Here is a 246,614-nt window from a genome sequence, read left to right as displayed (position 1 = left end):
ACTTTCAATGGATTGGACAGTAGTGCAGGTCAGAGGGGATTGCAGTTTACAAATAAGCAACGTGATGGAGGACACAAGGTCATACGCCGCCTTGAATTATCACATCTCAGCCGTCGAGGATGATAATGGTTATAATGCTCTGTGTGTGGGGAAAATGGTGACCCCGTGACTCCCTCGTGAGACGTCACTACAAACAGCAAAACACAGTAAAGCTGGATGACACCACTAAAGCCGACTGAAAAATTATACACTGCAAAATTGTCCAGAGGAGGGCTGAAGGCGAGCACTTCTCAACACGAGCAATTCGATTAACCATACCTCGGAGCGACTGCAACGGCTCGAGATAACCGTTACACTGCTGGGTTAATAAAGTTTCCTACTCTGGCTCAGATGTCACACAGAGCTGTTTCTCAGCACCATGCGGCCGCATACAAAGTGAGCTGTTGAGCTTTGAGTTACATTTTGTGGATGAAAATCCAAACAGGTTTACTGGAAACAGATGTTGAGGAGCTTTTTTAATAATAAAGACCCTGTTCCATCATTTGTTTTCAAACAATATTTGGTTAAAATAAAACACCACAGAAACAAACTGGTATCAGTGCATCCCTGATTTTAATGTAAATGTTGGGATCGAGATGGTGTCAAAAATGTCACATTCATCACATTTCTTTTTCATTTTAACTGCACAAAAACATGCAAATCGAAAATTTCACAACTCTAATTTCTGCCAAAAAAATCCATCTTGTACAGTGCTTTTTAAAAAATTATTAAATGTTGTCGCTAGGAAAGAGTGTATCAGGTTTTGTGCGTTAATATCACACCAATGTTATTTTTATAATTTTCCATGGGACATTTTTGTAGGCCACATTTTTGAGGAGCAAGTGTGCCAGTTTTTTTTTTTTTTTTTATAGCTTTGCCAACTGAAACTAATAATTTAAAGATCAGAGGTTCCATAATAAACAATTTGTACGTGTCCCAGTGATAGCTCCAATATTATCATTTGCGGTTTCCCCAGCGGACCCTCGCGCCTTTTTTTTTTTTTTCTCTCGAGTGTGCCGCTTCCAATTAGGCCCAGATTGTTTCCCAGAAGCGTCCCTCCGCCTTTCTCCTCCTGGCGCAGGCACGGCGGCGGGAGAACCGAAGGTACCCCGTAACGGGAGTCCTTGCAGTGCCTACTTTGCGTGGAAAACTGAGGTTCATAAAATGTCAACGGTGTGGCACAGGCAGTGAGTACGTTACCAAACAAACCCATATTACAATTGTGGCCTGGCTGTTACACTTTTCACACGTCGCGCGGAGAGCTGGGGCAAAAACCCGTAAGTAAGCGAAAACGTTTTTTTTTTTTTAAATTGTGGTTTGTTTTCATTTTCAACATTTTTTAACAAAGAGTTTGAACAATTAATGCCTAATCAATACAAAAGGAGAACAAACATGAAACTTGTTAGTTGCATATATCCCGTGATGCATTGCGTCATCGAGTTTGTTGTCTTCCACCGCCCGTCCATTTTGTGTGTAAAGCGGTTACAAAATACAGATAAATACAATTATTACGAATGTTTCATATTTGCTAAGTATAAATGCTATGGTATATGTTATGCACTACACATTCATGGCATTTAATAAATAAATAAATAAAAAATATATATCGTTTTTGCTAGCTATCCCGTCATGCATTGCGTTGTAGTTCTTTTGAATATTATTTTTGCATCCTTCAATAGGGGTATGGCTAAAATACAACTGCCACATATTTATTGAAAATGCACTTTAGAAGTGAGCAGTATTGTTTTTTTTTTTACAGCCATACAATAAATCACTGGTGCAACATTATACACTGGAGAGGGACAGTGAATGATTCCTGAGGGCAGCGTTTCTCAGAAAGAGGATTAGAAGGCAGCCACAACAAGACATGCCCTCCTTTTTCTTCCTATGGATTGTTGCGTGGCGTTAGATGAGCATGGCTATTGTGCACGTGATGCAGCATTGTCTCTTCAGACTTCCAATGAAATCTCACTTCTAAAAGGGAAGTAGATCACAACCTGTTCAGGCACGCTGGTTGACTTGCAAATATTTCTTTTTTCTAAACTATTTTTACTCATAAGTAATGTGAAGTGGATATTTCCAAGCAACTGCTGATTAAATATAACTACTCTAACTTCTGTCACGTTGCTTTGGGAAAATGACTTTTTTTCCTCGTAAATTTAACGGTTATTTTCATGCAATGCTTTTTTCTTTGCTAGTGATACCACAACATTGATGCATTTTGTTTTTTTAATAAAGAAAAATTATATTAAATTTGCACGTTTTTTTTAAAATTACATTCGGACCTGGCTCCACTAATCTAAACACGGCATTCTGATCCATCTCAGGGGGTGGCCATTTTACCACCTGCTGTCAACTGAAAATGACAGTTCCCGCGCCTCAAGTCACAACCAATCACGGCTCAGCTTGTGAACATCACATGACCAAACTCCGACAACAGGTAAGGCATATAATCTACAATGTTATATTCTCTTTTTTTTTATATGACTAAATTTGAGGGAGTGACAAATTAACAGGCTGTGCAAGCAAGAATCTCCTTTTTTATTCCTAAAACAAATTCTTAATATGCGTTGCATTACACAATTGTTTACTGTTTTTACATGCATGTGTAGTATTTCAAAAATGGTTCGACCAGTTCCCGTTTTACGGTAAGTTCCATACACTGGTAATGGTACCCATTTAGAGTTCCCAAATGTTGCCTCTGGGAGGAGGAAAAGAAGCTTTCCTGGAACTTGTGCATGTAATTGTTTTGTTTTATTTGCGTCTTATCAGCAGACCAGAATAGGAATAGGCCGCATTTTATGACTTGTAAGTGTGAATACGTGCAGACAATAAAAGGCTTCTGTCAATGATTTGACACGTTAGCAGAAGTTGATGTAATGTGACCGCCCGGATTGCCAGCATTCATTATTACACTTACTGGAAGGGATGGACTTTGTTTTTGGGGGGTGGCGGGTGAGAAGGAAAATGTGGCATTTTGTGCGCATTCATTCACTTGTGCATTTGTGTGTGTGTGGCTTTCATTCTGGGAATTCTGGTTGTGTGTGTGTTTGTGGTGTGCCAGCATTATCTCCTGTGGGAATTTTAACAAGTGACCTCACCAAAGCTTGTGGTGCACATTCATAACGTCCACATTTGACGGCAAAGCTTTCTGAAATGGCGCAAGGTGTTTTGTTGACCCGCTGTTCGGAACTCACTGTACCGGTCCTTCTAGGATTCCTAGCTGGGAAGTGGGAGGGAGCAAAACAATAACATGAATTTGAAAAAAATAAAAGCAGGCAGTGCTTTTGGAGTGCCTCCAGAAGAATTTCCTGTTGTTGGGGAGCGCCCATTTTGAAGGGAACAAAAGGAAATGGCTTGAATGCTGTTTGAGTGATAGTGTATCATTTTGGTTTTCATCTTCTGTAATTTTTTTTTCTTCTCCTCCTCCAATCACACCATACTGTGAAAAACAACCTGGTGTGCGGCAGTGCCGTCAAGTGCCATGAGTAATTTACTGAAGTACTATCAAGCAGTCACCAAGCAGGTGTCGGCAGGCGGACTAACTTTTCAGGTCAGTGCGCAGAGGCTGACAATGACCCCATAAAGTAAATTCCGAGAAGTGACTTTCGCCGTCTCTCTGTCAGGTGGTTGCCATAGCGACTCCCGGTATGGAAAGATGTGGTGCAAAATATGGCGAACTTTTTATTTCTATCTGTTTGTCGAAGATAAATTGATATCTGCTAGTGCTGTTCACAAATTGAGGAGTGAGTTGGCCATTAAAAAAAAAACAACGCTGAATTATTAATGCCTAGGATCCAGTCAAAGTGCAGACAAAGCAAAAAAGATGGCACTGCATTCTTAGATTTGCAATTGTGGCAGAGTCAAAAAATACGACTGGTTCATGAAGCAGATTTGAAGCTTCATCATCCCATCACTAAAAAAAAGACAGGGATAAATCATAAGTCATGAGTCTGACCTCTTAAACATCACGATTAACCTTAAAGGGTCCCTGTAAGGGGGTCAAGTGGACTCGTGCATGAGCTTGTGTGCCTAAATGTAGAAATGCGCTGTCATGTATGAAGTCATACTCCCTAATTAAAATAGGGGAAGTGTGTCATGCTGTGTGATGTATTTTTCTTGGACACTTTGGCGCCAGGCGTGACTTGTTACAATGTTGCAATGATGTCAAAATACGCGTATTGTTGAATACATTTGCGGCTTACGTCTTTTATAACCTTTTTCTTCCCCTCTTGCCATTTAAGGATACGTTTTTGATATCCTAGGATGTCGATCGTGTCCTCGCCCCACCTGCATCGCAAACAAAGGCTCCATTGAAGCGTGCGAAAATGGCTCGCGCTCCCCTCGTATGATCTCATTGTACGTGTGACCACATTTACGCGCTGAGTCACGAAAATCGCTTCCTGATGGCATCAAAGCAGAAGGCATGTGGCGTCCTGAAACATCTGCCAGGTAAAGGAGGAAAGCTCCTTCAAAAGAAAGTCTTTGAAACGCGGCAGTGCGCGGCGCTCGGCTTTGGCTACTTCTCAAATGTTGTAGTCGTCGTACATTTATACAGCAATTAGTATCTGCTGTGCAATCTGGCTATCGTGGAAGCATCTAGCCATGCTTCCATCCATCCTTGCAGGTGTGTCTGTGCGTCATGTGAACCTTTACACACACTCGTACACGCGCGCGCACACACACACTTTCTATTTGGAAACTTCTTACCGGCATGGTACAGGATCAGATTACCGCCCGCTTTTTGCATAGCCTCATCATGCGGATAACAATTTGGACCGCTTGTTTTGCATATGAATAATGCGCGTGTCTCTATACGTGCGTGTGTGTTCGTGTTTAAAAACCACAACCTTCTCAGCTATCAGCGCGGTTGAGTCTGAGCTGCTGTTCCAGCGCAGACACATTCATTAGCCTTCTTCCCAATGACATCAGCCTGCTATTTCCAGACCCGCTGGTGGGAATCAAAGTCCATTCTGAACATCCCCATTATGTCACCGCCGCCTCCGTCTCCCGCCACCCGATACTGATAAACGGACGGCGGCGGCGGTGCCAGGCAGCCCGGGTCGGATCAATCCTAATACCGCCGTGAATAACAACGGCCCGTTTTCAGCATGAGCTATTTGCCAGATAGGCATTTTTTACTCGGGGTGTGTGTATCTATGACCTCATGACCTTATCAGGGTTACAAACTCGCGCTATTTGTTTACGATGATGATATGAGAAAAGAAAACTTATAAATAGTATTCTGACTGCTGTATGTCTGACTAAATAAGTACTTGGATTTACAAGAAAATGTTCGCATTGTTGCAGGAATAAGAGCTGTAAGCCCAAAAATATTTCTCAATCCACACCTTTAATAGCACCTATTGTAAGCGAATATGTATGTATAAGTTTGTGTGTCAGGGGTATGCGTTGGTCCAATAAAAGACGATTTTGATACGCATTTCGATATATGATAGGTGCGATCCGATTTTAGGAGCGTTTATTTGAAAGTGAAACGATTCGGTTTGATTCAGCGGGATTCGAGAAAGAATGAGACGCTTTTTGTTTTACAATATATGCTTGTTGTTGTTGACACTTGTTATTTTAAAATAGAAATGAACGTGTCAGTAGTTTCCCTCCAAGATACTGTTTCGTTCTCCAGTAAAACACGATTCGATATATTTTAAACTGAAGCGATTCGATACAGTCACATCTTTTGAATCGAAAACGTTTTTCGATGGAGTTATTTTTTTCTGGGTACACCCTAATCGTATCTCTAGCTAGCTAGAATTGTGACAATGCTTCCTAAACAGTTCCTTGGAATCCTTTATCCTTATCCCCGTCACGCATAAGTGCTCGAGTTTCACGCGGAAACGTTGGTCCACGCATGTTAGGAAAGCTTGGATATGTCATCCATGAGGAAAACGGGAACAATCCAGAATGTTGTGAAGCAAGCACGCTTGAAGTTGCGCAAGTTTCTCCCACTCTCTGTATTTTGCAGCATGAAACAAGACAACAAAACGGCCCGGGTGTTGCAAGCGAGCGTTGTGTTGCTTCAAATGACTTTCATCCGCAATGTGACTACATGACAAGGCGTGTGTGTGTGTGTGTGTGTGTGTGTGTGTGTGTGTGTGTGTGTGTGTGTGTGTGTGTGTGTGTGTGTGTGTGTGTGTGTGTGTGTGTGTGTGTGTGTGTGTGTGTGTGTGTGTGTGTGTGTGTGTGTGTGTGTGTGTGTGTGTGTGTGTGTGTGTGTGTGTGTGTGTGTGTGTGTGTGTGTGTGTGTGTGTGTGTGTGTGTGTGTGTGTGTGTGTGTGTGTGTGTGTGTGTGTGTGTGTGTGTGTGTGTGTGTGTGTGTGTGTGTGTGTGTGTGTGTGTGTGTGTGTGTGTGTGTGTGTGTGTGTGTGTGTGTGTGTGTGTGTGTGTGTGTGTGTGTGTGTGTGTGTGTGTGTGTGTGTGTGTGTGTGTGTGTGTGTGTGTGTGTGTGTGTGTGTGTGTGTGTGTGTGTGTGTGTGTGTGTGTGTGTGTGTGTGTGTGTGTGTGTGTGTGTGTGTGTGTGTGTGTGTGTGTGTGTGTGTGTGTGTGTGTGTGTGTGTGTGTGTGTGTGTGTGTGTGTGTGTGTGTGTGTGTGTGTGTGTGTGTGTGTGTGTGTGTGTGTGTGTGTGTGTGTGTGTGTGTGTGTGTGTGTGTGTGTGTGTGTGTGTGTGTGTGTGTGTGTGTGTGTGTGTGTGTGTGTGTGTGTGTGTGTGTGTGTGTGTGTGTGTGTGTGTGTGTGTGTGTGTTGTGTGTTTGTGTGTTTGTGTGTTTGTGTGTTTGTGTGTTTGTGTGTGTGTGTTTGTGTGTTTGTGTCAAAGGTGATTAATCATGGCAATCTATTCTTAACGACACCACGTTTCTTTCCCGTAACATTTCAGGACAGCTAACAAGTGATGAGGAAGTTTCAAATTCCTTTAATTACCTTTTTGTTTTGCACATACACATTGTCATCATTTTTTTTCTTCAATTACTGTAAACAAACAAACAAACAAATCAACCTGTGACGCGTCATGTGCTTCGCGTGTCAGCAATGAGAACACTGGCTGTAATTACAACTTTGAGCAGTTGTTTTAGCAAAGCGTCAGATGCCAGGAAGAACCACAGTTAAGCGCTTCTGCAACATGCGCTTTCGCAAAAAAAACACTCTTTGACGTACGTCTCCTTTGTTTATATGCAAGAAGGACTCTTTGACTTCCGCCTGTAAAATATATTAAATACACAAATGTTTGTGAAAATAAAAATATACGCTGAATAATTCCACCGGAGGTTTTTAAATCATTTTAAATATTAAAAAAGATCTTGGCTCAAGTTTCATGACAGTTATACCTGATCGCAGATAATAGTAATTACCTTAATAACTGATGTAAAAGATGAGTGGAATGCGTGGGGAAAAAAAAGTTCCTTCATCCGGTTCTACCGCTACGGACGTAATTCGTTTGTACCAACAGGAGACTTGCTATTGTGTGGAGTGCTGTAATATCGGGTTTTGTGACATGCATCAATGGTAGCACTTATTATCTGCATGCTGCATTGTGCTTTTTCCCAGAAGAGGCTTGTGACAGTAACAATATGCACCGCCGCCCTAAATAGCCCTCTTGTAAGAAGCACGCGCCCGTGTGAAGCTCTGCATGTGTTCTCCAGGCCTCGCCCGTCCTTTCTTGTCTTCCGTGATCCGTTTTTTTTTTTCAGTTTTAACTTTTGCAGTCAGCTAATTAACTTCACAAAACATATTCCGTTCGCATAACAACACATTGCTTTGATTTTGTTAACTTGTTAATGCTAAAGCTAACATGTTTTTTTTTTTAAATCCTGAGAATTAAAAATGTAAAACATGCTAACTATTTAAGAGATTTTGTCTATGTGGCCATCTTATTAGCTAGTTAGCTTGATTGTGCTAAAGTTAGCTGAGGTCATTAGGTTAGCGCATTCAAATATCGGAGGTCTTGCAAAATAATGACAACTAGTTTAGTTTTATCTGCCATGCATTATTATTGCTGTATAGCAATTTACAATGACTCTTTGTGTCATGTATTACTTTTCACTGCGCAAGTGAGAAAAAAGTACGTATTCTAATTCCCTGAAGGCGACAAGACAAACAAAATGTTCCGGAGAATTCCTGGAATTCTGTGACACGCACGTACGCACACACTCCGAGGAGTCAACACACAGCGCGTGCTGTTGGTGTGAGGATTGCACTCTTGAGAAGGAAAAAAAAGAAAGAAAATAAAGCAAGAACATGTCTCGCAGCTTGACACTTCCCATCATTGACAGTGAGAGGCTCAGTGAGCAGGAAGTTATTATCAGTGATCACATAGCGGCCAAGCCTGTTGGCTAAGCGGCACCGCACGAAAGAGGAAGCCTGCAGGTAGACACAGGAAGTGACTGCACATCTCCAGCTCATGACGGGAAGGCAGCAGGAAGGATGATGAGTGCGTTTCAATGCCAGGAAGCTGCCACCTGGCTGCGTGGCACGTATGTAGCTTGCTAGCATTACTAAATTACCGAGTCCAAATTCATTGGCCAAAATTTACAGTACATATTTTAAAAATAGAATCACCCTTTTCCTATTTTTTTTCTCATTGTATCCAGCCTAATTTATTGCTTTAATTCTTTTTTAAAATCAAATGATCCAAGGTTTTTTTAAACATTTTATTTCCTTTTATTTTCATATTTTTATTAAAAACGCATTAAACGATGCCTTTCATTATTACAGTTTTGTTCAAATATCAGCAAGTAGTAAACTAAATAAGCCACCCCTCAAAATATCTCATTTATTAATTTTATTTACTTAGTATGCTTTTTTTAATTAGGAAAGAAAAATAATTTAGCCCACTCCAAACATTACTCCCCCCTAATTCTGCCAACAACCAGGCAATGAAAACTTCCCTGGCAGAGGTAACAATCCCTTCCTTAGCAAGGCCCTGACATTCTGCCTGCACGACAAATATTTAGTATGAAAACATTTATTTTTTTTCGCTCGTCATTCCAGGGGGAAGAATTCCTGCAAACTTCCCGTGTGTGCCCAACGGCCTTTTTACGGGAATGGTGAGCGAGGCTACATTTCTGAGTCAGTGTGGGAAAAAGCAGCTGTTTTTTTTTTTTTTTTTTTTTTGAAGCGGTTTAAACCCACGAGTTGTCAGGGACTATACCTCACTACATAATTAAACTGACTGACTTTGCATAATAATGAGCCAGTGGACTTAAGCGCTGGAGTTTTGATTGGGTAGAATCTTTCATTTCTTTCTCATGTGGTGAAGCAGCATGTGGCTCAAGTGTTCCAAGTCGCCGCATACAAACCCACTTTTGTGTTCACAAGGCGATTCAACTTTTCGTAGAAGTGAGACAGCAAGTCAGAGGAGTCTGTGTTTTCCCAATGTGTATTACAGTAAAATTCATAGTACTGTATTTCCACAACAGTTCTCTTTTTAGCTGCTTCTTGTCTTTGAAGGGGGAACGTTGTACTTAGACTTCCCTTTCTAGGAAGTGTGTAAATTACAGTGCGTGAGACGAAAGTCAGCAGGTCATAATAGCAACCGTGCCGCTTGACATGGCGACCAATCAGAATGTTCTTCTCAGAGCCCCCCCACATATGGAGTCTTAGCTATCTCAGGGGTTGGGGGAGGGAAAGTGAAAGGGTTGGTGGTGGTGGTGGGGGGGGGGCTTTGAACGTGGACGTTAAGTACATGTCTCACCGCGATGACACGAGATTTTCTGGAAACAAGTTCCGACGCTATCTGCCCATCCCCCTGTCCCCTCTGAATCAGACAACACCTGATTCCTCTGTGGGTCCAGCTGGCTACCCGCAAGGCCCCCACTCTGTCCCCCCCCCGATGCGCCTCTGCTCACATCTGATATCATGGCTCATTTTTGCATGAGGGGCAAATGAGATCAGAGCCAGCAATTCTTGCTGTAGGTGAAGAATAGATATTTTCATTATATTTATACCAGACTGATAATTGATTTTCTTGCTAATGCTGTCAGTAATCGTGATGACTAAATCATTGAGCTGGTTCAGGAAAGCCACGGCGCGGCACTGGAAGATTACCTGAGCCTTCTGCCGCGACTCGTGTCTGTGGCGATTGTGGCTGAGTCAGCAAGGCAAAGTCTAACTTGTGTTCAGCCTCACCTTCTCAGTCACAAACACGATTGCCAAAGATGCACATTGTCTTTACGTAAAGCTTCTGGAATCACCACTGCTCACTCCAGACATTCCAATAACATCCTCCTTATGACCCATGCACCGGTGAGAAGTAATCATGTATTTTCAGGTGTCTGTACATTTCAATTTCTAATTATTTATTTTTAGTACAGGAATACTAAAAGATGAGTACTTCTAAATTTACTTCAACTCCTATGTCCTGTACAGTAGAACGCTTTCTCACGCATCTTGTGTGATATGAATTCTAGCGCCCCCTTTGGCCAAGTTGGTTCCTGCAAGTTTTTTTTTTTTTTTTGTGGAAACCTCTTACCGAGAATTTCTGCGAAACTGATTACACAACCAAGCCTTTCGGCACCGTCAAAGTCCTTACCTCATAGCGAGACAATAAAGAGGAAGTTGTACTATGTAAATACGCAATTGCGTACAGCATAACCTGTTTTTTTCTGTTTGTTGTGGCGATAAAGTAATCAAATGACGGATGAATAATAAAAGTGAATTCACCGACATGGGGAGGGTGAGTGAAAGAGAGAGAGAGAGAAATAGAGTTTCCTGTCAACTTGCCAGCGCCTTACTGGAAGGAGGGGGGGAGGGGGTGGGGCCTGCTAGCCCAGCAGACGCACATTGAACAGCAAGAGGATCTGTATAAAGGCAGCCCTGTGCTTCCAAGCAGGGCGCAGACGCCTTTCACAACTGCTCCAGCGCGCTCAACTTTGGCAAACTCCCACAACTCCATTTTTGGGCTAGGAATTTCAATTTCAAACCAAATAAGAAGGCACCTCATCACCGAGGAACATTTGGACCATTTGGATTTAAATTTTGAAAGGACTTTGGAACAAGAGGTGAGCATCTATCTTTTTTTTTTTTTTTTATCTCCCAAACTTTTAAATCATCCATGTGGATATTATTGCTAGTATGTTTATCTCAGTTAGTTACAAAATTAAGAGACTGCCCCAAAAAAAGTAATTAAAAAAAACTTTTTAGGGAAAAAAAACCAATGCTACAAATAACCAATATTTGCAGTTTAAAGCTCAAAATAATTTTTTATTATCAGTCTCTTAATTTTTTCCAGAGCTCTAGTTGTGTCTGTGAGCGACTAAGGACTTCCCGTGCAAATTTCACAATAACTTTACTGGAACTGACCGTGGTGCCTGAGGCAGAGGGTTGCACAAACAAAAAGGACTTACCGGATTTGCACGCCATCCTAAATGGGAATGTATGATTCAAAGACGTTAAAACAAACGAGCACTATTCTCCAGTCGCACTCACAAGTTACACTGCCAGGAAAAACCTAGTCAAGCTGTCGAAAAGCTCATTGTTGGACTCCAAGGTGACTTTTTTTTTTTTTAAGTACCTTTAACTGCAATCAAAAGTTGCAGTACTCGAGCGTAACTTCAAATTAGGCAAACGGTACTCTCATCATCTCATTTTTACCCTCCAAAAGTCACATTTATACTTTTTATAAGGATCCAAAAATGAAATTGCCTCAATGAAGTGGACCCTATGACAAAGAAAACAGGAGACCCTCATCTTAATTATTTGACTCTAAAGTAAAAAGTTCATTTAGTTTAAAATCCAGTGATGTACTTACTGGACTGTGATTGGCCGATTATATTATTAGCTAAGATTCTTGTCTAGTCTGATCCTGACACCTAAATTTTTCTGTCGTGTATGACGCAAAGCAATATTGTTTCAAGCAGTGTTTCCCAACCTCTCTTGCGCCAAGGCTCAGATTTTCCATGGCAAAATGTCACAAATAGTGGAAAGACGGGTTAATGACGTATCTTGTGCCGTTTTGTTTTGGTGGTTCCTGAATTAAATATAGAAATTGTACAATACATTGGTTAAGATAAGTTCAGTTGTATTTAACTTTAGAGTTTTATATACAGCATCCAGACTTGGTGTGCTAACCTTGCTCCTCTTCCCGCTTCCTCAGGTGTCACCTCCTCAGAACGCTTTTGTCCCAGTGTGGTCTTCTGCGGTGCCGCCCCACCTCCAGCACCATCTCACCACATAGTGGCCACAGCGCCATGGTAACTCTCAGCAAGGCCTACTCCGCCATGAGCAGCAGCCACTTGGACTCTCCCGGCATGCGGCTGCCTCAGCGCTACAAGACGTTCACGTCCAAGGCTCAGTACCAGATGGTGCTGGCCACCCTGCGCAAGCTGCAGGAGAGCGGCTTCTACTGGGGCGCCATCACGGGCAAGAACGCCAACAGCCTGCTGTGCGCCGAGAAGGCCGGCACCTTCCTGGTACGCGACAGCTCCGACAACCGCCACCTCTTCACGCTCAGCGTCAAAACGACGGCGGGCACCAAGAACCTGCGGGTCCAGTGCGACGCCGCCTCCTTCTACCTGCAGACGGACCCCAAGAACATCCCCGCCGTGCCCCACTTTGACTGCATCCTCAAGCTGGTGCATTACTACATGCCCCAGAGCAGAGGGAACGGACGCAACGTGGACTATATTTACTCCGGCGGCGAGAAGGTGCCGCTGGAGTTGGTCACACCGCTGGCGTGTTGCCCGTCCACCTTGCAGCACTTATGCAGGAAGACGGTGAACGGACATTTGGACATTTCCTCCGCAAGGGACCAGCTGCCACATCCTCTGAGGCAATACATGCAGGATTATGACTCTCCCATTTAGAAGCTCATTCCAAGTCTGAGGGGACCCACAAGGGAGGGAAGGACAGCCAGCCAGCCAGGAGTGAAGTTCCCGGCGAAGATGACGCACAGTTTCCCTCCGCTAATGATGCTGCTAACAATGTTCTGTGAGGCCTCGATGAACGCGTTGGCGTCCGTCCATCCGTCCAACGGCAGTCCCCGGGATGGCCGTCCCAGAGCGTATTCTAGGAGTTTGTTCGACAAGAGCGGTCGCACCTTTACAAGGGCTGAACTTTGGACTGAATCCTCCGTGACGGGAGATTCACATGGTCATATTTTGTATTTTTTGAAACTTTTGGCACTGACAGGAACGCCACTCGCTCGCCAATGAATGTATTTAAACGAGACGAAACAAGGTTGTCTTAATCCACTGTCTTTTTTTTTTTTTTTTACAACTCCATGTTTACATTGAAGACAAAATCTTTTATAAAGATGTACTTAAGATGCTTGAAGGTTGTCTGGTCGACACAACGATTTGCACTTATTTATATGTGGACAGACATTTCAGTAATTTATAATAAAGAATGTTATTTTTTTACTGAGCTGCATCTCGGTGTGTGCTTTGTTTCCCACCCTGTTGAATGGTGACTCTTGCATGGAGGTTTTAAATGTCACATGTAGAGGCAATCAGTCCTAATTATCTTACAATTAGTAGAGATCATGCAAATGAGAAACTGCACCTCTTGGCTTAAAATAGCTACATTACAAAAGAGAAAAAAAAAAAAAGTGTTCGCCCCTTTAAAAAGTGATCTATTAGTATGAGCACAATGCAAATTCAATACATTTCATACAAATTCAAAATATGTTTATATTAGTTCTTAATAAATATAAATTATGTATAATGTTTTTATAGTAATAGGTATACATAATATAGTATACATAAATATTATACAATGACATCTTCAAATTAGTTTATTATAGAAAGAAAACATGTAGAGTGTGAAAATGATGGGCCCAAAACAGACCCTTGTGGAACACCACAGGAACAGACAAACTGGCTAATGGGGACAAACAAGCAACAAAAAAAGTATACTCTGGACTCTCTCTTCTGAGCCCTTTACTTCATGTAATATCTTCTCTTATGTCTGTCACTTCACCCCAAATCATTTTACACTCTTCACGCACCATAAATATCTGTTCAATTGATTAATTAAATGTCAATACCATAACGTTTAAACCAGTTTAGATTCCTAATATGGTGACAGATGCTAAAGGTGACATGAAATTAAATTATAGGCCATATTCTGTAATGTATAATAAAAAGCTTAATTAAATGTCAGAATGAATTAAGTTATCAGACTTTGCACTCGCTGCTTGTTGATCTTATCCGACCTTCCTTTTTTTCATCTTGTGCTTCACTCACTGAAGTCCATGTAGTAAACAACCATCAAAACCAGATGACATCCAGAAGCATTAAGGCGCTCTATATTTACAGCAAGCTGCTAAAATGACGGATGTGCAGGAATCCACAGTAACCTCCCGCGCTGTTAACGGGAAAAACCGCTCGGGCTTGGACCTGCTTCCCCAGCACTTTTGCTCACAAGCAGTCTGGGCTCTGATTTGTGAACTGTCAGGAAACAATTAGAACTTCCTCTGTACCTCTGCAGCCTATTGATACGAGACTAAATGAAGACGTGGGTGTAATTCACTGCATGCAAATGCATGCCTATCTTGTTTTTCTTTTGTAATTGCAGCATTTTGAATGACGTCGTCACGTTGTGTGCAAGGCCCGCCGGGCTGGCCTTTCCAAGGTATGCGAACAAGTAGTTGAAGCCCGGGAGAGCTTCTGCCGAGCGCTATAAAAAGCACCGTGTTGCTCTGAGGAAATTCTCTGGTAGGGACGTCACGTGACCGCCGGCGGATACTAAATATCCGTCACCATGGATACATAGATACAGTACACGCGTTCTTTCTGACTGTTGTGTAATTTCACTTTGTGGAAACGTGACAGATTTACAAAGAATTTCGGTTTCTTCAGAATTATGAATGCAATCTGTCTCACTTAACTGTGTTATTTTTGTGTTGCAATTGTTTGAGTGTGTACGGGGAAAAATTGGGAATGGGCTCAAAGTGACAGGAAATCAAAGTGGAAGACTTCCTGTGTATTTCCTGACATGGGTTAAGGGGACTTTTTTTTTTTTGTGCGACTTTTCATGAGAGAAGTTCCTTCCAAGTATAATGCTGCGAAATAAACCAACCTTTGGGGGCTGAATTTTCAGAACATTTACGACTGGACTATGGAGCCATTATCCTAAAAAATGTAAATGGACACTTAGATGAAATGCTTGACTCCCTGTCTTTGCGGTCACGGGTTTTTGACTTTTTTGTGCATCCACTTAAGCTATAAGTACCTACTCAATTGTTTGTTGCTAATGTGCCTTCAGGGGCTGCATTTTTTAAAACATTTACAGCTGTGCATTAGAGCCAGTTTTTTTATGGAAATTGCTGCTCTCAACCAAAATAGTTGACTCCCTGTGTCTTTTCAGGCTCGTATTCTTGAGACTTTTTTTGTGCATTTACTCATGATAAAAGTGCCAACCAAATTTCATGTTGCTGAGTCAAACTGACTTAAGAGGCTGAACTTTCCCCCAAAATTTGTGGTCTGAATTAAGCCAGTTTTGGAGGGAATGCTTCAAACCAAAACTTCAAATTTGCTTTGTATTTTAGGCCGTGTGTTCATGAGACTTTTTTTTTTTTTGTGTACCCACCAAATTTCATAATGCTTAGTCAAACTAGTTCCAGAGGCTGGATTTTCAAAATAATTTGGAATGTGCTTTGGACTTTTCTTCACGTAGCCTTTGGTGAATAGGTTCTTGAGACTTTTTCTGCGTCTTTTCATAATAGATGGGCCTACCAAATTTGATGTTTCTAAGTGAAACAGGGTTTGGCGGCTGGATCAAGTTCATATTCCATGTGACTTGAAGTTGACCTATTGGTCTGTACTAAACTTCACAGAAGAGGGAGGGACTGTATCGCATGTCAACACAAGATCATTTTCACCTAACGTGCTCCCTGTGACCTCAGCATGTCGAGGCGGCGTTTTTATATGTGCGAGTGAGACGGGCACAAGCAGCCAAAAGTGGCTTCCCGCTCGTCTTTCCACCGGCTCGGCCTGTTTACAATTCCACAACTGCCGGTTGCCATGGAGCGCGGTCGTCAATGAGCTCCAGATGCCAGATAGCCCGGAGCGGGCCAGAATCTATGAGTCATCACGGACCAGTAAGTCCCGCCCACCCCTTCAGTCCAAAGTGTCTTCTCCGGGCACACTCCTCCTGTTCCTTCATATTTTGTGATTTACTGTCAGCCCCCCTCCCCCGTGGATCCCCTGCCATGTAAACTTTTATCTGCTTCATCCAAGCATGCAAGATGATGCTTCATCTTTGCGTCACTTTGGATACATTCCAGCTGAGAGAAAAAAAATGCGCCTGAAGGTTGTTCTGTTAAAAATAAAAACAACACCACCGCAGTAATTTGTTTCTGAGTCCAAATTGCGACGAGCACATGGCAGCTCACCAGGAGAAGCTCGAATAGCGTTCGTTCGACATCATCGCTCAGTGTTCCGTCTTGGCACAAACAGATTGACTCCCGAAGCAGTCGCCAAATCCAAGTTCTTTGTTCCCAAAAAGTTTCTTTCGAGCAACATTTTGTTTTGACTGAGTGGAGTGCCATCCCACAGCAGTGTGCGGTGCGATAAGGTTTTGGTGATCCCTTAATTGTCAACTTGCAGAAACATAGTTGGCCAAGTGTTTCCCTTGGAATACCCCAGAAAAAGTTTCAAAACAACATCAAAAAAGTATTTCCCAGGCAACATTGTGCTTTTTGTTGCCAGTGGGCGGATAGAAACCAGATTGGATTTGGGTAATGACACAATGTGGTTGGATACCCCCTCGCAGTCATGGCTTTACGTCACATTGTGCATGACACTGAACACTTTCACATTAACTGTCGTCAAGTAAATGTAGTCCTTGCACATTGCTAGCTCGACGTAGCGGAATCCCATCCCACAACATGGTTTGCGTGTGACCAGACGGTTAACCTGTTTTAATTCCAGTAGTTTGTGCTACCATTTACCGTTCAAGGGAGTCTCCGATTTCCCTCCAGACGCTATACAACTATTGTCACGCAAAGCAAACAATGCAAAACAAAAAAATGTCAGCAGAGCAGAAATCCCTAGCAAACTCGCAACGCTGTGTCGGGAAACACCCCGTGAGTCACTGTGACAGACGAAAGCTTGGAGGCTCTCCCGGAGTGAAGTGACGCCCTTCTGGTTAGCGAACGCTCGAGTTGCGCAAACACTCACCCTCGTTAGCTGCGCCATGGCAACCAGAAACATAGCAGCAAAAAAAAAAATAGACACTTGTTTATAATCATGGCTGAAAAATACACCAGTTAAAGTCTTCCTTGTTTACATTGTTTTATATTTAAGAACAAATCCTGAGCAGGATCTATTGGGAAATCTGTTCTTGTTATATAACAAGCAAGTCTATTTCAAGTACGCTTCTTTGAACAATTGCCAACAAAAAACGTTAAACAGGTACATGAATGTTTTTCTGTCGAGATTCTCTTTACAAAAGCGATAACGTTTGTGGCCGCTTCGTCTGAATTGAGCTGTAATGTAAGATAGCAGCGCAAGTGATTGTTATCATTCCAGGAAATACAAAGTGACTCATTTGTGGTCAATGACCTTCATATGGAAGTGAATCTTAAAATACAGTTCTACCAGAATACAGTTCGAGGACATTGAATTAAAAAAGTATTCTCAGTCTCTTGGATGATTTTAGTCTGTAAAAATAAAAAAATTAGAATTTTTGTTGTTACATTGCCATATTATTTTGTCTACTTTTATGCTAACATTGAAAAAAGACTCGGGCAAATATGCTAGTATGCTAGCAATATTTGAAGAAAAGCTTGTGGAAAACGAACAACTTGAACAAAGAAACGGTACGAAACTGTGATCAAATATTGTCATAAAACGCAGGGTCATAAAACACGCTCAGTTGTTCGGAAAAGCAAAGCCTCCCTTCTGCCTAATTGATGAATCAGCGTCACATTTTTTCCTGCGAAGCGCGCTGCCACTTCCACGGACTCTGAAGAGTGGGAGCGAGAAATGGGCCTGATGTGCTTGGTGCCGTCTTGTCATTCCAGGTCAGACTGTGACTCGTGGATGTAACGCTGCTTAAGATGCGATAAGGATGGCAGACTTCACGCTCATCCCTGTTGTATAATCAATCAGCACTCAAGAACTCGCAAGTGTTTAGCTGCCATTTTGTTAGCCTGGATAACATTTGGGTAGAAATAGTCAGTAGTTATGGTAGTAGTGGGGTGAAGGTGATTTACGGAAGCCCATTTTCAGCATGTTGAGTCATAAAGTACACATGATGACTGGAATGTGAGCCATTCATGCGTTTAATAACGTGCTAGCTGCTAGCATGACACACATCCTGCCCTTGTGCATTTTATCGGGAAATGGTCACGTTTCATAAGTCCCCCCCAAAGTGTCGACAGTGTTGTGAAATGGCATCAGAAAATGAAAGATTGCGTTAATGTGAACTTTTTGTTTGGTTTCCTACGAAAGCAAATTTTCTGATGTAGTTCAATACATCAGAAGTCATTAACATCTGATACTACACCACATTTGCGATAAGGCCTCAAAAGACTGATAAGCACTGGTTGTATTTTATATAACAAATACGGTTTTATTATTCCTATCGTCTGGATCACTGGGCGGGGCCATGTGTACTCTAATATTCTAATATTCAAAGAACTGAATGAGAAGTTTGAGAAATGTGAGTCACTTGCTGCGGCACGTCAGGAAACCACTCACTTGTTACACACCTGCCTCATATTCTTCCTCTCATTGTCATTGACTCGAATACAGGAAAACTGGAGTTCGAATGATAACGTTTTCAAGGTCTGGGAAAGGAGAAGATGGTGATGATCGTGCTTTCTCCGTCATTCGTCCAATCACGTGTTTTTGAGCAATGGGATTTGTCTGCCTGTGCACTTCGACGTCGTGCTGCTTTAAAAGCAACTCAAATAACATGCTGGGAGGAGCACAAACAACAATCAATATCCACCAATGTGATTGAGTCATTCATTCATCAGTACGCTGTGTGCGTGCGCGTGTGTGTGTGTCATTTGTGTGTTTCAGCAAGCTTTGATTTCATCCAAATGCATTCATCAAATGAAACCTTGGAGCAATGCAGATCGGATAGAATTGCCTTAAGGGATTGCGTCAATCCGAGTGCCATTCATGAAATACAGCAGTGCAATGTATACGTACGCACAGCTACATTGGCAGAAAGTATTAGAATTTTAGAATTTTTTTATTACTGCGTATCATCCAACCCGAGGGGGGGGGGCATAGAAAAAAAGCAGTCATTACAAACTTGAAAATGTTATTATGTACTTAACACACGGCGCAATCACACCTTGTCATGTCAGAGCCTTATTTTTATTTTTATTTCATTAATTTATATTTTATTTTAATTATAATTATTTTCTGTTATGCCCTTCGGGAAAATATTTCACCCTCCCAACTCACCTCAGTGACTATACTAAATAGTATCACTTGTCCATGAAATTGACATATCTGCATATTTTTTATTTATTTTTTTATTCAGAAGCCTTAATTTTGAAATGTCAACCTCGTGAGCAGTTCTTCCCACTAATGCAGATAACCTTGCTCGGAAGTGCCATCCAATGTCCAATTCGTCCAGCAATTTGGCTCAAGGACGTTCTTTTGCCCTGTCATTCATTCGCATAAATAACTTTTAGCCAAACTATGCAGACAGCGCACCTTCACAAAAAAAAAAAAAAAATAGTATGTCCAGCTTACCAAATGACTCACGTGGGAAGGAATACGTTTTTCCATGACGTGCGCTCATGGGCTCATGGGCAGTTAGTTGAGCGTAAACACTTGCAGCTGCAGGGTCTTACATTTCCAATCTCAGGAATTCAAACTGTGCTGAGCAGACACCTAATTATCATAGTGCAATTATCTGTTTGGATGCATTTGTATGAATACAAGCAACCTGCAACACTTGAGGACGGTTTGTTCATAGAACCACCAAAACGGAATTTGCATCGTTTCCACATAGTAGTCCAGCCAATGTTTTTTTTTTTTTATAACCATCAAAAAGTTATTTATAGTGAAATTTCAAAAATGGTCACTGTCTGTCCCTAATAGGTCTCAAAATTACAATTTGTCATTAATTTTACAAATGTATTGGCAAATTCTTTTGTTGCCAATCACTTTTTTTAAAATCAATTTCTGAACAATCGCTTTGACTTCTGATGTCCAAAGTAGTCATCCATTAACTTATTGTGTATTCAAGTAACCCCGTCCCTGACAAAGAATAAATGGACACACCCTGTCTTAAAAAAGCACTTTCCAGCAAACGTCTGCGCTTATCACTGCCTTATCTCATGGTATGTTCAATTTGCTCTGTCATGTGGGACCGTTCAGGTGTGCGCCCATTTTTACGGTTGCTGCGGCTTCACACAAGTTGCCGACGAAAAGTTTTATAAGACCTGCCCAATGAGGAAATGAGGAAATTATCCATCCATCCGTTCGGATAGACCGACGGACAGACTGATAGAGACACTCAAAAGCACTTTCGCTATTGCAGAAAACACAAATGAAAGTCTTTGCCCACAAAAACTGCTCTCCAGTGGTTCCTCTGATTATTTAGCTTGTTCTCAAAAAGCACCATCAAAGCAAGCCCTTAGATTTGTTTTTTTGTCCAGAGCGCGATTGAATTACGGATATCGGATAGAGCAATCTTTTCTTTTCCCGTGCGCGGTTGAATAATTGTCCGCAAACAACCGAGAAGTTGAGCTCAATGAACGGGGACGGACGCCATTTGTCCTGGCGAGAAACCCAAGCTCCTCCGGTGTGAGGTCATCGTCAGCGAGCGCTAGTGGGATCGCGTGTCGGCAGGGGCCACATTTTTAATCTACACGCGCGTACACCGACACGGCTTTTTTACCAATAACCTTTACTCCAGTTTCTTTACTCAGAAGACAAAAAAAAATGTTTATGACAGGGATTTTCGTTATCATCTGCTTTATCATGGTGTGGGTTTTCCTTTATTTGGTTTCGCAGAATTTCACAGGAACTGTGGCCACCTGCCAGGGCCTCTAATGTGGAATTACAAGCGTTATACATTGGTTTCCTCTTTCTTAATAACGAGACAGTATAACTGGCGGTTGAGCAAAAGGTCCTCTGACAGTCACATGATTGAAGTTAACCATGTGAGCTCATGTGTGATGTGGTGAGCGTCGCTGAGCTCATTTTAGCCTGTGAGTCACTCGGTGAGTGATAGTGACTTAGTCACATTAAGAACGACCACCTCAGCTAGTTACCTCGTCACCGCATTGCCCGGAATTCGACAATTGTCTAAGACTGCGCAGCTACTTTGACGATGATGCTTCAATACAAACGTTAAAAAGTTGAATCGTTCGGAATGGCACTGCTGTTTTTAACCACAGTGCCATCTGCTGGATCTGGCGGGGCAATGCTAGGCCTGCCCCTTTTGTGACGGCCAAAAAGCTGACGGCTCATGTTGTAGCACGTTCAGGAAATTGTGGGGGGGATGTGTTTTCAGGCTTGTAACGATGACCTCATGTTGGCTCTTCCCGTCTTGGCTTTAATTGAGCTTCTCAGGCTTGCCAGTACTAGCATGTCATGCGGGTTTGTGGTGTTGGTGGGTGGGGGAGGGGTGGGGGTATTGTGGATTAATACTGCCCATAGTCAACATACTTCTCTCCAATGTTTGTTGTGACAGCAGGAGTCAGACTCATGGCGCTGCTCGTCATGGGGGAGATTAAAGTAATGTGCACGGAAATATGGCACCATTGTTTGTTGGCTATTCTGGTCTGAGCCGCAAAAGTAAATAATATAATAAATATTTTGTATGTGCTGCAGCCTGCTATACAATTGTCTGATGGTGGCTAGTCATAATTATTTTTGAGGTTCTACTTGGTGCAAAAAGTAAAACAATGCAGTGCTGTTAGATTTTCAAATTGCTTTACTGCAACATTCCCACACTGGAACTGAAGCGGCGTATCTGAACATTACCATTGACCTACATTCCGCAAACACTACCTGCCACATGGACTGACCCCTTTCCAATCAATCGCAGGACATCAGTGTACGTGAATGCAAGACAAAGAAAACAGAAGCCACTGTTCAATCAAGAATAGATGCTCACTGTCAGCTGACATGCTGGATTCCAGGATGAGGTCAAAAGTCTTGGACGGGTCATGTCCATTCTTTGGCTGCCTGTTGACACCTTATAAATAAATCCAAGCAGGCGCAGCGTGATGAGAAGATGATGGGACGCTGACACCTAGTGGATTATGGGACGCCAGTCCAGAGCCAGATAATGATTGTCCTAGCGTAGCCAACAGGATGACTAATTACCGAAGCCTGCAGGCTTTGGTAATGACTTTGCCTGTGCAATCTCCCTTCCGTCAAAAAGAAACCAGATGATTAATCTTTACCGCCGCGTTTAACTGTTAATTTCGTTTGTTTATGGGCCACGCGCGTTCCTCCGGTCCCGAGTAAAACTTGATCAGCTGTGGCGGTTAAAATACGGTTGTCGTTCCCAGAGTGACTCCGCTTCAATTTTCACGAGAAATATTGTCACGGAAGCCGCTGTGCTCTTTTACGTGGAGAGTTTTAGGTGCCATTTGAATTCATGATGGTGTGCTCAGTTGTCTCCAGACAACTCTTTCAGCAGCATCCACGGTCAAAGCGGCAAATGCGCAATTTGTTTTTAGATTTACCGTGACTTACCTCTTAGTACGACGTTCATATGTTGTTGCCTAACAACCGATCCTAACCACTTCATGTCATTGAGTTTGAAGTGTCATTATGCTGAGTACAGCCTCGCACCCAGGAGCAGACAATGCTTGAGGTGTGAAAATTGCTGAATTAAAACTTGAATAAAATACCAACTCAAGTTCATGTTAACAAAAGGGATAATTGGGGTTTACGCAATCTTCCCTTGCCAAATTTTGAACTCGTACACATCTCGATTTGGTCTCTCTGTTTACCTTGATGTTTTCACTCTTGAAGCAGTAAGCACGAGTCAGAAAGAAAAATAAAGACCAGTTATTCCACTCAAGTTAAAAAAAAATATGCGAAAACAATGTTAAGCTTGGCGTTCATCAGATCGCACTTGCGAACCTGAAATGAATGCAGATGAAGTCGCTAACAAGCTCAACTCTTCAAGCGAAAGGTGCAAATGCCACCGTTGTGCATTGAGCTCCGTCACCTCCATACTGAACCGACCTCCCAGCATGGGAGCTGTCTGTAATCAAATAACGGACCATGATGTGTGATTGCTACTAATGACCAGATCTGGACGTTGCTTCCCTGCACTATTTGCTCGCATCATGGCTTGGTAATTGGGCTTAGCTTGTGACTTTAAGCTGCAAAGTGGAGATAAAGTAGAGCCGTGCTTCAAGGAGAGCGCAAGTTCATTGTTTTCCGAGAAATAGACGCCCGGGAGGCGGGTGAAGGAGCTCGCCAGTGGAGACAAAGATGGAGGAGGGTCGCGCAGTGTTCTTTTTACTTCCTCCATCATTGTGCAGCTGCACATTGTGCCACTTTTATCAAGGTGGGCACAGGAAGTCCATTCAGAGAGAATTGCGTGCCCCCACACAACCTATAAATGGAATAATGAGCACAGTGCTTGTGTAATTTTATATTAATCATATCCAGCCTTCAGCCTCTGTCATTATAGCTGATGAGTAGCACTGATTTAAGTCACTGGTCCTTCCTCATTGAAGAGCATATTTCATCACTATCAACCATCTAGCAATAAATTGTCACGATCATTAATTGGAAATTGCTGTTGATGTTCCACAGGGGTCAATGCTTGGCCCATCATCATTGGCTCAGACAATATTTTCTGAAGATAACAGCTATTCGCTCACAAATTCCTATTTTGTGCTTTGTGTAACGCTATCAAAGTTTTTGAAATTAAATCTGTAAATTATTTTTACACTTGAACACTAACATGGCATTCATTATCGTTCAGCGTTAGTTTGTATATTGAAAAAAATAAAAGCTCATTAAATAGTATCCCACAAGTGTCTGTGCTCAGACCATTAATGAAAATAAAAACAAGAAAAATATTTTCATTTGATGTAATATTTATCATCGACTGCACACACATCAATGCCCTCTTCACATGTAATTTTTTAATACATTACACTTTGACATTAAACACCAAGAAAAATGAGTTACATATACACAACATTGTTTTCTTCTTCCACCATAAAACTCCAAATTGATATCTTGATTATACATTTATGGCTAAGTAGCCTTCCCTGATGTCGCTTAGTGATGCAACTTGACAGAATATTAAAAACAAATTCGCACCACCCAAAAAAATTAACCAATGCAAAAAATAAGTTAAAGCTACAACATTATACATACGCTGAAACAAAAGTTACTGTACGCCAGAAAGCCACCAAGAAACGTGATGTTTGCAGTGACCTCTTTGAGAACTGAGGCATTTTTGGGGGGGCAAAACAGCATTCAACTCTGAATGAGGAATCAGTCGTGGGATTCCACAGGGATCTGTCCTCAGACCACCATTATTGCCTATCATTTGTATGTTACAGCAATAACTGTACCCAATATTCCAGTTTAAATCCTTAGTTTATTGTTCGACTTGGCTCATGCTTGCTTACTAAGATTGACGCGGTTATTTCCCATGATGCACTAGCCTCCCCCCCCCCCCTCCACCTGTTTACATTGAGAAACCAATAATACATTATATAAAATCATAACATGTCTTGTCTGCTGTGACATTGAAGCCCAACATTGCTTCGGTAGATCTCAATCGATTACAGTTGTTGTTTGTTCATAATTACAAATTGTGAAATGATCAATACAACAAAACTGAAACGAATGCACAATCCCATTTTTCTACAATAAGAAATAAAAATCCACATACAATGACAAAATTGAACCTAATAGACAGTATTCACATAGAACAAGGTAGGCTTTTGTCGCAATTTATTTTTTTCCCCAGGAACTGACCTTTCACTAAGACCCATTCCCTCTTGGTAACTGTTGCTAGCATCAAGCTTAAAGAACTGACACATGCATTCCCCAGAGGAGCATTATCAAACTTTTTGGAGGAAATTACATTTTAGGGTAAAGCAGCAGACAAAAGGATGCGCAGTGGTTTTTTTATCAGGAGCTTGCGTTTGTCTGGCTTACATACTTTGGCATTCTGGAAACTGCATTAAAAATAATGGTTAAAATAGGCTAGTGGTTGAGTTGTGTGCTCAACAGTGATTGGCCCAGTCTGCATTTTTAGGGGAGTGTGACCATACCCTGCAGACATTTGACATTCACAAAGTGACGGCGACGCCACAATCATAGCGTCCTTTCATTCGGGTGATTTTGGCGGCCAGCAGGAGGAGAAGGCCGGCGGCCAGCTCCAAGGTGAAGGAGACCCACGCCATGGCGAAAGACCAGCCGAACGACACCCTCACATAAGCTAGCTCCTCCTGAGCCACAATTCGCCGGAACTCCTCCATGGCCTTGTTGGAGTATTCGATGTAGAGGCTTACGCCAGTCAGGGTAAAAAGACCTGGACAGATGAAAACAACAGATGGGATTCAACTACCGTATTTTCCGCACTATAAGGCGCACCGGATTATAGGGCGCACCTTCAATGAATGGCCCATTTTAAAACTTTGTCCATATATAAGATATATACATTTGGCCCGCGGGCCGGACTTTGGACACGCCTGCTGTAGTGGCTCAATATTGGTCCATATATAAGGCGCACCTGATTATAAGGCGCACTGTTGGCTTTTGAGAAAATTGGAGGTTTTTAGGTGCGGAAAATGCGGTAAGTATTTAAATATATATTTTTCTAGTTATTTTTGATGTTGTGTGTTTTCACCTAAAACATTGGTTCCCCACCAAAAAAACAACAACAGATAAAAATGCTACTGTAGAGCAACTAGCCGTATAAAAAAAATCCAAAACAAATCAAGCCATCTGTCCTCAATGACTGGCTAATGAAAAACAAAAACTGGCACGCTCATTATTTGAGCGATTAGCGTTTCCATTAAGCCCGTCATTTATCAGCATCATATTGTTTTTGACCGCTCAATTGTCTTGTATGACAATCAAGGTCGGCTGAAAGCAGAGTCGGGACCGTTCAATTCGCCACAAGTTGGTGGACTTGCATGAAAATCATTTTTTTGACACAAAGCATGTGTTTCTTGATGAAATCATAAAGCAAAGCCATAATCATGACCTATCTGAATGAGTTAGAAAACGAAATTTGATTCCGGGCTCATTTCAATGCTGCGGCTTCCACTGATGAATCTTTTCATTTTTTACATTTCCCTTCCGAAATACCTTAACGCAACGTCCTCATCTCGAAGTGGCTACTGAATTCTCACCGAATGATGGCTGCCTTGATTTGCAAAACAAAAAAGGGCTTGGTTATAAATGCGGCATTAAGAACAAGCAGTGCGAGGTGTCACAATAGCGCTTTTAAACAGCTTTGGACCCCCAAAAAAGGTTTCGCAACAGCAAACACAACGGAAATAAGCTTTTGAGTGTCTTTGCCGAAAGAATATAAGTCATAGCCATGACGAGGTCTTAAAAGGCTTGCAGTGTTTTTCTTTCACACCATTAGAATTGTGCATGAAATGAACTTGGCCCAGAAGATTGAAACATGAAGAGCCGTTTTTTGTCTGAGACATATTTGCAGTGATGTGCAGTCGTTGCCGCTCTCCTTGGCAAACAGTCATTTCTCTTGACTTACTTTATGGACAGTGCCTATAAAATAGTGCATTGGCGCTGCATGAAGCCTTGCCACAAAAAGATTGCTGAGGGAAACTCATTAGTATTAGATGAGCGTTTAGCAGCATGGCAGTTCTCGTTACGGTGTTTTGTTGTCCGAAAACCTACAAATCCGATTTTGCTTTTCTTCTAGTCGAGGAAATAGAGGCCCCCGGTGAGGACAATTCGTTCGTAAAAGACATCTACAGAGCTTTCTTGAAATACGAGCAGGGCCGGGCAATCAATCTATTATTTATTTATTTAATTATTTATTAATTTATTTACAATTTTATTTGATTAACTCAAGTTTGTCAGGATGATTTAAAAAAAAGAATAAATATATGTAGGTGTGTATAATGTCAACCAAAATTATATATTCAAAGTCAACTACGATAATTCAATTCCGTGAAATCAGTTGCTGGGTTTAGCGTTTGCAAAGCGTAAATGCGGACGGTTGTAAAAGTGAATTAGTGACTAATGCCTCGGTCAACTGGAATAATTGCCACCTGTTCACTTTCACAATGGAATGTACAGACTGCGTATTGACAAAGGCTGGAATGAGACTCTGACAGCTGCCTCGAGGAGGAAAATAAAAAGTCGTGGAGAGCTGAAAATGGATTCTCAAGGTTCATCTTGAGTGGAAACAAAGCATTGAGCCCACACGCGTTACAGAAGAAAAGAAAACCAATGGCATTTGGACCTACTGCAGATGAGAAAGTAGAATGCGGTTACGGTCAACAGCTTCGGGCTGTAGGCCAAGGAACTGACGAGCCCGCAAATCCAACCAAACACCAGCAACACTAATCCGAATGGCAATATGATGACCACCGCCTTGTGCAGAGCTGAAAGAAACACACACACACACACACGAAAATCTCATTAATCACAAGACTATGGGATTCCTATTTGTACTTGTCATCCAATCGACACCCCACGGCTGTTTTTTTGTTGTTGCTCTAATAATAGACAATTGGTGAGAAAATGAAAGGGATTTTAATCGTCCGATTTCCCATTCCGGCATATAATTACCCGAGATGAAAATGTGTTACAAAGAGGCCTGTTTTGAATTGCATTTGTTGCATTTAGTTTTTTTTTCAGTATGTTTGTGCTGGTTTCCACAAATGAGTTGTGCCCATTATCGACTGCAAAGGGTGAGGATCCGAAAAAAGAAAACTAATTTTCACTCTCCTGTCATTACAGTTGGCTCGCACTGATGTGTTGACAGTGACCAGCCACAACCAGCAGGTGGCGTTGAGTGTCACAGAATGGTAAGTCAAGATGGATGGACCAGTGACAATTTTTTTTTAAACGCATAAAATATACAAACGCTCACCGAGAAGGTGCCTCTCCACTTCAGACAGGGCCGACATGTTTGCCGTAAAGGAAGAGATGACGGAACTCTTGTCTGATCCTGAAAATGTCAAGAGAAAATGTTCAACGGGAGATTAGCCTCATCGAGGCAAACCTGCTATTTGAAAGCCACGCACAGAGAATGATGTTACTTTAATGGCTGTAATTTTGAAGAACTCGTATAGGAAAGGATAAAAACCTCATTTTGCTACATGAATGACTCATACATTCAGACACCCGTTTTGCCGTGTTAGAGAACATAAGTGCCGTGTGAAAAGCCTTTATGGCAATGGTGCATTTAAATGTTTTTGTGGTCTTGTCAATTTTTGTTAATTGTGAACTTTTAATAGCTTGCTGACAAATTGTTGGGTTTCTGGAGTGTCAACCCACACACTGAGTGTGACACAACCATTGTTGTTTTTTTTGCGCTTCATACTCCGGGCTCTCCATCAACACTTGCCTTGTTGCAACTCCCTAGATCTGTTGTCATGGTAATGAGAGCTATACTCGGTAGCTGCCACACAGTCGTTGGTGTAAAGTATGTTGATCCAACTCAAATTATTAAATTATGAAGAAAAAAAAAAATGCACAGGTTAAAGCCTCGGCTGGGGGGGTCAAGTGGCTTTCTCCCACATCAGCAAAAGCTGAACTCCTTATTTCTCCTGATGCTGTATGATCAGTACGTGAATGGCTGTGCATTACCATGACAATGCGTTTGATTCTTCAAGTTGCTTGGAGTACACGGAAGGATGAGCAGTGACGTTCAAATTGAAGCCCATTTTAAATTAAGCCTGCATTCAAACGTCGTCATGACAATTGACGCCGAACTGTGACACATGTTGGAATTTTTGCAGCCCAATTCATTTTGCAGCTGCGTTGGCAATTTCTATACAAGGAGGACCTGATGAGATGAGGTGTTTCAAGTGTTACTTTAGTCTGAAAAACAGTATTTGAAAAGCCACTTTTGCACACTGAAGACCCCGATTGTACCAAGATAAGACAGGGGGCTGGGGGGTAGGCGTTTTGCAATGAGCTTTTTATAGATGGATGCCGTTGCTGACTTCAACCCTATTCATCTAAGTCTGTCCAGCTTTACCTCCCAGGGCCTCCATTTGTCACCCACCCATCCGTGTGCTGATCACAATTCAACTACCGTTCAGCTACCTTTGTTCCAATCAAAACCAAATCAAGGACGTGCGTCTAATCAATTCCAGTGCAACAACGGATATAAAAATAAAATTTAAAAAAATCTGAAAAACTTGTAACAATGTGCTTTTCAGTGCAGCAATCATTAAGTGCACGTACCTTCATTAATTCTCCACAGTCCAGAGTAGGAACTCAGGTCCTCGGAGTCGGTGTAGTTAGGTTTATTCACATCGATGATGTACCAATAATCAGTTCCGATTGACACGGCGAGGCAGCAAAAACTGAGCAAACCCGAAAAGCCAGCAGAGAGAACTACCAAGCCGTACCTCATCGTGAAGGTGAGTTATTCAAATACCCAGTGCATTTTTCCGCTAGAAAAATTAATAAAACGGATCTCACAACGATCGTCCAAGACGCGCAAAAGCTTCGCTTCTTAATTCACTCTGAGTTTGTCTCTACCGCTCCCAGTGCAACTGGGAACATTCGATAGAAAAATAACACTTTGTGCTCACTTTTTCTGCTAAAATAACAGCCGGAGATGCTTCTGTTTTGAGGGAGGTCACTGACAGGTGATTCCCACTCAACAGGGCGAACAAGCGACTGGGTAGCGACGTCAAGTGCGACGAAAGCAAATCATTGCTTCCGGATTTAGATTTCAAAATAAAGGTAAACGCTATGGTTTGACTTATGCACTGCGTATTTATGTAACTCGTTTCCGGTCTCCGTGCAGGATATCGCAATAGCTCTAATTAAATCGTTGTTGAAAACGGAGTGACATTCTTCAAAGAAACCAAGTCTAGTCACTGTTTTCGATGTGAAAATGTCGACTTTATCGTCCAATTCAGAAGAGAAGAAGAATTCAACACAGCATCCATCCGTAAAACAAGTAACAATTATCTAACTAACACTTTGGCGGGAGAAAATGGTAGCCCTCTGCTGAAGGTAGGTATTGACTTTGGTCCCCCATGGAAAAAATAGTAAGAGGTCGATTGTTGGGAGAGGGAAGAGATGCCACTAGCTTCTCAGGTAAATAATCAACGCAGTGGGGTAGTTGAACAAATAAATTGGGGTGTAACTTAAAGGCACTTTTAAAAGCGGTATTTCATAACAAAAACAATGGCTTATTGATGTGAGGAGGATGTTGTAGAAGCTCTTGTTTTCCCTTCCAAAAGGAAGATGGCCTCCTAATGAGCAGCGCTTTTGGAGACAACTAGAGCCTGATAATGTGCGTGCTTTGAACACCTAATTCCCTTCCACTTACACAAATAAGCGTGTCCACTCCTTGGTGAGGGAAGAGAAGAGACATTTCCAAACAACTGGGTCTCCACTTCAGGATATTTCAACCCCGTTCTCGTGTAATGAATTTCTGTGATGATCTCTTGTGGGGGAAAATGAACATCTCTGCTATGGATCTTACAAAGCTGCTCTCTCGAAAGAGTGGTGTTTAAGAAAAAAAAGGCAAGACAGACTTTTTTTTCAGTGGTAGAAAATGTTAAGATGGAGAACAAACAAAACCACACACAAAGGAGCACACTGAGTCTTGATTGCTGTCTTCTTGTCAGGCAGGATGTTGACGTTTGGAAGATTGTGGCAGTCACTCAAACGTGGAATCGTAAACATGAGAAATGCTGCATTGTGGAGGAAAAAACGGCAACGCTGCAATTGAGCGCTCTGCGGTAAGCACGGACAATGGAATGACGTGAGGTTCTCTCTGGATTTAACTTGATTACTTGACATATAATTGGTCTTCGCAAATAAACCATCTTCATCTTATCAGGTTGGGTCTGGAGGACACCAACATCATCATCAGCAGCCTCTTGTTTAATTTGCAAGTCATGCATGATTTATCCTCCATTTTTGGAGTCAGCCCTTGACTGAGCTGTCTATTCTTCTGGAAAATCACACGCTTGGTTTTACCATCTTAGCAAGATAACAAAAGAAATGTTTGTGGCAATATATTTTTTAAAGTAGAGTTAACCTGATTTGAAGATAACCTACTCATTTTCTGGTGACCACAATGACCACTCTCTAATGAAAAATATTTGTGACTAATAATATATTTGTGTTCTGTTTAGGATGTCAAGGTTGGAGCTTTACTATACAAAGTTGCCTGGCATAGCTCTTTGTGGGCTTGATTGAACAGGAGAGCAAACTTTTCAATATGATCCTCAAAGGCTCTCAGTCAAAATGGCTGGCTGTGCAACTTCAGGTAAGACCTTTTTCCATTATGTATTTTTTGCATTATGCATTTGATCAAACATGGAATCAAGTGACGTATAAGAAAGTAGTAATAGATATTTTACTTTTACGGGGTTGATTAAAATTGTTCATATGTTTTTTGTAATTTTGTCAAAGAAAATTACATTTACAAATCACAAATGGCTCTTCAGTCAATATACTTTAAATATGTATTTGTCAATAAGTGTGAAAATGTTATTTTACCTGTGGGGTCAAATTGTACAGGTAAGTGGCAATTTAGTACTTGTTTGACAACTGTGCTATGTTTTTGTGGTGCAATTAAAAAACACTGTTTGTAGACACTCAAAACACAATACAGAGAGAATAATTGAGTAGCTAAAATGTAACGAGAACGGCAGAGATCAAAACTCCAAACCTCTCAACTCTTATTTAATTTTTTTTATTTCTGCTCAATTTCAGAGCTTGGGCTTTGAGGTTCAGCTGCCTTTCATTTTTCATAAAGGTGCATATGTGGTGTGGAGGCGAGTCATTCGGCGTCTCCACAATACGCGGTTGCATTTGACGTCATGACAACGCCGGAATGGGCAGCGAATATCGGACAAATGACGTTTTGGACGGCAATGATCTTATTCGACTTCGAGTTTAACTCTCCAACGCGAACACCGAGTCACATGAAAATAGTCCCGACTTTCTGTTCATTTTCTACGCTTTGCTGCATTGGCCATGCCAATCAGGAATTACAGACTTTGCGCCGTCTGTGCCGGCACTCCAGCCCGGTTAATGAACTCGATCCTTTCGACCAGCTGTCTCGGGGGTGGTGTCAATGGCCTTAACGGTGTGTGGCTCCAGATTGGAAAAGGGAATTGGCGCACTTCACCCCAACGCCGATCGTGCACTGCCATTTTCTGCACCTTCTATAAACATGAGCAGGTGTGGGCTTTTATCCCCATTTTCAATGATTTTCTGGACAGTTTGAATATGTGTCATGGATTTCGGGGTAAACCGGGATATGGAGGATTTCATTTTGATTCGCTATTGTTTCAACAGGTGGTAATATATTTCTGCTGGAATTAAAGTTGACTTGTGCTACTTAAGAATATAGTGTGGAAGCTATTTTCCATTCGTGCTTGTGCAGTTCACGCAGTGTTGAAAGCCTTGCTTCCCATAACCCCCTGTCCACCCACAACTACCTGTCAAGAAGTCTCTATATGACCCTGCTGGTAAAACGATTCTTATTTCTGTGCGGGTAATTTGAAGAATTAACTGCTGTGATGATAGTGAGCGTTTTATTTTTAGAGTTGTTGGTTCACGATACCGTGAAAATCGAAGACCTCTAAGCTGGTGATATCTAGAAACCCAGATCCAAATCTCTGAAGCCCGTGTTAGTCAACATCGAATAATTATTACGTAGCTTAGTGATATTATTGCAAATTTATTTTTGAATTGTCTTACCGTTTCCTCACATCTACTTGTGATATTGTTCACTCGTCACATAGAAATGTTGACTGCGTACTGCAAAGTTTTTACGAGTTGGACGCGATAAAGAAAGTTTTCCGCCCAAATAATTAACCTCCGTGGAATATGTTATATTGACTAGATCGCGGTGACCTTCGAGGGCTCTATTGTGCGATACAGTTTGAATGCGGGACAATATTACGGGGCGCTGCAGTTATTTCAAGGACGTTTAAATTCCTCACGTGTGTCCACTTGGACACGTCGACCATGTGCTCTGCCAACGTTTCACGGCCGAGTTTGTCGAAAAGATATCAGTGCTGCCGTGAATGTTTACCTTGAGTCAACCATTCTTTTCATATTTGCCGGTTGGAGAACTTCGCTTAGCATGAGGCGTTCTCTCTGAAGCGCAACTTTGTTGTCCTTGTTTCGTATGTATGCTGTTAGGATAGTGGTTTGCACTTGAGGTCGAGGTGAGGTGGAGTTGTGTGCTGGCGCCAGTTGTCGGGGCTGTGGGCCAGCGAGCGTGCTAGGATTCTAAAAGATGCTGGCATCAAGCTGCGGCGTTTGTCTCAGCCCTCGGAACCTGACTGTGTGTGTAAATTGAATCAATGACAAGAGGCACACGCTGCCCTCTAGTGGAGGCAATGAAAACGTTGCATGTACACAGTTGAGGCTTGTGCCATAGCAGAATTTCCTGACAAAGCAAATCTCATGTTGGTTCATTAGACACATTTAGATTTTATTTCTGCAGTGTTTTCAGAAAATCTTTGATGGACAGTGTGCAAGTGGAGAGCAAGGCCAATGCGTATTGGCCGTGATTGAATCTTAGCAAGTGTCACTTTTTAACAACAGTGCCAACTGCAGGCGCAAGATGAAACCGTGTTAACTTAATGGCTCGTGTCACGCTGCCATCATACCGCCGTCTACTTACTTAAATATATTTTGCAATTTTTGAGCTTACTACCAAGCCTTGCTCTGCTTTTGTTTGTGATGAAATGAATTGTTTTGGGGATCATTAATCTGGATGACCAGTTTTAGGATTCTGCTAGCGGTGCTTAACTGACACGGTGGGCGTTAGCAAACACTGCATCGATCGATTTGTGGTCTTGCAAATTCTTGCTGCAATCTCTATTAGCATTCACTGAGGTAGCCGTAGCCTAGCCAATGAGCTCATGTACTGTTGAGTGCAATGCAGAAACTTTTCCCACTTGACACTGATGGGCGCATTTCATTATCTTCCCCATTTACAACACACTTGTTCCACCAGGCATGTTTTTTTCAAAGTTTGCTTTACTGTACATTGCTTAGCATGAGAGAACTATACAGTTCATTTGTGCGAGTCCACTTTGTGTCATACTGTGTTTTATGGAAGCTGTAAATGGTCCATTAAAATGAATGAAAACTCCGTCTTTAAAGACAATGGGGCATTACCGATTGCTCGGTGTGACGTTTAGCCTCGCCTATGGAGCATAAGAATTAAAAGCATCGGACAAAACAAAGGGCTTGATGCAGATGTTAGCTAAACTAAGTGTGCCTGTTTCAATATTTCAACAGATCTGGATTTTTTTTTCCTAACAGAGTTTTAGTGGTGGTTGTTGAGAAAAATAATTTTGAATGGATGGTATTTCAGGAATATATTTTTCGATTTACCAAGACGGATCGTTGCATATTGTGGTTCAACAATCGGCTTTGCAAAATAACACTTGAAAGGCAGCGCTCGTAATGATAATGTTTTGGTTGCGGGTGTCTGCTTGGACGTGATGTACCTTTGCTGACCTACATATTTTAACTGGTTGTGTTTTTTTCATCATGTTGGCAATGATGTGGTCATTTGAAAAAAAAACTAAGCAAAACCACACGTCTCCCTAAATGTCTTGATTGGAAAATGCAATTGGGCGTCTTCTGGCTGCTGGTATAAAAAGATGGCATGAAAATGTTAGCCAGCCAATCCACTTTGTGTGAGCTGACAGCAGCAGCTTCTTCATCTCATTATGGTCTTGCACTGTGTTAGGACACTGACTTGATGAGGTTTTAGTACTCCCAAAGAGACGATGCATCAACTGAAGTGCGATCGCCCATCAGCGTGCCTCCTTGGTCTCCCCGAAGGTACTTCCCGTTGGAACCTTTGATAGCCACTCGCCCGTGTTCCAGGAACTCCAAGAAAAAATCTTCAGCCTTATCTCCGTCCGAGCACACGAGGCCACAACTGGAGACGTACCAGAACTTTCCAGTCACACCTGCCGAAACACGGGTTAAATAAGCGCGGTTGTGGATGTATTGATCGGGAAAAGTTCTGAAAACTGACATTGCACGTTGTAGGCTCCGTCGTTGAATATCAGTGAGAAAATGTCGTAGACCGATCGATTGGCGTTGAGAGTGTTGGAGTTCTTGTGGTGACACACAAAGCCGTTCTGTCCGCGAAGGATCAGCATGGGTCGGTTGATGAGCTTCATCAGAAACAATTCATCCTCTCCTTTAAAAACAAGACATAGTGTACTGTTACAGCAATCAAGTTTAAGCCCCGCCCCCCGCCTCCCAGAGCACTTACCTACTGCATCGCTCACTGCTGAGAGCTGCCCGTTTTTCTTTGTGCACACGTATTTGCCGTTACTGGCCTTGAGAGCCACTCGCTGGCCTCGCCACTCGATATCGAACATTGTATTGATCTCTCTGGGAGGGGTACATACAGCTCAAGATCAACTATTTTCTATAGCTCTATAAACATCTTTTACCAGCCACTTACACTTCGGATGCGGTGGACTGGATCTCTCCGTGAGTCACAAGAGTCCAGTAGGATCCCCCGTTTGTCCTGAATGTGGCCTTTTTGCCCCTCTTGTCAATTTCCATCTGGAAAGTCTCCATGTCTGTTTCTGCGTCCTGATTGGCTGAAATGCTCACACCTGGAAGCAAGAAGAGAAGATGGCTCCTTGAGTTTCTACTTCACACCGGTATTTTTGTTGCTTGTTCGTCAAGGACGTCATTTCATCGCATCTCACTCATTCAACAGGGTATGACTGTTAACCTTTGCGTCATTGATTTATTTGATTTTTTTGCAAGTCTTGGGGGAAGTCTTGTGGCCTGCAGATGGCGTTAAGACAAGCATGCCACGTACTTTGAGGCTTTTTTTCCATCTTTTAATTGGGAACCTTGTCCAATGGGTCATTTGATACGTGATTTTAAAAAAAAAAAAAGTTTTTTTTAATGATAGTTACTGCAAATAAGGTCTTTGCATACAATTTCCTGTCAGTCAGCCGGTGCCCTGGGGGGCGCCTCGCTTGCAGCCAATCCAATGTTTTCTGCTTAAGCCCTCACGAATTAGCTCCGTCTGGTTGCTTGTGTCAGGTGGTGGCGAATACACTCACAGACGCGTATAACTCAACAGTGTCTGCTGCGGGTCAAATTAGATGCCACGGAAATATCCTTCCAACCTCTTTCTTAAGCCTGTTACAACCCTAATCCTCCACAATCACCCCCCCCCCCCTCCCTTCCTGCTCATTCGCTTGCTGTAATTCCCTGAGTGGTGAAATGCAAATCTTCACCGCGGGGCCCACTAAGCAGCTTTCAGAAAACGTGAAACTGCTACCAGGACCAACAGTAGAGTTTCAAATGTTGGTCTGATAAAATAAATGGAGGGTTGTAGAAACATGAAGCTAAATCTACTCCAGTTAAGATGCTCTTCACTGATGGTGTCAGATGTTGTAATTGAATCGAGGGAGCGCAGCCTGCGTATTACTTGCATGAGTAATTTTTACAGGAGAAGCGAACGGATCACATCTCGCAGGCTGACGTGAGCGTCATTTCACAAGGCTCAGCTGTAATTATTTGTCATAGCCACACCGGCGTGTTTGAGAACCAAGATGGAGAACGGAGAACTTCCCCTCAGTGGGGAGGGACGGACAGTAAAGACTGAGCGGCGTCAAGGTTTAGCTTATTGACCCGTAGAGGACGATTTCGTCACGGCATAATTTCCTCCAGGCTGAGATGACAAAGACCATTACTATAATTACCTCCACCGTTTGGCTGACGACCATCCGGGGGCACGCACACAAGATAAACTCGGCTTTCTGCTATTCGTTATGGCTTCTTAATGTGACCGTCTTTTCTTTTTTTTTTTGAGGACTGTAATTCAGGGTCATATTAGGCCTGGCGACCGGTCCAGAATTCGCCACAGAGAAAAATAGTGTTTGTGTTGATTTTGTGGTCCAATTTAAAGGGGAAGTCGAGTCATTTTTTCTTTTTTCTTTCAATAATATGTCCAATGTGCCCTTTGAGTCTAAACATGGCATTTTGCCTTGTTCTGCCACTTGCTGTCGACTGAAAATGACATCACGGTGACTTAAGGGCTCAGCTTGAGAAGGGCGAGTGAAAAGCCAGAAAACTCATGAGCCCTGACTATTTTTTACTATCAACGTAATCAAATTCTCATTGTTCTAAATGAAAACCGAGCGTGATTGTGGATATGGCGAGACCGCCAACCTTAATTACATTGCGTTAACCGCGAGCTGTAAAGAAAAGTGTCAAGTAGTAAGAAGGAAGAAATCAAAAATTACAACTAAGTGGTCTGTGAAATCAATTGTAAGAAAATAGCCCGAATGTCCGGCACTAATGTTTTCATGACCATTTGCATTCATAAATCCACCTTTTAGTCTGGCTTTCGTTCACATGATTTATGTTTTAATTAATTTTTATGTACTGCGTGCAAGCAGTTACAGTCATGTAAATAGAATCCTCGTGCTTACTCGAGCAACCTTGGAACATTTACAGAGAAACACGATGCAAGCTTAATGCTAATGTATGCAAATTGTTTTGTGAGGCTTAACTTTGTCCTGTGGGAGATTTTGGACAAATGTATTAGAAAGTTCTACAATTGTAAAGCAACACAGTTAACTAATGAACATCTATTTTGTTTATTTATCGGTGAATGCTGCTTTGTTTCTCGTTGGTATGGTTGTTGTGGATTTTTTTTTTTTTGCAGCTTGCATCTCCAATCTCCAATACAAGGACTTGCTAAAAGCCACAGTGGGCTTTTTGTTTTGGGATTGTGCCTAAAGTTGTAGCCCTTGGAACTCGGATTACAACAGGATCAGATTTTTTTTTTTTTAATAATGGGATCATTGTGTCAGAAATACCAAAGTTTAACTGTTATAATTTAGTGTCGTTGTATTTTTGGTTAAGATGGGGATTATTTCATTATTGATTCTTGAGATTTATTTTGTAATATCAAAATAGTATTCAAGCAAATTTGATGGGATAATAAAATCGTTCAGTCGGCCAGTATATCCACCTTTGAAACGTCCACTGTGAAATAGAAATATAATTTTGTCAGAATCTCGCGGATTTTCTGGGTTTGTGCTACACTTGTTCTACACTGACATTTGAAAACAGGCTGACATTTCAAAACCCAGTTAAGTATGAAAAATAATCTACTCAGTCACCCACAAAACATGAATTTAAGACTGTGTTATTTTTTCTTCTGGTTTACGTGTAGTGTGAGGCTTTGCGAGTAATGGACCGCTTAATTGCCGCTTCCTGCGAGTTTCCTTTTCAGTTGTCGTGTCGTGTTCTCCGCCGCCTGGCGGCAACGATGCGCGCTTTGCCGAGTTACCTTGCTTGACGGAGACAAATCTGTTATTGGCGGCTTGAAAGACGACTTGCGGGTGGCTTTCTTCAAGGTCAAAGAGCTCATCCTTGCCCGGCTTGGAGCATCGGCCGGATCGCAGCGTTCCTGTGGGACCCACCGGGGTCAGATATTTGCCGTCGCAGTCCTTGAAGGCCAGCTTGCCTGATTTCAGCTCCAGCGTGAAACTGGTCGCGTTGGTGTTCTCCTTGACGAGTTTGCCATCATTACTCAGGAAACGCCCGTCGCAGGTTTTCAGGCTGTACTTGCCGTCCTGGTAGACCAAGGTGACCAAGGAGTCCACCCCCCAGGGGATGTTGCTGTCCACCGAGATCTCGCCGTCGGAGGCTGACAGGTGAGCGTAGCGTTTCCGCGCCACGCTCAGCAAACTGGCCTGCGGGTGCAAGGCCAAATGGACCGCCCACAACTCCTGCTCGCCAATCACCTGGGCAAAGCAGGACAGGTAGTCGGCAGAGCCTCCGAAGTAGCGGAGGTAGGACTCAGACTGTAGCGCCCAACGGCCATCAGACCGGGGCACGATCAGAAAGCGGCACTCGGTGTCGGGACTTTCAGCCCCGCACGTAATCTTGCCGTCCTTGTCGGACGCCAGGTAACGTCCCAAGTGACTGCGGAGGAAAACCACCTGGCCGTCCTGCTCGTCCTGCTCCAAGGTCCAGATCTGCTTCTTCTTCATACTGGTGCCAGAAGCGTTCACCTTGAAGCCAAAGGCCTCTGCTGTTAGGTAGCGGTTTTCGTAGTTGATGAGCCCAAACTGGAGCTTCAAGGCTTTGTTGATTCCGTTGGTGGGCATGTTCGCCACACGATTGGATTCCAAGGACGACAGTAAAACAGAAAGAAACCAAGCAAGACGCTCCAAATGAAAAACTCCAAACTGCTTCTCGTCTACCTTTAAGTCATAGATAGCTACTTATCTCCCTCGATGGAATCTTGAGTGCTCCTTCCGTCGCTCGTCACTTTCTCTCTCTCGCCGGAGCACTTGTGCAGACACTTGCTCTCGGTTCCTTAATGACTTGGGATTAAAATCAGCGGGACAAAGCACCTCAATCCAACAAGCTGCTGACGTCACAAATGCTTTCACCAACTGCAAATCTCTCCTCTCCACTCCTCCTCCAACTCAGGACAACACACCCGCTGTACCTTCAAGCACAGCACCTTTCATTTACTCTTTCTTTCCTTTATCTATCAACCTTCTTTATGGTATCGCTCACTTTGCCGCTCCCACAATGCCATAACCTGTCGGATTAACCTTGCTTAGATCTGCCGGTGATCCGCAACCTAATTGGAAAATGCCCAACGAGGAGAGCTGCATTGTGTTGGCTCTCGTCTCACCTTTTTATTCAGCCGCTCCACTATCAACGAGCCATTCGGGCCTCAAGGCTTGAATGAAAAAGTCTTAAACCCCAAGGTGGTAACACAAAGGCGTCTTTATCAGCCACATGCTGTTTCAGCATACGTGAGTGCCAAGTCTTCCGTTTGCGAGCTTAGCTACCAAGAATTTAAATAGCCCATATTTGAATGCACGCACTTCGCTTATTTGCCTCTGCTGCGTTTTTTACTTTTGATTGAACTTGATTTTTACAAATCCTGCATTCACAGCATCACCATAATGTGATGAGTTCATATCCACCCATCAGCCATATTGAATATTATTTCCAGGTCATATGCGCTTCCAGTTTGTCTTTATTACACTTTTGTAAACAGGATTCCACCTGTGCTCACTGGATGGCAGCATTGCAATTCTTATAAGTGAGATTATTTTTCCATGCAACACGCTCCCAAAACACTTAAAATATCATTTCTTGGCACTGAAAGTGTTTTGCTAGGTCTTGAAAAAAATATTTTGGGTTTAGGGACTGCAATCATTCTGCTAAAACAAAATTAGTGTTTGTTTGACCGACTCAAAATTATGCTCAACCGGCAAAGATGGTCAAGCCAGTCGATAAAAATTGTGGAGGGAGTAGTAAAAAGTCATAGTGACAAATTTGCTTGCAACAGTGAATCAAAAGAACTAGTTCCCCCTCAAGCCTATTATTATACATCTTTCAACCTTGCCGTTGTGATCCGATTAACGATGCGCTGCAGATGGCAGTGTCGACCAACAAATGCGAAGCGGCGATTTCACGCATGTCTGCTCGTTTGGGCTGAACTGCTGACAAATGAAAAACATTTCCTAAGATGAATGTTTTTCATTTTCTCATCCGTCTTCGGGGAATTCCTCGCCTGGTTGAACACAAAACAAAAAGCTGATTTCATTTGTTTGTGTTTAAGGACACGGGAATAACCCCGGGTCCGTTTGTCTATGGAGAGGACAAGATTTAAAAAAAAATAAAATAAAAATAATAATTTGAGACAAGCTGCGGTTGGTGTCACGTTACCTACTACTGACGATGATGCTAATATTCCGCTAATGAGGCCATCCTTTTTTGCCCCGCCCCCTCCCTTTGCACATCGAGCTTGCCTGGCACTCCAGGAGCCTTCCAAGCAATAACATTACATCATTTTTACGGTGGCGTCTTAGTGCTCGCTGGCTATTAGATGCCAGATTGCCAATTGTGTCTTTTAAGTTGCGCTGTGATTGAATGGCGACCACTCCGGGGTGCACCCTGCATGCTGCCCAAAGTCAGGTGGGACCACGGACGGATTCCTTTGAGTTATTTAGTCTCTTGTGTTTTTATCTTTCCATTCTACTAGAGGCAAAAGCTGACATTTTGCAAACTCTCTGTTCACTGTCATACTCAATGATTGAATGTGAGGTATGCCGGGCAAGGGGAGGAGGCATTGGTCACTTGCAAACACACACAGACGTACATTTACACACCGCTCGCTCACACTAAGCCGAGGTCTCCCCTGAGGGCACGGCCACGGATTAATGTGCCCCGTATGATTATTTCATTTGTAACTGTCCTGGGCCTTTCTCTGATAAGACCATTTTTCAACTTGTCATCCATTAGCACCTTTGCACGGCATCCATTAGCCCGCTCCGTTTAAAGGGCCAGCGACCGCCTTATTACGATTCGATTGCGAGCAAGAGTCAAAGTTGTCAAGTGACACAATGAACTCGATATAATCGCAAAAAGACTGAGGAACAAATGCTTGGAATAATTACAAAAGCGCCGATGCATGTAATGGCGTGACATTGTACGCGTTTGAAAACTGCGTTTGCCATCTAAGACGGGCTCATTTGCAGACTGAAGGCAATTAAAAATAATAGCTGGTTCGAAATTATTGCATGGAAGGAAATAAAACTGTTTTCAAATGTGCTTTCGCTTTCAAACTGACACCAGGACGTGACCCGCCCCCCTTTGGTTTTCTTAGGGAAAAAAAAAAAGTCTTGTGGCTCTTTGGGATCCTCCGGCTACCTCTTGTAAAACCAGCCAAGGAAAACGGGCCATGAGACGTGCAGTAAAAGTAGCGTAAAATATAAAATGGCTACATTGGCTGGGAATCTCCTTCCTCAGCAGCTTGCCGCTCACTGACCTCATCTACTGGATGAACCTCTCTCGGACCGTTAACGTCTCGGCCCCAATCCCAAGCCCGGACGTCTGCTCTCTCACCGCCGCTCCACCCGCCCGCCATAATTGAGACTTTACCAATGAGCCGAGTGTGGTCGGCCATATAAATGAGCCTTGCTAAATGTCAAGCCTTTTAATTCTCGCTTGTAATTGCACATTTGTTTTGTTGGCTGTCATTTGTTTTCAGAACCGGCCAAACCCGTTAAACCCCACTCGCCCCCTCCCCTTTCTTTGCCAGTCAAGACGCAGCATTGGTCATCCAGACTGAGAGGGAGAAAAAAAAAATGATGGTACACCATAATTACAAATTCTCTTTCACACAGTGGACACTTGGAACGTAACCACAGTCAGTTCCAAAGTTCCAAACCAAAACTGTAACACATTTTAGTTTGGAGTCACGATAAAGCATGAAGCGACGCCTTTTCATTCCGCATTCAAATCCGTTAGTCATACTCTAATAGTGGATTTCGCCGCGCGGTTTTGACCTTCACGCTTCATTCAGCCTCAATTCAGTGCAAATGTTTTCTTTTGTTGTCAGTCATCTGCTCCAAACAATACATTCATAATCCAAGGCTGTCAACACTTCTCTGCCGGTGCCCAAGTACGTGTTTTGAAGGCCGGTTCTGGCAGCCAATTGAGATACCACTGATAAAATTCTCATTCACATTGTATTCACATTTTCGTGTAATAACACACGCAGCCCAGCAAGAAACAACGTGGTCTGTTAAATTCCCGAACACGGTAAATGGGACATCCTCGGCCTTTATGGCAATTCCCTCTCCGTACTCCAAAGTCCAGGCTGATGTACGTTGTAATTTATGTACGGCGTGCCTCCACATGTTGGTTGGGCTACTTAATGGTTGCACATAAAGCTCTGCCAAACATACTTGGCACGTTATTTGCCCGTCCTCACGTTTTACCGCATTCCCACACGGACAGATTGTAACGGTGAGTGATTTATATACTCTCAAGTGAATGAATACAGTGGCTTGGCATTACAGAACACCGGTGATACCCCCCCCCCTCCTGAAAACTTCAGCTGGTCAGTGGTTCCGTCAGACAGGTCATGTTTGTTTAGCGTAACTTGGACATTGAACTTGAACCCTAACTCTTAAAATATTGATTAAACAATCCAGACCGTGGTAGCTTCAGGTAACCACACAAGGAACGGAATACAGAACGTCGTGGGAGCTTCTCCCATTTAGTCGCAAACACATTCAAACCGTCTCCCACCAGCGATGCCATTTGTCCCGTCACTCCCCTCAAACTGACTACTGACGCTTGTCTGAACAAATCGAACACATTTGTTTCATTGGGGAACTTTTCATAGAGCAGCTGGGGACATGTCTTCGTCCCTCGGTTGTCCCCCCACCAACTCGAAATGTGGGTTGTGCGTGTTTACAACAGGAAGTGCCTGGCGCCGTCTCACTTGGCATCGGTGGGTAGACACTTGGCTGCTGCTCCAAGCCCAACATCGTTCACTGTCCCTGTATCTGCTTCGCTGTAATTCGGGATCTTCTGGGAGACATCCTTACTGTAATAATGGACACTTTTTTATTGAAGATTCCATCTGTTTTTGATTCTATCCTGGCAGACCAAGAGCCGTTGGACAATTGAGCTGTAATTCCTGAATTTGTTAATGGGCCCCAGGCTCCAAGTTTATATTGGGGCGAACAGCCGGTTGGCAACGATTGTCAATTGTTGCATGATGAATGCTTCTAAAGTGCCATGTAAAGACAGTTTGATCCATTTTCCAACCAAAGGTATCAAAAAACAGATTTTCTGATGGCTTTTTAATCCTGTGATGTGAAATATTTTAAGAATGAGACAGATGATTGTATACGGTGTAATAAACTTGTTCAGAGTTTACGAAATCAAGAGGAGAGTGACCATCGTCAGTGGAAAGCTCAAATGAACTTAGGAAAATGTGCTCTTGAGCCCACGCAATGGATTCTGCATGATCCAAATAGCGCTAGCTTCTGGACAAGCGCTCCAATGGTGTTCTGTCGAAGTGCTAAGCCCGCCCGAGCAGTTTGTACCGGATCAGCTTTTATTTCCTCGAGCACCTGTCAGCAAGAAACACAAGCGTGCATGGATTTGGATTTGAGTGTGTTTACATGCCGGTGCATGGCCGTTACAAGCGTGTCAAACGCTTTGACCGTCAGTGTTGTTCCAAGTCAACCGAAAGAGGCGGAGCGCTCTTATTAAGGAGTTTTTCGATTGTGTAATTGGATTCCAAAAGCGGCGGCGGGGGCTTGTATGCGCTCATTTTCACGAGCGTACATGCAACTTTCCCAAGGGGGCTACCTGATCCTATTACATTATCCGAAGCACATCAAAGGGTTAAGAGCTGTCTGCTTCTATAGTCATTAAGCCCTCTCTTAGCCACGGTAAATCAACGCCGAGCTGGCAGCAGCTGCTCTGATCACCTATTAAAACTCCCATAATGTGCCGTGCGTACCGAGTGGGCCCTGTAAGCCGACACCGAACGCTGGACCGCAGATGAAGGCTCGCTTGAGTTGTCTGATCTGGTTCCGATGGTCAAGATAGCAGAGGAAGTTCAGAGATGATGGAAAAGCCTTGAATGTGGAAGCTATACCGTAGTTCTAAGACACCGATAATAATAAGATGGTATCTGTTTCAAATCTTTAAGCCGAAATTCACTACTTTCTAAGCTAGCCTGACTTGGTGAAGGAATGTTAGCAGCTGAGGATGTTGTAATGAGTCACCAGTTTGACTCCAAAATGCTGTGCCAGATAATTTGATGACAACCTGTAGCCACTATTATGCTGCACACGTCATACCCGGGTAATTCATAGGCCAGTTTGACCAGATCAAGGTCATATTACCAGGCAGAGCTCATTTGGATCAATTCCGACCTGGGTGGTTAGTTCTGTTACCGTGTAAATGAGCTTAGTCACGTTGAGTATCTTAAAGCTAATGGCAGAAAGCCACGGTGCCATTTACCATTTAGTTCCCCGCCCTCCACATCATTTCAGTTTACAGCAGCAGGCAGGTAGGCCTAACCACAGGCCTGCTTTTTGTCCTCATCCGGTCAAGAACATTGTGGGGAAATCAATCGCCGGGCAGGCTAGTCCGTCAACAGTCGGCTCCCATCAAAGTGTGCACTCAGGAAGTCCGGTCTCCATGGAGACACAAACAATATACGAGACTACCCTCAGGTGAATTCACCGTTTGCCTCTGCCGACTGAATTGCTCCATTTAGCTTTCATTTTCTTTCTTTTTCTCTTTTCTTGCCTTTGACCCCTACTGTTCAGCCGCGGGCTCTGAGCCCACCTTGTCTTTCTCCGTGATTCATTCACTCAGTGTCTCCCCCACTGACGGGTTGACGTCGCTGAAATTCAAGAGAGGATATAAGACGAAATTGGTTTTCTGTACATAACTGTTATCACAGAAGAGCATTTGGTATTGGCCTCTGGCAAGGTTGCAGAGGTGTGTCGGATGATCTCAGTGTTGCCCATGCTTGCTGTGTCCTCACGTGTATAATCTCTTGAGCTCCTCCTCGTTGTTGAAAACAAAGGTACATTTATAGCTGTGTCCTGCATCCTCGAGTACGTACACTTGATGCTTGATGAGTTTCTTTGGAATCTAGCCCCACTGGATTTGTTTGAAGCAATAGCGCAGCGTCTCCAAAATGTCTGATCAAAGCCCGGCTTAGCGGCCCAGGGGCTTCAACTCATGTTAATAAGTTGTCCAAGTGCCAGTCACGAGGCTTACGAACACCTTCTATCCCGAGAGATTGTGTATTTTTAAAAGTAGTGAGGAACACAGATGTGTTTTTTTTTGGCAACTAACGGAGTCTGGATTTTATAATCTGCTCAAACTGTTACTTTTTAACATGCAGATGTGTCTCTCAGCCGCCACGTCAACTTTTATTGTATCAGGTCACCACTTAGCTAAAAAGATCGAGATTGAGCTGAAAAATGCCGCGTTAACGAGCTGATTTCATGTCGGATTTTAGATTGCAGCCGAGTTGTGCCTCAAGAAATTCTCTTCACCTGTTTCTGGTTTCATATCCAGTATACGTAACAACATGCAGCCCCTCCAAAGCATCGGCAATTGCATATTAATTTATGCACCGTGTCTCTTGTCCTTGCAGCCAAGTAGTTTGCCTTGCAGCAGTCCACAGGCTGCCTGGGGCTGTTTGGTGGCCTTTTGGACAGGTTTCCTGTCGCCTGACTCAGCACCAGCTGTGCATGCCAACAGGAAAAACAACCCCCCCCTCAAAAAAATAAAAAACTCCCAAGAGTTTCATGGTGTTGACCAAAATAGCCCAAGGGATACTGTACATAAAAGTGCCTAAATCATATCGGATAATCGGTATCTTGATCTGTATTTCCCGATATCAGAATGAGAACATGTCAGTGTGCAATGTCACCACAAAAACTGGCAATACAAACTGAAACTAAATTTAAGGAAAATCGTGCCGTCATGGAGTACGGTCATACTAATCCTTGCAGCTGGTAATGTGTGCCTCTTAAGTCAACAAATATCCAGAAAAATATTGGGATATAATTTTGAGGCTATATCGCCACAAAAAAACCCCAACCTAATCAAAAGCAGACCTTGGTCAATTTTCATCGTGGTTTGACAAGCTCCTCTGACGGTTTCCCTGGCTGACTTTATCCCGAACGCTCTTGGCATTGCCGGAGACTATAAGCTTTATGACTTTTGCGTCCGTGCCAGCCAAGGCAGGCAATCATCGCGGTGGCAGCGGTAATGGCTGTCGACGAGAGCTCGTGTGGCAGAGCATTGTGGTTGAAGCGCCCGCTCCCGTTATAATGGAACAGCTGTTTGGAGCGCCGTGCAGCAGAGCAAGTCAGTGCAGAGTCAATAGCAGAGAAGAGCAACGTAAACAGAGATGGGATGGCCAGAGCTGCTGAAAGGGGGTAAACACCCGAGACCAGGTTTGGGGTTGTCAACACGAGAATGCACAAAACACCACGACATGGGGAAATAGGTGATTCGGTAATTTGCGGCGTGAATTACATTTCCAGATTGAAGTGGTTCTTTTCAAATTACAACTGCGTACGAGAACCAAACTGAGATCCGCCTCACCGCTTTTTGCGTGTCCCCTCTTAGAAAGAGCAAAGTCGTTACTCATGAGATTTCCAGTTGTCCGCCACCTGACCCCTTTTATGACAGGTTGTAACTTTACTTGCCATTACTGTACTGGCTTATTGGACTGCTGAGATAACAACTGTGGCTGTTGGCAAGCTATCGTTTTTATAACGGCAAGATCCAATTGTACCTTTTGGTTGCAATCCACTCTTTGATAGTGTCATAACGTCTCAGCAAAAACATGAAGATTCTGTATCCTGTAAAATTTTCAACTTCAGGAACGTCCAACTTTTTCCAGCTGGACTTTACAAATATCATCTATCACGGTATAACTAAAGTAGGGTTCGCAATATGATGAGGTTCCGTTCTATTGCTTTATAATTGATATGCTTAACAATGAATGAGCGGGGCTTTAGTGCCCTTTAAGAAAGGGCACTCGGTATTTGATTGATATGTTTTTTCCTGCCAGGAGAGCCAGCATCTTGTTAAAACCCAGGACCTTACCTCAGCTACGTTTACCAGCCCCCCCTCACCTTTATCCACGCATCCAAACCGACTAATGCACACCAGGCTGTCTGTCCCCTGCTCAACCTCAACCCCCTTCACAGTCAGAGGCCAGACAGGGTCAAGCAGAGGGCGAGACATTTATGAGGTGCAGATATTTTGGCAAGAAAGTATTCCTCCTGTTGACACTGAGCAACGTCGTCTGGATGCTGAGCAAGCTAATCCGGAGAGGAGGCAGTAAAAAAAAAAAAAAAAAAATACATGGTATATCACAATAGGTAACAGTCAAGCGACCTTGGCTTTCCCACGAATATTCGTTGAGCGGTTGCGTCCCTTCCAACCCACATTTTCCAAATTAGAAGGCAGACCTTTCCTATCTTGACTGTGTATCTCAAAGCATGGCGAGGTAATGAGGCAAGTCCTTCTCCAAACAAAGAATGTTAACCTCATCATACTCGGACCCCCTTGTCCTAATCTCCCCCCTCCTGCCCGCACGCTGCTGAGACAGCAAAGGGCCGTGACTCGGACATGGGGGGGGCGGCCATCGTCAACACAAAAGGTTGTGGTAGCAAACAGCCTTGTTTGTGTTCACTGGGCTGTTGTTGGAGATGACTGATGTCGCCATTAACCCCTGGTGAGGGCGTTGGTGGGGGGATGGGTGGTGGCGATGCTGCTCCAAAAACACCCGTGGACCCGCAGACAAAGTCATTGACCCATATTGTTTCTCCTTCGGGCCCTGTCAGCGGTTCATTCACTATTAACAGAGATAAGCGTTGGCAAAGCTGACAGGGATGGATGCGGACATTTTAAATTTCTACCGAATCATTTGTGATCATTTCCTTTACATTTTATATCGAGTCTAATTTTTTTAAAATCTGGTTTTTCTATGGCTCCGCCTTCTTTTTGTAGCTTGGCACGAGTGTGCTCCCGCTTAAATGTGCATCGACTGTATCTCTGAATCAGGCGCCATCATATTTACAGAGCTTGGCAGTTAAAGCCAGAAGGCTTTATCTGATGCTGTGACAGATCTGTCTATTTACCATGGAACTCCACGCTCGCCCAAACTCGGCTCAGCCCGAGACACTTACACAGAAAGACTTAGCACAACAAATAAAATTTGGCAGGCGAAGGTCTGATAAGTGTTCTCCAAATGTAACCTCAAATTCTTCCGCGTCGCGATGCGTTGACGAGAGCGCAGCCAAAAATCACAGACGTAATTCGTAGATGTTTGTGGACGAGAACAATCCAGTGTTTTTATTTCTTTTCACTGTTTGGCCTCTAGAAGACCACTTTTATTTAAGAAATGCAAAATGCGACATCACACCCATTTTTGAAAAACTGTCACATTCTCATAAAGCGCTCTTGGACAAACAGCAACGTTGACGTGAAAATAAATAGTGTTGGCGAACAAAATAAACTTTTGTCAATACAAGAGTCAGGATTGCATATAAAACAAGACTAATGTGGACAAAAGGGACTTGGCACAAATTAAATAAACTGAAATGAACTTAGTCCATTGCTTTGTGAATCTGATTGTCCTTCACAGTTACTATCGAGTATGTGCGCGTACTGTACAAAATCGACATGATATTCAAATGGAAATAACATTTTTGAATGCTCAATCTCATATTTTGTCAGTACCTGGACGTTCATTCTCACGCTCCCTGGTGGGCTTTTAAAACTGCGAGAAGCCACAAGCAGAGCCAAAACACACAGCGGAGGAATATTTCTGATCAGTAATTTCCGATTCAAATTCGATACAGGTGCTTTGCGATACGATAAATTCAAATCAAGATATTAAAGCCACTTTGGTATGTTTTTTAGCATGTAGCACATTGTTAGAAGAGCCAGTCTTGTTCTAAATTCATTTGTATGGACATGATTAGTGATGACTCAAATGACATTCATATCTTAAATTATTATCTATGATTGCAGTCCGCTGGGGTCTGCCTTAAAAATCAGTTGAGAAGGACATAAATAAAAAACGATAGGTTAAAAAAAACAAAATAACATTTACAAAAAAGCCACTTGACCTTTTTTTAAAACAGGACGACTCAGAATCTCTCAGAGAGCGAGTCTTGCCCGGTTATCCACCATATCCTTCTCTCTTTGTGCTCTGTCTGTTTCCGTCTCAGCAGGGCATAAGCAGTGCAACGCTAACATCTTCAAAAATGAGTTCCCAAAGCAAAAGAAAGAAAGCAAAAAATAACAACAACAACAATCTATACACATATAAAAATAAATCAATTGCAAACATGGAAAGATACATCTCATATGTACAATATAATCCCGTATAAAATAGCTTTTATGTACATATCGACAACAGACAACGATACAATATTCCATCTGTACAATCTGTACACCTGAACACTGAAGACAGGCGAGAGGTACTGAAGTGTATGGCTTGATTTGGATCCATTTCAAAATATTTACAGACATCGACTTTACACGTCGTCAACTTCCCTGGAATGACGAGGCTTTGGGAGAGTCCCGAGTCTCGCTCGCTTTCACTTCTTGGTTCAGGTAAGGCTACCTTCATCGAATTGGTCCTATAGAGACCGCGACGGCCTTGCCCAGCTTCGTTTCGGTGACACGTGATAGAAGCCAGGTTTATGAAACCGTTAGACCGATAAAACGCCAGTTTTATTGATGGCTGTGATGCAAAGGAAGACCCAGAGTTCAGCCGTTTTACTTAAATGGTCCAAGTTTTTGAAGTCTTCCACGTAGGTTAGACATCAGTAGTCTCCAGTGTGTAGTCTCAGACAGCCCGAAACCAAGCAACACATCACTTTACAAGGCTAGAGTGGGGCTTCTTTGTAAAGTATTGGACTTTGATATTTCCGGCAGAGGAATTCTTCAGTAGTTTCCTCATAGAGGTTCAGCACAAGATCGAAACCCCTTCAGCAGTGACCAGCTGACCAGTGGTGGGGTCATAAGTCCCGGCCAGGTAATACAAATCTGGCACGGTACTGTTCGGCTTCTGATTGCGTGTCAGACTCTCATATTCCTCTTGACTCACGACCTGGCACTTATGAGAGATTGTCTGGACATCATTTTCATCCTCATGACATGACTGGTACAGGGCATGCTGGTTGGGAGAGGTTTGAGGTTAGTCAGAGCAAAACTAACATATTCCGGCAGAACAAACGTCTGCTTACCTTGCCGTCTCGCTGCCTTTTTCCTTGTTTGGTCTCTTCAGGGTGGTAGAACCACTTAACTTTGACCACCATGCTAGATGTCCAAGACTCCCAGAAGTTTTCAATTTTACCAATGTATGGTAGGTTGGGGCGCCCAGCTGAGAGGAACACGGCACAGTCTCCCACTTTCACTGCTTCCTTTCCTCTCACGATGCCCTTGTAGAAAAGCTTCTTGGCCTTACCTTTTAGGCCCCGCCTCTGTGGAAATCCAGACACGTCAGCAATCTTTCTTGATAAGCGCTGAAACCGATAATATCCTCACCTGTGTCGGGCTGCCAGACCATCTCCACATCTGGCGTCTCGCAAGGAATGTGGACATCTTGGGCCTCGGTATACATGAAATGGCATCTGGTAGCATTCTTGGTTTCTTGACAAATTCTCTCGATGACTTAGAGATGGAACTGTCGCAGTCTTTCCTCTTAAGAGATTTACTGTTGGAGACGTGTTCATCAAGCGGTCCTTTGGTATTGGAAACAGCCAACGCTTTGGCCACAAACGAATGTTGCCGTGAGGACGTGGAGGCTTCACTGGGTTGGAGGAGTCCTCGGTGAGAAGACAGGCAGTTCTGTAGCATTAGTGTCGAACTTTCCTCATCCTCTGAGCTGTAGGACGAGTCGTTGTCAGAGGAACATAAGCTGGAGCTTGATATTGAGCCTGATGAAGAGGAGCTGGATGAACCAGAAGATGAGGATGAAACTGCAAGATGAGAGAGGAAATGTCCAGCTGTCCTTAGACCCCCTGAAGCTAATCTAAGTGCAGCCCTTTTCCTCTCTTGCTCTTCCTCCTCATCATCATCCATATCAGAGTAGGAGCTATGACACTCTCGGTGCGAACTGAAGCCCAAGTCTCCATATTCTCCTAGAAGCAATGAAGGCTTTCTTTGGGGCGTGGTTCCTTTCAGGAGAAGTTCTACCCTCGAGTTGTCACCCTTTTTGTTGTCTTTAACAAGAAGGACCGGATGTGAGTAACCCTCCGTCTTGGGCATTCCACTCAGACTGGAAGAGCCGCCTCGCAGCAACAGAGCCTTGCTGTTCTTGGTCTTTGGGGAAGTTACTCCTTCGTGATCTAATTTGACCAGAAACTCCTGACTAGACTTCTTCACCCTGGGTGCAACCAATTCGTCTTGTCTGCGTTTCTGTCCGTAAATTCCACTTTTTGGACCGACAGATGAATCTGGACGTGATCCTGTGGACTTGGTACAGAAAGAGGAGTAGCCATTTGCAATGCTACTAAAGGAGTCCACCTCAAAGGAGCTACTGCTGAAAAGCCCTTTGGATTGGGTGGAGGCAAGCGGTTGGATGGGAGTCAAGGCAAATGAGTCATCCTCCCTCAATCTCAAGGCCTTTCTCGGTGTCCCATTGAGCTGAAATAGATTGTGGGACGTCCTCTTCCTGGTGCTCGTCAATGAAGGCCATGCCACAAAGAGGGAAGAATTTTTATTGGCATTTTCAGCCAGCTGTTGCTTTTGTTTTTTCCCAGATCCCTTTGGTCTCCCTAGGATGAAAAAAATTGCGGTGTCATTACCCAAGCTTTCTTGAAAATTAGGACAAATATAGTGTTTTATTTGCAGGATGGAAAAAAAATCTTACCTGGTCTTCTTTTTGGGAGAGTTAGCGGTTGGTTGCTTTTGACCATACTGACAGTGTTGAATCTGTCATTGGCTGTATGATTGAAACTGGAGCTTTTCTTGACCTGACTCAAGCTGGGTCCATACGCAGCCGGAGATGTCTCCTCACCTTAGGAATTATACATTGATTTCAATTATTAGCATTTATTTACAGATAAACATCTTCAAAAGGCGGACACTCACAGTGTATTTGATATCCCGGTGGTAGGAGGCGGATGTTTGGTACAGAAATCTTCCCTCGGTCCCCGTCGTCAAACTCTACCATGACTCCTGGCCTCGCCTCATCGGTTGAAATCCCTGCGAGAAATAAAAGTAAAATTTGTCAGAGTGAATATTTGGGATGTACAAGATACTAGAAATTGAGGTTGACGTCTCACCTCTGCGAACATAACCTGGGTACAAGCAGCGTGAACGTTCACTCCAGTAAGCGCACACCCTGGTTCCTTCACCTAGCATAGCTTCTGACTCGGGGCGGACGTCAAGGACCTGATACCCGGATGAAAATGTCATTATGGTTTGTTTCAAGCTGTCCAAAATACCAGACACACATGTTGAAGCAGTTTGAGCAAACTGAAACCAAGTTCATGAGCATCCAGTGTGCCGCAATTGTAAGCGGTTGCTTACTGCGTGTCATGCCAATGTGCCAGTCAGGGCTGAAAGCAACGGAAGCCTGGATGTAGTTAAAGCCTGACTTGCTGAGTAATACCAAAGAAGGCCTGAATAGAGAGCTTGTGATTGCCGGTTGCCAGATCCTCCTTCCAACAATACAGGCAGCCCTAACATCCGCCTCTCACTGGGGGCTCTTTCAGGTTGCTTTCATTTACTGTTGCCATGACGAGAGACCCTTTTGAAAGATGAGGCGTGGATGTGTGTGCAAGCGTGTGCAAGAAGGCGCTCGGGGAAAATTGTTGATGATCTCTCTTAACGTCCAACAAAGGATCTTGCTAGTTATCTCAGGCCACTGTGAGTAAAGCGGGTCCAATATATGGAACTATTGTTCCTAACCCCGCATCAACTGAAGTATTTACTACAGGCTCAAGTCATGACTGTCGGAGATAAACTTACAGCTTCCCGAAGCAGTTGCTCCAATGAATAGATCTTTGCCCGGTTTCCCCTTTCCCCGTCAATTGTGACACTAAATCTGGAAACAAAAATGCGTGTTTATTAGGCTTGATATCCTTGAAATTAATACAAAAATAATAATAAATAATAATGGTAATACATGACCAATACTTTAATTGCAGTCACTCACAAATGTCAGTTTTCTTAAAAATAAATAAATACAATTTCCCCAGGATAGTCAAAAAACAGACTGTGTCATTGCTTACATATCTGGGAAATCCATAGTGTGGATCCTGGCAGCATAAAGAAGCTCATCTCCCTTTGAGACCAGAATCTTCAGTCCATCCGTTAAGAGTTCTTTGGTCAAGACACAATTTGGAACTGCAACTGAAAAACGCAAAACATCCCAATAAATATTTTAAAATTGCCACATGATGTGGTTTGTAATTTAGTTTACCTTCGTGGTTCTTTTTACCCGAATCACTGTTGTCCTCGTCGTCGTCCTCTTCCGAGAAGCTGCTGCTATTCATCTGAAAGCCCTCATCGGCCGCAAAACTTTCCAACAGTCGACTGACTGCTCGGCCTTTTGTCTGTGGATCATCGAGGTCAAACTAGACAAATGTCGGAATTTATTTTGCATTTAAATAAGGTGACTGCTTCTGGTACCTGATGCTCTTTGGCTCTTCTGCCTCTGCTTCCGTCCTCAGTCTTTGACACCGGGGCCCAGCTATTTCTCCGCTAATGGACAAGATGATGGGGGGTAATTAAGATTGTGAAGTAAATTACGAAAATCTTTATGCACAAATGTAATTCGTATACAATATTATCTTGGACATCTATGAAAATTACTTCTTGCTAACCTTAATTGTTCCTCTCAAGATGGTACTTTTCCGCGTGGCCCTCTTTAACCTCTCGCTCGTTGTTGGAAACGTCGGCAGCCCCATGCTACGTCGGAAACGGTTGCCCCGGTTGCTGTGGCTTCCCCACCGAGGCTCCTTGGGCCTGGGTGCTCGCGGTCCGCCAACCCCCCTTGCGTTGTGGTCCTCAAAGCGGGTTTTGACCGCACTGGCCGGGCTCAGTCTACCGGGGTTCTTCTTTCGTACTTTGACCTCACCTTCCGCGCCAGAAAGAGTATGGGAGCCTGTGCGGTTCAATTACAGAAACAGACACCGTTAACAAGCCACGAAGAGAAAGGCAAAACAGATGCTTCTCGTGAAGATTCCTTATAAATCAAGCAGCCGTCAGTCTTACCATAAAGCTCCTGTCTCTGTTTTTTGTTCCTGGCTTTCTGATTGGCCTCCAGTTTTACAATGGACGAAGGACTTGGACCGGTCACAGAGGAACAAGAAGTCACATCTCTTGGCGGTTGTACTCTTAGGTCTTGACCTTCATCACTATCATTACTGCCTTCCTCCTCTTCCTCTCCTGATGGGAACCGAGAATACAGAGCATGCATTTTTGGAGTTAGAGAGTCTTATCAAATGCCTTGGTGAACTGTGATTATCTTGAATGTCTCCATTATTTCAAAAACACTTCATTAGCAGTCAAGTAAACATTGAACTGTTCATTGAAATGATGTATGAAGTGCTTTGCCTTGATGATATTTCCTGGTGTGAAGCCACATGCAACAGAGCCGGAAAACAACAGTGAGTGTGTGTGTGTGTGTGTGTGTGTGTGTGTGTGTCTGTGTGTGTGTTTGTCACATTGCTCTCCTTGAGCCAACCAGTCTCTCCGTCTCCAGGGCTGTCAAAGCCTCTCAGAGGCAAGTGTCCGCAGCTGCACATGTAGCGCAGAATCAGCCAACAAGGCTAGTGTCAAAATGTCCATGCGCACCTTGTCTTCCACACAAGGTGTTCCTCACCTTTTCACCCACATCTGGTTGCCTTCAGAGTGATTTGCGGATTTTAAGACTCACTAGAGTGTGGCACTGAACATCATGCATCGGCATTCCTCTGATCTCGAGGTTTACGGCGGTTCCTTTTGAGTTCAACCGCTCTTAAACCAGAATGGTTGGCTGTTATGTGCTTGTCACTTTGGATCAAGAGGTGGGAGGTAGTTGTGTGTGTTTTGCATTATCTAATATCAGTTAATAAAATACATCTGTGAAGTGCGTATCAATAAGAAGTTTGGTTTTGAATGACTGCCAAATATTCTCATCTTACCTTGTTCCGAGGAGTCACTTTCAGGATTCGAACTGTCTCCCAGTGACTCCCGTCTTTGTCCACGGTGAACCCTCACTCTGGTCTTGCTATGATGAGCAGAACCATGTGTCTCTTTTTTAGATCCGCGGTGCCCTTCCCCAGCCCAGCTCTCCTGAGGACAACTGTCCACACTTGCTGCTGAGAGAGTTGGACAATCCTTCTGAGATCTAGCTTTGCTCGACCTTACAATTAGCTTTGACGGGTGAAATAATCGCAAAGCATGTACCTGTGTCGCTGTGTCCCCCAGACTCTCGTCTGTTGCCCTGGCTCCGGTGTCCATGCTTTGAGTTCCACGGTGAAACCTCCTTGTCCCTGTAGCGCATCCCTGAGAGACTCTTCTTCGCCTGGCTCTTCTGTTTGAGCTGTGCCACATCGGCAGCCAACTTTGAGCCCAGAACACTTTGAGGACCACCTTTTTTGCAACCTTGCGCTTTTATCTGCTACAGCAGAAGAGGGACAGTGAGACCTAGTTAAAGCTACAGCAAAAAAAAATATGACTATAAAAGCTGAAACAGAATATTAAGTGCCCAGGTGTAAAACGCATTAACATGAAGTGCTCGGGTTCCGACTCATGTCGTTTGGATTTAATTAGAAACAGAGCTCAACAAAGTCGTATTTTAAATGCAACCGTGGCCTCTTTAATTCGGAGTTGCGTGGCGGATTAAAGATTAGCGGACAATGAGATCCTGACCTGTGTGCTTCCAAGTTGTTCAAAGGCTCGACAAGACAGCCTCTTCTTCCTTCTCTGGCTGTCTCCTCCCCCTCCGAGCTCCTCAGGCGTCAGGGAATGCCCCGTCACCATCGGCCTGTCAGTCAAAACAAGGGAGATGAATTCATTAGACAAGAATCGCAGTGGTTTGAGGGGAGCGAGGACATCACAAGGAAAAAGAGTTAAATCATCTAATAACTTCGCTATGTCTGAAACAGAGCAACATAAAAGTAGAAGGACAGCCTGGGATCTGTACAGGACTGTGAGGAACAATTGGCCATCTCACAAGAAAGCTGCGTTTGAAGGGAGATCGGCACACGGCATGTGACCTAGCATTGAAAAGTTTTGGCAAGTGCTTGGAAGGATATTTATATTTAGCGCTATTGTTTTCAGTGGAAAAAAATTATAGATCTCCAATTGCATTGTCATTTTGGATCCTTTCACCAGCGCTAAAGAAGCAACACAAGTCAACCACTTCAAAAATATATTGCAAAACTATTTATAGTGTATGCGCAGTGTGCAATTGGGCAACCGCTAAAATCTAGTGAATGGTTTGAGAATTTCGCACATCTTTAATTTCATGTTGTCAGTGATCAGATTGGAGCAATGTCAAATGTCCACAGAGACTCGTTTCAATAATCCATCCCTGCAAGCGGTTAGAATGACATTTTCTTCATATTTTTTTCCTCAGTAAATATATGACTGAGTAAGCAGCCCCATTATCTCATCGTCGGAATTCAGCCTTGAACAATCCTTAAGAGAATACAATGACTGGGGTTGTTGTGTGGTGGGGTCTGCCAACAGACTATCTGGAGAATGACGGTAAAGTGCGACTTGTCTGCAAGAATGATTCTGCCGTCCGCCGCTAAACATGGCAAAGACTTTTGGGTTCACTTTCCCAATTGATTAGCTGATGTTAAAAGCTTTGCTACTATAGCACAAAGAACACCAGTGATGTAGCTTCGGCCTCTGTCCTGATTGACCCGTTGCCCTGGGTCGTGACACCCAAATATGACAACTAGCTATGACTTGTACACGGTGAGTGACTAGCCCGTGCTACAGCTTGCAAAACACCCGCCAACCCCTACGGCATGTTCGGTGGCGGGCCACCCTTCCCCCAATGCACCTTGCTGCAGGGCCTTGGCCCCGTTACCCTTTCACTTGGGCGTCACTGTCACCCGGCATCAGCGTCCCCCTCCCCTGGCGTCAGCGATGGCCTGGTGAGGGGGCAGGGGCGATACGGTTGAAAGAAGAGCGGAGGTGACATTGTAGAAGGGCAGCTCGGGGCACTGTCGTTGCCCGGAAACCACGAGAAAGAAGCGTGACACAACTAACCCAAGCCTGACGGTATTTGATTTCCCAATTCTTCTGCCTTAGCGGGAACAACACTATTTGGAATGACCACCACGTAATAGTTATATTTAGTCAAAATCCCTTTCCTCATCGTAAATATTGTTTTTATATATAGATGTTTATGTGAGCAGAGGTCACTATTTGAAGAATTACTAACCTATATTTATTTTAGTAATATATTTCATTTCATTTTTTACTGTACTCAAATGGCCTTGCCTCGTGGCCATTTGCATGCGTGGTATTCAATCTGTAGAACTGAACACGGCCATCGTGTTATCCTTCGTGACCCACGTTGACCCATTGAGCCCATATGACAGTGAGGTGTCACATTCCTTGCACAGGGCGAGATTACCAGAGAATTCACAGTACTCTAATTACATCGTCTGCCTGTTAGCCCCGCCCCCAACCAAGCATTACATGCGCTCCAATAATACCAAGTTGAAACCTAATGGGTAGATTTTGTAGGTATGTCCTAACATAAATATTCTGCAAATAGCCATGAGCACAGCTGACACAGTTATGTCGTTAAAGAATTAACACCGACGTTGAGGATTAAATGGACTTTCTTGAATGGTTCGATTGACTTCTCCCTTTTGTTTAACGCCAGTGAAAGGCAGTAGGAGAGATGGCGGGACTAAAACTTGACGCACTTGACTTTTCTTTGGCCCTCAGATGACACTGAGCTCGTTGTGAGGATGGGCTTCTTCTTCCTGGGTCGTCCCGGTCCTCTTCGTGCTGGGCTACGTGGCGTTTCCTCTTTTCTGTTTGAGCACACGTCAAAATGATGTTGTTGTGAGTAGGAAAAATGGGTATAAATAGTCGGAAAGGCGTATCCCGCTTACTGATGATCGTGTTTCCTCTGGAGTTTGGCCAGCTCCCTCTGCTTCTCTTTATAGTGACGTTGAAGCTCGGCCAACTTGACACGCATCTCAAGCTCGGGACCGTCTATCGTTTCCATGCTGCCTTTGGTTTGGCACACCTGGAAAGTATCCATTGTCTCTTTAACATTAACCCAAATAAGAGCTTTGAGGGTGTTGACACCAAAATGATACTCTTACTGGTTCATTGCGTGGCGTCCAGCTACATTTTCTTCGCAAGTTGAAGGTCTTGCGAACTGGGAACTGTCGACCCGAACACGAAGCGTTGCCTGCCTGTGGACTCGTCTCCAGTAATCGGGCTGTCGCTAGAGTTGCCAGGCTGTGGAGGTCAAACATCAACAACTCCTCCTCTGTGGAAAAAGACATGGTTGATGGTCGTGATGAAAATTTAAAGCCTAATGAATTGTCTTGTTGTCCCACACATTTTGATAGACTTGCTGTGACTTTGAAACATTGCACCGCTTCCCTAAGCTGTCAACAGTGCTTCATCACAAGCGCCTCACTGACTCCGAAATCAGTGGATGAAACCTTTTTTTTTTTAATCGAGGTCCCTTTTGGGAGCTGTTAAATGCATTAGGACGCTGTGGTAAACACAAAACATCCTTTGCTTGAATGATATAAAAACACGTGGCGCTTTGGAAAACAAGGAAGCTTTTAAAGGCACTTTGAAACAATGGGTTCTAATTAGCAAGGCAATGCTCCAGGGTGCTGAAAACATTGACTGCATTTGTGATTACGCACAGGCTAGGGGGTAGTGTTGTGTACGGGGAGGTGGTGGAACAATCATTGGGTTTCTTTTACTGTACAACGATGGATATCTGGTCAGTGTTAACACATTTACTGAGATAGATGCCTTGTGGGGACCCTTTACATTTTGTGACATCTGAAGTGATGGGAAGTGACCGCCTAGTGAATGAAACCTACGCAAGTGCGCGTGTGGCTCAAATAACATTGTTCCCCGAGGAAGAGAATATATGGGAAAGAGAGAGGTGAACACCCTCTCTTACAGGATTCGACCCTGTCCTGCTACTTTCGTCTCTCTCCCTCCAGAGGCCTTTGCATCGTGAGAGCAGCCTTTTAGGAAATAAAACTGCCTTTAGCGCACCAAAGAAAGAAACGGCAAGCAAGCATGCAGAGGACTTCCCTAGGGAGATTTCACCAGAGGCTCTAGAGATGGAGAAGAAGAGCGAAGAACCTAGAAGTGAGCACAGAGCAACGAAGGCTAGCCCTGAGGGGGAAGTGGGAGGTGGTCTCTGTGGGAAAATGTAGTCGAGTGATTGGTTACCAGAAAAATGGTTTCCTTACCTCTGCTTTCCCCACTGCGGTGCCTCTTCTGTTGTAGCTCCAGGTCGGCCACCTCACTGAGCAGCTCCATTCCCTGGCAGGGGTTGCTCTGTGACGGGACCGCCGGTGTAGAGTTGAAAGGAAGCAAGGGGAACGGGGGGACGTCTGTACAGAAAGCAGCAGCGATGAGCAGCTCAAGGCTCCAGTAGCACGGCACAAGAGGTTTGTGGGATTCAGCAGACGTCGCCTGGCTTGGGCTGGAGACGGACGCCGCTGCAGGGGAAAGACATGCCATCTCCAATGGGGCCTTGTCAGCCGCCAGCATGTTCCCTTGCTGCTTCTGCTTGCAGTCCTTGACTTCTTCCACGCATTGCTCCAGCGGGGCTGCCGGGGTCGTAGCGTCAAGCTCTACGATGGTGCCCGGGCCGGGTGTGTGCTCTTCTGACATAGCAGGCTCCACCTGGCTCTCCTCACCCATTGGCTCATCGTCCTCCAAGGTGATGACAGTCTCTGGCCTTTCTGCTTGATCCGTGCACAGGGGCACCACTGGACAGGAAGCAGCCTCGCACAGCGGGCTGTCAGCAGGGGGGCAGACGAGCACCTCTTCCTCGGAAGCCCCCTGCGTCTCCGCCTCGTTCTCCCTTGATACATACTTGGCTACTGTAACCGCTGCGGCCTCCACCTCCTCTCTTTGGTCCAGGACTCGCTCAAGGATGCCCCCCTCATCTCCCTGGTCCACTTCCTTAGGTTCAAGTGGCTCAGAGAGAGGCCTGACCACCGCTTGGCAGTCAAGCCCCTCCCCAAGGCTAGAAAGAGTCTGCGGGGCATGCTCGGAAGGCTCAGATTGGATCGCTTCCAGGTCGGCTGGTTCTGCAAGCTGAATGTTCTGCGGAGAAGGGCCGTTCCTGTAGCCAATCGTGACAGCAGAGTATGTGTATCCAGGAGGCAAGTCTTTAGGGGGAGAAAGAAATTTCAATTATTTCAGTAACCGCGCCAAGAGGGTTATGATCTCATCGGTTTGTTTGTTCGTGAACAGGTTTACAACCAAATTTGCAAATTCCACAAAACTTTTAGGAGCAGTCATGCAAGAACCAAGCAAAAACCTGGAATTTTTTTACCCCTTTGAGTGATTTTAAAAAAGGAAAACTGCAGATTCAAATTAGGATTGTTTGGCCTTGACAAAGTTTTGCACTCTGCTGAATGACACTTTTTGTAACTGATAAAAGAAAAAATATATAAAGCTTCTATCTAAATATATAATTTACCACAGCTATAATGTGCTGAAAAAAATCCTCACAAGTACTTAAAAAATGCTTGAATTCGACCTTGTAGAGATGATGCCTGTCTCACATCAAATCCTGCATGCACTAACGACTTCAGTTGTAAATCCTTTTGACACATTCTCCTTACCAGGCTCCAAAGATTCTGGATAATTTTGTGGGGGCTGGCCCTCCCCTCGCTTAACCTGGGGATCGGCCTCCTTGGGCATCTGGGATGGGGCCGGACTCATGGTAGGTGAGTGGGGGGCCGTAACAGCTGGGCTGGGAGCCCGGCACGGTGTTGAGGGAGTGCTTTTGGAATGCGGGTGCATTGAAGGGGACTGGCAGCAAGGGGACAAGAGAGCAGTGCAGGCTCCAGCAGGGGAGGTGTTCCTTTGGGGAGGGTTATAGGAGTAGGGCTTGGATGGTTTTGATGTCCTTGGTTTTGGGAGAAGTTCCTCCAGGTCAACAGAGGGTTCAACGCCCCTTTTCTGCATCTATTGGGGTTAAGACAAGGCATTAGGAAAAGCTTAAACTGATTATTTGCTCAGAGTTGCTCAAATTTGTTTCTGGTCACCTGAGGATTATGAAGGGCTTGGTGTTGCATGTCCATGCCGTGCACAGCTTTGTGTTGTTGCTGCTGCTGCTGTGGTTGATGAGGCTGCGCGTGCGCTTGCTGCGACTGGTGGCTTTGGTGCTGATGCTGAAGCTGTTGATGCTGCTGGAGAGCATAAAGCTCCTGTTGCCGTAGAAACTGGGATCGAGAGTATACTGTGGGATGCTGCATGTGGGAGGCTGGGCCCCGGGCGCCGTACACTGGGGGCCAAAGTCCTTGCTGTTCCATCACATCTATTGAGAACAGGAGAGTGAGACAAATGGGGGTTCTTAAAACTAAAAAGACATTTTAGTTTCAATATCTGATAGCCTAACGTATTGTATTTACTCTTAGTCATCTTTACCAGATTAATTTTTTTAATAATTTACCTTAAGACAAACTGGACTTTTAAGTGAAGATGGACTAAAAGTCATGATGTGTGATGTTGCTGAGTCGGCGAGAGATGAAAAGGGCCTTATTAGGACATACCGAGGTGGTGGGATGCCGGATGAGTAGAGCCATCCGTGGGTAGGACCACCAACTGAGCAGAGGGATCCTGAGGCAGAGGCAGGACCGGTTGCAGAGGGCCTGGCATGGCTGCGGAGAAACCAGGGGGAAGATTCTGGTGCAGGGCGGTATGACCTATACCTGCTTTAAATAGAGAATGGGGACTCTGTATCGAATCGATCCGTAATACCTAAAATGAACTCTATAATAATCTGGCGATTTTACCATAAGAGTGTCCTGTCATCCAAAGGGATGGGCTTCCAGTTCTTGGCATCCAATGGTGGTGAGCAGAATGTGCAGCAGGGTCTGCTAATTGGCCAGATTGGAGGGAAGTCCCGCCTGGGACCATGAGATGAGACGTGAGGTCCCCGTGGCAGCTGTTGGAGGGATGAATCCTGGAAAACTCCACCCTTTCCTTATTATCTCTGTGTCGGGATATCAGGGAAAGGTAAACATTGGGGATCGCAAATGATCGAACAATGCAAATTTAATCTCAAGTAAATGCCTTGAAGTGGTTTACCTGAGATATGCGTCTCGATCCCTGTCCAAACACGTCAGACCTATCTGTTCCCCGCTCATCATTTTTCTCTCCTGCTCCGTAGTCGGATCTGAGGGATACATGGTGTGGGCTGGTCCTATGAGACAAACATTAGCTTACAATTAACTAGCTCTGTTCAGCCTTGTGTGTCAAGGAGAGGACAAATTCTCTGGTGGCTCAGCTTTTTTAAAAACACCAACTTAACCCACAAGAGACTTGGTACGCTAATATTTCCGCGCAAGACTATTCCAGCCAATAAGCAGCAGGGGGAGTTGTGCGCAGTGACTGTGGCTTTTTCAAAGACTGATTTGACTGCACTTTAGATGTAAATTAGATGTAATATTTTCTTTCCGGCTGTTCCACTTGATTTTCCTTCATTTGGAACGACTGCCTTTGCTTGTATGCGGTCCTTATGTAAATTATGTCAGTATGAACGCTTGTCGTTTGAAATGTTTCTAATTGCTGCTTTAGCAAGCTTCTATATGGGCTATTAGGAAGATGAATGTCTGAATCAAGTTGTTAGTCCATAACCACAATGGGAGAAAATCATTTACAAACCCCATAAGATCATAAAAACGATTCCAACTAAAAGGGTACTAACGGCTAAAAGGCCCGACGCAAATATATTTTGATCTGGTTCTACCGATGAAGGAGTTGACATTTGACTTCACCTTTCACGGTGGGCGGCACTCTGCCATGTCTGCTGCGGGAATGGCCGTCTGACAAATGACACGACGGTTCCCTTTGTCTTGCCACGGCGACCGCGATACCAACCGGCGGTTGCCGCACCTCGCCTTCCCCGTGGCCCACTTCACCGATGTCCCGATGTCGTCCACTGTAATCGGGACGTTCGTTGTCGCTGACTGGGCCCTTCCTTGATGGAAGAGTCTGTTTGTTAATCTGAAGGGCGCAGCTCCCCCCCGCAGGGCCCGATTTCAGGCTCCCGAGACCACCGAAGGGGGTTTTCTGAGAAAGGAGCTGTGGCTGCTGCTGGTTGCTATACTTGAGTAAGCTTTTCATGGCACTGCTCTCTCCCCGGGTTGAGCCTTGGCTGTCAGGTTGTTGCTGTGGCTGCTGCTGTTGCTGACTGACTGAAGGTGCAGTCGTTGGCTGAGGAGGCGGATTTATTCTCTGCTGCTGTTGCTGCGAATGTTGCATAGTACTGCTTCCTAACTCCATGTAGGACTTTCTCTGGTCCTCCTCATTGTGTGCCATGTGGTGAGGAGGTCTCATGGCCCATTGCGGCACAGGGGGCTGCTGCTGGTGGTGCTGCCGCCCACCGTTGCCACTGTAACCATAAGCTGACATGTCAATTTTTCTTTTCATCTCCTGCACCGTCCCCTGGTTGAGGTCACCCGAAGACGGAGCATCAGGACCAGGTCGCCCGTGCTGCTGGTGGCGAATCCTGGCCACTTTTTGGCCATCTCTCTGTAAGGAGCAGCTACCGGCGGAAGCGCTATGCTGACTCATATTTTTGTTTCCAAGTGCGGAAGAATTTGCTGGGGGTCCTGAATGGGAACAGTCTCTATAAGGTGAAGTGTTGACAGAATGCGGGACAGTGTGTCCAGTTTTGGGTCCCTGGGGCAATGAGGATCGGAACATGTCCATGTCAACAGCGCTGTTTACACACTCAACACTGCGTGAGCGGACAACCTGGTGCTGCTTCTGGGGTTGTGGAGGTTGTTGTTGTGGTTGTTGTTGGATAGGTGGAGGAAGCTGAGAGGCTTGGAGATGGTGGTGATGCGACTGCATCCAGTCTGGAGCCTTCTCTGTTTTTCTGTACGTGTGCTGTTGCTGCTGCTGTTGTTGTTGTTGTTGTTGTTGTTGCTGTTGCTGCTGCTGCTGCTGCTGCTGCTGCTGCTGCTGCTGCTGCTGTTGCTGCTGCTGTTTTCTATGCCAACTACCGTGGTGTCCACCACCTGCATTCTTTACCATGTTTTTGTCCTTGGTAGTCCCCCCTCCACTGCCTACAATCTGGCAGTCAGGGTTCCCGAGTTGGAATGGCCCGCCATGTTTCTCCCCTGCGTCTGCCACAGATGGCACAAATGTAGGCCCTGTGACTTTAGGTTCCCGCCCCCCATTTGCTTGCCCCCTGTCGTGTGAGGCGGGGTTACTTAGTGGGGCAGGAGCGGGTGGACAGAAGAATTCTGGGTGGTGGTGAGCATGGTGGGAAGGGTGTGGATGGTGCGGGTGGCTCGGGTGAAGCTGAAGACAGTGGAAGCCTCCTGGGTGTGCATGCGTATGGGGGTGAGTGTGCGGGTGTGGGTGGGTGTGCGCCCCTCCAGTGGAGCCCAACTGTAAGGGTGGGGCTACGGAGTAAGACAAAGTGTGGTGAAGCGGCGCCTGCCCCCTTTCTAGGCAGTCTGAGGGCTGTTCGCTAATTCGCATCTCCCCACTTATCCCTTCTTTGGTGCAGCGGCTGTTTCCGCTGGAGCTCATATGTCTGCCGTGACCGTTCCCTCCACCTGCAATAGTTCCCAAGGGTGTGCCCTCCCCTCCACAACTAGACATGGAGGTCTTGGGCCCAGCCACATTTGCGCTCTCTCCATTTTGCATCTTGCCATTGTGCAAACAAGCGCTCAATGACTTGCCCATAATTTGTGGGTCCTTGCTGTATTCCATTGGGAGTGACGCCTTGTGCCTCTCCAGGGCCCGGCTGTTAACTTCCTCCAGGGGCATTGGATGGTGGGGATAGTGTGGGTGCTGCTGATGGGAGTGGGAATGGTGGTGATGGTGGTGTGCGGGCAGGGCAGATTGCTGGCTGTGGTGCTGCGGTTGCTGCTGCTGCTGCTGTTGCTGCTGCTGCTGCTGCTGCTGCTGCTGTTGTTGCTGCTGCTGCTGCTGCTGCTGCTGTTGATGTTGCTGTTGCTGTCTTTCCTTTGCCTCCTGTTTGCTATTCGACCTCTCCTTGTCTTTGACTGGTCCAACTCCCCTCTCCACCGCTCCCTCTTTGAGACCCTTGAGCAGACTCGCTCCACCACCTGGATCTCTTTCTCTGCTGCAAGGCCCCTGGGAGAGTCCCGAGCCCGCCCTGGACATCGGTGGCAGACTGTGATTAGTCGAGATGAGAGGAGGCTGTGACGGGAGACTTCGAATGTAGAAGTTCTCTGAGACAAAGAGAGCAAAGACAAATCAAATGAAAAAGAGATTTTCTAGAATTACATTATTCATCTCACCAATCATGTCCCTGGGCATTCTTTTATAAATACCCATAACGGATTAGGCCATACAATGTTTTATGGATTCAATTTACTTATTTCTTCTGTCTGATTACATTCTAATCATCCGCGCCTCACCTTTTTGGGTGTCATAGAAACGGTGTTGACCATAGAGAACTCCGCCATTGGCATGGTGATCCAAGTGGCTCATAGGAAGAAAAGTGTGGGCCAGACTCCCTGAGAATCGAGGATACCCCGCAGCGGCTGAAATAGATAGCACAGAATGGGGCACAGATAGCAGATAAGACGGGCCAGTAAGCACCACGATGCACTTATCCACACAAACTCTCCATAATCCTCCAGGTCCCATGCAGCTGCTGGTGTTCATACGCAAATAAGTAGTGGCTCGGCCTGTCATGTTTGCCTTTCCCGCTTGAATTTAGAATGCAGACAATACACGATAAGCTCGGGCTTGGGGATGATTGCGATGTCTCTTCAACATATGGCTATTTGTCTTTCATTCTCCAAGAAACGTCCGTGACACCTTTGTCCATCTGATTGTAAAGACTTCACGTTCTGTTTATTGCCATATTTTGACCTAGTGACCTCTTGGATTCACTGTGATCCTCTTATTGCTGTGCCCTTCAGGAGACTTAAATCCACTAAAGTTGAGTCAAAGGCAACTGGAATTTAAAATGGTTCCCTTTTTAAATCCGAAAGGGTTCTTCAGTTCGGAATTTCCACTGGACCAATGCTGCTGATTGAAAACAACCACTCAACAGATACTTTGGAACAAAAAAAAGTCTCTTGGGACCCCCCCCCCCCCCCCCCCCCCCATCTTGAACAATCAAGGAGAAATCCAGATTCAGGAATTATCAGAAACTTGATGAAATTTCCTGAGATGTTGACCTGCTATAGTTTGCGCCAAATCTTTCGGTGTAATAATAAAGACTTTGTTGCAAACATTGATTGACAGGTGAGACTGTCACATTGTTACGACCATCCTCATCTTGAAACATAGCGCACAGGTGAATGGAGGATGGGAGGAAGAAGGGGGGTGGGGAGTGAACAGGGAGGGAAACATGGGTTGTACAAGCTAAATGAAAGCCAGATGTATTTGTGTTGGCAAGTGTGCGGCCCGATCCTGGAAAGCGCAGATGCAGTTCACTTGGCTTTGTGTGTGTGTGTATGTGTGTGTGGCGGCGGCGGCGGCGTGCTTTTCTTTTTTCTTTTTTTTTTTTCCTTCCCTCTCAGCAGTGTTAGATGTCTCACTTTTAGCTCTCGGGAACAATGGCGACGGTGCTTGTGGTGGCTCTGGAAAGGGAGGAGTGTTGTGGTGGGCTAAATGACCTCGGCTCCGAGCGGCGGCCTCTGTGCCCAACCCGTCTTAATTAATGAAATGCGCCAAGAGGGCAAACAATAACACAGGAGGGGGATGCTTTCCACCGAGGGCACCGGGGTGATAATTACCCTCACTTTCCTTCACCTTTTGTTTTTTTTTTTAACCCCACCACTCTTTCTCCTCATCCCCATTTGTCTCGTTCTCAATCTTTGCCGTCATGATTAATAAGCACACAAATTTATGCCAATTTATCCATGGAGAAAGAAAGGGGGAATCCTTTTGTTGAAAAAAAAAAGAGAAATACAGAGCGAGCTGCTTGGCGAGTCTTTATCCGGGCTTTTTTTTTCGTTCTTTTTTTTGGGGGGAGAGTGAGTGTGACGATTGATGGCGTAATCCTTTTTCACAGTGTGGTCTGGCTGTGCCCGATAATGCCAGCCCGCTCCATTTCAGCATGCCCTCCCCGTGTGGGGAGGGGGGGTTCTGCCGGGCACAGCGTCGCCCATTCAGCCATTAATCTGGTCTGGACAAGGGAAGATGCTGCCGCTCTTGCTGCAGGCCACGCAAGAAGGGTGTTAGCGCTGTCTGCTGACTGCACAGCGGCTTCGCTTTCTTTCTCTCTCTCCACAATAAACAAGTCAGCAGCCACAGAGGGGATTTCGCTAAGCGTGCCCTCGTTTTTAGCGGGCAGCGCGGGAAGCAGAACTAACAGAACCCGGGAGGGGCTCGAAAAGGTATTTCTCACAGCTTGGTGGTTTGAGAGGAACTGAATGACGAAGACAAAAAAAAAAGGGCATAGTGAATCAAGACACCGAAAGGGAGGAGAGAAAATGAAAACTGTTTGGCGGGGGGGAGGGGCTACGTGGCGGTGCATCTCTCCAGGTCTGACTAATTGAAAGGAAAGGATGCAAACCAGCTCGGGAGAATTAAAGAGGCAGGAGAGGAACAGAGGCGACTTGGGGGGTTAGCTTGACATTTTAAATCCCTCAAAAGGGGAAAACGAGCTGCTGCTCACATACGGGAAAGATGGACAACTGAAGATAGGAATGGAAAGGCAAAGTAATCCAAAATGGATTAGACAGGTGTGTGGAGGCATCTGTGACGAGAACGGCGTTCGGATTATTGTTTGGATCCAATCCAGCTGGCCTGAAGCCTGCGAGGCCCCCCAAAATTTTGCCAGATTTTTTTCCTGTTTCTCCTCTACACCTTTTACGTTTGTACTTGAAGAGCAAAGAACAAAAACATAAAAGTGCAAAACCGCTTCCACGCTTGGATTAGGCTGGAAAACGCGCTGAATAAATCATGACATCAGCCCTTAAGTGTTTTCCGTACCGAAGGGAAGAAAAAGAAAGTGGTTGCAAACAAAAAGAATAGCAGATCTGAATGTGAAGCTAATTCATGCAGTAAATTTCAATGATTTACTTTGCTTGCTGCTTCTTAATAACTATTTCCGTATTCGTCATCGAAGCGCCTTTATATGATTAATATAGCAACCGCTTTTATAATGAGCTAATTATTGGTGCCTGTGGTTGGCTGACAACCAGCCCACAGAGTAATCTTCCCTTCGCCCAAACTCTGTTGGGATTCCTTCCAGTTCACACGCGACCCTAATGAGGACAAGCGTGATAGAAAATGGATATTTAACTCCTTCAGTACCATTGACGGCTATAGACGTCATATATTCATTTCAACCAAGCTGGCGGTGAATGAATTAAAAATGTGTAAGATATGTTCCCAGGTGCTTTGTGCTATAAGCAAAAAGTGTGTGCTCCATGTTCAAAGCGACCAAGGCCCAAACTGGGCCACATTCGCCATTTCTTTATTTATGCACTTCACGACCACAACAAAGCAGTTGATGTCACAGTCCACAAGCATATTTTATCGGCTGCGAAACCCCGCAAGCCAACTAATGATTGGCGCGGCGTACTGTTTGAGAAACTGCGACCAAAAAAGATAAAGTTTATGTCATGTGTTCCATCTTGAATCACAACTTGGCCCAAATTCAACAGAGACTCGACGCCTGATTCTTTTTTTTTTCTTCTATCGGCCCAAGCAACCCTCGTGAAGACATGTTCATAATTTTGTCATCTTTTATGCATCCTGGGTACGATCCACTTTTAGAAGTCGCAAATATTCCATATTGTATAACTTTGATTTTGTTATGGCGCAGCAGGGGCGGCACCCTAGCGCCATTCTGACGGTACTGTTTTTAATAAGCACTCAATAAATCCACTCAAAAATATTGATGCACATCTGCACTTAATGAAACCCTGTAACATCCCGACATTTTTGATTCACTTTATTTCTAAACCCCCCCAAAAAAACGATCCTTAAAGCGACGCCTACCACATCAGTGCCTTCCACGCTTGATAGTTCGGGTTTCTTCCGATACCCGTCGAGAGAAGTTGCGATTGTGCGGTAATTGTCCCGCTGGTTTTGATGACTTGCTTTTTATGCAAAACACGCCAAAAAGACAATATGCAATTATCTTGAGGAGAAAACAGCTGAATGCGGCTGATGAAAAGTCTGGATTCAATCATACACTTAGCACGTTAGATGCTATTAAACCGCAATACAGATAATAGCCTCCATTGCCTACCGAGTAATAATCCCGCTCGTATCGTAATCACCTCCATTACGTTTATTCAGCTTGGCGTTATCATCACCGCTCTTATTAATATTAGTCCACTTTTTCACAAGAATCAAATTTCTTGGACAATCAAAAGCATTCAAGTTTTGAGTGAAAATAAGTTGCCTGGTACGGGTGCTCTGTCAGACGGGCTGGTTTCTGAGAAGTGCTTCGGATCTGGGTTGCAGGAGACGTAAATAAAGTCAAAGCTATTATAAGGATTTGGAGCCTGGCTCACTTTTAGTACACCGCTATTAAATCAAACATATACGTCGCTTATGTGACGACGCCTCCCCCGTCGGAGTAATTAAAAATAATTAAAAGCTAGATGAGTGAAATACGACCAACTCACAGTGCGAGTTGCTCCATGATCACGTAATGAAGAACAGATTGGCGACTATGTAGTAGTCGCAGAAAGGCATCACAGAGGGGTAACACAACATAAACATCGAAAGGGGTACGAACAGAACGTACACCACAAAGTCTGCCGTTTTTAGTCTTAATGTAAAGCCTCCTGGGTTTAACCAGGAAACCTTGATCTGATGTTTGTGCACACAGTTCATTATTTTTAACTTTTACTAGACTTTTACAAGGTTGATACACTTGTGTAAGAATGCAAAAACCACTTCTAGTTATTTCCAGCCAACCGACCACATCCGTTTTTTTGTGGGGCTTGTCCTCAGATGGGTCGCTGGAAGGGCACCAGTGGATAGTTTAGAGGAGGGGCGGCCACTTTTTTGGGTCCAATGACGAGCTAGGCCAGGTCATTTGTACGTTAAAATGGGCAAGCTAAAGCAGTAACACATTATTTTAGTCATTGTTTCCCATCAGGTAAAACAACAAAATTTGAACAAATGAATCGCCATTAGCGGCCCCACAAAATTTTAGCATCGTTCTACTGAAAGCATGTGTTTTCATTTTCTTCACTTTGCACGTGCGACATGTGCGCGACCCGGTTTTGTCTTTTTGATGCCGAGCTTTGGGAGGGACACCAGGCGAAGTTTTTTTTTTTACTGGCCCAAATTTACGAGTGCTGTTCCAGAGGCGTTCCGCCTGACGCGCTGCGAGGACCGCAAGATTCCCTGGCTGAACTTTTGACTCTCGTGTCCACGGCCAGAAACGGTGGCACAAGCGTTCCGTCCCAAACATACTGGGCCCGGAGCCTATTTTGCTGCCGAAATAAAAAGGCGGCAGACGGCCCGATTACAAGACATACTTGGTCAAAAAAAGCCAGCGTATCCTAAAAATAAAGAACAATGGCGCCCTGTGGGATTGTGGTTAGTTTGGGGAGTGTGCTTCTGAGATACCTTCATGCGAATGGGAGAACCAGATTTGCGATGCGCTGGAATGGGGTCCGCCCCGGAAGGAGGGCGAGGAAGGCGAGGAGGGCGGCCGGGAATGGTGAGACGGGTGGGAAGGGGGCGAGCCCAGACTGCTGGCCAGAAAGGTCCCCATGAAGGAGGCGGAGGAATTTCCCATCAATCCACCGCCTGTGTGAAGGAGACAAAACAGAGTCTTTTGATTTGTGTGAACAGAGCAAGAAACATCTGATGTGTCTGTCAAAGCTTTTTGTGGGAGAGGAAACAAATTTGACCATATATGGACGTGTCACAGGAAAACATTTGTAGAAAAGGATAGCGTTGCTTTGAAATTAGTGCCCCCAAAAATGTAGCGTAACACAAGAGTCCCATCTCACAGCTGAGCACACACTTTTCCAGGCTCGCTCCCTCATGCTCTCGCACACTTTCGCCTCTGTTCCCCAATGTGCCCCCCCCCCCACCCACACTCTCATTCCCTCCATTATCTCTCACCGTTCCGTTCCACTTCTCTCATCTTTCGATTTCATTGCACGAATCTGAAAATCCCACCTTTTTTTTCCCCTCGTTAGTTAAATTAAGACTTTTTTTCTTGGTCTCATCTCAGTAAGCAGTAATACACTCGTGGAGGTTTGTATTAAAGCTTCCCATCACTTCAAGCTCAAGTTATTGTCATCCTGACGTCGACTATTCTTTAATGAAGCAATTCTCGAAATAGAAGCTAAGTTCCTCCCAAATGCACCAAATACTTATATTCCCATAATATGGACTAAATCGGAATTGAATGCAAATTCCAAAAAGCACCAAAACAAAAACTTGAAGGCCCTTATCAAAATTGTGCTATGTTGCACTTTCTCCTCTGTGGCTTCTGCTTTACAATGACATCACCTCTCGCTCCACTGGTGAGAAATGACCGTCTCCCGGTTCCTTACGTTTCTGCCGCTTAGCATCGCATTAGGCCTTGTTTTCCACCGTAATGATCGCCGCAAAGAAATCCGTCGCCGGCTGCTGGAAGTGTGTGTTTAACAAGACTGCGATGAGTAATTGACCATCTGTAACAATGCTGAACACGGACGCTACTGTGGGGCTGATTGTCGATTATGCATTGGCGGGGAAAACACACTCATTAAGCACTGCTTAAATTGCATTGCCATTATTTGCCCGCGACACTCCGCTCGAGTCGCACAACCGTGAAGTGTTACGCTTATGTATAAAGACAGCGCTCATGCACACGATTGTATCCTGCATTGTGTTGCAAATGCACTGTGTACATCATACTGGAACCTGAGTCGGCGGCTTTCCGTGAATCCACAAATTTCATTGCACACAAATCTCAATCTCAAATAAAATCTCAATTAGATTGCATTGAAAAGGAATCATTGTTTGTACCCCTGGAGCAATTTAAGTATCTCCCGGAAATGAAAGGAATGGCTTTTTAATTCATGTATTTACGGAACGGTCTTGGTTTGGTTTCCTGGCAAGGACAGCAGAAGTTTCACGTTCAAATCCCCGTCCACTACTGTGCTTGAAGAGATTTTATTTTACATAGGACTTTACCTCGTCCAGTGTGAAATACTTCTCTAGAGACTTTGGCTTGTTTTAAACAGAACCCGAGCTAGACAATTGTCTTGAACATGCTGCAGAAAAGGGGGCCACCGCCGTATCGTTGTCTTGCGGTACAGGGATCCCGCCGGGCTGTTGAAGTGACGGGGGAGGCATTGTGTGGCAGCCCACTGACACGCTACAATGTCGTAGGCTTTCTGCTTCGTACCCCCCCCCCCCCCCCCACCTTATCGCCTCCATCTCTGGTGCCACCTCAAATCACCCGAGTGCCTGCGGTAAAGCCCCGTCACGGCTCCAAAGACGACAGGGGCGGGCAAGGGGGGGGTTGAGGACAGAGGGGGGATGGATGATTGCCAGCATGCTTGCCAGGCACACATCGTATCAGTCAGACACCCACAACCGCCGCTGCCATCTACCGTACACACACTCCTGCCCTGTTTTCGGCTTATTTCCCCTCCAGTTAGCCAAGCCAAGCCTCCTCGGTGCCTCGGGCTCACATAAATCAGCTAATCCTCTTGCATTATTAACAGCATGGCCCCGGAGAGAAAAAAGGGGTTAGAGAGACATCGGGAGTGACAGCGAGGCTCTTTTTTTGTGAGCGGTGACGGAGAAAGGTGTCTCTGCGACGATGACAAGAGAGAAAACATAGAAAAGGAGTGTCTGGATGTCAAGCCAGGAGAGCGGTACTTGATGAAAAACCTTCCGGATGACAAAGACCTGATCAGACCGAGCAATAACCTGCATCATGGGACCATGTCCTCACATTGAAATTATAGAAGGTCCATGTTCAGGTTTTCTTGGAGTCGTCTAACGTCTGCTTCATTTTGTGACATCATGAAGCAGAATGAATCGGAGGTGTTGTCGCGAGTGCCCGTTGTCAAAGTGCTCTGGTGTGTTGAGGCGACTCCAAAGGAGCGAAGATCAGAGGTTATTGGAGGTCATCAGAACATCAACGTGAACTTTCCACATCGGTTTGCTTATGAAGGACCGTGTCGATGTTCTGTCTATTTTGAGCTGCAGTTCTTAAAGTGGTGCCATCAGAACACAGATTTGGTTCTCATCCCTCACAGCAATGGAGATTAATCCCATTAGCAAATTCAGAGAGAAGGAAGCGTTTCATCGAACGTGCAACATAAACCTCTGGAGGTGGAGGTGTTGACTGAACAATGAAGCTCAATTTGTTCCCAACTGCAGCGTCACACATATTCATAAGTAGATGGACTGGAGGCCCCCATGGACAGCTCCGAGTGAGCAGCAGGCAGGGAGGATAAAGGCCCCGTTGTCATGGGAACAAAAGCGAACCAAAGCTCCAGGCAAGGAGACCGACTGAGTGCTCGCCATTAAAGCAGAAGAGGGGCGATGCGTTCGGTCAGTGTGATGCCCACCAGAGATCCCGTTGGAGCTCGTAGCTTGCATGGTTTTTCTCTCCCCCACCGAATTTAATCCAGTTTCAATCGGAGGGCTTCAGGGACAAAGGTAATCATCCCCCCCTTTTGGGTCACTAATCAGCTTTGATGAGTATTTTTGTCTATTAAGCTAACCGTGAGGTAAGATTAGACTGATTCTTTTTTGCCGTCTTGAGGAATTATACAATAATAGGATGCCGAAGTTTGTGTAGGCAAACTGCTGAAAAAGACAACAAGCAACCACCCACAAAGGTCGTGGGTACTCTTGCGCCTCTAAATGCGAGGATAAAAATGAGATGTTTACATACTAAGCCGAACTTTTGTCTCTTCAGCAAAATGGCAGGCCACCTGGAGATGTTCTAAATCTGTGTTACCGTCATTAAGAATAGGACTCATCGATTCCCAGACCTATCAAATGTCTTTTTTGAAGAGTCATCCAAAAATGAAGACTGGAAAATGTTGACTTACCAAGTAAAAACATCACGAAGGCTTTTTCAGACAGTTTCTCCTCAGACTGTGTTGCTCATCTGATTTTCTGTCAGCGCAGTCCTCGTTGCGTGCCCAAAACTTTCCACTTATACCTCATGTTCCTTAATCATCGCAACATCTTGAAACCGGACGGTCGGTGGCCTCGGAGAAACTGCGCACACCACCGAGCAGGGCCGCTGACTAACCCAGCATCGACTTCCTCACAATAAAACGCACAGGGAATTTGAAATGGCTACTCAAGTGGGGGGTGGGGGTGGATTTCCTTCAAACAGTCATCTTGAAAACATTAACTCAATTGGTAGCCAGATTGTTGCGCACAAATTGTCACAGACGTCTTTGTTCTGGTATCTCCAGCCCCCTTCTCTACAGCTTGGTTCTGTACGCCCTGGTCCAGTATAAAAATGTATCTGTACGTGGATTTTCTTTTGGCTAGTCCACTATGTTGAAAACACAATCCAGATCTCAAAAATTAAAACTGAACTGTACCGTTTGGTGAACGGGTCGAAATCCTTCAACCCTACTTCACCCCCGACGTATTTTGGATTGGATGGTGGCAGCATGACCAAACACGAGGGCCTGAACGTAAGATGAGACGAGCCCACGTCTTCTGTTGGAGGCTCGTCTGTACTCAAGTGAGCGAGCAGGCGCTCCAGTCCTGGAACCGGGCCCAGTACGGGGGCGGGGGAACGTGCCAGCAGCGCACGCCTCCGACACTCTACATGCCTGTGGACTGAGTTTAGTGGATGTGGTCAGCGTGGGTGGAGAAGGAACAGGAGAAGCATTTGGAAGAATTGATGGTGGAGGAAAGTGAGGGAGATTTTTCTGTACAACGGGGGGGAACATCCCGATGATGGGTCAGGGCCGTAACTGAGCCGATAGTGGTGTCGGGGATTTTTAGGGACTTGTCTTCATTGGTCTGGTGATTAATGGCGAGCAAAAGGCATGCAGAGATCGTTTTCCCTCGACCTGGAGCATCATATATATACAATTGAAAAATGTCACAGAAGGTTGTGAAGAACCGCCGAATATCAAAAAGCCAAGGACAAGATATGTCCTTGCAAAGGTAGCAAAAGGAAAACAGATTGGAAGTTAAATGTTCTAGTTCCAAGCCACAAAAAGGTTTTAGAAGCTGGATGATCTCCATCCTTCCATTTGCTGAACTTGATCTCGGATTTTGTTATTCACGCCTCAGTTTTCTATGGTTACTTCAACACTCTTGTGTCTCTTTGCTTTTCCGTAGCTCTGGCTGTTATTTTCGGCTGGTGCTGTCGCCCGTTCGCAGCCAAGTCAATTTTCCATGTGGTGCTCAATTTCTGAGAATCACAGCAAAAATCAGCATCAGCGACGCCACCGACCACCAGGCCGTCATTTTAGAAAGACAGAATCTTTGATGGCTAGAGGGGAAACAGCTTTTCCATATCATTTATCATGTCCAAGGTCACACGTGAGCTGGATCTAATCCCGACTGGCCGGTAGATCCGGGTCAGGTCGTCAGTTGATCGCAGGGTACATATAACAACCATTGACACCTTGGGCCAATTCAGTTTTCTAGTGCAAGGTGAGATTCAATCCCAGAACCTCTAATTGCAGGGAAGACCGTGGACCATATGTGCTAGACTCCGTTATTTCAATCACAAGCCTGTTTTCTACGGGATGGATGTCGAGGGCTGCTTTTGTCCGTGAGAAAATGCCGTAATGTGTCGAGTCACTGGCCTCAATTGAGGCCAACACGTCGACATTCCATGCTGGGACAGGGGAGGGAGTGGGAGGACAGATTTGAAACAGCAACAGGATGAGACCAGGACAAGGCCCATTACCTCCTTTTTTTACACCAACCGCCCACACTTGTACACTCAAACTTCCCACACCCACTGCACAGATTTGGTTTAATAGCCCAGGCAAGAAAAGCAAAGTCTCCGCCGAGAGTCGTGTAACGCTGGCTTCATGTTTATGATGTCACCGGAAGTCGATATTAAACCCAGACCAGGGTGCTATACTTTTGCTCCGAGCTTATTACAGAGTGTTTACTCTCCAAGCACCTTAGTTCCATTGTACTATATTGACTCACCCCCGCCCCTGCACCAGCTATTAAAGCCAATCTAAAGTGTCTGTCTCTTGCTTAAGATAATATACAAGGGGTCTGGCTGGCTGACTTTGTATGCAGAGCAGTTCCACACCTCCTGGTGGAAAGCCATTTTCTACCTGTCCAAACGTTTGTGGAGCCGGCTTGTTAACTGACCTATTGTAACACGAGAAGCTTTCAGAGCCCTTTCCTACTTTCCGGATCGTTATTCCCGAGGCATAAAATCGCCATTATCATAGTAGAGCTCATCCATCTCACGCATGCATGCTAAACATCCGCTTTTAAAATTTCTCTCTTCCTCTTTCCACACACATACACACAGCAACACACCCAAACATAAAGACGCCCACAGCTGCGCCAGGCCATCTTTCTAACAATCCAATCTGTTTTCTTTCCCATGATGTTTCCCATTGGCACAGGCAAGAGAAAATCAGATTTACTCCCCCACAGGGCCAATGCAGTTGCACTGATATGGAAAATGATTTCAGAGCTGCTTTAGCCCATAAACATTATTTTGGTCCCCCCCCCCTCCCCCCTGTTAATGACACATTTCTTCCCAGCATTGTAGTCGGGATGAGTGTTTAGAGAGGAAGTGGGGAGGAATCCTCCAGGGCCACCCAAACATCGGGGGAGTCCCTCACCCTTCAGACTGTTCACTGACATCCAAGACTTTGCTCTCTCTCTCTCTGTTTTTCATCCACACATACACAGTTAATCAAGCACGGAGGAACTTAAATTGTCACGGCCTTCAGATATAAGCCCCGCCCTCCCAAAAAGCTATCCCAGAGCCGATCCAAAACGGGATTTCTCTCCTCGCTCTCTCTGGAGCTGTCAGCCTGCTTCCTAACATTTGGCTTCCGGGCTCAAACCAGCCCGGCTACAATTGTGTCATACAGACCACAAATCTTTTTATTGGTGTAATGCGGCAAGCGCAGCGACTCCCCCTCTTGAACGCGGCGATGAAACGCACGCTCGTCAAGAGGGGGGCGAAGTTACAAACACTCTGCCCGAGGCAGATTGTCAACAAGAGAGACCAAAATTGTAGCCTGGAGTCCAAAATGCATTGTTGTCAAGAGACTCCAGCGGGCTAATGGCGGGGGCACTAAACCTTGCATTTGGCACCCATTAAAACACATCTGCACGACCGAACAGGAAGCGGCCATTTTGAATCCCGGAATGATCTTGTCGTGATTTTGTCTTACACCGGAACTATCGTTAGAAAAACTCTGGATGTCCATATATTGATTGGCTTTATCCATTTACACAGCCAGGTGATGTGCAGACAAAGGCCGATTAAAACACACGCTCAGCACTTTTTCCTTCCCCTGTTAAGTTTGGAACTGAATTGGTTAATTGGGACGTGGTTTGACTGAGCGGGTTTCGCCATCCCTGGGGGTGATCATACGGCTCCACTTTTCCACCTTGACACAGTCCTTCTGTAGCAACGAGAAGTAATGACGTCGTACAGGAGGCAGTAAAAAGAAATTTTTCAAGATGGCTCCCTCGTGCCGCACATATGCTCATGCCACATGAAAAGCGGCTCTTTCCCGACGGCGTCCTGGGTGGTCTGGCCTCCCGCTCTAGTAGATGGATCTACTTTATGCAAAATCAGAGCGGGGCTGGACCTCGTCTCGTGTGTTCTGCTGATCTCGGAAGTCCACTTGAGTGAGATCAACGCACGATCAACGATACAACCAGGACCGTATTAATTCACAGGCTTCTGAATTCATCGGCAGCTTTTTGGACCGTCTTGCCTCTTTTTGCTTTCATCATCTCTTTCCTCCCCCTTTTTATCTTCCCTCCTACTGTTCAACTCATGTTCCTTCACTTCCTCATCGCCTTGATGTCTTCCCTCAGCTGCCATCAAGTATGTGCTTCAAAGTGGCCTTCATTTCTCATATGTTGGGTTCTTAAGCACTTCCTCGCTGTCCGCTGTGGGCCGTTCTTTTTGTCCATCGGTTTTCCCTGCGATGGTGGCGGACATCTTTTTTTACTCTTCATACCACCGGCCGTAAATCAGCTTCAAGAAATTGCTGGAATGTCCTGTCCTTCTTTTAGGTCAAGAGCCGGGACATTTGGGACTCATTTGAAGTCCACGCTTTGCTCCCGTCCTCTCGGTTCTGTCCCCGTTTGCCCTTAAAAACGATCTGCACGAGAGAAAACACAACCCTGGCTTCTCTCCATCTGATCCTTCCCGTCGAGGCGCAGAGACAGAACAAAGAAGATAAGAGAGCCGAAAGACGCCGAGCAGCCTGCTCAAGGTCTCGCCGATGACCTCGGTCTAATTTGAGTTCACACGGAGAACAAAAGAGAAATATTTAACTCTTCTGGCTACTTGATCAGCTTGAGACGTCAGCTATGTCCTGCACGTCCCTCTTCCAGACAGTAGCGAGGAGGAGGAGGCCCGTCTGGTAACCTTCGTTTGCGGCTGCTCATTTTGCAACATGTGCATCAAAAGATGGAACCAGAGGGAGGAAGCACATTTCCAGCGAGCGCTGGCAGCTTTCAGCAGGTTATCACAATGCAAACAAAGCAGTCAGAGGCCACGATGGTGGAGGCAGAGGAGGGGATGAAGAGCAACACAAGCGATGAATAAAGAGGAGTTACTACCGGGACCTCGACTGACATGCTTATATTCCGGTGTCAAAACATTTGACACAGGTACTTGACCGTGGCTTTGAAATACAAAGCAGTGCCGCTTCCCTCGTCTCTCCATCCCGATCACCAAGACCCTCAAGACTCCACGAGGAGCTTGAAAATCCCGTGCATGGCCTGGTATTTCCTTTAAAGCCACGATGATGTCACCAGCAGCTACGTAATGCCATCCGGCGCATTCCCTTATGTGGATGTTGGTTTTTCTTTCTGTATTTGTTCTGGCGGCGTTTTCTATTGTGGGGTCGGTCGGGCTTTTTGCACTCGCCAGATAAGAGGGCAGTTATGTCAACAGCGTGTGCTGCGAAATAGGCCGCCTGCTCATGTTGACATTCTACAACTCCGCTTATTTACCCTGACCACAACCGGCAATGAAGCCGCTAGTGCTCTAATGAACAGATGACTCTTGGTGAGGCGCCCCCTTCTGGCGCCGACCGGTACTATATTTCCACTTGACGGGTGAACTCGGAACATTTGGACGAATTTTGGTTGTTTGGTCTGTGGGGGCTCGGACTCAATTTTTTTGCGATGAATGTTTTTCCGTGACGAAAGCCGATGGTGCTTGGGAAGTATTACTCTCGTGAGACCCGTGAATATTTTTTATGGAGCAGGGAAGCATGTCTGTTGAATTTTGGTGATTTTGCATAGGATTGCTGTGCAAAGTTTTGGAACTTTAGGTGTAAATGCAGGATCAGTGTGTTGGGGGGTAATAATGGGAAAAAAAATTAGAACCTGCAATAGCATGAGTGTGCATACCGAGCTGAGCGTGACTCCGAAGGAACTGGTGGAGCGGCATAATTAGGCCATGAAGGGAAGCGGGTTAATTGACTTCTTTGAGAAAAAGCCTGATTTCTATCAGCCAGTCCCATAATTATCTGAGCCCACTGAGCTTTCATTAAGCCCCCCCCTTTCCTGATTTATCTCTCAGCCCCCCCCCCCCTTTAAAGGAGGTAACACCCGGCCGCCCATGCCGTGCCCTCGGCATGGCCCGGGAAGACCGAGGCAGATTTACGGCCAGCACCTGAGCGAGTAAGGTGCTCGGAGGCACATAAACACACCGGGAGTGCACAATTGCACACACTAGGCTCCAGACTGCTGCTGACCTCGCCAGGACCTCTGCGTGCTAATGTATTGACGAGCAGCTATTAGCCGCAGCGCGATGTACGCTGGAAGTATTACAGCACCAGGCCATGCTCATGAAAAGAAGACAGAAGAGAAAAGATGGTTTGTAGTTTTTGCAGTGGGGCTGTGGAATTTTTGAAGATTGAAGCTTTTTTTTTTAGTTCCAACAATTATGTTCTCATCAAAGTTGTGTGAATGTTCTAAATGTCTCCTAAACGGTTTGTGTTTCGATAGAAATAAATTGCCTTCTTCCTGGCTGCTCCTTTCTCAGGAAAAATATTTGAGCGACCCTTGCAAGTGCAAGCAGAAGGGGAGGGGGGATGATGAGGGGAAAAAAGAGATGAGAAGTGACAAATGAGCGATTTCCTACACAAACCCATAAATCAGTAGACTGAAGCAGGGGCAGTATGAGGTCTCCCTCGAAAGGCTTAATCTTCGCTCTCAAGCAGACGCACAACTTTTGTGCGCGCACACACGCACAATCGTTGTCCAGATGGCGTACCGGTATAGCTTTGCTCTTTGTGAACGTGCCGTTTGGCTTGGCAGACTCTCTTAAACGTGAGTCTTCAAAGCGGCATGTGTGCTCAATTATGTCCCGTGTCTTCGGTCGCATACGAAAAGGGCGGCAGGGGGACTGTTGGCAAACTCGACGAAATTATCCGTCCACGCTGGGACGAGGCAATCTGGGTTAAGAGAGTGCAACAATCTAGTCAACTTTGTTTACGCCGTTGTGAGCTTTAATTGCAAGACAGGAAGGCGGAGACTATGGTCTGCTCGAGGGGGGCGGAGCTAGGAAGGCCCAGTCGGTCCTTGGAAACTCGAGCCCCTCACAGGACAATCTGAGGCGGATTGATGAGAGTCCAAAAGGACTTAGGATCTGCTTTCATTGTGAGTGTTCGCCATCTGCTCGCTTGGAAAGAGAAGCCGCAACGCCGACGAAAACTCTTTTGAATGTCAGATGAGACGTAAAAACGTGTGCGGTACGGTGGACGGCGCGGCCGTATCGATCCTCAAAGCAGCTCCACTTTCTGAAAGGAGATCTGTTAAATGGGAACCGGGAGCAGGAATGGTGTGAATACAACGCCGGTCTCCGCTACGTTTCTAAAATAACAGCGAGGCTCCACTTTCTACAGTAATATTTTCATACCCCGCTTCTCCCAAATGAACATCCTCCTCCAGCCTGCTGTCGGCGATATTGATCCACTCACTTTCCATCTCTCGACTGTCGGCGAATTTTTTTTTACCCTTTTCAACCGGGGAGGTAAAAGTCTTTTCTCACTGCTAAATAATCTCGTCCGTTTAAGTAAATAATCTACAGCAAGACCTCCCTTGTGAGGAAACCTCGTAAAGGTCTCATCTAATCCCCCCGGGTAACCCCTTAAACACTCTCGGCTATCTAAGACCCATGACTCACCCTGGAAGCAATCAGCAGGAAAAAACCCACGTGATTTTTTTTTTTTTTGACCTCTTAACCTTCCCCAAACCTCGACCCGCTCGTGGCCTTCTGATAGATTTCCGATGCCCTCCAAACAGCTCCGGCGTTGGGGTGGAGAACAACGTTGCATAATGCGACGCAGGCATTTACTAGCGATATTGCAATCGAGGAACGAGGCGCGGGAGAAGCTCGGCAAACCACGCTCGAATGGAAGTTTAATCACAGATCCACATGGCAGCCACCCACACGTGCGCCCCCAATTATGCGGTAGAACCAAAAGGCATCCAGCGAGCGTTGAGAGCCAGCCAAGCGAGCGCTCTGTCAGAGCATTAGCCAGCATGTAACCATTGCCCAACCTCACGGCAATTACAAGTGCTTCTAATTCTTCGCTGGAATAATTGCCTTCTCCCGCCACTAATAGTTTACTTTTCTTCGACGGCTGACAGAGCCGAGACCGGGTTCCCGAGCGTAGACATACACGCTCGCGCGGCCGCAGCTGGAGCTCATCTGTCAGCGTGCGGGATCAAGATGGATACTGGGAACCGGCTCGGGCCGTGTCCCACTTCTGCCACATCAATCCCGTGACTCTTGACTCTAGCACCGTGTTGCGGATGTGTGTGCGCAGATGTGTGCGCTCCCAGCACCTCTCTAGTGCCTTCAGAAAATAATCATGGTGGAATAATTGCTTAAATGTTTGACAATTTTTTTTTAAAATGGCAAACGCTTGACATAATCATTAAACTTTGACGCCATGTTCCGCTCGCATTAGATGCTTTGAGGAATTGGAAGAATACCATCCATCAAAACAGAAACTATGGATTTTTCCCATTTTAACATCTTTACTTTATAACATACTGGCAGATGAAATTTAGCAGACAAAATCTCCAGTTTGTTTTTGAAGGAACCAGATGAAGGGCTCAAACGTTGCCCTGGTATGTCTCTTCAAACCCAAATTTCTGAAAACCTTTAAAATGGCAAATTATCCAACTTGAGAAGAACAATGTTGGCAAATTGAGGCAATTTCTAAAAAAAACTAAAAATCTCTTTGAGGCTCTCTGTACACGAGGTAGGCCAATTCTGGGAACACTAAAGACTGACCAATCAGAGGGAGCCTTCCTAGACTGTACTTGCCTGTCACTTCCTCCCACGATTAATCAACCGCTCTCCTCGACATGCTCACAATGGAGCGATCATTATAGCCGTCGTGTTACACCTTGCCTTGACAGTGCGCCTTTATCTCCACGCAAGCTAATTAATTTCCTTGCCATCGAGCTGAATGTTGCAGAGCAGCCACAGTTGGCTTGTGCTGAACGCAGCCGTTCGTTCCCATTGTGTGGATGTGTGTGTGTGTTATGTATTTAGGTGGGGGATGGGAACACCTGTCTCAGATTGCATCCAGCTCCCGCCATGTTTTGACTTGATTTAGTTTTTTTGGTTATGCTTAATCATGATGGGGCTTGCGAAAGCAGCTCCATAAATAATGTGATGTCATCGCATAGCAACAAGTGTCACGCGCCATAAATTCAACTAGATGCTTCAAATCCACTTTTGGAACCCGTCCAATTCATCTTGTTGGTATCTGTGCGGAAGGAAGGAGCTCCGAAAACTTGACATAATATTTTGGGTGGCGGCGAGCGTAATTATTTGTTTTGTGAGGATTCTTGCCAAGTGCCCCTTCTCCCCCCCCCCTCCCCTCAGGTAATAAGAGCTACTCGGCTGCATATCAGCCACCAAGCTTGAGGATTAACTCCCGCTCTGCCCCCGTCTCTTTAACGCGAGATACATTTTTACACAAGTTAATCCCTAGCTTGGACTCTCTCTCTCCTTTTGTTTTGACTTGGCTTGATGGACGGCGAGAGCGCCGGGCAGAGGTGGCCAAATGACTCTTCTCTGGCGGCGATGGCCCCGATGAGCGTATTACCCTGACTAATGGGGGGAAATATATATCGCCCGGCTTCTCGTAAATTTGCACGTTGGTGTTACGCGAGGACAAGAGGGCTTACGATCCAGGGTGAGCACCCTCCACCTCCCTCCCACTCCCGCCTACTCTTGTAACTGTACTATGAGCTTGCTGCGCTGAGGCTATGAGATAACCACTTTCCATTGTGAGAAAAGCCTGTCGGAGCTTTTTTTTCCCCCTCTCTCTCTCTCTCTCTCTCTCTCTCGCTCTCTGGTAGGAAAAATATAAAAAGCTTCAGCCGCGATTGCAGAAATAGTTCTGTCACTATAATTAGATGTAAACAGTCAAAGCAGACGCTCGCGCTCGCTCCATCTCGCCGGCCCCGTGGCCTCTTGGGAAACGAGATGTGTTAGCGCGTGTGACAACCACGTGTGTGCGTCACTTTGCCATGCACCGGCGAGTGTATGACAGCATGCGACAATGCCCGTCGAGTCTGGCTGACTGTCTGACTGTCGGTCTGTCCTTGAGAAAATACACCATCTCACTCAGCAACCCCCTACACGGCCACCAGAAGGGAGGTCAGCGGCCGCGCTCGGCGAGCTGGGAGAGCTAATGCCTGCAGCACCGGCGGACAAATGCACATCTGTTGCCGAGCCCTCCGTCGTTTGCCTCCACATCCTCAGGACATGCTCCAGTGTCCGAGGGAAAAGGCAGTGTAGCTTAGCGGCCCCATGGGACAAAAAAGAAAACCTGAGAGCGATCTGAGAGAGGACAAGCAATGAGTTGTTCAAGGACAGATGTGGACGGATCACCAAAGAACATGCGGAAATGAAAGAATTCAGCTTAAAATGCTAAATTTTTATTCTAATCAAAGTTAGCAGAGAACCAAGCCAGAGAAGGAAAAAGAACGAAGACGACCGAGCAACAAGTCCCCTTTGGATTGAGGACAAGACAGCTGGTTAGAGGGTCTCCTGAGACTTATTAAAACGGAATTCCTGATGCTAATCTTTGTTTTCTCACCAATGGCGTGACGCATCCTTAAGAAGCATCTCGCCATGTATATTTAATGGCAAATGGCAGCATATGTTTAGCGGCGCAACCTCTGCCGGCCCTCAAATTTGATTCTTGGTATTTTGGACTTTGGAAGTACTTGCTGGTCGCAGCAAAAAAAATGCACTGAACTGGAGACGCTTTATCAAGCTCATTATCTTGAGTGACACACGCAACGACAGCCCTCCGTTCCGTCATTTGTGAACGAAAGCGACGTCCTTGCGCACGCTGCAAAGATAACGCCGGCCTTTTATTTTTACAAAGTTGCCTTTCGAGAAAAGATAACTACCTTACACCCGCTATAAGGAAATTCTGCTATTGTGGACACGAGCAGCACACGATATAGAAATGTGAATAAAATGATCTTGTGTGAGTCAACCCTGAAATCTTTTACCCTCATCCAGATCCACCCCCGCCCAATTCAATTCAGGCCCTCCACTCTTTGAGTTTTGCGGTTCAGTCGTTTTTTTGCTTAATCCAGCAAACAAACAAACAAACACACGGCCACCAAAACCTCCCAAGAAGAAAGCAAACACACGAACAACTGCTGAGCTGAATCCCATGTATGCAAAATAAATTCAGATCCCCACCCCCACCCCCTGCCCCGCTTGGTTGGTGGCCTCTAGACATGCTGCATTAAGGGCTGAAGTCCTGATGGGAGAACTCTTCCCGCAGATCCTGCAGGGACCGACTGAGACGTTGGAGGGTTAACAATGCACCTGTCTGGGCCTCCAAATCAACCACAGGGTGCCTGGCTCGAGTCATGCCGGCCTGGAAAGCGCGCGCACACACACACACACACATGCGTGCAAACCTCAAGTGTTGTTTCTCGCCACAAATCTGCCGACAACAATAGGGCACAATGGTCCCCCCTCTTTGTGTGTGTGCGCGTGTGTGTGTTCCCGTCACTGAGCGCTTAGAATAATACATTTGAAATTAAAAAACAAGTAATCTGGATTTTCTGCATGAGCCGTTAATAATGTCCAACAGCTGTCACCCGGACGCAACGCCGCCACTCGTTGAGGTGAGCCGGCCAATCAGAAAAGAGCAGTTTGGGGGGAAAAAAATCTATTCACTGTGCTGTAATATATTTCCAGTCCTTTTTTTGTTGGTCATGGGAAGTGAAGAAATACTTTGCAAACCCAGCTGGATTCTTCTCTCCTCCGCGCCGAGCATAAAAATAGATGAGGGCTACGCTTATGAAATTCAGCGCCCTGAAAGCTGATACAAGAAGCCGCTAGGCCGACCGCCGCGCTCGTCCGTGGGTCTCCTTTGTGTTTTGGCGCGGCGTACACGCCCCGTGCTCCGGGCCAGCGGGCTTTGTGGCAACACGCCAAGCGGGGGGAGTGTGGGTGGCGCAGCGTTTCAAGTGCCCTCTCGGAGGCGGCGAGGCCACTCGCTGGCCAAAATCCTTTTTTGCTTTTCGGAGAAGAGTTCTTGAATTTTAGCTCATTTCATGCTCGTCTTCTGTTAGACTCAACAGCGCCTCTGCTGGTGGCACTCTATTTTTACCTTCCAGACGCCATTATTCAACAATTAATGGGTTATTATGGCCATTTCTAATCTTAATGGCAACAATCGGTCATGTGCAGGCGATGGCAATCGATGAGGTTGTGCCATTTGCTGCCAATCTAATGCACTCCACTGGGTTGTAGTGCGAGGCAGGAAGACATTTCGGTCGCCATTGTAAATTACTTGGGTTCCACTGGGAGTGTTGGGGGGATGGCAGAAACGCCAGCGAGGTGCCATTTCGCCCAGGTTTGCACTTTGCGGGGTGGATGCTTCGGTGATGTCATCTCGCTGCAATCCCCGAACGAGCCTGTGACATGCCAAAATCACGCCACCCCCACCCAACCTCGACTGGAGCCAAGGCGGAAGGGCTTGCTCGGAGTCAAACCCGAATGGGTTTTGGCCCGAACCCCATGTTCTGTGAGTGCAGCTGTTGAAGCGGGGTTACAGATAGCAGATTTCATGTAAAACTACAATGTCAATAGAAATGAATGCGTGACTTTGTGAGTCATCGTTTGTCTTCAAAAGACTTTGGGATTCAGTTAAAGACAGCGGCACTAGGTTTTTTTATTCGAGTAATAAATCGTCACTCGATCAAATCTGTCATCATTAATTTGTCTTTGTCGTGTGCCAAATTTAAGGTTCTAATAAGCTTCTGATCTGCTGCCATTGGACTGAAGTGAAAAGTCAATGGAGCACTCAAGGTACTGTAATGCCCTTGCATGATCATTTTTAGTGGTTTGTTGAAGTAGTACAAACAGTCAAATACAAAATGAAAATAGTCACAAAGCTGCTGTGGACCACAACTCACACTCAAGACTCTCACACGCAGACTAACTGACTCCAGATTTTGCTATCTCTCAGAAGACCACACCCTCAAAAATACTGCAGTACGTACATTATTTACGGCATAAAATGTATTTTATTTTTCATTATAAAAAAACACCACTGACTGTTTGGTACAATATTTACATAATAAAATGTATTTTCTTTTCTTTATAAAAAACAACACTGACTATTAGGGAGACCCAATGTGCAACTGGAGGCTTTTATTAGATAATCTAAACTACCCTTAAATTGCCCGAAAACACTGTAGTGTGCATGCCAGGCCAGTAGGTGGCACTATCAAAGGGCATCTCGTGAATACCCTTGACTGGAACTAACATGATGTCACAAAACGGCCAAATTCGACGTCGTTTTTATCGGTTGTTGTAAACAGCCCCGGTCACAATCGACCCATACCCCGTTCACTCGGCTTGATTCTTTTTAAAGGCTCGGGTCGTAAGCGGCCCTTTTGCTAATCCCTCCAGACACCTGTGTTTGTCTTTGAAGCGTCCTCAGACCCACGGGATATTCCAGCAATGAGATGTTCAATAAAAGTCTCAGTGAAGTTATTTATTCCCCTTTGGTTAAGGGAAAAAAAAGTGGGGGAGAGCGAGACAGCAGACAGCCCGGCTAACCTTTGAAGGGGGAAGCTGCCTCGGACGTAAAAACTGGGAGAATGACAGGGACATCCTACAAGAGAACAATAAAGGGGGTGGACGGGGCTGTTTTTTATCTTTAACAGCAGCCGTAAAACACACGCACAAAGCCGGGCTGGCCAACAATGGTCCAGGGCTGAGGGGACGGCGGCTCGAGCCCAAGTGGCAGGAAGGCCGCCGCTTCCCAGACGCAGGGCTCTTCCTGCAAAGAACGGCTTGTGGAAAAGGGAAGCGAGGGGAGATGCAAAGGAAGTGGAAGTTTGAGCGTGCGGGATGACACAAATATGACCTCTCGCTACAGATCCCCCCCCCCCCCTCACCCTCCCTCCGCCCCACAGCTGCTTTCACACGAGCACACCTCTGTCAAGGCGCGGCAATTCAAACAATATGGCTGAAAGACGAGCCCCCCGCCATAAAGGCCGGCAGTAAAGTCCGCTTCCAGCGCGTCCCCGCCACAGCCAAGTGCAAACTGTCCCCCAAGTCAACAGACGATAGCGTTACCCCCTTCCGCAACCTCGTCAATGGACTCGCTGAATTCGAGCGCATTAAATGACTTTACAACTCGGGGAGGAAAAAGTTGATCCGCGGTCACGTTCGGCAATGCGCGACCGTAAACCGGCCACCTGGCACGCGTCACAAACGCTCTTAAAATGAAAATGAACTGACAAGGTCGCAGTGTGTTTTTCTACAAATTTAAATTCCTGATGTAATCCGGTGTTTTCACTGTTTCGTGTCAAACTCGACTCCCTGGTGGCCAGATCCAGCCCGTGATACAATTTTTTTGTGGCCCACTGTAGCAAACAGTGTATCACCTTCATTTTTCTTGGCTGAAAATGGAAGTTTGTGTTCCTTTTCACAGCTATTATTTAGTAAAATGTACAATATAATCAAGTCATAGTCTAAAAATGTAATTTTTGATTGTGAAAGTTTATGGTGACAGAGGCTCTCCACGCTTTGCTTTTTTACTCAAACGGAATCATGAATATAGTTCAGTATTACTGAAAGTTGTGCACACCTTATCGTGACACTTTTTTGTTCTCCACCCACCTTGAAATATTCATGGCGTCTGTTAAATATTGATGTCAACCAGTATGCGAGTTAGTCCCCGAGGGGATCCGACGCACTCGGCAAACAAGATACTCAGTGGGGCTAACGTCGCTAGCATATAAGACAATGGACGGGGACATTAATGACTAACAACGGACATCCTACCCGAGAGGTTTTGTTTCTTTGGGTTTTGGAACATGTATTTTTTAGGGTTGAGACATAAAAGCTACTTTGAGAGGTCTTTTCTCGAGGTGGATATGTTGAGTTAATGAGGGGCCAAGCCGCTTCACTTTGTGTTTTAGACTCCATTTCAGTTTGTTATTGCATTTGCCATTAATTTTTTTTTTAAACTTGTACATGGACATCAACAATAGAAATTTTCAGACAATTTTGAATGAATGCGATTGTACAGGCTGGATGAAAAGATCATCTTTAAGGGTTGGGTATAATTGTATTTACATAGCAACAATAGCATTTGCAAAAAAAATTAGCTAAAGGTAAAACTAACGTGTAAACTAAAATTGTCAAAAATATATCAAATTAAAATTACAAATGGGGCCACATCGGAACAATATAACTGCTTAGCATTGCTTTTGCCATGTTTAGTAAACAAAATGTAAAAAATAACATCCATTAATGTTTCTTTACGCAGCCCTCGGTAGGAAAGGTTAAACCACCCCTGTCATAAAGCATACGTTTTACGCTTGAAGTCTCATTTTAAATATGATACAATAAATGTCACAAAGATAATACAGTAGCTTGGCACTGCGTGTGGTGCTGTAAAAGAAAGACGTGTGTCAGGTTCTTTTTTTATTTTAAAATACATCACCGTACTTCCAATATTCCAACAGAAGAAATTGCGAGTGAGAGAGCTAAAAATATGCGGAGAATTAAACGTGTTTTAAAGGCTGTACGGGGAGATAAGGTTCCCTCCAGTCACGCCCAAAAGTGACGAGAGCGGCGAGAACAATAAGCCACCTGTGTTCACTGCACTGGAGCGCTGGCATTTGCAGTCTTTCGTCTTGCTGCAGCACAAAAGATAGTCGGTCCATCCTTTTCTGTGTGCGTGTGTGTGCGCGCATGTGTGTGTGTCATAAGTAAACATGAATGCTGAGTGATGAAAGGCTAATAAATTCTCCGCATTCCACATCATTTTTTTTGGTGTGTGAACGAGACTATTTTTCAAATGCATTTATAGCTCTTTGTTATTTAGCCTCTCCCGTCCGTGTCAGTGAAAAGTACAAAAGATGGTAACATCGGAACAAATGGAACATACGGCTATTTTATTGGGTGTGGAGAAATCAACACCCGATTAAATGACGAAATATAAATAATATATATAAATATGAAAAAATATCAACATAGAAATAGTCGCAAAAATCTGTTCATTTTCCTGCCATCAAGTAACGCAGATTAAACTCCCAAAAGTTCATTCTTGCATGTTTTCTAAGTGAATCTGCTGAGCAAAAATATAAACGCTTTCATTTTTGATCCATTTTTCATGACTCATGAAGTGAAGAATCTGAGATGTTATCTACGTGCCCAAAAGGCCTATTTGTCACATAATTGGTTCTGAATCTGTGTTCGGAAGCGCTTCTGCTTTTCCGAGATCAAAATGTGGTGCGCCTAATAACTTCCCCACAACAAAATGTCAACTGCCATAAATCTAAAAGAAAGAAAAACACTGTAATAGTACTATGAATACATTTTCCTCCCACCAACTAACTCAGAATAAACTCCCCAAAGTTCCATGTTTCCTAAATGTATACACAGAGGAAAAACATCACATTTTGCTTCTGCGTCCATTTTTCATGAGCTCTGCAGAAAGCAAAAATTATTGCCAAATTGATAAGCACTTGCTTCTCCTTTGCGAGGATAGTCCATCCACCTCGCTGGTGTAGCATGCTAACATGCTAAATTACGCAGCATGCTTATTGCACAGGTGTGCCTCGGCCGCCCACTCTAACATATGCACAATTGCATACTGACTGGTAGCTTGTGAAAATGGGAGCAAAAACAAAAGTGTTTAAATTTTTTCGGATATAGACACGCACAAGTTGGACAAAAATGCAGTTGTCTCTGTAGCTGCTTTATAAATGATAAATTAACGCCGTGTCAGAAATGTAAATACGCCCGAGTCACTTGTCAAAGCTGGCGCGTGCACCGCGAACACATTTGCACCCCGACGCTTTGAAGGCCAACACGGGAGGACGCCCCCCCCCCCCTACCGCCACCCTCCACTCCCCACCCCCCGCTCACACAGGCAGCCCACGTCCACGAGGCGACGGCGTCAACGCAAAGTGACAAAGCGAGGTTTTGCATGCGCGGCCGCGACCCTCTGCGACGCATGCCCGAGACGCCTCGTCAACAATGAAGGCCTTGATTATCCTCAAACACGACACTTGATCCTCAAATGTGTCATTCAAAGAACACGGAACAGCTTTGCTGTCTTTTCTTAATGTTTTTATGTTGTGGCGGCACAGAGATTAGAATGGGCGGAAGCATCAATAATCTTTGGGTTGTCGTAGGAACAGGGGAGGGGGGCAGCTTTTTGTTATGGGCTCACATTTTGTTCACAATGTGATCGAAATGTGGCCTTAAAGTGGCTTTAATTTGATCTCCTTATGCATGCAGAGACCCTGCCGTAATCACTTTGACAAAATATCCACATCACATTGCTATGACATCAGACGTCATGGGAAATAGTACCATTTGTAGCAGTCCAGCTTAAGTACCTTTGCCGATCAGGTTGCTATCTTGGGATATGTTAGCATACCAACTGCTAGCATTTTAGCGATTCACCATTTCTCATTACAAATAGTGACTGACTCCCAACCTATATGTCAATTCCTTAGCTTGATGTAGTTCTACTCAAGTAGCCATTTTGCATTGTGTTAGCATGCCAACCAGCTAGCATGTTAGCATTTAATCACTTGCCATTGAAAATGGGCGTGAATAAATGGCAAGATTTCAAATCCTTATCCATCTGTCACGGTATTTTCACTGCTCGGGTTGCTATGTTACGAAACGTTAGTATAGCAACTGTTTTTGTGTATTTCATCAGTTCGCATCAGAAATGCTAATCGATGCAAGGAATGATGTTAAATCCATCCGGCTTGGCACTTTATAGCAGTTCTCATTCTACTAGCAGTGAAATCATTGCTTATCAGCTCATGTATCATTTATTGCGCCATTGCTGTATGATCATTTTCTTATTCAGATTGACAATATTAATTTCTTATCACATTAAAGTAAAACTAATTGAATAACATCACATAAATATCGTAACATAGATCGATTATCACGCAGTTGCTGTATCGCGATACTATTGGTATCAAACAACCATAACTGCTGCCGCTGCTCACTGTTGGGTTTTAAAAAGTATTCAAAGGTAGTAAAAGAAAATTGCAAAAATGAAGGCCATTAAAAGGTATTGCGTTGCATTTTTACGAGGTATTTCATTTTATTCTTGTGTTGAAAGGTTTATCTGTCAAAGTTGGCGGAGTGCTGGGTTTAGGTTTTTAAAAAAGTATTTAAAAGATATTACATTTAACTAAAGGACTTCTGAACAACAAAAAACGTGATACATTAGCTGCTATTTGAGTAGTCAACGTGTCAACAGCCACTCCTTGTATGCATTGATAAAAATAAAAAAAATCTTTTTTTCATGAAGCACCATCAGTATTGCGCTGCACCAACCTGCACACGCTTGAATAAGAGTTAGGCTTGGTGGACTAACCTGAGTGAGGAGCCATCGGTATGTGTGACGGGTAGTACTTCCCCGCGGGGAAGTGACCGGCGTGCTGCACGGAGCTGTGGCCGGAGGGGGCGATCCGAGAGGTGGCTCGATGCACCAGGGCGCCCCGCTCCGAGAGGAGGTGGGCCGGAGCCGCGAAGTCCCGTCCTTCCATTCCCGACAATGTCCAATAATCCGCAATCCGGATGGGGCCCGGTGAGGAAAATCAAACGCAGCCCATATAATAATCCTCTCCTGCGGTTGCGTGTGTTGCATTCAGTCGATCGCGGGGCTCATGCAGCCGAAAACGTCGCTCCGGATCATCTTTTCTGCCCAGAAAAAAAAAAAGAAATGAAAGCAAAATGATGCGAGGCGAGTACAAAACAAGACATTAGTGGCGCTTCATTGAATTTAGACTGCTTGAGACTCCCTCTTCTTTTTTTCTTTTTTTTTGAGTGGAGATCCTAACGGGCCCTGCTCTATTGATCATGCCGACTTGAGCGTGCCTCCCCCGGTCAAGCTTCGCTCCACTGCACGGTTCTATTTCCAGCCGTCCCCCTCGCTCGTTATTCGGGTTTAAACAAGCACATTTTCGCAAATATACCTTGAACCCTTCGTGCGTCCTCGTTCTATTGTCTCCTCTATGCTGATTTAATTGTCACATTTTGCAGTAATACCACCTAGCGTTTTAAATAAATTGATTAATTAAATGAATGAAGAAATGCAACGCAGCTTCTAAATCAGTCGGTCCCTAATTGCAAGATTTTAGAAAATGTCACGTGAAAAGAGGATACATGACATTTAAATTCAAAGATGCGTCATCAACCTCTCAGTGTGTGTGTGCGCGCGTGTGTGCGCGCGTGCGTGCGCATTATAGTCCACTCTAACCATGCAAAAGACTTAGATGACATCGGGACATCAAGAGAAGCACGTTTATTATTATCGCTATTACAATTGGACATTATTGCACAGCCAAGATATAAAATTGTGAATAAATTACCAAAAATATATACACAATCGACTAGAACTATAATCACATTTTCATGTATAAAATTACGTTTGCGCCCAGCAGGATGACCACAGTACATTTAATTGAATAATATAATATAAATATCGCTTGTAATTTATGTGCCCCTGAACCTCCTGCATGCAAGCCCCTCCACCTCCTCCCATGCATGACAAACACACACGCAGGCGCACACACACACACTCACACACACACAGCTCCTGTGTCGTGTGCTTCATCCACGACAATAAAAATCTCCCACGTAGTCGAAAACATGATGAAAGGAAGGCAACGTGTAGTGAGCTACCGTGCAAGCACATGCGGCTTATATGCGCAAAAGAGTAAAGAAAATGGCCACTGCAAACATGACAGCTAAGATTGTAAGGGAGGTAGAGGAGGAACGAGCAGGGGGGGGGGGGGGGTCTCATTGGAGGCGAATGGCCGCCCGTCAGCTGCCTTTGTCTCGGCTTTGCTTGCAGCCATTAGCCCGCCATGCTGGCGCGTCTAAACACGTCATCGACATTTCTGCTAAATGCGCTGTTCAAATGCTGCAAATCTACAAATAGTCGATTTTTTCTTTTTTTGGGAGCGGGGTTGTTCCGCGATTTTTTCATTTCGCCTTAAATGTGCAGCTCCGAAACGTCGAGAAACTGATCAATTTGTTTATAAACGTAAAAATATTCGACGCAGTTTAACGTAATTAATTAAATTGCTGACAATTTCGGCGCATATTAGTAAAAGGGGTGAGAATAAATCTAATTATGGGGTAGTTTGGTTTTTTGTTTATGGCTCAGACCGAGCTGCGGAGACAGGCGCTCCTTCGCGACAATGCCGGCCGAGGGTGAGCGCACCTCGGCTGGGGAGAGGCAGGAGCATGGTTCGCTGCGACAGTTTCGACTTTTCTGATCACAGCAACCGATATTTTCTTTTTACACATTTAGTAACTATATTAAAGATACTTAAATTTTAGATATCTTTGAAGAAGAAAAACATTAAATAAATAGATTTAATTTAAAAACAATACGCCAGTGATAATAATAATTAAATGCATGGTGACAAACATTTATTTTGATCTGAATGTTAAGGAAGTCAAACAATCATAATCATGACATTTTACTATTTAAGAATGCAATTTTCAGTTCGTTGTATTAATTCATATTTTCTGCCCAATGTGAAGCCCACGCATCCTGTTTATTTTAGACTATTACACGTCACATTTAGATTTTAGAAAGATAAAAACAGCCGGTTATGCAATAAAACGACGGGAAGCTTGCCCTGTATTTTTTTCCATTCAATTAATTTAAGACAGCAGAAAACAATAACATAAGAAGCACTACTTACTGGCCTGTTAAATTCCTGCATACGAATGAATTAAAATCGCACAAATCGCCGAAGGTGAGACTGCAGGCAAAAATGCGACGCCCATTGAAAGTCGCGGTGAAGCGTTCAAACAGAGGCAGGCCGGCCGAGCGGCTCCGGTATGTCCATGAGAGGTGCCTCGGAGTCGGGATGCAACGGGGACTGGGACGCTTCCGGCCTGGCTCGATCGCGCCTCCGACCTTCCAAGCGGCGTTTTTCTCTCCCGGTGCAACTGCGTGCCTGGCGCTCGCGCGCAGGGTAAACACGCGCTGCTATTGGTTGGATACCTGCATGCTAATGAGCAGCGAGGCCTGTGATTGGTCGATGGCGCTGGCCAATCGCGCGTCGCTTTGGCTGATCTACTCGGAGGGAAGCGGCAGATTTAAAGCACAGGATGCTTTTGTTCACAATGCTTGTATGCAAGACAGGGGCGTGCAAGGCACAGTGGATGCCAGGGGCCAGCACATGAGTGCGATGCCCCCTAAAAATGATTGATGCTTGTGTGTTGTGTGTGCCGATATCTCGCTGCCATATATCTTATAGCAGATGGAACATTTAATGCATCTGTTGTATTGACCTACCAAAGTAATTTTGCTGCCCATTCAAAAATTTTCTTCAGTTAAGTGGAGGAGGCTTCGGGGGATGCCTGGGGCTGGGCTGACAACCCCCCCAACCCCTCACCCCCGCCAAGTGTTGTTTTTAGCAATTTTAAACATACAATAATTCAAAAGTAGTATCAAAACTGACACCAATTTAAAAAGCCAATCTAAGTTTGCATATCTGGCCCTGTTGTGTTGGTCGTTCACACAAGGCTGCTTTTAAAGGGAGAAAAGCCGCTCGTTCACAGGACAACTGTGTTCTGGAGCCTGAAAATGTAAACAATTGAAATCCTATCAAGTATTTTAAAATAACAGCGTTAGCATTTCAATGCAAAGGGCTGCAAACAGTGCTCGTAAGTGTGGACACACCCGCGGCGCAAATTCATGCCGGGTGATGCAAATCATACATTTGACTTGGGAATTAGGAGCTGAACCTACTAGTCGACGTTTAATGTTTTAAATTGACTAATAATCCCAGGTTTTACGAATACAATCCATGGCCGCATGACGAAAGCTGCTGTTGCTGACGTGCTTCGTAACAGCAAAATGTTTGGCCAGCAATGCGTCTTCGTCTTTCTTCATCAACAGGTTTTAGATTTTGAATGATCCTGCCAACGCACCAATGCACTTTGAATCCGATTGCTGCGATGTCATCCCCTCTCACAGACACTTTGTGTCACATTATACTCGAGCATTGCTGTGACATATTCGTCTTCACTTCCCGTGCTTCCGTCTCAGCACTCGTTTTTATTCCACAGCAGGTTTCGAAAGCCGCAAGCCTAAGGCGAGTCGCCGAGTGAAGCGCGGCTCCAATCAATGATCGCTGTTACGTGTTGTTGTTTGTTTTTGCGCGGCGTCATACACACTTGCAGTAGTGTTTACGTTCCGTTTTACATGACTTTTATAGAGGAGGCTTCCAATTGCACGGCACTTTAAAAATCAGCATTTACTGCATGGAGGCAGCAATCGCTGTTGGCTAAATCAAGTCAAACCAGATGCGATTCTTTCTATTAGACTCTTGTTTTATTTGTATTCATAAAACAACACGGAAAAGTGTTTCTACACATTTCTGCTTGTCGGATTCTTGTGAATGGAGCCTTTTTTTAAAACATATATTTTATTGCAGTTTTGACACATGGGTCTAACCTGGAGCGTAAAGTCCGCCAAAATAAGCACAGAGGGGATTCAACATAAATATAATTTATAAATATGTGCTATTTAACTGAAACGATGTCAAAATATTAGGTGATATATTTTCAGGTCTTATTGCAGTTTAAAACATATTACCTACGAGTTAGCCTGGTAAAAGAAAAACACTTATTTTGTCAATGATAAATTTCCTTTTGGGAACTGTTGGGAAAACATTCTCCATGAGGCCAATTTTGTTTATTTAATCACCCAATAAAACGGGATTCAGTAAATAATTGGATAAATACACATCCATCCATACATTTGAATATTTACAAACGGAACCTTTTGTGTGTGCGTCGGTACACCGGCGCTGCTGATTGGCTGGCGCGCCTCCATCGTATTGTCAGTCACCAGAATGTAAACAAGCCTCTGATTGGCTGATGGCCAGTCCGCATTGGACTGCCTGTAGAAAAAAGGCAATAACTGTCCAGGCGGTTTCAAGGCGTCCCTGGAGTAGATGATGAAAAGGTATAAGAAGGGGGGGGGGGCTGTTTCAAGGCGCCCCCCACCCCCCCACCCATCCAAAGGCGGACCCCCGTTGGCCCTGAAGCCAAACGAGTCAAGCGTGAATCAAAGGGAATCTACTGCAGAGCGAGGGGGGGAACGATAGCGTGGATATGAGCAATAATGGAGCTGTTCCTGCCACCGAAATCTGCACCGAAAATCGTTGCAAACTTGTCGTGCGTGGATCGTTGTTGTTGTTTTTAAGTGAAGACGACGCGCGTGGAAACATTTCTGCGTGTTTTCGCGTGCGGCTGCGGCATGCATGAGGTTTGTCGCAGTGGGCTGGCTGGTGCGGTAGAATAAAAACAACACTCGGTAATTGCTCGCAAGTAAATAATTTGCACATTTGCGGTTTGGGGGTGGAAAGGAAAAGGGGGGTGGGTGGTTGCACGGTGAGTTCGGGAAAAGACGACGCGAACGACATGCTTGTGTGTGAGCGTGTGCGCGCGCGATCGTTCAAGCCTGCCACTTCTCCCATTGTCAGCACCCACTCATTGGAGATAGAAGGGGGAAAAAAGATCTGCTTCAATGTCGTAGTTTTAATGTGTCTTTTAATCTTAACAAATCAAAAAATATAAACAGTACATTTAAGAAAATAAATTCGTGCATTTCTTATTTCTCATTGTTTCTGCAATCAAATTCTAAAATTTATGGCAAAAGAAAAAGTCATTCACATGTACGATCAAATATTCCACATTTATTAAAATTTCCTTTTTATGTCACTCTTTTTGTTATATTTTGTACTATTGTCACCGCATACACCTTGCCCATATTTTGAAATCCAGTAGAAATGTAATGCTAATGTTGGCCACCACCAAATAAACACATATTTTAATTCCCCTCATTTATGAGCACCCCACTAAAAATGCACACTGCCCTTTACTATTGCACACACAGTATAAACACAGTGCTGCCATATGAACTTTCAAAAATATTATAAAATGCTTTAAAATTAATGAATATTCCACTACAAATATACACAGTCAATTATTAATACACATTTGGAAGTTACATTTTAAACTTGCCACCAAATAATGAGAGTTTTTGAAAAATCTTCCCTGATCACATGACCCATATGAATTTACCACAAAAAATGCACAGTCTTTTATTAATGCTCATTTTAACAAAGGTGAAGCATTAATTATAAAAGTCATACATTTTAAATAATCTTGACTGCAATTATGTGTATATGAATAAAGCTAAATTAAAAAAAAAAAAAGCCATACATTATAACACGGTTTATTTTTTGAAGGGGTGGTTGATTAATATAAAAAATGTTTAGAAAAAAAAAAGAACAATGTAAAATGTATCTTACAATTTATACAGGACAACTTGTGTGATAATTAAAGCTGGCTGAGTGACTTGTAAAAGTAAAAAAAAGGCAGTTTTACAAGGAGGATTGTCCTTGATCAATGAAGTGTTGATGATTGACAGCGCCTTCCTCCCGCCCACATCCACAACAGGACAGACGGCCTTCGAACACGTTCAAGATGGACAAACCGTGCAGCCCTTTCGCCTTTATGTCCTCAATAAATAAAAAAAGTGGGCCACCACAGCAGACATTTTTATTCACAGGGGCGGCTTATCTTTTGGGGTTTAAAAAAAACAGCAAAAATAATAATCCCACCCAAAAAAGGATTAAGCATTAAGAGCACAAAAGCGCTTGATGACATTTTGTGGATCAAGACTTCCGCTTTTGTTCAAAACAAACCCACACATGTCACTCTCGCGAACCAGTTCAGAAATGATATTTGATCATATTCGTATTATTTGATATTAATCACTCAGACTGCTGGCGAAAGATACTAGCGGCTGACGGCATGTATTTACTCAACCGCAGATGGGAGAGGGCATTTATTACTATTTTAGTTCATGACAAGTGAAAATTGGGTTTAAAGCAAAACAGAAAGAATCATTCTGTTGGAAGAGTTGAGGCAGACTGTGGTGAACAAATAGTTTTGCTAGTCTTTCCGCATAGTGTTCCTGTGACTTGATAGGTGCTGCCGTTTTGGTTAGCAAATGCACTTTAATATCCAAGAATAAGAATTTTTACCAAATTCTTTTTTTTAAACCTGTTGCTGCACCGTTTGTGTTCCAACACAAAGAAATGTAAACATGGCAACATCGATGCTTGTTGGCTAGCTCAAGCGTTTTGCATTAGCATTAAGCTAGCTAGTTCGTTTCAGATTACAATGTGTAATTGTGAGTTTAAAATGTAAGTAAACTTCAACGTGAAGTGTGAATGAACAGCTTGAAGCAAGCACACGTTCACTCCTTTGATGGCATAACGGGCTGGTGAATGGGTATGGGCTTTTTTAATTCCAGAACCACTCGGCCGTTGCGCCACAGCTACGGCGTCGAAACTATTAGAGCATACGTTTTTTTGTAGACGTTTCATTCCAATGTTCATCACTCCAACTTGTTTGCCCGCATTCCTCTTTCGTCGACTTAAAATTCGTCATTTCTCTGCAGCTCCCCACAATGTGTCACCTTTGCCCTTCCTCCTGCTGCAGGCCCGCGGCGAGCCTGTCAACAGGTTTGCATTCTTCCATCTGACGCAGGTTGCATTTTAGCCTCTGTGGGGAAAGTGCGGGGATTCCCATTTCCTGTTTGCCACAAAAGACAAGCGCTTCCGCTGTTGTCATTCCAAGGTGACGCGCTATTGCAAACATATTGCTACAATGTAAACGTTTTAATTGCTGTATCGTCAGGCGTCGTATTGAAACATAACTGTTAGTACAGTAATTCCTCGTCGGTGTTTTGTCAGCTTTTTACGCAAATGGCTTTGTGGTTAGGTGTTCCAGCGCCACCTGTTACTTTTTTTTATTTGGATTAATGGTTGTGGTGTGGAAGGAGATTTTTGGGGTGTGCATAGTAGCAGAGGAAAGCCTCACGTCCCAGTTTTTGCGCTCAAGATTGATGCGTTTTAAATCACTTGGCGCGCGCTCCGATTATGCAGCCCAACAAAAACATTGGCCCGATTTGTTCAGACGTAGGATCCATTTTTCTTTCTTTCTTTCTTTCTACCCCACAATAGATAATATCGAATGTTGAAATGTTACTTCAAGTGCTTTTCCAGTTAAGTTTTATATTGGCCTGCATTTTTTTTTTTTTACACTTTAGTCAACACTAAACTTTTTTTGTCAATGACCCGGAACCGATTATTTCTAATACCATATGTGATTTATTTTATTTACTCAACAGATTCTTCTATTATTTTCTTAGAAATAAAAAAATGTAGGCAATATTTTTTTTTGTGTCTGATTTTTGCTAATATTTTCCCTTTTAGTTTTGTTACGCATTACCGTTTTTTTCCACCATTTACTGTGTGATGGTTTTAAGCAAAGTTAAAAGGCTGCCTGGTAACAAGACGACTAAAAAAAACAAAAACAAAAGAGATTCTTGGATTCAGATGTTGCGGCGCAGCAGGCTAAAAAAGCCTCGGAGGAGAAGTGGCTGGCTTACGGCGCATGCTGTGGTTTATGTACAGTGACTGGTGTGTAGGGATTGTGAAAAACATGCCAGGGAGCTCCTAAAAACAAAACAACTTCCCGTGTGTCGCGCTAAGACAAATATGTTTGTGTGACAAGAATGTTTTTTTTTTGTATGCACTTGTCCAATTAAATTCGATGTCCCATCTACCCCTTGGTGGTTAGATTACATCAATCGGGGTCAGCTCAGGGGCAACAACGATAAGAAGTAAAAAAAAAAAAAAAACTTGACACGCACATTCGCGGAGGACTTGAAGGCGTCTCGAGGCAGGAGGACACGTCGAACGTCCCCGGCCACAAGACGGAATGTGACGGAGTGACTGGCTGCGCACGCTCATTAGTGTCATTAATCAGCAGAGACGGAGCAGCCTAATGATGGAAAGGGAGGAGGGACTTCATAGCGGCCAGGAGATGTGACAGAGATGGACGATTCTTCAGGAATACCAACATTCGGAAAATATATCTGGCTTTTTTTGGATTTGCAATTTCTGGCCTGTCGGTAATTAATACCAGCTTGGATTGTCACTCTCATTTGTCATAGGAGGAAGTGTGAGGCGGCGGGTGGGGGGGGGCTCAGCCGGGTCTCTTGTGAGCGTGGACGGGGGAATCAAAAGGAACCTCTGTGGCCGCGTGACATTTTCTCACAGGCGTTTGATTGTGATTCTGAAGATTTCTCTTCCGGGACTTCCACTGGCTGGTCATTGCCCTCCGTAATGTGCAGCTAATGGGAGCAGCTGAACCTTGAACCAGATCTGTGTTGCTGCTTGTTTGGTGGGAGCACAAGGCTCTGGTCGGGGGAGGGCGGCGAGAGGGGGGGAGGACAGCGGTGCATGCTTAGTGAGGGCCGGCTGTTTGATCAGCACATATTTTTAATTGGCTTCGGGCCCCCTGGAGTGTCAGCGTTGCCAACTGCACCTTTCCTAATTAAAATCATTACAAATTCCATACGCGTCATAAAGGATGAAACGGGACTTTGCCATTGTTCTTCTTGGTCATACAAGCAAGGCGAGTTTGCGCGTGGAAATAATACCGGTTAGATGAGATGAAATAGAAAAGTCGGAAAAATGTGTTTTACCTGATGCTTTTTTTCCATTGATTATTTGTTTGTGTGTAGTGTCTGCGGCGTGGTTTTAACAAGAGCACTTTGTCTTATTTGATATAATTGATGTCAGAGACGCGGCGTGATTCCGTCGAGGATTGTTTTTAAAAGGCGCCGGGAAAAAAAACAACCACCACAACAAATGATCTCAAGAAAAGCTCCATGTAATTAAAAGAGGATGTTTATTAATTACGGCTGAAGTCGTTGCCTAATTAGTCATACAGTTGATTATTGTGTGTGAACGGGTGGGGGGTGGGCCGAGCGTTTCAGTCTGGAGAGCCACTAAGGAAGTCGAAACCATTTCTCGTTCTGGGTTCATTTTTGGGCAAGTTCCATTTTGGAATTTCCCAGTTGATTCAGATATGAGGAATGGATATGGATGAACAAACAATCTGGGAAAGCGTGATTGCCATGGATGCCTGGCGAAATTTTCAAATGCGAGTGATAGGCCTAGTTTTAAAAAAAAAAAAGTAGCTTGCTCAAATCTCACCAGATTTGTTGCCCGTATTTTTTTTTAGCTATATTTTTCCCCCCCAGAACATTTTGGTTTCGTATATGTCTGCTATTTTAGGAGACCTCCCGAGAATTTAATATGGGGGAAAAAGTGACACATTCTCCACTCCAACGCGAGTGTGAAACCCGCAGCAGTGATGCATTCCCACCATGACAAATTCCACAAATATTGCCGACACGGCGTGTAGAAAATGCGTGTTTGGACACAAACATGAGAAATGTTGCCAATGCAGGCTTGTGATTTTCATCTAAACAAAATGTTCTTGTCCATGAACAACTCTAAATTGTCCTTTGAGTGTTGATGTAAGTGTGAATGGTCGTTTGTGCTTTCGATTGTATGAGACATCCCAAAGTCAGATGGGGACAAGCGCTAAAGAAAATGGACAGATGTGAAGGAATGGCGTCGATAAAACGCGCCGGAGTCGTCCACGTAGCACAAACGGATCAAATACAGCGCTGGGCGGTTCTTCCAGAAAAAAAACATTGTGGGGACCCAACGTCCTCAGAAAAAGAAAAACGCAGCCCTATTTTTGGAGGAGTATATTTGTGGAACAGGACCACTCGGTTAACGGATAACAGAAATGTGGCTGAGGCAAGCGAGTGAAAAATGGATTTGGGAGAGATGCGTTTGGGTGGGGCGCCTTCTCCTCCTCCTCGACGCCGCTTCCCGTCCGGGAAAAATCCATTCATCATTTTTTCACATCTCCGTGTCGCGGGTTACTTTGGCAATAGGCGCGAGTGTGGCAACGATGACACGCGGGATTGATGAGGTGCTGGCGGGGGGATGGAGATGGTCAAAGCAGATGTGGCGTGAGATGGGGCACGGATGGATCGCAGGGGGTGGGGGCGGGGCCAATGAAGGTCATCTTGCTCTCCGATGCCCCCATTAACAACGTGCACTCAACGGAGGCTCCACACATATTCTCTCCACGCGGTAAAGTGCAGCACTTAGATTATTTATACTGACCATATGATGGCAAATGTTACTGAATTCTTTCAGGAACAACAAGCAGAATCTCAACAGAGGGAGGCGGCATCATGGGATATAAAGTTTGGAGGACATTTGCTGTCCACTTGATGGATTAGTTTCTTTTCACCAAACTTTTTATGCTGTTTAATCTGCAGTGACATCCATGGGAAAATGATGGTGCCATCAAAGTTTGAGGACTAAAAGACAAATCCTGAAGAACAACAACAAATGCACAGTTGGAGATGACCACAATAAATCCCACTGGGAGTTTATGATCTTATTGTGCTCAACCCTAACTATAGCTCAAGTCATTTTTCCCCTTTCAAACAAATGAAACAAATTCCTCACTCCCGCTAAAATAAAAAGAAATGTGTTGATCTAACTAACATTGTGTATTGCCGCAGTCCCCCTTGTGGCGAAACGTCTCGGCCAGCCAGTCAACTGGAAACGCATGAAACAAATGAAACCAAGCGGAACTAAACGGGAGCCGTTCGTAGTATCAAAAAGGTGTTCTCGAGCCTCGCTCCGCTTCGTCGTCGTCTTCCCAACTCGGTAGTTGATCGCAACCAGGTGGGTCGGACCGCCATGTGTTTTCAATTTGCGCAGGATGTAAACGCATTCAATGAGATCCAAATGTCTGCCAAAGTGGGGAGGGAAAGGGGGGGGTGGCGGAGTGGCAGACGTTCAAAGGCCGTTAGATTACGGGCGGGATTGAGAATAAAAACTTCACTGGATGGGATTGGGCCATTAAATTGGTTGATGTGCACGTATTGATGGGCTGCGCTGTAGCAGCTGCCGTCAGTTATGTTCACGATAACTGCAGCGCGTTTTAAAGCGTAAAGCTCAAAATCCTTCTCGTAGTCTTCATTTCCAAAACATTGAGACACTGCATTTTCTTAATTAAAACATGAATAAGAATCTATCTGGTGTGTTATATCTTGATAGGAAGTCAAGAAAAATGGATGTAAAATAACAATGTCTGCAAATTTTTTATCAAGTGAATTACAAAATGTATATTTACCGTCTCAGCATCGTTTCTGCTTCACATCTGAGTTGTAAGGATTCAACCAACTTTTTGAAAAAGGGAGAAAAGGGAGAATTTAAAAAAAAAAAACACTGTACAATGTACATCGTAGATTTGGCAGTTTGCAAATCCCTCACCAGTCACAAAAAGCACGCACATAAAACTTAAAGACTTCCAGGCTGACTTGTAACACATCACCTTATTTTTGAATGGCCGCCATAACGCCGCCGTGGAAACGAGCACGCGCGTGAAATACGGATGCGTTTAGGCCCACGCTGAAAAGAGAAGCGCCGTAATGAGCAATTTCACACGCAATAAAAAGCGCACGACAGATGTGCGAGTTGCGCGACGACAAAGCGTTTACAGCGGCGAAAACAAAAAGAGCGCCGATCGCTCTCGTCTTTACGCCGTAGTGGATCGCCGCTGCGGTTCTTATCATCGTTCGCCGGTGCTTAATGAGCTCATTAGACGAGACCGACGGCAGATTGATGGCAAAACGGGCCCGGGCCCAAGTGAGATGTATGGCGGCGGAAGGTGATGGAGGAGTCGCGCTCGTTGGCTCCCAAAGGAGTTTTTCATCGTGCAAAAAATAAGGAAGTAGACAACTTCATGACTGCCAAACGCTTTGCAGTCATTTATAAATGCTCAGCGTTCACACAATGAAACGAATCAAGTACACCTGTGCAAACATGGCTGGAATAAAAAGGCAGTGCTGAAGGCAGAGTGTCACCGTACAAATGATACCCCGAGCTCATCTATAAAAGTCATGCGAGCGAGCGAAGCAGTCGTAGAACAAAAGGAGGTAAAAGCGGCCGGAGCACAAAGAGCACAGCGGTGTGTACGGGAGTGTGAACGACGTTATTGGGCCGGACGTTTGCTTCCCCCCGCGGGCGAGCTTGATAGGTCATCGTGTGTGAATCAGACAGTGGAAGAGCACCCCCGCCGGTGCCGCGTTCCCAAAGCCCGATCGAAACATGCGAGGGGAAGGTCAGCGCTAAAGCTAAAAAAGCGGTCAGGCTCTCTCGCTCTCGCTCGCCGTCCCCAGCGGGGCAGATGTGCTTTCAACTCCAGCTGTTGCCATGCGTGGAGATGGCGCCATCTGCTCCAGACCAGCCAACGTTTTTTTTTTTTTTTTTTTTATATGAGTATAATGGAGTAACTTTGATAGCAACCTTATTGGACAAGGAACAATAGTCGAAACTTTAAGTGGCAGGAATTAGAATTAAATGATTAAAACGTTTTGCATTGGATTCTGAAAAATGTCAGCTTGAAAACTCCAAATAGGTTCATGCGCTCCTTTGCAATCATACAGCCACGTTTCAAAGAAAGACTTACATAACAAGTTTCAAAAAAATAAAGCCAGAAATTTGATGGAAAGATTGAATGAAAAAAAAAAAACGGAAAGTGATCTTTTGTGTGACGCCGGCCCCGTAAAAGCTGATGAGATGTATCGAGCTGTAAAGTGTTATGAGAACCCGGGAGATGGCAGATTAAAACGCGCGGGGGCAATTTCCAGCTCGTACGCCCGCCCGCCCGCCGCTGATCTACCACTGCGGCTTTTATTTCAGCAACCGTCATAAAGCCACTTCACCAAAGAGAGGCGGACAATCAATTAATGCCCCCCCCCTCCGCTGCCGGGACCGGTAGAAACGCTTTAAAACCTGCCGCGCGTGACCCCTGCAACCGGCATTGAGCGGGAAAATCCCCTTTTTTTTTTTTTTTTTTTTTGAATGCCCCTCGGCTTTCTTTGTGTGTGTTCTCGTGCGCCGTCCGTGCGTTGAAAGGCAAACTATCAAGCGCACTGCCTTAAAAGCCAATGAAAATAAAGCCGGGGAAATGGTAGGCATTCGGAAGCAACAGGGAGGAAAGCGAAAGGGAGACTTCATAAGGTTTAAGCGAGCCTCCTTTCAAATATACGCCGGCCGTAAATCGCCCACTTAATGTCTTCGAGGCTTCGCTTTTTACGGCTGGCGACAATGGCGCTGAGTGGAGGTCCCGTTTTTATTTTATGTTAATCAACGCGGCAACTTTCAACACTGGCGCGTGATCTCCACTTCCAGTAATGCAAGTTGACGTTACGCTTTGTTACATCATGCTCATCGTGGGAAATCGTTAGCGTTAGCAAACACACATGCGGCGCACATGGCCTCCATGCGGGAGTAGTTTTCTGAGCAACACTCAAAGTATTGTGAGGAAAAATTAGGAAATGGACTTGTATTCTTTTCTTTCTATTATCTTTTCGGAGAAAAATAAAATAACGTAGTTTGGGTTTGTGTCATTACCTCCACTCCGTCCAATGCATTACTCACTATTTTCTTTGGAGGAAGGTTTTTTGCTTTTGCTTTTCTCGCAGTCGTGTATCCATTACTGGTTCTCCTTGTCCGTCCTTCCTTCCTTCCTTCCTTGCAATGGCACTTTGTACTTCCCTCGACTTTTTTTGTTGCTAGCGCGGCAGACAGAAAGTGAAGCGTTTGGTCGCCGCGGTCTTGCTTTCACGTTCGACAGAGGGGTGATCATCGGCACTGCCGACTTGATAGATGCCTTTAATAACCTCTGGCTGCTTTTTACGGCCCTGCAGGATTCGCTGTTATTAAGATGGAGGTCTTATGATGATGAGCGGCGCTTTCGTTGACTCCCGCATCACGTAACGTGTCGGTCCGAATCGACGCGCTGTCCAAAGCCCCCCCCCCCACTGCAGCCATCTTGTACTTCCATGGATCATTCACCTGACTTCATGATAACTTTAATAGTCCTCAGTGCAGCATTTGGAAGCTAGGCCTGACGTGCAGTTTGGTTCATGACTGGCGAGGCACCAACAATTTACTCTGAGGAAAGCATTCGTTATTTGAGGTTAAGCTTGATTACAACTGTATTTGAAACAGGAATTATTCAATTGTTATATAACCTCTGAAGGAAAAAGAAGATAACATCGCCACACACTTTATTGCACCTCCATTTCTTTGGCGGCGAATCTAAACGCTCTGCTTCAGTGGCTCTAAGTAGCTTGGGCATAGATTTGGTGAGGGCCCATGTTTTATTAATTTGCAGATGAGCTCAGCTATTGATGGGCGCTGGCCGCCCATGGGTTCAATTAGGATAATACGGGGAGATGGGCAGATTATGGGCAGCTATTTAAGTGGAAGTGTATCTCTTCCTGACAGTTATAGTCCGAATGCAACAAATTGCACCTTGGTGACTACGAGAGGCGCCGAGCCCCAGGTTCGCACTCGCCGTCAGTCGAAAGCGAGGTAGAAACCATGTCCGTTGTAGTAGCCACGACTGAGCAGTAGGTGGTAGCACAGGGTCAAGGGGCTTCCAGATTGCCAGAAAATACAACGATGTCGTAATAGAAGAAGCTAGGGCCTTATTGTTGGTATGCGAGTGTCCCGCTTGAAATAGCGCCCTTCTGTTCCAACAGCTCCAAAAGCGAGTCACGTTTTTAGGGACAGGAGCCAACGCCGGCCGTAAAACTCTGCGACGCGAGGCACAAAAAGACTGCGCTCAGCCTTTCTTTCAGGCTTCTGGGGGCGAACGTTTATGATGATCGATAGAGGCCTTGACTGTGGCTCGGCCGCGCAATGAAAACAGTCTACTGTACATTGTCTCCGGAGCACATTGTGTGAAATTGAATGGGAGGCGGAGGTTGGAGGAAGGGGGAGGGGGGGACAAGCCGTAAAGTGGAAGCGGAGACACTGACCCGAGCATGCCAAGCCTGTCGGTTATCTCAGCGCTGCCTTCGAAACACTGGCTGGCTCGAGGGAGGCCAGTCGACCGTTTTGCTTGGGGGGGCGGGGGTATCAGCTATGTGTTTAGGCTACTCTGTGCTGAGATTAGCCAGCTCTCATTGCCAGCGAGCAGGATTGTCAGGGCCAGCGTCGACTGATTTGTACACAAGTGGAGAAGGTCCTCGAACTTTTACGCTCGTCGTAAGAGCCGTAAGAACCTTTTTATCGACTATAACTGCGCCCTCAACCATACGGCGAGTTGCACTTTTACGACTTTTCAAACAGGTGAATGTCGACATTTGAAGTGGTGCAGAGCTCAAGTAGTACTTTTAGAAGCACTTGAGCTCCAAAAGTGAGTTATAACCATTTATTGCGGGATTAGTGGTCAATTTTAAAAATGTAAAAGAAAAAAAAGAGATGTTTTCATTTCCAGTCGAAGCTAGCGAAGCAAAGCTAATCACCATGCTAATTCTCTACTCACGCATTTTTCGAATAGAAGTATGAAAACTGTTGCCTTGCCTTTCAAGTCCACCTCTTCAATGTCGTCCTGCAAAATACTTCCCACATTGAACCCTCAATCTTGTTGTCCAACTGCCGTGCCCCTGACCTTTTCCTGTGCCAGCCAGGACGGGGCAGTAGGGCACCGCTAATTTGCACGCTGGGTCATTAATTCTTCGCATGGGGGGCGAGCCTTCTCGTCTGATACCGAGGCAAAAAAAAAAATGGCGGCGGGGAGGAGGCAAAGCAGATGTTTGGCTTGGCGTCGGGACCTCATGGACGCCAAAGCCAACGGGCGCCTCATGCCAGGCAACAGCTGCCCAAACACGTTCTGGCAAAGAGGAGCTCGGATTTAGCTCGCTCCTGCTTTCCATCGTGTTCACCGTGACATTTTGGTTATATTCAAACCACCAAAGGCCCCGTTTCTGCGAGGAAACTTGAAAGGGAGGCTAGAGACGATTCGCAGAGCTTTCAAGTTGAAGGTGAAAGCAGACGCTGATGAATAGAAGAATTTTGTTGTCGTCGCCCAGATCTTCTCGCCTTTGAGGAGCGATTAGGATCCGAGCCCAAAGGACACGGCCAAATAGAAAGGAGACACGACTAACCCGTTTATGTTTTTTGCGCTTGTTGTTTCTGCTGGCCACAGTAAAAATATAACAATATATGCGCATACATAGACCCCGGAACCCGGACAGTTCATTTAACTCTCTCCTGCCTCCTCGCTCAACTGATTTGAGTCATTCATCATCGCCCAGCTTCATATCTGTGTGCTGCATAGAAAGTACGTATGGATAGAGAGAGGGAGAGAAATGATCTCCTACAAGACTTTCACACAGATCCTCCTGAATTAGTTTACAGGAGGGAGCATGTGCTGCCCTCTACTGAGCTTTTTGAGCACTTTTTGTAATATTGTACCCCCTTCTTCAATTTTTATATACAAGGATGGATTGATTATTTATTTTGTATAATTTGTTTGTAATCTTGTGTGTTATTGTGTGACATTTTACATTGGGCTAATGTCACGTAAAAATATATTTTACATGACAAAACAATAGTTAACTACACACAATTACAACATACAAATATATATTATAAGCATAAAGGTTGTCTTGAAGAAAACAAAATCAAAATTGTAACCAAATGTTATAAGAATTTTTTTAAAAAATTTTTATAGAAATTGCATGTTGTATTTTTTTCAACATTAATATATTCTTGATGACACTGAAGTTGGAATTTTTGGAGGTGTAAGAAAAAAATCATACCATCCCATTAAAAAGAAATAATTAAACCATGATGGCATATTTAAATCTTACAACGTACTATAAGTTTGATCGATATGGGTTATTGCAGTATATAAAAGTGTTTCCTGCTTCAAATGACATCGTAGCAATTAGCACGTATTTCCCCAAAAAACAACAAGCACCAATGCGAGTGAATATGTGACCGTAATAAAACGAATCCATCTCCAGTACAGTAACACCGTCATGAATCAGAGAAATGCCTCGCGCCGAATTACCATCGCCTCATTTGTCATCTCTAATTAAGCATCAATCATGACTAACTGACTAATAGGGACCGGTTGTGGCTGAGGGGGTAACCATGGCGACGCGGGTCACACTAATGCGCGTGATCTGTTATTGTGCGTGTGAGACAAGGACGTGCGGTGTGCTAATTAAAGAAGTCTTTGGCTGCTCACAGGTCAGAGCTCATTAGTAAGGGACTCAATGCACACCCGCTTGTTCATTAAGAGCCAGAATGCGAGGATCAAAGTTCCTGCTTAGACTTATGATGTCGGGAAATTTTTTTTTAAATAGTCAGGTCTATAAATAACGGGGCATGGACACAATTTTGGTTCCTGCTTGTTCTGACTTCAGTGCGATAAATATACACTTATTGATTCATATGGCTATGAATAACATTCCACTAATTTCCCTTTAGTTGCTTTCATTTTGTGTTTTTTTATTGACATAATCTAGTGGTTGTAGATGACCAAACAAAAGATACTTAAAAAAAAAAACTTTTACTTTGAAATCATTTACAATAACAGTGGCAATCAATGTCATTCATGTACACAACTAAAATCATGAAGAAGAGAAAAATGCTGTTCAAAAAAAGGCTGAGCCTCCGCCCCCCCCGGCTCTTCGGATGGACAGTGGACATACCAGGCACAAATACACATGGAGGGGCTGCTGTGCTGTGCATTTTGTTTAGTAGTCGTTCTCTTCACTGAACAGAAAGGACAAGCTAAAATCAGCCGCTCTGGAGATGAGTGTTTTGGATCTAACTAGAAAGGGGAAAAGGACAGAAAAGTTCACAACCACGACCTCCCTGAGACTGCAGAACCACCCACACATCCTAAACAAGTCAAAGCGACTGGTCCTAAACTCGTCATTTTGGCAGCTCCCGTCCAATTTTAGCATTAGTTTGGTCCCAGTTCTTAAATTATTGCTGATAATTTTCCCCTCCCTGATAGCTGACTAGCAAATATCACAAGGTCACAGCTGCGTCTCTCGCGTTTGGCAGCGGCTGAGCAAGCTCTGGAAGTGCGCCTCCCTCAGAATGCGGTTGATAAGCAGATAAGAGGCGGCCGAGTCGCATGATTCGCCGGAGCTGAGGGGGCTGCAAGGGCCCGCGGCGCAGCGGCTACCGCTGGAGCTGCCAGATGCGTGCTCTGGGCTGCTGAGGCTGCTGGAGCTGTTGGACCACTGAAACAATAAAGCACCTTGTCAATTGAAATGAGCCACTCACAAATGTGTCTGGGCAAGCTGTAAAACAGACATATTTTTATTTTTACCTCCGAGTCCCAGGCATCTCGTCCCAGCTCGGGGGAAAGCGGGTGAGCTTGGTTCGGCCTTTTGGCTTGAGGAACCAGGTGACCACTCTCATCACCACCACTGTGTTGCCTTTTCCTGTGTGGCAAACATACATTAGCAATTGTATAAACACAATAACTATAAATGTAACAGATTGAAGACATCAACATCAGCTTTATGGTGCCACATCATTTGTGCAGAACTAAAATATTACATATGGTCCTCCATTTCCTACCCTTAAAATATCATAAGCTCCTTTACAGATGCCACATCTGTGTATATCTGTGTATATCTCAGAAAAGGAAATGTTCACGTTGATTGTGCTCTTTTTCTTATCGCTTTCTTATCAATGCTAACACGCATCCACAGCCTGTTATCACTGCCAGATGGTTATTGTTTGAGAGATGAACGAATCACTCACCTGCTTTCAGTCAACATGTGATGACCACAAATATCAATGTAGATGAAGTCCTTCAAGAATTTCCCTCTATGTCCAACAATCGCGCTAGCGGGTAGCTTGCATTTGGCAGCTATTAGCAAGCTTAACTAACTGGGCGGCTAATTGGGGTTTATGTGATGAAATTAGCCATTGCTACAAGTGAGAAAATCATACACGTTATATGTGTGTTATATGAAAATTTCGCAGATACTTTACTTTCACATAATAGCCAAATGGTGTCTCCTAAAGTGTATAAGCCCTCTTTCTTGGTCGTCACTCACAAGCTAACAGCGTTAGCCTTTATGCTGATAAGCGAAAAGTAGCCACCTGAAGTTCGTCGTTTAAAACACGCGTTAATTATCTTTCCTCATACCGATGCAATCTCCACACATGATAAACTCCGAACTCATTGAAAAAAAACTTGTAGTTTTAAAATCCATCGGCTAAAAAAACGAAGTTTATCTACCATGACCAGCCGCTGCGCCTGTGTTTACATCGTACTGCGCCTGCGCGGAGACCTTTACTGACGCGTTTACGTCATGTTGTATAAATATAAACTCCTTTTGGTGTCCTTCCATTTTGGGTCATTTAAAGAAATATATGACAGAAAACAAAAACATCACTGTGATTGTTAATTTAAAAAAACATGTTTGGTATGTTTGCTTTACCGTTCAAAAAGTATGACGGAGTAAAATGTATCCAAAAGATGTCGCTGTTTACAAAGGCATCCACGTTAAACGCAGCCGTGGCTCTTCTACTCATTTTATTACTTATATATAAACAGTTCATCTTAACAATACATATTGAACCACCCTAGTTTTAAAAGAAATACTGCCGTTAACATTTATTGCAAATGAGTGAACATCTCAAAACAATTCTCTTTTTGACGTCAGTCAAAACCAGGAAGTGAATAACCAATGGCGTGAAAACACAGCGAAACAGAACCCCGCCCCTTTCTCCTATGACTCAAGCCAAAGGACGGAGGGGAGATTAACAAGAACCCTCAGCGGCATCGGCGCCACTCTTGTTATATAATTGATTAAAATATAGAAATTCAACAATGGGGAGTACCGATTCAAAACTGAGCTTCAGGAAAGCAGTAATTCAGCTGACAACCAAAACGCAGGTTAGATCCTATTGTTGCAAATGTAAGCGACGATAATCAGACGGCGCGTTCACAGCAGTCAGTCCTCTTGCTGCATTTAACCATGTTAAATAATCATTCGGCGTTTCTTCGTGATCGCAGTCGCCGAAATGGAAAGACGCCACGTTAGCAGGATGCACATATGTCATAGCTGTCATACCAAAAAAAATGTTTTTACAAAATGATGGCTAAATCAAAGCTGCATGGTGTTGACATGGATGCGGCAGCAGGTGCATGCTGTTTACATTGTCGTCATCACTCACTGAGCAGGCGACACAATAGACTCACACAATGATGCTTCCGATGTACTGCAAGCAATGCCGCATCGATTTCTACATTTTTCTTGAACATTTATGCATGTTTTACAGCCGGTGGAAGCCACAGATGATGCCTTCTGGGACCAATTCTGGGCGGACAGCACCACCACAGTCCAGGATGTCTTTGCACTGGTTCCAGCTGCCGAGATCAGGGCTCTACGAGAGGAGTCCCCCTCCAATTTAGCCACGCTCTGCTATAAGGTAAACACTGTAAACATTCGGATTGCTGCCTTTGCTGAACTTTTTGGAAAGTGCGTCACGGACCAGTGCTTCCGAACAATGTCCCGCTCTCAGATGTGGAAAGAAACGAGTCGCCTCCCTTCCCCCAGCTTTCTTTTCCACTTCCTGGCTCCTGCCTGAGGGTCGCCCTGAGAAAAACACTCTTAATGCTTTTACAAAGAATTGATTGATCAGACAAACTCCCCATTTACTCATAAAGAGGCCCCGACGTTTATGATCTTTCTGGTGGATGTAGTCCATTAAAGTAAAAGATGAATATGTGGTCTGATAAAACAATAGATATGTTTTTTTAAATAGTATGTTCTTAGAGTCATTAATTCTCTACCCTAAACTTGAGTTTTGTGGCGCTTGTCCTCAGGCTGTGGAGAAACTGGTGCAGGGCGCCGACTCGGGCTGCCCCAGCGAGAGGGAGAAGCAAGTGGTCCTCAACTCCACTCGTATCCTGACCCGCATCCTCCCCTACATCTTTGAGGACCAAGACTGGAGGGGTTTCTTCTGGTCCACCGTGCCCGGTGCTGGCCGAGCAGGGGTGAGTGGCAAAAAAAAAAAGTTGTTGTGACTGACGGACCAATCTGCTATTTTTTTCTTTTCTTCAGGGAGAGGAGCTGGATGACGACGAAGGCGCTCGCCCCCTGGCCGAGTCGCTCCTCCTGGCCATCGCCGACTTGCTCTTCTGTCCTGACTTCACCGTGCACAGCCACAAAAGAGGCCCGGTAAGAACGACCCAGATCAGATTTGGGTGTATTTTTATTATTTCTCCTCAGTGTTTCCTCCTTCCTGCTGCAAATCCACCCCACTAAACCTGTCGCCCAAGTTGCTTTGAAAAATCAAAACCGAGCGTGATGACATTGTCAGTCATAACAGGAAGAGCGCTTTACAGCTAATGGGACCGAAAGGAATGTCGTAGCTCTGACTCATTGACTTAAAACTCCATGCGTGTTGAGCCAAGTACAACTAAAAAGCTGTCATTTCAGTTGTGAGAAATATTGTGTAATTGACACAAAGAGCTGCAAGTCACACTTTGATTGGCTAGATTGAATGAGATTTTTTTTCCCCAACCTTCCTTTTATAAAAATGGAAATGAGTCAAAACATATTTTGAGCCATTCCACGGACGATACAGTTTTGTGTGTTGTAGGACTCTGTGGAGAACATGCACTCCATAGACAGCTGCGAGTACATCTGGGAAGCGGGAGTAGGCTTCGCGCAGTCCCCCCCTCTCAACTACATCCACGATTTGAATCGGTGAGTTTCCGACTCTTTCCCTCATCTTGCCCGGCTTTTGACTCCTCATCGTTTGGATCGGATGCCGGGCCAGCACGGAGCTGCTTAGGTTGCTGCTCACTTGCTTCTCCGAGGTCATGTATCTGCCAGCCTCGACCGACAACCACGTTCTCAACCCCTGGGTGACCTTCTTCTGCTCCACTGAGAATCGGTAAGCCGACGTTTGTCCTCGTGATTATATGAAAGAGGCGGGCCGAGCACGCTGTTTCTTTTCAGGCACGCTTTGCCGCTGTTCACCTCGCTGCTCAACGTGGTGAGCGCCTACGACCCGGTGGGCTACGGCATCCCGTACAACCACCTGCTCTTCTCCGACTACCGGGAGCAGCTGGTGGAGCAGGCCGTGCAGATCCTCATTGTGACCCTGGAGCACGACGGAGGGCCTTCCCACTGCCCGTCGTCTCCCAGCATGGAGGAGCACGAGGTTTGCTAACCGCCACCACTTTGGATGATTCACTTGAATAATCCTCCCTTTCTCTCTACCCAGTCTACCGGCCCCGAAAACCTTTTTGTGAATTATTTGTCGAGGATTCACAGAGAGGAGGTAGGGCCCTGACGACAGCGGTGAGTTAACATGAAGATTTTCTCCCTGAAGCTTTTGTTTGTGTTCCATCCAGGATTTTGACTTTGTACTAAAAGGGTTGGCCCGTCTCCTCACCAACCCTTTGACTCAAACGTACCTGCCCAATTCCACCAAAAAAATCCAGTTCCACCAGGAGCTCCTGGTACTCTTCTGGAAGCTCTGCGACTTCAATAAGGTAGTCGAGCACCCACAGTTCAACATGTTAAAACTAGATTCATTTCCAAATTCTAGTACAAATTATGCAAATGATCATTTTATGCAAGTTGAGCAACGTTAAATAAAATTCATCCCAATTTTGTGTTCCCGTGGCAGAAATTCCTCTTTTTCGTCCTCAAGAGTAGCGACGTACTGGATATCCTGGTTCCAATCCTTTTTTACCTTAACGATGCTAGAGCCGACCAGTGTAAGTCGTCTTATGTTTGCTCACCCCACCCGTAAAAAAAATATTACCAGGAAAATCCTGACTGACGCATTTGTTTGTGTGTGTGTGTGGGCAGCCCGTGTGGGCCTCATGCACATCGGCGTGTTCATCCTCCTGCTGCTGAGCGGCGAGAGGAACTTTGGCGTTCGCCTGAACAAACCCTACGCTCTCCACGTGCCCATGGACATCCCGGTGTTCACGGGCACTCACGCCGACTTGCTGATTGTGGTGAGCGGGCCGACCGCGTCGCCATGGAGACCGGCCGACCTTTTTCCCGGTGAGAGCTGACCAGCTGTCGCTCTGTTTGCTTTTGCAGGTCTTCCACAAGATTATCACCACGGGCCACCAACGTTTGCAACCTCTCTTTGACTGCCTGCTCACCATTGTTGTCAACGGTGATTCATTCGCTTCATTTTTATGGGTTTAATAGTCCTCCCTATTAAAATAGTTTGAATTGTTGGTTTTTTTTTAACCATATTTTTCTCTCAGTGTCCCCATATTTGAAAAGTCTGTCCATGGTAGCGGCCAATAAGCTGCTCCACCTGCTGGAGGCTTTCTCCACCAGCTGGTTCCTGTTTTCTGCCGTCCAGAACCACCATCTTGCCTTTTTCCTCCTGGAGGCGTTCAATAACATCATCCAGTATCAGTTTGATGGTAGGAGACGCTTCTAATTTTGTTATGGTCATACGTCAATTGCTTCGAGATGTGATTAATCATTAATGTGATCCCCCCCCCCCCTCCCCAGGGAACTGTAACCTGGTGTACGCCATCATCCGCAAGCGTAATATTTTCCACCAGCTGGCTAATCTTCCGTCAGACCCGGCCACCATTCAGAAGGCCCTGCAGCGAAAGAGGAAAACGCCCGACGTTATCTCCCGCACCAGCTCGCAGGAGACCGTCTCCATGGAAGGTTCCCGACCCGCCGTGCCTGCAGAACCTGGCACCCTCAAGGCCAGCCTGGTCGCCATACCTGGTACATCTACTTTTTATTATTATTATTATCATCAATCAAGAAGTGGACATGGTAAGGAGCTAATTTATTTCTTTACAGGCATTGACAAACTGACCGAGAAGTCTCAGGTGTCTGAGGATGGCACCATGGTGTCTGTCCCCAAGATGCAGCACTCAGCGCAGATTGCAGCCGGCGGGACCAGCGACACTGAATCCAACTCGGGCAAAGACAATGAAGTCAGTGTGTTTCTGTTCTTCTGCCTTAGGGGCAACAATCCAAGGAGCTCAAAGAAAATTACATGTGTAATTCTTCCTTCCCACAGGATGTTTTCTATACTGAGGCCGAAATGGAGAGAAGTCGTTTGTCAAGTAGTTCAGCATCAAATTGGGTTCCCACACCAGACTGGGTGAGTCGATTCACCTTCTGTTCATAATAAGAGCTTACCTGAACACAAAAGCATTTCACTCTGGTCTTGTCCTTTCCAGGTCCTGTCCTGGAAGTGTAAACTTCCCTTGCAGACTATCATGCGTCTGCTGCAGGTGTTGGTTCCACAGGTGGAGAAGATCTGCATCGACAAGTACGCGTGTGTTGGATCAGATGTCTTTGTCCGTCTTTCCGTGCGCGCTAAATCTTCCCGTTAATGTCCCGGCAGGGGTTTGACGGACGAATCGGAAATCTTGAAGTTCCTCCAGCACGGCACATTAGTTGGCCTGCTGCCCGTGCCTCACCCCATCCTCATCCGGAAGTACCAGGCCAACGCGGGCACGGCCATGTGGTTTCGCACCTACATGTGGGGTGTGGTCTACTTGCGGTGAGTATCCCCCACGATAATTAACTGTGATTTGATTCTAATTGTGCTATTTTGTCCCCGCCCCCTCCAGTAACGTGGACCCTCCCATCTGGTATGACACGGATGTGCGCCTCTTTGAGATTCAGAAGATGTAGACGGCAGAGCGGATAGCCGACCACGTTAACGCAGCATTCTCATAATCCTTACGAAGCATGTCAAACGTTTCTTTATCGCGTATCAATATTGTCCATAGGCAATTTGTTACATGTCGTTTTGACCTGTGCAGCTGCTTTTAGTCTAAAAAAAAAAATAATCAGGTCAAGTCTGACTCAGAAGGCGGTTTGGTCAAAGGGACACGGGTAAGTTTTTCTTTTTGCCGTTGTGGCGTGAGAGCTTTAGCCTCCAATTTGGGGATGCGCGTTGGTAATGCACTGGGATGCTTGTTTGACACCTCATAATTATTCCAAACATGAATCCCCAGCCATGCCAATTGCCACAAAAAGGTGAATTTTTTTTTTTTGCGGGAGCTGTTTGACATGCCCAAAGTGAATTTAACTTGCACCTTTATGTATCAGTACAAACTAGACTGGATTGTTTAATTTCTATCGTTGCTTGTTTAAAAATGTATTTACCTTAAATTATTCTAAATACATATCGCGATGTGAAATGTGTGGATACTAATGCAGTAATTAAATATTTTGAGACAGAACATCTGATACCGTGCTTTAACCAGTGCTTTTTATTTTTTGACCAGAAGATGGCACTGTTTCCCTCCCTTGATGCTGAAGATTGGGGCAATGAAGAAAAGAAATTGATAGCCTGTCAACATTTTCACTTTGAAGAGAATTCTGAGATTAATTTCATGTTCCAGTTTTTTTGCTAAAAAATATTTTATTTATTACAAAAACTTGTGCAGATACAGACAGGCGAGAACTATGAAATAATATACACCTCGAAGAGACTGGCCACTGAGTGCATGCGGTAGAAGATTCCAAAAGGCAGTCCGATGTTGACTATGGCCGGCCACATGCTGAACTTGTAAAACTTCATCTCCACCGTGTGGTTGAACTGAGGTCGAGCTCCAAAGGCAGGCATGATCCACAGCTGTCGAGGCAACAACAAACAGGATTAAAACTAGGAACTCCATTATGGTTAAAATTGTGCTGAACTTACAATAATGTTGGCGAGCATTAGAAAGGCACACACTTCCTTCAGCACTCTCCTCTTCCAGTTTGGCCGCACGGGCGGCGTCAGCCCGCACCTCGAATTTTGCCGGTTGGTGACGCCGCTGCCCTCGGCGTGCAGGGTGTCTTCCTGCATGGTGTGGAAGGGCTTACGGTAGAGGCCCTCGATGATGAAGTAGTTTTGCAGGCACAGTTGCACCACCATGAGGACAGCCCACGACAAGTTGACAGCATCCAGGAGGTCCTGAGCCCCCGTGGCTGCCACCGCCACAGCGGAGAAGTAGCTGATAATCAACTGGCCCATTGAGGCCCCCACCAGGAGTTGCACGTCCAGGCTGCGGGCGGGGTTCTGCTCAGAGATGTGTTCGCGGTGGTCCAGTCGGTAGATGACGCAGCCCACCGCGGTGGAGACGCACATGAGGCTCACAATCACTATGTTTATGACGAAATGGATGAGCAGGGCATTGCGGTGCATGGCCTCGTCTTCCAGTGTGATCTCCACTTCGTACACGGCGAAGGTCACCAGGCCCACCACCACGACCAGGAGCCCCAGCACGGGGCCCACGCGGACCTCCTTGGGACGGAACTTTGCCCTGCAGTGGCCCTGGTTGTCCGCCAGGCGGCCCACGTTCTTCCACATGACGTAAGCCATGGCCGAAGCAAAGAGGCTGTACTCGATGTTGAAGGGGTACAGGTAGTAGAAGGCCTCCTTGAAGGCGCTGCACGCTGAGTGACTGCAGCTGCACTTGGCCTCTTGGTTGTAACTGTCTGTCATGGAGAGAACAGATACAACACATGAACGGAAACTAGTTTACAAGATGCGGCAGCATTTAATTATTTAATTCATTTAGGGTGCTGCTGTTTTGGTTGGCAACAGAGTTCATTGTATGTTTATTTTATGCATACCAAGGGGATTGTAGTTAATGAAAATGGAGGAAATATTCAAATTAAAAGTGGAAAAATATTTCACGAAATAGAATGCTTTAAAAAAAAAACGTTCTCGCACTATAATGACAAATGTTTTCTTAAAATTGTATTAATGTCCTTAAGTTTCCTGAAAAGTGCTTGACCTGAAATGTATTGTGATTCACATCTTGTATTTGAGTAGGGGCGAGCCACTTAAGAAAGCAAACTGACGACCTCATGCGTCCAATACCTCTGTACATCTTGGACGGGAAGCTGACATTCAGATAAGGGGCATCCATTTGGTGAAGGGACTCCTCGGTGACGCTCGCCATCCACACCACCAGGTTAGTAGAGAGCATTAGCATGAGGCCGCACCTGGCAAGAGGGGGAAAGACTACTGACAAATGAGTCAATAGACCACATTGGAGGGGAATTCTGCGAGAATGCCGTTTGTACCGTGTCACACTTGTGTGGAACTGCACGCAGTCCTTTGCGTGGACCCACAGGAAATAAGTCTAAGCGGAAAAAATAATCAACCAGTCAGACCGGTCTGCCTACCTGTTATGGATTACAATTTGTTCGAGCATCAGGAAGTATTCCATTTAAAAAAAGTAGACCACCTGGGTGATTAAGAACACTGCTTGCACGGCAGGGAAGGCCACTTTGACGGCAGAGTCGCAGTGCAGGTAGCCGATGTAGTTGGCCATTTTGAAGATATCCATGAGCAGACTCAGCAGGCCAAAAAGCATAAGTCCACCTAGAGGGGGAAAAAAAAACCAATTGAGGCATTTAAATAATTAAACTCAATCATGAAAATCTATGAGGTGAGTAGTGAATGATCCCCATCGCTGTTACCTCGGAGCCACACCGGCCCGGCATGGCTGTCAAGAGTCATTAGGTTTTCGTTCTTGCGGTAGGTGACAGTGACGTACAAGAGCATCCAAAGCATTGTGAGGGCGAGGAGGACGATGAGGAAGATCTGGCGGTGCACGGTTGTGACGGCCACGCTGTTGATGGCGCTGCTGCTAACCAGCACGCAGCCCAGAATGAGGACGTTGATGCACACGATGACAGACAGAAGCCAGGCGCCATCGTGGTGGGTGCGTTGCGCCGGCGCCTCCACATGGTGTGCGTACTCCGGGGCCACCTCCACGTCACGCAGGTGCTGGATGTTTTCCATCTGGGCAGCTGTTTCGATGTTGGATGAGTGGCCATCTGTGTCGCTGTTTGGGGTCTTCCTGCATGCACTTATTAGAAAGAGGAACGTTTTTTTGTTTACAGAGGATACCTGAAGTTACATTCCTTAGTATGCCATCTCTGGTAATTCACCAGAAATGTTCCACCCCTTTTGCAACTTCACAAACAAGAAAGTTAGGCTCTTTCGTCATACGACCACCCCCCGCCCTTTCTGATTCAGGACAAATGTTGGGAACAATGTAGTCCAAGGTTTCCATTTTTGTTGTATTCACTGAGGGCCAATAAACCAGAAATGAATACCCAATGTAAATACAGTGTTCAATGTCACCTTTGAAATTTTAACACTTTATTGAGCCAAATTTAAATTAACTGGTGCAAAAATTGGCAAAGTACATCAGTAACTAAATTGAGACAAACAAAATTTTACTGTGCAGCAATTTTTTTTGACGTTTTCTCAAATGTAATTTTTCTCAAAACACCAACCCTGCCCAGTTTGGGATGAACTGTTTACAAATTCGACCTATCGCCATTTGGTCCATTACAGTTTTTTTGCATTCATGTGTTGCCTTACCTTGTGAACAATAAGTTGCATGTCCTTAGCATCTTTTGTGCCACAGTTCTCATTATGTCTTTCACACAATAGACAATAAACACTGACGTCAATTGTTAGACAGGCGCCACACTTTTTTTTTACTTAAAAACTCAAATAAAATTGTGTAATTTGACAGGTCTCAAAGGGTAACGCAAGCAATATAAAGAGAAGGGAAGGCCGAAATGTCTTCGCCCGTCCGTCCAGCCTCGGAGCTCGATACGACCACCAGGTGAGATTGGTTTATATTTATTACGTGTCGTCACTTCCAGTGAGATACAAATGCATGTTTTATTTTTAGATTGTCATGTATTACATTCAATCTATCATCTTGCTACCAATACGCGTCAAATAAATATACATAGTAATTTTATTTTAATTTCTCAACATTTTGTTGTATCAAGCTAGCAGTGGTCCATGGTCCCGACATACGCGGGTTCCAGGTTACGAACTGCGCCTGTCAAAACGCGTCATCAGTATGCACGCGCAATCGCCGCCTGTCATTTGATTTGATTTATATTACTGTGGTCTCGTGTTTTTTCCATATATGAATATTTAGCCTATGACTAGTGTTGTGGTGGCGTCAGTTACTAATCGTTTTATTCTTAACGAAGCGAGTGTGACGTCACACTCCTGCAGGTCAGTGCCAGGCGAGTTATGTAATTGGGGGGATTAGATGAATTACGCAATGTCAAAGGTTGACAGTGTACACAGATTTTGAGTATCCTTTGTTTTGGCGGAGGGTTGGTACCATCGCAACTGAAAGAAAATAAATTATTTGATATCTGGATCGGCACCAAATTCCAATGGGTTATTCCTTGCATAAATTTCTACTCATGGAAACAAACAAACAAATCACAATGTGATTGTAATGATGGGAGGAAAAAAACAGATAATAAATCAAACACTTTAAAATCCTGCAAAAATGACAACATAGTTACTCTGCAAATGAAAGTGCAAATGCTGAGAAAGTGTAAGCAAACATGAAGTCCAGCGCATTTATTGCATAATATAAACCAAATTATAACACATTAACACTGTGCGGAGAAAAGTACACAGAGACAATAAAATCCTTCAAAGATATCGTTATGACTGACATTATCTACATAAATATTGACTCGACATGCACTACACAGCGTGTGCAATTACAACAAATGATGATAAGCGAGTATTGTAAAAGTGTCAAGGCTCGAGTTCACACATAACTGCAAGTATGCAGTTGTCTGGCCTGCAAATACGAGGCCGAATAAATTGTGATTTTGCATTAATAACATCGAGGGGCATGCTCCAAAAATATGCATGTAAAGTGTGCAAAAGACAACATGAGAGTCTCGGTCAACCCCACGGGGGCAAACGTGTCCGATCACACGACAAGTTTGTTCAACCACTTTGAATCTTGACATGGATCCTCTCCATGGTAGAGGTAGATGGTTTAGTCGTCTCTCTTTGCAGTGATGCTCCCACCTCCGCTTCAATCATCTGTACAACACGATGGGGGAGAAAAAAAACATGTAAGGAGAAGAAGCTGCTATATAGGAAATGGAGGAATGAGAACTACTCACAGTTCAGTGTCATCAATGCACTCGGGGTCCTCTATGGTCTCAAGGCGTCTCTGACAGGCATCTAAGATCTTTTTCCTGGGTCCTAAAGGGATGTGGATGCTCCTGAGATCCTGGTCAGAGCAGAGCAGCAGTGCTTGTAGGTCGATCTTTTCCCTCCTAAATATGGACAAGAACTCGCTCATGCCGTGCGTGGCCAAGAAGACCTCCAAAGGGCTGGTGAGGGCCTCATTGTCGTCATCCAGTCCCAATTCCACCTCCTCCCAAGGAAGTTCCTCCAGGTTCCTCTCCTGCAGGCTGCGAGCGCTTCCGATGCTGTCCTCGTCCAGACTGGGACGAGGGTGCAGTCTGCCGCGGAAATGCACAGAGTGACCCGAGCCCTCGGTTCCGTCCGGATCGCCCATGTCAAACATCCCCCCGCTCACATAGTTCCTCCTGAAGACCATGGTGCCCAGACCGGGCCGGTTGAACAGGGAATCGTGTCCCGAGTCCGTGCTGACCTCCGAGTGATCGGCGTTGATTCCGTGGAGGTCCGGCTCGCTGATGGCACGTGAAATGGTGTCGTCGTGATCTCGGGAGAACATGTCGCGGATGTTGCGGCGGCCGTAATCCTTAGGGTTGACGTATGTTCCGGGTTTGAGGAACATGACGTCGTTGCCCAGTTGGAGTCCAGAGAGGGAGCGCACGCTCTTCCTCCCGTCCTCGTAGATTTTAAAGGTCCCGTCTCCTTGTTTCCTTTTCTCCAGCTTCTTCTGGATTTTTGTCTTCCCTCGGTTTGTGGCTTGAAGAGTAGCCTGGTAGAAACAAAGCAGAGATTCAATGACGTACATTGGAACGCTCGTTGAGTCATTGCTAATATTCGCCGCACGGTTTTAAACGAAAACAACCTGCGAATATGGCACACCGACGGCGGCCTCGTCCAAGTTGCGCACCTTGTGGCTAACCGAGCCGCTGCTGTAACTGGAAAAACTCATAACATCCGACACGGATGCCTCTGGCGCCTCCTTGTGGTACTTCTTCTCCATGCGCTTATGGTGCTTCTTCTGCATCTTGGCGCAATCTTTGATGCGCTGCTCGGCGTCTCGAAACGCCCGCTCCTTCAGCTTGTTGACCAGCTTGGGGTTGAGCCCCATTTGCTTGGAAGCGATGGAGTCCAGGTAGCGAACACAGTCCATGTGGTTCTTGGTGGCGGCCATGTTGAGTGGCGTGTGGTAGTCATTATCAAGGCACCAGATGTTGGCGCCGAACGTCACCAGGAAGAAAAGGCAGTTGTGGTGACCGTTGGCAGCGGCGAGGTGGAGAGGCGTGTTGCCCCAGATGTCACACTTGTCAGGGTTCCCTCTGTGAAACACAACGGGGTTCAATTGCTTATGGTAACACTTTTTGAAAAACACGTCGGCCTTTTTTCAAAACATGGCGGCACCCTCGGTTTTGAGTTCCCAGCAAACCTTGTTGTCACCTCCTTGAGAGTCACACAGCGGCTGCAATTCGATCTACGGCTTGTCGCCGCTACTGCTCGGCCACCCCGGCTCGTGTTACACGCCGGCCTTTCAAAAAGGTTTCAGTCGGCTCCCACCGCATAATTGTGCATGGCGGATGATCTCAGACGCATTCCTCAAGTCTAATCATGACTGGTAGCACAATGTGCATCTTTCACATCCTGTAGCGCGAGCTTTAAAGAATGTGTCGTTAATTTGTCTGCTATTTTTCTCGTACTAGTAATCGAAAGTGCCGAGTGGACGCCGAATGGGTAATTTGTGTGGTTGCATCAAAAGATTTTCCCATTTTTCCCTATTGTTACACACCTTCAATTAAGAAACCTGTGAACTCATTTAAATATCGGAAAATGTATAAATGTGCTTTTCAGGTGACATCATGCTGCTTTAAGTTCTAGGCTGCGTACTTAAATGATGTGCCACAAGGTTCAAACAAATCATCAACAGGCTATAAATAAACATTAAAAGATGACGTGATTATCTATGTTAAAATTGTATTTGAAGTCATTTATGATATTCTCAGTTCGGATTACATAACGTAAGGAATGGCGATAGCTTTATGCGTGCTAATTTATGTGCCGTCGTTGAAAATGCTGAATACGAGAGGGTCGTCCGTTTGTTTACCCCTCGAGTGTCTTTTATCTCATTACGGAACGTTTGCTTTACATAACGGCCGTTTGCCGAGCATCGTTATCATTCAATGGCAGTTATTTATGTTAGCACATGATGTATCATTCGAGGGATACTATGTCCTTACAGGCCTGCGGGGACGGTTGTTTGCACAGATTCCGTGGGAATTGGTAGATTTTGTTTTGTTCAGCAGACTACTCGTATCATCGTCTGATTTCTTGTGTTTGATCACGAGATGTGGTAAAGATTTGTAATTTTCTAATATGACAGCCTCACAGGACATGAATTATTTGTTCATGTGACACAGGCTTTAATTAAGGCGGCTTCATAATAGGCCCATTTTTCTGACTTGCAGGCGAAACAGGTCAGCCGTTAACGATGAGCCTGTTTTGTACTTTACCATCCTAGCGGTGCCTCACGCTTTTGTGCTTCCACTAAAAGTCGGCCCATTTTCTGATTTTTTCCCCCTTGGTCACAATTTTGTTTAAACAGCTCCGACAAACAGGATGTTTATGTAAAAGGCCAACACAAATGTCGCCGTGCCGCTTTATCTTCTAAACGGACGATCCACTGCTTATTTTATCAAGTGCGATCTTTTGTGATAACAGCCACGTTATAAAAGTCACAATGATGGCCGCCGGCTCTTGTTAAAGTGTCACACCAACGGCATCCATAACAGTGCGACCATTTAGGGAGGCGCCGTAATTCACATGCTTTTTACGGGCCCCAACGTGGACGTTCCGGCGAGCGCGCAGTAAAATATTGAAGAGGGAACGCATGGCTGAAGAGCATTTAATGAAATGCGATAACTCGCACATGACCTTGAACGCCGTGACGGCGTAGTGACATTTCAGAGTCGTCATTAAACCACCCTGCCGGGCGTTAAAGATAACTAAGTATCTTCTGCCTTTGTGTATTGCTCACAATCGAGGGTAGTGCAGTCGGACACATCTTTGTGCTCAAGGGCAGCAAGATTTTTCAAAACAGGTGGGCCAGGTCATTTGTAGATTCAGTAGAAAATTAATAAAGGTGGATGTTCCTTACGTGGGCAGTAGCGGGCAGGCTAATTTATACATATTGTATATTACACTAATGACTGCTCAGTTAGCTGTAGTAATATTAATCATTTTCTGGAGAGGAGCTAAATTAAACTGCTTGTCCACGTAAGTTGCTGCACCATTGGTGTTCAAATCAATGCAACATCAATGCTAGCTTCGTTAGGCCGTCTATCGCGTCTTAATGTGTCCAAGTTGGGAAACCAAGGATGATTTACAAGTTCAACAACTCATTAAAAATAACTGCTTAAAACGTTTATCTCAATAATCGACTATTTATTTGAAAAATAACCTCATAACCTATTCTGATTGTTACGTATACGTGTAAAATTAGCAATAAAATAGGTGTGTGAAATGCATATGACTAATATATTTTATTTTGTTATTTATAAATATATTTTAACTAATTGATTCTAGGGTGGAAAAAAAGTCAATCTGTATGTTTGATGGACAGTTATTTAGTTCAATTATCAGTTATCCAATTATTATTTGCTATTTAAATGTAAAATCCAGGTTAGAATAAACTCTTAAATTCATAGAAAGTCTTCCCACCCCCGAACAAAGGCTCATGTTTTTTTAAAACAGTCACCAAACAAGAAATTCTGCCTGGTTGTTGCTGCTTCCAGTCATTTGCTGGCGCCACGTCTAGGACCTTCCGCATCTTTGTCTTCCTCTAATGTCATACAATATACACCATGTGCACCTTCACCTAGCAGACTTTGGGGTTGGTCAAATACAAGCAAGAGCATTCTCAAATGAGAGATTGAATGTTGTCCATTAAAAATGATAAAAAAATAAATACATAAAATAGTAGCAAAGTCGCATATTAAATAAATCTCATTTAAGGTTATCCAATAGATGGATTCATTTTTTCATCACAAACTGGTGACTTTTCCATAAATGGTTATTTGAATCATTTTCATACCAATTGATTTCATCATAATTGAATCATCTTTCCCCACCTACGCCTTACCTTTTCACCAACAAACAATTCCCATTGTTTAAGTTTTGTTGTGAAGTCGTACTAATTAACAAATAAATAATACAATTATTAACAATGGGGCAATTGTGTGATAGAGGCTTTCACGGATTTTACAAGCTGCACGAGACATTCTCACCATTTAAGGTTTGTGTGTGTTTAGGAGGTTTGTTCAAATATAAAAACGAATCTGCTTTGTGATTGCATCGCAGACACGTATTTCTTATATTTTGCTTAACTTTTTTAATAAATGGCTAAAACTGAAAGTACATAGAAACAATTACGCAACTACAACCCCTTAACACCTGTCTGGAATTGCTTTGCCACGTAAGTGTAGGTGTGCCCGATGAGGTGGCTTTCGGGAGTTTTTTGTTTTTTTTGTACCCACCCCCTCGCTACGATGAGCCGCAGAGCCTCCAGGTTCCCGTGGTAGGCCGCCCATAGCGTCGGTGTCATGCCATCCTCATCGGGCGCGTTGAGGTCCTTGCGTGTGGCCTCCCTCAGCAGGTCCAGGTAGCCGTCCCGGGCCGCCTTGTGGTACCTGTCATTCATGGCGACCCGTTAGTCCGTCCTGGCTCGTTTGGCTTCATCGACACTTCCAGTAACGCCAGTAACACCAGTAAAGCGGCACCTCCGCTAACGCCGTAGTCCTCGTCGTTAACCTCATAGCGGAGTTGCCGAGTCGCCCTCCCACCCACCCGCCGCACCGGAGCGTCGGTCAGTCGGTCGGTGTCCGGACTCTCCCGAGTCCCGAAGACTTGTGCGCGTCGCTGGTATCCAGGGAGGCGACGACGCGGTCGCTCATCGCTCAGGCAGCCTAGACACTGCTCCCCCGTGGCCGATCTGCTCCTAAACACGCACACATGAGGGACCCTCACGAGTACTCCAAATATAATGAGCAAATACTACCACCATCATTACGACTGTTTCTATGATTACATCTTTGTTATTACTACTGGTACCACCAAAATAACTACGACTGCTGCAACCGAAAAATTATAGCAGCAACATTTCTACGTACTGTTCTTTTGGTATTGATTTTTGCCCACTGTTTTTTTTCTGAATAGATTTTGATGATCAGGCTTTATTGGCAAAACGTTCCCTGACCTATTGACTGACTGGAAGGTGGAAATTTTGGGCCTTGTTCAAACCTGTTGGTGTTGAAGTCTCACTTCACTGGAAGCATATATGCATGACCTAAATGAACTTCCTCATTGGAACAGGTTGAGATTATTTTAAGCCTGATGTGTCTGATTACAACCACAGGCGCATACAAGGAAGGTTCTACGTTTTATACGGGCTGTTGCAATGTTTAAAATGCGCTCCACCTGCCTCCACCTTGACAAGCATCTTGCATGGCAACTAATAAAAAAAAAAAAAGTATATTAAAAAAATGGTTGCATCCGAGTTCTCACACGGGACTCAATTGAAACCTGCATGACAATGCACAGAAATAGACAAAATAGGAGCCTTGAATAGCATTAAAAACCTGAAAGTATTCATTTCAAGCATCAAATCAAAGATAGGCAAATGTACTTGCTTCTCACGCCTATTCAGTGAATTTCCATCATGCTGAAATTGTGACAGTCAAGTCAAAGTTGGCTTTACCGGTCCTGCAAATGAGAAAATTCGGATGTTCATAATGTAAAATGTACATAAAGGTCAACTGTCAAGAAATTATATACAAACAGAACATTTGATGTGTGTTATGAGGAGGAACCGGTTTCAGTGTGCGATGGGAATTAGGGGAAAAAAAGGTATTACCGGGAATCAGGTTTTGAACTTTAGTGGAATATTTTGAGCAAAACAGGCCTTGTTTGGCCACAATATGTTTTGCGGCTCACGACAGATTTATTGACCTTTATGGCTCCTCCAGCTGTTTGGGTGCTTATAAAAAGGGGAATGGACACCTCTGCATCCCACACTTGCGGTCCAGTTAGCCTACAGGTAAGTTCCCAACCTCCACATTCTCTTTTTTGGGGGTATTTTGAATGAATGCATGCTATTGGTGAGAGTTAACAATGTACAAAGACTTATTAGGAATCTGACATTTTTACTTTTAATGCCTTCATTTGAAAACGGACATTTGTACTTTCTATTACTTACTTTGTCAAAATAGGCTTGTTACTTTTTTCAAAATAGGCTTGTTACCTTCCGCAGATGCAAGAAAAAATAAAAATAAAATAGACAACGGTAAACTCAACTGTAGATGAGATTTTGATTGATTTATTGATATTTTGGGGACTTATTAGTCTTTAATAATGATGGCGCACATGAGACTTATTAACGTTACAGAAAAGTGCATCATTCCTGTTAGCATTAGTAATTTAGTTTTTTTTGTTAGCCGGTTTACAGTGTTGCTCTGTCACTCTTACAAAAGCGTAAATCTTAATGAGTTGTTTATAAGGTTAAATGATGCTTAAATAATTTATTAAAGTCAGCAAACATATTAGAATATGCTGTTTAAATGGTGTGAAAATCAGAGCTAACGCTACTTAGCTGTTTTTCATCACTGTGTGAACACTACAAAAGTTTTGCCAACTGTCTATAGGTGAAAGTAAAAATCTCTATTCAGTGCGTTTGTATTGTTCCTCTTTGTATGAAGCACAAGTATTGAGTATTGTGACTTTGGCAACAGATGGAAACTATGTGCCATTTGCTGACGAACTCAGCCGAACCTGTGTTGCAATCTCAAAGTGTCAATTATGCTGATTCCAGTCACGGAAACATTTGCACATGGGCGGGATCTTTACGGGGAACGGCAAACAGCGGGCAAGCTTGTAAAACCAGTCACGTCTCGAAAAGGCGCACAGATGCCACCGGTCATTCAAATGCAATGTTATGTCGCAGGACATGTGCTTGAACATGGGCTTCCCATGCAACTGTCTGGCCGACGGGAAGCTCTGTGAACCCTGCAGGATGAGCAAAGACGGTCACGACGGCGACTCCCACCACGGCGCCGTGGCGGAGAACACGGGCGAGTCCGAGCACCCGAACAAAAAAACGAGTTCTCCCAATAAGGAAAGGGACAGAAACTGGGGATGGATTTTGTCCGGGGTCATCTTTATCAACATCCTGATGTTGGGCATCGCGTTGGTGAGCGGCAGCGCCTACGAGCACGTCGACATCAGTATGTCCGACCTCCAGGTTTTCATGGTCATCATCCTCATCCTCACTTGCATCTGGATGATCTACTACATCATCTTCACGGCCAGAATTGATAAAGCGGTGGCTTACAGGGACCAACACGCCGGACCCGTTTGGCTCAGGGGTATGGAATCTTGACAAATCCATATTTGGGGGGGGGGTCCGAATACATAAGTGTCAACATAATGTCCATCTTGCTCCGCAGGAGGAATGGTGCTCTTTGGACTCCTCAGTATCATCATGGACATTTTCAAGATAGCGAGCTACGTCGGCTACCTCCACTGCGAGTCGGCCATCAAGATTGTTTTTCCTGTGATCCAACTTATTTTCATTGTTGTGCAGGTAAATGTCAAGTGTGCATGCTCATTACAATAGTTATTGTTGGAATGACCCCGAAAAGTTTTAACTGGGAAATTTGTTATCAGACATATTTCTTGTGGGTCCATGCCAAAGACTGCGTACAGCTCCAAAGGAACCTTACACGGTAAGCCACGATTTGGATTTTTGACTTTAAAACAGGCAACGGCCCTTTAATATATGTACAAAAACATGGACGGACGATGGATGGATAGACACGTTGACGCTGAGTTCTGGATTGACGTCACAAGTGGTTCTGAACTGGTTGTTCGACTCTTGCGGTCTATTTTCCCCTAAATGTTTCGGTTAAATTCTGAACTGCATGAGCGTGAGAATAGACTCAAGTTCCATCTCATTATACAAAGAAGTGCTTAAGCGTAAATCTGCCTTCACAATAGGAAATCATTTTCAAATCATTCCATTCAAACACATGCATGAAGCTGCCTGTGTCTCTAAAGGTGGATTTCTGCCACACCAGCGAAGCAACCACAAAACGTTTTTGCGTCACAGCAGCAGCAACGCAAGTATTAATAGGTGGAGAATCGAGAAAAAAATTGGCACCACCATTCTTTGCCTTTTCCGGGCAGTCAACTATGAACTAAATAAAATCCGGTTCAGGCACATAGTCATGAGAAAATCTCATGGCCTGACCTTCTACCATCTAGTGAAAGCATTTTTTATTGTTCCGTCTGTCATTATAAGTTGCTATTATGGATCGATCAGCAATAAAACATTATGTGTCGTAAATAAAAGATTTTTGAGGAATTAAGTTGGATTGAATAATTTCCCGGCAGGTGCGGTCTGATGCTCGTCCTTTCCATTAATCTGGTTTTGTGGATGGCTGCGGTCACGGACGAGTCCCTGCACCAAACAGCCCACCCAGACGGCGGCGGCCATGGTGGCGGCCATGGTGGCGGCCATGGCGACGACCACGGCAGCGATAACGGCGGCGACCACGGCGGCGCACACGGCAACGACACGCACGAATCCGACGACCACCATGACAACAGCTCTCATAAGATCTGGGGACGGATGATCTACATCCAGAAAGGTACAGAAGATGCCATTTGAGAATCGTTTGAGCTCAAAACCACATTTGAGTTTCAAAGCGGATCTGATAAGCTCGCGTTCTTTTCCCGCCGCAGCGAGTTACGGCGAGGACCAATGCAACTGCAGCCACACGTCCTGTACCATGTTCAAAGACGCCTACTTCTACCTGTACCCCTTCAACATCGAGTACAGCCTCTTCGCCTCGGCCATGGCCTACGTCATGTGGAAAAACGTCGGGCGACTGGGCAAGGCCCACGACCCGCACAGCCACGGCCACGCACACAAGTTCCACCTGAAAGACGCACTCATTGGCCCCCTGGTGGGCGTTCTGCTGGTTTTCGCCGGCCTGGCCACATTCATCGTGTACGAGATGGACATGAATGAGGACAAAGAAGATGACCACAGCAAGAGAGACCAAGCGCTGTTGATCCACTTTGTCATAAACATCGTGATTATCAGCCTGATGCTGGTGGCCACCCTGGTCGGCACCACCATCTACAAGCTGGACCGCCGGGAACACGACTCAGAGAAGAACCCCACACGTAGCTTGGACGTGGGCCTGCTGGTGGGAACCTCCATGGGGCAGTTCATCATCAGCTACTTCACGATAGTCGCCATGGTGGCATCCGGAGCCCAGGGCCACCTTAACAGGCTCAACTTGACCTGGGCTATACTGATGGTGATCCAGATCGGGCTGCAGAACTTCTTCATCGTCGAAGGTCTCCACCGGGAGCCTTTCCACGAAGAACAACATCATGAGCACATAACCACGATGACCAACATCTACGCCGTGGAGCACTACAGCAAAGAGATGCATGGTCTGCAAGGATCGGAAATAAGAGCCAAGCCTGAGATGGAGGTGCCGGCGGTGAACCCGTTTGACCGCATCGTGCACTACCCGCATAAACTGACGTGGAAGAGGAGAGTCCTGAAGGAAGTTTCCGTTTTTTTGATGTTGGCCAACATCATTGTGAGTATCGTTTTATCAACCCATCGCTGATCTTTTACACTCAACTATTTTAAAACAACAAAATTGCTAACGTTTGCTTCTTTTCGCCAGCTGTGGATCATGCCGGCGTTCGGCGCTCGCCCCCAGTTTGACCACCCGGCTGAAACGGAATTCTACGACTTTAACATGTGGGCAGCCATCGTGAACGTCGGACTGCCTTTTGCCATCTTTTACCGCATGCACTCAGTGGCCGCCCTCTTGGAAGTGTTTGTCATCTCTTAAGTGGACGACCTCCGTGGTTTGTTCTTTTTTTTTTCCATCAAACCAATAGTCCCCAAACTCTTTTTGAAGACCGGTTTCACGTTAAGCAATTTTTCAACAAGTGATTAACAACACAACTTAGCTTTAGCTTAGCTTTAGCAACACTCAATGGAGTTGTTGTTGCCGGTCCCATCTTGGGGAAATTGTGAGCGTCTTTCTTCTGTCCCGTCTGTGCCGGATTTATAAATCAAAACTTTAAGATGCAGATTTACAAATTAATATCTTTTTCTACAATCGTTTTGTGCCGCACAGTACGAGTTCGCGGCCTGGTGGTTGGGGATCTGATTTATTCCTCTTATCCTAGTTAGGATGACAGGAAAGCTGGAACTTATCCAAGCTGACTTTGGGCGAGAAGAGGGGGAAAGTCTGTTATACTCTGAATAAACAACCAGTCACACTCAAACAAGTGTTCACTTGAGCCAACATAATGAGAAAACCAAATCAAGCACAGAAAAAGCATGCAAACACTGTTTCTGTGCAGTTTAAGGCTGACGTGTTCGCCATTTGCGCGGTTCCACAAAATGTTTGTACAATATGAATGTAAATTTTGTTTCTCTAAAGTCACTTTAGTAATGTGGTAAAGTTTTGACTGATGTTATTGCTATTGATACTTATTTTATTATTAAGGGAGAAAAGTATTTCTTTTACCCCGTAAATAAATACATGTGTAGGTGTAATGTACAGATGCCGAACGAAAATAAATTAATTGCATTCTTTATAGGCTTCAGCGTGTATTAAAAAATAAAGACAAAAAATAATAAAAATGATTTCAGGTGGTCATGATTATTGCCTTTATGTAATTTGTCATTCTGGTCAAATTTCTTCTGGCCATTTATTACTTGAGATAACACAAAAAGCTAAAGATTTTTTAGACCTTGATGCAATACAGTTATCATAAAGGATTCTCCTGTTATCATAAAAACATTAACTGGATTTTATTGTAAAAAAAACGTAATCTATATTTCTTCCCAAAAAGTGTATTTCAGACTTTTTCAAATGGATGATGCTTTCTTATGGTATCTATTGATACGAAATAAAAGGTTTCATAAACACCAGCAGGTGGCAGCGTTTGCTCTGCCAACTACACGCTCCTAAAAGGAACTCATATTTATTTAATTTGAACCATATTTTACAATTTTAACAACTTTAATTTGGAAACCTATTTTCCTGCTTTTCACGTTAGTACTAACTATCCATTTTTTCAATTCATACATTTCAAGAGGTAAATTTCCAGAACAAATATGACGCAACAATACAGTGACGTTGACTTCCGGGCATGCGCAGTGCACCATAAGTGAGGGAATGATGGCGTCTTCTGCTGCCCGCTGTTCCTCACGCTGGTTAACTCTCATCGTGTCGTCTGGGCACCACCGGCACCTCCGTGTGACGGGCGCTATTGTCACCGCTTCTCGTGGCTCGCTCCGGGGCGTCTGCACGTTTGGAACCGGGACGCTTTGGACCGGTGGGAGCAAGGCATGTGGCGCTGTTGGGAAAGGATTGACATTGAGAGGGCTACCAGGTTTGTGACGTTTGGTTTTAGCATTGGGCTAATGCTAGGCTTTATTTAGGTGTCATTTTTGTTTTGCAGTTCGATATGAATTATCTAACAATTCTTTGATATTGTTCTTTGAGTGTTCGTTTGACTTAAGTTTTTTTTCTTGTTTCATAATTGATACTCCCTACCAAAACTTGTATTTCTTTTAAAAAGTCAAAGTCTGCTTTATTGTCAATCTCTTCACATGCCAAGACACACAAAGAAATCGAAATTACGTTTCCACTATCCCACGGTGACAAGACATAGTACACGACATACATACAAGCAAACAACACAAAATAAAAACAAGAAGGCACAAACAATGAATAATAAGAGTGATGAGTAAATAATAAATAAACAAATAACACAATAAATAAGAGGAGCTGTGCTGTCTTTTAACCCCCCAGGATTCAAAGCAGCTCAATGCGGATTTCATACAAGCACTTCAGCCAACAATAAGCAGGACTTCTACCAGGTCCTTGGGGTACCTCGCACAGCAACCCAGAAGGAGATAAAGAAGGCCTACTATCAGGTCCGCATTTGCCGGGCAGATTTACAACACGTATTTTGTCTCTTTTATCACAGTGTGCTTCTTTGTCGTCCCCCAGATGGCCAAAAAGTACCACCCGGACACTAATAAAGACGACCCAAAAGCCAAGGAGAAATTTGCTCAGCTGGCTGAAGCTTATGAGGTTTAGTGTTACCCTTCTAGCTTTCTAATGATTTTTTTTTCAAGACTCAAACCACTATAACATTTATTCCTCAGGTGCTCAGCGATGAAGGAAAGAGGAAGCAGTACGACACGTATGGCCAAGCGGGCTTCAACGCCGGACAGGCAGGCGGCGGGCAGCAGTACTGGTCCGGGCAGACGCAAAACGTGAAGGCTGAGGAGCTTTTCCGCAAGATCTTTGGGGAATTCTCCGGAGGACACGGATTCGGAGACTTTGATGCCATTTTTGAACAGCCGCAGGAGGTCAGTTGTCTAGATTACGATGATGCTTTGAGAGATTATGTGGTGTCGGTGTTCTTTTCATTTATGTTTTTATCTCCTCCCAGTATTGTTGTTTGTCATGAAATCAACATTTTTATCAAAAAGTGTTTGCATAGCCCCAATTTGTATTTTGTTTTCTTTGCACAGTACTTCATGGAGCTGACGTTCACTCAGGCAGCCAAGGGAGTCAACAAGGAGATGACAGTCAACACTGAAGCCACCTGCCAGCGCTGTGACGGGAAGGGCCACGAGCCTGGCTCCAAGGTCCAGCACTGCCACTACTGCAATGGCTCCGGCACGGTAATACTATCTTCTTCTACGCATGTATGACCTCAAAATGTGGCTCAGGCTCAAATCGTAATCATTTTAGTAAACATCTGGATGCGCCATGACCATTGTAACACTAATGCAGATTTCCTTTCAAATGGGTGCCTTACCGCAATAAATGTCCCGCAGGAAACGGTGAACACGGGACCGTTTGTGATGCGCTCTACTTGTCGACGATGCGGCGGCAAGGGATCGGTCATTTCCAACCCATGTCACACCTGCCGCGGGACTGGACAGACCAAGCAGAGGAAAACTGTCACGGTTCCTGTGCCCGCTGGTCCGTCACGCCGCCATTGTGAACGCCATCGGCAATAAAAGTAACAAATATCAAATAACTGTTGAATGTTTATTTTTTTCCTTCAGGAGTGGAGGATGGCCAGACGGTGCGAATGCCTGTTGGAAAGAAGGAGATCTTCATCACGTTTAGGGTGAGTAGATCAGATCTGCATTTGAGTAAATAAACTTTTAAGGAAATGACAGGAATTCATCCTTCAGTGTAAACGGTTTGTGGTTTCAGGTCCAAAAGAGCCCAACATTCAGACGGGATGGCGCCGACATCCACTCGGACCTTTACGTCTCTGTGGCGCAAGCAATCCTGGGTGGCACGGCCAAGACGCAAGGCCTTTACGAAACGCTCAATTTAGCGGTAAATACTTAAAAAATAAAAAATAAAAAAAAAGCCTCGTGAGGGCAACAGTGGTCAAGTATTTGACTTTGGTCCTTGGATCAGATCCCAGCAGGCGTCCAGACAGACCAGAGGATCCACCTGGCAGGGAAAGGAATCGCCCGCATCAGCGGCTACGGATTTGGAGACCACTATGTCCATATCAAAGTTAGAGTACCCAAGTAAGACATTTGAGGGGACGTGTGGATATTCATCGCAAGACCTGACCTGTTTGGATAACGCCGGTTGCATCTTCTTTTTTTTTTTTTTTTAACCCTCTTTGAAGGATGCTGACGGACCGGCAGAGAGCTCTACTCCTGAGCTACGCTGAGGACGAGGCCAATGTGGAAGGAACGGTTAACGGCGTCACAGCAACCGCCACAGGTAGATGTTGCTCATTTCACTCGATTCATTTCTCCACCTTGAAACGAGTGGGAATGCCTTTTGATTTGTTATAGCCCCCCCAACAAAACAAAAAAAATCAGTTCACTTGTAAATTGAAGTGGATCATTTACCGGAAGATGGTATCGAGTAATGTCTGACGCGGGGTGAATGTGTGTCCAGGAGGGGGCAGCAGTGGTAAGCAATTTGAGGAAAGGCTTGACACAAAAGGAGGCCAGTTGAAACAAGAGGAGGGCTTTTTCGCCACACTCAAGAAATTGTTTAGTTCCTCCTGACAGCCACAAACCAGGTAGGACGGGTACAGCTCTGGTTTGTGGCTATCGGGCTCCAATGTCTTCATCGCATTTCAAGTATATTTCTGATTGTCTTCCAGGTAAGAGGTCTTCCTGGAGTTGAGAGGCTCGGTCCTCCCGCGTAAAGACCGGCATGCCCTCGGCGTTCCCGCACGCATCCCACAAGGCAAAGAAGATCCCGTTTCGGCTGATTAAAACGCTTCGTCCACTTCAGCCCCAACGACTCTAAAAGATGGCGAATCGTAGCAGTCTCCTCATCCACAAACGTAAATGATATACGAAGACGCAATCATGAAAGGTTTGTCACTACACGCCCTGCTGTTCATCGTGCTTTCATGTTGACACGCTCATGTTATTTTATAACTTGAAAAGTTTATCTGGCCTTCCGGAGAATCAAATTTGTGTATATGTAATAAATGTAAAAGTAAGCATTTAGTTTCTTATAATGTGTCATCTATTGGATCCACTTCAGAAAAACAAAAAATTATTCCATATATCAGTCACATGGGTTTTATTTGATTTCAGACAGCAGAGTTTTGTCCAGATAATGAGAGCAGCGATACAAGTGCATGCACATTGTTTTCCATTAGACTTATCATGCCGGACATGTGCTTTGCCCTCTTTTGACTGTCTCAAGAGTCTCCAAAATACAATACGATCTCAGTATCGCCTTGAAATTAGAGTTGAAGTATCCTTTAAAATAATATCACCATGTCATGAGGGAAAATACAGAAGTTAAAAATAAACATGTCAGCATTCAAATTAAAATCACTGAAGTGTGCAATTACACGACATGTACACAAAAACAATAAACCAGCATACAGTATGAATTAAAGAATATGAATGCAACCGACAAACTATTTTATAAATTGATACCTAACCTTCCATCAAATACTCAAATAGGCCTTCATGTAATGTGCCCTATTTTTACTCTCCATTCAAAAAAAAAAAAAAAAAAACCAGCAACAATCTCCTTTGTCCACACCATCATACTATAAGCTAAATAGTATTACAGTGTTATTAATATGGACTCCTTTGGCATATTAAACTGATCTGTCATTCATGTTGGGGTCAAACTGTGCAATGTTTAAAAAAAAAAAAAAAAAAAAGTTTTTTTTTTTTTTTTAATTAATGCATCAAGCCTTGGTGCATAATTCCCAAATACTTCGCACTAATCATTCACTTGTCAAAGCATCATACCACAATTCCTCCGTTGCTCTTTTAAATCCCATTCCTCATTATTGTCCAATCCAATAAATAAAACATGGATTGCGATCTTGCGCATAGCTGAGATGACATCTGTAAAGCACATCTACAGATTCTTACAATAAATTGTACAATATTCTACTAACCAGATCTTACTTGGGATATTTTTTAATATATGTGATAAGAAAAAAATATTTATCCCTTGCATAAATGGATACGTGAGGAAATAGTTAACATGAAAGGCCTGTGTAGGAATGATCAAATGTAATCATTTTTTTAATTTTAGCAGTACATCAACTGAGCACACTGCAATATCAAATAGTATTATGTGTAAGGAATAAACCGCTCTATTGGTAAAACCGTCTTCTTTCCTGAGTCAAATCGAGTCCCTGTATAGCCAAAAACATTCATTAAGAACGCTCATCCGCAACATGTGCATAGTATGTTTTGACCAAGTAATTATCATTAAACATCATCAAGACCTGTGCTTCGATCATCTGTCAAGTTAGGGGAAAGTGAGAGAACCTGATGTGATGACATCACAGGACGGACGGATGGTGCAAAGGAGGTAGAAAAAAAAAGACAGGGTGAGGGGTCAATCAGGTTAACACATTGGAAAATTACATCCAGGCAGATTTCCGATGGCTGCACGAGGCAGCTTTCAATACACTTGACTTGACTTGGTCTTTGAGCCTGAGGCCTTCTTCCAGCGTCCCGCCCTTCAGTGTTTTCCCTCCTCACATCAGATACCAGGCAGCCACGCCGGCTAAAGCAGCGAACCACGCGGCGATGAGGACTTGCCCTGTGGGGTGCCGCAGGATGGCCATGGCCAGTTGACACGCGTACGCCGTCCCACCTGTTGCTGCTAAAGTGAGAGGAACAAAAATGAAAGAGCTTAGTAAGCCGAGTGCTAAGTATGTTATAAAAACAAAAGCGTACCCATTTTGGCAGCGTAGTAGGGACATTTGCTGATGTCCCCTCCCGTATCTCCATGAACGGGCATTCCTGCTTCGGAGACTTCCTCTTGGAAGGTTTTCCCGATTTCCTCCAGCTCCTCAAAAACCTGTTCATGCCCGTAACCATTGTTAATATTGTCTGTCTTGAGTCTTCACAGTTTGGGATTTACCTCGGTACAAAGTATCTGTACTTGGCTACATTACAAGAGTGGCGTCTTACCTCCATGTTGAACTGGAAGGCCTTGACAGCCTCGTCCACCAGGCTCTTCTTGGTCTCCACGTCCAGTTCCAGCTCGTTCATGCGGCTACGGTAAAGCTGCTTGAAGGCCTTGGCGTTGTCGATGGCGTCGAACTGGTAGAACTCCAGGCCCTCTCCCGTGGGAGGGAGCTTCAAGGCTCTCTGCGCCACCTTCTTCAGCACCTGGCCCCCGGACAGGTCGCCCATGTAGCGGGTGTAGGCATGGGCCACCAGGAGCGCCGGGTCCTCCTGGCCCACTCGGTGGATGCGCTCCACGTAGCGTTGTGTGGCCGGGGAGCAGCTGATCTCGCTCTTCCATTGGGGGCCGTAAAAGTATTCCAGGTCGCGGGCCAGAGCCTCGTGGCGGTGCAGCTCGGCCGGGAAATACAGCGGGGCGAAATGGGGGTGCTCTTTGTTTATCTCGATTTCCTCCTCCATGGCTGTGTAGGTGTAGTAGAGCGCTACGGCGCCCAGCTGATGGCAAAAAATAGCAATCGTGATTTCATTTGCATTTAAGCCTTTCATCTTTGTTCCTCACCTTAAAGAGCTCTTTGCGGATTCTACCCCTCAGGAAGTCCTTCACGAATTGTGTGTTCTCTGCCTTTTCATGGACTTCTTTGGTACCAGCAGCCAGCATCTCTGATAAATCATCGGGCCTGGGGAGAAGAATGGAATTATGTTCTGTAGTCACGAATATTGATGCTGGTATGTCAACATCTTAGTTTTCTCTTCTCGGTGTCAGAAAAATAGTTTGGTACTAGTGTGATATTATAATACTTGTAAAAATGATCCTTTAACATTAATCAATCGGTTCTGTTTTAAAAAACACTAAAAACCCAAGAGAGGTTTAACCTGAGGGTGTCGTCTTTCTCCTTGTACATGGGCCCTCCTCCGTTGGACAACGGCGTTGCGGCCATCTTGTTTGATGGTTGCCGCCCCTAGAAATCGTAAAACACCAAAAATGTGGAAAGCCCCAAAGAGTGTAAGATTGAATGGAAAATAATGTACTTGCGAAATCAAAGTTGTGATTGATAGTGGTGATAAATACAGGATTCTGTGTTTGGTGAGGTGCCACAGACAATTACTAGCTTTGTCAAGTCAGAATTTCGGATACAGCACCTGTATTGCTTGCCGAATGTGACGTCCGACGTTGTATTGTATACAATGGTACAAAGCGTGTGACCGTTTGTGATGAGTAATCACTTTGCCTTATACTATACGAAGCAGTCACATGCATTGATGACAGAACAAAAATGACGAAATAACATTGTGCATTGTTTTTTTTTGTTTTTTTTTTATAACAGCTCCAATGTGTCTTAGTAACAAATCTGTAACCTGTGTTAACTTTGTGTGAGTAAAGATCTGAATCAAAAGAATATAAAGGCGTACATCCTAGTTAAATTTGGGTCAAAGAGTGAATGGATTTTCTGCTTCAATGTTTTACTTATTTACCAAAGAGCCAGATGTTCAGATCAGGAAAAAGAGGTGGCCCTACTGTGGTGTTGATTTCCCTGAGATTATGGTGGTGGTGATGCCACAAGATACCAGCCTCTGGGAAGATATCAAAGCAACGGTCGGTTGAAAGCTGATTAAAAACAGGCCTGGTTTAAAGTTAAAAAGGACTGTAGGTTACAAGGACAGAACGGTAGTTTAACTACACTAATACTAGCAAACAAACAAAAAACAGCAAGACAAAGAGGCCCTGTGTGATTCACGTAGATTATGGATGTTACGGCTACAATTTGGTCAACTTTTATTGATGAGAGATTTACAACCTTCGTCTCAATACGATTAATACATTGCTTCTTTGTTAGGTAGAGTTTTGCAAAAAAACGTCATTATGACAACAATAACAACAGCTAACTTTGCTAACAAGACGCACGCTAATACCTAGAAAGGTCTCGGCTAAGTTTCGCAACAAGACGGTCGACAAATTTAAGATTTAAAGATATTATGATTCTTTTTGTACACTTTTAGAGTTCAGATTTAAAACGGGACAATGGTATATTGCTATAACGCCGTACTAACCTTCACTCCAGCCACTTGAACTAGACGTCCACTGCGCATGTCAAGTTCCACCCCCAACAATATTTAGAGCATCACGTGATATCACCATGTGATTGAAAACAGGAAAAATTAAGGGCCAGTTTCCAAACCACGAGGATACAAAGTCGCGTTCCTGCTTTTGTCGGTGTTTATGTAATTAAAAGTCGTTCATGTTTTGTCAAACGGGGTAATTTGGCTCAAGAATTTTCATTGATAGTACTATTTTAACTTTTTTTGTCAGTTACTTCCGTATACGTCATATAGATTCGTATTTTTTCTTGTTAGTTTTTGGGGGGAAATATAACGGCACACTTCGACGCTTTCGAATCAACTCATCCCGATTTCATGTTATTTTAAAGTCCAGAACAGCACAACTACAGTATGTCGCTGCTTACCTCTGTCGAGACAGCCATCAAGTCGTGCAAAGACGAACAGGCGAGGGTAAATGGTCGCATTCAGTTATACAAAGACCTTCTACATAGCCTGTAAGTACCCTTTTTTGTTCGACAAGGACTAGTATTTACCTAGTTGCTGTCGATTCAATTTGATAACTGTGGCCTGAGCGGGCACCTGGCGCTGTGGCTTAGTTGGTTAAAGCGCCTGTCTAGTAAACAGGAGATCCTGGGTTCGAATCCCAGCAGTGCCTTTTTGACGTGATGTGACGTATTGTTATTTACATAAGTGTATTAAACGGGCACGATATTATTGCTGTTGTCATATATTAAGTAACGAAAATGTCGTCTTTAATAAAAGCATATATCGTGGATCAAATTAAATACATTTTAATTTGACTATTGTATGTAGTTGCTAAAATTTCCTAGTTATATATGATTAGTCCCATTCTGTCTTTTCCCTCCAGGACTGCTCCAGAAGAACCAGAACCGACTAATGACGCTCTGACCGGTAATATTAAGAAAAAGAACCGATAACATTATGAAAAAACTGAAAAGAAAAAATATGTATCTTAAAAACAATTGAAAACTGCTGTGTTAAATAACTGTGAGTCACTTTGGAGCACTGCAATTAGTTCCCTGACGTGGGGCCACTATTTGAGGAAATATGGAGCTAATGTTTGTGTATCTTTTTAGACCCAACCACATCATTTCCAGAGGAGATCCAAGAAATGATGCTGCTTGAGAAAGCATTAGAAAAAGCTCTTTGCGTGCGCACTGGCAAAAGGCTTACCAGTGAAGACCACAAGGGAAACAAACCCACTCAGTTTCGAAATGACTTTGCTGCCATACCCAAAAAGGCGACTTTAAAGACCTTTGGAAATCCGACAAACAGCAAAACAACCCTCAAATCCACCACTACTGACAAAAAAGCACCTCAAAGGTCCGTGACATCATCAAGCTCCTCGACCACCTGTGGTCCCGGAAGGTGTAAAAATACCACTCGTAAAAATGGGACCCGTTTGAAAACCATCCAACATCACGCTGTAAAAAGTGTTCAGCAGACTGCCCCAGTGAGCATCACTGGAGGAAATATCGCAGCAAGTGGTGAGCACCGGACCAACGTTTCAGATGCTACATCGTCACATGACAAAGGAGAAATGGGAGATCACAGTCTGCCTCAACCAAGAAGGTACAACATGCTTGACCTAAATAGGAACGTGACTCGTTTACATTATGTGGAAATCTGCCATTTTGAGACACCAACAGCAACAACATTCATTTGTCTCCACCCATCCAGACAAAGCAAGCAGAAGGAAGAGTGGATTTATTTGAGGCACAAGCAAAACAGGTGTGTAAAATCGCTCCGTGTTCGTCCGACCGTTACACAGGTCGTTTCTTACTTTCCTTACTCCGCCATTTCCTTCCTCGACAGAATGTGGGACAAAGTGATGGCCGCTCAAAGGAAACCTGCGGCGGGGAGGAGTCGCTTCATGGAGAGAATGAGAGCAACGGTATATCCTTCCTCTTTTCGAGTGACCCCTGCCAAATTTTGGTGGGAAAACTCTCACGCACATTTTCCCCACTCGAGTAGCGGTTAGCACATCTGCCTCACAGTCGACGTGTGTGAGAAAGTTTATTGAAGACTAGACTCCCCATAGAGTGCCCTCAAATAATCACACAATGCATTTTGAATGGGACTCAACAACCGATGGTCCTGCAAATCTAGGAAATCATTTGGTCCAGCAGTATGGATACTTATATACTTTGTTAATGTGACATTTACAGTTTCCCAAGGACTGGCCGTCTGGAAGCCCAGAGCAGATCGAAAGTCTGGTCGACAGACTGACTGACCGGGTTGCTGAACTCGACCAGCAGTGCCAAACGATGAACCTTCTGGATCAGCAGACCTCAGAGCAAAGCGCGGAAGCGGGTACAGTCGAAGTTTTTAATTAACCTTGGCAGAAGAGTAAAACATGAGAAGAGGAAGAACATTTTGAATCCAACCCAGGCTTTTTAATTATACTTTGACCTTGGCAGAGGCCTGAGAGCTGATTGGAAGTGGTTGTCTTAGGAATTTACACTCTTGCGCTTCTCCTTGACTCAATTGTTTTGTTTTTTTGCCAGACTGCAAGCCATAACATCTTCAAAGCATGTTTGCATTGAACACCTCGCATTGTTTGAATCCTTGCAGGGTTGAAAGAAAACTGCCGCTCCTGCCTCACGCCCGAGACACTGCAAACAACAGCAACAGAGCTTCGGAATGTTGCAGAGCGAGCGAAACAAGGTTTTTTCATTATTACTATGCTAATTCCATTTTAAAGGGAACCATGGTCACATATTTATTCCACAATTAGTACCCTAACCCATTTTCAGTTATGGACGGATTAAATATTTACTTGGTAGTTTAATTTGACACTTGATGGGGTGGGCCATACGATTAAAAATTCATTTCCCATAATGCATTTCCCGTGAAAGCCATTTGAGCCGCCCTGGCTCATCAAGCTAAGGCACCAAATATTTTAGGCTTACGGTTGCTCCCGCTCTAAAACCAATTTTCGACAGCGTGGGAAGCGTGGGATCGATGTAAACCGGAGGCCGTTTGTCTTCATGCCGGCGAGCCAGTGCAAGATGAGGCCATCACGAGGCGTCTTCCTGTGACCGTCACTTACGCCTCAGAGGCCGAGCTGCGACAGCTGGAGGCCATCAGGATGCGAGTGGCTCTGCTGCAGCAGGAGGTTCACCTGCAGCAGGTGAGTACTGCGCAATGCACTCATTCTGGAATATTTCATAAGCGTTGCAATGAGCCAATGGCGTTTACCCGTCCTCGTCACAGGCTCTAGTGGACGCTCTGTCCCCTCAACTGGCGTCCATCATCCCTTCGTGTACCAACCGCAGTGTGCTGAGAGACTTGTACTCCCTGTTAGGTGAAGGAGGTCAGCGTTTCCCTGCCATCGTCCTGGACTCTGAGCCTGAGTAAGGATTGATCCTCTTTTCAAAATGATTGTTTTGGAACAACTTGGAATACATTTTTCTGTTTGCTACATCGCCCGTTGCAGGGGACTCGCAGAGTTGGACCACCATTCGCAATAAGTGGCGACTGAACCGGTGCAACAAAGTAAGTCAAGCACCACATTGTTCATGATTGTTTAGTTCAACATTTGAGCATAAAATAGCTCGAAACTCTCAGTTGATGTGGTTCCCATTAAAATGCCCCACACAGTCTAATTTTGAAAACTAGTCGTTCGCGTAGTTAATATCTCGGACAATAAAGATAAAAGAACCGTCAGAAGTTCAAGCCATTGCGACAGACTTTGGGGAATTAAAAGATGTCACAAAAATGGCTCATTCTAGTGAAGTGTGCAGAGTACAAAGTAATTCCCCATCTGTGATGCGGAGAAACTCGGCCATTGTGGGTTTATTTACTGAGCAAATGTGACGTTAGGGGAATACGTCGGAAGCCTCGAAAGAGGCCTTGCGCCCGCAGATGACGTGCGGATGGCCTCAGACTTGCCAGACGGGGCGGCAGGTGGCTCCGAGTTCACACAGCAGGACGTGGGTGTTAGAAGCCTGCTCTCTGAACACACCAAGGCTGAGATGATACACGCGGGGAGGCTCTCGGCCGTATGCTACGATCTGGAAATGCCAACATTTCCCTCCTGGGGTAGAAAAAGAGCTGAAGTTCAAATGTTCTACCGAGTGAATCTTAATAAGAGCACTCGAGAAAGAAAAAGTCCGACCTCTTGTTAAGGATCAGAAGTGTCAGACAGCATCCTCCGCCAGGTCGTATCAGCTCGGGTCCAAGTTGTGGTGGCGCCGACCTAGCGCAGCCTTTCTCTGACCGGAATCATTCAGCTGTCACCAGGTCAGCGCTCCCGCCCGCTTGGCCTCGCCCTGCCTGTCTCATGCCCGTTTTTCTCTTTTTCCCAATATCCTCATTTTCCGGTGAGGACGACACTTTGTTTCCGATGTCAACCGTAGCTATCAACAGAATTACTCATTTGTCAAATACGAGTTGTGGCCGCCTGCCAGGTAGGGTTCATGGAGTCTAAGCATAACCGCGATGAAAAAAATTGCCGTGCTTGGCCAACTAGGTCATCAACGGGTTTTGAATGTGAGCGTGAACGCTTGTCTCCGTGTGCCCTATGACCTCAATGGAGCCCGCCTCTCACCCAGAGTTGAAGAATCTCTCATTTTGCCCCAGGAGCTAAAAAAGAAATTCCACAGAAACTCGAAAGCTCCCCCAGGAATCTCCGTTTTTCTCTTGAACGTGTTTTTTCCTTCAGTGCTTACAAAAACATTCCTCTCCTCCTGTTCCCATCTTTTGTTTTGGCTTCTGCGCCTCTCGAGTTCTCCTTTGGCGCAACAGCATTGGCCGCTTAGTCACCGTGTTCAGCTGCATATGGGTGTGTGGTACTCTCCATTTCCAACGTTCCCCTGAGCAAGATGTTCGAATATCGCAGCAAAACAGTGTGCTGTATCTTACGGGAGGAAAAAAAGTATACCTTATCTCGGAAGATCTTATGTGGTCGGCATACATATGAGAATATTACGTCTTCAATTATCTCGTAATGCGGGCCTTGAGGAGCAGCTGTCTTTTTATCGAATCACGGGAAGACTGCCAAAGTCATTCTACTTCCTGCAATTTTCAACCCTTAATTCGTTTTGGTCGCATTTTCAGTCATAAAAGACTCAACTCACTGGCCACGTGAGATCGGGTAACCCGAGCACCACTTTGATATCGAGCGAGGGTATGGCTAGCAGCGTTTATGCATGTAAACATGTTGCCTGCTCGCTGCACGGAAAGGCGTGGGTAGATGTCCAAATGAAGACCCCCTCATCAGGAGGGAATTGTTACATGGTGGTGAAGCGACACACCTTTGTTATTGCAGAGTGGTGCAGAGCATGTCAAATTTACGTCAAAGGGATTCTCCGTCACGTCGCGGTCGGCTTCTGGCTTTTTTTTTTTCCCTTTTCCCCCGACTGGATAACATCGAAAATACAACAAATGTGAGGCATTGATGGGGAGATGCGGGGGGAAAAAAGAGGAAGCTGTTAACGCTCCCCTTCGCTGCTATCGTCACCCCAAAGAGCACCAATGGGAGGACTCGGACTCCCCCAGAGCTCCTCCCCCTCCCCACGCTGCTTTATATGAGCCTCGCCACTGCGCTCAGTCCCAGTGCACAATGTGCTGCCAGAGAGTCAGAGTAGAGACGCTCACAAAGGGAGGGGGAGAACGTGAGGGTTGTTTTCAGACCAACTTCATCTGAAAGCTGCTTCTACTCCTGTCTGCAGAGACCTCGTCTCTCCGTTTGGACTTTCTCTATCCAAGTGACTGTACAAAAGGGGCTCAAGCGAAGACTCACCTGCCCCTGCAGCAAGGATGGGCTGCACCACAGGGCCCCTTGCGTGCCAGCCGCAAGAGAGCCAGTCCTTAGAAGCCGGAAGTGCCAAAGTCCCGGAGGTGCTCTCCTCCTTGGAGCGTCTGTCCCAGGCTACGGGGGGTATGGAGAAGTCTTGGTACCGCTGCATCTTCCCCTTTGGAATCATCTCCTTGGTGATCGGGGCAGCAGGAACGGGGGTTACCTACGCTTACAACGACTTGCCCCAAACCAAGGTGGTGTCTCTGGTGCTTCTGGTCTCCGGGCTGTTGCTTCTGCTGATGGCCACCGCTTGCTGGAGCGTCCACAAGAGGAAGAGGAGGAAAAAGAAAGAAGGAGGCTCCTTTGCCTCGGAGCAGTGTCCGCTGTGAAGCGTACGCGAGGAGAGGGGGAAAGTGTTGTCGGAACTTCCCAAGCGGAGGTTGGAGAGCCGACTGAAAAAGCTAGCACTCCACCTCCGGCGTATGCCTTCGTTCCTCTCTTCTCCGAGCTTTGGGGACGGCCGATGTACAGACGCTCCGGATCTGTTTAGTCTGGACCGTTTTGGATTGGCAAGGAGCGATACACCGTGTCTCACATAGTGTTTTATCATCAAGCAGGTGTCCAGTGTCAAAACAACCTCCAAGGAGACGCAGCAAATATGTACGGCACACCGCGTGCATATTTACGCGCACTGGCAGAGCTCCCTCGCTATGCAGAAGCGCCGCCAAAGTCACTGCTGGCGTCACCGGCCGCGTCAGTCGCGGCATTCCTCCCGCCCCGGAACAGGTGACTCTCCGAAAGAGCCCGAAGACGGCAACCCGATACTCGGGGCCCAAAGAGCAGCGCACCCACGTCAGCAAACGGCGTCACTCCCTCGTCCTGTGACACCGCAGCAATGTGTCGGGGGGGCTTTTTTTATGCAACGGGAGAGTGGAACTTGAGTCGGCGAAGATCTCCATGGTGGCATCAAATCGGAGTCCTCAAAACGAAATACTCCAGGACCTTCTTACCGAGGAACACCAATATTTACACAAGCAAAGCCCCCAAATGGGCGACGACGGGGATCTCTGTGTGGGGTACCTCAACTCCGCACAAGTCAGGCCAGGATTACTGAAGGACACATGCCATAACTGGGACCCTGTCTGATCCCGCTCGGCCAGAAGCCCCTCCCGCTTCATGCCTTGACCAAGCACACATGGAAAAAGGCTCTTGTCACATTCGTATGTTTCCATATGAACTCTTGCCCTGCGCTCACCCTCGTGCTCCTTTTCATCCATCTCCCATTACACGACCCGCTAATCGTTTTCACAGCTGAAAATGATTATTAGACACTCACTGAAACGGAGCAAACTAGCGAGTCAATGTAGCATTGTCGAGGGAACTTGTTTCCCGGGTTGTCGTCTTTAACTCGCTGTTCCAAACTCGTGACCATCGGTGAGTTCTGAATGCAAATTGATATGGAACTTTTGTTTTTCTATTTGATGAATGTGAATGCTGACTTCACAATGAAACGCTACCTCTTATAGCATTCAGATGTGTAGCGTGATTAACAAAGCAAGACATAATCCAGCCAAAACATCCAAATTATAATATTGAAATAAGAAAATGTATTTGGTGGCCACGATTTAGTCTTTTGTGGTCAGAAATTAGCATTTTTACGAGCACGTTGGATCTGTATTGTGACCAAAATTAATTTTCTTAATGTCTTGTCTGCGGCTCCAAAGTGCAATGTTCTGAATGTATGTAAGATTAAGATTGATGCCCCCCCCCACACCGTACTCTTGAAAATAAGTTTTAACTCGCATTCTCCGATCAAATGTGTCTATGCATCCAGAAGTAGCAAATACGACAACACTTAATGCCAAAGTCAACCCCAACTGGGAGGAAAATGACATCGCTGGCCTGGGAAAATAAGGGATTCTATGGCATGTCTGAAGGGTTGAATTGAAATCAGTCCCCATGAGACCATTTAATCGATAAGTTTTAATTCAAATCTAAAAGGATCAGTGAGATGTAAGCGTTGTAATTTGTTCTGTTTTTCTGGCAGTCTGGATGCACTTTGGCTCCTCTCACAAGTCAGTCTTGGTACTACAACGGATGTCATGTGAGGTCTCCCATTTTAAAAATCGGGTTCAATGTTAACAATCAAGAGTGTATCCTGTGAAGTAATGAATTGTAAACCCTCGCTGGTGTGGTATTGAATCATGCGGTTGTGAAGAATTTGGAAGTGTCGACAGACGCTGTTAGCAATTTCTTACTAATCTGTGTCATTGTGTTGCCACGGTGCATTTACACAGATGACAAAGTGACCAGATATTGTAGGTTTTTTGTTTTCCCTTCTGCCTTTAAATATGAAAACTAAGGGAAAATCTACCTCTGTGCTCCGTGTAGGTCGGGCAACTTTGTAGTGCTGTATTTTTGCCTCAAGGACGACAATGTTTTCTGCTTTTGCTGTTGGTGGAGATGTGTATTGGTCCTGTACATGCAACAACTTTATATTTGTATTGTATATTTCTATGTAGATGTACATTTTACAATGTTGTAAATAAATGTTGAAGAATAAATAAATGTCTTTGATTTGAGTTTTTTTTTTGTTATGCCGCCAGGAAAATTTTGCTGGAAAACAGCTGCGTGTGAGTGCGAATGTGTGTGACGTTTATGTTTGAACAAAGTGGGTGTGGAGGCTAACGGGGCCACGTAGCACATGTGGTGGAAGTGGTTGGTTGCTTTGCAAGCCTCAGCACAGATGACAGGAAACAAGATGTGGGAGCATCTCATCCGCCTGTCCATCTCCGCCGCTTTCCGTCCACTTGGCAGTCAACCATCTTTGATTTCACACAATTTAGAAAGATATATTGTTCATAAATCAATTACAGTAAATGTTTCTATTCTCTGGTAGTAATTGTTTTAAACTGTGGTTAAACCTTCCGTTTCCCCTGAGCCTTTTACTGGTCACTTTGTGTTTTATTGAGTGTATTGGATTGGAGTTTCCATGGAAACAGCCACGTTACGAATGTCACAGCCTCTGCTCCAGCTGAGGTCATTGAGTTACAAAACAATTGGATCACAAAACACGGTTCGGGGAGAATTCCCTTTGTATTTTTGGATTTTTTTTTTAATGTTAAAATCCACCTGAATCCACCAGGTCATTGAAAAATTCTAATCTGAAAAAACACATAATTAAGGTCCATTTTCTTTTTCTCCTGAGATAGTTTTGCATTTTAAGTTGCTCATGTTTTAGTAGTTATGTCCTGATACTCTTGTGAGAATTTAATATTGCGGCTACAGTTATTTCTTTTTTTTTCTTTTGGGTACGATCATCTTGTACAATGTCTTGTTTGAACACGATTTTTTCAATAGAGTAGTTAAAAAAAAAAAAAAGTTAAAGATTTACTTTATCCCTCTGGTGATTGTGTCTGTCTCTTTAAATGCCGTACCTTTAAATTGTTCGTTATTGTACACAACTACATATCCCACAATCCTCTATACGATCCTCAATGGGTGTTCTTCATAATCAGGTCAACCAATGCCATGCCCTCGTTGGCGAGCGCGTACTTCGAATTGCAACCATTTTATCCAATTGCGTCGCGGTGTTCTGATGTTTATAAAACTCCGGCCAATAAGAGCGGCCTTGGCTGACTCCAGCCAATGGTGGCGGACTTCAGCACAACCAATCAGATCAAATGTAGTGTTTAAACAGTCGTTGCGGGCGGTGCTGAGAGAGCTTCGGGGCGTGCCGAGCAAGTAGGGACTTATGGTTGGATTTGAATTCAGCCAGCAATTTCAAACATTAGTAGTTTGTGTTGCTCCAGCTTGGAAAAGCGAGGGAGTCATTTGACGACAAGCTTCCCCATAAAGATAGTTTTAAATTTGCACGTGTTTCGTTGTATCTAACACTTGAGTTTAAATCGCTGCTACATAGGTCGCCGGTGGGAAGATTCAAGATACTGTACATTGAGTACAATTGCAATGAAAGCCGGTGGTAAGTATTTTTGTTTTCCTCTTAAATAATCTCTTATTGATGCAAATGTTGTAACTAATACATGTGAAGGACTTCCATATAATATTACTATTGCAATACTTATTACCGAGTTAGCATGGCTAGCTCTACATACAGGCTAAATAGTGAATATTAACTCGCTATTAGCCTCAGTATTTCTGTGAAACATGACTATTACGTTTTTAAATTATCTAAAAGTACACTGCGAATGTTGAATTTCGTGAAATTTTAGCGTATTTTTAAAGTTTACCCCACTTGCGCCGCAGGAGGGAAATTTGAGCGCTCACTTGGGTTGACTTGTTGAGCTCACCAGCGCGTTCCGAATCCACTCTGTTTTCTTTCCATATTTTTTTTAAATGTTATTTTCAGTATTGAATATAAGTTGGTGGTTTAATGAGTTGACACAGATTTAATACTCCAATTGTTAAATCTACTTTTGAATGTGGGGGGTGGGAATGACGTCAAGGCGAGAAAATGCCTACTTCTTACCATGCACTTTTTTAGTATGATAAAATGGCATGATGCAGACAATTGAAGAAATTTGAAAACTAAACATTAGCACAGCTAAAATATGCAGAAACTGACATTAAGACAGAGTGCAATAATATGTACAATATTTGTGAATCTGAATTTTTAATGTGTTTTCCTAGTCTGTGACAGACTGTTTTAAAATAAAAACCCAATACATGTTCTGACTTTCCACTGCCTTGTTTTGTCATCAGTCCACTGCCATTGCCCAAAATGCTACTCCGTCCCGGTTCGAAAGAGGGTCCGCCTGCGCACGCCAACCATCACTTTGTTGAGTCTACCCAAGGAGGTCCTTCTCTGTGTGTTCCAGTGCCTCCCTGCTGAAGACCTGCCGTCTGTCAGGGCTGTGAGTCACCATTTTCATCATTAGTAACATCGACACACAATTGACAAGTCTACACCACTTTTCACAAGCACACGCTTCGCCGTGCCCCCACTGCATTTGTTCGGCTTGAGCGTCTTTATTTTTAGGTGCTGTGTTGACTAAATGGAGCGCTCTCGGTTGCAGGTTCACTCTCACCTTCGTGACATTGTTGACAACCACGCCAGTGTTTGGGCTCGAACCAGCTTCAGAGACTCTTGGCCATCCCCTAAAAATTTGTGGTTATTTGAAAGGTAAAAAAAAATATATATATCAATCAGTATGTTTCTTCATGCTTTTTTTTTTCTTGGCCTAACAAATATTTGTTTCACAGAGCTGCTGAAAAAGGGAATTTTGAAGCTGCCATCAAGTTAGGGATCGCTTACTTGTACAACGAAGGACGTAAGTAAAATGTATTTTTCCTTATCGACTGCAGAATTTTTAAAACACATGCAAGGAGAGGTTTCATTACAGTCAACTTGAAAATTCATTTTCCCATTCTGGACTCATTGAAAGAAACCTGTCACCCTAAAAAAAATTCCAAGAATGATAGTTTGCACTTCAACTGAAATCTTCTGGCCAAATGTGCCTCAACTCAAGCTCAACCTTCCCCGCAAAATAGCGCTGCTGAGCGACGAGGGTCGCGCCGACGTGTGCGGGCGTAAAGCGTCGCACTTCTTCAGCCTGGCCGAGAGCCTGCGTTCCCCCGCCACCGACCCGTTCAGCTGGCTGTTTATCAGGCCGCCGTGGTCGCCCACCGGCAGCTGCTGCAAGGCGGTCGTCTTTGAGCACCTCAAGGCTGAGTGTGACAACAAGGTGGGTCGCCTTAAAGTCGTCTGCATGTTTTTTTGTTGTTGTTTATATTTTGCAGTTCAAAAGCTCACAATGTGTTGCTAATTTTTTCCATCTTTGATTTCCTAGGAAAAGAAGGGTCACTTGTTGCACTGCTTGGCGAGAATCTTGCAGCTATTTGAGGTGAGTCTCACCCAGGTCAGTCTCGATCCGGGTGTGGTCAGCGTAGAGTCTTTTACATTACAAATCACTTTTAATCAGACGAGGATCCGTGATGAAGAGTTTAAATTTTTTGGAGTGATACTCAATGCTTCTCCTACCTTTGTCTAGGAGGATGACAAACATGCTGAAGCCATATCCATGTTGGAAGAGTCTTCACGTTCAGGTTGTTTGCAGAGCTCCTTTCTTGTGTGGGAGCACAACCGCAAAGATGCTGTAAGTTCAATAGTTCCGCTATGCTGGCACTGAACATACCTGAGAAAAATGTAAACATTTTCAAGATTTGAGAGGTTGTTAAATTTTGATTTTAAAAAAAAAAAAAAAAAAAAAAAAAAGAAAGCAAATCAACTGGAAAAGTTATAGGCTCAAGTTTTGTTGAGGTAGCTTACCTGTGACTGGTGGAACCATTTTGAATATTTTTAAGCATATTTCATATGTCCTCCCTCTCGCTCCCCCAGTGAACTCAACATGAAACTTTTTGTGACTTGCAGATGTCAGATCCCGGCAGGTACCTCCAGTGCATTCGAACCCTCCGGGATTGCGCTGCAAAAGGATGCTGGGAGGCGCAGGTTAGTGTGTGTCCAATACACGTGACGCACTTAACTTTCAATGTCGCGCGTCTAACAGTTTGCCTCTGTCCACGCAGCTCTCCCTGGCCAAAGTGTGCAGCAGTGGCAATCCACTGGGCTTGGAGGCTAAAGCCTGCGCAGACTTGGTGTCTCAACTTTTTAACACCTCCCAGCAGCCCGAACAGCACGGCAGTGACGCTATCCTCAGGCGGGGCATTAAGGACACCATGAAGTAACCCGCAACTCCTCGGCGGTAACGCTATCCTGCCGCTGGCTCCTCAGTCCTCACCCTTTTCTGTCTCTCTGCAGGTACATTCTGGTGGACTGGCTGGTGGAGGTGACCACCATGAAGGACTTTTCCAGCCTGATGCTGCACGTGACCGTCGGCTGCGTGGACCGCTACTTGGCGCTGCGCTCCGTCCCCAGGGTTCGCCTCCAGCTGCTGGGGATTGCCTGCATGGTCGTTTGTACACGGTAAGAATAATCGTTTTCAGGTTACTGCGTATTAGAGGGAGGTGGATTTTCTTTTAGTTTTTATAATGTAGTGAGATTTGTTTTCCCTTTTGTAGCTATATCAGTAAGGATATTCTTACCATAAGAGAAGCGGTGTGGCTCACGGACAACACCTACAAGTATGAGGACCTGGTCCGAATGATGGGAGAGGTCGTCTCTGTGCTGGAGGGGAAAATTAGGGTGAGTCTAACTCCAAAAAAGAATGTTTTTGTCCAAATAAAAACAATCTAGCCATTTTACTGCCTGTTGTTTTAATGAGACCCAATGCAAGCTTTTATTGTAAAGATAGTCTGGCAGTCTTCAGTTGACTTCTCAATTGGTTTATCAAACACTGAGTCCATGGCTCGGCCCAACACAGACACACAGGTGTACCTAATAAAGTGGTTTGCAAGTCTGTAATGGATGGACTATGTTTCTTATTCCGTGCGGTCCACCTCAGACCCCTACACTGCTGGACTACGGCGAGGTGCTACTGTCCCTCCTCCCCACAGGGAGACGGACCGCTCACCTCTTCAGCTACATCTGCGAGCTGTCCTTGCTCCACACGGCCCTGACGGCGAGGTCCGCCAAGATGGCCTGCGCCGTGCTGCTGCTCACGAGAGCGCTGCATCACTACGGTAAAGAGCAGCCGCCCGGGCCGAGAGCCGTCGTTTGAATCCGATGATTGATTGGTTTTATTTTTGACAAACGCAGCTCCCGTCTGGCCCAGTCAGTTGGTGGATTACACCGGCTTCTCCAAGCAAGACCTCACTCAGCTCGCCGTGCTGCTTTATGTCAAGTGGTAAGACGCTGTCGACGAGCACAATCGACCACTATTCTGCAGCCCCGCTTCACCCACATGTTGAATCCCGCTTATTAGAGCTGCTATTCACCGGTTTCACTACAACCTATAATTTGCGTCGTTGCCGAGGAAACTGTCCACCTTGATGGATTTTTATTTTGTGTTTAAAAAGTGGTTTGATTACATCTCTGATAAAAGCGCCTATTCTAGGCAAGACGTAGCACGATTATTGTAGATGGATGTCGAATGAATAGGGCTCAAAAGTTAAAACGTGGAGTTGAAACGTGTGCCTCCCCCTCCTTTTTTTTTTCCTCCAGTTTCAATCAAGATGCTCCGACAGACTACAGACACGTGTCTCTGACTGGTGTGAAGCAGCGCTTCGAAGATGACCTCTACCAGCACATCAGCAGGGAAAAAGTACAGGCACCTTTATGGTCTCTTCTGTCTCCAAAATGATTGCTATTTATAAACCTTTTTTTTTTGCTTTCCAAGGTGATGGATTACAAGGAGCTGTGTCATATTCTTGAGATTCCTGAAGTGGAACCTCAGTTGGAGCCTCCCAGTCCCACTGGCCCAACAGCAGAAATCCACGTCTTCCTTGCCTCACCTACCAGTACCAGTAAAAAGTAATGCACACAGAGATTTACTTGAAATTTTGTAATTTTCTTTTTTTTTTTTTTGTTTTCCCTCTTCACACGCACAAAGACAAAACCAAACAAAAAACTTAATGAGTCACAAAATGACTCCTTCTGGCTGTGCTCATTTAGCTTGCATCCTACAAGTTTGCACCTCACAACAGACGTGAACTGTTCAGTCCAGAAGGGGTTTGTTTGTTGGCTCCATCTGTGAGACAATCCAATGACTCACCCCAACCTCTCATCTTCTCCCAAGGAGCCGCGACGCTGGCACGCAGACCGACAGAGGCAGCCGAGTGACCACGCCCACCGCAGAGCTGTCCAATCAGGAGCAGAGTTTGCTGGGCGACATCCTGGACTGGAGTCTGGACACGACCTCCTCTGGCTACGAGGGTGACCACGAGGAGAGCGAGTGGGAGAAAGATGGAGATTGTGAGTGTGGAAACGCGACCCCCACCCCACCTGCTCGTGATGAATCTGTCCCGTTCACTGTTTAAATCCTGTGACGTCTTTCTCTTGTTGACAGTTTCCATGATACCCATCGATACGGACGCCATCCCAGACACCAGTCAAGAGAATTGCAGAGCGCTGTCCAGCGACGAAGAGGACGAAAGCGACCAGGCCCGCCTTGCCAAAGAACCACGCAGCCTTTTCTTTTCCAGGGACCTTCAAAGTTCGGGCTACTCGTCGGTGCCGAGTGCCAGCTCGACGTCTTTGTCGTGCTCCCCCTCTTCCTCTTCTCTTGTCCCGTGCTCGCTCAAAACCTTTGCCGCTTACCCCAACCAGGCCGCCTCGGCTCATTCCCAGCCGGGCTTTCGCCTTTTGGTCCCCATGCAAAGGCCCCGGGGCCACTCCAGCAAACAAGTGAAGCGGAAGAACTCTGCGGCGCACAGTGGAGGTGAGGTGGAGAGGGAAGATGAAAAAGAGGAAGAGGCGGATGATGAGCAGTATTCAGCCAATGTGGGCTTCCGGATTCTGTAGACAGCGACTGTTTCAGGATGCACGTAAATGCATTTTAGGTTTATCGTGAAATGTCACGACTCGAGAATAGTGTCTGTAAAAATGGCTTTTAATTGAATGGAAAAAACTATCCCAATTTGGACCAAAGGCATTAGCATTAAGAACAGATCTTATTCTAGGTGAGAAACGCAGAGTGAGGAACTCTCATTATTATCATAGATATATTATTGGATATATTGGTAAAAAGGGAAAACCCGTAAAAAGAAGCTCATTGCACGTTAATATAAAATTAATAGATTTAATATTAAATCTAATATTAGAATGTAAAAAACACTCGCCACAAAATATTTTGTGCAACGGTCGCAACTTGATGTAGATGGAATGAAGTCATAATTGCAGTAAATATTTGTAAGGCAAAAAAAAACCCTCATCGGCCGTAAATATAAAACGAATAAGTATTGCGGCAAGTGAGTGGGCCGCCTTCTCTGAACCATTGAGAGCTTAAGCTTAGGTTGTTGTTTTTTCCACATCACTAACGACGCTAAATGTAAAATCTTGGCAGCACTGATGATCACACAGTACGTTTCATTTTTGTTTACAGGAAGCAAAACCATTTTAAACCTCTAGTTGTCTTTTATGAAACTACCGACGTACCTCAGGACCTGTTTTTGTTTTCTTATTCCACAATAACCACAGTGGATGGTTGTAAACTGTGAGCAGACCCTAACTTCGGTTATTTTGGGTTTTGTCGGTTTTTCAAATGCACTGTCCTTACAAGAGCATCTTGTATTTGCCAAGCCACTGAACAAGCTGTGTGCCAAAGGTACTGTTATTTTAGTTTAAAAAAAAAAAAAAAAAAAAAATGTGAATCTCAACATGTGCTCTTCAGTCATCAGTGCAGCACACTAAAAAGACACTGCCGAGGTCTCCACATTCAAAGTGTTATTTTTTTATTTCCCCCCCCCAAGCGGCCTCTCGTGATAATTAAGTCTGGCATTTAGTTTTTTTATTTTATGTTTATTTTTATAACATTCCAGACTGAATGCAAGTGGATTATCATTTGATACTCCGGTTTAACATAATTTCACATGGCTGCGTTCTCGTGGAAAATAAATCGGACAGGTTCAGAAATTCATTTTTTGATATGATAGTTGACTGAACATTCATATTATGATATCAATATGAATAACATCAGTTGTTGGACTGGTTCTCGCCTGTGTTTTCTGAAATGTACTGTACTTTTGTGCACAGTACGTGAAGAACAAATGTGCTACTACTACTTGAAAATGTGCTTGAAACAAATTTGTTCGTTCACACGTTAGGTAGTATTTTTCTACCATACAGTACACACTTGTGATGTTTTTGAATGTTAGTTTTTTTTGCAAATAAATCATGGATTGTGAAACTTGTTCATTGAACCTATTGCATTCTAAATGACAGTTGATAACGAAATCAAATGGTTGTTGATTTAGAAAGTGACTATCTCCTTCGCACACCACTGGTTATGTAGTGAATTGATGTTTTGCAATTATAGTGATGTATTTGTCGGTGACGTCACAAACAACCAATCCGTACTCTAGGCTGGAACGCTGAAGTCATGTGACACCGGCGAATCCACAGTGGGTCACGTGATGTTTTTTGTTGACTATTCCGCTGTAATTTCGTGATGTATGAGCGAGCTCACCACCGCCGGAGCTAGTGCGCCGTCATCGCCTCGCTAGCAGGCTGGCAGGCTCGAAGGGCGAAACCCGCTGTTGGAGCAATGCGATTTCTTATGTTAGTAGAGGAGGACCGTAGATAAGAAAGAAGAAAAAATCACACGGGGATGTTTTTATTCCTATTAAATTAAGTCGACGAGGCAGAATTGGGACGGCAAGCCTGGGAAGTTAACCTGCCAAACAACGATACTGAGGTAATTTGTTGACTTTTTCAACACGCCAAAGAATTGATTCAGGATAGTGTTTTTAAATGCAAAATAGGAGACATATCCGCGAGAGGTATTTAATTCGGTTAATTTCTTAACCTTCAATTCCATCGTTTTACATTCATCAGGAAGCATTTGGGATTGACGAGCAGGTTTGTTATCCAATCACAGGGCGTTATATCTCCGATGGGCCAATCAGGGAGGACAGAATGGCAAGAAGGAAACTATTCCCGTTTTAAGGCGTTTCTGTTTATTTATTCAAGAGTCAAAAAAACAAAGCAGATATCATTTTGCAAACAATATATGGTTATTATACTAAAGTTATTAGGGATTGCGTTAACATCAAAGCAATAATGAAGCTAAATTTTATTTGTCAAAAAGTTATATTTTATTTTGTCCATGGTGTCCCGATGGACCAATCAGGGTGTACGAAGGCGTGGCTTGTAGCAACAAGGAAACATTGGTGTCTTGAGGAATTTTTATTTTTTAAGAATACTGTTAAAGATACAAGCAATATTAGGACCATGATTCCGGGATCGTGTTGAAATTAAACGAGATAATTAAGGTAAATTGTTATTCACTGGACTGATTACTCTGTGGCTTGTTGAAACTGTCTAATTAATCTCGTTTTTGTGTGTCGTTCCGCACGTTTTATATTATTAAACTTCGCTTTCTCTTCACATTCTTTTTCCACGCCACTAGCCTGACTGTTGAAAATGGCTATCGTGCGGCAGTTTGGACTCTTGGTCTGGAAAAACTACCTTCACCAGGTAAGTTGGAGCAAGGCGGAGCCATTTGGTGCAAGTGACGATTGTGAGAAAGAATCTGTGCGTGTTTTTAGGTCACAGAGGCTGTAAATTAAATCGACTCGTACCTTCCTGCTGCTGATCATATCGTATTTTACAAGTTTTATATGGATGTGCAAGACCTAGATGATAATTAAAAAAAAAAAAAAACTGAGATAATGTGATATTGATAATGGACAAGTGGACAGGGAGGCTACGAAGAGGCTGAGAGCAACTTTGTAGGATCTGAAAGAATTTCTGGCAAGTACTGGCTGTAAAGTTGATGACAACAGAATTCTGTGATCTTCTTATGTTTGATGTAGAGTGACAAATCAGAAACCTTAATATTACAAAGAAAAACATCAAAGCCTGGCTCCACTTAAACCAAAGCTGAACGATTTGGAAATAATTCCAAAAGGTGACGACGAGCATCAACGATTGGCAGGTCAGGCTTTGTGCCTTTCTGAATAGCGTCTTGCAAATCTCAGTTAAAGTTTGCACAATGCAACACATATTTCGATAAGTTGTTATTGCTCCATCAAATGTTATCTTTTAACCCCTGTGGCTTCACTTTGGGACAACACTGCCAATCTCAGCAATGCATGCCTGACCCTGGCTCACTTTGCATGCTAAATTAGTCACCTGCATGACTAAAAAGAAAAGCGTGTTCTGTTCTGCAAGCGTGCTGTTTACTGAAATTTGCAATAAGGTGAAGTAGAGGGAGATGTCGGTGTAGCCGTCATATTGTCTGTAATGTAAATATAGACTCGTTATTGGATGTGAAAATTATGTAATGCATGCTTTCTTTGAGTCCTAGAGGTAGAAAAAAGACATTAAATGAAATGTGGTCACATGACTGAATTGCCTTTGCGTCATTGTGTGTTCCAATCAGTCATCACAAGAATCCAATTACTTCTACTTTCAAGTCATTTCAGGCCATGTTGCTATTAATTACCATTAATTAGGAAGATGCACAGATCCATCTTTTCATTTATATTTCTCAAAGATCCCCTTTGACATTTTAGAGCTCCAGAAAAAGAAGACTTTCCACAAACAAAGAAAGGAAAGTAACCTGATAAGCAAATATTTCTGAAAGTCTCAAGTGCGATCATTCCCACTTCCTCTGAAGACTTGAATGCAGCAATGTACTTCCTCTCATTATGTCAAACCCATGACCGACAAGTCCTGACCAATAACCCGTGATCTCGATTACCCCCCTACCCCCAACAGAAACGTCAAATCTTGGTAACCCTGGTGGAGATCATCTTGCCCTTGCTGTTCTCCGGCATCCTCATTGTACTGCGCCAGAAGGTTCCCTTCAAGGACTTCCCCAATGCCACCATTTACGAGAGCTTCGCCGTCGGCGCTTTGCCTCAAAACTTCTTGAGGCACTTGCAGTTGGCCTACGTGCCGGCCAACTCCAGCGTCGTGCGGCACGTGGCGGAGGATGTGCGACTCAACCTCGCCATCGCCTCAGGTGGGTTTGGTGTCTCCATTCATTGTGTATATAAACCTTTTACACCACCTAAAATTAGATTATAGTAGCAGGGCCAAAGACACTATTTTTATTCAAAACCGAGAGAACTGGTTCCTCCGGGTCAAGAGTGTAAACGCGCCACGCCCTCCTCTCAATTTATACACAAAGAAAGATGCCTGCAACCTTTGCTCAGCAGTGGGACTCGCCTCATATGCAAGCCAGCTGACAATAAGCCACAGTGTGAAGCGTGTCGTCCTGTACACCCCGCAACCTCTCTCTAATGAATAATTAAATCGGCCTTTTTGTTCCCAGAGCCGACAATTAGTACGTGCGCACAAGAACAACAAAAAGCCAACTCGGTTGCTTTTGTGTTCAGTGGCTGAAACGCCCACTGATATTTAAAATGTCACAGTCGTGGTTTTGAAATGTCTGCATGTTTTTTTTAATTTAGCTGATGTTTTTTTGGGCTGGTTTTTTTTCACAGTTTATTGCGAAATGAGACATTGTGTAATCTCACTTCTGATTATAGACTTTTCCAAAACTAATCCTAATATTTCAAATCAATTGCAAATTTGTCTCATCATGACTGTTTGAATCTATGGATGAATTGATTTGTACTAAGACTTGTTTTTCTCCCCCCCACATGATTTTTAGCATCAGTTAGAGGAGCTTTATGGTCATCAAAAAAGGAAGTGTATCGTGACCTTTAGAACACACTATGTGTACGCAAAAACAAAAATCATATATACATTGTAGAGGAGCTTTATGGTCATCAAAAAAGTGTTTCGTGACCTTTAGAACACGCTTTATGTGTACACTAAAAAAAAAAAAAATACATTGTAGACAATGCAGCGTCAATTTCCTGAAAATGTTCAGCCTCATTGCACTGAACCATTTCGTCAAATAGTCCAGCAAAAGAACCTTTTAGTATTCGTCTCAGGCTGAAGCAGAGCGAGCACATTTGAACCGATGCAGCTGCTCGTCCTTTGTTGTCTTGCTGTGTGTGTGTGTGTGTGTTTTTTCTCGCTGGGTCTGACCCAGATTTAACCTCCTGGGCATGCGTGTCAAACCCCACCGCACTCTCAATACCTGCATGTGTCCGTGATAAGTGCAATCTTTTGTAACTTCTGGAACGGAAATATGACCAAATAGAAAAAGAAAGCAGACGATGCTTTTATATGACTCATGCGCGGTGGGTCAGCGTTTGATAAGACTGGTTTGATAATAAAAAAATAAGAATAATAACGTCATCTTTCCCCAGTACGTGGCTTTGAGACGGAGAAGCACTTTGAGGACTTTGTGAGGAATGACCCCGAGTCTGGAAAACTCCTGGCCGCCGTGGTTTTCGAGAAGCCCTGCTGTCACAATGACGAGCCTTTGCCCCTTCAGGTATAAGTGCCACCCTATATTAAAAATCGACAACAAAACCCAAGCATTATCTTTTGACTGAAATCCTTTCTTGAACTTTTTATTATTCGCTCATGTCTGCAGGTCAGCTACCACCTGCGATTCACCTTCACCCCTCGCAACGCCCCACCCAAAGAGAAATCGGAGCTAGACCCCAACAGCGACCTGGACTGGCACACGCTCAGCCTCTACCCGCTTTTTCAGCTACCCGGCCCGAGAGAACAATACGACAGGCATGGGGGAACACCTGGTAAGAGCCTTTCTTTTAACGCGCCTCTTTATTTTCAATCCAAGCTGGTGCCAGTGCTGGTTTGGAACTAAAGCGGCCATTTGTTGCTGATGAATCTCGTGCCTGAGGAACACTAACTCTTAATCGTTCCTGCGGGAAAGCCTCTGTAAAAGTGGAGCACTTTCTCCAAACTTTGTGTTACGGCCTTATTTTATATAAATACATGATTTTTTTTTTCTTCGATATTCGAGGGGGTTTATCACTTTAGTCTCCTCCCCAGGAGGTATTTGTACAGGGGTGTGTAGACTTTTTATATTATATCCACTGTATCTAGTCTGGAAGACAAGTTTGCCAAAAGACCATAAGCTGTAAAAACTATAAACTCTCTCGCTCATTCCACTTTCAGTACCCTTCAGGTGTAATTTTGTGTAATAGCAAAACAATGTCAGTTTTAATTTCCATTACGATGAGGCTGATACTTAAAAAGTCAGTTAAATTGGATTTTTCAAAATGAAGGCCCACCATGTTTTCTTTAGGGGAATAAAATCAAATAAATTAGAATAAAGCCATAAGTCCATCAATTTTAGTGGTGCTTAAAAAGTCAGTTCTGTTTGACATCCTCAGACCAGCAGATGCCCCGCCCTTAATCTCCGCAGCCTCTCGGTACAAGGCTACGTTTCCGTGGAAACCGCCATCCGGCACGTTCAGTGTGACCCCTCTGTGCAGTGTGACATCTGCGAGGCGTTCAGGCGCCGTTCGTACACGCACTCGAGACTTTGCGACGTGGCGAGGACAACTTGACTTTGTAAGATGCATCGAAGCTCCTCAGAAGAATGCATTGTTCTCGGTTGCCATGGTTTCCCTCAAGCCGCAAAAAAAAAAAAAAAAAAAAAAAGACATCTCCGTTTCCAATCAAGATAGCCTCATTAAGAGTGAAAGTCAATATCTGCTCTTCTTCCCTTCCAAGGTTATTTCCGTGAGGGCTTCCTGGCCGTGCAGCACGCCGTGGACAAAGCCATCATGCGCTCCTACAACAGGACAGCGGCCGACACGCTTCTGGGACAGACCAGAGTGGTTCTGTCCCGCTTTCCGTACCCGCCCTTCATTTACGACGTCTTCATCCTGGCCATCCAGAACCAACTGCCTCTGCTGCTGGTGCTCAGCTTCACCTACACGTCCCTCAACATCGTCCGAGCCGTGGTGCAGGAGAAGGAGAGGAAGCTGAAGGTGCCTGTCTTTTTTTTTTTTTCCTTTAAATGCATTTATGTAATTATTTATTTCAATTTGCATTCTAATCCTTTTTTGTCTGCGCTCTTTTGTGGATCTCAGGAGTACATGAGGATGATGGGACTCAGCAACTGGCTCCACTGGACTGCTTGGTTCCTCATGTTTTTTCTGTTCCTCTCCATCTCAGTCTTCTTTGTCACGCTGCTCCTCTGCATTCAAGTGAGTTTGGTAAAATTGTAATTTAATAACCTCCTCGAGCAAACTAACTAACCGTATGTGCTTTATTGCTTTAGATAAGCCCAATTGGAGCAGTCTTGAGTTACAGTGACCCCACGCTGGTCTTTGTTTTTCTTCTGATCTTCACCGTGGCTACCATCAACTTCAGCTTCATGATCAGTGCCTTCTTTTCACGAGGTGTGTGATGTGTGTGATTGATTGGGATTGTTATTTTTTTAAAGATTTATTATTTCAAATTGTATCATGGTGGTCAAAAGGTCACTTGGACGTTGGTTTATAGCTAAATGTGCGTGAATACAGACTAAAATCCTTTTTTGCAAATTCACATATTAAAATGTTTTTTTTTTTTAAATACTGGGCCCGGAAGGCAATAACGCTGGTAAATGCACAACATTATATCTCTGAACAATCCCCGGATACGCATTTCATGTCTCCGTTTCCAAGCTAATTAAAATGCTTGATAACAAACTCTCCTAATTAGACTTGCGAGGGTCGTCGATGTGCTGTTGCAGGTGTTGTCTTTTGCTCGAGCAGCAGCCTCGGCACGACGTCATCTCGCAACGCACTTTGTAAGTGCACTCCAAATGTCACAGCTCTTTTGAGAGTTTCTTTTTGTCGCAAATGGAAGCCGGCGCTCTTTTATCCGGCTCCGTCATTAATTATCTTGCATTCGCACTTGGTCCAGTTTGGTCTTTTTGTGTGGGTAGTCGGGAGCAGTCATAGTCAAGTAAAAAAACTATTTTATGCTGATCTTAATGTACCTGTTCTTTTGGGTACTTTTCTCAGAGTTGACTAGCTAATCAGAGTGATCAATTCTTTTTGCATGACACAACAATCCCACAAATGTATTTCAGACGAAAAGCCATTTTTAGTCAACTTTATAATGGCCATGTATGTCTGTAGTATTTAGTTTTCTAGGAGCAGCTTATTCCTTTTGGTCACCATGGCGACGACTGAAAAAGATATCTTTCTTGCCTCATTTTTCATTGTCAGACAGATATTTAGCGTTTTTTTTTTTTTCTTCTCCTCACTGTGCCTTTTTCTTTATTTTGCAGCCAACGTGGCAGCGGCGGCAGGCGGCTTTACATATTTCCTGAGCTATCTGCCTTATTTGTTCCTGTGGCCACGTTACGACCTACTCAGCCATGCTCAGAAGGTTTCGGCCTGCCTTATCTCCAACGTGGCCATGGCCATGGGAGCTCAACTTTTGGGAATGTTTGAAGGCAAAGGTGGGTCGGCAGACATTTTTGTTCTCAAGAGCCATATTTGATTTTTAAAATCAGTTATTTGTAGATGAGGTAAAAAAAAAAAAGTATATTGTTTTGTAGTCAAATAAAAATTTATTATTTTTTTTATTTTATTTTTATTTTATTCAAATTTAATTATTCAATAATTTTTTCCTGTCCTCCGCAGGCACGGGCATTCAATGGAGTAACTTGTTTGATTCGGTGACTGTGGACGACGATTTCTCGATGGCTCAGGTGATGGGCTTGCTGCTGTTTGACGCCGTTCTCTACGGCCTGGTGGCCTGGTATGTGGAGGCAGTTTTTCCTGGAGAGTACGGCGTCCCGCTGCCTTCATACTTCTTCGTACTGGTACGCTGTGCTCAGCTTTTTGCACAAGATCTAATCAAACTGATTTAATCCAAAACTTGACAGTTTGTCCATTTCACTTTATTGTACGTACAATGCGGTGAGGGCGGTGAAGCAGAACTTAGAAGTTTAGATTCATATTACTGCTACCTGCAAGCAGCAATCACTGTTATTATATTAAAAATATAATTGCAAAATTTTGTAGAAAATTAGCATATCATTTTGAGCCCATATCACCCACTCCTACTTGTCACATTTGATTCAAGCCTGAACAGCCTGCGCAAATCATTACAGTTATAGATAATAAAAAAACAGGCACATAAATAATCTTTTGCAATTAAAAAAAAAAAACACATCCAGTCCCAGGGTATGGAGCAATATTGTGATGGCTTGACGTCGTACATGATTTTGCCTCATCCATAATGAATGGGGTGCGAGATAATTAGTTTTGTTCATTATTTCTAATTTGCCACCACCTGAGTCGAAGCTCTTCTTTTCCACGTGCAGCCTTCCTACTGGTGCAGCAGCCCTCGCATGGCTCTGTTGAACGAAAAGGAGGAAGAGGAGGACGCCGAAAAGGCTCTGAAAGGAGAATTTATAGAGGAGGAGCCAAACGGAGTCGTCGCCGGGGTTAAGATAAAGCATCTTGCCAAGGCAAGCACAGCAGACAGTAATTAGATTTTTTTTTTTTTCTTTTCAAAGTGAAATAATTTATTCTTTTTCCGTGGTAGGAATTCAAAGTGGGCAGCAAAACCCGTAAGGCCGTGCGGGATCTCACGCTGAACATGTTTGAGGGGCAGATCACGGTGCTGTTAGGACACAACGGTGCCGGCAAGACCACCACGCTGTCCATGTTGACAGGTGACCAAAATGTTACATTTCGTAAACAATATTGCGCTGTACCTCCATTTTGTGTCAGAAGAACGACACAGGATGAAATGTAGAAAAATATTTTCGTGACTCCTTTTCTTTTTTTCCTCCGCAGGTTTGTTCCCCCCAACCAGCGGCAGGGCCTACATCAACGGCTACGACATCTGTCAGGACATGGCTCTGATCCGACGCAGTCTCGGACTCTGTCCCCAGCACGATGTTCTGTTCGATAATCTGACTGTGAGAGAGCACCTGCTTTTCTATGCCCAGGTATTTGCACCTGTCTTTAAAAAATGGGCTTCATATTTTATGGTGAAGGATGTAAACCGTTCGAGAAAGTAGAAGATGAATGTGCTGTGTGATTCAGCTGAAAGGCTTCTCCAAAGAGAAGATCCCAGAGGAGGTGGACAGAATAATCTGCATCCTCCAACTTGAAGACAAGCGCCACGCCCGCTCCAAGACGCTGTCAGGCGGCATGAAGAGAAAACTCTCCATTGGCATCGCCCTCATCGGCGACTCCAAGGTGAGGAATCACTCGTCATGCTATTTGTCAAATTTGAATTCCATCTTCTGCAATCCAGGTGGTGATGTTGGACGAGCCCACGTCCGGTATGGACCCCTCAGCCCGACGCGCCACGTGGGATCTGCTGCAGGGGGAGAAGAGCGGGCGCACCATCCTGCTCACCACGCACTTCATGGACGAGGCCGACCTGCTCGGCGACCGCATCGCCATCATGGCCGGTGGGGAGCTCCAGTGCTGCGGCTCGCCGCTTTTCCTCAAGAACAAATACGGTGAGGACCAGCTCTTGAGATGATGGATGGGTTCAGCTCAAATGGATCTTTGACGTCTATATCCATCAATGGCAGTGAATGACTTAACATATTACTGTGCTTTCCAGGTGCCGGCTACCACATGGTGATCGTCAAAGAAGCTCTCTGCAACGTGTCGGAGATCACCCGCCTCGTTCACCTCTACGTTCCGAACGCCACGCTGGAGAGCAGCGCTGGGGCCGAGCTGTCTTACATCCTCCCGAAGGAAAGCACCAGCAGGTTGGTCATTACGGATCCTGTTTAGGTATCTCAATCTAATCTGAGACTGTATTATTTCTTGCTTTTTTTTCCCTCTCAGGTTTGAGCTGCTGTTTGCCGAGCTGGAGATGAACAGAGAAGAATTGGGCATCGCTAGCTACGGCGCATCCGTTACCACAATGGAGGAGGTGTTTCTCAGGTCGGAATTATAGGAAAAAAAGAAGTGTCTATTGAGCAAACTGAGAGCTTCTATGACTCAGATTAATGCGAAAGGCTGCAAGAACATAATTATCTTATTATGTGATAATGACATAATGATATTCATCTAAGTCAAGGCACTGATCATGATTCCACACAATAATTAGGAAAGATAAATATTTGACTTCAATAAATCTCCGCTAGTGTTCACACTTCAAATGATCACAGATGGACAGCTGTTCGAGGAACGTTTCTACTTGGCATCATTTTCCTCTGCATTTTGGCTTCACACTGCTTCATTTTGCCTCCCGCGTTGTCTCTATGGCAACGATTTACAACAACATGCTGCTTCGGCTAGCAACACGAAAAATTATAATTGGTGTTACTGCGAATGTTTCTCAACACCCCCCCCCCCGGGCTTATTATCCGCAAATCCAGTCAGGAAACGATCAGTGGCTGTCCATGCTTGCTTAAATGTCAAACGTGACCTCTTTTGCTCCTTGAGGGAGAAAATAATAAGAACCGGAATGGTCCTTTTACTTTGTTATTGTGGCTTTATCCTGCACCTCCACTTGTTAGCTGGGATTCAGCTCACAAGTCTGTCTATTTTCTTCCTTGCTATTTCTATTGCACTAGCCGCCTCGTTATCTATCGAGCCTGTAATTGTTAGCAATTACTTCAAATGGAGAGAGCAAAAACACCTAGGGTTGTGAGCCACATGCTGCTTCACCAAGTCGAAATAAGTCCCATCAACTTCTGCATTGTGTGTTCAGAGTGGGCAAATTGGTGGATTCCAGTTTGGACATCCAGGCAATCCAACTGCCCGCCCTGCAGTACCAGCACGAAAGACGCTCGCACGACTGGACGACGGACGACGCCAGCAGCATCAGCGGCATGACCGACGTCACCGACTTCACCGACAGCGGCACTCTCATCTCTGAGGACTGCTCCAACATCAAATTGAACACAGGGGTGAGTTCAAATCAAGTAAAGTTGTAGGGATTTCAATGACAGCTTTTTTTTTCTACCAGGTGAGACTTTACCTGCAGCAGTTTTACGCCATGTTCCTGAAGAGGGCGCTGTACAGCTGGCGAAACTGGAAAGTCATGGTGGCCCAATTCCTCATCCCCTTGGTGTTCACTGTGGTGGCTTTAGTGGTGGCGCGCACCCTCCCCAACCATAAGAACGCTCCTCAGCTGGGACTGGAGCTGCGCCGTTACGGCCCCACCCGGGTCCCCGTCGCTCTCCAGACGGAAGCGGGCGCCTTAGCCTCCGACTTGGCCAACATTTTCGGATCGCAGCTCCTCGCTCAGCATGGAGAACTCGTTAACATCACGGGTAAGTGTTGAGAAAAAGAGGGTAGATTAATCATTCAGCCCCACTTTAAAAGCACGTTTCTTCCCTCCTCTCCTCCCAGACTTTACCGATTACATCCTGAACCAGGCGGAGGAAGAAGGCGGCAGCTTTAACGAGCGCTGCGTGGTGGGCGCCGCATTCCGCGGCAGCAGGAAGCACTTTGCCGAGGCGACGGCGTACTTCAACAACGAGGGCTACCACACGCCCGCCACGGCTCTCATGATGGTGGACAACGCTCTATTCAGACTCCTCGCCGGGCCCAACGCTTCCATCCACGCGGGAAACTACCCGATGCCGCGCAATCTCTCCGAGGCCGCCCAAAGCCAGCTCACATTGTATGCGACTCCGATACGGGACGACACGGTGTCCGATTTCAATTTGGCTAATGGTCGCCATCTTTCCTCAGGGGAAAGACGGGCTTCATCATCGCCATCAACTTGATGTACGGGATGGCCTCCCTGTCCAGCACCTTCGCGCTTCTTCTCGTGACCGAATCGGCCATCAAGGCCAAACACGTGCAAAAGGTCAGCGGCGTCTACCTGTCCAATTTCTGGTTCTCGGCGCTGCTGTGGGATCTGGTCAACTTCCTGCTGCCGTGTCTCCTCATGTTGGTCAGTAACAGGATGTTGAAGACACACTTTTGATACTCATGAACGCATTTTGATTTTGCATCACGGTGATTTCTTCGGCAGGGAGTGTTCCAGGCTTTCAGCGTGGACGCCTTCACGTTGGACAACCGACTGGTGGACGTGCTGCTGATGCTCCTGCTGTACGGCTGGGCCGTGGTGCCGCTCATGTACCTGCTCAGCTTCCTCTTCTCCTCCGCCGCCACCGCTTACACCCGCCTCACCATCTTCAACATGATTTCCGGCACTGCCACATTCCTGGCCGTCACCATCATGACCATCCCAGGTGAGAGAGAACGGAAAGTTCGGGAAGATCCAAGCCAGACATTTTCATCCATAATCATAATTATAATTTTCAATGTGGTTTCCTTTTCCCGCCCAGAGTTGAACCTGCAGAACATGTCCCGCCTACTGGACAAAGTGTTCCTGATCTTCCCAAACTATTGTCTGGGAATGTCCTTTTCGCAGTTCTATCAGAACTACGAATTCATCTCGTTTTGCACGTCCAGCCCAGTCACAGAGGTCATCTGCAAGTATTTAAGTAAGTTATTAATAAACAATCTGCAAGTAATATTTTGAGAAGAGGAGAATTTCTTTTTTCATTTGTGACGTCAACATTTTTCTCGTGTTAGATATCAAGTACCAAACCAACTACTTCTCCATATCCGAGCCCGGCGTGGGACGCTTCCTGTTGGCCTTCACCATACAAGGCGTGGTCTTCATCCTTCTCCTCTTCGTCATCGAACTGCAGTGCGTCCGCTCTCTCCGACGACTCCTCTCCTCCCTCTGCAGGAGGCGAAAACAGGTATTTGACTTCTTCACTTTCAGGACCTTGATATGATCATGACCATGATCTTCATTCATAGTCGAATTTACGAGGGTTCCCTGTAATCCTCTTTTGTGTGTCAGTTATCTTTTCTAGGAGACTCCACGCTCCTTGCCGAGGACCGAGATGTAGCAGATGAGAGGAAGCGGGTTCTTGAGTGCCAGCCCATGCTGGAGTCCATGGTCGGGAGTCCCCTTATTCTGCACGAGCTCAGCAAGGTGCGCTTCATGTCTCATTATGTGGTTCGTAAATCTGCGTATATATATATATATATGTAAAATCATCATTTTTTTTCAGGTGTACTGCAACGACGAGCCTCTTCTGGCCGTGGACCGCCTGTCTTTGGCCGTGGGTAAAGGAGAGTGTTTTGGCCTGCTGGGCTTCAACGGCGCCGGGAAGACCACCACCTTCAAGATGCTGACCGGCGACGAGACCGTGACTTCCGGCGACGCCTACATCGACGGTTACAGCATCTTGAGAGACATTAAGAAGGTAAGTGCCGTTTGGTGTTTGTCCGTTGTAAAAGTCAGATGTGGTGAACCACCGCTTATTTGTTTCACAGGTGCAACAACGGATTGGTTATTGCCCTCAGTTTGACGCCGTGTTGGATCATATGACGGGCAGGGAAACCCTGAGCATGTACGCCAGGCTCCGAGGAATACCCGAGAAGTACGTGTCAGGCTGCGTGGAGAATGTTCTGAGGTCTCTGCTGCTGGAACCACACGCGGATAAACTGGTGCGCAACTACAGGTGAGACAAAATGTCGGTTTTTCTGTACGATTTAAATTTGGGCTGAGCGTAACGGTCGCTATGCACACGCAGCGGCGGCAACAAGCGCAAGCTGAGCGCCGGCACGGCTCTCATCGGCGGACCTCCGGTTATCTTCCTGGATGAGCCGTCCACCGGGATGGATCCCGTCGCCAGGAGGCTGCTGTGGGACGCCGTGACGCGCACGCGGGAATCGGGCAAGGCCATCATCATCACTTCGCATAGGTGAGTGTGAGGGAAACACGTTTATATCATTTATTGATTTATTTCCAAAGTGTTAGGTGTCGTCTATTTAACCAAACGCGCTTCCTCCGCCAGTATGGAGGAATGCGAGGCGCTTTGCACCAGACTGGCCGTGATGGTCAACGGGCAGTTCAAGTGTCTCGGGAGCCCCCAGCACCTGAAGAGCAAATTCGGCAGCGGCTACACATTGCTAGCTAAAGTACGCGTCGAGGCCGAGTTGGAGGACAGCGACCTGAAGCTTTTTAAAGACTTTATCGAAAGCACCTTCCCAGGTCAGACCTTCACTAAACAGAATTTTATTTGACTTTGTCCTTATGTGGTGTTGAATGGCAGATTCAGCCGTGATTTGTCTTCTCTTACAGGAAGTCAAATGAAGGATGAACACCAGGGAATGGTCCACTATCATTTGACGGACAAGACGCTAACTTGGGCTCAGGTATTGTGAACAGGGAAACTCGAGCTAAATTGATCCGATTTTTTTAATCCCTCTGTGTCTTCTTTTGAAGGTGTTTGGCACCTTGGAGGCAGCCAAAGAGAAGTACAGCATTGAGGACTACTGCGTAAGCCAGATCTCATTGGAGCAGGTCTTTCTCAGCTTTGCTCAGTTCCAACACTGCATTGAAGGCAGGAGGAAGTAAGGCCCGTCCTTCCCGACGCCTGTTCCACACACATCCAACACCCGTCCGTCCTTTGCATGTGCGTGTGTGTGTGTGTGACACCGGTTGACATGGACTTGACACAAGCAGTCAATTCCATTGCATCACACCACTGTTGCGTAACAGACTTGGAGTCGTTTAGCTACTCGCCGCTATCGCTTTTTATTATCTTTTTAGTAAGGTGAAAGGCAACGGTGTCATACGTTGCCGCCGAGTTGCGTCCAACTTTTTTCGTGTGTGCGTGTATTATTTAAAAGCTGATTTTAGAATGTGTTCAAAGGACTTAAGAAAAAATGAACCACTGTTTGTTCATGATTACCTAAACAAATGAGGGTTAAGCTTATTTTGTTTGCTTTTTATTAATTTTTTTTAATGCCTCTGTTTAAAGCCTTTAAATGTTGCCAGCTGCAAAAATCATGTGGTGTTCAAGGTGCAACCCTTCCCAAAAAAGGAATAGTGCATTTCAAGTTGTGGTTGGTTTGCGTAGGAATTGATTGGCTGAGAAAATGGTACAACCAAATATTTTTTAATTTCGAGCTATTAACTGGAATCCATTTTCTTTCTCTGTGTTTGCTCCTTTAAAACAACTGACGGCTTTGGCACCAAAAAAAAAAAAACTGCACTAAAAAACAAAAAAGACATCAAGCTGTTTGTGCGCATGTGAGGATTAGATCGTATACACTGTAATGTATATAATACTTTGAAATCAATGTCTGACAATAGAGAAAGTTTTTCAAGTGTGCTTCCGGACAAGCTGCAAATGCCTCGTGTTTCATATCAAGCTGCTTTTTCCCCACTTAAAACGCCTTCTCGCTAATGTGGAGTGATCGGACGGCTGGTTATTCCTCTTTTAATCCGCAAGTCTATTCCTACAAAGCCTTTTTTTGCACTATGAAATAGATTATGTGTGTATTCCTAATCCATAGGAATTGTTACGGTAATAATCTTGCTGTCCTCAATGTACAATATTGTCAGATGTGAGATGAATGTATTTACCAAGCAAAAAAAAAGAAAAGCGCTACTACTGTGTCGGCAGCTCGAGATGCTTTTGCAGAGCTTTCCTAAAATCTGACATTCCGCAAAGATTATTTAACACAGGTATGATCTTTTTTTTTTTTCCTCGTATTTTAATTTTTATTTTTTTTACAATTGTATTTTGCACACATCATCACTTCGGTGCACGACTTGAATCAAAAGTGCGTATTAGTCGGGGGTTTGCGCTGCTGATGCTGCTGTATAATATTTCAAAAAGGGAATAGTGACATCATTGTAGCTGTATGGAGCTCGCTCATCCTGTCCACTGTATATGTATGTATGTATCGCCATCTTCCTTTTTACATTAAAAAAAAAAAAAAGGCTCTATGCAATTGGGAGCTAGCCTGCTGTTGTTTTTGCACATACTTGGGGGAGTCAAAATGAAAACCGGTTGGATCAGAAAATTGGTTTCGGTTCAAAAGCTGTGATTGTTTTCGAGATCTGGAAGGGCAAGTGTCATTCATTTTGTCTTTTATTTATTTGACTTTTTACTTTAATAATCCATTGACTTTCTTCTGCAATAAGTAAATGGTAAAAACAGGAAGAAGTTTAATACCTTTAAAAGATTATTTTCCAGATCTAAGATTTCTGACCTGCTAATTTGACGAGCCAATTGCTGCAATTTAGGATCGAGCTAGGGATTGATTGATTTTTATTGTTGTCAGTGATGTTACACAATTCAGGCCTGTAATGTATTATTGTTTGAAGTTAAAACTTAACCCTGCTGCTGTTTTCATTGTACTAAATTCAAATGGCTAACTTATTTGCACTTTGTGATGGCAGTTATTTGCAAAGGATGACCAAAGTGGGCGAGGCTCCACTGTGGGAGCTCCGCAAATAAAAACAGTGAGAGAGCCCATGTGAGTGTCACACAAACACCAGGTACACCCCAAAGTCAACATGTCTCTTTCGGAAGACTCTTCGCCCGCCTTGCTTTCATCCAGCGCCACGCCGGTGCTGGCGTGCGTGGCCGCGTTGTCCCTCTTAGCTTTCGTCTCCAAACACTTCAGCTCACCGCGGGACGGCAGGAAGGACCCACCGGGACCGAGGCCTTTGCCGTTGCTTGGCAACCTGCTGCAGCTGGATCTCCCGTGGCTCAACAAAACTCTGTGTCGGGTAAATGTGCAACATCTTTGCTCGCCTCAATGACTCCTCTCAAGGGATGGTTTAACTCTTGTTGTTGTTGTTGTAGTTTGCAAAACAGTATGGTTCGGTGTTCACCATCTACCTGGGCACCCAAAAAGTGGTGGTCCTGGCTGGATACAAGACGGTCAAAGAGGCTCTGGTTGGCCATGCCATGGAATTTGGAGAACGCTTTGTCCAACCCATGACCGCCGATCTCGCAGATGGTCATGGTAGGACCTTTCTTTAACTGTATTGATTTATTTTTGCAGATTCACCTGTATAAAAGGCAAAAATGTATCTTTCACAGGGATTATTTTTGCCAACGGGGAGTCATGGAAAGAATTGAGACGTTTTGCCCTCAGCACTTTGCGAGACTTTGGCATGGGCAAAAAACTCACACAGGACAAAGTCTTGGAAGAGTGCAGCAATCTCATTCCAATTTTGGAGAGTCATCAAGGTGAGTATAGCCCAATTGTGTCCTGTGATGAACTCTGTTCTTGTTTCCTGTTATTGTTTTATGGCAGACATTCTCAAACAGGTGAGTATAATCCAGATGTGTCCCGTGATGACCTCTGTTCTTGTTTACTGCGTTAATCTCAAACATGGAAATTGTTACGTAATCTCTCACGTCAATAAATGATGAGCTATTCAGTGCAATTATGCATTCTAATGTGGTACATTTTGAAATTCCACCTTGATGTTTTTCCGAAGAATTTGAAAGAGCAAACTACCAAACCTTTCCTCCAGGGCAACCTTTTGATACGACAACGCCGATGAGTTGGGCGACATCCAACATCATCTGTTCCATCGTGTACGGGAACAGATTTGAATATAGTGACCCTCGCTTCTCAGCCATGGTGCAACGAAGCAATGAGAGCATTCGATACTTTGGCTCGCACCAAATACAGGTGTGTGCATTTTTTTTTTTCTTCTCCTGCCCTGAGGTGACTTTAATTTCCATTTCATTCATGCGGCAGCTCTACAACATGTTCCCGCGGTTGTTTCGTTGGGTGAAACACCGGCAGTGTATTCTCAACAACCGTGACGAGACCATAAAGGATGTGAAGGAGCTCCTGCGCCAACGGAAGGAGAAACTTGACCCCGAAATGTGCACGGGGGTGGTTGATTGCTTCTTTGTCCGCCAGCAAAAAGAAGAGGTTTGTCTCACCTTCTAGGCTGCAAATAATATTTGTAGGACAACCACATCTCAGCCATGAATGTAAAATAATCCAATAAGAATGATTAAATCATTCCCTGCCAGCCTGGTGAAAATTTGTCGTCTATAGCTGTCAATGGCAGTGAATGAGTTAACATTTTTAAAAATGAGGTCCCTCTCCCTGGACGCTGATTGGTCGACTAAATGTAGTGAATATGTTTCCCACTTCCTTTAGGAAGCAGGTCGCAAGCAGGGCTACTTCAATGAGGAAAACCTGATTTTCGTGGTCAACAATCTGTTTGCTGCGGGCACCGACACCTCCGCCACCACGTTGAGATGGGCCTTGCTGCTCATGGCCAAATATCCGCAAATACAAGGTAGACACCTTGTTCATGGGTCTTCACCAGGCAGACACCATTTTATTTATTTATTGATTTTGTAGAGAATGTCCACGAGGAGCTGAGCAGGGTATTGGCAGGCCGCCCGATTGATATCGAAAATCGCAAGAACCTTCCGTACTCCAACGCCGTCATTCACGAAGTTCAGAGATACGCCAACATCGTCCCCATGTCCATTTTGCACAGAACCAGCCAGGACGTCACCTTCCAGGGCTACTTCATCCAAAAGGTTACTTTCTTGTTTCACTCGATCACCAAGGCTGTCCACCTGCCACTTCACTGAAAAACAAACAAAATGTAAATTAAGAAAATTACACTCTACGGCCTTGACCGATTAATCTGGGGGTTTTTTTCTTATAAAAATTGGCTAAGATCTAAAACAATTTGACCCACATGAGCTCATTTGGTCTTTCCCTCACACGCAGGGCACCGTTGTGATTCCTCTGCTGTCTTCCGCCCTCTACGATGAGAACGAATGGGAAACTCCAAACACCTTCAACCCTTCCCACTTCTTGGATAAAGACGGGAACTTTGTCAAGCGGGATGCCCTCATTCCCTTTTCTGCAGGTACAACCGTTCTCACCCTCTTTTATTTTTTGCTGCCATTCTAGTGTTAAAAAAAAATATTGCGGTTTTGTAATGTTGCAGGTCGCAGGGTTTGTCTGGGCGAGGGTCTGGCCCGCATGGAACTCTTTCTCTTTTTCACATGTCTCCTCCAGCACTTCCGCTTTACTCCCCCGCCTGGGATTTCTGAGGATGAGCTAGATTTGAGTCCCGTAGTGGGCTTCACCACCAATCCCTCACCTCATCAGTTGTGTGCCATCAAGCGGCAGTGACACACAAATGTCCGGTCATGTTGTCATTGAATTCTGCATCATGTATTTGAAATAGATATTAAACAAAATAAATTCATTCATTCTTTCTTTTACTCATTCTGTAGAAAAGGCTGCTAGAGGACTGTGAGACTCTCCTTTAAGAGGGCGGAGATTAGAGTCTGCGCCTCGTCGTCCGTGTTAGAAGGAAAAAAGAGGAAAACAAAAGTTCGGATTACACATAGTTTAAGTTTAGTTCAGCCTAGTACAGTGTGCGTAAAGAAAGTAAGTTCCGCACGTTGTTTATTGTTTATCTACTATAGGGTGATCAGATTTGGGTTTCTGAATAATAGGAGACCTTTTTTGGGGGGCATTTTTATTGGGGGGGGGCATTTTTGTCATATGTTATGACATGGTGTCTGTATAGCAATTGCATTTATTGGCCCGAATAACACAAAACGACATATATACAATAACAAAAACATATTTACACTAACAAAAATGTGGTATAGTGTTACACTAAGTAAAAAAACATCAGAAACCCCAAGACCACCTCTCTTTTTTGGAGCTCCGAACCGGACTCACTACAGTGTTCTGCACTACCCCACCAGCGCATAAGCCAACAATATTTTTCACCCGCTAAGCCATTTAAAGTGCCCATATAATTGTTTTTGATCTGCATGGAGCAGAAAATAAGTCACTCTTTACCTTGATCTTTGTACCCTTATTGCCTTTTTTTTTTTCAAATTATTGGTGTTTAGCTGAGTGGGCTACTCAAACACACCCAGTGGACTGTGATTGGTAAGCTTTATCTGTCAGCCCCTCCTCAACTTTCTTACAGTAAACTACAGATTGCATTTGCATGAGTTTCAGTGTGTGCTAGGAGATGTTTGAAGAACTCCTGCAGGATGCGGTCTCGCTCTCCTTGTTGGGGGCCCTCGCAGGGGTGCTGGCTGTCCACCTCTACTCCATCTTGAGCTTCCGGAGCAAGGCCAAGTTGGAGCCTCCGGGGCCCAGATCGCTCCCCCTGGTTGGCAACCTGCTTCAGGTGGATCTCAAGAGACTGGACGAGTCTCTTTTCAGTGTGAGGCATTCTGTTTTTTGTTTTTTGTTCTCTGTCTAACAAGCAAGTATTGTTGACTGTAATAGTGGCCATTTGTGTCCACTTTTTTTACCATGTTTTCATGAAAATGTAATGAAACTTTTTATCAAGTTTATTTAATCACAGACAAGTCTCAAAGGGCTTCAAATGTGGAAAATTTGTTTGCGAAACAAAATACATAAAAAATATTTCAGGTAACCACACCACTCGGTGTTTTTAATGTAAAGTACAATGCCACGCAGATTTCTAACAGAGTTATAGCGCCCCCTAACCGCGGCATTACATTTTAACCGAACTAACCTTTTGTTTTTCCAACTATCCCAGACCTATGGCCCGGTTTTCACAGTCCACTTAGGACCCAAGAAGGTGGTGGTCCTGGCCGGAAGCAAGACGGTCAGAGAGGCTCTTATAAACCATCCTGATGAATTTGGAGAAAGGGACATCAATCCACTCTTCTATGATTTCAATGAAGGACATGGTAATTCAAATCTTTTATCGCTGTTAATTACTGCTCTGTGTTAAATACAGAATACGTAAACCAAGCGGTTTGTCCTTATGTGGTGTTGAATGGCAAATTCAGCCATGATTTGTCTTCTCTTACAGGAAGTCAAATGAAGGATGAACACCAGGGAATGGTCCACTATCATTTGACGGACAAGACGCTAACTTGGGCTCAGGTATTGTGAACAGGGAAACTCGAGCTAAATTGATCCGATTTTTTTAATCCCTCTGTGTCTTCTTTTGAAGGTGTTTGGCACCTTGGAGGCAGCCAAAGAGAAGTACAGCATTGAGGACTACTGCGTAAGCCAGATCTCATTGGAGCAGGTCTTTCTCAGCTTTGCTCAGTTCCAACACTGCATTGAAGGCAGGAGGAAGTAAGGCCCGTCCTTCCCGACGCCTGTTCCACACACATCCAACACCCGTCCGTCCTTTGCATGTGCGTGTGTGTGTGTGTGTGTGACACCGGTTGACATGGACTTGACACAAGCAGTCAATTCCATTGCATCACGCCACTGTTGCGTAACAGACTTGGAGTCGTTTAGCTACTCGCCGCTATCGCTTTTTATTATCTTTTTAGTAAGGTGAAAGGCAACGGTGTCATACGTCGCCGCCGAGTTGCGTCCAACTTTTTTCGTGTGTGCGTGTATTATTTAAAAGCTGATTTTAGAATGTGTTCAAAGGACTTAAGAAAAAATGAACCACTGTTTGTTCATGATTACCTAAACAAATGAGGGTTAAGCTTATTTTGTTTGCTTTTTATTAATTTTTTTTAATGCCTCTGTTTAAAGCCTTTAAATGTTGCCAGCTGCAAAAATCATGTGGTGTTCAAGGTGCAACCCTTCCCAAAAAAGGAATAGTGCATTTCAAGTTGTGGTTGGTTTGCGTAGGAATTGATTGGCTGAGAAAATGGTACAACCAAATATTTTTTAATTTCGAGCTATTAACTGGAATCCATTTTCTTTCTCTGTGTTTGCTCCTTTAAAACAACTGACGGCTTTGGCACCAAAAAAAAAAAAACTGCACTAAAAAACAAAAAAGACATCAAGCTGTTTGTGCGCATGTGAGGATTAGATCGTATACACTGTAATGTATATAATACTTTGAAATCAATGTCTGACAATAGAGAAAGTTTTTCAAGTGTGCTTCCGGACAAGCTGCAAATGCCTCGTGTTTCATATCAAGCTGCTTTTTCCCCACTTAAAACGCCTTCTCGCTAATGTGGAGTGATCGGACGGCTGGTTATTCCTCTTTTAATCCGCAAGTCTATTCCTACAAAGCCTTTTTTTGCACTATGAAATAGATTATGTGTGTATTCCTAATCCATAGGAATTGTTACGGTAATAATCTTGCTGTCCTCAATGTACAATATTGTCAGATGTGAGATGAATGTATTTACCAAGCAAAAAAAAAGAAAAGCGCTACTACTGTGTCGGCAGCTCGAGATGCTTTTGCAGAGCTTTCCTAAAATCTGACATTCCGCAAAGATTATTTAACACAGGTATGATCTTTTTTTTTTTTCCTCGTATTTTAATTTTTATTTTTTTTACAATTGTATTTTGCACACATCATCACTTCGGTGCACGACTTGAATCAAAAGTGCGTATTAGTCGGGGGTTTGCGCTGCTGATGCTGCTGTATAATATTTCAAAAAGGGAATAGTGACATCATTGTAGCTGTATGGAGCTCGCTCATCCTGTCCACTGTATATGTATGTATGTATCGCCATCTTCCTTTTTACATTAAAAAAAAAAAAAAGGCTCTATGCAATTGGGAGCTAGCCTGCTGTTGTTTTTGCACATACTTGGGGGAGTCAAAATGAAAACCGGTTGGATCAGAAAATTGGTTTCGGTTCAAAAGCTGTGATTGTTTTCGAGATCTGGAAGGGCAAGTGTCATTCATTTTGTCTTTTATTTATTTGACTTTTTACTTTAATAATCCATTGACTTTCTTCTGCAATAAGTAAATGGTAAAAACAGGAAGAAGTTTAATACCTTTAAAAGATTATTTTCCAGATCTAAGATTTCTGACCTGCTAATTTGACGAGCCAATTGCTGCAATTTAGGATCGAGCTAGGGATTGATTGATTTTTATTGTTGTCAGTGATGTTACACAATTCAGGCCTGTAATGTATTATTGTTTGAAGTTAAAACTTAACCCTGCTGCTGTTTTCATTGTACTAAATTCAAATGGCTAACTTATTTGCACTTTGTGATGGCAGTTATTTGCAAAGGATGACCAAAGTGGGCGAGGCTCCACTGTGGGAGCTCCGCAAATAAAAACAGTGAGAGAGCCCATGTGAGTGTCACACAAACACCAGGTCCACCCCAAAGTCAACATGTCTCTTTCGGAAGACTCTTCGCCCGCCTTGCTTTCATCCAGCGCCACGCCGGTGCTGGCGTGCGTGGCCGCGTTGTCCCTCTTAGCTTTCGTCTCCAAACACTTCAGCTCACCGCGGGACGGCAGGAAGGACCCACCGGGACCGAGGCCCTTGCCGTTGCTTGGCAACCTGCTACAGCTGGATCTCCCGTGGCTCAACAAAACTCTGTGTCGGGTAAATGTGCAACATCTTTGCTCGCCTCAATGACTCCTCTCAAGGGATGGTTTAACTCTTGTTGTTGTTGTTGTAGTTTGCAAAACAGTATGGTTCGGTGTTCACCATCTACCTGGGCACCCAAAAAGTGGTGGTCCTGGCTGGATACAAGACGGTCAAAGAGGCTCTGGTTGGCCATGCCATGGAATTTGGAGAACGCTTTGTCCAACCCATGCCCGCCGATCTCGCAGGTGGTCATGGTAGGACCTTTCTTTAACTGTATTGATTTATTTTTGCAGATTCACCTGTATAAAAGGCAAAAATGTATCTTTCACAGGGATTATTTTTGCCAACGGGGAGTCATGGAAAGAATTGAGACGTTTTGCCCTCAGCACTTTGCGAGACTTTGGCATGGGCAAAAAACTCACACAGGACAAAGTCTTGGAAGAGTGCAGCAATCTCATTCCTATTTTGGAGAGTCATCAAGGTGAGTATAGCCCAATTGTGTCCTGTGATGAACTCTGTTCTTGTTTCCTGTTATTGTTTTATGGCAGACATTCTCAAACAGGTGAGTATAATCCAGATGTGTCCCGTGATGACCTCTGTTCTTGTTTACTGCGTTAATCTCAAACATGGAAATTGTTACGTAATCTCTCACGTCAATAAATGATGAGCTATTCAGTGCAATTATGCATTCTAATGTGGTACATTTTGAAATTCCACCTTGATGTTTTTCCGAAGAATTTGAAAGAGCAAACTACCAAACCTTTCCTCCAGGGCAACCTTTTGATACGACAACGCCGATGAGTTGGGCGACATCCAACATCATCTGTTCCATCGTGTACGGGAACAGATTTGAATATAGTGACCCTCGCTTCTCAGCCATGGTGCAACGAAGCAATGAGAGCATTCGATACTTTGGCTCGCACCAAATACAGGTGTGTGCATTTTTTTTTTTCTTCTCCTGCCCTGAGGTGACTTTAATTTCCATTTCATTCATGCGGCAGCTCTACAACATGTTCCCGCGGTTGTTTCGTTGGGTGAAACACCGGCAGTGTATTCTCAACAACCGTGACGAGACCATAAAGGATGTGAAGGAGCTCCTGCGCCAACGGAAGGAGAAACTTGACCCCGAAATGTGCACGGGGGTGGTTGATTGCTTCTTTGTCCGCCAGCAAAAAGAAGAGGTTTGTCTCACCTTCTAGGCTGCAAATAATATTTGTAGGACAACCACATCTCAGCCATGAATGTAAAATAATCCAATAAGAATGATTAAATCATTCCCTGCCAGCCTGGTGAAAATTTGTCGTCTATAGCTGTCAATGGCAGTGAATGAGTTAACATTTTTAAAAATGAGGTCCCTCTCCCTGGACGCTGATTGGTCGACTAAATGTAGTGAATATGTTTCCCACTTCCTTTAGGAAGCAGGTCGCAAGCAGGGCTACTTCAATGAGGAAAACCTGATTTTCGTGGTCAACAATCTGTTTGCTGCGGGCACCGACACCTCCGCCACCACGTTGAGATGGGCCTTGCTGCTCATGGCCAAATATCCGCAAATACAAGGTAGACACCTTGTTCATGGGTCTTCACCAGGCAGACACCATTTTATTTATTTATTGATTTTGTAGAGAATGTCCACGAGGAGCTGAGCAGGGTATTGGCAGGCCGCCCGATTGATATCGAAAATCGCAAGAACCTTCCGTACTCCAACGCCGTCATTCACGAAGTTCAGAGATACGCCAACATCGTCCCCATGTCCATTTTGCACAGAACCAGCCAGGACGTCACCTTCCAGGGCTACTTCATCCAAAAGGTTACTTTCTTGTTTCACTCGATCACCAAGGCTGTCCACCTGCCACTTCACTGAAAAACAAACAAAATGTAAATTAAGAAAATTACACTCTACGGCCTTGACCGATTAATCTGGGGGTTTTTTTCTTATAAAAATTGGCTAAGATCTAAAACAATTTGACCCACATGAGCTCATTTGGTCTTTCCCTCACACGCAGGGCACCGTTGTGATTCCTCTGCTGTCTTCCGCCCTCTACGATGAGAACGAATGGGAAACTCCAAACACCTTCAACCCTTCCCACTTCTTGGATAAAGACGGGAACTTTGTCAAGCGGGATGCCCTCATTCCCTTTTCTGCAGGTACAACCGTTCTCACCCTCTTTTATTTTTTGCTGCCATTCTAGTGTTAAAAAAAAATATTGCGGTTTTGTAATGTTGCAGGTCGCAGGGTTTGTCTGGGCGAGGGTCTGGCCCGCATGGAACTCTTTCTCTTTTTCACATGTCTCCTCCAGCACTTCCGCTTTACTCCCCCGCCTGGGATTTCTGAGGATGAGCTAGATTTGAGTCCCGTAGTGGGCTTCACCACCAATCCCTCACCTCATCAGTTGTGTGCCATCAAGCGGCAGTGACACACAAATGTCCGGTCATGTTGTCATTGAATTCTGCATCATGTATTTGAAATAGATATTAAACAAAATAAATTCATTCATTCTTTCTTTTACTCATTCTGTAGAAAAGGCTGCTAGAGGACTGTGAGACTCTCCTTTAAGAGGGCGGAGATTAGAGTCTGCGCCTCGTCGTCCGTGTTAGAAGGAAAAAAGAGGAAAACAAAAGTTCGGATTACACATAGTTTAAGTTTAGTTCAGCCTAGTACAGTGTGCGTAAAGAAAGTAAGTTCCGCACGTTGTTTATTGTTTATCTACTATAGGGTGATCAGATTTGGGTTTCTGAATAATAGGAGACCTTTTTTGGGGGGCATTTTTATTGGGGGGGGGCATTTTTGTCATATGTTATGACATGGTGTCTGTATAGCAATTGCATTTATTGGCCCGAATAACACAAAACGACATATATACAATAACAAAAACATATTTACACTAACAAAAATGTGGTATAGTGTTACACTAAGTAAAAAAACATCAGAAACCCCAAGACCACCTCTCTTTTTTGGAGCTCCGAACCGGACTCACTACAGTGTTCTGCACTACCCCACCAGCGCATAAGCCAACAATATTTTTCACCCGCTAAGCCATTTAAAGTGCCCATATAATTGTTTTTGATCTGCATGGAGCAGAAAATAAGTCACTCTTTACCTTGATCTTTGTACCCTTATTGCCTTTTTTTTTTTCAAATTATTGGTGTTTAGCTGAGTGGGCTACTCAAACACACCCAGTGGACTGTGATTGGTAAGCTTTATCTGTCAGCCCCTCCTCAACTTTCTTACAGTAAACTACAGATTGCATTTGCATGAGTTTCAGTGTGTGCTAGGAGATGTTTGAAGAACTCCTGCAGGATGCGGTCTCGCTCTCCTTGTTGGGGGCCCTCGCAGGGGTGCTGGCTGTCCACCTCTACTCCATCTTGAGCTTCCGGAGCAAGGCCAAGTTGGAGCCTCCGGGGCCCAGATCGCTCCCCCTGGTTGGCAACCTGCTTCAGGTGGATCTCAAGAGACTGGACGAGTCTCTTTTCAGTGTGAGGCATTCTGTTTTTTGTTTTTTGTTCTCTGTCTAACAAGCAAGTATTGTTGACTGTAATAGTGGCCATTTGTGTCCACTTTTTTTACCATGTTTTCATGAAAATGTAATGAAACTTTTTATCAAGTTTATTTAATCACAGACAAGTCTCAAAGGGCTTCAAATGTGGAAAATATGTTTGCGAAACAAAATACATAAAAAATATTTCAGGTAACCACACCACTCGGTGTTTTTAATGTAAAGTACAATGCCACGCAGATTTCTAACAGAGTTATAGCGCCCCCTAACCGCGGCATTACATTTTAACCGAACTAACCTTTTGTTTTTCCAACTATCCCAGACCTATGGCCCGGTTTTCACAGTCCACTTAGGACCCAAGAAGGTGGTGGTCCTGGCCGGAAGCAAGACGGTCAGAGAGGCTCTTATAAACCATCCTGATGAATTTGGAGAAAGGGACATCAATCCACTCTTCTATGATTTCAATGAAGGACATGGTAATTCAAATCTTTTATCGCTGTTAATTACTGCTCTGTGTTAAATACAGAATACGTAAACCAAGCGGTTTGTCCTTATGTGGTGTTGAATGGCAAATTCAGCCATGATTTGTCTTCTCTTACAGGAAGTCAAATGAAGGATGAACACCAGGGAATGGTCCACTATCATTTGACGGACAAGACGCTAACTTGGGCTCAGGTATTGTGAACAGGGAAACTCGAGCTAAATTGATCCGATTTTTTTAATCCCTCTGTGTCTTCTTTTGAAGGTGTTTGGCACCTTGGAGGCAGCCAAAGAGAAGTACAGCATTGAGGACTACTGCGTAAGCCAGATCTCATTGGAGCAGGTCTTTCTCAGCTTTGCTCAGTTCCAACACTGCATTGAAGGCAGGAGGAAGTAAGGCCCGTCCTTCCCGACGCCTGTTCCACACACATCCAACACCCGTCCGTCCTTTGCATGTGCGTGTGTGTGTGTGTGACACCGGTTGACATGGACTTGACACAAGCAGTCAATTCCATTGCATCACGCCACTGTTGCGTAACAGACTTGGAGTCGTTTAGCTACTCGCCGCTATCGCTTTTTATTATCTTTTTAGTAAGGTGAAAGGCAACGGTGTCATACGTCGCCGCCGAGTTGCGTCCAACTTTTTTCGTGTGTGCGTGTATTATTTAAAAGCTGATTTTAGAATGTGTTCAAAGGACTTAAGAAAAAATGAACCACTGTTTGTTCATGATTACCTAAACAAATGAGGGTTAAGCTTATTTTGTTTGCTTTTTATTAATTTTTTTTAATGCCTCTGTTTAAAGCCTTTAAATGTTGCCAGCTGCAAAAATCATGTGGTGTTCAAGGTGCAACCCTTCCCAAAAAAGGAATAGTGCATTTCAAGTTGTGGTTGGTTTGCGTAGGAATTGATTGGCTGAGAAAATGGTACAACCAAATATTTTTTAATTTCGAGCTATTAACTGGAATCCATTTTCTTTCTCTGTGTTTGCTCCTTTAAAACAACTGACGGCTTTGGCACCAAAAAAAAAAAAACTGCACTAAAAAACAAAAAAGACATCAAGCTGTTTGTGCGCATGTGAGGATTAGATCGTATACACTGTAATGTATATAATACTTTGAAATCAATGTCTGACAATAGAGAAAGTTTTTCAAGTGTGCTTCCGGACAAGCTGCAAATGCCTCGTGTTTCATATCAAGCTGCTTTTTCCCCACTTAAAACGCCTTCTCGCTAATGTGGAGTGATCGGACGGCTGGTTATTCCTCTTTTAATCCGCAAGTCTATTCCTACAAAGCCTTTTTTTGCACTATGAAATAGATTATGTGTGTATTGCTAATCCATAGGAATTGTTACGGTAATAATCTTGCTGTCCTCAATGTACAATATTGTCAGATGTGAGATGAATGTATTTACCAAGCAAAAAAAAAGAAAAGCGCTACTACTGTGTCGGCAGCTCGAGATGCTTTTGCAGAGCTTTCCTAAAATCTGACATTCCGCAAAGATTATTTGATCTTTTTTTTTTTCGCGCATTTTAATTTTTTTTTTTTTATATAATTGTATTTTGCACACATCATCACTTCGGTGCACGACTTGAATCAAAAGTGCGTATTAGTCGGGGGTTTGCGCTGCTGATGCTGCTGTATGATATTTCAAAAAGGGAATAGTGACATCATTGTAGCTGTATGGAGCTCACTCATCCTGTCCACTGTATATGTATGTATGTATCGCCATCTTCCTTTTTACATGAAAAAAAAAAAAAGGCTCTATGCAATTGGGAGCTAGCCTGCTGTTGTTTTTGCACATACTTGGGTGTTAAAATGAAAACCGATTAGATCAGAAAATTGGTTTCGGTTCAAAAGCAGTGTTTGTTTTCGAGATCTGGGAGGGCAAGTGTCATTCATTTTGTCTTTTATTTATTTGACTTTTTACTTTAATAATCCATTGACTTTCTTCTGCAATAAGTAAATGGTAAAAACAGGAAAAAGTTTAATACCTTTAAAAGATTATTTTCCAGATCTAAGATTTCTGACCTGCTAATTTGACGAGCCAATTGCTGCAATTTAGGATCGAGCTCGGGATTGATTGATTTTTATTGTTGTCAGTGATGTTACACAATTCAGGTCTGTAATGTATTATTCATTGTTTGAAGTTAAAACCTAACCCTGCTGCTGTTTTCATTGTACTAAATTCAAATGGCTAACTTATTTGCACTTTGTGATGCCAGTTATTCAGCCAGTTATTAGTTAGTCACCTATATGTTGAACAGAGGGTGTGTTTTACCGAAGTCAAATTCCTTGTTTGGCACGCTCAAACATGGCGAATAAAAACTTTGAATCTTGAATCTTATTTGCAAAGGATGATCAAATTGGGCGAGGCTCCACTGTGGGAGCTCCGCAAATAAAAACCGTGAGACAGCCCATGTGAGTGTCACACAAACACCAGGTACACCCCAAAGTCAACATGTCTCTTTCGGAAGACTCTTCGCCCGCCTTGCTTTCATCCAGCGCCACGCCGGTGCTGGCGTGCGTGGCCGCGTTGTCCCTCTTAGCTTTCGTCTCCAAACACTTCAGCTCACCGCGGGACGGCAGGAAGGACCCACCGGGACCGAGGCCTTTGCCGTTGCTTGGCAACCTGCTGCAGCTGGATCTCCCGTGGCTCAACAAAACTCTGTGTCGGGTAAATGTGCAACATCTTTGCTTGCCTCAATGACTCCTCTCAAGGGATGGTTTAACTCTTGTTGTTGTTGTAGTTTGCAAAACAGTATGGTTCGGTGTTCACCATCTACCTGGGCACCCAAAAAGTGGTGGTCCTGGCTGGATACAAGACGGTCAAACAGGCTCTGGTTGGCCATGCCATGGAATTTGGAGAACGCTTTGTCCAACCCATGTTCGCCGATCTCACAGGTGGTCATGGTAGGACCTTTCTTTAACTGTATTGATTTATTTTTGCAGATTCACCTGTATAAAAGGCAAAAATGTATCTTTTACAGGGATTATTTTTGCCAACGGGGAGTCATGGAAAGAATTGAGACGTTTTGCCCTCAGCACTTTGCGAGAATTTGGCATGGGCAAAAAACTCACACAGGACAAAGTCTTGGAAGAGTGCAACAATCTCATTCCAATTTTGGAGAGTCATCAAGGTGAGTATAGCCCAATTGTGTCCTGTGATGAACTCTGTTCTTGTTTCCTGTTATTGTTTTATGGCAGACATTCTCAAACAGGTGAGTATAATCCAGATGTGTCCCGTGATGACCTCTGTTCTTGTGTACTGCGTTAATCTCAAACATGGAAATTGTTACGTAATCTCTCACGTCAATAAATGATGAGCTATTCAGTGCAATTATGCATTCTAATGTGGTACATTTTGAAATTCCACCTTGATGTTTTTCGAAGAATTTGAAAGAGCAAACTACCAAACCTTTCCTCCAGGGCAACCTTTTGATACGACAACGCCGATGAGTTGGGCGACATCCAACATCATCTGTTCCATCGTGTACGGGAACAGATTTGAATATAGCGACCCTCGCTTCTCAGCCATGGTGCGACGAAGCAATGAGAGCATTCGATACTTTGGCTCGCACCAAATACAGGTGTGTGCATTTTTTTTTTTCTTCTCCTGCCCTGAGATGACTTTAATTTCCATTTCATTCATGCGGCAGCTCTACAACATGTTCCCGCGGTTGTTTCGTTGGGTGAAACACCGGCAGTGTATTCTCAACAACCGTGACGAGATCATAAAGGATGTGAAGGAGCTCCTGCGCCAACGGAAGGAGAAACTTGACCCCGAAATGTGCACGGGGGTGGTTGACTGCTTCTTCGTCCGCCAGCAAAAAGAAGAGGTTTGTCTCACTTTCTAGGCTGCAAATAATATTTGTAGGACAACCACATCTCAGCCATGAATGTAAAATAATCCAATAAAAATGATTAAATCATTTCCTGCCAGCCTGGTGAAAATGGATATTTGTCATCTATGGCAGTGAATGAGTTAACATTTTTAAAAATGGCTGTGATCGCATTCAAAACCGATGTCCCTCTCCCTGGACGCTGATTGGTCGACTAAATGTAGTGAATATGTTTTCCACTTCCTTTAGAAAGCAGGTCGCAAGCAGGGCTACTTCAATGAGGAAAACCTGATTTTCATGGTCAACAATCTGTTTGCTGCGGGCACCGACACCTCCGCCACCACGTTGAGATGGGCCTTTCTGCTCATGGCCAAATATCCGCAAATACAAGGTAGACACCTTGTTCATGGGTCTTCACCAGGCAGACACCATTTTATTTATTTATTTATTTATTTTGTAGAGAATGTCCACGAGGAGCTGAGCAGGGTATTGGCAGGCCGCCCGATTGATATCGAAAATCGCAAGAACCTTCCGTACTCCAACGCCGTCATTCACGAAGTTCAGAGATACGCCAACATCATCCCCATGTCCATTTTGCACAGAACCAGCCAGGACGTCACCTTCCAGGGCTACTTCATCCAAAAGGTTACTTTCTTGTTTCACTCGATCACCAAGGCTGTCCACCTGCCAGTTCACTGAAAAACAAACAAAATGTAAATTAAAAAAATTACACTCTACGGCCTTGACCGATTAATCGGTTGTTTTTTTTTTCTTATAAAAATTGGCTAAAATCTAAAACAATTTGACCCACATGAGCTCATTTGGTCTTTCCCTCACACGCAGGGCACCGTTGTGATTCCTCTGCTGTCTTCCGCCCTCTATGATGAGAACGAATGGGAAACTCCAAACACCTTCAACCCTTCCCACTTCTTGGATAAAGACGGGAACTTTGTCAAGCGGGATGCCCTCATTCCCTTTTCTGCAGGTACAACCGTTCTCACCCTCTTTTATTTTTTGCTGCCATTCTAGTGTTAAAAAAAATATTGCGGTTTTGTCATGTTGCAGGTCACAGGGTTTGTCTGGGCGAGGGTCTGGCCCGCATGGAACTCTTTCTCTTTTTCACATGTCTCCTCCAGCACTTCCGCTTTACTCCCCCGCCTGGGATTTCTGAGGATGAGCTGGATTTGAGTCCCGTAGTGGGCTTCACCACCAATCCCTCACCTCATCAGTTGTGTGCCATCAAGCGGCAGTGACACACAAATGTCCGGTCATGTTTTCATTGAATTCTGCATCATGTATTTGAAATAGATATTAAACAAAATAAATTCATTCATTCTTTCTTTTACTCATTCTGTAGAAAAGGCTGCTAGAGGACTGTGAGACTCTCCTTTAAGAGGGCGGAGATTAGAGTCTGCGCCTCGTCGTCCGTGTTCGAAGGAAAAAAGATGAAAACAAAAGTTCGGATTACACATAGTTTAAATTTAGTTCAGCCTAGCACAGTGTGTGTAAAGAAAGTAAGTTCCGCACGTTGTTTATTGTTTATAACTACTATAGGGTGATCAGATTTGGGTTTCTGAATAATAGGAGACCTTTTTTTGGGGGGCATTTTTATTGGGGGGGGCATTTTTGTCATATGTTATGACATGGTGTCTGTATAGCAATTGCATTTATTGGCCCGAATAACACAAAACGACATATATACAATAACAAAAACATATTTACACTAACAAAAATGTGGTATAGTGTTACACTAAGTAAAAAAACATCAGAAACCCCAAGACCACCTCTCTTTTTTGGAGCTCCGAACCGGACTCACTACAGTGTTCTGCACTACCCCACCAGCGCATAAGCCAACAATATTTTTCACCCGCTAAGCCATTTAAAGTGCCCATATAATTGTTTTTCATCTGCATGGAGCAGAAAATAAGTCACTCTTTACCTTGATCTTTGTACCCTTATTGCCTTTTTTTTTTTTCCCAATTATTGGTGTTTCGCTGAGTGGGCTACTCAAACACACCCAGTGGACTGTGATTGGTAAGCTTTATCTGTCAGCCCCTCCTCAACTTTCTTACAGTAAACCACAGATTGCATTTGCATGAGTTTCAGTGTGTGCTAGAAGATGTTTGAAGAACTCCTGCAGGATGCGGTCTCGCTCTCCTTGTTGGGGGCCCTCGCAGGGGTGCTGGCTGTCCACCTCTACTCCATCTTGAGCTTCCGGAGCAAGGCCAAGTTGGAGCCTCCGGGGCCCAGATCGCTCCCCCTGGTTGGCAACCTGCTTCAGGTGGATCTCAAGAGACTGGACGAGTCTCTTTTCAGTGTGAGGCATTCTGTTTTTTGTTTTTTGTTCTCTGTCTAACAAGCAAGTATTGTTGACTGTAATAGTGGCCATTTGTGTCCACTTTTTTTACCATGTTTTCATGAAAATGTAATGAAACTTTTTATCAAGTTTATTTAATCACAGACAAGTCTCAAAGGGCTTCAAATGTGGAAAATTTGTTTGCCACTCGAAACAAAATACATAAAAAATATTTCAGGTAACCACACCACTCGGTGTTTTTAATGTAAAGTACAATGCCACGCAGATTTCTAACAGAGTTATAGCGCCCCCTAACCGCGGCATTACATTTTAACCGAACTAACCTTTTGTTTTTCCAGCTATCCCAGACCTATGGCCCGGTTTTCACAGTCCATTTAGGACCCAAGAAGGTGGTGGTCCTGGCCGGAAGCAAGACGGTCAGAGAGGCTCTCATAAACCATCCTGATGAATTTGGAGAAAGGGACATCAATCCACTCTTCTATGATTTCAATGAAGGACATGGTAATTCAAATCTTTTATCGCTGTTAATTACTGCTCTGCATTAAATACAGAATACGTAAACCAAGCGGTTTGAGCTCTGATGAAATAAAATGGCCGCTTGGTTCCAGGCATCATATTTGCTAACGGGGATTCATGGAAGGAAATGAGAAGTTTCACCTTGACAACGCTGAGAGACTTTGGGATGGGCAAGAAGCTCAGTGAGGAGAAAATCATTGAGGAGTGTCACTTCCTCATCAAGGAATTTGAGCAACACAAAGGTAAATTATTGAAACACTTTGGGTCCATTTGGTTTCTCATGAAATTGTTTTGCTCTTAGGTGAACCCTTTAACAGCGCAACAGTCGTCAGCTACGCGGCTTCTAATATCATCTCGGCGATTATGTTTGGAAAGAGGTTTGAATACGACGATAAGGTTTTCCAAGAAATTATACAGACGAACGTCGACACCATCTATCTGTCTGGAACGGCTCCTATGCTGGTACCTCAAATACTGACTTGTAGTGCATTTAAATTGACGGGATACAAAGAAAAAAAGGAGAATTTTGGGTATGAAATTATTAGAATAAAACCGAACCACATGGATTGAATAGTTAAAAGGAAAAAGATGAGCCAAAGTGCAGGCAGTTGTTCTTAATAAAGTGGCTTGTAGTTGCGTGTTAACAAATTTAGCATTATTTAAACGCAATATCTGTAATGCCCATCATTAATCCCCCCTGGATTTATTTCTTTTTTTGCTCCATAACAGATGTACAGTTTCTTCCCCTGGCTGCGCCCCTTTCTCAAAACTCGGAAGGTTATTATGCATAACGTGGAAACTACCAAGCAGCATATACGAAACTTAATAGCCGAGCTAAAGGAGACGTTGAGCCCTCACGTTTGCAGAGGCTTAGTCGATGTTTTCTTCACACGGATCGAAAATATGGAGGTAGGATGCTTTCCTTTCATATAGTCAAGTCTCAGAACCTCAAAGCGGGAACAATGTGCTAACCCTGCCGTTAAAGGTTAAGGTGTAACCCATGACTGGATATGCATTTTCTTTCCTGTAGAATGAAAACCAGAAGCAGCACTATCATGATGACAACCTGGTCAACAGCGTGATTAATTTGTTCGGAGCGGGCACCGACACCACATCCGACACGATTTCCTGGAGTCTGCTTTTCATGGCCAAGTACCCTCAAATTCAAGGTACCCATACGTGAATGCTCTTTTGGGCTAAAGATTCATTGACATTTTCCTTCTTCCCCCACAGATAAAGTCCAGGAGGAGCTGAGCAGGGTGGTCGGACTCCGACAGGTTCAAACGGAGGACCGCAAGAACCTGCCTTTTGTGAACGCCGTCATCCACGAGACTCAAAGGCTGGCCAACATCGTCCCCATGTCCATCATGCACCAAACCAACCAAGATGTTACCTTCCACGGATACAATATCCAAAAGGTATGTGGATTTTAAATTGAGTGTGAATTTGAATTTATAGCAGCTGTTATATTGCCTAAAGGGGACCGCCGTCATGCCTCTGCTGACGTCCGTCCTTCGTGACGAGAGCGAATGGGAAACGCCCAATGCCTTCAACCCGTGGCACTTCCTGGATGGAGAGGGTAACTTCGTCAAGAGGGACGCCTTCTTGCCCTTCTCTGCAGGTACCCTCAGCGAATGCACATTTGGGAACTTTTTCAGTCATTTGACTCAAAACCTCTTACAGGCCGCAGGGTTTGCCTGGGTGAGGGTCTGGCCCGGATGGAGCTCTTCCTCTTCTTCACGTTTCTCCTACAGCGCTTCCGCTTCACTCCTCCGCCCGGGATTTCCGAAGACGAGCTGGATTTGAGGCCCGTGGTGGGTTTCACCCTTCACCCAACGCCGCAACGGCTGTGTGCCATCCGGCGCTACTGAGGAGCTTAAATCGAAAGCCATAGGAAAGTTCAAAACGTGTGAACTCGATCAAATGCTTCCCCAGTTCACCGAGTCGTATCATATTTGGGTGTCTCCTGTTATTTGCTGACAATTTTTAAGCAATTAATATTTGAATACAAACAGGCAGCTAAATACAACGATAAAAACTACAATTCAAAATTGAAATTTAATTGAATGCAAATACAAATAAAACAGAAAATGACAAATACAAATACGATATCAAATCTCATGTTAGTGTCATTCCGGCGTTTGCCAGCAAGTGGCGCTGTCGCGCGTTTGTGCTCTTATTTTATGGTGCCATGCGCGTGACAAACCATAAACGGAAAATGTGGGCGCGTGCGTGACGTACGAACGTTTACAGTCCTTGTAGTTCTCAGGCGCGCAGTTCTCTGTCGAGAGAAGTGTGACGAAGGAACTTTTAGAAGATTTGGACTAAAAACGACTACCAGGATAAAATTGGAATTGTCACCCTGTACTCGGAGAGAGTTGCCGTGTAAGTAGTGCTTAAGTCTTTCTTTTTGAACTCGGCTTACCTGCGCCGTCAGGATTTTATGCTTTGTATTTTTAGCCTCGTTCGCTATAAAAGCTTGGCCTGGTTAACGTTGTTGACTTTCAAAGCAGGAAAGCAAGCGCGCGTTGATGCCTTTTGACGTCACATACGCTGAATGGACCCCGGATACTCGCGGTTCGGTATTTAAAAAAGTTTTCCCAAAAAAAAATGTATTTTTTGCGTTTTCAGAAACACTGTTATTTGTTTTTGATGAGGAAAATAGCACTTATTACACTTTTCGTCAGACTGATGACAGTACAAATAATCACTCGAGTACTTATCGATACAGTATACTGATACCACTTGATTATTCTTGATACATACGATATCATTTCAGTTCACTTAATGACAGGTACTTGGAAATGAAGAGCTTTATGATGCATTGTGTCAAACGGCCGCAGTGTATCGCCAACTACTGACTAGGAGGACTCAATGTGTAAGAATTTCTTTTTTGTGCTTTATTCGTGGCTGGTCTATGCAGCCTTCACGATTTCCTGATACCCTGAAATAAGGCTGACATTGGGCGATACCCTAGTAAATACTTTACATACGATAGTAACCACGTGTTGGATGTTTGCCTTTCGAGGGGTGCGGCTTAGATAGTGACGTCAGATGTATTCAGCCTTGCTGGTTATTTTAGTGTGTCTGGGTGTCAGTTGTTTTCTTTTAGTATTTGCGTGTTAGCTCTGCTTGACGAACAGCTGAAAATGAATTGCAGCTGTGGGTTGTCTTGCGTGATTGTTTTTTTGGTTGTTGTTTTGGCAAAGGGGGTTTTTGCACACTGTCTACCATTCAAGAACCGCCACAGGGCCCAGTTGTCAGCTCACAATTGAGTGATTGTCTTTGCAAGTGTAACTGTCCCTTCCGTGTGATTGAATGCTGCAAGTGTGCACGTATGCTCCAAGTGTGATTTGCAAACTGGCCCTGCTAAAGAATGCAATGTAACTGTCGGCTGGCGAGTGAGTGCAGCCCCGGCAGCTGTCAGGCGGCACATCGGCTCCTCCAATGGATTTGAGGCGGTTGTGCCGAGTGGGAGGATCAGCCGCACAGCATCACAGCAGCCATCCTTGTGTGCTTTGTCCGCTCGGGAAGCCATTTTGGAAACAACACCACACACACTCACTTCAGTTCGCAACTTTCGATCGCGTTGAAGAGAGCACAAGGTCGCGCCACAAACCAAAAGGACGCTTTGTTTTTTTGTGTTTTTTTTTTTTTTATCTACGGGAATGCCACCAGAGGGAGTTTAGCGCGTCGTCGGTCAGCGGTGGATTTTGGGAATCGCTGTAGGATGATGCTACCGTGCACGGATTCGCAGTACACGGGCAAGTTATGGTACTAGAACGTGCACAACGCCGTGGAACAAGTACGATCAAATCTGGCCAGAAAATAAGCTCATTAACGTCCAAATTTGCGCTGCATAACCACTGCGATTGTTAGTCACGATGTAGGCTGGTCCCAAAAAACGCTTCTAAATTTAGCACGGCCGGACGGACCATGTTGCCGTCCGTGTGCAGCTGGTCGAGTGCTGTAACCGATTTGACTCTCGCTACCCCGTCGTTGTTTTAAGGCCAGCGGCTAGCTTGCAGGTGGTTTGGCGTAAAGGAGCGAGCAAAGCTGACGTACAGAGCAGACATACAACACTTGTCAAAGTGTCGGCGTGCTGCACGTTTATGCTCAACACAAGTGCGAGGGTGCCGGTGTGTTTCTCAGAGAGAGTGCAATGTTCAACCTGTCTCTTTGTAGTAGAAGGTTAGCAAAGCCGCAATGGCAATTTTGGAAGCTTGTTTGGGGTGCTTTGGTTGGCAATGAGATAAGTCATCTTCATCGAATTAGATTGCAAAAAAACCTCTTGGCTTAGTTAAGAGCTGATCGCCCCCCCCTCCTGGTTTTTGGATCTTTGCTCCAGCTTATCCTACTTTTGGACTCAAGGGTCCTGATTTGAAACAATTATGAGCTGAGACTCGAGCGGTGGGATTGCAGGATTTGGCCATCTGTTTGTTTGCATTTGTCTCTGCACGAAAAGACAATCTCCAAGAAAGCGTGAGTTAAAAAAAAAAAAAAAAATTATTCTGGCAACTCTGTAAGGAAGATTGAAGGTGGCTTGGTTATGTACCTGAGGGGACCCACAGACTGAAAATAGTGTCCCTCTTTTATAAAACAACCAGGAGTCTCTAAAAATGTAAAAATCGGCCACAAAGCAAGAGTGTTTGTTGACGGCAAGTTGTAAGGGTGGAAAAGTGCAAAAATAGCAAAATGCTCATAGAAATTGTGGCGCTAAATTCAACATTACAATTCATTTAGCACACCATGCATTTAACTAGCTGTTAGCAGTTAGCCACAAGTTCTTGGCTCATAACCAATTGTGTTTACCCAATCTGAAAATGCAGGTTCCAATGTGTCAAGTACAACTTCACTGCCTTGTCTTTTCCCGCCCGTTTGCCTAAAGAAAAAAAAAAAAAAAACTGGCCACACCCCTCAGTTTCATAACACTCTCTTCCCTGTGTGCGAAGCTCACACACACAAGTAGTAGCTTCAGCCTGGAGACGGCTCGAGGACTAAGAGGATCTGCTTGCCCGTCAGTCACTACCACAGGGGGGACACGACCGCTTATCGGTTCCAGTCAACGGCGGCAACATGGAGGAAAAGGTTAAGACGGCCACCATGACGGTGTCATTGTTCCTGCTGTGTGTCGGGCCTGCCCGGTTTGTTGTTTTGCCTGACGTTGAACAGAAACTACATAGCAGCTAGAGCAAATTGTTCTGGAGTTTATCGGCGTTATTGTGTCTGTTTCGAGTTGCTAGTTGAGTGGTTTAAGACAAAAGAGACAGGCTGAACAAGACCGTGCGTGCGTGTGTTTGTGCTAATCTCCCTACATTATGTCAGCGTGGGCTGACCCTACCCCCTGCATCCTGACTCTTGCAGTCTAAGCAAAGAAGAATGACCATGGATTTTTCCCAACTGCACACATACACGCCGCCGCAGTGTGCTCCGGAGAACACCGGCTATACCTACTCCCTCAGGTGAGACCTCTGGCGCGCGTGAACTCAGCAGAGCAACTTGTTGCCGATCAAGTTCATCCGCTCCGCTCGAGTTATTTGAAGAGGAAATATTTTGTCGGCTATCGGCGTTGCGTTGAGGATTCGTCCCGCTTTGAGAGATTCGAAAGGTACACAAATAGGCTTTGTTGAAAAGCTCAGTTGAAGGTTTGTGTTTTTTATTCGAAGTATTACGTGGGGAAGTGATTCGGATGAAATGTTTGATGGTTGGCTCACGGAATGTTTGCAATATTCAGAGCTTTGATCAAAAATGGAGTGCATCATAGCGTGGGTGTGGTCGAGTTGGTTTGTGCATGTGGAAGAATGGCGAAGCCAGAAGAATTATGTCCCATCAGTCAAGTGCAAGAATGTTTAGTAGATTTACTGGCTGTCTGTACATTTTTCACAAGTGAGCTGAAAACGTTCAGGTGGTCATTTTTTAAATACGTTGTTGGGCTTGGTGTTAAAATAGTTTGGTGGCACCGATCCAGAAATCTACTTTGAAAAGAGTCGCTCAGAATCTGACAGCCAGGTGGACCATAATAAACCTCGCCGTCACAAGCATGGCCCTGATCCCGGATTAGAATTTAGAAGAACCCTTTCTACAACATTGTGAGCAGAACAAGCTAAAGTAACTGCTGTGTGTTTTTCTTTTAAGCAATTTGTGTGTGGACACGATGTCCAAACTCTAAACGGATGTTCTAAATTTTTTTGTGGCTGTGTCTCGATTTGCATTTTATACCGTCTGTGCGCGTTGCCCACGCCGACTAAAACGTGAATGTGTCGAGATGAACAGTCTGGTGACTGTTAGCGCAAACCAAGCCTGACCGTTTTTCACTTGCAAATCCGAGTTAATCATAACTAGAATGTACAAGGCCGGAACATTTACAATCTGGATTGAAAGTGTCTCTTTATGCAGAGCAGAGCAAGGTTGCGCTCTAATGCACTCACAGAGGCCCTTCATATTTGATGATGCTGGAAGTGGGTCAGGGGGGGCCTCCAGTGCAGTTTTTTTTTCCTCTCTCAAGAGACAACAGACCTTTGTGAATACTAAAACATAAAATAATCCAGTTGCAAAAAAATAGATTTATTTTCCCGTTTGTTTTTGTTTTTTATGTGAACTCGTCAAGATCCGAGTCACACTTGGCAAGACGACGCTGAGGAATGCAACCCAAACATTGGCGCCTTGTGATTGTGACATTCTGACAGATGAAGGAAAGTCAGACAGAGAGACGAAAAGTCCGAGGGTGGGATCCAATGATGCTAATCTGTGCCAAGTGGGAGCCGGATGGCAATTTAACAGCCCGCCATATTTGTCTCTCCCTTCCCAAATGCTTGTAAACACGGGCATGTGGATCCTGAGGGGATTTTGGTTGCTCTGTTGCAGTCTCGGCACGCAAGATGTCAGCGTGCTGTTCATTTTGTATTTGGACATGTCCCATGAATGTGATTCATTAGCTGAAGTCCAGCTTGTTAGAACATTCAGCCTCACGGTCGTTATTTTCCCTCATGCCATGATGAGTGTTTTTTTTATTTTTTATTATTCAGTATGCAAAGAAGGGAGCATGTGAGTGGGTAGTACGCCCATTTACCAAACCAACTTTTAATGTCTTTGTCACGGAGGGAATTATATTTGTTTCAAGTGGACAAGCCTGGTTAGCACTCCACCTGCCGGAAGAAAAACAGCTCCATCCGATAAGATACTTTGAGTTGCGTGCCTCTGACGCAAGATCACCGGCAGTGCCCACTGAGTGTGGGAAGGCCATCAAAACCTGGCGTTATGCAAGGAGAGCCGATTGTCCGACATCTTTGATGTCCATGCTTGGCTGTCTTGCCTTCTTCTCTTGCTTCTAAAAGCGTAGTCTCTATTTATATCACCGATGTGGGCTGGCGGAGCTGCCTGAGAGCGAGCGGCGGAAGTGTCTATGGAAAATAATTAGTTTCTGATCAGATGAAACACATTTTAAACACTATCCTATAAGTTTGTTGGAGAGATGCTGAGTAAACAACAAAGCACATAATTGGATGGAGGCGCCGCTGTGTAATCCTCAGGCTTTAGCTTGGAGATCGGGTCCACAGACGTGTGCATGTGCACCCGCTGGCCGCCGCGCCATTCACAGTTTCGCTTACAATGGTATGTTTTGCTAATAATAAACTTGCTTAAAAAAAACTGCCGGAGCGAGTTTTTTTTTTTTTTTTTTTCCCTTCCATGACTAGGGCAAGGATATCCCAGAGGCTTTATTTATTGATTGATTTATTACAAACTGGCAAAATTCTTCCAATTGCAGATATTTTAATAGCATTCTATTCCATTTCAATCTGTTTGTGGAGTTTGATGTTAAATTAATTTTGGACTCTCGATTGCCTGTACTGTAGTTGTGAATGTCATCCGAGTAAATGAATGAGTGGCTGGCTGTCATGGCTCACAGTTGAATCATTTTGATATATTTTCCTCTAATGGCAGTTAAAGTAGTGTCTTTCCAGTGCTCTTGTGTTGGCGTGTGTGCCTCCAGCGCTGTGCTGGCCGGGTGGGTGTGGCCCTGTGACTCAGCGCAGCGTGATCCACAGCAGCTTTCAATTTACAACTTTCATGCTGCCTTTCGGATCACCGGCCGCTGCATTGCTTTTGTTTGTCAATGTGAGTGAGTACTTTGGGGAAATTAAACCAGCCAGTGTTTCCATTAGGCAGTGAAGCGTGCACCACACGCTGCCTTCTATTGTTGTCTTGTTTTGCCTTGTGGCTGAGTCACTTCCTGTAGGCTAGCTGCTGGCGTGCCAGCTTTGCTTTCTCTCACCGTGCTGTCCTAGCTTGGTTTTGTTTTATTCGGCTCCTCTGAAGTGCAAACTGCGTCCTTATTCGAAGCGGTCTGGCATTCCTCCCTAAAGTTGTTTTTCTTCAACTCTTGCGCTCGTCTCCGCAGCTCCAGCTACTCGACGGCAGCGTTGGAGTTTGAGAAGGAGCACCAGATTGCTCCGGTCTACGAGTCGCCCAGGATGTCACGGCGGAGCCTGCGTCTGCAAAACATGGCCGATCACCATGGCAACGACAGCCTTATGGACTACACCAGAAGCCAGAGCAGCTATGCTTCCAGGAAAGAGTCACGGCGAGTGTCTTGAAGAGCAAAGGAAATAAAAGTCAAAATATCAGATTGGTCCTTAATATTTATTTTTTCTTTACAGGACGCTCCGGGGGAGAAAGCTGCAGTCCAACACCTTGTCGTTGTCCCTGAGCCAAGCCGACACGCCCAGGCAGCACCTCAGCTTCTCCGCCATCTGCACCCCGTTAAGCAGCAGCACCAGGGTGGAGGAAAGCAACGCGGCGGCGTTTGCCGGCAGCCTGCGTGACTGCGCCGCCGACCACCTGAGACAGCGCACCGTCACGACCACCACGACGTCAGTCGACGGCATCTGGGGTCAGTTTAGAAAATAGAGATGACCATGTCACAAGATACATATACTAAAAAACAAACGTGTCCTCCACAGGAAGGACGTCCCACTCCGTGCACGGCTCGTCCAACGTCAACGGCGACGTGGATGCTTCCAAGTCCTACGTGACGCACGCCAACGGCTTCATCTGTAAGGACTGCTCCTTCCATTCTGAAAAGAACGACTCCCTCATCACGCACACGTCATCGACATCATCGCCGTCGTCTCGCGCCGAAGGAGCGTGCGCCGATTCCCTCTACTACTCGTCGTCACCTTTCGCAACTATATACACCAGAGACCGGAGTCAGAAGAACAAGACAGGTGCAAAGATTTGCATCAAATGCACATGGCTGGAAAGTTGCTTCATTCCGTTGAGATGTTTTGGTTTTTTTTCCTCTTAAGGCATCCTAACGTCAGTGTCCAATACGTGCGTGCGTCTGAGCAAAAAAGTCCTGGCTCCTTTTGTGTCTATCTTCACCATGCTTTGCAGCAGCGTACTCTGGCTACACACGCGAACCACAAGCGGCACACAAGGAAGAGGTAGACAATTCCAACGACCTCCATTAAAATAGTTGCAGTTTGAACTTGCACCACAAGGGGGAGCCTTTAACCATGGAACTTGTGTATGAATTGGGTTCACACTCTTTAATATTTTTGATTTTTTTTCTGTCTTGATACTGCCGTGTGTGTATTTTGACGAAGACCACGTGTTTCCAGCAGGCGTCTTTGCGTCATGCACGGACTCCCTGAGACAGACGGCGTCCTCCAGTTTGTCCCAAGTGTGGCTACTCAAGCGCAGGGTGATGGGCGACAGCTCTGAAAACTCTCAAGTACAAGGTAACGTCCCCTTTCTGAACATAAGGCCGTAGCACCGCCTCAAATCGCAGTACATTTTTAGTTTTCATTCATTTTCCTTTTGTTGATTTTGTTTTACATTTTTATCGCAACAATCAAATAAAAATGAGCTTTGTGTATTTCAGCTCACTCGAGTTACTGTGGAAGCATGAATGTTAAAGATCTGGTGACAGAAGACGCATCACATCTCAATCTCAATGGTTCCCTATGTAAGGGCGTTCACACACACACACACACATGCAAACACGTACACACACACTGCCTGTTGTCTGTTGATTGACAGAGTTAATGTGACCTGCGTGACTTGTGTCGGGGTCATTCTGCAGAGGTTGCGTGAACCGCTTTGACTGCTCGGCAACTTGTTGACTCATTTTTAGGCTGTTTGACATTTTAGAAATGGAACTCAATGCTTTATCCATCTCCGCTAGTCCAATATATGAACACAAGTGAATATACTTGTTGAGGGGTCAGCAAGATGTTCGTGGCAGCCGGCACTTGTGCATGTTTTTTTTGTTTTGTTTTTTGCTAACTTACGTCATTTCTTTTTTTTATTCCTTTTTCCATTTTGCTTATATGACAATTCATGCATGTTTTTTTTTTCTGTGTGCACCTTTCATTTTGCTTGCCGTGGTTTTGCTGCACGCAGGTGATGACTGTAAAGGGAAGCAGTCCTTTGAGACGCACACCGTCCTCGTCACTCAATCCTCCAGGTCCCGGCGCCTGGCGGAGGCGCTGTGGAGCCTTCTGGCTTGCGCAGGTTGACCAGCGCTCCTATTAATGCCCAAATGACGTAGATGAATATTCGAACGCGAGCCGTGACAACTCGCTGCTTCCGTTTCCAGGTTACTGCTTCCTCCGGCCGGGTCACTACGCGGTGAGAGGCGCTAAAGCTTTGGGCTCAGGGGTCAGCACGCTGACGCAGAGACTGTTTACGTTGCTGTGGACAATCCTAGCGGCTCCAGGTTGGTCATGTGTTCTCTTGCCGCCCTTGAAATCATCTTTAAGGTTCTGATGATGTTGCCGTCGTGTTTTTACGTCAATCCGCCCACAGGGAAGGCAGGCCGGGGTCTTCTGTGGTTTCTCGCCAGTGGCTGGTACCACCTTGCATCCCTCGCGTCTCTCCTCAACGTCTTCTTTCTGACACGGTAAGAGCCAACATGGCTTTTTTTGTGTGTGTGTATTCTTCATTTCTTTTTGTTTAATGTGTTACTTCTAGGTGCCTTCCAAAACTCTGGAAGCTCCTCCTGCTTTTACTGCCGCTCCTGCTCTTCTTAGGTGAGTTGTTAAAAACGAGCTTATTTCTTTTTTGTAACAATTCCCGCCAATACATTTTATACCATAAAGCCTTTTTATTTCTATTTTTAAATGTTGCGCAAAGCTACACCAATTAATTCAGCATTTTTTCTTGCTCTTGTCATTCAGCTTGGTGGCTGTGGAGCCCGCCCGTCGCCGTCCTGCTCAGCTACTTACCAGCCGCAAACCTCACCGAGTGGCGTCCTTCCTCCCTGATCACGTACCTGTCTATCTTAATGCCAGCCTCCGCTCCGGTTCCTGTATCTGCTCCGGTTCCTGTACCTGCTGCAGAGTTCCAGACCTCAGCTCCCGTTTCACAAGCGCCAGTGGGTTGGATTGTAAAAGTCAAGAATTATAAACCACCATGTCTTGTTTTCTAATTGTGTTTTTTTTTTTTTTCTCCTCAGCCAATTGTAGTCTCTAGTTTGGACATGGAGCGCCTCGAGCGTCTGGAGCGCCAGCTAGCGCTCCTGTGGCAGCGAGTCCAGCAGAGCGAGCAGAAGCAGGAGCAGCAGGACACGGACATAATGGCTCTGTACGCCACGCTGAGGGAGAAGCTCCACGCCGAGACCGACAGGGAGACGCTGGGACTGTGGGTGTCGTCCCTGCTGGAGCAGAGGCTGGGCGTGTTGCGAGGAGAGCTGAGAGAGGACCACGCCCTCAGAGAGCAGGTCCGAGAACACAAATTATATCTTGCTGATGCGAGTTGAGCGTCAACTGTCATTTGGCATCCCAGCAGAACGAAGAGCAGCTCAAAGCGCTACAAGGGAGTCAAACGACACGGTTGGCCGAGTTGGAACTGCTGCTCGGCGCTCTGGCTGCCAAGACTGAGGTATGCTTGCGTCTGCACGCCTGCAAGGAAAGCAGTTGAAGAAACATTAGCCAGTGACAATTACTCTTATTTTTTTCTGTTTTATAAATATTTTATCATGTTATTTGTAGACCGTGCAACAGAGGCAGCAGCAATATGAACTTGACAAAGAGAAAATTGAAGTCGGCGTCGCTCCAGCAGTAGACACGCCTCCTCTTAGGTACCATAAACACACACACTGATGATTTTAGTTGCAAGGAGTAGCTCTGATGTGTTTTGCCTCGCTGTTGCCACCGCAGTGTGGGAGTGAAGCAGGAGACGCACAATGCGTTGCAGGCTGAGGTGCAAAGACTTGAGATGGATTTGGTAAAAGTCAGGCAGGACCTGCACGCCGTCATGGGATGCAGGGGCAAGTGTGAGCAGCTGGACTCGCTGCAGGAGACGGTAAGATGGAACATCCATCATATGTCGTACATCAAAAGAAGACAGGGCTTGATTGTCTTAATTTATTTTAATTTATTTTTTTGCCTTGGGTGGGGGATATTCGACTGGCACCACCCACCCAAAAAATATTTAAAGATGCCAGAAGATGGCAGCAAAGCATTTTTTTCCTCTTCATTTCGATGCCTTCTCTTTCCAGATGTCGGCTCAGGTTTCCTCCCAAGTGCGTAAGGAGTTGCACGCTCTCTTCTTCGGCAGCGGCTCGTCAGATCAGTCTCAGGAGGAACTGCCTGAGTCTCTGGTGGTCTGGCTCTCCCAGCGCTACGCCACCACACCCGACCTGCGGGCGTCGCTGGTTGCCCTGGAGCACAGCATCCTGAGCAATGTTTCTCAGCAGCTGCAGCTGAGCCGTGTCGAGACTCTCAGCGAGGCCGAGTCCAAGGCCGCGTCCATCGCTGGCGCGGCGGCCATCACGGTGCAGAACACTGCCTCGACCGAGTGCTTGTCGGAAGAGGTAGAAGAAGTAGAATGCATTGGCAAACATATTTTGGCATTGTTTAACTGTAATTTACATTGAAGGGTTTTCATTCATGTATTATTGTGTGTTCTTTATCCCAGCAAGTAAAATTGATCGCCCAGAATGTGCTGAAGCTCTACTCGCAGGACAAGACCGGTCTGGTGGACTATGCCCTGGAGTCTGGAGGTAAGAAAGTTTAGGATTGTGTCCATGCCTGATGGATTGTGGTTTTTGATCCTCTTCTTCATCACTTCTTTGTCACTCTTCTCCGGCGTTGGTATATTCAGGCGGGAGCATCCTCAGCACTCGCTGTTCAGAAACACACGAGACCAAGACAGCCCTCATGAGTCTGTTTGGCGTCCCGCTCTGGTACTTCTCCCAGTCCCCTCGAGTTGTCATCCAGGTGGGTTTTACATGTGCCGATGCCTGAACCCAAAGGATATTTCAGAACACTTTGCTTTCCGCTCCATCAGCCTGACATGTACCCAGGCAACTGCTGGGCGTTCAAAGGCTCACAGGGTTACCTCGTGATCCGGCTTTCTATGAGAATCCGGCCCACGTCCTTCTGCTTGGAACATATTCCCAAAGCGCTGTCCCCCACCGGGAACATCAGCAGTGCCCCTCGTAACTTCACAGTCTTTGTAAGAAGCGTGATCCATTATGAATAATATATATATATTTTTTTAAATAAACAGGCTGTCAGTGATTTTTTTTTTTTTTGCCATCCTTCCCACAGGGACTGGATGACGAGTACCAAGAAGAAGGCGACTTGCTCGGTCACTACACCTACCAGGAAGACGGAGAATCGCTGCAAATCTTCCCTGTTAAGGTTATTTGAATTGTTTATCATCGGGTTCGTCGATTAATCGTTTTTTGCTGTATTGCGTACATCACGTCACACTATACACTGGTGCCACTTTGGCCCTTTTTTAACTTCCAGGAGCCGACGGAGAAGACTTTCCAAGTCATGGAGGTCCAGGTGATGTCCAACTGGGGGCATCCCGACTACACTTGTTTGTATCGCTTTCGAGTCCACGGAGAACCTCGCCCTCAGTGAACCAACCACTGCGAAACACAAAAAACTGTTGTACATACAGCAAAGGCGCTCTGAAGTCCTCGTGGATGTGAGGCTGACCAGATGGTGGCAGGGGTTTTTTCTTTTCTTTTTTTGTGCTGAAAGAATAACAGGGACATCCAAATGGAGACTTGAGGACAAGAACTGAAGTCTTTTGATTTCCTAAGAGACATCTTGCACTGAATGAACTTACGGGGGCAAAAGACTAACTCAAACCACCCAAAATGAAACGTGGAAGGCTTCACTCCCTCCTTCCTCTCATCCTGCTTTTTATTGGGATTTGGCCTGTTTATTTCTTTTCTTTTTTTTGTACCTGTTTTTATTTTGCTGGCCATTGTACGTGGTCATCCATTTTACGCCACTAGCTGATTGGAATGATTTACTACTTTGTGATGCATTTCACCCTTTAAGGACACTGCAACCCACTTGCGGAGGTTCTTCCGCTCTGTAAATTAATCAGCATAGACAAAATGCGTCAGTGTCATGTTGGATGGACTTTCTCTCGCAATTTTCTTTTAACAACGGCTTTTAAGAGAGAGTTGCCTCTGAAAGTCATGTGCCCGGATCTCCAATTGGCAATCAATTTGGAATGGTTAGTATCTTCATTACTGGGGATTTTTTTTTTTTTAAATAACATTCTGTTCCTCTTTCCTTTAAGCTAAGTTATCCGCTTCCTTTTATCCGAGACCTAGACCAAATGTAACCTGTATATTTGATGTCCATCATATAGTCTGTATTTTTATTAAATTTGCTTTCATCAGTGTTGATTTATATCAGAATAACCTATCGCTATTGTTTATTATTTTTGCCCGTTTGTTTTGGGGAATGATGTTTTTGTAAGGATGCACTGCAGATGTAGGCCTTCTTTAATTGGGAGGGGTTGACTTGTGATTTTGATTGCAAATATAAGTGGAATGCCTAAATTTTGTACAAAAAATGTTTTATCCCACTTTTTTATTTATTACAAGGTCAATTGATGACTGTGTTAAACGAATTCTGCCTTGTATATTTTGTCGAAAGCTATTTAGTGCATTTTGAAAACATCTTGGGATTTAATTTTGTTTTTTTTAAGAAAAAAGATAAATGGCTATTTTTGGTTGTCGTAAGACAAGTGCTTTGGAATATATTCCAATAAAGAGCTTAATTTTGAATCGTGAAGTTCATGCAATTAAATGAAATTGCAGCGTATTGGTTTTGGAAATGAAAAATTTTAACTTTACAATGGCAGACCAGTAAATGAGTCATCATCCATATAATCCACTTTCACGGAGTCGGCATGTTTGACAACATCCAGCAGCATGGTATTAAAAGTATGTTAATATCTCTTCTGCAACTCACCTACCTCTCTTTCAGCCTCCACTGAAGAAAGACAACGGTGCCGATAAATAGGTCACGTGATAAACATGTTGAGGACCTCGGGATGTTAGAAAGAGCCCGAAGATCCTCCCCTACTGATCACCTTTTATAAATGGAAGAAAGCCCAACTCACCCCAACACAATTTTGACTGAGGCCACATCCCGCCTGCTGTTTCGCAAACAACTTTAATTCACACTGGTAAGTAACAAGATTATCAAAGTTTTGCAGATTTGTGTACATTGTTTTTCTGGTGCGTTTTTTTTGTTTTTAATGATCAAATCATGCATCCTTTCGTCCCAATTTTTCATTTGCTTAGGTGTTTTTGCGGGTTATATTTACAGTATATTTAACTATTTTGTGAAGACAAATAGAAATCCAATGGGTTCCTCGTAATACCCTACTAATATATGTATATATTGTATATTATGAATTTAATGAGTATCCAAGATGGCTGATGTTATATAATATTTTATACATTGTTGAAACCACCAGTACTGTACTAACATATAGAAATGTAGTATTTATTACTAGTATTAAGATCCCCTCTCAAATATAGAGATTAAATTTTAGATTATATAATGTTTTGTTAAATTGGGGCAAAAATCATGACAGCAGTAATGTACAAGTATTTATTGCGAATTTAATATTTATTGTGTCGTTGCCAAAATATGCCATGTACATTAAAGTATATTTGGTATTAGTTTTTAAAAAAAAAAAAAAAAAAAAAAAAAAAAAAAACTTTAAAAAAGAAGACACACTTGCAGTTAAACTAAAAAAATGAATAAATACAAAATCAGAATCATAAGACCAGGCATGCATATTTTTAAAATGCACGTTTATTTTCCTCGCGTAAAACCACAATTGATTTCACGTTACATCTCAGGAGACAAATCTTCTGTCTGTGTGATTAGTCCCACGAGAGTCCCCGAGGGAAAACAATCCGCAGAGAGAACGGCCAGCCCTTCATAGGTGCACGAACACTTTGTTTCTAAAAAAAAAAACCCCAAAAAAAACCATTAGGACATCAACTGGTTTCTCAGTAGAGGGCCCCCCCCCCCCCCCCTAAAAAACTAAAAACAAAAAGGCATTCCTTAGACTCCACGTAAAAACTTGTCCAGGTCTGATCATAAGTTGGCGAAGCAGGCCATTTACATGCCGACAGCCGTCCTTTTATTCATCTCAGAATGGGCGTAGCTTGAAGCGTGAGTGGTCCCGAGTGATGGAGACGTCCCCGAAAACAGAGACTGGGTCCCAGCGGAGGCTCCGCAAAGTGACAATAACAAGATAACAGCCTGAGGAGAAGACAAAGCCCTGATGGGGTTTCGAACATGTTTACGTGTTGCTAAAGTTCTCAGTTTGCAGAGGACCAGTCTTCTTTTGCTCAACATTTGCACCACTGCAAATATCTTGATGACATGTTGACACATAAAGTGGCATTGTTTAAACCCAAATAATGTTCAGCGGTTCTAGTAGGATCCAGGATAGCACAATAAAACAACTGAACTTTTATTTAGGTTTAATCAGAGGCACTTTGAATACACTGCAGGAACCTGGGGTGTGTAGACTTTTTCAATCCCATATACCACTGCACTCTTCTCCCATCCTAGTCCACCGCCATGGCCGCCAATGCATCCTGGCTGACGCTGGCAAACGAGACAATGGGAGACAACCAGACGGCGAAACCTTTCAGCGTGTTCGACGGCTGCGACTCCCAAGTGGAGGGCATCCTGTACGACCTGACGCTGCAGTGCATCAACGTGGTGGTGGGCATCCCCGCCAACTTGCTGGTCATCGCCGTGCTGGTGCGCAACCGCAAAGAGTCCACCACGTCCGACATTTACCTGGGCTCCCTGGCCTTCATGGACGCCTACTTTGGCTCCATGACGCCCATCAGCTTCCTTAACCTCTACCACTGGCACAGCAAGGAGGTGTGGTCCGCCCTCAAGTTCTCCTACGGGGTGAAGGACACAAGCGGGCCTCTCTTCCTGTCCTGCATCTGTCTGGACCGCTTCTTAGCCGTCGTCTTCCCGCTGGCATTCGGCCGATTCAAACACGTCGAGTACCGCTTGAGTCTGTCCGTCTTGGTCTTCGGACTCACCTTCGCCTACTCCGCCGCCAAGACGGTGGGCGGCCTGCCCGACTTTGAGAAGGTTTTCACCGGTGAGATCCTGGCCACCTTCACCTGGATGGTGGTGTGCAACGCCAGCATCCTGTGGGCCCTGAAGAAGTCTGGCGGCGTCGGGAAGGACGACATGCGGCCCATGAAGAGGAAGGCGTTCAAGATCGTGCTGTCCATCCTTTGCATCATCGTGGTCAACTACTTGCCGCCCGTGGCCCTGTTCCCCTTCGAGGACTACTACTCTCCCGACGTCTTCCGCTGCTACGTGCAACCCATCGGGTTCTCCTTCCTAACATCAGCAGCACTATCCAGCCTCTGGTCTATCTATGTCGCCTGGACAAGGTCCCCTTCCTGCCGGACGTTTGTGTCCGCAAGTGGTGCCCCTGTGTCCCCCAGGAGAAAGACAAAACAACACCTGCGCAGAAGCCATCTGGCTAACTAGAACATTTTTACATCAGGCCCTAAATTTGCTCTTGCTAGTCAGTTATATAGTGGATATAAAAACACATGCCTGATGGAAAAAAAAAAATTGTGATAGGGTCCTAGATAATATTCTGTCCACCTGGAACCAGATCAGACACGTTCAACTGTGGAGATAAATATTCCCTTTATTTTAAAGTGTGATTGTGTTTGGATACTTGTACCTTAATGACAGCAAAATACAAAGTTCATTTGACATAGCGCCCTCGTGTGTACAACAGCAATAATGCAATTTGTATTTTAATAACTGTCTGAGCTTGGCATTATGTGCATTTTTTTTAAAGGTGCAAAAATAGTGCAGGCCTGCAGAGTCCCTTCCCGACATGAAAAAGCAGACTTTATAGAAGTTGAATGGAAGATACTAATAGAATTGAATTTTAATCAGAATGCAAATTTAAGTTGAGAAGTTCCAATCGAGGTTTCATTGCCTCAGCATAGTGACAAGCCCCCTTCTCCGGAAGAATCTTTAACGGATGGCAGCTTTGCGTGTAAAAATAAGGAAGCAGCGTTTCATTAAAGGTGTGCTCGTAAGCGTGAATCAGCGAATCGTCATCGGCGTCCCAAAACATCACGGTGCCTTTGTCGTAATCCACGTGCACTTTGATTCGCTTCGGCGTCTTGGACACAGCCAGCCGTCTCGGTGGGGAGGTCATGGCCTTGACCTGGCCATCCCTAAAGCACAAAGTCCAGAAGCCGTTCTCGGGTCTGGCGTTGACCTCGGCGTTCCTGGGGATGGATGAGGAAGCCACGCCCAGGAGCCAGTCTTGGTTGCTTTCAGTCTGCACCACCCAGCGATGGCTGCCCGAGCCCAGTGCCGTGGCGCCGACCACCTCGGCGCTCAGGTGGAAGCGCTCCGGGTTGTCAGGGCAAGAGTTCATTTGGTCGGTATAGTGGCAGGAAGTGAGGTCGTCGGACAGGATGAGGCAAGGGTGTGCTGTGTTTGGGTCCAAGGTCACCGGGGCTGAAAGGCAGGAAATGAAATGGAAGTTTCTTTCAACACACACACACACACACACACACTTACTATAATCAATATGTTCCAGCATTTTTTCCCACACTCTGTACTTGAGGTTGGAGAGATGGTTGGTCACATCGATAAGAACACCACTCATGTTGTCGGAGCCCAATGTTGTGCTTCTGTCGTCACACAATCACACTCCTGTTTTCAAATGTCAACAATTACGTCAGACCCAAATGATTCCGTACCTTTTCTCATTATCTTTAAAGTTCTGTGAAAAGAAAAGAGTGACTCAACGTGTATAATGGAAGTTGTTTTTCTTTCAACATCATTTTTGAATGCTGATCTCTCAGCGCTTTCACCGACAGACCTTCAACAAGACCATGTCGTCTTCCTCCAGAAGCTGGCGCACGACTTGGATGTGTTCCGCCAACGACATCATCTCGGCCGAAATCGCCTTCATCTTGGCCCCTATCTCCTCTTCCTCCCGCTTGACCGCCGCCAGCCGGGCCTCCTCCTCCCGATCCAGCATTTGACGGAGCTGCTCGAACTGACCCCGGATCCGACGTTGTGTGGCCGCTGCCTGTTCCTAGAAGAGGAAATACCTCAGTTGGTCCGTCATCGATTTGTAAAAGTGATTAGCGCTCAGGTATGGCAAACATGTCCCAGAATTGGACTGCAAAATTATATTCTCTACTTCTAATAGTGCTGTAGGGTTTTATTAATCAAAATATCAATGATTTTATTTTTTTAATTTCATTTTAATCCATTCTTAAAATTAGACCAACTCACTTTGATGTACTTAAACATGTCGGTGGAGGACTTTTGGATGGTATTCAGCTTGCTCAATTTGTCTTCCAGGCTCTTGAGGGACTTGTTCATTTTCTTCTGGAAAAACCAACCAGAAAGTGATGAGCTAGCATACGGTGTTAAACTTTGGACTGGTTGGAATTGTTCAGAGCGTTGGACAGACTCGAAGAACAGCATTCTACATGGAAGTGTTTGCATGGTTACTTATTGAATTACTTTGCGGCCTTGTTCTTGTCCGACACGCACAAGCTATTGCAGAAATATTTTTTTTCTATTTTTTTCTTTCTATGGAAACTTCCCACTCCTGATTCTTGTCTTTAAGTTTCTTTTGTAACAGTGTAACCATGGTGGGGGTTCACACCCTGCCGCCTTACCTTGCAGTCTGTCGTCGCCTCTTCTACAGGTGAGCACTGGTGGTCCTTGTGCGCCATGGAGCAGTGGCACACGACGCAGATGGGCTCCTTGTCCTCCAGACAGAAAAGTTTAAACTTCTCTCTGTGCAGGGGACACATCAGCCTCTCCTCCTCAGCTTCCATCTCTTTGCGGGAGACCACGGCCTCGCAGATGTTCTTCAGGGCCAGGTTAGGGAAGTGGCTGGACTTGGAGCTCTTCCTGCGACAGATGGGACACTCATGAAGACGCGCGTCCCAGCAGCGCTCTTGACATGTCCTGCAGAAGCTGTGGCTGCATGACAGCACCACCGGGTCAGAGAAGATTTCATGGCAGATGGGGCAGGTGAGATCTTCCTCCGAAAGTGACATGGTCCACCTAAGTTTAAAAAGTTCTCTGAGATTCCCACATGATTCTGAAAGTTGTATCCTGCTCTGTTGCAAAGAGGGTTGTGTGGGTGTCGCTGAGGGACGCAGTCAGACAACAATACAAAAATGTTAGAAGCAGGAAGTTGAGCGTCATTGGCTGGTTGCTGGCTGGTTACTTTGTACAAATGAGGAATGCAATCATGCAGGATCTCAACGCTTTTTGTTGCTGTTCGCAGAATCGACACGCCACATTAGCAGTTATTCACCCTAATTAATTCATTACACAGTTGCTTTCAAAACAAGTTTGGTTGCTAAGAGAATTGAGAACTAGAGTGGGCTAACTCCATTTCTGTTTTTTTTATTTTATTTAGAGCAGTGATAGATAAAAAAAAAAAAAACATCGTTTATATCAATGACCCCCAGGGGATTAAAAAGAAAATGATCTCAATAAACTGAAATACTCAGTTTATTGAGATCATTTTCTTTTTCATTTTGTCCTTGCAAAGTCAAATAATGTCATACATCTCCTTGTATTGAATCTAAGGTGTACCTAATAATGTGGTCAGTTAGAATTTGTTTGATTGGGTGGCATCCAGAAATGTGTTCTATTTTTAAAAGTTTCGATCAAGGGTTTGGGTTATTTTTAAACAATGTTTCAAAAAGAAAAAGAAAAAAAAAGATAGATAGATTGAAAAAAAAAAGAACTGACAGAGTGCGTAAGAAGACAATAGGATCATCTCAGACATCGCACCCTATCTCGCACTTCCACGGCCCTGCGGCCCCGCCCTCTTCTCCTCCGCTCTTTGGTTGCCATGACGATGACGTCATCTTGCACCACCGCTTTCCTCCAGTAGAAGCGTTGCAAGAGGGAGGAGTCGCATCCATCTCAGAAAGAAACAGACGTCGATTGAGCAGCCGTGATCCCTCGTCGTTTCTCTTCTCCTTCATCTTCTCGAATCTTCCACGTCCCACATCCCAAAATGCGTGAGATTGTGCACCTTCAAGCCGGCCAGTGCGGAAACCAGATCGGCGCCAAGGTAATCTAAGCTTCATGATGTCACGTTTAAGTCTAATTTTGTTCGTGCGCAGTTAAGTGCGTGCATGTGGTCATGCGTCGGTGAACAGTGGCCTAGAAAGCCGAATCCACCCTCGCAGGAGTTTCTAAAGATTTTTCCTCCTATTATTTAGCTTAATAAAAACGACAGTTTGTAAATTTAATGCATTTTTGTGATAGTTTAGTCCATTATGTGATTCAATCACAGGGTGGAGCCCCCCCCCCCCCCCACACACACACACACACTCAATGACCTAGTTTTACCACATTTAAACAAATTACACCGTCACGCATTTGCATAGCTAGGTATATTTGAATTGTATTAATTTATTTATCGCACATTCAAATGTACGTATAGCTTGATCTAAATTTTAATTATGTTAATTCTTCCATCATTTGATTGAGATACATCATCTATTATTTTTGTTCCATACAGTTCTGGGAGGTGATTAGTGACGAACACGGCATTGATCCCACCGGAACGTACCATGGCGACAGTGACCTGCAGCTGGACAGGATCAGCGTGTATTACAACGAAGCCAGTGGTAAAATAATTTCATTTTTCAAAAATGCATCATGAATATTAAACAACATAGACAAAAGTCGTGAGATGCACCCCTTGATCAATAATTTATCAATTGAGGGTTTGTCTAAATGCCCTTTGTCTTAATTTTTTTCTCTTACCAAGACATTTTAGACGGGCATGCTCTGCTCTAATGCAACATGCTAAAATCTGGAGGCTGTAAATATGCTTCTTAAATGATCATTCCTTTTTTGCAGGTGGGAAGTATGTTCCCCGTGCCATCCTGGTGGATCTGGAGCCAGGAACAATGGATTCCGTCAGGTCTGGACCCTTTGGTCAGATTTTTAGACCTGACAACTTTGTGTTTGGTAAGTCAACAGAAAGTAATCTTCACAACAGCATATCTTCAAATATTTAGTTAAATTGCCATACTTATAATGTAATAAAGTTGGTTGGCTTGCTGTTCGGGGCTCTCTGACGATTGCCAATGTAGGAGATCATGTGATCATTGATGCTGATCGCGTGTTCTTTTTCAGGTCAGAGCGGAGCCGGCAACAACTGGGCCAAGGGCCATTACACGGAGGGAGCCGAGTTGGTAGACTCGGTCCTGGATGTGGTTAGGAAGGAGGCGGAGAGCTGCGATTGCCTGCAGGGCTTCCAGCTCACGCACTCCCTGGGCGGCGGCACTGGTTCTGGCATGGGCACACTCCTCATTAGCAAAATCCGCGAGGAGTACCCGGACCGCATTATGAACACCTTTAGCGTGGTGCCCTCGCCCAAAGTGTCCGACACGGTGGTGGAGCCGTACAACGCCACCCTGTCGGTGCATCAGCTGGTAGAAAACACGGACGAAACGTACTGCATTGACAACGAGGCGCTCTACGACATCTGTTTCCGCACGCTGAAGTTGACCACGCCCACTTATGGAGATCTCAACCATTTGGTGTCGGCCACCATGAGCGGAGTCACGACCTGCCTGCGGTTCCCCGGTCAGCTCAACGCTGACCTGCGCAAGCTAGCCGTCAACATGGTGCCGTTCCCCCGCTTGCACTTCTTTATGCCAGGCTTCGCCCCTCTCACCAGTAGGGGGAGCCAACAGTACCGCGCCCTCTCCGTCCCTGAGCTCACCCAGCAAATGTTCGACGCCAAGAACATGATGGCGGCGTGCGACCCGCGCCACGGCCGCTATTTAACCGTCGCCGCCGTCTTCCGCGGCCGCATGTCGATGAAAGAAGTGGACGAGCAGATGCTGAATGTGCAAAACAAGAACAGCAGCTACTTTGTGGAGTGGATCCCTAACAACGTGAAGACGGCCGTGTGCGACATCCCGCCACGCGGCCTGAAGATGGCCGCCACCTTTATCGGCAATAGCACGGCTATCCAGGAGCTCTTTAAGCGCATATCAGAGCAGTTCACCGCCATGTTCCGCCGTAAGGCTTTCCTGCATTGGTACACGGGCGAGGGCATGGACGAGATGGAGTTCACCGAGGCCGAGAGTAACATGAACGACCTCGTGTCCGAGTACCAGCAGTACCAGGACGCCACCGCCGAAGAGGGGGAGTTTGAAGAGGAGGGCGAGGAAGAGGGCGCCTAAAAAACTCCCCAACTCCTCAACCAACCTATCTAACATTCACTAACCATTTCACTTCAACATTCCATCTTAGTTCCACCTCGCGCTGGTGTTTTATTAGACGTTAGCTGTTTTCGGAAACACTCAGTAATGTTTACATACTTGCAGCTCAGTTAAAATACAGTAATTATTTGGGTTCGGAATTATTCACTGATTGGGTCGTACATGCTCCGCTACAAAATCTGTGTACTAAATGGCCGGTGGTTTGAGCCCACTGGTAGAATAAAGTACTGAGTAGTATATAGTGAGTGGTTTCGAACTCAGCCGTTGTGTTAGCGACGCTAGTGAAGGTTACGCTTGTGGTTTTAAGCTATGTTGTTAAAGCACTGATTCAACCCGCACATTTGTACCCCCGCCCCACCATTGTTTCCAAGCAAGCGAGTTTCAACTGTGAAGCATTTCCATTGGAGAAGCATTAAAAACAAAATCTGACTCAAAAGCCGCTTTTAGCGTCCTTGTGTCTTTATCGTGTCGTTTGCCGCTTTCCACCATTTTATTCATTGAATTTAAAATATTTAATATTACTTTTTATTGCAATTAATCTGTGCCACACTGAGAGGTTCTCAGCATGGAGGTTTTAATGTTCAGCCATGGTTGCATGTTAAATAACCCAAATTTAAAAAAATAAATGACCCTAACTTGACTTAGCAATTTTCAGTAGGATTTTTTTGCATTAAAAGACAAACTGTACAAATACAGCAATCCTTTATTAGACAAAGGTATAAATTAACTTTAAAACAGACAACACCATGACACTAATTGATCAAATGAAATGTCCTACATGTGTAAACAGCTGTTGATTCAAACTAAAATTGACTTGTGATGAGTATTGTGTTGGGGTAACAAAATGTTCAAGTGCACTTCTTCAAAAAAATGCTAATAAAGGTTGATTAAATGTTCTCTTTGGGGTACGGGTAGAAATGTTGCATGGGGGGATGCAAGGATATTTCAGTGGAGGCCAGTGCCCTCGCAGCCCCCCCTCTAGCTCTGCCATGACCACTGGCATTGAGGTATTGTTTTACTATATGGTGCATAATACATATCACTAAAAAAGTTTAAAGCCACGTCAAGTGAAAAACGTTAGGTAGTGATAAAATACTGGAGCTCCTCTTTCATTTGTGCAGAGGAAAATGATTGAAGACCGCTTTCAAGAAAAAGTTGATTTTCAGCTGGGACCCCCAACAAAGAGGATCCTCAAATTAGTCTTTCCTCCTTGGGGAGCTTGAGTATGTCAGTGGCGGCCACGCTGCGAGTGCCGCACTGCTCCTCGGCGCTTGGTCGGTACGCGCCTTCCGTCTGACGCTTTTTCTTTACCACGCACAGCAGCCAGCCCGTTACTGCCAAGATTATGGCGAGGAGGCCCAATGTGACGGTGGGGGCCACTATGGCTGCAATGTGAGTCTCCTGGAAATAGAAAGAAGAAAAAAAATGGAAAATGCTTTGTCAGGTTGTCAAGGAAAATCCCAAGCAACAGGGGGCGCTATAACACGGAATTAGATTTAGCCTTAATTTTAGTGGGGATAAAAAGTCTACACACCCCTGTTAAATGCCAGGTTTCGATGAGATAAAAAATGAGACCAAGATAAAAAAAATTCAAAACTTTTTCAACCGTGAATGTTTTTCAACCGTTAATGTGACCTATGACCTGGAAAACACAATTGGAAAAAAATAATTTTGAGTTTTGATAAGTAAATTCATTTAAAAATAGAATAAATAAAAACACCCATTTTCCCATGTTAGGTATTATTTTTAAAATAATGGCCTTCACTTACTGTTGCATTTTGTGATCTGAAGTTACTCGATACAGTGTTGTTCCCTGTCGAAAGAAAAGAAAAAATATGATTTATAAAAAAAGTGAAAGCGAGAGAAATGAAATCATGCTACATTGTTATCTAAGTCAGCTAAATCTTTTCATGGCAACCACAGTAGTTTATTGTTGCCATTTTATCTCACAAGAAAGTGCTGCATGTTCTGCTCGCTTGGCTAGGTTGTACCCGCACTGCTTCTGTTCCTTTTTTTTTTTTTATCCATGTGAGCGACCATGTGATGACTCAGTGACATCACGAAACTACACAGTAACCACTTTGAGGAGGAGGAGGTTAGGCTGAGGAATGTGGAGTGCGCTGCTACCTTCTCGTCAGCTGAATCAAAGCCACGCTGTTATATGAATAAAACAACAACGCTCATGTAAACTATCAAATTTGTCTGTTCAGCAGCTATGACTTTCTGCTTGAGCCACTTTTGGGAAACTGCAAACAAAACAAAAAACAACGAATCACCAAGTCCCGGAGTCAATAATTCACCAGAGCAAATAGTCACGTTAGCGAGGACAAAAGTGCAACGTGATAAGGGCGCGGGGGGGAAGGCAAGACCAAGATCAAAAAGAAGAAATGTAATTATGCCTTGATAAGCTACAGTGTTTCTTTGCAAAATATGCGCCTTTCAACTTTTGTCACGACAAAGTAACTAGAAATTGATTTTGCCCTGAAATGCAATTCATGAGCATGGTAGCACAGGTGCAATGGTTCTCAAACTTTTTAAACAAAATACCACCTAAGAAAATAACTTATAAAATACCACCACATCAGTCATTGCGTGTCCCTGTCTTGGATTCAAACCTTGACCTCCAAGCTGCAAGGCATATGTGCTAGCCACTAAGGTACCGAGCCTCAAGATTGTTTTCATTATTATTATTACACTTTCAAAGAGGCGCCAAGTCAGTGACTCACCCCAGGCATGATTAGCGAAGGGCACCAGGAGGAGAAAAAGGACTCGCCCCACCACGATGCCGGGCATGCAAGGCCACCTGTCCATGTCTAGAACCGGGCCAGGTGCGCAGGCACGGACCGGGTCTGGCTGGCATCAGCTGGGGTCCATCTGCTGACAAATGCTGCCGAGACCAATGTGCTTCCGATGACTATTTTAAACAGAGACGAGGAACAAGCAGTGAGTCAGGCTTAATCACCGCAAAACCACCAAAGATAAAATCAGTCCACAAAGGTGGACAACCTGTCTTTTTGACACAAAAGGGTACAAGTCAAAACCACAACTATGTAATCCAGAAGAAAACTTTTGGCAATGTTAATGTGATATGATTTTTAGTTTGATTTGTTAATCCTAAACACAGTCACAACTACTACATTGATGAGAGGGTGTACACACTTATGCAGCCACATCAACACAGCTTCTCTGTTCTTTAGTTTGACTTCCCCTCTTGAAAAGTGTTCATTTTTGCTTTGAATGGTGGTCACGTTAATAGTGGAGAAGCTTTTAAAAGTTCATTCTGTACTCAAATCAACTGAATAAACGGAAATTAAGATATTCAACCTTTTCTTTTAGTTTAATATGGAACAGTTACTTCTTAAACGTGTGTGAGTCACTCAAATAAAGCCGTGCATATTAAACATGTACAAATATATATTTATTAGAGAATAAATGACACAAACCTCAATCGGTCGGGCTGTAAACGGACAATCAAATCTTGTTTTCAACGCGTCCCAATAGGAATGAAAATAATAAGGAGAATAAGAATAAAAAGCACCTGCTTCAAGAGCGAGCGGTGTGCTCGCTCACATCCTCTTTAGGGAAAGCGGTTTTGAGCGTCGATCACGTGACCCTGCTCGGTGTTACATTACCTGAGCGCACCTTCGTCGCTTCCTTCGCCCGTGCACCAACACAGATCCTCCTTTGTGCAAAGTCCACTTCAAAAAACGCCGTTTAGTGGAGCACAGCAGCCTCGAGTTACACTCAACACAAACGCGCCTAGTATCTCACTGAAACCTGTTGTGAGAAATTTCAATGAATAGGTTGTTTTTGCTCTCGAAACGAGCCATCTTTCTCTTGCTCTCTCCTTGTTGGACTCAATTTGCTTTTGAACCTCACCACCTAGCAACCTGCCTAGTGTCTAATAAATGGGATGCGTCAAACAGCACCCTCATTAGGCGGATGTCTGCTCTACACCCAGGGGAAATGGATGGTGACATTCCTGGAATATTTATCGGGATGAAAACCTGCAGCCAAGCAAGACCTCTAAAACCTAATCTGCACCTAATCTCCCCTGGACTGCAGAAGGTGGGCGGGGTTTAAAAATGCATGCTTATAAAATAAAATACATTATACTTAGGAACTCAAACAACATTAATGTAGCTAAATAAATGTTTACATTCTCCCCAAATTGCTTAAATTGTCAGTAGGGTTCAATCTATTCAGTTCTCGGCCTCACGTCGTCTGATGAGTGTACTTCCACAGTTGACCACAGAGGGGCGTATTTCAGTTGCAAGCAACCGGAAGTTTAAAGTCTTTCGGTGAGGCGGCGCAGGGCATTTTGGGTAAGCTTGTCAAAGCGGCGGGAGAGCGGGTAACATCTTACTCCAAACATTTAGGGCTCAAAAAAGGAGAAAAAGACAGAGTCCTTTGTACGATGCGATTGAATTGCGTATATTGTGTTGTGTAAAAAAAAAAAAGAAGTCTGGTGTCGTTTAAAATTAATTCGACGTGTGGATTTGCCAGACGGCCAAGTGAGCTTTCAGGATTTCCCGGGAAAAAGGTATTTGAAGCGCCTGTTTTGTGCTTAGCCTCACCGTGCTAACGCTAGCACAAGCTCGGCGACTCCAACGATGGCGAAGGTACAGGTGTTGAACGTGGCCGTTCTGGATAACCCGAGTCCGTTTGGGAACCCCTTCCAGTTCGAAATAACGTTTGAGTGCATGGAAGACCTGCCCGAAGGTGAGCACCGCTACTGTCATGGTCTCACTTAAATGCTAGCCGCTAACGGCTAGCTGACTTAATGCAATTTTTACCAGGTCACATGAAAATACCTGCAAGCTTTCTCAACTCGATTCAAATGTATGTGCAATGTACGTGCGTACATTTCCAGAATTTAATAAAAGCAGCTTTACTTGACGATTGCGTTCAAATAAGTTGTATCGAATCGTAAGAAAGTTGTGATTATTCTAAAGCTGTAAAAAAGGAACCAGTTACTGGCCAACTTTTAATGCAAAGTTAGAGGAGGTGTCGACGAGATGTAAGTTGAGACAGAATTAGTCTCTAACATCCTTATTAATAGAATTGATGAACACAAACAGACATTTAGCCATGATGGGAGTTATTGAAGTCAATATCGGTCTACTCTAATTTCGTCATCTTTCTGAGTAACATGACATCACATCGTTTTTATGCTTGTCCAGACTTGGAGTGGAAGATCATTTATGTGGGCTCAGCAGAGAGTGAAGAGTATGACCAAGTCCTGGACTCAGTCCTGGTTGGACCAGTACCTGCTGGACGACATATGTTTGTGTTCCAGGTGACGTCATAGTCGTGTTTTATTCCAGTCTATGGCTCCAACAATTAACTGCGTATTGTATTTAATTGACACAATGGAGATGAATAATAACAAATAAAATCCCCCAAATAATATTTTTTAATATATTCCATATTCTCCACATTCACCCTTTTTTGTTTTTTCTTGATAGGCAGATGCGCCAAAGACGGGCTTGATCCCAGAGAGCGACGCCGTAGGCGTCACCGTCGTGCTGATCACCTGCACATACCGAGGCCAGGAGTTCATCCGCATCGGTTACTATGTCAACAACGAGTACACAGACCAGGAGCTCCGTGAGAATCCGCCCATGAAACCAGACTACACACAGGTTGGACCAATTTAGACATGAATGTATTTTTAATCTCCAAAAGTCACATGGTCACCGCTGAGAATATATTGAAATATTGGATCTTGTGTTCAGCTCCAGAGAAACATCCTGGCATCGAATCCGCGCGTCACCAGGTTCCACATAAACTGGGAAGGCTGTGCCGAAAGAATGGAGGACTCTGAGAACGTTGACCCGTCTTCCAACTCCATGCTGCCGCCGTCCTGTCTTCCTGGCAAAGCCCCACCTTTGGGAATACTACCAGAGAACTCAATGGACTGCTTATAGACGTGTCTCGTTTCATTTGTTCTTTTTGTCAAGTTTGGAGGGTGGTGGTGGGAGGGGGTCATTCTAATGTACAGACTCGATTGCCTTATAATTGCTCTACTAGTTCAAGCGCTTCAAAAGGTGTGGGGAAATTCCACATAATTGGATGTGGTTCCAATTTGCTTCCCACCACTCACACATATGGCAGATTTGTACCACGTTAAAAAAATGACAGCACTGTAGTTGCATCCAAAAGGCAATATTTGCTGTGCAAGTTGACACACTGATGGGAAATTGTTATTTTCTCCATGTGTTTTTTTCTAATTTGCCATTTTTTGTTCCAAATAAAAATATGTATTTGTAGTTGTGTGTTGTGAGTCATGGTGTATGCACGTATGTGTAGCTGTAGATTGACATTTATGAGTAATTCCGTATGTTTTCACATGTTGCTAAAAATAGCCTGTCAACGTCACGCCCAGTCAGATGGATCGGGCAGCAGTCGCTGTTATGACTGCACGAAATGCTTCTATTAATTCAACACTGATAATAATGTTACTGTTTTGAGTTCCTACATAATTACTCGTTAATCGCTAGATTTTAAACTGATTAATTCGAGCAACCGGTAAATTAGGAGGTAGAAAAACAACAGCTCCCCTTACGGTCGGGCTATCTATTGGCTAGAGGCAGGCCTTGTAGGCGGGACACAGCTGGGTTCCTGCCCAATCACATATCCGTAGCCACTTCGCATGTCAAGTTCTGTCCAATCCGCGCTGGCTCTCCATGCCTGTCATTGCAATGAGCCAATCGGAAGCCTTCAAGGGGCGCTGCTCGGTGGATGGATGACTGGAGTTTCCCTTGCGGTCTAAAGATTAATGGAAAGGCTCTGTTGATTTGGGGAACTGTCCCTTAGACGGTCGGCTCCGCATTCGGCCTGGCTGGATTCGAAGCGTGCGTGGATGAGAAAGAAAAGAGTGGACGGAACGAGGAATTAACCTGGATACCGTATTTGTTTCTGCACAGAAAAAAAAGAAGAAAGGGCCTGCCCACACACACAGTGGCTGGTTTGACAAGGCCAGTGTGCGACTACTGGGGACGCTAACAGGCTAACAGCTAGTCAAAAACTGGGGGAGCGAAAAGCGCCTGCCGACTATTCTTTGTATGACCCTGGACTACCTTTGGATACGTTACTTCAACTGAATAGCTTCAAAACCTCCAATCGAGTGCTGTTTTGAAAATTTAATATTTGACAAGCAACCCGAGCTAACACCCACTTAGCCGTGCCTGCTAGCGTGCTAACCTTAGCCAACTGTAGCACAAGGCTCGGTTTTAAAAGTTGTCCGTGAAAACAGTGGTCGTCAGAAAGACGGGGAATATTTCACGAGCCGTTTGTCGAGAATGATAACGGTCAGGTAGTGGGCAACCGGACAGCTTCATCGAGCACTGTTACTCGGCGTGATCGTCAAGCCAACCCAAGTCGCTACAGAACCTCCAGGAGTCCGCTTGACAGGCTGCCATCATGGGCAACACGCCCACCGCGAAGAAAGGCAATGAGATGGAGAGTGGTAAGTCCATTTTATTTAATTTTTGTATCAACCTTTTTTTTTTTTTTTTTTTTATATGTGGTTTTTCCTCCCAAAGTTTTCTTCTGGTGCAGCTTGGCTTTCTGGCCTATCCGTTGATCCGCACCTTCCATTGAACAAACGAGGATTTTATTCGTGTTCTCCTCGGATTTTGTGGCAAAAGCTCGTGATTAAAAGTGCCCCGAGGTGCATGCAGAGGTAGCACTCATGACGACAACACAAGCAGCCTGCATTGAGTTAGGCCTCTTCGATGTTGTGAAAGTCTATCCCAGGCTAATAATTAAACCCACTAATCTTGAGAGGGGGGACTCATTCGTCTAATTGCGATTTTAGTAAAAATGGTGGAATGTGAGGGGATATTGTGATTGCAGTGACAGGAGAGGACAGGACAATGCAGTCATATGATGCCCGTGCAATGATCCTCTCCGGGCAAGCAAACTTGGGAGTTGAGAAGTCTCTTGAACATCATGTGAGGGAGCACACATGTTCAAGAACAAGACTGTTTGTATCTTGTATATACGTATATAAATATATACATGGATTTGTCAACGACACAGACGCTGTGCATTGCTAAGTGCAGTGCGAAAAGTGTCAAACTGTCCATGTCTTGCAATAATATTACTTTTTAGGAATATGACCTCTGTCTCATTGATAATCAACACGTCAATCAACGTCAATACTGCTGTTTAATATGAGTCATAATTGTGGTACTTGGAGAGCGAAATATTTTTACCGGTTGTAGTCGATACAAAGATCTGAACAATTGACTGTGAGGCTATTTGGCCAACGAAATGAGCCATACGTTCTCCCGCCAACCTGTTGAACCCTTCGGTCGAACACACCCCGTTCCAGGACATTCCGTTATAATGGTCTGTCCCAGAGTCAAACTATCGTTGTCATAAAAACTTTTGATTATTCGGAGTTTTGTCTTTATTAGGATTTTGTCGATAACTCCTTGTACGTCGTAATAAAATCCAATCTATGGATGTATGATGAGGTTTTGCTTTCTTCACGGTTCATGGGGTCCAGGCAAAGGCTCGAGAGAACTCGGTGTTATGTTTTTATTCATAACATCGCGAGTGACGCTCAAGTGTGAGCTGCGAAATGAGCGACGGCTCCTCGTTGCTGCTCGTGAGGATGTGTGAAAGAAGGGAAATGTTTGACGCAGCCGTCCAAACTGGTGTGACTCTTTCACTTGTTTGCTAGTTAGGAATTATGTGAAACTGAATGCAAATTGGCATGCTTAATATTCTGCTTGGGTAGGATTATGTAAATCTGTTGTTGTGAAATTAGGAGGGAAAAGGACCTAATGTTAAAAATTATTTTATTTTCCTATTATTATTATTATTTTTTTTGAAAGGTAAAAAAAAAAAAAAATCCTCCCGTAATAATCAAACTTTGTTCGCACAAGACACGTGCTTTTTTTTTTTTCTTGCATATATAATAACAGAACAGAGACCTTGTTTTTTTTGTTTGCATGCAAAATACAGTGTCAAGGTTTGTAGAAACACAGTTGAATAAAGAGCTGCGGCACCGCAGCGTACAAAACTGAGGCCGAGTCCACAGGAAGAGGCCCGACCCAGTGGAGGAAGTGAAAGAGCGAGCGAGGTTCAGCCCAAAGCTTCCTCGGATGGGAGGAGTGGGTGGAGCTTATGTCATGTTTGTGTGTGTTTCAGTGGATGTCAGCCTTGCTCTCTTTGTGTTGGCACATTGTGAGGTTTTATAAGCGCCTGCAGCCATGCTTGTTAGTATTTGGATGTGAACACACACACGGACATACACGGTCTAGCCAACTGTTATGTAAGCAATTGTTTTCCACTAACACTTTCAGTCATTGTCAAGTGAGTGTCAATACGAGCCAAACTTGTTTTTTTATGAAAAAGTGAGTTCCGTTGCTCAAGTCTGTTACGTATGCCCGACCCTTGTGATCTGCACTTACTGTCAGAAATCGGGTTAATCAGATGACCTCGCTGATTTGGGATAACTTGTGACGACGTCAAGGATAGTAGAGTACAAGTGGAGCTTGTTCCTGCGTCACACTCGCCCAGCGAGACCCATAAGAGAAATGTGGGATTGATTTTTTTTTTCTTTCATGGGGAGGGGTAGTTGGGTGGATCGATCAATGAAGCCCTGTCACCGCATTGACTCTGTACCATATTTGGCTGTCTTTATTGTCTCTTGAGCCAAACACTTGTCATTGAATGCACATCATTTCAAAACTGTCTCAACTGATTGTGTCCACTTTGCCTCGTCCACGTTTACGCGCAACTTCCTCTCACGTTTGGCTAGATATCCGAACTAGGCCCCGCCCCCTCCCGATGACCACATCAATATGTATTCCCCCCGTGTGCGTGTTTGATGTGAGAGGCAACAGCAGGCGAGAACCTTGCGTACAGAATAAATATTGATACAAACCAAGCAGGGGTCCAGTTGATTCATGTGACCACTGACAACAAACTGGACGCTTCTCGGGATTGAGCTGAAACGCCAGCAAGGACGCTCGTTTTCCCGCGCGCGAGGCCGACCGTAAAACTGACCCAGAGAGACTGGGAAGCGGGGGAATGAGTCAGAAGCTGTGAGGAAGAACCCGAGAGCGACCCCCAAAAAAAAAAAAAAAAAGTAGGGAGAGGGACTGTTGTGCTCATGTGTGACCGCAAGAGCTCCAGGAGACATGCGAGCAAGCGGGACTCCTCAAAGGAATCCTCAAAGGAGTCGTCGCGCTCATCTGAATCGAGCTCGCGTTCGGCAGAGGTGCCCGTGGTCATCCCGGATGGTGAGAAATTTGGAGTAATCCCGCTTGGAACATGAATGGTGTTCCCGAAAGAGCTGCAGCTTCCCAGCTCAATTGGTCCCTCTTTCCCAGGAAACCCTTTATTAATTTATTTTTGGTCTTCCACTCAACTACTCAAATCATCTTGCTCCCAATGGGACGTTCTGAACGTGTTTACGCAATCCCTGCTCTCGCTCAGCCGATTGTTGCAGCTGTTGCTCTTTGGAGGATTTGCAAGCCTTATACTTGTTTAAATGAAATGTCCATCTGTGTGTGTGTTCCTGTTCAATGGTTCACTGTTGAAGTCTTCACCATGCCAGCAAATGATTTTTTTTGTGTGTGTGATGGCATTACTAAAAGCTACCAGTGATAAAAGGAAAAGTCTGATGCTAGTCGTGGGATGGAAAATGGTGTCGCTGCTCCATACACAGAGCCATAGAATTCAGTAACTATCATAATTAATTTCACAGTGTAAATGGAATGTAGCCAAAAGCAAAATGGCGAACTGACGAGCGTGGAAATGATCCAAGACGAGTTTCTATCAGGCAATCTTCAAATGTAGTTTGACTTAATTTGACTTGTTTTGGTATGATCCAGTTCTTGTTTGACTGTTAGAAATTCAAAACTGTGACCAAAGATATTGCTTCTCCACAGTGAGATTAGTTTGAGAGTCAAAATGGCGACTGTGACAGTTGGAGACTGTACCTCTTGCAGATGACTGGCTTTGCGCTCGCATTTAGCCGCGGGCTGTTGTTTGGCATTGATTATTCCGACATTCCCGCACGGTCCTGAAATGCTCAATATACTTTCCGCTTTTTTTTTTTTTTTTTTTTTAAGCTGCTGTAACGAGTCGCTCTTGCTTTCCGTTAGTTGATTTTCTGCCGGGTTGCCACAAACTATGAAAAGCGTGCTAGGAGCTCTGCATCCGTCCTCCACTGCGTGTTCTTTACGAAATGAATGCAGAAGGGCTTATTATCAGCGTGTTCCCACAGAGAATCATAATTCAGCTCATAAAGATAAGGAGCAAAAAAAAAAAAAAAGTGTACTTCTGCATATGATACCATCACGCTGTTGGAATATGTCCGCAGGCGTTTCTTTGGCCGTGCATGTGTTAGCTGCGCTGAAGGTCAGTAGTTCTCATTTTTTTTCTTTGTTGCCCCGTCACAGTGAAGGAGTTCCTTGCCAAAGCCAAAGAAGATTTCCTCAAGAAATGGGAGAATCCAGCACAGGTAAGACCAGATCCAAACGTTATGTTCGTTGGAGTCTCAAGTGCGCCCTCTGCTGGTGTAAGACGAAACTGGTCATTTTTCGAATTTTTTTGACATTGTCCTTGGTGTCATTGTCCGTCCTCAGCAAACGGCAGGATTGGACCACTTTGAGCGTCTCAAGACTTTAGGCACCGGCTCCTTTGGCAGAGTCATGCTGGTTAAGCACAAAGAGTCGGGCCAGCACTTTGCCATGAAGATACTTGACAAACAAAAGGTAACTTAATTGAAAAAGTTTTGTTGTGAAAACGCCGTACTAGACACGAGAGGAGAAAATGTATAGTGAAATAAAAAAAAATCTCTTGCGGCGTCTGTCAGGTGGTGAAGCTGAAGCAGATCGAGCACACGCTGAATGAGAAGCGCATCCTGCAGGCGGTTAACTTTCCCTTCCTTGTGCGACTCGAGCACTCTTTTAAGGTTTGCATTTTGTACGCCTTTTATTGAGCAGGCTGCTCGCCTCATTTCCGTTAGATTTTTTTTTTTATGTCTTGCTAAGCATCTTGCTCGTCTGCCAACAGGACAACAGCAATCTCTACATGATAATGGAGTACGTGCCCGGAGGCGAAATGTTCTCCCACTTGAGGAGAATCGGCAGATTCAGGTTTTTTTTTTTTTCCCCTCCTGCTTAGTTTGTCCTAAATACATCTGCTGTGTACAAATTGTTTTATTTTTACATGTATGGATTTATTTATATTTTTTTCCTCACAGTGAACCACACGCCCGCTTCTATGCGGCGCAGATTGTACTGACCTTCGAGTACCTTCACTCGCTGGACCTCATTTACAGAGACCTGAAACCAGAGAACCTTCTCATTGACCAGCAGGGTTACATCCAGGCAAGGCCGCTTGACATCGCCTGACACTTTTTTGTTTTTGCTTCAAAGTATCAATATTGAGTTCCGTACACTTTTTACTTGGGCAGGTTACAGATTTCGGCTTTGCGAAAAGAGTGAAAGGCCGAACCTGGACACTTTGCGGAACCCCCGAGTACCTGGCACCGGAGATCATCCTCAGTAAAGTGAGCATTTGACCGCAATTCTCAAAGCTGCTTTTGAAGATACCTCAGCACCTTTTTATTTGTGTTTCCAGGGCTACAATAAAGCTGTCGACTGGTGGGCTTTGGGAGTGCTCATATACGAGATGGCCGCTGGCTACCCTCCCTTCTTTGCAGACCAACCCATCCAAATATATGAGAAGATTGTATCAGGGAAGGTGAGTTTATTAGGTTGTCATTTTTTTGCAGTGTGTGAAGCGCACAGGAACAGTTTCTCATCCACACTGAGGTTTTTATTATTCCGATCACTTCGTATCCATTCATGTTTGTCATCCAAAAAATAAATAAAAAATCCATTTGCAACACTGACTCACAGATTGTGTGCAGGTTCGCTTCCCCTCGCATTTCAGCTCGGACCTGAAGGACATGTTGAGAAATCTGCTGCAGGTGGACCTCACCAAGCGCTTTGGAAACCTCAGGAACGGAGTCAATGACATCAAGGGCCACAAGTGGTTTGCCACCACTGACTGGATCGCCATCTACCAGAGGAAGGTGAGCCTGCCCCCCCCCCCCCCCTCACTCTTTAGCGGTGGTGGGGAAGTAAGTTACTCCAGTCGATTATGACTTGAGGGCTGGCTGTCTCCAAAGTAAGGTGACCCCTTAAAGGTCACCCGCTCCGATCCACTCATTTACTTGCGTAATCATGTGATCCAGGTGGAAGCGCCATTCATCCCCAAGTGCAGAGGCCCCGGCGACACCAGCAACTTTGACGACTACGACGAGGAGGAGATCCGAGTGTCCATCACGGAGAAGTGCATCAAGGAGTTTGCCGAGTTCTAGGTTCCCATTTAATGCGTTGCCAGAGTTGGGCTTGTGGGGGTGGGACGCGCGGATTGGGCGGACTGCTTGTTCGTAAACCCCCCCCCCCCTTCCTTCCCCAATCCTTCGTCTCCAGACGGGAGACGCGGGTCAAGCAGCAAGGAGAGAGCCACCACAACCAGCAGTGTTGCCTTTTTCTCATTTCTAATGCCAACTGTTACCTGTTCATCCCTAAGCGTGTTTCGTCGTGGCCGGGTTGTCATCAGGAGTCGTTAAGGTACCAAATCTGCTTGTCCCCCCCCCCCCCCCCCCCTCGTTCTCTGAGCGGCGACTTGATTGTCTCGTTAACCCGCCGCCCCCACAATCGCGCACCCACCCACTCCAAAAGCGTCCAAGCAATACCGAGTCCAACAGATGTGCCTATCGCCATGCCAACCGGTTAGAGCACTGTCAGACAAATAGCCTCCACGTAAAGCTTTAGAGTCAGAAAAGATTTATCACCAACTACGCATTTCTTTTTTGTTTCTCACATCCGTCTTTACTGCATCTTCTTTTTTAATCCTACTGGTGATCTCATTTTTTTTATATTGATCTGTGCTTGTCTTTATTTGGTGTTTAACATTTGGATTAAACACTTTGGTTATTTAAATTCCTTACAATACGTGTATATTGATTATATACACTGGATATAAAAAGTCTGCACACCCCTGGTGAATCGAATTTGGGGTTAATCAGAAGTGTGTGTTGACTCCCATTTAACTTTTTTTGAATGAGATTAATTCTGAGCACATCCTTGGAAGTAGGGGGTGTGTAGACTTTTTCTATCCACTGTATATAGAGAGGCACTCAAAAGGATTCAACCCCCAAATTGTAAACAGAATGAACCAACATTTCCATGAAAACGTTACATTGACCGTCTAGTGAACATTTGTCCGTTTGCAAATAAATGTGCTTCACAATGAGCGGCACGGTGGGAAAGTGGTTACCTCTGAGGTTCATGTTCAAAACTCCGCTTACTCCAACTTACTCCGACATTCCACAAATATTCCGCGAAGACTCGATGGATGCGCTTTACAACAGGGCTTTGAATGCTTGTGAGAGCAAGCCTAAATGATGGGGAACATTTTTCAACATTGACTCTCATAGCTGTGACATCCACTTTGCCCCATTTGACAAAACTCAAAGCATTGCAAGGTTTTCTGTAAGGATAAAAAAAAAAAAAAAAAGGGTAGCAAATATGTTCAGAGAATTGTGCCTGTGTGTGTATGTATTTTTTATTGCTCCAAAATATGTAACCGACCCTGAAATGCTGGTAACATTTGCTCAATTGAATCTGGCTCTCGGAGGACTTGACAAAACCTAAAATGGCCGCCGATCAGAAAGATTTTCCGCAGTGTCCAATCGTTATTTGAATTTTGGATGCAAGACAATCGCAGACCAGTGCTGATCCCTGGTTTGTTGATTTGTGAAGCTTGTACCCTTACCGTCCTCCCTCACACGCCGTGCGAGGCCCGAGGTGCTAGACTCGTCCGTGTTTCTTTCTTTCCATGCGTGTGCATTGCTTTGGACTAGCGTCGCTCCATTTTGTGACATAACTGTTTTGTTTGTTTTCTTAAATGAATGTGATCGGTTTCAATGCAGGCTGTCGTCAGTTAATGGCCTCGTAATGTAACGGAGCTCAAACGCTGGACGAAATTCATTACGAATGCCCCCGACATGTCTGATGGTTTCAAATGCTGTTCAGAAAATATGATGTTTTGATGTTGTTGGGTTTTTTTTTAGGTCGCGGTAATCCGGTGAGCTTTTCTCTCTCTCTCTCTCCTATTTAGTAAAGCTACGTTGACGAGCTTACTTACACATTCAATACATGATGTTGTCACAAAAAGCGTGGATCTTGACCCAAATTATTTTTTCCAATACAGTGGAACCTCCAAAGTCCAAATTGTCATTTCAAAGCCCCCCTCTTACCCCCCCAACAAGGTCTTGTCTACATGCATTGTTAGCCTCATAGCATAGTTGCCAAACTTTAAAAGAAAAAAAAAAAGCACAACAAATTTCAACCAGCGAGGTACTCCATTGCCTCAGCTTAACTTTAGCAGATTACCCATGACCAGAATGACCAAGAAAGAAAAACGATTCCACTCATTTTTAATACTGTGACAGCGAGTTCAAAATGAAATAACGCTAATGACCTTGTGCTGAGCTGACGACTTACTTTGCCACAGTGAGTTTCATTTCCAAATTTGCAACGCTATTGTTATATTTTTTGTCACGAGTGCCCCTTATTTGGGACATTGGACTTTGGGGGTCCCCACTCATGTGAAGACACTGTATGTATGTACCGCATTGAAGAGAGCACATGTAATATGTTAAGACGAAAAGGCAACAATCCACCTTCCGGGTTGATGCTTTTATATTGTTGCGTGCCACATGCCTCTATTGTTATTATTGTATATCAGATGAACACTAAATAATAAGTGAACAGAATACTTTTCTCTGGTTGTTTGCCTTCAAATTAACATAAACATAAACTTTCCATGTTCAAACATAACTCTTTTTACATCCAACATGTTTTAGGTTCATATTTTCTAATTGTATTTTCAAAAAAAAAAAATCCAAAGATAAAAAAAACAAAAACAAATGGTGAAACTTTTTTTTTCCTTCTCACGACCCGGGTACAGTGATTGTGTAGTCTAATGTTTGGGGTGGGGGGGGGGGGAGACAATACTGAATATTATAATGCCTTTACAGTCTTAACTATCTTACCTTCTGGAGAACTTGACAGATACCCTTAGAACACAGTTTAATGGTTAAAAAAATAAATATATATATACATAACATATTTTGCAAAATGTATAATTCTAATAAAGTTTTACTTGTTAAGACAAATCTGTCCGCATTCTGTGTACATTTTCTAGCCAACCAGCAATTGACCACGTCTATTTGCGTTACTCCAAATAGAAATGACCAGGATAGTACTGGATGTGCAATTGGCCATCCGTTCGTTAGATAAAAAATCAAGACCCCACAAATGGGAGAAAACCAAACTTCGTTTATATAGCATCAACTTTGAAATGCAGTACAGTTACAGTAAATAGTTAAATGAGAGCTACACAAGACCCTTTTTTTTACGTCAAATTTTGTTGCATGGTGTGCTATACGACATGCAAAAGGCGTAAAAGAAATCTTGCATGCAGACCCCACTCTCACGGAGTCACACCCACCCTGTCCTTAACAAATTGGTTTTCAGGCCACGACAATGAATTAAGTTGTACCGTGTGCAGACCCCCCATCCCAATGCTGTTTTCCAGCACAGCCTCGTGTTGTGTTTTGCTTTAAATGGCCTTTGTTACAGTGTGATGGCAACCGACCCGCAAGAACTCCCCGCTACACATCCTTCAAAAAAACGTTAAAATTAGTACTTTGACTCCCCCTTTCACGCGTCCTGCGCTTCACGCATGTTGTATACATGCGCAGTCCTGGAGCGCAATGGGGCGGGAGGGACGAAACTTTTGACTGCAACTCGGCCGGTCTACCTTTAGCGCGAGGCAGCCAGCGTAACGCGAATCTGACAGTGGGGCGACAGTTAAGTTAGCGTGTTAACCCGGAAGTGGTCCTTGTGTGACGAATGAGAATTAGGTCGCGTCGATGCAAAATCATATTTTAAGCCTTTATTTTGGTACGTTATACCGGAAGCGCGTTTATTTCCACCTGGGCATGCCAACGAGGGGCATCGTCTTGAGGAAAACGCTGTGAGAATAAAGGCCAAGCGGACGTTGTTGTATCATTTGTCTTCTAGCGTCACATTTTTAGTCAAATACGTTTTAATGAAAGCTTGCGAGACTGCGAAACGACTTGGACGCATCTGGCGTGTCAAACCCGGAAATCGGCTGCGTTTGATTTCACATTACGAGATACATCAACGCGACCGTATCTTCTCGACTTTTATTTTAACGCGACGTGCCGGAAATAGCTTGAGCTTATCAACGAGGGAGCGTGAAGTGGAGACAGTCTGCAAATCGTGTAAATGCATTAATGTTGACCGTTTTCGCCGCGACGTCTATTTCAGATACGTATTAGCCTTGCGAGATTACAACCATTACCAAGGCCTCCAAACGTGCCGCCGCGTTGTTTTAGTCACGCGTCGCCGTGTGGGCCGCTTCAACACAAACTTGTGCCGTTTAACTTTTCCGTTCCACCTTAAGCGCACAGTAGACGCAGGCTGCGTCGACTCTGTGGAGCAAGCTAGCCCGATATTACCCGGAGAAGAACTGCTTTGTTTTTCACAATTGAAGTCACTGGAAATACAATTTCAGGGTCGTGCCATTCATTTTGAAACGTCGTCCCGGAATGACGTGTTTGTGTTACGTTCTGCTTCACAACCGGCGAGTTAAACTAAAACGCCGTACCTGAAGCATTGTCGACTGTCTCCGAGCGTCATGTGTCATTCAAAACACGTTGTAGCGTGACGAGATTACGACCCGTCCTCCCGCTCACTTTCTTACTCGCTAAACGTGCCCCCACTTTGTTTAGTCGCGCGTCGCCGTAAGCTCCACCCAGCAGTGCGAGCGAGCGAAAGGGAGGGCGAAACTTTTGGCCTGGAACTCAGCCGTTCCACCTTAAGCGCACGAGCCAGACGCAGGCAAGCGTACGGACGAAGGTTTCCGCTTCTCGGCCGCTGCAACTAACGCACTAGAGAGGCAAGACACCCCCTTATACCCCCCACTCCCCCCCTCAAAAAAATTAATAACACAAGAGGAGGAAAATGTCCGACGCCAAGTACCGCGAGTGGATACTGGACACTATCGACTCTCTGCGGTCGCGAAAAGCCCGACCGGACTTGGAGCGAATCTGCCGAATGGTCCGGCGGCGTCACGGGTGCGAGCCCGACCAAACGTGCGGCGAGCTGGAGAAGCTCATACGCGAGCAGACGGTGCTCAAAGTCAACTACAAGGGCTCCATTTCGTACCGGAACGCCGCCAAGGTTCAAAGGAGGTGCCGCAAAAAGGACGACGCCGTGACGGCGTCTTCTGCAGCAGCGGCGGCAACGGCGACGTCTGTGGCGGCCGTAAACGACGCCAGTCACTCGGACTTGAGCAACGGGGATAGCGCGCTCGGCCCCGCGGACCCGGACGACGACGACGAGGAGGAGGTAAGTCACGTTTCTTTCTTTCTTGTTGTAGTAATTTTTATTTATTTTTTTTACAATTAAGTAATTCCTTCACAGGTGGGGAGACAAAACACATCACAGCATCCCTTATTTATTTTTTATTTTAAAACATTATCTCTAAGCGTCTCTAATGTTTCTTGCGTGGGGAGTGGTTTGCGAGTGTACCCAGAAAAGGAATGCCGCAAACGGGGAGCGGCGGTTGAGCGCTACCGCGGACGACAGAAAGGAGGGAGGAGAAGGTGGAGGGGGCGAGGGAGAAGGTGCGCGTGCGAGCACAGTAACGCGCATTACCCACTCGTTTATGCTTAAAATCCAGCCAAACACACTCACGAGTTGTTTAAAGGGTGTGCTTTTCGACAGAAACAGCTATTTGAGCTCAAAACCAGCCCAAAACTTAGCGTTCGTGGAGCTTATGGTCGGGCGTCGGTCAAGCTCGCCCTCAATAAGCGAGTCAAACCCCGAAGTCGAGTTTCACAATTAAACAACTGAAGTTCAAGCTCACTAAAACGGCCTTTATTTTGACACAATCCAGCATACGCGTTTGTCTTCGTATAACGTTAATAACCAGGGACTCAGATGTAAAAAGTGCCAAAAAATACACTAGACGCGAGGACATTGTTGCTTTTTCTTTTTTTTTCAGCGTCATGTGTTTTTAAGACACGTTTTAGCTTCGACGAGAATACAAACCTTCCTCCCTTACTCCCAAACGCGCCATCCACTTTATAATAAGTCACATTTGAGCGACTTATCCCGTGGCTATACTGCCGTGAAGTGCCATCTGCGTCACTTTTTTTTATTTTATTTTTTTATCGATGGACGCGTGACGAGGCGACGCGGCAACCCTCTGTGTGCATTATCGGACACTGAAAGAGCGCGGTTCTGTGTTTTGATTTATCGGAGCATTTCCATGTAAAAGTGGTTGGTAATTGTAAGCGACAACAACAAGCTTGCTTGCTTGCTCGACTGGATGGACGTGGCCGTCCGTCCGATGTGGGTTAAGCCGTGATCACGTCGAGTTAGTCCCCGTAAAAATAATTTAAAAAGGTGATGCAAAACACATATATTGGATCACCCAATGTGTGAACGGGACGTGTACGATAACGGACGCGTCCAAACGCCAAATTAGGGTTGCATGCGCGTCGCTTCAAAGCCCCCCCCCCCCTCCTCCTCCTCCTACAAAACGCCCTCTTCGCTCGCACCACGCACGCACAATGGCGAGACATTCGAACTGAGTGCGCACTTCGTAGGAAATGTGCGAAAAACAACTCAAACCACCTCCCATCGGCTCTTTATATGTTGTCGCTTGCGTTGTAGCGATCAAGAATGAATGCATCCACCGACGAGGATCACATCGGCGTGTGTTTTTAGCGCCACACGATCCTCGGTTGGTGCTTTTTCAGGGGCGGTAGTGAAAGTTGTGTGAAATGCGGCGAGGCGAGGCGCGCTCCTCGACACGCAGCAGCGAAGCTCGTTCACGAGCCGCCCCGTCGAACAAGAAACGTCCCATCAACTCGTTATTTTCCCTTCTTTCTCCAAAGTTGTGTGGCTCGTGAGTCACAGCTAATGATTTACCTCCACTGGGGTCAAATTGCGACATGTGCACGAGTATTTTTCAGACGCGTTCGGATAGTCAGCTCCCTGCAGTCGTGTCAACAATCCCTTCGGGTTGAACGCACTGGGGAAGAGCAGGCTTTTCTTCCAGGACCTGCACAGCACAGTTCAACCATGTTGTTCGTGTTTTGCAAACGGCAAGTAACAGAAACCAAAAAGTAGTTTCATCTTCAGTGAGCTACCTTTACACGAGCAAACGTGCAGAGGAGCTACTCGCATTCAGTAACATTTAATATACTTTCCACAGTTGTACAAAAAACGTGCAATGTACAGATGGAAGAACACGACGTACAGTATGGTATACATAAAAGAGCAGTTCATTTACAAACAGAAAACTATCTGTTGATAGACTAACATCCACCCAGAATGAACACTGCACTAATTGCAGACCAAATGTATTTTATGCAAACGCAACAAAACAATCCTGACAAGTCATATGCCATATGCAGAATGTGCAAAGTGAACTCTTATACACTCTTAACTCTTCCAGGCCGACACCTCCATGGCCATGGACACGGATAGCAATATGGACGAGGAAGGGGGCGACGAGAGCCGGGACGGCCAGGACGGACCCTTCCCCTCACCGGGCCCCGTGTGCTTGGCCACGTCGGCGGTATTGCGAGCAGCGTCCGCCCCCTGCTCGCCCTCTCACGCTCGTCCCGCTCCCGGCCCGGGTCGCAGCCCTGGTGCGGCCCCAGGCTCCGGTCTGGATTGCGTCATCTCCTTCCAAATGGCTACCGCCAGGCCCAGCTCCCTGCCCGCTTCCAGCCCAAAGTCCCTCACATACAACAACTTGGCCAACGGGACCAATGGTGTCGCCAGCTGCCCGGTGGAGCGCCAGGAGCTTGGAATGCACACAGATAAAGGTACCTTCTGTTGTCCCCGCCACCTGGAGGCAGTTAAAGCGCCGTAATGTAGATGCTAATTAGCTTTAGCATTAAGCTAGTGGGGACATTCTTTCGGGAGGTGTCGGGTTATTTAAAATAGTAAGTAGTTTGAGAATACACTTTTTGGCGTTATAAATTGTCATTATTTGCTACACTTATGACTTATTTGTGCCTCTGTTGTTAGTATGTCCAGTGACAGTCCACCCTGTAGCCATCTGCCTGAGCGCTCCCAAGAACAACCTGAAGGAGGAGGAGAAGATGGAGGACAGCAGCCCCCTCTTGGACCAACTGGTACCCGACTACGCCGTGCAACTGGTAACACGGACCCGTTTCTGCTGTTCATTTCCTGTTTCCTGCTCGACCCGACCTGACTCTCTCCGTGATTTTTTTTTTCCCGTCACACAGGAGAGGAGCGGAGATGCGTCCCAGGTTAGAGTGCAGGTGCTGTCATCGTCGAACGACTGTGAGTTTGTCAAAAGAAAACAAAGGAAGAAAGAAACTGCAGCTTGATTAATTCATTGCGACGCCTTCTGGTGTGGACGAGTTGGCCACCTGGGGGCAGTAAAACACAATAAAAAAAAAAGTGGTTTTTTTCTCCCTTATGGAAAATGTAGCCTTCAATTAATTATTTTTGCTGTGTGTTTAGTTTTACAAACTAAACATCTGCGCATTCAATTGTGCATTCACAGCATGGCACCATTCAGACATAGTTTTTTATCCTTTGCAGTAGTTATAATGTATGATTGAGCCCTGCGTTCCCTCAACAGGCACTCTAAAAAAGAACGCGGAAATGCTCGCCTCCTTGACACAAGCCGAGAGCGTCCACGTGAACGGCAACGATAAAAGCGCCGACCTGTAAGTCGAGCGTCAACCTTCTCATAATGTGTAGAAACAAAATTCATGTCGTCTTTCTGCGTTGGCAGCTCGGTGAAGAAAGAGAAGTTGAGTCAAAACTTGCTGCAGTGGACGGTGGCCGACGTGGCCAGTTACTTTGCCGATGCTGGCTTTCCAGAGCAGGCCCTGGCCTTCAGGACGCAGGTGGGTGCTCGTTCCCGTACGTCCACGTGGTCATTATGGAGCTAAATTGGTTGTCCGCCCACAGGAGATCGACGGCAAGTCGCTGCTGCTCATGCAACGCAGCGACGTTCTGACCGGCCTCTCCATCCGACTGGGGCCCGCGCTCAAAATCTACGAGCGCCACATCAAGGTGCTGCAAAGGAGCCACTTCCTGGAGTGCGACGACCTCTGATGGTAGGCACGGACTACGTCGGGGGAAGAGCGAGTGAACTCTTCCACTAGGATCCTGCCACACGATGCATATATTGACGTGTGGAGGAAGGAAAGGACCTGTGACAAAACAATCATCCTACCTCTCATGATCCTCGTTCTCCCCCGTGCAAAAGGAGCAGTGGCCCTTTAAGAAAAGCCACACGTGCACTTCCTGTGGACTTTCTGACTGCGACGCGTTTCGCCTCTGACTCCCACCAAAGTCTCGCAGCTAAAACAAAACCCTCGCGTGTTACGTGTACACACATCCAGTTCCTGGCGTAGCTGCTAACACGTGACCTTCCGTGTTCATTTCTCTCGTTATGTACCTCATTGCGTTTTGTTAGCGGCGACACGTGGTTGATCATAAAAAAACAAAACAGGCAATATTGAAGATTTAAAAGGCCAACGCGGTGGACCACATGCAATATTTTCAGTGTTAATCGTCTGCCGCTTTGTTCGTGTTGTGATACAAGTCATTCATTTGAAGCGTGTAACATTCCATAGCTTGTAGCATTTTTTTTTTAATTTTAAAATCAATCAGTCCATGCTTCCGACAAGAGTCACAAATAAAGTTCACGCCTGTTTGACCTATCGGTTTAATTTTTGTTTGGCAATGTTCGGTACAGATGAAGAAAGCGTCTCGCTTGTAGCGTGAACACAATCATGAAGCCATGTTACATGCTGACTGTATTCAGTCGGTAAATTAATCAATACAAACAAACCACCTTCAGGAGGCTCTTCAATAGCCTTAGCTAGCATACCGCAAACTTTAAGACTTTAAGCAGCAAAACGTTGACGGTACATCCCGTGACCTTTAGAGATTTACAGTACGCAGATCGCCATGCAAATGTCAAAACAATTACAACATTGCTGAAAAGAAAAAGGACACCTGTAATTTCTAATTGGGCTTTGTTGCATTCATTTTGAAATACATTTTGAACCACCCTGGGAGGACATAAACAAAAATGGCCCCTGATAGGAAAAAAGTACACGTGGCGCTCTAGAGGATGAATGGTAGTATAGGAGAACGCAGGCTGGGGTAGTCCTTGAATTCCCTTAAGTAGGCGCGGTGTTTGCCTCGGGCCCACACGCTCATCTGCACAAAAGCGGCCAGAGTGAAGAGAGCCACGGGCAGGCACTGCGTCATCACACTGAAGCCCATCCACGAGCCCACCTAAACACATACACACACTAATGAACACACACAAAAAAGCTGCACTAAAAAAAAAAAGATTGCTAATTGACCTCATATGTGTAGTTTGGACAAGACACCAGCCAGAAAACCCACGTGAAGGGATTCTTCGTCGGGTAAGGAATCTTCTTGGATTTTGAACCTAAGATGACATGAAATAAATTTTCAACTCATGCAAATATACTGTCAAACAATTTAAATACCTGGCTGTCTAAGGTTACGAAGTGCTATGTGGATGGAGAAATTCCCAACTTGGCAAAACTGTGTGCAAAAGAAAAAAAAACATGAGTACATAGTTATATTCAGAGCACTGATTTTAATTTTAAACCTACCAGGAAAACGTAAAGTCCAACATTCACCTGCTGTTGCCCGTAAACTAAAAAAAAAAAAAGTATGAACTGCTGAATGAACAAACTCGAGTGGCGCATACGTAAAGATGACACTTACGTGGTGGCGTGTAGAGCGGGTGGTTGATATAGTACGCCATCCAAGCTGCGGTACACCAGTAAAATCCGCAATTCTGCAATGATTACCATTTAATACTTGCTGAGTCATATTTTGCTGACACGCACACAGCGGACTCACTTTAAAGATGTTCCGTAGAGGCATGGTCCCGTGTGAGATGCGGTGAACAAAAAGCGTCTCCAGAATCCTCTTGATGTAATGTAAAGAGTGACAGATGCAAGCAGAACTGCGCAAAAAAAAAAAAAATTAAAATATAATGATGGGAAGAAAATAAAAAAAACTGACACTGACTGTACGACCCAGTTCTTGCTGGCGGTGAAGTCATATTTTGGAGCGTAGATGAACGGGAGGCGGAAGTAGAACATTAAATAGATGACCAGTGGACCCACACACTCTGCAAGGAACACCTAAAAAAGTAAGCAGAGGTCAAATTTATTTTGACAGTCTGTCACAAAAACTGGATCTCAGTGACTTGCTCTCAAAGTGATGATCTTGACTTAGTTTCTTGGTTCTGATCTGTAAAATAGTGCTCATGTAAAGGTTCAGAAGCAACATGGTGGGCAACAACCTGGCACTGTGAGGGAGTCAAGAACCCTGGATGAGGGTGGGGGGATAAACACCTTGGAGAGAAATGGGGCCATGAGATTAGATGTCCCGGGATAAATAGACACTGCGGGAGGTGAGAGCAAAACAAACGACCGCAAATGGCCTTTTGGGTGTCACACTCAGTATGTCGACTGTTTATTTGCTACCTGGCCCTTCGGAAGGGACTTACCCAACTTAATCCGTATCTTAACACCCGCCACTATCATCGTGCAATTATAGACACCATCAAAACAAAATCTGTGTGTGGGTTGGGAACTCACAGTCCCCCATGTGAGTTGTGGACCAAGGTCACTAAAGTAGAAGCTGGCTGTGGTTCCCACAGGAAGTGTTTGGAGGACTTCCTCATCCCTGAGACACTTTGTTTCTGAGGAAGAGAAGAAAAAAAAAATCTGGCTCTCGATGACCTCCCGGATATTGTAACCTGACCTGTTGCACCTACTTGGATCTAAGCGTAGAGATTGTCTCGCAGGGTACCACTTTGGATCTGTCAAAATGGACACACCTGTAGTGAAACATTAAAAGGTATTTTTTCTTTCTTCTTCTTTTAAACCTACGTACATGATTTGTGAAACAAAGCCTTAATATCCAAAACAGTGGCAGTTGGCTCCACCTGAAATCACAAGGCAAACACAATTTTGGTTTTAATAACAGCACTGATCTTGACGACTGCAATGATGTCATAGTTTGTCCAAAATGACAGAACATCAAAGTCATCCTAGGAGGTGCCAAAGTTAACTATAAAACCTCCAACATGCTTCACATTCTTCAGCTGTCTTACTTGTGTAAGGTCAAGGACTAAACATCTGCGCTCTCGATGCAATGATTTAAAAATACTTTATCATCCGAAAATAATACCGGCCAACACTCTTACCTTGTCCAGCAACAGTAATTTCTCTTTAGTCTTCCCATCCACAATCTCTACCTCAAAGTAAACAATCCTTTTGGGCTTTTTAGCTGGTTTCGGTCTGGGTCTGGATGAAGTCTTCTTCTCGGGCTCGGAACCGTTTGGATTTTTTGCCTCTAAGGCCAGGACATCCATAATTGCCAAGAGTAGGCTGGCGAAACAACCTCCGGCGCTGCTGATCTGCTGGTCTGGTGCGAGTGCTGAGGGAAAAGCTTTTCAACGCCGGGAGGAAGACGGTGGCGGACCGCAACTATCCCTCGGGTTTGTGTGCCGAGCGTGCAGTAAAAAATTGCCTGGAAGACGAACCGGTGCGGAAGAACATGACACTGAGCCTCACCTGAATAGCTCGGACCGCAGCCCCGTCATGCTAGGCAGAGGCGTTGAAGACGAAACCGGAGAGCCACAAGACATAATCCACAGAACGCCATTTGCGAGGCTAAATATAAGCCGCCTGATTTGCTCTTCACACAGCAGCTCGGCCGTAACCTTGGGACGACGAATACAGTGCACAGTCGAGCCAGTGACAAATACCGACGTGTGGTCCTTTGGACCCAGGTCAACTGTCTACTACTTTAGAAGAAACTGCTTCTGTCTGTTGTGATTCTGGCTCGAGCAGGCCTGCTTTCAAGTTGGATTTGGTGCGATGAAGCCCCACCACATGCCATACACACACTTCTTACTCCCACCTCTGACCTCAAGACCACCTGTTTACCTATTCTTTCCTACTCCTGACCTCAAATGTCCCATTAATAATGCAGATCTACCGTGGTGATTTCACATTAGGCTATACTCCAAAATGTCTGGCAGATGTTAGAAGTATTTCTATTTATATAGTTTTATTATCTGATTCCTGCTGATTCCTGCCAATTCCATTTGTTAATTCTCAATTGTGAGGGCAGCATTTTTTGTTTTACCGAGTCACATACTGTATTATATTCTTGAATTGCAAAATTAATCTTCACAAAGTACCTTGTTTCATTATATTTTGGAATAATTTTCTAACATTAGTTCTGAATTGGGTTAGTCTTAAGATTGATGTAAGGTAAAGTCTTCTCATAATCTCACAAAGTTTTTGTGCATTGTCAAATTTAGTTTTTTCACACACGCACAACCCCGTCAAATTATTATTTATATTTATCGTAGAAGAGGACTTATTGTTAAATCACGCACGCACACATGCACACTGTCATATGCAGGAATCGAACTCGTGGTGCTTGCACACAACACAGGCGAGTGTACCACGACACCAGTGATTGTTAACCTGGGTTCGGTGAGTCGGTCTCAGGGATTCGTCAGAGCCTCCACTGGGGAGGTCCGATCATCTGATTTATCGTGTAAATTCATGATGACGCATATCTGGTCTCGCAAAGGCAACAGCAGAAGTCACACTGATTTGCAGGAGTCATTTGTTGTGAGTTCATGCATTCTGTTGGTTTTGATCTTTTTACAGCTAAGTGAAGTGGCCTAGTGGTAGAGTGTCCGCCCTGAGACGGGAAGGTTATGGGTTCAAACCTCGGCCGGTTCGTACTATAAAAATGGGACCCATTCATACTGCGCCCCTCGGGGATGGGTAAGATGCGGGGGACAAATTTCACCACACCCAGATGTGTGTGTGACTATCATTGGGACTTCTCTTTTTACTTTTGAACTAGTGTTGGCTCGTGAGTGAACGATTCGTTCAAAAGAACAAATCATTTCAGTGAACGAGACCTTTTTCAGTTCATATGACTTCAACCAGTAGGTGTCGGTAATGCGCATTGAAGCTGGTGCCACCTCGCCGTAAAACAAAACGAAGAAGAAAATGACGTAACTTCCCGTTCACGAACGAGTCGTGAATTGCATTTCCCGTTCACCAACGGAACGGATCTGTGAGTGAACGAGTGAGTGATTTGCATTTCCAGTTCATCGCGAGAACGGATCAGTGAGGGAACGAATCCTGACTTTCCCGTTCGCGAACGAGTTCATGGGTGAACTGCCTTTCTTCCCCCCGTGCATCAACGGATCAGTCAGTGAACGTGTTGCGTCTCCCTCCTGGCGTCAACTATGTAAGCCAGAATGTCGATTTACGATTTGCCAAGGAAAGAAAGAACCACTCACTGAAACATCACTTCTTTTATGTACGTTTTCTCCAAGATAACGGCTAACTTTATTGCATGAAGGGATGCGCCGTTATGCAACAACGGGGAGATTATGCTTCTCTTTGGGTAATCTTGATTTTATAACACTTATAGTAGTTTTTAAATAACGTGTATGCATATATACGCCTAAATATTGTTATCCGATATATCGATTGCAATTTCACATTGGATTGCTGGTTTGAAATGTACTTTAAATATTATTATTTTTTTATATATTTTTTTTAAATAAACATGTTAAAACTTGTCTGGTGTTTTATTCCTTGTTTTTGTATTTGCCAATTAAAATCTGACATTTGGTTAACTGCTTTATATTACAATATTCAAGATTCAAGAGTTTTTATTCGCCATGTTTGAGCGTGCCAAACAAGGAATTTGATTTCGGTACATCACAGCCTCTGTTCAACATTTAGGTGACTAACAACACTCAGGACATGTGAAAAATGACAAATATTCTCAAACATCCCCTGATCTTAAACTCCCAGGAGGGCAAGGAAAAACTCAACAACAAAAAAGTGTTTTACGTTGTTATATGAGTTGGTGTACCCCAAAATAACAAATGTCGGCATAACGGATTTTTCTTTTCAACCTTTTATTCAAACACAAACACATTCGGTATAATAACACCATCAACTACAATCCAACAAATGCAAAATCAAAACATCAATGTCGGCATAACGTGTGTCAGCTGGCATAGCAGCAACGCTGTCTATCACTCACTCGTGAATCTTCGCGAATGAACCTGTAAATGGTGGAGTACCTAAAAGACTGTCCGAATGACGTCACAGATCAAACAGCCAATCAGAAAGTGGGGGTGAGGGCGGGTGTGGCACTTTTCACTTTCAGTTAAGCTTTGGCCATGATTTTCCCTAATGAAGTGGCCTGTTATTAGGTACACCTGAAAATGGCGGTGTACCTCATGGAGTGTCTGTGTGACGTCACAGGTCAAACAGCCAATCAGAAAGTGGGGGTGAGGGCGGGTGTGGCACTTTTCACTTAAACCAGGGGTGTCGACCTCTAGTCCTCGAGGGGCCGCGTTCCAATATGTTTTCCAAATTACCCTCGTTAAGTGCACCTGCGTGAAAAGTTTTAGCCACCTTCCCGTTCTGCAGGAGCTAAAACTTTTCACGCAGGTGCACTTAACGAGGGAATCTTGGAAAATATGTTGGAACGCGGCCCCGAGGACTAGAGCTTGACACCTGTGACCTTTGACCATGATATTTCCCTAATAAAGTGGCCTGTTATTAGGTACACCTGAAAATGGCGGTGTACCTAATGGAGTGTCCGAGTGATGTCACAGATCAACCAGCCAATCAGAAAGTGGGGGTGAGGGCGGGTGTGGCACTTTTCACTTAAACCAGGGGTGTCGACCTCCAGTCCTCGAGGGGCCGCGTTCCAATATGTTTTCCAAATTACCCTCGTTAAGTGCACCTGCGTGAAAAGTTTTAGCCACCTTCACGTTCTGCAGGAGCTAAAACTTTTCACGCAGGTGCACTTAACGAGGGAATCTTGGAAAACATGTTGGAACGCGGCCCCGAGGACTAGAGCTTGACACCTGTGACCTTTGACCATGATATTTCCCTAATAAAGTGGCCTGTTATTAGGTACACCTGAAAATGGCGGTGTACCTAATGGAGTGTCCGAGTGATGTCACAGATCAACCAGCCAATCAGAAAGTGGGGGTGAGGGCGGGTGTGGCACTTTTCACGTAAACCAGGGGTGTCGACTTCCAGTCCTCGAGGGGCCGCGTTCCAATATGTTTTCCAAGATTCCCTCGTTAAGTGCACCTGCGTGAAAAGTTTTAGCCACCTTCACGTTCTGCAGGAGCTAAAACTTTTCACGCAGGTGCACTTAACGAGGGAATCTTGGAAAACATGTTGGAACGCGGCCCCGAGGACTAGAGCTTGACACCTGTGACCTTTGACCATGATATTTCCCTAATAAAGTGGCCTGTTATTAGGTACACCTGAAAATGGCGGTGTACCTAATGGAGTGTCCGAGTGATGTCACAGATCAACCAGCCAATCAGAAAGTGGGGGTGAGGGCGGGTGTGGCACTTTTCACGTAAACCAGGGGTGTCGACCTCCAGTCCTCGAGGGGCCGCGTTCCAATATGTTTTCCAAATTACCCTCGTTAAGTGCACCTGCGTGAAAAGTTTTAGCCACCTTCACGTTCTGCAGGAGCTAAAACTTTTCACGCAGGTGCACTTAACGAGGGAATCTTGGAAAACATGTTGGAACGCGGCCCCGAGGACTAGAGCTTGACACCTGTGACCTTTGACCATGATATTTCCCTAATAAAGTGGCCTGTTATTAGGTACACCTGAAAATGGCGGTGTACCTAATGGAATGTCCGAGTGATGTCACAGATCAACCAGCCAATCAGAAAGTGGGGGTGAGGGCGGGTGTGGCACTTTTCACGTAAACCAGGGGTGTCGACCTCCAGTCCTCGAGGGGCCGCGTTCCAATATGTTTTCCAAATTACCCTCGTTAAGTGCACCTGCGTGAAAAGTTTTAGCCACCTTCACGTTCTGCAGGAGCTAAAACTTTTCACGCAGGTGCACTTAACGAGGGAATCTTGGAAAACATGTTGGAACGCGGCCCCGAGGACTAGAGCTTGACACCTGTGACCTTTGACCATGATATTTCCCTAATAAAGTGGCCTGTTGTTAGGTACACCTGAAAATGGCGGTGTACCTAATGGAGTGTCTGAGTGATGTCACAGATCAACCAGCCAATCAGAAAGTGGGGGTGAGGCCGGGTGTGGCACTTATCACTTAAACCAGGGGTGTCGACCTCCAGTCCTCGAGGGGCCGCGTTCCAATATGTTTTCCAAATTACCCTCGTTAATTGCACCTGCGTGAAAAGTTTTAGCCACTTTCACGTTCTGAAGGAGCTAAAACTTTTCACGCAGGTGCACTTAACGAGGGAATCTTGGAAAACATGTTGGAACGCGGCCCCGAGGACTAGAGCTTGACACCTGTGACCTTTGACCATGATATTTCCCTAATAAAGTGGCCTGTTATTAGGTACACCTGAAAATGGCGGTGTACCTAATGGAGTGTCCGAGTGATGTCACAGATCAACCAGCCAATCAGAAAGTGGGGGTGAGGGCGGGTGTGGCACTTTTCACGTAAACCAGGGGTGTCGACCTCCAGTCCTCGAGGGGCCGCGTTCCAATATGTTTTCCAAATTACCCTCGTTAAGTGCACCTGCGTGAAAAGTTTTAGCCACCTTCACGTTCTGCAGGAGCTAAAACTTTTCACGCAGGTGCACTTAACGAGGGAATCTTGGAAAACATGTTGGAACGCGGCCCCGAGGACTAGAGCTTGACACCTGTGACCTTTGACCATGATATTTCCCTAATAAAGTGGCCTGTTATTAGGTACACCTGAAAATGGCGGTGTACCTAATGGAGTGTCCGAGTGATGTCACAGATCAACCAGCCAATCAGAAAGTGGGGGTGAGGGCGGGTGTGGCACTTTTCACGTAAACCAGGGGTGTCGACCTCCAGTCCTCGAGGGGCCGCGTTCCAATATGTTTTCCAAATTACCCTCGTTAAGTGCACCTGCGTGAAAAGTTTTAGCCACTTTCACGTTCTGAAGCAGCTAAAACTTTTCACGCAGGTGCACTTAACGAGGGAATCTTGGAAAACATGTTGGAACGCGGCCCCGAGGACTAGAGCTTGACACCTGTGACCTTTGACCATGATATTTCCCTAATAAAGTGGCCTGTTATTAGGTACACCTGAAAATGGCGGTGTACCTAATGGAGTGTCTGAGTGATGTCACAGATCAACCAGCCCATCAGAAAGTGGGGGTGAGGGCGGGT

At 44.8% G+C, this 246,614-nt stretch overlaps 25 protein-coding genes, 2 long non-coding RNA genes, 1 other non-coding gene and 2 pseudogenes across 61 annotated transcripts; 19 read left to right on the top strand and 11 right to left on the bottom strand.

The window, feature by feature from the left end:
• The first annotated feature begins 10,860 nt into the window (after positions 1–10,860).
• LOC119125918 (suppressor of cytokine signaling 3-like) lies at positions 10,861–13,412 on the top strand. Its single transcript, XM_037256894.1, has 2 exons — positions 10,861–11,052; positions 12,147–13,412. The coding sequence occupies exon 2, from the start codon at positions 12,241–12,243 to the stop codon at positions 12,853–12,855; it is 615 nt and encodes a 204-aa protein (XP_037112789.1). The 5' UTR covers positions 10,861–11,052; positions 12,147–12,240; the 3' UTR covers positions 12,856–13,412.
• A 10,655-nt stretch (positions 13,413–24,067) lies between these two features.
• Positions 24,068–29,804, bottom strand: LOC119125914 (transmembrane protein 235-like). Its single transcript, XM_037256891.1, has 4 exons — positions 29,359–29,804; positions 28,037–28,114; positions 27,408–27,545; positions 24,068–25,492 (listed from the first exon to the last, which is right to left on the bottom strand). Exons 1-4 carry the CDS (start codon positions 29,528–29,530, stop codon positions 25,251–25,253), a joined length of 630 nt encoding a protein of 209 aa, XP_037112786.1. The 5' UTR covers positions 29,531–29,804; the 3' UTR covers positions 24,068–25,250.
• LOC119125949 lies at positions 27,885–31,403 on the top strand. Its single transcript, XR_005098557.1, has 3 exons — positions 27,885–27,971; positions 30,762–30,875; positions 31,275–31,403. It is a non-coding gene; the product is annotated as an uncharacterized LOC119125949 (long non-coding RNA).
• A 2,172-nt stretch (positions 31,404–33,575) lies between these two features.
• On the bottom strand, positions 33,576–39,784 carry LOC119125864 (fascin-2-like). 2 transcript variants are annotated; one of them, XM_037256789.1, is made up of 5 exons: positions 38,459–39,784; positions 35,597–35,753; positions 35,402–35,523; positions 35,159–35,326; positions 33,576–35,090 (listed from the first exon to the last, which is right to left on the bottom strand). In XM_037256789.1, exons 1-5 carry the CDS (start codon positions 39,279–39,281, stop codon positions 34,885–34,887), a joined length of 1,476 nt encoding a protein of 491 aa, XP_037112684.1. In that variant the 5' UTR covers positions 39,282–39,784; the 3' UTR covers positions 33,576–34,884. The 2 variants fall into 2 exon arrangements, with proteins under 2 accessions (XP_037112684.1, XP_037112683.1); XM_037256788.1 differs by having other exon boundaries at positions 35,159–35,523.
• A 9,026-nt stretch (positions 39,785–48,810) lies between these two features.
• On the bottom strand, positions 48,811–95,310 carry LOC119125806 (BAH and coiled-coil domain-containing protein 1). Of its 5 annotated transcripts, none has more exons than XM_037256663.1 (29): positions 95,062–95,310; positions 92,718–93,043; positions 71,233–71,415; positions 66,096–66,221; positions 63,471–65,906; positions 62,782–62,896; positions 62,487–62,686; positions 62,244–62,405; positions 61,737–62,008; positions 61,311–61,656; positions 59,922–60,851; positions 58,797–58,966; positions 58,581–58,717; positions 58,389–58,499; positions 56,368–56,482; positions 55,903–56,116; positions 55,638–55,814; positions 54,727–54,900; positions 54,336–54,616; positions 54,142–54,213; positions 53,933–54,065; positions 53,742–53,862; positions 53,479–53,554; positions 52,791–52,899; positions 52,597–52,710; positions 52,376–52,522; positions 51,049–52,280; positions 50,748–50,984; positions 48,811–50,677 (listed from the first exon to the last, which is right to left on the bottom strand). In XM_037256663.1, the coding sequence occupies exons 2-29, from the start codon at positions 92,887–92,889 to the stop codon at positions 50,468–50,470; spliced, it is 8,772 nt and encodes a 2,923-aa protein (XP_037112558.1). In that variant the 5' UTR covers positions 92,890–93,043; positions 95,062–95,310; the 3' UTR covers positions 48,811–50,467. The 5 variants fall into 5 exon arrangements, with proteins under 5 accessions (XP_037112558.1, XP_037112561.1, XP_037112559.1 ...); XM_037256666.1 differs by having other exon boundaries at positions 62,244–62,402; XM_037256664.1 differs by having other exon boundaries at positions 55,638–55,811; positions 95,062–95,309.
• A 15,392-nt stretch (positions 95,311–110,702) lies between these two features.
• Positions 110,703–112,472, bottom strand: LOC119125924 (protein FAM104A). Its single transcript, XM_037256903.1, has 3 exons — positions 111,928–112,472; positions 111,488–111,602; positions 110,703–111,398 (listed from the first exon to the last, which is right to left on the bottom strand). Exons 1-3 carry the CDS (start codon positions 111,942–111,944, stop codon positions 111,189–111,191), a joined length of 342 nt encoding a protein of 113 aa, XP_037112798.1. The 5' UTR covers positions 111,945–112,472; the 3' UTR covers positions 110,703–111,188.
• Positions 112,473–112,774: 302 nt separating this feature from the next.
• On the bottom strand, positions 112,775–114,055 carry LOC119125951. The gene is made up of 2 exons (XR_005098559.1): positions 113,972–114,055; positions 112,775–113,774 (listed from the first exon to the last, which is right to left on the bottom strand). It is a non-coding gene; the product is annotated as an uncharacterized LOC119125951 (long non-coding RNA).
• Positions 112,895–118,381, top strand: hid1a (HID1 domain containing a). The gene is made up of 19 exons (XM_037256747.1): positions 112,895–113,071; positions 113,458–113,607; positions 114,005–114,175; positions 114,243–114,359; positions 114,784–114,890; positions 114,964–115,080; positions 115,146–115,350; positions 115,414–115,470; positions 115,544–115,684; positions 115,822–115,912; positions 116,007–116,158; positions 116,247–116,325; positions 116,420–116,584; positions 116,676–116,903; positions 116,982–117,118; positions 117,205–117,288; positions 117,368–117,459; positions 117,535–117,693; positions 117,764–118,381. Exons 1-19 carry the CDS (start codon positions 113,006–113,008, stop codon positions 117,825–117,827), a joined length of 2,382 nt encoding a protein of 793 aa, XP_037112642.1. The 5' UTR covers positions 112,895–113,005; the 3' UTR covers positions 117,828–118,381.
• A 167-nt stretch (positions 118,382–118,548) lies between these two features.
• Positions 118,549–121,769, bottom strand: LOC119125859 (proton channel OTOP2-like). The gene is made up of 7 exons (XM_037256785.1): positions 121,531–121,769; positions 120,618–121,009; positions 120,383–120,519; positions 120,219–120,277; positions 120,013–120,137; positions 118,846–119,624; positions 118,549–118,776 (listed from the first exon to the last, which is right to left on the bottom strand). Exons 1-7 carry the CDS (start codon positions 121,581–121,583, stop codon positions 118,606–118,608), a joined length of 1,716 nt encoding a protein of 571 aa, XP_037112680.1. The 5' UTR covers positions 121,584–121,769; the 3' UTR covers positions 118,549–118,605.
• Positions 121,770–122,532: 763 nt separating this feature from the next.
• Positions 122,533–128,108, bottom strand: ush1ga (Usher syndrome 1Ga (autosomal recessive)). Of its 3 annotated transcripts, none has more exons than XM_037256817.1 (4): positions 127,656–128,106; positions 124,040–124,448; positions 123,111–123,901; positions 122,533–123,027 (listed from the first exon to the last, which is right to left on the bottom strand). In XM_037256817.1, exons 1-4 carry the CDS (start codon positions 127,817–127,819, stop codon positions 123,024–123,026), a joined length of 1,368 nt encoding a protein of 455 aa, XP_037112712.1. In that variant the 5' UTR covers positions 127,820–128,106; the 3' UTR covers positions 122,533–123,023. The 3 variants fall into 3 exon arrangements, with proteins under 3 accessions (XP_037112712.1, XP_037112710.1, XP_037112711.1); XM_037256815.1 differs by having other exon boundaries at positions 123,995–124,448; positions 127,656–128,082; XM_037256816.1 differs by lacking the exon at positions 122,533–123,027 and having other exon boundaries at positions 123,107–123,901; positions 123,995–124,448; positions 127,656–128,108.
• A 1,946-nt stretch (positions 128,109–130,054) lies between these two features.
• On the top strand, positions 130,055–133,874 carry LOC119125847 (proton channel OTOP2-like). Its single transcript, XM_037256765.1, has 6 exons — positions 130,055–130,538; positions 130,620–130,756; positions 130,840–130,898; positions 131,566–131,822; positions 131,917–132,791; positions 132,882–133,874. The coding sequence occupies exons 1-6, from the start codon at positions 130,109–130,111 to the stop codon at positions 133,050–133,052; spliced, it is 1,929 nt and encodes a 642-aa protein (XP_037112660.1). The 5' UTR covers positions 130,055–130,108; the 3' UTR covers positions 133,053–133,874.
• A 498-nt stretch (positions 133,875–134,372) lies between these two features.
• dnaja3a (DnaJ heat shock protein family (Hsp40) member A3a) lies at positions 134,373–137,737 on the top strand. 4 transcript variants are annotated; one of them, XM_037256804.1, is made up of 12 exons: positions 134,373–134,610; positions 135,033–135,157; positions 135,234–135,317; positions 135,392–135,598; positions 135,764–135,916; positions 136,073–136,220; positions 136,307–136,371; positions 136,461–136,589; positions 136,674–136,789; positions 136,894–136,991; positions 137,172–137,298; positions 137,517–137,737. In XM_037256804.1, exons 1-11 carry the CDS (start codon positions 134,394–134,396, stop codon positions 137,282–137,284), a joined length of 1,455 nt encoding a protein of 484 aa, XP_037112699.1. In that variant the 5' UTR covers positions 134,373–134,393; the 3' UTR covers positions 137,285–137,298; positions 137,517–137,737. The 4 variants fall into 4 exon arrangements, with proteins under 4 accessions (XP_037112699.1, XP_037112698.1, XP_037112700.1 ...); XM_037256803.1 differs by having other exon boundaries at positions 137,383–137,737; XM_037256805.1 differs by lacking the exon at positions 137,172–137,298.
• A 1,071-nt stretch (positions 137,738–138,808) lies between these two features.
• Positions 138,809–142,295, bottom strand: hmox2b (heme oxygenase 2b). Of its 2 annotated transcripts, none has more exons than XM_037256881.1 (7): positions 142,273–142,295; positions 141,155–141,253; positions 140,555–140,640; positions 140,241–140,358; positions 139,685–140,176; positions 139,448–139,571; positions 138,809–139,373 (listed from the first exon to the last, which is right to left on the bottom strand). In XM_037256881.1, exons 3-7 carry the CDS (start codon positions 140,617–140,619, stop codon positions 139,246–139,248), a joined length of 927 nt encoding a protein of 308 aa, XP_037112776.1. In that variant the 5' UTR covers positions 140,620–140,640; positions 141,155–141,253; positions 142,273–142,295; the 3' UTR covers positions 138,809–139,245. The 2 variants fall into 2 exon arrangements, with proteins under 2 accessions (XP_037112776.1, XP_037112775.1); XM_037256880.1 differs by lacking the exon at positions 142,273–142,295 and adding an exon at positions 141,731–141,787.
• On the top strand, positions 141,832–150,067 carry LOC119125873 (tubulin epsilon and delta complex protein 2). 2 transcript variants are annotated; one of them, XM_037256814.1, is made up of 12 exons: positions 141,832–141,935; positions 142,108–142,233; positions 142,608–142,651; positions 142,837–143,332; positions 143,441–143,491; positions 143,576–143,654; positions 143,929–144,073; positions 144,335–144,427; positions 144,820–144,893; positions 144,977–145,116; positions 145,200–145,258; positions 149,551–150,067. In XM_037256814.1, the coding sequence occupies exons 1-11, from the start codon at positions 141,919–141,921 to the stop codon at positions 145,231–145,233; spliced, it is 1,299 nt and encodes a 432-aa protein (XP_037112709.1). In that variant the 5' UTR covers positions 141,832–141,918; the 3' UTR covers positions 145,234–145,258; positions 149,551–150,067. The 2 variants fall into 2 exon arrangements, with proteins under 2 accessions (XP_037112709.1, XP_037112708.1); XM_037256813.1 differs by having other exon boundaries at positions 144,706–144,893.
• Positions 142,321–142,394, top strand: trnat-agu. Its single transcript has one exon. It is a non-coding gene; the product is annotated as a tRNA-Thr (tRNA).
• A 77-nt stretch (positions 150,068–150,144) lies between the features above and the next one.
• ccnf (cyclin F) lies at positions 150,145–158,270 on the top strand. The gene is made up of 17 exons (XM_037256753.1): positions 150,145–151,485; positions 152,226–152,377; positions 152,540–152,646; positions 152,727–152,794; positions 153,015–153,208; positions 153,314–153,367; positions 153,515–153,619; positions 153,895–153,972; positions 154,050–154,204; positions 154,282–154,446; positions 154,542–154,665; positions 154,925–155,102; positions 155,179–155,266; positions 155,584–155,683; positions 155,759–155,892; positions 156,158–156,333; positions 156,428–158,270. Exons 1-17 carry the CDS (start codon positions 151,473–151,475, stop codon positions 156,880–156,882), a joined length of 2,346 nt encoding a protein of 781 aa, XP_037112648.1. The 5' UTR covers positions 150,145–151,472; the 3' UTR covers positions 156,883–158,270.
• Positions 158,271–158,515: 245 nt separating this feature from the next.
• abca3b (ATP-binding cassette, sub-family A (ABC1), member 3b) lies at positions 158,516–173,326 on the top strand. Its single transcript, XM_037256911.1, is given in 32 exon segments — positions 158,516–158,773; positions 159,488–159,555; positions 160,801–161,047; positions 162,309–162,436; positions 162,539–162,704; positions 163,651–163,910; positions 164,013–164,129; positions 164,204–164,324; positions 165,203–165,376; positions 165,561–165,742; positions 166,247–166,393; positions 166,471–166,600; positions 166,725–166,879; positions 166,977–167,132; positions 167,191–167,401; positions 167,509–167,659; positions 167,739–167,837; positions 168,610–168,808; positions 168,868–169,077; positions 169,080–169,161; positions 169,227–169,527; positions 169,599–169,803; positions 169,885–170,104; positions 170,201–170,359; positions 170,451–170,623; positions 170,728–170,862; positions 170,942–171,136; positions 171,207–171,394; positions 171,467–171,637; positions 171,731–171,927; positions 172,018–172,091; positions 172,162–173,326. Coding segments are annotated over 31 exon segments (5,139 nt in total). The 5' UTR covers positions 158,516–158,773; positions 159,488–159,501; the 3' UTR covers positions 172,294–173,326.
• Positions 173,327–174,212: 886 nt separating this feature from the next.
• LOC119125861 lies at positions 174,213–176,953 on the top strand (annotated as a pseudogene).
• Positions 176,954–177,710: 757 nt separating this feature from the next.
• LOC119125865 (cytochrome P450 2K1-like) lies at positions 177,711–183,584 on the top strand. 4 transcript variants are annotated; one of them, XM_037256792.1, is made up of 10 exons: positions 180,722–180,991; positions 181,068–181,230; positions 181,308–181,457; positions 181,748–181,908; positions 181,978–182,157; positions 182,392–182,533; positions 182,599–182,783; positions 182,980–183,121; positions 183,203–183,399; positions 183,495–183,584. In XM_037256792.1, the coding sequence occupies exons 1-9, from the start codon at positions 180,776–180,778 to the stop codon at positions 183,388–183,390; spliced, it is 1,527 nt and encodes a 508-aa protein (XP_037112687.1). In that variant the 5' UTR covers positions 180,722–180,775; the 3' UTR covers positions 183,391–183,399; positions 183,495–183,584. The 4 variants fall into 4 exon arrangements, with proteins under 4 accessions (XP_037112689.1, XP_037112687.1, XP_037112688.1 ...); XM_037256794.1 differs by lacking the exons at positions 180,722–180,991; positions 181,068–181,230; positions 183,495–183,584 and adding exons at positions 177,711–177,921; positions 178,255–178,417 and having other exon boundaries at positions 183,203–183,475; XM_037256793.1 differs by lacking the exon at positions 183,495–183,584 and having other exon boundaries at positions 181,748–181,857; positions 183,203–183,475.
• Positions 183,569–190,654, top strand: LOC119125866 (cytochrome P450 2K1-like). Of its 4 annotated transcripts, XM_037256799.1 has the most exons (11): positions 183,569–183,651; positions 184,128–184,167; positions 184,240–184,450; positions 187,698–187,860; positions 187,938–188,087; positions 188,377–188,537; positions 188,607–188,786; positions 189,039–189,180; positions 189,250–189,434; positions 189,633–189,774; positions 189,855–190,134. In XM_037256799.1, exons 3-11 carry the CDS (start codon positions 184,253–184,255, stop codon positions 190,040–190,042), a joined length of 1,509 nt encoding a protein of 502 aa, XP_037112694.1. In that variant the 5' UTR covers positions 183,569–183,651; positions 184,128–184,167; positions 184,240–184,252; the 3' UTR covers positions 190,043–190,134. The 4 variants fall into 4 exon arrangements, with proteins under 4 accessions (XP_037112694.1, XP_037112693.1, XP_037112692.1 ...); XM_037256797.1 differs by lacking the exons at positions 183,569–183,651; positions 184,128–184,167; positions 184,240–184,450 and adding exons at positions 187,372–187,624; positions 190,147–190,654 and having other exon boundaries at positions 189,855–190,051; XM_037256798.1 differs by lacking the exons at positions 183,569–183,651; positions 184,128–184,167; positions 184,240–184,450 and adding an exon at positions 187,371–187,624 and having other exon boundaries at positions 188,377–188,486; positions 189,855–190,142.
• Positions 190,655–190,777: 123 nt separating this feature from the next.
• On the top strand, positions 190,778–193,737 carry LOC119125867 (cytochrome P450 2K1-like). The gene is made up of 9 exons (XM_037256800.1): positions 190,778–191,106; positions 191,445–191,607; positions 191,715–191,864; positions 191,924–192,084; positions 192,352–192,531; positions 192,653–192,791; positions 192,856–193,040; positions 193,102–193,243; positions 193,306–193,737. The coding sequence occupies exons 1-9, from the start codon at positions 190,909–190,911 to the stop codon at positions 193,491–193,493; spliced, it is 1,506 nt and encodes a 501-aa protein (XP_037112695.1). The 5' UTR covers positions 190,778–190,908; the 3' UTR covers positions 193,494–193,737.
• A 107-nt stretch (positions 193,738–193,844) lies between these two features.
• Positions 193,845–206,668, top strand: sun1 (Sad1 and UNC84 domain containing 1). Of its 11 annotated transcripts, none has more exons than XM_037256725.1 (23): positions 195,142–195,365; positions 196,987–197,084; positions 200,021–200,203; positions 200,280–200,512; positions 200,583–200,846; positions 200,928–201,065; positions 201,243–201,362; positions 201,506–201,589; positions 202,027–202,137; positions 202,223–202,342; positions 202,432–202,525; positions 202,597–202,655; positions 202,803–202,999; positions 203,081–203,344; positions 203,413–203,505; positions 203,616–203,704; positions 203,784–203,928; positions 204,125–204,439; positions 204,544–204,628; positions 204,730–204,845; positions 204,916–205,083; positions 205,179–205,271; positions 205,383–206,668. In XM_037256725.1, the coding sequence occupies exons 2-23, from the start codon at positions 197,002–197,004 to the stop codon at positions 205,497–205,499; spliced, it is 3,171 nt and encodes a 1,056-aa protein (XP_037112620.1). In that variant the 5' UTR covers positions 195,142–195,365; positions 196,987–197,001; the 3' UTR covers positions 205,500–206,668. The 11 variants fall into 11 exon arrangements, with proteins under 11 accessions (XP_037112622.1, XP_037112620.1, XP_037112616.1 ...); XM_037256721.1 differs by having other exon boundaries at positions 195,142–195,386; XM_037256718.1 differs by lacking the exon at positions 195,142–195,365 and adding an exon at positions 195,426–196,710.
• An 83-nt stretch (positions 206,669–206,751) lies between these two features.
• LOC119125904 lies at positions 206,752–209,733 on the top strand (annotated as a pseudogene).
• On the bottom strand, positions 209,579–212,167 carry LOC119125872 (zinc-binding protein A33). Of its 2 annotated transcripts, none has more exons than XM_037256812.1 (6): positions 211,616–212,167; positions 211,224–211,319; positions 210,802–211,020; positions 210,685–210,702; positions 210,498–210,615; positions 209,579–210,434 (listed from the first exon to the last, which is right to left on the bottom strand). In XM_037256812.1, exons 1-6 carry the CDS (start codon positions 212,000–212,002, stop codon positions 209,851–209,853), a joined length of 1,422 nt encoding a protein of 473 aa, XP_037112707.1. In that variant the 5' UTR covers positions 212,003–212,167; the 3' UTR covers positions 209,579–209,850. The 2 variants fall into 2 exon arrangements, with proteins under 2 accessions (XP_037112707.1, XP_037112706.1); XM_037256811.1 differs by having other exon boundaries at positions 210,498–210,610; positions 210,680–210,702; positions 211,616–212,166.
• Positions 212,168–212,867: 700 nt separating this feature from the next.
• Positions 212,868–215,382, top strand: tubb4bl (tubulin, beta 4B class IVb-like). The gene is made up of 4 exons (XM_037256825.1): positions 212,868–213,036; positions 213,490–213,598; positions 213,834–213,944; positions 214,113–215,382. The coding sequence occupies exons 1-4, from the start codon at positions 212,980–212,982 to the stop codon at positions 215,168–215,170; spliced, it is 1,335 nt and encodes a 444-aa protein (XP_037112720.1). The 5' UTR covers positions 212,868–212,979; the 3' UTR covers positions 215,171–215,382.
• A 512-nt stretch (positions 215,383–215,894) lies between these two features.
• On the bottom strand, positions 215,895–219,095 carry crb3a (crumbs homolog 3a). Of its 3 annotated transcripts, none has more exons than XM_037256904.1 (4): positions 218,653–219,095; positions 217,936–218,123; positions 216,979–217,022; positions 215,895–216,610 (listed from the first exon to the last, which is right to left on the bottom strand). In XM_037256904.1, the coding sequence occupies exons 2-4, from the start codon at positions 218,018–218,020 to the stop codon at positions 216,401–216,403; spliced, it is 339 nt and encodes a 112-aa protein (XP_037112799.1). In that variant the 5' UTR covers positions 218,021–218,123; positions 218,653–219,095; the 3' UTR covers positions 215,895–216,400. The 3 variants fall into 3 exon arrangements, with proteins under 3 accessions (XP_037112799.1, XP_037112801.1, XP_037112802.1); XM_037256906.1 differs by having other exon boundaries at positions 218,748–219,095; XM_037256907.1 differs by having other exon boundaries at positions 218,842–219,095.
• A 423-nt stretch (positions 219,096–219,518) lies between these two features.
• On the top strand, positions 219,519–221,481 carry LOC119125921 (histone chaperone asf1b-B). Its single transcript, XM_037256901.1, has 4 exons — positions 219,519–219,931; positions 220,393–220,508; positions 220,678–220,854; positions 220,948–221,481. The coding sequence occupies exons 1-4, from the start codon at positions 219,823–219,825 to the stop codon at positions 221,137–221,139; spliced, it is 594 nt and encodes a 197-aa protein (XP_037112796.1). The 5' UTR covers positions 219,519–219,822; the 3' UTR covers positions 221,140–221,481.
• Positions 221,482–221,948: 467 nt separating this feature from the next.
• prkacaa (protein kinase, cAMP-dependent, catalytic, alpha, genome duplicate a) lies at positions 221,949–231,159 on the top strand. 2 transcript variants are annotated; one of them, XM_037256855.1, is made up of 10 exons: positions 221,949–222,680; positions 226,636–226,697; positions 226,822–226,950; positions 227,052–227,150; positions 227,252–227,334; positions 227,442–227,568; positions 227,655–227,750; positions 227,822–227,944; positions 228,114–228,278; positions 228,441–231,159. In XM_037256855.1, the coding sequence occupies exons 1-10, from the start codon at positions 222,635–222,637 to the stop codon at positions 228,564–228,566; spliced, it is 1,056 nt and encodes a 351-aa protein (XP_037112750.1). In that variant the 5' UTR covers positions 221,949–222,634; the 3' UTR covers positions 228,567–231,159. The 2 variants fall into 2 exon arrangements, with proteins under 2 accessions (XP_037112750.1, XP_037112749.1); XM_037256854.1 differs by lacking the exon at positions 221,949–222,680 and adding an exon at positions 225,180–225,471.
• Positions 231,160–232,447: 1,288 nt separating this feature from the next.
• Positions 232,448–238,069, top strand: samd1a (sterile alpha motif domain containing 1a). 2 transcript variants are annotated; one of them, XM_037256827.1, is made up of 7 exons: positions 232,448–233,694; positions 235,817–236,192; positions 236,398–236,528; positions 236,619–236,676; positions 236,981–237,068; positions 237,137–237,251; positions 237,316–238,069. In XM_037256827.1, exons 1-7 carry the CDS (start codon positions 233,311–233,313, stop codon positions 237,460–237,462), a joined length of 1,299 nt encoding a protein of 432 aa, XP_037112722.1. In that variant the 5' UTR covers positions 232,448–233,310; the 3' UTR covers positions 237,463–238,069. The 2 variants fall into 2 exon arrangements, with proteins under 2 accessions (XP_037112722.1, XP_037112721.1); XM_037256826.1 differs by having other exon boundaries at positions 232,454–233,697.
• LOC119125894 (very-long-chain enoyl-CoA reductase-like) lies at positions 238,061–241,428 on the bottom strand. The gene is made up of 11 exons (XM_037256863.1): positions 240,617–241,428; positions 240,304–240,355; positions 240,185–240,229; positions 240,006–240,109; positions 239,431–239,546; positions 239,260–239,365; positions 239,122–239,194; positions 239,007–239,050; positions 238,878–238,935; positions 238,728–238,816; positions 238,061–238,656 (listed from the first exon to the last, which is right to left on the bottom strand). The coding sequence occupies exons 1-11, from the start codon at positions 240,782–240,784 to the stop codon at positions 238,483–238,485; spliced, it is 1,029 nt and encodes a 342-aa protein (XP_037112758.1). The 5' UTR covers positions 240,785–241,428; the 3' UTR covers positions 238,061–238,482.
• Between the last annotated feature and the right edge of the window lie 5,186 nt (positions 241,429–246,614).

Source organism: Syngnathus acus, chromosome 8 (assembly GCF_901709675.1).
Source record: "Syngnathus acus chromosome 8, fSynAcu1.2, whole genome shotgun sequence".
Lineage (NCBI taxonomy): Eukaryota > Metazoa > Chordata > Actinopteri > Syngnathiformes > Syngnathidae > Syngnathus > Syngnathus acus.
The sequence above is the reverse complement of the archived record's forward strand: the minus strand, read 5'-3'. Positions and strand labels throughout refer to the sequence as shown.

What these genes read in the sequence shown, in the direction of transcription:
- LOC119125918 (XM_037256894.1), top strand. Translation starts at nt 12,241, where the DNA reads ATGGTAACTCTCAGCAAGGCCTACTCCGCCATGAGCAGCAGCCACTTG.
- LOC119125914 (XM_037256891.1), bottom strand. Translation starts at nt 29,530, where the DNA reads ATGAGGTACGGCTTGGTAGTTCTCTCTGCTGGCTTTTCGGGTTTGCTC. An exon ending in ACTGTGGAGAATTAATGAAG is followed by an intron (nt 28,115 to 29,358) that starts GTACGTGCACTT and finishes TGACATTTTCAG; the next exon opens with GATCAGACAAGAGTTCCGTC. An exon ending in ATTCTACTTTCTCATCTGCA is followed by an intron (nt 25,493 to 27,407) that starts GTAGGTCCAAAT and finishes TCATCTGTCCAG; the next exon opens with GTCTTTTTACCCTGACTGGC.
- LOC119125864 (XM_037256788.1), bottom strand. Translation starts at nt 39,281, where the DNA reads ATGCCCACCAACGGAATCAACAAAGCCTTGAAGCTCCAGTTTGGGCTC. An exon ending in CAGTCCACCGCATCCGAAGT is followed by an intron (nt 35,524 to 35,596) that starts GTAAGTGGCTGG and finishes TACCCCTCCCAG; the next exon opens with AGAGATCAATACAATGTTCG. An exon ending in CGGAGCCTACAACGTGCAAT is followed by an intron (nt 35,091 to 35,158) that starts GTCAGTTTTCAG and finishes GTGTTTCGGCAG; the next exon opens with GTGTGACTGGAAAGTTCTGG.
- LOC119125806 (XM_037256663.1), bottom strand. Translation starts at nt 92,889, where the DNA reads ATGGAAGGACGGGACTTCGCGGCTCCGGCCCACCTCCTCTCGGAGCGG. An exon ending in TGGGGGACACAGCGACACAG is followed by an intron (nt 55,815 to 55,902) that starts GTACATGCTTTG and finishes CAACTCTCTCAG; the next exon opens with CAGCAAGTGTGGACAGTTGT. An exon ending in AGCAACTGCTTCGGGAAGCT is followed by an intron (nt 52,900 to 53,478) that starts GTAAGTTTATCT and finishes TCCGGGTATCAG; the next exon opens with GTCCTTGACGTCCGCCCCGA.
- LOC119125924 (XM_037256903.1), bottom strand. An exon ending in GAGATGCCTGGGACTCGGAG is followed by an intron (nt 111,399 to 111,487) that starts GTAAAAATAAAA and finishes TTATTGTTTCAG; the next exon opens with TGGTCCAACAGCTCCAGCAG.
- hid1a (XM_037256747.1), top strand. Translation starts at nt 113,006, where the DNA reads ATGGGGAGTACCGATTCAAAACTGAGCTTCAGGAAAGCAGTAATTCAG. An exon ending in CGAGGATTCACAGAGAGGAG is followed by an intron (nt 115,471 to 115,543) that starts GTAGGGCCCTGA and finishes TGTTCCATCCAG; the next exon opens with GATTTTGACTTTGTACTAAA. An exon ending in GAGAAGATCTGCATCGACAA is followed by an intron (nt 117,460 to 117,534) that starts GTACGCGTGTGT and finishes ATGTCCCGGCAG; the next exon opens with GGGTTTGACGGACGAATCGG.
- LOC119125859 (XM_037256785.1), bottom strand. Translation starts at nt 121,583, where the DNA reads ATGAGAACTGTGGCACAAAAGATGCTAAGGACATGCAACTTATTGTTC. An exon ending in CAGTGTTCTTAATCACCCAG is followed by an intron (nt 120,278 to 120,382) that starts GTGGTCTACTTT and finishes TTTTCCGCTTAG; the next exon opens with ACTTATTTCCTGTGGGTCCA. An exon ending in CCCGTCCAAGATGTACAGAG is followed by an intron (nt 119,625 to 120,012) that starts GTATTGGACGCA and finishes TCTCCATGACAG; the next exon opens with ACAGTTACAACCAAGAGGCC.
- ush1ga (XM_037256816.1), bottom strand. Translation starts at nt 127,819, where the DNA reads ATGAATGACAGGTACCACAAGGCGGCCCGGGACGGCTACCTGGACCTG. An exon ending in CGGCTCATCGTAGCGAGGGG is followed by an intron (nt 124,449 to 127,655) that starts GTGGGTACAAAA and finishes TGTGTTTCACAG; the next exon opens with AGGGAACCCTGACAAGTGTG. An exon ending in TCGGTGTGCCATATTCGCAG is followed by an intron (nt 123,902 to 123,994) that starts GTTGTTTTCGTT and finishes TGTTTCTACCAG; the next exon opens with GCTACTCTTCAAGCCACAAA.
- LOC119125847 (XM_037256765.1), top strand. Translation starts at nt 130,109, where the DNA reads ATGTCGCAGGACATGTGCTTGAACATGGGCTTCCCATGCAACTGTCTG. An exon ending in CGGACCCGTTTGGCTCAGGG is followed by an intron (nt 130,539 to 130,619) that starts GTATGGAATCTT and finishes CTTGCTCCGCAG; the next exon opens with GAGGAATGGTGCTCTTTGGA. An exon ending in TTATTTTCATTGTTGTGCAG is followed by an intron (nt 130,757 to 130,839) that starts GTAAATGTCAAG and finishes ATTTGTTATCAG; the next exon opens with ACATATTTCTTGTGGGTCCA.
- dnaja3a (XM_037256804.1), top strand. Translation starts at nt 134,394, where the DNA reads ATGATGGCGTCTTCTGCTGCCCGCTGTTCCTCACGCTGGTTAACTCTC. An exon ending in GACATTGAGAGGGCTACCAG is followed by an intron (nt 134,611 to 135,032) that starts GTTTGTGACGTT and finishes TTAACCCCCCAG; the next exon opens with GATTCAAAGCAGCTCAATGC. An exon ending in ACTGCAATGGCTCCGGCACG is followed by an intron (nt 135,917 to 136,072) that starts GTAATACTATCT and finishes AATGTCCCGCAG; the next exon opens with GAAACGGTGAACACGGGACC.
- hmox2b (XM_037256881.1), bottom strand. Translation starts at nt 140,619, where the DNA reads ATGGCCGCAACGCCGTTGTCCAACGGAGGAGGGCCCATGTACAAGGAG. An exon ending in CCTTCCAGTTCAACATGGAG is followed by an intron (nt 139,572 to 139,684) that starts GTAAGACGCCAC and finishes GGGCATGAACAG; the next exon opens with GTTTTTGAGGAGCTGGAGGA. An exon ending in CTACTACGCTGCCAAAATGG is followed by an intron (nt 139,374 to 139,447) that starts GTACGCTTTTGT and finishes CTCTCACTTTAG; the next exon opens with CAGCAACAGGTGGGACGGCG.
- LOC119125873 (XM_037256813.1), top strand. An exon ending in TGGAGAGAATGAGAGCAACG is followed by an intron (nt 143,655 to 143,928) that starts GTATATCCTTCC and finishes TGACATTTACAG; the next exon opens with TTTCCCAAGGACTGGCCGTC. An exon ending in AGAGCAAAGCGCGGAAGCGG is followed by an intron (nt 144,074 to 144,334) that starts GTACAGTCGAAG and finishes GAATCCTTGCAG; the next exon opens with GGTTGAAAGAAAACTGCCGC.
- ccnf (XM_037256753.1), top strand. An exon ending in AGGCTGAGTGTGACAACAAG is followed by an intron (nt 153,209 to 153,313) that starts GTGGGTCGCCTT and finishes TTGATTTCCTAG; the next exon opens with GAAAAGAAGGGTCACTTGTT. An exon ending in GAATCTTGCAGCTATTTGAG is followed by an intron (nt 153,368 to 153,514) that starts GTGAGTCTCACC and finishes ACCTTTGTCTAG; the next exon opens with GAGGATGACAAACATGCTGA.
- LOC119125865 (XM_037256792.1), top strand. Translation starts at nt 180,776, where the DNA reads ATGTCTCTTTCGGAAGACTCTTCGCCCGCCTTGCTTTCATCCAGCGCC. An exon ending in CGATCTCGCAGGTGGTCATG is followed by an intron (nt 181,231 to 181,307) that starts GTAGGACCTTTC and finishes TATCTTTCACAG; the next exon opens with GGATTATTTTTGCCAACGGG. An exon ending in TATTTTGGAGAGTCATCAAG is followed by an intron (nt 181,458 to 181,747) that starts GTGAGTATAGCC and finishes CCTTTCCTCCAG; the next exon opens with GGCAACCTTTTGATACGACA.
- LOC119125866 (XM_037256797.1), top strand. Translation starts at nt 187,409, where the DNA reads ATGTCTCTTTCGGAAGACTCTTCGCCCGCCTTGCTTTCATCCAGCGCC. An exon ending in TCAACAAAACTCTGTGTCGG is followed by an intron (nt 187,625 to 187,697) that starts GTAAATGTGCAA and finishes TTGTTGTTGTAG; the next exon opens with TTTGCAAAACAGTATGGTTC. An exon ending in AATTTTGGAGAGTCATCAAG is followed by an intron (nt 188,088 to 188,376) that starts GTGAGTATAGCC and finishes CCTTTCCTCCAG; the next exon opens with GGCAACCTTTTGATACGACA.
- LOC119125867 (XM_037256800.1), top strand. Translation starts at nt 190,909, where the DNA reads ATGTTTGAAGAACTCCTGCAGGATGCGGTCTCGCTCTCCTTGTTGGGG. An exon ending in CACGGATCGAAAATATGGAG is followed by an intron (nt 192,532 to 192,652) that starts GTAGGATGCTTT and finishes TCTTTCCTGTAG; the next exon opens with AATGAAAACCAGAAGCAGCA. An exon ending in CAAGTACCCTCAAATTCAAG is followed by an intron (nt 192,792 to 192,855) that starts GTACCCATACGT and finishes CTTCCCCCACAG; the next exon opens with ATAAAGTCCAGGAGGAGCTG.
- sun1 (XM_037256718.1), top strand. An exon ending in GTCAGTCGACGGCATCTGGG is followed by an intron (nt 200,513 to 200,582) that starts GTCAGTTTAGAA and finishes TGTCCTCCACAG; the next exon opens with GAAGGACGTCCCACTCCGTG. An exon ending in ACCACGCCCTCAGAGAGCAG is followed by an intron (nt 203,345 to 203,412) that starts GTCCGAGAACAC and finishes GCATCCCAGCAG; the next exon opens with AACGAAGAGCAGCTCAAAGC.
- LOC119125872 (XM_037256812.1), bottom strand. Translation starts at nt 212,002, where the DNA reads ATGTCACTTTCGGAGGAAGATCTCACCTGCCCCATCTGCCATGAAATC. An exon ending in AGGCGACGACAGACTGCAAG is followed by an intron (nt 211,320 to 211,615) that starts GTAAGGCGGCAG and finishes TGGTTTTTCCAG; the next exon opens with AAGAAAATGAACAAGTCCCT. An exon ending in ACATGTTTAAGTACATCAAA is followed by an intron (nt 211,021 to 211,223) that starts GTGAGTTGGTCT and finishes TTCCTCTTCTAG; the next exon opens with GAACAGGCAGCGGCCACACA.
- tubb4bl (XM_037256825.1), top strand. Translation starts at nt 212,980, where the DNA reads ATGCGTGAGATTGTGCACCTTCAAGCCGGCCAGTGCGGAAACCAGATC. An exon ending in GTATTACAACGAAGCCAGTG is followed by an intron (nt 213,599 to 213,833) that starts GTAAAATAATTT and finishes CCTTTTTTGCAG; the next exon opens with GTGGGAAGTATGTTCCCCGT. An exon ending in ACCTGACAACTTTGTGTTTG is followed by an intron (nt 213,945 to 214,112) that starts GTAAGTCAACAG and finishes GTTCTTTTTCAG; the next exon opens with GTCAGAGCGGAGCCGGCAAC.
- crb3a (XM_037256904.1), bottom strand. Translation starts at nt 218,020, where the DNA reads ATGGACAGGTGGCCTTGCATGCCCGGCATCGTGGTGGGGCGAGTCCTT. An exon ending in CTTCGCTAATCATGCCTGGG is followed by an intron (nt 217,023 to 217,935) that starts GTGAGTCACTGA and finishes TTCTTTCGACAG; the next exon opens with GGAACAACACTGTATCGAGT. An exon ending in TCAGATCACAAAATGCAACA is followed by an intron (nt 216,611 to 216,978) that starts GTAAGTGAAGGC and finishes TTCTATTTCCAG; the next exon opens with GAGACTCACATTGCAGCCAT.
- LOC119125921 (XM_037256901.1), top strand. Translation starts at nt 219,823, where the DNA reads ATGGCGAAGGTACAGGTGTTGAACGTGGCCGTTCTGGATAACCCGAGT. An exon ending in CATGGAAGACCTGCCCGAAG is followed by an intron (nt 219,932 to 220,392) that starts GTGAGCACCGCT and finishes ATGCTTGTCCAG; the next exon opens with ACTTGGAGTGGAAGATCATT. An exon ending in GACATATGTTTGTGTTCCAG is followed by an intron (nt 220,509 to 220,677) that starts GTGACGTCATAG and finishes TTTTCTTGATAG; the next exon opens with GCAGATGCGCCAAAGACGGG.
- prkacaa (XM_037256854.1), top strand. Translation starts at nt 225,342, where the DNA reads ATGTGTGACCGCAAGAGCTCCAGGAGACATGCGAGCAAGCGGGACTCC. An exon ending in AGATACTTGACAAACAAAAG is followed by an intron (nt 226,951 to 227,051) that starts GTAACTTAATTG and finishes GGCGTCTGTCAG; the next exon opens with GTGGTGAAGCTGAAGCAGAT. An exon ending in ACCAGCAGGGTTACATCCAG is followed by an intron (nt 227,569 to 227,654) that starts GCAAGGCCGCTT and finishes TTACTTGGGCAG; the next exon opens with GTTACAGATTTCGGCTTTGC.
- samd1a (XM_037256826.1), top strand. Translation starts at nt 233,311, where the DNA reads ATGTCCGACGCCAAGTACCGCGAGTGGATACTGGACACTATCGACTCT. An exon ending in TGGAATGCACACAGATAAAG is followed by an intron (nt 236,193 to 236,397) that starts GTACCTTCTGTT and finishes CTCTGTTGTTAG; the next exon opens with TATGTCCAGTGACAGTCCAC. An exon ending in CCCTGGCCTTCAGGACGCAG is followed by an intron (nt 237,252 to 237,315) that starts GTGGGTGCTCGT and finishes GTCCGCCCACAG; the next exon opens with GAGATCGACGGCAAGTCGCT.
- LOC119125894 (XM_037256863.1), bottom strand. Translation starts at nt 240,784, where the DNA reads ATGGATGTCCTGGCCTTAGAGGCAAAAAATCCAAACGGTTCCGAGCCC. An exon ending in CCCGCTCTACACGCCACCAC is followed by an intron (nt 239,051 to 239,121) that starts GTAAGTGTCATC and finishes TTTTTTTTTTAG; the next exon opens with TTTACGGGCAACAGCAGGTG. An exon ending in GTCCAAACTACACATATGAG is followed by an intron (nt 238,657 to 238,727) that starts GTCAATTAGCAA and finishes GTATGTGTTTAG; the next exon opens with GTGGGCTCGTGGATGGGCTT.